The sequence below is a fragment of the Pecten maximus genome, chromosome 3, assembly GCF_902652985.1.
Source record: "Pecten maximus chromosome 3, xPecMax1.1, whole genome shotgun sequence".
Lineage (NCBI taxonomy): Eukaryota > Metazoa > Mollusca > Bivalvia > Pectinida > Pectinidae > Pecten > Pecten maximus.
In genome coordinates this window covers 30,996,234-31,284,591 of record NC_047017.1, presented here as the reverse complement: position 1 = coordinate 31,284,591, position 288,358 = coordinate 30,996,234, and the positions used below count along the sequence as shown (strand labels likewise).

The 288,358-nt window shown below is 37.2% G+C and overlaps 12 protein-coding genes and 1 long non-coding RNA gene across 24 annotated transcripts; 5 read left to right on the top strand and 8 right to left on the bottom strand.

The window, feature by feature from the left end:
• Positions 1 to 3,716: 3,716 nt before the first annotated feature.
• LOC117323902 (ATP-binding cassette sub-family G member 5-like) lies at positions 3,717 to 27,860 on the top strand. The gene is made up of 11 exons (XM_033879422.1): positions 3,717 to 3,893; positions 12,502 to 12,727; positions 17,428 to 17,660; positions 18,067 to 18,199; positions 18,647 to 18,916; positions 19,059 to 19,278; positions 24,335 to 24,534; positions 25,404 to 25,542; positions 25,899 to 26,084; positions 26,604 to 26,725; positions 27,249 to 27,860. The coding sequence occupies exons 3-11, from the start codon at positions 17,493 to 17,495 to the stop codon at positions 27,416 to 27,418; spliced, it is 1,608 nt and encodes a 535-aa protein (XP_033735313.1). The 5' UTR covers positions 3,717 to 3,893; positions 12,502 to 12,727; positions 17,428 to 17,492; the 3' UTR covers positions 27,419 to 27,860.
• A 12,915-nt stretch (positions 27,861 to 40,775) lies between these two features.
• LOC117323900 (solute carrier family 25 member 45-like) lies at positions 40,776 to 47,170 on the bottom strand. The gene is made up of 5 exons (XM_033879419.1): positions 46,264 to 47,170; positions 44,264 to 44,307; positions 42,870 to 42,938; positions 42,354 to 42,612; positions 40,776 to 42,166 (listed from the first exon to the last, which is right to left on the bottom strand). Exons 1-5 carry the CDS (start codon positions 46,358 to 46,360, stop codon positions 41,691 to 41,693), a joined length of 945 nt encoding a protein of 314 aa, XP_033735310.1. The 5' UTR covers positions 46,361 to 47,170; the 3' UTR covers positions 40,776 to 41,690.
• A 15-nt stretch (positions 47,171 to 47,185) lies between these two features.
• Positions 47,186 to 61,140, bottom strand: LOC117323901 (solute carrier family 25 member 45-like). 2 transcript variants are annotated; one of them, XM_033879421.1, is made up of 6 exons: positions 61,019 to 61,140; positions 50,595 to 50,818; positions 50,348 to 50,391; positions 49,682 to 49,759; positions 48,117 to 48,369; positions 47,186 to 47,913 (listed from the first exon to the last, which is right to left on the bottom strand). In XM_033879421.1, exons 2-6 carry the CDS (start codon positions 50,638 to 50,640, stop codon positions 47,444 to 47,446), a joined length of 891 nt encoding a protein of 296 aa, XP_033735312.1. In that variant the 5' UTR covers positions 50,641 to 50,818; positions 61,019 to 61,140; the 3' UTR covers positions 47,186 to 47,443. The 2 variants fall into 2 exon arrangements, with proteins under 2 accessions (XP_033735312.1, XP_033735311.1); XM_033879420.1 differs by lacking the exon at positions 61,019 to 61,140 and adding an exon at positions 53,617 to 53,791.
• Positions 61,141 to 62,066: 926 nt separating this feature from the next.
• On the top strand, positions 62,067 to 67,955 carry LOC117323899 (solute carrier family 25 member 45-like). Its single transcript, XM_033879418.1, has 5 exons — positions 62,067 to 62,440; positions 65,091 to 65,134; positions 65,941 to 66,015; positions 66,434 to 66,698; positions 67,195 to 67,955. The coding sequence occupies exons 1-5, from the start codon at positions 62,395 to 62,397 to the stop codon at positions 67,671 to 67,673; spliced, it is 909 nt and encodes a 302-aa protein (XP_033735309.1). The 5' UTR covers positions 62,067 to 62,394; the 3' UTR covers positions 67,674 to 67,955.
• A 646-nt stretch (positions 67,956 to 68,601) lies between these two features.
• Positions 68,602 to 81,216, bottom strand: LOC117323898 (solute carrier family 25 member 45-like). Its single transcript, XM_033879416.1, has 5 exons — positions 81,065 to 81,216; positions 79,377 to 79,420; positions 78,738 to 78,818; positions 71,957 to 72,209; positions 68,602 to 71,473 (listed from the first exon to the last, which is right to left on the bottom strand). The coding sequence occupies exons 1-5, from the start codon at positions 81,111 to 81,113 to the stop codon at positions 70,983 to 70,985; spliced, it is 918 nt and encodes a 305-aa protein (XP_033735307.1). The 5' UTR covers positions 81,114 to 81,216; the 3' UTR covers positions 68,602 to 70,982.
• Positions 81,217 to 98,966: 17,750 nt separating this feature from the next.
• On the bottom strand, positions 98,967 to 116,174 carry LOC117323897 (solute carrier family 25 member 45-like). Its single transcript, XM_033879415.1, has 5 exons — positions 115,750 to 116,174; positions 107,108 to 107,151; positions 106,426 to 106,515; positions 104,123 to 104,387; positions 98,967 to 101,823 (listed from the first exon to the last, which is right to left on the bottom strand). Exons 1-5 carry the CDS (start codon positions 115,793 to 115,795, stop codon positions 101,342 to 101,344), a joined length of 927 nt encoding a protein of 308 aa, XP_033735306.1. The 5' UTR covers positions 115,796 to 116,174; the 3' UTR covers positions 98,967 to 101,341.
• A 6,746-nt stretch (positions 116,175 to 122,920) lies between these two features.
• LOC117323896 lies at positions 122,921 to 139,563 on the top strand. 2 transcript variants are annotated; one of them, XM_033879414.1, is made up of 10 exons: positions 122,921 to 122,983; positions 128,878 to 129,045; positions 130,264 to 130,381; positions 130,505 to 130,605; positions 131,060 to 131,201; positions 132,358 to 132,452; positions 132,911 to 133,016; positions 133,327 to 133,408; positions 138,584 to 138,785; positions 139,074 to 139,563. In XM_033879414.1, the coding sequence occupies exons 2-10, from the start codon at positions 128,890 to 128,892 to the stop codon at positions 139,263 to 139,265; spliced, it is 1,194 nt and encodes a 397-aa protein (XP_033735305.1). In that variant the 5' UTR covers positions 122,921 to 122,983; positions 128,878 to 128,889; the 3' UTR covers positions 139,266 to 139,563. The 2 variants fall into 2 exon arrangements, with proteins under 2 accessions (XP_033735305.1, XP_033735304.1); XM_033879413.1 differs by lacking the exon at positions 122,921 to 122,983 and adding an exon at positions 127,263 to 127,364 and having other exon boundaries at positions 139,074 to 139,282.
• A 5,915-nt stretch (positions 139,564 to 145,478) lies between these two features.
• On the bottom strand, positions 145,479 to 151,161 carry LOC117323895 (apoptosis regulatory protein Siva-like). Its single transcript, XM_033879412.1, has 4 exons — positions 150,956 to 151,161; positions 148,343 to 148,705; positions 148,084 to 148,219; positions 145,479 to 147,344 (listed from the first exon to the last, which is right to left on the bottom strand). The coding sequence occupies exons 1-4, from the start codon at positions 151,071 to 151,073 to the stop codon at positions 147,296 to 147,298; spliced, it is 666 nt and encodes a 221-aa protein (XP_033735303.1). The 5' UTR covers positions 151,074 to 151,161; the 3' UTR covers positions 145,479 to 147,295.
• Positions 151,162 to 152,005: 844 nt separating this feature from the next.
• LOC117323893 (centrosomal protein of 170 kDa protein B-like) lies at positions 152,006 to 245,967 on the top strand. 10 transcript variants are annotated; one of them, XM_033879403.1, is made up of 16 exons: positions 152,006 to 152,148; positions 183,790 to 183,906; positions 197,928 to 198,017; positions 198,784 to 198,862; positions 201,223 to 201,362; positions 203,216 to 203,792; positions 215,719 to 215,790; positions 218,566 to 219,071; positions 219,885 to 220,326; positions 220,858 to 221,561; positions 235,890 to 236,034; positions 236,515 to 238,253; positions 238,792 to 238,995; positions 241,106 to 241,191; positions 241,759 to 241,919; positions 242,428 to 245,967. In XM_033879403.1, exons 1-16 carry the CDS (start codon positions 152,140 to 152,142, stop codon positions 242,649 to 242,651), a joined length of 5,295 nt encoding a protein of 1,764 aa, XP_033735294.1. In that variant the 5' UTR covers positions 152,006 to 152,139; the 3' UTR covers positions 242,652 to 245,967. The 10 variants fall into 10 exon arrangements, with proteins under 10 accessions (XP_033735294.1, XP_033735292.1, XP_033735295.1 ...); XM_033879401.1 differs by lacking the exon at positions 152,006 to 152,148 and adding an exon at positions 176,924 to 177,243; XM_033879402.1 differs by lacking the exon at positions 152,006 to 152,148 and adding an exon at positions 180,006 to 180,163.
• LOC117323894 lies at positions 202,165 to 206,483 on the bottom strand. Its single transcript, XR_004531849.1, has 3 exons — positions 206,276 to 206,483; positions 206,072 to 206,156; positions 202,165 to 202,723 (listed from the first exon to the last, which is right to left on the bottom strand). It is a non-coding gene; the product is annotated as an uncharacterized LOC117323894 (long non-coding RNA).
• A 2,672-nt stretch (positions 245,968 to 248,639) lies between the features above and the next one.
• LOC117323892 (sterile alpha motif domain-containing protein 15-like) lies at positions 248,640 to 250,716 on the bottom strand. The gene is made up of 3 exons (XM_033879400.1): positions 250,554 to 250,716; positions 249,227 to 249,325; positions 248,640 to 248,888 (listed from the first exon to the last, which is right to left on the bottom strand). Exons 1-3 carry the CDS (start codon positions 250,680 to 250,682, stop codon positions 248,694 to 248,696), a joined length of 423 nt encoding a protein of 140 aa, XP_033735291.1. The 5' UTR covers positions 250,683 to 250,716; the 3' UTR covers positions 248,640 to 248,693.
• A 1,212-nt stretch (positions 250,717 to 251,928) lies between these two features.
• Positions 251,929 to 262,992, top strand: LOC117323891 (solute carrier family 46 member 3-like). Its single transcript, XM_033879398.1, has 4 exons — positions 251,929 to 253,167; positions 253,787 to 253,870; positions 254,291 to 254,447; positions 254,777 to 262,992. Exons 1-4 carry the CDS (start codon positions 252,057 to 252,059, stop codon positions 254,958 to 254,960), a joined length of 1,536 nt encoding a protein of 511 aa, XP_033735289.1. The 5' UTR covers positions 251,929 to 252,056; the 3' UTR covers positions 254,961 to 262,992.
• Positions 262,993 to 265,110: 2,118 nt separating this feature from the next.
• On the bottom strand, positions 265,111 to 276,675 carry LOC117323890. Its single transcript, XM_033879397.1, has 5 exons — positions 276,099 to 276,675; positions 269,770 to 270,015; positions 267,052 to 267,141; positions 266,741 to 266,878; positions 265,111 to 265,562 (listed from the first exon to the last, which is right to left on the bottom strand). The coding sequence occupies exons 1-5, from the start codon at positions 276,261 to 276,263 to the stop codon at positions 265,476 to 265,478; spliced, it is 726 nt and encodes a 241-aa protein (XP_033735288.1). The 5' UTR covers positions 276,264 to 276,675; the 3' UTR covers positions 265,111 to 265,475.
• Positions 276,676 to 288,358: the final 11,683 nt, after the last annotated feature.

Sequence of the window (288,358 nt, the reverse complement as noted above, 5' to 3'; positions counted from 1 at the left end):
TTGTAGTCCAGTAAATGAAGCATTAATTTTCTGATACAAAATGTTCCAAAAAAATATCTCATTCGTTCAGTTTGCTTTACAACCAACCCGTAAGCAGTTTTAAACTTTCAGGTTCAAATATCCTAGTTTGCATAGTGGGTTCATCAATAATAAGCGAACGTTCTTGCATGCTCATGCCAGACCAGATGGTATACATCTGGGCATTCAGCGCCATGGAGCACAGATTTGGTGGCAGGACAAAAGTGGGATACAGTTTCTACAAAGGTTTGAACACGTTGCATCAATGTTGATAATTCATTGTGGTGCTAATGACCTTGGGAAAATACCCCTTGGCTGACCTCTGTGAGGGCACTTGTTAAGATATTCCTATGCATGAATCTGCCGCAAACATTGATAGTATGGTATGCCTAGGTAGGTACCGGTGTGGAGATATAGTGACAATGACAGATATATTGCATTATCATTGGTTCGTCTGAATAGTCTTACAGCAAATTTTGTTATAGGTATAGGGAGTTATTCAAGTATCTATACTTGGTGTTGGTTTCGTCAGAATTTTATGAAGATGACTGTTCATTTGACAAGATTAGGACATGATAGATTCTTAAACACTCTCTAAGGTGGAATAGAGACATTTATTCAGGTAGAAAACAAATGTATGTTTCCTGATATGCATTGACAAGATAAGTTATGATCTAGGCCACAGTTTTCCTTTTTCCTGTAGCGACTTCTGGGCTCCCCTGTTGTTGGTGGCGGTGGACAGTGGATATTTTTGATATCCGTGGACATTTTGATATCCATGTCCACATGGCGGATGTCGCTACATCTCAGGAAATCAGTACTATCACTGATGAAGTTTCCATGACTGATGACCCTCATTGTTCTTTTTTTATCAAAAGATAAAATACTGACCAACCTTCTCCAATATTGAAATCTTTCATAATTCCGACTTTTGACAAGGATATGGCTCTAACTCGATTATACTGGTTACTAAACCTCATAAAAATTTATCAACAACATTTCATTGCTGGCTCAAGCGGTTGTTCAACTAAGCCTCTATAACAACTATCCTTCTGAGAAATATCAACAGGATATGATACACTCGTAGGTGTAATCACCCTATGAAAACGCTGATACATATAAGATGTATTCAGAGGCATGTTGGTCTGTGACGCAAGCAAGAAGACGGAGTAACGTGATGAAATAAATAGGGGATATTGTTTTATATTATCATGTGAATGTCATGTTTTTGTTCCACCATAATCTGACATTTGTCATCATCTATCACTCCAAGGAAGGTTATATAATTTCATTGATGACAACACCACTTTGGTTTCTTTTTTAAATGTTCAAATTTTGGTGAAGTAAAAATGCCCCCGAAATATTAGGAAAAAATTCTAAAATGAAATTAGATTCTCACTATAACAACTAAACATTTTTGGGACTTGTGGCAGGCTTTTTTTTTATCCTTATTTTGAAATAATCGGGTTTTTTTTAAATTGCATAATTTTCTCAAAAAAGTTTTGATATCGAGTAAATTAGAATGGAAATGGTGGCGCAAAACAAACTCAAGTCAACTTTCGGTTCAATATTTACTGACTGTTGTATCCCCTTTAAATCAGGACTGCAGTCCTATGAAGATATTGCTTAATCAAGAAGTGGAATTAATGTAAAAACATTTTGATTAATCTTTGACATCAACTCCTAAAAACGTTTCTTGCAAAAAAAATCGTTTGATTTTTCTACTCTTAACACTACCATACTTCATTCAAAACATTAATAGCGGCCACGTCCTCTGGCAATGAGAGATTTTTTCCAAGAATGCAGAACAGCTAACGAAAGACGGAATAAAAACAAAACAAAAAAAACCCCACATATTCATTGGAACATACTGTGTCCTTCTATTGGTCGATTCGTTTTTGTTTTCATACGAGGCTGATTATATTGAGGAGCTTACCAGTACAGATGACATTGCGAAATATCTAACAAAAACTTTATTGATGTAAATCGGTAGTTCTCCTGTAGTTGTTGAAATTAATTGAAACTATATCTCGTTTTCATGAATCCATCGTTAAATCAAACTTAATACGGTCCATTAAATACAAAACTGGAATTACAAAACAAAAAACAAAAAACAAAAACCAAACTTTTTACTTTATATTTGTCCCGCTTGCACACACATTCCGTATTTTTAAGAACCAAGGCTGATATGTTCAAAATAGGTTATTGAAGCATTGAAATGAGTTGCAACGTGATTCGTGGCAAATTATGATAACTCTTGTGTGAATTATTGATTGAACTGTTTTAAATGGGATAAGTAATACATTGACTGTAAGTACAAACCGTTGTCATCAAGTTTAGAGTTATAAATACTGATATTATTGTATCATTCTTTCCACTCTGAAATCAGGGCGAACCTGTACAGTGTCAGTTAGGGTTCGGTTGCTAAAGGTCAATTAGCGACAGAATTGAAAAATAAAATGGCAACATACCCTCAGCTAACTGAGGATGTTTTTATTAACGCACATTATGTTGTTTGCTTGCAAAGCTCTGGCATTCAAATAGATCATAAATACCATACAAAAACAGTTCAATGCTTAAGTAAACGATAAACCGTAGAATGATACCATAATTGACATAACCATACATATACATTTACAATAGAGAATTTCAAAATGACCAAGAGGATTTCTCCGAGTTACGTCAACAGCCATAAACATTTACAACAGAGAACTTCAAAATAATCAAGAGGATATCTCCGATTTACGTCACTAATAATATAGTCAATATATGTAACGAAGAAATTAAATGTCAATGCAACGTCTTTTGTTTCCACTTCAGATTCGTTCCTGAACGAATTCAGCTTCGATACAAACAAAGGCAGGAAGGTCAGTGAGGTCACTCATCAAAAGATAAAGGACTGAGTATCCGTCCATATTATTGCAATCCTTGTAATAATCGCTCAATGTCAAAGTCAGACTTGCTCGTAGATATGTGTACTTGTGATAATACGTCAGTACACGTAGACTCGTCTAGACAGATACTAAACAAACCGGCGGACTGTGGACACTCAAGGTCGCCGGTAACCGTGAGGTATCTGTGTATCAGGTGTTATACCACAGGTTTTGGAGGATCTAGGCGTGAATTTCATTTCATTATCTTTTGCAGACGTCCGCTCTCTTCAGCGACTTAATTTTGCATTAGGACAACTATAAATAAACTAAATTTTGTTATCAGAGTCTTTATTGGGTACACTATAGACATGTCTTCATCATAAAGTCAATTTATTCTCAATGGATAAAAAATCATTCTGAACTGGGTGGGGGATGGGGTGGGGTGGGGATGGGGTGGGCTATGGGGTGGGGGATTTCCTGTCTACGTCACTACGTGTCCTACCCAAGGTCATTTGTCGAAGTCTCGAAGTTAGTTCTTCTGTATGGCCCTGTATTTATAACAGCATTTAGGCCCTGCGGGTTACACGATATACACGTATACGATAATTATAATGCATGTATACGTAGTGGATAATTGATCAATATCCAATTATCGGGTCACATCACTATTTATATAATATTATATTTCTACGATCTTAGCAGCCATGTCATTGTGTATTTATCTCAGTTATACCTACTGACTAATTGAATCCCTGGGGTATTTTATAACTGTGTTCTTACTTATCCATACCATCGTGTGTCATTTAAAATCTGGGCCGGGTATGTCTGGAGGAGTGAACTAACCTATCCATACCATCGTTCCTAAAGCATACCTACACGTCAATAACTGTACAACGGTCCCAGGGGATGTCTAAAGAGGCGAAGCGGTCCTCTAGAAGTTTACCTAAAACATCATGATCGAGCTTGACGACATATTCTTCACAGAGCCAGAGAAAACAACAGGTACGAAAACCTGGTTTTTATATGATGTAATGTAGAGATATGTGTTGTTATCAGGTGTTCGTGTCACAGGATGTATTGTTTTCGGATATCAATTTTAATCGCATTACTGTTTATCTATGATCTGCCGCAGCTTTGTTTTACTCTGACTACACGTTGTTTTAAATACCTATCTCACTTATACTTCGCTGGTGTTAATGTAATTATATATAGTACGTCAAATTAGGTTATGTGTTGTTATCAGGTGTACATTTGAAGATGTGTGTTGTTATCAGGTGTACAGTTGAGGATGTGTGTTGTTATCAGGTGTACAGTTGAGGATGTGTGTTGTTATCAGGTGTACATTTGAGGTTGTGTGCTGTTATCAGGTGTACAGTTGAGGATATGTGTTTTTTTTCAGATGTACAGTTGAGGTTGTGTGTTGTTATCAGGTGTACAGTTGAGGATGTGTGTTGTTATCAGGTGTAAATTTGAGGTTGTGTGCTGTTATCAGGTGTACAGTTGGGGATGTGTGTTGTTATCAGATGTACAGTTGAGGATGTGTGTTGTTATCAGGTGTACATTTGAGGTTGTGTGCTGTTATCAGGTGTACAGTTGAGGATATGTGTTTTTTTTCAGATGTACAGTTGAGGTTGTGTGTTGTTATCAGGTGTACAGTTGGGATGTGTGTTGTTATCAGGTGTACAGTTGAGGATGTGTGTTGTTATCAGGTGTACAGTTGAGGATGTGTGTTGTTATCAGGTGTACAGTTGAGGATGTGTGTTGTTATCAGGTGTACAGTTGAGGATGTGTGTTGTTATCAGGTGTACAGTTGAGGATGTGTGTTGTTATCAGGTGTACAGTTGAGGATGTGTGTTGTTATCAGGTGTACAGTTGAGGATGTGTGTTGTTATCAGGTGTACAGTTGAGGATGTGTGTTGTTATCAGGTGTACAGTTGAGGATGTGTGTTGTTATCAGGTGTACAGTTGAGGATGTGTGTTGTTATCAGGTGTACAGTTGAGGATGTGTGTTGTTATCAGGTGTACAGTTGAGGATGTGTGTTGTTATCAGGTGTACAGTTGAGGATGTGTGTTGTTATCAGGTGTACAGTTGAGGATGTGTGTTGTTATCAGGTGTACAGTTGAGGATGTGTGTTGTTATCAGGTGTACAGTTGAGGATGTGTGTTGTTATCAGGTATACAGTTGGGGATGTGTGTTTTTATCAGGGGTACAGTTGGGAATGTGTGTTTTATCAGCGGTACAGTTGGGGATGTGTGTTTCATCAGCGGTAGAGTTGGGGATGTGTGTTTTATCAGGTTTACAGTTGAGGTTGTGTGTTGTTATCAGATGTACAGTTGAGGATATGTGTTGTTATCAGGTGTACAGTTGAGGATGTGTGTTGTTATCAGGTGTACAGTTGAGGATGTGTACTGTTATCAGGTGTACAGTTGAGGATGTGTGTTGTTATCAGGTGTACAGTTGAGGATGTGTGTTTTTATCAGGTGTACAGTTGAGGATGTGTGTTGTTATCAGGTGTACAGTTGAGGATGTGCACTGTTATCAGATGTACAGTTGAGGAGGTGTGTTGTTATCAGGTGTACAGTTGAGGATGTGTGTTGTTATCAGATGTACAGTTGGGGATGTTTGTTGTTATCAGGTGTACAGTTGGGGATGTGTGTTGTTATCAGGTGTACAGTTGAGGATGTGTGTTGTTATCAGGTGTACAGTTGGGGATGTGTGTTGTTATCAGGTGTACAGTTGAGGATGTGTGTTGTTATCAGATGTACAGTTGAGGGATGTGTGTTGTTATCAGGTGTACAGTTGAGGATGTGTGTTGTTATCAGGTGTACAGTTGAGGATATGTGTTGTTATCAGGTGTACAGTTGAGGATGTGTGTTGTTATCAGGTGTACAGTTGAGGATGTGTGTTGTTATCAGGTGTACAGTTGAGGATGTGTGTTGTTATCAGGTGTACAGTTGAGGATGTGTGTTGTTATCAGATGTACAGTTGAGGATGTGTGTTGTTATCAGGTGTACAGTTGAGGATGTGTGTTGTTATCAGGTGTACAGTTGAGGATGTGTGTTGTTATCAGGTGTACAGTTGAGGATGTGTGTTGTTATCAGGTGTACAGTTGATGATGTGTGTTGTTATCAGGTGTACAGTTGAGGATGTGTGTTGTTATCAGGTGTACAGTTGAGGATATGTGTTGTTATCAGGTGTACAGTTGAGGATGTGTGTTGTTATTCAGGTGTACAGTTGAGGATGTGTGTTGTTATCAGGTGTACAGTTGAGGATGTGTGTTGTTATCAGGTGTACAGTTGAGGATGTGTGCTGTTATCAGGTGTACAGTGAGGATGTGTGTTGTTATCAGGTGTACAGTTGAGGATGTGTGTTGTTATCAGGTGTACAGTTGATGATGTGTGTGTTATCAGGTGTACAGTTGAGGTATGTGTTGTTATCAGGTGTACAGTTGAGGATGTGTGTTTTTATCAGGTGTACAGTTGAGGATGTGTGTTATTATCAGGTGTACAGTTGAGGATGTGTGTTGTTATCAGGTGTACAGTTGAGGATGTGTGTTGTTATCAGGTGTACAGTTGAGGATGTGTGTTGTTATCAGGTGTACAGTTTGAGGTATGTGTGTTATCAGGTGTACAGTTGAGGATGTGTGTTGTTATCAGGTGTACAGTTGAGGAGGTGTGTTGTTATCAGGTGTACAGTTGAGGATGTGTGTTGTTATCAGGTGTACAGTTGGGGATGTGAGTTGTTATCAGGTGTACAGTTGAGGATGTGTGTTGTTATCAGGTGTACAGTTGAGGATGTGTGTTGTTATCAGGTGTACAGTTGAGGATGTGTGTTGTTATCAGGTGTACAGTTGAGGATGTGTGTTGTTATCAGGTGTACAGTTGGGGATGTGTGTTGTTATCAGGTGTAAAGTTGAGGATGTGTGTTGTTATCAGGTGTACAGTTGAGGATGTGTGCTGTTATCAGGTGTACAGTTGGGGATATGGTGTTGTTATCAGGTGTACAGTTGAGGATGTGTGTTGTTATCAGGTGTACCAGTTGAGGATGTGTGTTTGTTATCAGGTGTACAGTTGAGGATTTGTGGTGTTATCAGGTGTATCGTTGAGGATTGTGTGATGTTATCAGGTGTACCAGTTGGGGATGTGTGTTGTTATCAGGTGTACAGTTGAGGATGTGTGTTGTTATCAGGTGTACAGTTGAGGATGTGTGTTGTTATCAGGTGTACAGTTGAGGATGTGTGTTGTTATCAGGTGTACAGTTGAGGATGTGTGTTGTTATCAGGTGTACAGTTGAGGATGTGTGTTGTTATCAGGTGTACAGTTGAGGATGTGTGTTGTTATCAGGTGTACAGTTGGGGATGTGTGTTGTTATCAGGTGTACAGTTGAGGATGTGTGTTGTTATCAGGTGTACAGTTGAGGATGTGTGTTGTTATCAGGTGTACAGTTGAGGATGTGTGTTGTTATCAGGTGTACAGTTGAGGATGTGTGTTGTTATCAGGTGTACAGTTGAGGATGTGTGTTGTTATCAGGTGTACAGTTGAGGATGTGTGTTGTTATCAGGTGTACAGTTGAGGATGTATGTTGTTATCAGGTGTACAGTTGAGGATGTGTGTTGTTATCAGGTGTACAGTTGAGGATGTGTGTTGTTATCAGGTGTACAGTTGAGGATGTGTTTTTATCAGGTATACAGTTGGGGATGTGTGTTTTTATCAGGTATACAGTTGGGGATGTGTGTTTTTATCAGGTATACAGTTGAGGATGTGTGTTTTATCAGGTGTACAGTTGGCGATGTGTGTTTTTATCAGGTATACAGTTGCGGATGTGTGTTTTTATCAGGTATACAGTTGGGGATGTGTGTTTTATCAGGGGTACAGTTGAGGATGTGTGTTGTTATTAGATGTACAGTTGAGGATATGTGTTGTTATCAGGTGTACAGTTGGGGATGTGTGTTGTTATCAGGTGTACAGTTGGGGATGTGTGTTATTATCAGGTGTACAGTTGAGGATATGTGTTGTTATCAGGCGTACCGTTGAGGATGTGTGTTGTTATCAGGTGTACAGTTGAGGATGCGTGTTGTTATCAGGTGTACAGTTGGGGATGTGTGTTGTTATCAGGTGTACAGTTGAGGAGGTGTGTTGTTATCAGGTGTACAGTTGAGGAGGTGTGTTGTTATCAGGTGTACAGTTGAGGATGTGTGTTGTTATCAGGTGTACAGTTGAGGATATGCGTTGTTATCAGATGTAAAGTTGAGGATGTGTGTTGTTATTAGATGTACAGTTGAGGATGTGTGTTGTTATCAGGTGTACAGTTGAGGATGTGTGTTGTTATCAGGTGTACAGTTGAGGATGTGTGTTGTTATCAGGGGTACAGTTGGGGATATGTGTTGTTATCAGGTGTACAGTTGAGGATGTGTGTTGTTATCAGATGTACAGTTTAGGATGTGTGCTGTTATCAGGTGTACAGTCGAGGAGGTGTGTTGTTATCAGGCGTACAGTTGGGAATGTGTGTTGTTATCAGGTGTACAGTTGAGGATGCGTGTTGTTATCAGGTGTACATTTGGGGATGTGTGTTGTTATCAGGTGTACAGTTGAGGAGGTGTGTTGTTATCAGGTGTACAGTTGGGGATGTGTGTTGTTATCAGGTGTACAGTTGAGGATATGTGTTGTTATCAGATGTACAGTTGAGGGATGTGTGTTGTTATCAGGTGTACAGTTGGGATGTGTGTTGTTATCAGGTGTACAGTTGAGGATGTGTGTTGTTATCAGGTGTACAGTTGAGGATGTGTGTTGTTATCAGGTGTACAGTTGAGGATGTGTGTTGTTATCAGGTGTACAGTTGAGGATGTGTGTTGTTATCAGGTGTACAGTTGAGGATATGTGTTGTTATTCAGGTGTACAGTTGAGGATGTGTGTTGTTATCAGATGTACAGTTGAGGATGTGTGTTGTTATCAGGTGTACAGTTGAGGATGTGTGTTGTTATCAGATGTACAGTTTAGGATATGTGCTGTTATCAGGTGTACAGTTGAGGAGATGTGTTGTTATCAGGTGTACAGTTGAGGATGTGTGTTGTTATCAGGTGTACAGTTGTGAGTTATGTGCTGTTATCAGGTGTACAGTTGAGGATGTGTGTTGTTATCAGGTGTACAGTTGAGGTTGTGTGTTGTTATCAGGTGTACAGTTGAGGAGGTGTGTTGTTATCAGGTGTACAGTTGAGGATGTGTGTTGTTATCAGGTGTACAGTTGATGATGTGTGTTATTATCAGGTGTACAGTTGTGAGGTTATGTGCTGTTATCAGGTGTACAGTTGAGGAGGTGTGTTGTTATCAGGTGTACAGTTGAGGATGTGTGCTGTTATCAGGTGTACAGTTGAGGATGTGTTATTATCAGGTGTACAGTTGAGTAGGTGTGTTGTTATCAGGTGTACAGTTGAGGATGTGTGTTGTTATCAGATGTACAGTTGAGGATGTGTCTTGTTATCAGATGTACAGTTGATGATGTGTGTTGTTATCAGGTGTACAGTCGAGGAGGTGTGTTGTTATCAGGTGTACAGTTGATGATGTGTGTTATTATCAGGTGTACAGTTGAGGAGGTGTGTTGTTATCAGGTGTACAGTTGAGGAGGTGTGTTGTTATCAGGGGTACAGTTGGGGATGTGTGTTTTATCAGGTATACAGTTGGGGATGTGTGTTTTCATCGGGTATACAGTTGGGGATGTGTGTTTTTATCAGGTGTACAGTTGGGGATGTGTGTTTTTATCAGGGGTAGAGTTGGGGATGTGTGTTTTTATCAGGTATACAGTTGGGGATGTGTGTTTTTATCAGGTGTACAGTTGGGGATGTGTGTTTATATCAGGTATACAGTTGGGGATGTGTATTTTTATCAGGGGTACAGTTGGGGATGTGTGTTTTTATCAGTTGTAGAGTTGGGGATGTGTGTTTTATCCGGTGTACAGTTAGAGATGTGTGTTTTATCAGGGGTACAGTTGGGGATGTGTGTTTTTATCAGGTATACAGTTGTGGATGTGTTTTTATCAGGTATACAGTTGGGGATGTGTGTTTTTATCAGGTATACAGTTGCGATGTGTGTTTTTATCAGGTATACAGTTGAGGATGTGTGTTTTATCAGGTGTACAGTTGGCGATGTGTGTTTTTATCAGGTATACAGTTGCGGATGTGTGTTTTTATCAGGTATACAGTTGGGGATGTGTGTTTTATCAGGGGTACAGTTGGCGATGTGTGTTTTATCAGGTATACAGTTGTGGATGTGTTTTTATCAGGTATACAGTTGGGGATGTGTGTTTTTATCAGGTATACAGTTGCGGATGTGTGTTTTTATCAGGTATACAGTTGAGGATGTGTGTTTTATCAGGGGTACAGTTGGCGATGTGTGTTTTTATCAGGTATACATTTGCGGATGTGTGTTTTTATCAGGTATACAGTTGGGGATGTGTGTTTTATCAGGGGTACAGTTGGCGATGTGTGTTTTATCAGGGGTACAGTTGAGGATGTGTGTTTTATCAGGGGTACAATTGGGGATGTGTGTTTTTATCAGCGGTACATTTGGGGATGTGTGTTTTTATCAGGGGTACAGTTGGGGATGTGTGTTTTATCAGGGGTACAGTTGGCGATGTGTGTTTTATCAGGGGTACAGTTGGCGATGTGTGGTTTATCAGGTATACAGTTGGGGATGTGTGTTTTATCAGGGGTACAGTTGGGGATGTGTGTTTTAACAGGGGTACAGTTGGGGATGTGTGTTTTATCAGGGGTACAGTTGGCGATGTGAGTTTTATCAGGGGTACAGTTGGGGATGTGTGTTTGATCAGGGGTACAGTTGGGGATGTGTGTTTCATCAGCGGTAGAGTTGGGGATGTGTGTTTTATCAGGTTTACAGTTGGGGATGTGTGTTTTTATCAGGTGTACAGTTGGGAATGTGTGTTTTTATCAGCGGTCAGTTGGGGATGTGTGTTTTTATCAGCCGTAGAGTTGGGGATGTGTGATGTTATCAGGTGTAAAGTTGAGGATGTGTGTTGTTTTCTTTGTTTAATTTCTTTTGATAGAAGAGACATAATTCCTGCTATTTCACTGTGTTCAAGCTTCTGGTTTTCTTTTGCAAAGGAATTTCTATGTCAAAATATATACTTTTTTAACACTGAAATCCTGTAACACGACATAATTTGTTTTATTTTAATCGAAATGTCTGACATTGTGTTTGACAATCAAGGATAGTCTAGTTTATATTTACTTTCTATATGGGCGATATCTATTTCACACCGAAACAGACGTACCGATAACAAAAGTCGGTCGGTGATATACGGGACAGTGATATTAAACTGCTATGATAAGTGACTAGTGTTGTGACAGTTTACACCAAATCATGGACGGAGAACAAGAACAGTTGATCTTTAAAAAGAAAGGTAGGTAGTTGACTTACTCATCAACTTTTGCTATCAAAATTTTCCGTCATCATTCCCGAGTTATTCAAATGAGGTTATTAACATCAGTAGTCAGTCATAGATGGACGAAAAGGCTGTGTAATAAGATATATTCAATTGAACATACGACTCGTATATTCTTTATAGCACTTAATTTATATCTACGTATTCGATTCACCAGGATATAGTTTGTACAATTATATCCACGATAAGTGTCGCATGTGGTGCTGGACGTTTTCACCTCCGGAACACCAGGTACTGCTGTTGGTCAAAGTTGGAATATGATGTCTTTCTATCGTTATCTATTTTTCTCTTTTTATCTGTTTTCACATTTTGTGTTGTTCATTGGGTTGTTTTTATATGATTTTAAGTTCAGATTGTATCCTTTTCTATTTAACGCATGAAATCAGATTGTATAATGAAATACCAGACCTCATTGGGTGTTGATGACGATGACATCTATGTGTCTAATGTTAGGTCCTGTGTTGACAGTGAAATGCATCGCTACCTCTGGTGTATCGATAATGAGATACATCATTACCTCTTGTGAGGAAAACTAAACACATCCCTATATCCTGTATTGCTAATGAGACACATCGCTACGTCCTTTATTGAAAATGAGACACATCGCTACCTCCTTTATTGAAAATGAGACACATCGCTACCTCCTTTATTGAAAATGAGACACATCGCTACCTCCTTTATTGAAAATGAGACACATCGCTACCTCCTTTATTGAAAATGAGACACATCGCTACCTCCTTTATTGAAAATGAGACACATCGCTACCTCCTTTATTGAAAATGAGACACATCGCTACCTCCTGTATTGAAAATGAGACACATCGCTACCTCCTTTATTGAAAATGAGACACATCGCTACCTCCTTTATTGAAAATGAGACACATCGCTACCTCCTTTATTGAAAATGAGACACATCGCTACCTCCTGTATTGAAAATGAGACACATCGCTACCTCCTTTATTGAAAATGAAATACATCGCTACCTCCTTTATTGAAAATGAAATAGACCACTACCTTCGTAAATGGCGATTGTGTTGTGATTTACTGTTACCTGTTCAATAATATCATCATACCATTGAACACAATTTAAAGTTGACGCAAGTGTTATTAGAACTAGAATTTATTATATTTCCTGTTTTTATTTCTTTTACTTCAGGTGTGTTTAACGGTTACAATTCTTTTGTGAGTGCGGACACTGAGTTAGATTGGCGGGAAAGCCCTTACAACCCTGAACCTCCAGGACATTAACTACACGGTCGGACAGCGCCAGGGACGATGGTGGCAGGGAGCATGTTTCAGGCCCGTTAGAAAGAAGCTTGTACTGGATAATCTCACTATCCAGTTCAACAGTGGTCAACTGACGGCAGTGCTGGGTAGTTCAGGTAAGCAATTTTTATCGGGTAAAACAGCGTTAATGTGTCGACATCCTGTCACTTTCGTTGCCTGGTTTACATTATTTCTGTAGGGAACGGTCATTATTTAAACAAGATCCCAGAGAGATAGGTCTTGGCGTGTACCATTAAATGATCTTGATAGACTTATTTTCAAATAGTGATAACAAGCTTTAAATGACAAATTGAAAGATGGCAAACTGTCTGCCTTTTTTTCCAACCAGACTTAAAATTCAATGAACACAACTAATGGGAACATCCTTATGGAGGTTTGAGAAATGTCCTTCGAGGACATTTACTTATGCTTTGTAGGCACAAGGAAGTCTTTATTATCTTCAATTATCACAAAATATTTCAATTACCTGCTAGCCACTGTTTTGGGGTTTAAATGCTTTTACTGGCCCCCTTTTTTAGATCGGTTTATCAAAAGACAATGTGTGTGTTTTTTTATCTATTTATTTTTTTTGCGGATCATTTTCGCAACTACAATATGTGGTACCTGAAAACCCCAATAAGTATTTAGTTTTGATGTAGAGGTGTATATCATATTATTCAGTAAACGTGTGAGGTGAAATGGAATACTTAATATACGTTAATATTAACTGAAACTGTGATTATATATGAAGTATACTTTTGAATAACAGTCGGTGCTTTTTTAAGGAATAGCAGTCCAGTACGTATTTGCGTGTGGATACTTGTTGCATGTTTTTTTCTGATGTAGAAATTTAGTTGTAACCAGAGCCAGTAAACGGGAAATAGACATTTCTTCCCCGATTCACACAAACTTATTATGGTTTTTAATTTAATTGCGGGCGTTATATACAAACCAAGGGTATATTGTTAAATATCGTTACATCGACTTTATGTGTGGCTATTCACGATGTCATATAAGATATTCGGTATGTCCAAAACACGACATAGGTGTACTTTCCCTCTCCCTTTGTCGCCATTGCTGACTACAGCCTGGGAGTTGGTTAACAACAGTCTATCGGTGGAATTATTGTCAATGCTTTTCCCTTTTACCAGCGTGAAGTAGCAATATCAAACTTCCGATCAAAATCCGATGGCTGCCTGTTAACTATTTTGCTTTCCTGATCAAGAAAGAATAAGCACAACTAAGAACTAAGGGAAACCTACATTTTATGTTTGCGCAATATTCCTTCAGAAAGGTCAACCAGCTCAAAAGGACGATAACATGTCACTTTAAAATTTGGTAAAATATATTTAAAAAAAATCAACACATTTACGGGTTGTTGATATGTATAATAAAATGCTGATTCCATCGAGCTGATTTATCAACACCCCGGTAAATGAAGTCCATTTGACAACGTTTCTTCGAACAAGTGATCACTCTTCTCAATTATAACAATATCAACTACCAAATATATATCAAGATAAAATTATTGTTACAATGTTATTGTGTCCGACAACTTTAGTGATTAGTCGGTATAGGTATATTTCCCAATATAAAATATAGCATCGGCTGATTCCATCGTTCTTTAGTAAGAACTATCCATTGCAAATAACCTTGATTTATCAATGTTGGTTGACCTTTAACGGTTTAATTATAACAGTACTTTGTATATTTTACCTTGTACGGTTTCAATTTAACAGTACTTTGTATATTTTACCTTGAACGGTTTCAATATAACAGTACTTTGTATATTTTACCTTGAACGGCTTCAGTGTAACAGTACTTTGTATATTTTACCTTGTACGGATTCAATATAACAGTACTTTGTATATTTTACCATGTACGGTTTCAATATAACAGTACTTTGTATATTTTACCATGTACATGTACGGTTTCAATATAACAGTACTTTATATATTTTACCTTGTACGGTTTCAATATAACAGTACTTTGTATATTTTACCATGTACGGTTTCAATATAACAGTACTTTATATATTTTACCTTGAACGGTTTCAATATAACAGTACTTTGTATATTTTACCTTGTACGGTTTCAATATAACAGTACTTTATATATTTTACCTTGAACGGTTTCAATATAACAGTACTTTGTATATTTTACCTTGAACGGCTTCAGTGTAACAGTACTTTGTATATTTTACCTTGAACGGTTTCAATATAACAGTACTTTGTATATTTTACCTTGAACGGCTTCAGTGTAACAGTACTTTGTATATTTTACCTTGAACGGTTTCAATATAACAGTACTTTGTATATTTTACCTTGTACGGTTTCAATATAACAGTACTTTGTATATTTACCATGTACGGTTTCAATATAACAGTACTTTGTATATTTTACCTTGTACGGTTTCAATATAACAGTACTTTGTATATTTTACCTTGTACGGTTTCAATATAACAGTACTTTGTATATTTTACCATGTACGGTTTCAATATAACAGTACTTTGTATATTTTACCATGTACGGTTTCAATATAACAGTACTTTGTATATTTTACCTTGTACGGTTTCAATATAACAGTACTTTGTATATTTTACCATGTACGGTTTCAATATAACAGTACTTTGTATATTTTACCATGTACGGATTCAATATAACAGTACTTTGTATATTTTACCATGTACGGTTTCAATATAACAGTACTTTGTATATTTTACCTTGAACGGTTTCAATATAACAGTACTTTGTATATTTTACCTTGAACGGCTTCAGTGTAACAGTACTTTGTATATTTTACCTTGTACGGATTCAATATAACAGTACTTTGTATATTTTACCATGTACGGTTTCAATATAACAGTACTTTGTATATTTTACCATGTACGGTTTCAATATAACAGTACTTTGTATGTTTTAGCTTGTACGGTTTCAATGTAACAGTACTTTGTATATTTTACCTTTTACGGTTTCAATATAACGGTACTTTATATATTTTACCTTTTACGGTTTCAATATAACGGTACTTTATATATTTTACCTTTTACGGTTTCAATATAACGGTACTTTATATATTTTACCTTGTACGGTTTCAATATAACAGTACTTTGTATATTTTACCTTGTACGGTTTCAATTTAACAGTACTTTGTATGTTTTAGCTTGTACGGTTTCAATGTAACAGTACTTTGTATATTTTACCTTTTACGGTTTCAATATAACGGTACTTTATATATTTTACCTTGTACGGTTTCAATTTAACAGTACTTTGTATATTTTACCTTGAACGGTTTCAATGTAACAGTACTTTGTATATTTTACCTTTTACGGTTTCAATATAACAGTACTTTGTATATTTACCATGTACGGTTTCAATATAACAGTACTTTGTATATTTACCATGTACGGTTTCAATATAACAGTACTTTGTATGTTTTAGCTTGTACGGTTTCAATATAACGGTACTTTGTATATTTTACCTTGTACGGTTTCAATATAACAGTACTTTGTATATTTTACCTTGTACGGTTTCAATGTAACAGTACTTTGTATATTTTACCTTGTACGGTTTCAATGTAACAGTACTTTGTATATTTTACCTTGTACGGTTTCAATGTAACAGTACTTTGTATATTTTACCATGTACGGTTTCAATATAACAGTACTTTGTATATTTTACCTTGTACGGTTTCAATATAACAGTACTTTGTATATTTTACCATTTACGGTTTCAATATAACAGTACTTTGTATATTTTACCATTTACGGTTTCAATATAACAGTACTTTGTATATTTTACCTTGTACGGTTTCAATATAACAGTACTTTGTATATTTTACCTTGTACGGTTTCAATATAACAGTACTTTGTATATTTTACCATTTACGGTTTCAATATAACAGTACTTTGTATATTTTACCTTGTACGGTTTCAATGTAACAGTACTTTGTATATTTTACCTTGTACGGTTTCAATATAACAGTACTTTGTATATTTTACCATTTACGGTTTCAATATAACGGTACTTTGTATATTTACCTTGAACGGTTTCAATGTAACAGTACTTTGTATATTTTACCTTTTACGGTTTCAATATAACAGTACTTTGTATATTTACCTTGTACGGTTTCAATATAACAGTACTTTGTATATTTACCATGTACGGTTTCAATATAACAGTACTTTGTATGTTTTAGCTTGTACGGTTTCAATATAACGGTACTTTGTATATTTTACCTTGTACGGTTTCAATGTAACAGTACTTTGTATATTTACCATGTACGGTTTCAATATAACAGTACTTTGTATGTTTTAGCTTGTACGGTTTCAATATAACGGTACTTTGTATATTTTACCTTGTACGGTTTCAATGTAACAGTACTTTGTATATTTTACCTTGTACGATTTCAATATAACAGTACTTTGTATATTTTACCATTTACGGTTTCAATATAACAGTACTTTGTATATTTACCTTGTACGGTTTCAATATAACAGTACTTTGTATATTTACCTTGTACGGTTTCAATATAACAGTACTTTGTATATTTTACCATTGTACGGTTTCAATATAACAGTACTTTGTATATTTTAGCTTGTACGGTTTCAATATAACAGTACTTTGTATATTTTACCTTGTACGGTTTCAATATAACAGTACTTTGTATATTTTACCATTTACGGTTTCAATATAACGGTACTTTGTATATTTTACCTTGTACGGTTTCAATATAACAGTACTTTGTATATTTTACCATGTACGGTTTCAATAGTCCATGTAAGAAATATATTCAACAATAGTGTTTGTATTTACCAGGTTCCGGGAAAACGTCCTTACTGGATGTTATTGCACACCGGACTGATGGCGAATTGACGGGAAAGATGACACTTAACAAATTTGAATGTACGAAGGATTTTGTTAGACAAAGCACTGCTTATGTCATACAAACAGACCGTCTGTTACACACTCTAACAGTGAAAGAAACACTTATGTATGCCGCCCTCCTACGTCTGCCCAGCATGACCACGAAGAAGGAGAGGATTGCTAAGGTAGGGGCATTATCCTTCATCGCAGACTAATGTTACCATTTTTATGACATTCGTGTTTAATCAAAAGAAATTAAATACTAAATAAACCTTTAACAATTATTTCATACCTACTTTGTTAAGTTCGTGATGCTACCCACAACAAACTGTTATATACCCCCCCCCCCCCCCCCCCCAAAAAAAAACAACAACAAAAAACAAAAACACTTTTACTGCATTGTTGTAATCATTTTAAAAATTAACCGTTAACGATACAGTAAGCTATATTTGAATGAGATGGTACGAAATCTCTTCATGTAGGAGTGCTCTCAGAATTCAGAGAATCCTTCTATATTCACTAATGTTCCTCTACAAGAAGAGACTGATACGGTCCGATGGTCTGATTGGAGATGATAATATATGTAAACAGGTCGACACAGTGATACAAAAGATGGGGCTGAACCCAGTGAGGAACTCCAAAGTCGGGGGACTGATTGAAAGAGGCATCTCGGGAGGGGAGAAGAGACGCGTGACCATTGCTATCCAACTCCTACAGGATCCAAGTAAGAATGAATGTTTACATACCAGATCGTCAAGTAGAATAACGTGCATGCTTGCAGTTCTCGAAAACGAATTTGTTCTGAAAATAGTTCCGATATGTAACGGTGTGGGGTACGAGCTGAATAGTTCTGAATGCACGCCAAATTACTTTTAAATGCTTCTTTGGTGTTTTCTAAAACTAACTGTTAACCGAAGAGTTTTACTTAAGGTAAATGGCGACCGAATACAACAAAAATATTAACATCATGTCCCACGGCAACACTTTGATTCTTTTTTCCCCCCAATATCTTTCATATTTTTTCTTTTCTTTCTTGCTTTTTTTATTCTCCTCAGTTTGTGTCTCTTTGATACACGTTCTCGTAGAATACTTGGTTGGGATTTACCCTTACTATTTAAGAAATCATTTGCGTTGTATTTTGGTATGATTACATCTGCTCCTGTGTACGTAGGTATTCTGCTTCTGGACGAGCCGACCACTGGTCTGGACAGCTACACAGCACGTCATCTGGTCAGTAGTCTAGCCGAACTGGCACACAGGGGCACCATTGTCATTCTCTCTATCCACCAGCCTCGATCTGACATATTTGGACTGTTGGACAAGGTGGCACTGATGAGCACCGGACGTATGGTTTATTATGGCGACACCAACAAAATGGTGGAACACTTCACGCTTGCAGGCTACCCCTGTCCACAGTATGCTAACCCACTCGATCACTATGGCAAGTTTGTTAACCAATGCCTATTATACCAGATCCACGTTTTTATTTATTTTTCACTTTTTGTATCGTCCATTATGGTAACCTGTATAAATACAAAGCTGCTCCTTCAGGTGTATTTGATATCTCTCCCCTTTGTTTTCAGTTGATGTAGCTAGTGTCGACCGTCGAACTGTACAACGGGAAGCATTAACATCACAGAAACTCAACAAGCTTGTTCAAATCTATCAAAACTCGCTCATCTTTGATGACATTCGACATGACGTAAGGAAACTAATGAAACAGTCACACAAAAACGAAAAATCAATGGAAGTCCATCGGCCAACTAAACCGAACGTATTCCGTGTGATATACACACTCCTGAGGTACGTGGTGATTACATCAACGTAACGAAATTCTATGTGAATATATATTACATAATTAAACTATTTTTGTGTAAAAATCGGGCCGCGATAGCTCATTCAGTTAGAGCGCTGGCCATGGGGCCTCGGGTGAAGGTCCGAGGTGCTTGGTTCGACGCTCCATACCCGTGGTGGTTTGGGTCGCTGAGAAACGGACCGGTCTGTGCTGTCGTTGTTAGGGGCGTAGCTAGACCAAAGGAAATGTGTAAGCCCAGTTGAGGGGTTTTGGGCCGCCTAGGCCCCCAGTGGGTCCTGGATGGAGCCTTGGTAGGGGGTTCATGGGACAAACCTCCCCGGTGGAAAATTGCTTTAAAGATATTATAAAGATTTTATAAGGTTCTACAGTTGTTTCCCAATGGTTTTATTCCAAATCTGACTGCTCTAAAATTTTGTACAATTGATTCTTTTTCGACGATGCCAAATGTCAATTTAGTTAATGTCCATTTGCATGTAACCGTGTTGTTGCGACTCAGAGCTCAGAGCGTTTAACAAGATGTCCGAGGTTTGTCCAATCGGCAACCGGCGACTTGAGAGTAAAAACTTTCAATTTTGGTTGCTGTGATCAAAGCATTACCAATGCACACAGTATATGTTTTCGGTCTGAACATGTATGTTTGGCTGTGTAACGTTACCCGAGCCAGGAGTTGGGCTTCTAGAGCTAACATTAGACTGGACTTCTAGAGCTAACATTAGACTGGACTTCTAGAGCTAACATTAGACTGGACTTCTAGAGCTAACATTAGACTGGACTTCTACAGCTAATATTAGACTGGACTTCTACAGCTAACGTTAGACTGGGCTTCTACAGCTAACATTAGACTGGACTTCTACAGCTAACATTAGACTGGACTTCTACAGCTAACATTAGACTGGACTTCTACAGCAAACATTAGACTGGACTTCTACAGCTAACATTAGACTGGACTTCTACAGCTAACATTAGACTGGACTTCTACAGCTAACGTTAGACTGGGCTTCTACAGCTAACGTTAGACTGGACTTCTACAGCTAACGTTAGACTGGGCTTCTACAGCTAACATTAGACTGGACTTCTACAGCTAACATTAGACTGGACTTCTACAGCTAACATTAGACTGGACTTCTACAGCTAACATTAGACTGGACTTCTACAGCTAACATTAGACTGGACTTCTACAGCTAACATTAGACTGGACTTCTAGAGCTAATATTAGACTGGACTTCTACAGCTAACATTAAACTGGACTTCTACAGCTAACATTAGACTGGACTTCTACAGCTAACATTAGACTGGACTTCTAGAGCTAATATTAGACTGGACTTCTACAGCTAACATTAAACTGGACTTCTACAGCTAACATTAGACTGGACTTCTACAGCTAACATTAGACTGGACTTCTACAGCTTACATTATACTTGACTTCTAGAGCTAACATTAGACTGGACTTCTACAGCTAACATTAGACTGGACTTCTACAGCTAACATTAGACTGGACTTCTACAGCTAACATTAGACTGGACTTCTACAGCTAACATTAGACTGGACTTCTACAGCTAACATTAGACTGGACTTCTAGAGCTAATATTAGACTGGACTTCTACAGCTAACATTAAACTGGACTTCTACAGCTAACATTAGACTGGACTTCTACAGCTAACATTAGACTGGACTTCTAGAGCTAATATTAGACTGGACTTCTACAGCTAACATTAAACTGGACTTCTACAGCTAACATTAGACTGGACTTCTACAGCTAACATTAGACTGGACTTCTACAGCTTACATTATACTTGACTTCTAGAGCTAACATTAGACTGGACTTCTACAGCTAACATTAGACTGGACTTCTACAGCTAACATTAGACTGGACTTCTACAGCTAACATTAGACTGGACTTCTACAGCTAACATTAGACTGGACTTCTACAGCTAACATTAGACTGGACTTCTACAGCTAACATTAGACTGGACTTCTACAGCTAACATTAGACTGGACTTCTAGAGCTAACATTAGACTGGACTTCTACAGCTAACATTAGACTGGACTTCTACAGCTAACATTAGACTGGACTTCTACAGCTAACATTAGACTGGACTTCTACAGCTAACATTAGACTGGACTTCTACAGCGAACATTAGACTGGACTTCTAGAGCTAACATTAGACTGGACTTCTAGAGCTAACATTAGACTGGACTTCTACAGCTAACATTAGACTGGGCTTCTAGAGCTAACATTAGACTGGACTTCTAGAGCTAACATTAGACTGGACTTCTACAGCTAACATTAGACTGGACTTCTAGAGCTAACATTAGACTGGACTTCTACAGCTAACATTAGACTGGACTTCTACAGCTAACATTAGACTGGACTTCTACAGCTAACATTAGACTGGGCTTCTAGAGCTAACATTAGACTGGACTTCTACATCTAACATTAGACTGGACTTCTACAGCTAACATTAGACTGGACTTCTACAGCTAACATTAGACTGGACTTCTACAGCTAACATTAGACTGGACTTCTACAGCTAACATTAGACTGGACTTCTACAGCTTACATTATACTTGACTTCTAGAGCTAACATTAGACTGGACTTCTACAGCTAACATTAGACTGGACTTCTACAGCTAACGTTAGACTGGGCTTCTACAGCTAACATTAGACTGGACTTCTACAGCTAACGTTAGACTGGACTTCTACAGCTAACATTAGACTGGACTTCTACAGCTAACATTAGACTGGACTTCTACAGCTAACATTAGACTGGACTTCTACAGCTAACATTAGACTGGACTTCTACAGCTAACATTAGACTGGACTTCTACAGCTTACATTATACTTGACTTCTAGAGCTAACATTAGACTGGACTTCTACAGCTAACATTAGACTGGACTTCTACAGCTTACATTATACTTGACTTCTACAGCTAACATTAGACTGGACTTCTACAGCTAACATTAGACTGGACTTCTACAGCTAACATTAGACTGGACTTCTACAGCTAACATTAGACTGGACTTCTACAGCTAACATTAGACTGGACTTCTACAGCTAACATTAGACTGGACTTCTAGAGCTAACATTAGACTGGACTTCTAGAGCTAACATTAGACTGGACTTCTACAGCTAACATTAGACTGGACTTCTACAGCTAACATTAGACTGGACTTCTACAGCTAACATTAGACTGGACTTATACAGCTAACATTAGACTGGACTTCTACAGCTAACATTAGACTGGACTTCTACAGCTAACATTAGACTGGACTTCTACAGCTAACATTAGACTGGGCTTCTAGAGCTAACATTAGACTGGACTTCTACAGCTTACATTAGACTGGACTTCTACAGCTAACATAAGACTGGACTTCTACAGCTAACATTAGACTGGACTTCTACAGCTAACATTAGACTGGACTTCTACAGCTAACATTAGACTGGGCTTCTAGAGCTAACATTAGACTGGACTTCTACAGCTAACATTAGACTGGACTTCTACAGCTAACATTAGACTGGACTTCTACAGCTAACATTAAACTGGACTTTAATCGCTGATTCCTTCTGCTTGGGCTTGAAGAAGGTGTCGATCTTCTGCACATTTTTGATAGCCTTCTTTATTTTGAATAAATACACTTGTTAACTTTATACAATTGGAAACAAGGGATTGATAGGCTAGTCATAGACAAAGTATGAAGCGTTTGATATTAAGACATATCTTTTATAGTACATTGTATAAGGTAGACTAGTTATTAATTTGGTTATCTAATACAATAATTTAATGTTATGATCATTACTTATATTTTATTCAATGGTTACTTGAAATATTGGCCCCTGACACATGGTCTGATTTTTTATGTGTAAGCCCGGGCTTTATATTTTCTTATGAACGGTACGTCCCTGGTTGTTGTGATTGTTCTGGATGGCACGGGCCTCCCGTATCTAATGCGGTAGTCACCAACTACTACAAGGAGACACCCTACTAATAGTGACCGTAACTGTTCACGGGGCGATAAACCCAGCGAAAAAAAAAATCAGCGCGTCATGTGCTGTGTACTGGTTAATATGTTTGCTGATTGTGATTGGACAGCTTAATCTGATAAAATGTTTACAGCAAACATGTGTAGTGGCGTCATCAAAACTGTCGAAGAAAACTTTAATGACTAATCAAAAACACTGATTTTTCAATGCACTAATTAATAAAACGACCAAAGAATCGGTATTTTGACCAACCGGGTGGACTGTTTCCTTAATAAATGGCCAAATTTACCATTCAGTAGTTCTAAAAACCTTGAGCAAGGAATTGACAGGCGAATTTGCAAGATTGTTAAAATTTTAACCATCAACAGGAAAACCAGTTCCTTATTTCAATTAAGTTCCTTGTACATACATTCCATACCATATGTTAAAACTAGACAACTTTTGGGTATTGACAGTTTGCGAGTCTTAAGTGTTGATATTTAATGAGGATCAGCAGCGGATGAGTGTTTTAGTTGTTGAGTATCAAAGAATGAGAGTTCCGACGATAGACGGGCGGTGAGAGTTCCAACGATAGACGAGCGGTGAGAGTTCCAACGATAGACGAGCGATGAGAGTTTCAACGATAGACGAGCGGTGAGAGTTCCGACGATAGATGGGCGGTGAGAGTTCCGACGATAGACGGGCGGTGAGAGTTCCGACGATAGACGAGCGGTGAGAGTTCCAACGATAGACGAGCGGCGAGAGTTCCGACGATAGATGAGCGGTGAGAGTTCCGGCAATTGAAGAGCGTTGATAGTTTCGAAAATTGACAAGCATTGAGATTTTCAAAAATTGACGAACGTGGAGAGTTTGGACAATTGACCAGCGTTGACAGTTTCAACAACTGACAAGCCCCGAGATTTTCAGCAATTGACGAGCGTGGAGAGTTTCGACAGATAATTCGACAGTTGATTCGTGTTAAGGTTTGATGATAACAGCAGCGATGTGATGGCAATTGATGAGCTGATAAATCTCGATATTTGAAGTTTTTGATAGAAACCCTTTACTTCTTCCTTTTCAGTCGCTGTTACCGCCACACTGGTAGAGACCGAAGTATCTACTTTAGTCGGACGTTCCTGCTGTTTTCTTTCGTGCCTTTCATCTGTCTGTTCCTGCTACAGATGGGTACCGACCAGCGAAGCATACAGGATCGCATTGGGTTGATATACCAGGGCACCAGTGTACCATCCTACATGGGATTGATGAACGGGTTCTACCTCTGTATGTTCTTCATGCGTTTAATCTATTACTGTGGTTATAGGCGGATCAGCATTTTACATGAACACTTAAGCAATGATTTCTTTACCTACATATCATCTTTGTTATTTACTGTACATGACACGACTACTTTCTACGTCAATGTCCGATAAATGGTGCTTGTACTCTTTTCAGAAGTAGTTTCGATTGTTATGCAAACTACTTTTGATTCTCTCCTCACATCTACTGGTATTTCCTCACTTCTTGTCACCTCGGCTCACATGATTGTTTTCTGACCTTGCTTTTGTCTCCTCACTTCAGATGATGTCTTATTCATCTCCTTTGCCTCCTCGCCTCAGATGATATCATTTCACCTCTGTTTTGTCTCCCCACCTCATATGATGTCCTCATACTTCTTTTTTGTCTTCCCACCTCATTTTTGTCTTCTCAATTCAGATTATTACTTTCATCTCCTTTTCGTCTCACCTCAGATGATGTCTTCTCACCTCAGATGATATCTTTTCATCTCCTCTTCGTCTCACCTCAGATGATATCTTTAATTTACTTTTAATCTCACCTCAGATGATTATCTTGAAGAATGTATTCTCACTTCTATTAGTCTCTTGACTTTCTTTCCTCCTCATTCAATTGCTGTCTTTTCATATGGACAAGGATTCGACACTTTTTATCATGATGTAAGCTATCTTAACTTTTATACAGTTTGCTATCTTAATGTAATAGTTTCCTTTCTTTTTTCCAATTAGTCTACCTTTAGCGATTTAAAAACAAAATAAAGATAATCTGCGGGACAAAGATTTGAATTAACTATGTTAGCTTATTGATCTTGTGTTTCCCGTCTGGAGATCTGTGATATTTAGTTCTTTTCTCCACAGTCCCACCATTAAGAGATCTGTATTACCGGGAATCCATGGACGGCCTGTACACGTCCGTAACATTCGTCATTGCCTACGCGCTGTATGCGATCCCCTTCCACGTAATCAGCACCGTCCTCTTCAGCATCGTCGTTTATTGGTAAGTACACAGAGTCAAACTAGTGTATTCAATACGAAGTGAAGCACATTGTGATGTAACATATTGGTAACTCGATGATTACTGAAGTACATATTTCAACGTTATATTATTTTCACGCTGGAAGCGCTAACAAATGACTGCTTTAAATAAGGGGCCCCATAGCATTAATCTGTTAAAATGTGATGAGCTAAAATTGAGCAATTCAAAACATAATTATTTATGGCATACATAGTTTCAACTTTCATGAGTCCTACTGTTGCAGTTAATTTAATTAATAAGTTTCTTAGACATTGAACCTTACTGGCTAAATGCATAATTCCCTAAATTAAAAAAAATATATATATATACATAATCAGGGCGACAGGTATGTACAGCGACTGGATAAAGTACGCCATATTCAACGCCGTCCTGACCTTACTCCAGTTCGTGTACGAGATGCTGACCATTGGTGCCATGGGCTTTTTCCTAGATCCACGTCTCGCCATCAACGTAACTACTCTTATCATGACATTTGGATACCTCATCTCTTCTGGTCTCATCAGGTACTGTTCTTATTACACATACTTATTACACATACTTATTACACATACTTATTCATTCTTCGTAACATCTATATATCAAATCGATGCGGACAAAATATCCAAAAGTTAAAAAAAAAAAAATGTTGTATTTTTTCATCTATTTTTGTTTGCTAGTTTGTTTTTGAAACCATTGCATTTTTTATAACGTGTTGTCAGAGTGCTACTACAGTCGTTCAATCGGGCATAGGGTTTTTCAAAAAGATTTTACATGTAGGCGACGTTAACAGAAGGTACCGTTAGTTTAGAGCATTATTTTATTGAAGAAAATCCTGCTGGGAACAAATCTTAACAATCAAATTTTATGATTCAGAAATTCCTCTTCCTTTTCAACATATATGAAAAGATGTTCTGCGCAGAGCCTTGATATACATACTGCACATGTATTTTTTCTGTTCTGAAATTATATGAAGATATCACCAAATTAAAGTGTTTTTAGCTAACGAATTTCGATATAACTTCTGGCTGTTAACGTGTTACTAGGCGCCTGGATAACATGTTGGACATCATACAGTGGTTAAGCTACGCCGGGGTACACAAGTACGCCTCACAGCTTCTGGTGGTCAACGAGTTTCAGGACCTGGTGTTCCAATGTACCAACTCCAGTGAGTAAACAGTTGTTATTAGTCACACACAAAATAAATTGTAAACAACTGTAGAAAGTATTAGGTATAAGCATGACAGTGGATTTGAAAGCGTTAAGTAAACATGCGGTACATGTATAAGAACTTAGATAGATATATAGCACGTGACTACTCGTCTATACAGTGATTACTACTTCAAAATCATTGTGTCGTCAAAAATCACCAATACACGTCATATTATCAACCTAGATTTCAATCCTATAACAAATAAAACTTTAAATAAACTTATTACAATGGTACATAGCAACGTGCTAGCTGAGTTTCGATAAGGCATTATGGCTTATGTTTACGAAATTATAATTCATTAGTATTTAACATGTCACCGAATGCAATCAAATCCCAAAAACTGCCAAAACATACACCAATAAGTTGGACACCCCGAAAAAAAAATGTCGGGATTTGGTAAGGTGATGAACAGTGCGTTTCGCTTTAATTAATGAAGAAAACTGTTGCGTCATGATGAAATAACCATTTTTGTTTGTAGCCACTGAACCGTGTCAGTACCGAAACGGAAGTGCCTTCCTGGACGCCTATTTCCCTGGAGCAGAGGACACGATAACTCGTGACGGTGGGATTCTCGCAGGATTTTTCGGTTTCTTTCTTCTCCTCCCTATATTGACGTACACATTCAGGGGTGGAAGGAATCTGCACTAGTAAGGACATGTCAGGATATCGGCCACTGGGTGGAGTTAAAGGGGTCAGGCAGGAACAATTTGTAACGGCAGGAATACCCGTGTTCTAGAGGACAACCATCAATATTGTTCCAACAGTCAGTCGATTATATGATTTAGTGAAAAGTGCACTCACCTTTCACCGGGGTTGGATTATATTGGAAGAAAAGGCACGAAGCATCGCCTGGTCAGGTGTTTTTCCTGCAACTCCTGTTTCCTCTAGACACTTTCAACACGTTATCACTCGGAGTGATAATCATAATTTCCTGATTTTGTTGAGTGATTGATTTATAATAAGATTATTTATAGAATGTAAAGTGAGGATGCGACAATCCTCCTGCCTTTTTACGTCCTGTTTACCGACGCTAAATCGACACTATTTTCGTTTTTCATAAACTCACTGTGAATATTCCATATTGTTATTTATTTTGATCAACACGCTTTGTACATATTTATTGAAAAAGTAAAGATGATTCCTTGATATGTCTGTGTTGCTTTGTTGGAATGCAAGAGCTGGGGTATTGAAAACGGGAACAATTGTAAGCTGTAACAGTTACATTGGTAGAACAGGTTGGTAACCTCAGTAATATAGAAGAGCATTCTTTTTTAAACGATAGAACACTGCAATGTAAACAAACCTGTAATGCTAAATCAAAATTTATAAAACGGTAATTAGAATCAATTGAACGAGTTAACGAAAAGCAGGACCATGTGATCCGGAAAGATAAACCTCTTATGATTGGTCGATGCAGGCCATGTCAACCTAGGTAAAATGTATACATTGTAAAATTCTAAAAATTAGAACCGGTGTGGTTAAGATAGAAACATCCTATATATCAACGAGTATTGACAAGTTAAGTCATTCGCACCGCACTAGGGAATAAAATACATGTACTTCCAAATGAGATTGCGATGTTTTTCCATAGCCATCACACACTAGCCTCTCCCGGAATCCGTGATGTAAATAACAAAGAAATCGTGATTTTGGACATCATCTACGATTTCATTGAAATGAGGTGATTAAAAGACAACAACAACAACAAAGAAATAGAACTGGTTCCAGGACAAGTCGGCTATAAAGCATGCCTCTGTATTGGGTCCAGATAGGTCACCAGCATAGTATACCGTACTAGATATCCCGGCTATATAGATAAGATTATTAGGGTGGGTATTTGATACACAGTGGTAAAGTGTATCTATACTGTGCTCTTACCTTAACTGGAGATAATTGCATATCGTGCATGCGCATGACTTATGAGAAATGTCTGTATCTGTCACACATTACTTACGAGAAATGTTTCTATCCATCAAACATGACTTACGATATATACACATACTTATTACACATACTTATTACACATACTTATTCATTCTTCGTAACATCTATATATCAAATCGATGCGGACAAAATATCTAAAAGTGAAAAAAAAAATAAAAAATCATCTGTTTTTGTTTGCTAGTTTGTTTTTGAAACCATTGCATTTTTATAACGTGTTGTCAGAATGCTACTACAGTCGTTCAATCGGGCATAGGGTTTTTCAAAAAGATTTTACATGTAGGCGACGTTAACAGAAGGTACCGTTAGTTTAGAGCATCATTTTATTGAAGGAAATCCTGCTGGGAAACAAATCTTAACAATCAAAGTTTATGATTCAGAAATTCCTCTTCCTTTTCAACATATATGAAAAGATGTTCTGCGCAGAGCCTTGATATATATACTGCACATGTATTTTTTCTGTTCTGAAATCATATGAAGATATCACCAAATTAAAGTGTTTTTAGCTAACGAATTGTGATATAACTGCTGGCTGTTAACGTGTTACTAGGCGCCTGGATAACATGTTGGACATCATACAGTGGTTAAGCTACGCCGGGATACACAAGTACGCCTCACAGCTTCTGGTGGTCAACGAGTTTCAGGACCTGGTGTTCCAATGTACCAACTCCAGTGAGTAAACAGTTGTTATTAGTCACACACACAAAATAAATTATAAACAACTGTAGAAAGTATTAGGTATAAGCATGACAGTGGATTTGAAAGAGTTAAGTAAACATGAGGTGCATGTGTAAGAACTTTAGATAGATATATAGCACGTGACTACTCGTCTATACAGTGATAACTACTTCAAAATCATTGTGTCGTCAAAAATCACCAATACACGTCATATTATCAACCTAGATTTAAATCCTATAACAAATAAAACTTTAAATAAACTTATTACAATGGTACATAGCAACGTGCTAGCTGAGTTTTGATAAGGCATTATGGCTTATGTTTTCGAAATTATAATTCATTAGTTTTTAACATGTCACCGAATGCAATCAAATCCCAACAACTGCCAAAACATACACCAATAAGTTGGACACCCCGAAAAAAAAATGTCGGGATTTGGTAAGGTGATGAACAGTGCGTTTCGCTTTAATGAATGAAGAAAACTGTTGCGTCATGATGAAATAACCATTTTTGTTTGTAGCCACTGAACCGTGTCAGTACCGAAACGGAAGTGCCTTCCTGGACGCCTATTTCCCTGGAGCAGAGGACACGATAACTCGTGACGGTGGGATTCTCGCAGGATTCTTTGGTTTCTTTCTTCTCCTCCCTATATTGACGTACACATTCAGGGGTGGAAGGAATCTGCACTAGTAAGGACATGTCAGGATATCGGCCACTGGGTGGAGTTAAAGGGGTCAGGCAGGAACAATTTGTAACGGCAGGAATACCCGTGTTCTAGAGGACAACCATCAATATTGTTCCAACAGTCAGTCGATTATATGATTTAGTGAAAAGTGCACTCACCTTTCACCGGGGTTGGATTATATTGGAAGAAAAGGCACGAAGCATCGCCTGGCCAGGTGTTTTTCCTGTAACTCCTGTTTCCTCTAGACACTTTCAACACGTTATCACTCGGAGTGATAATCATAATTTCCTGATTTTGTTGAGTGATTGATTTATAATAAGATTATTTATAGAATGTAAAGTGAGGATGCGACAATCCTCCTGCCTTTTTACGTCCTGTTTACCGACGCTAAATCGACACTATTTTCGTTTTTCATAAACTCACTGTGAATATTCCATATTGTTATTTATTTTTATCAACACGCTTTGTACATATTTATTGAAAAAGTAAAGATGATTCCTTGATATGTCTGTGTTGCTTTGTTGGAATGCAAGAGCTGGGGTATTGAAAACGGGAACAATTGTAAGCTGTAACAGTTACATTGGTAGAACAGGTTGGTAACCTCAGTAATATAGAAGAGCATTCTTTTTTAAACGATAGAACACTGCAATGTAAACAAACCTGTAATGCTAAATCAAAATTTATAAAACGGTAATTAGAATCAATTGAACGAGTTAACGAAAAGCAGGACCATGTGATCCGGAAAGATAAACCTCTTATGATTGGTCGATGCAGGCCATGTCAACCTAGGTAAAATGTATACATTGTAAAATTCTAAAAATTAGAACCGGTGTGGTTAAGATAGAAACATCCTATATATCAACGAGTATTAACAAGTTAAGTCATTCGCACCGCACTAGGGATTAAAATACATGTACTTCCAAATGAGATTGCGATGTTTTTCCATAGCCATCACACACTAGCCTCTCCCGGAATCCGTGATGTAAATAACAAAGAAATCGTGATTTTGGACATCATCTACGATTTCATTGAAATGAGGTGATTAAAATACAACAACAACAACAAAGAAATAGAACTGGTTCCAGGACAAGTCGGCTATAAAGCATGCCTCTGTATTGGGTCCAGATAGGTCACCAGCATAGTATACCGTACTAGATATCCCGGCTATATAGATAAGATTATTAGGGTGGGTATTTGATACACAGTGGTAAAATGTATCTATACTGTGCTCTTACCTTAACTGGAGATAATTGCATATCGTGCATGCGCATGACTTATAAGAAATGTCTGTATCCGTCACACATGACTTACGAGAAATGTTTATATTTCTCTATCCGTCACACATGACTTACGATATATTTCTCTATCCGTCACACATGACTTACGATATATTTCTCTATCCGTCACACATTACTTACGAGAAATGTTTCTATCCATCAAACATGACTTACGATATATACACATACTTATTACACATACTTATTACACATACTTATTCATTCTTCGTAACATCTATATATCAAATCGATGCGGACAAAATATCTAAAAGTGAAAAAATAAAAATAAAAAATCATCTGTTTTTGTTTGCTAGTTTGTTTTTGAAACCATTGCATTTTTATAACGTGTTGTCAGAATGCTACTACAGTCGTTCAATCGGGCATAGGGTTTTTCAAAAAGATTTTACATGTAGGCGACGTTAACAGAAGGTACCGTTAGTTTAGAGCATCATTTTATTGAAGGAAATCCTGCTGGGAAACAAATCTTAACAATCAAAGTTTATGATTCAGAAATTCCTCTTCCTTTTCAACATATATGAAAAGATGTTCTGCGCAGAGCCTTGATATATATACTGCACATGTATTTTTTCTGTTCTGAAATCATATGAAGATATCACCAAATTAAAGTGTTTTTAGCTAACGAATTGTGATATAACTGCTGGCTGTTAACGTGTTACTAGGCGCCTGGATAACATGTTGGACATCATACAGTGGTTAAGCTACGCCGGGATACACAAGTACGCCTCACAGCTTCTGGTGGTCAACGAGTTTCAGGACCTGGTGTTCCAATGTACCAACTCCAGTGAGTAAACAGTTGTTATTAGTCACACACACAAAATAAATTATAAACAACTGTAGAAAGTATTAGGTATAAGCATGACAGTGGATTTGAAAGAGTTAAGTAAACATGAGGTGCATGTGTAAGAACTTTAGATAGATATATAGCACGTGACTACTCGTCTATACAGTGATAACTACTTCAAAATCATTGTGTCCGTCAAAAATCACCAATACACGTCATATTATCAACCTAGATTTAAATCCTATAACAAATAAAACTTTAAATAAACTTATTACAATGGTACATAGCAACGTGCTAGCTGAGTTTTGATAAGGCATTATGGCTTATGTTTTCGAAATTATAATTCATTAGTTTTTAACATGTCACCGAATGCAATCAAATCCCAACAACTGCCAAAACATACACCAATAAGTTGGACACCCCGAAAAAAAATGTCGGGATTTGGTAAGGTGATGAACAGTGCGTTTCGCTTTAATGAATGAAGAAAACTGTTGCGTCATGATGAAATAACCATTTTTGTTTGTAGCCACTGAACCGTGTCAGTACCGAAACGGAAGTGCCTTCCTGGACGCCTATTTCCCTGGAGCAGAGGACACGATAACTCGTGACGGTGGGATTCTCGCAGGATTCTTTGGTTTCTTTCTTCTCCTCCCTATATTGACGTACACATTCAGGGGTGGAAGGAATCTGCACTAGTAAGGACATGTCAGGATATCGGCCACTGGGTGGAGTTAAAGGGGTCAGGCAGGAACAATTTGTAACGGCAGGAATACCCGTGTTCTAGAGGACAACCATCAATATTGTTCCAACAGTCAGTCGATTATATGATTTAGTGAAAAGTGCACTCACCTTTCACCGGGGTTGGATTATATTGGAAGAAAAGGCACGAAGCATCGCCTGGTCAGGTGTTTTTCCTGTAACTCCTGTTTCCTCTAGACACTTTCAACACGTTATCACTCGGAGTGATAATCATAATTTCCTGATTTTGTTGAGTGATTGATTTATAATAAGATTATTTATAGAATGTAAAGTGAGGATGCGACAATCCTCCTGCCTTTTTACGTCCTGTTTACCGACGCTAAATCGACACTATTTTCGTTTTTCATAAACTCACTGTGAATATTCCATATTGTTATTTATTTTTATCAACACGTTTTGTACATATTTATTGAAAAAGTAAAGATGATTCCTTGATATGTCTGTGTTGCTTTGTTGGAATGCAAGAGCTGGGGTATTGAAAACGGGAACAATTGTAAGCTGTAACAGTTACATTGGTAGAACAGGTTGGTAACCTCAGTAATATAGAAGAGCATTCTTTTTTAAACGATAGAACACTGCAATGTAAACAAACCTGTAATGCTAAATCAAAATTTATAAAACGGTAATTAGAATCAATTGAACGAGTTAACGAAAAGCAGGACCATGTGATCCGGAAAGATAAACCTCTTATGATTGGTCGATGCAGGCCATGTCAACCTAGGTAAAAGGTATACATTGTAAAATTCTAAAAATTAGAACCGGTGTGGTTAAGATAGAAACATCCTATATATCAACGAGTATTAACAAGTTAAGTCATTCGCACCGCACTAGGGAATAAAATACATGTACTTCCAAATGAGATTGCGATGTTTTTCCATAGCCATCACACACTAGCCTCTCCCGGAATCCGTGATGTAAATAACAAAGAAATCGTGATTTTGGACATCATCTACGATTTCATTGAAATGAGGTGATTAAAAGACAACAACAACAACAAAGAAATAGAACTGGTTCCAGGACAAGTCGGCTATAAAGCATGCCTCTGTATTGGGTCCAGATAGGTCACCAGCACAGTATACCGTACTAGATATCCCGGCTATATAGATAAGATTATTAGGGTGGGTATTTGATACACAGTGGTAAAGTGTATCTATACTGTGCTCTTACCTTAACTGGAGATAATTGCATATCGTGCATGAGCATGACTTATAAGAAATGTCTGTATCCGTCACACATGACTTACGAGAAATGTTTATATTTCTCTATCCGTCACACATGACTTACGATATATTTCTCTATCCGTCACACATGACTTACGAGAAATTTTTATATCGATCAAACATGACTTACGATATATTTCTCTATCCGTCACACATGACTTACGATATATTTCTCTATCCGTCACACATGACATAAACAAATGTCTCTATCCGTCACACATGACTTACGAGAAATTTCTCTATCCGTCACACATGACTTACGACAAATGTCTCTATCCGTCACACATGACTTACGAGAAATGTCTCTACCCGTCACACATGACTTACGAGATGTGTCCAAATCCGTCACACGTGACTTTCGTGATGTCTCTATCCGTCACACATGACTTACGAGATATGTCTCTTACCTTCGGACATTACGCTAAGGCTCCTGACTAAACTTGATATGTAATGTAGAAATCTTCTTCCTACAGACCTCTTTACTGGTGTAATATTTCTTACTACACTGACTGCACTTTTCAACCTCCTACAGCAGACAATGATACATGTGTCGTTCGCACGTGATTTGAAGTTCATCGCTTAAATAAGTTCAGATGGAGCACATTTCTGTGGTCTCAACACCCCACTGGAGGTGCATATTGATTTTGGCCGAAATCCCACCGTTCTACGTACTCTAGAAATGATGACAGAAACGCCCGTCGACCCGTCCACATTAAGCAAAAATACAAGAAAGCTGCCAAGCACACGTTGGTTGAAGTTTATCAGTTAAATTTGTACCGGATTGAGCATATTTCCGTGGTCCCCACATTCCCACTGGAGGTGCATATGAATTTTTGGCCAAGATCCGACTGTCCTAAGTAATCTAGAAAGATGAAAGAAACTCCCGTTGATCCGCCGCATTAAGTAAGAATATAATAATGCTGCCGCGCGCAAGTGGTTTGAAGTTGACCGCTTAAATGAGTACCGGATTGAGCATATTTTCGTGGTTCCCACATCCCACTTGAGGGGAATATAAATTATGGCCAATATCCGAATGTCCTAGTATTCCATACATGGTGACAGGAACGCAATTTGACCCGTCCTGCTTCGGTAAAAATGATACTGCACGTACGTGGTTTGAAGTTCATCACATGAATGAGTTTCAGATTGAGCATATTTCTGTTGACTCCCTATCCAATTCCGAGATTCGCCATTCCTAAGTACTCCAGAAATGATGACAAAAACGCATTTTGACCCGTCCACATTAAGTAAGAATGAAATTCATCACTTAAATGAGTATCGGATGTCCACCCCCTTGCAGGGTCGGGGTTGTTTCTACATTACGTTCTGTTCAGGGGACATTGGATTGAAGAGCCAAAAAATAAGGTCCACAAATGTAAGCTGATTGTAGAAGGCGACTTGAAATTGGCCCCCTGTGTTTTCTATATAGGGTCATTGAGGGACCACGATAGATCTTGCCATTTCTTTACTTATATACCATTTGTCTAGTTTATTCTACATCTGATATATCATGGCGCTGTAGCTTTACGAAATTTAACAAATATATTATAACAACAAAAGGTCAAAATGGCCCTCTATACTCTTTATATAAACTATATATCTTTAACAAGAGATATATAAATATGTATATGGAATTCATATACGTGTACACATAAATCCGAAAGTAAAGCTGTATATAGACTTATACTCACTATTTCTTGTATGAACAGACAAGGTAATGATTTACATGACTATTGAATTTCAACATCAAATATGTCGCATTGTTTTGATAAAATTACAAATAAATCGTGTTTGAGCATGGTATTATTGGTTTTTAAAATTGTTAGGCATTGATGTTAGATGTAATTTCGTATCTTAGTGTTATAAACTCTTAAAATAAAATGTGAGTGGTTCTCTTCACACACAGTAAATGGAACAGTTTTCTTTCGATTGTAATTATTTTTATCGATTAACCAATCTGTTATAGTAGTAAACAACCACATCAATATAAACGTTTTTACAGAAATAGTATTGATTTCAGTTTTCAATGAAATATAATTCATCGGTTCTGAATTAAGCTTCATTTCAGTCGTTGATGATTAAACCTAAATATCTGTAGATATACATTAATTAAAAAATACGTGATGGCTCAAACAACTACATCTGTACGGTAATAACACCACTAATACGAGGGTCAAACTAAACTAATACGTGGGGGTGGACGATTATGTTTTTTTCTGGACAAATATAATCAACGCAAACTGGAGCCAAACATAATTCATATAAAGTTCACTGGACAGTGCAAACGACCATACAAACATCACTGCCCAGAAACCATCCCCAGAACACCAATCTCACGCTCGAGTCTATTAACAATACACACGAGCGTACTAACACGACTGCCCAGAATCCAGCCCCGAAACAACAATCTTACGCTCAAGACTGTTAACCATTTTGTTTATCTGACATACTGTAGATTACAATCATTTAAAGTCTATTGATGTGGATAACCGTACGCCCATGGTAATTGTCATGGCATCCGAATCGTGCCTGGTCCAGTGTAGAAAAGGTCTGTGACGTCCAAGCCAACTCCAAGGAGAACGCTTGTCTAATTGCACTAGGCCTTAGAGTAATTACAATTCTGATTAAGGAATTTAATCACTCATTATCTCAATCATGACAAACTAACTGAAGGACATGTATTAGTATAAGAATCCTGATTTAAAGACAAAAAAATTGGTATTTAGTTTTAATGAAGCATCTCTAAACATATAACATGATAATCATTTATGTTATCTTAATTCATTGCAATACAGCAACCCAGAGTTTATAAGTGATGTCATTGTCCAAGTTCAATTCAATTCATTTTATTGACTTTAATCTTTACAGCCAATCAGTTCATATAACATATAACACAATACATTGGCGTCAGTTACATTTCATTTATTCGTTGTGAAATTAAATAATATTCTTTTAATCTGAGAGTTACCTCCCTCTAAATACAAAATACGAAGGATGATTGATATGTTGTGAGCCTCGTATTGAAGGAGGTACCCAATGATGTTCTTTTTTTAAGTCCTACTATTCTCTGACTATATAGGGCCGTGTACCCAAGGAAAGGTCTCATTTGGTAAGTTTCTATCGACGAGGTAGCACTCTAAATAAACAAGACAAGCGGCTTTTGCAAAATGAACAAAATCGGTGAAGAGCAGTGATCCAGTATTTGCATAAAAAAGGCACAACACCTAAGGCTATCCATAATGATATGGTAGGACCACTAAGGAAAGATGCTCCTTCCTTTGCTTCAATTTAAGCGCGGCCGACAGAGCCTTGACGATGACGACCATCCTGGAAGCCCTGTCAATGTTGCAACCCCAGAAATGGTCAATAAAGTTCATGATATTGTTATGACTGACAGACGAGTCACAAAAAGGTATATAGCCAGTAGAGTTGGCATTTCACAGGAAATTGTATATTCCATTCTGACCGAGGATCTTGCAATGAGAAAGCCGATAGGTACCAAGACTTCTGACAGTTGATCAGAAGCACACCAGGTGCACATAATCGCATGCTAATCTTGACGTTTTTGAGGAAGAACCTGCCAACTTTTTTCAGAGATTTTCACTATGGATGAAACATAGGTCCATCATTTTACCCCAGAGGCCAAAAAACAATCGAAACAATGGAATCAGTAATTGATAGATGCAGTGATATATCTTATCATGCATGTAAATGTAGATGTAATTTAGTCACGGTGATATTGTGATCGTCACCAAAATTCTGTTAGCGATATTCATTACAATAACAATTCGTAAGACAGATCAGGAGACTTAACGTATAGAAATTATAGCCGAGCATTTGAAAAAACAAACTAATTTCTAGATGGCAATTTTAATGACTAAAGTTTTGCCGTGGTAACTAAGGACAGACTTACGTGAAAATGTTCAACAATGTTATAATCATGTACACGATGTGATCAAATTTCCTTCAGTAAGCCATATGACCCCAGTTTTTTGGACGGATACTGACGTTAACATGGACCAGTGCTCGAACATCCCAATAGAATATCTAAAATTTCTATTTTTGTTATGTTTGCGAACTATATCATACTATCTAAACCTCTACTAATCAAAATAACACGCGATAAATATTTCCATGTCGGTATTGGGCTGTACATCCATGCACCCCATAACCGGCATGGAACGGCCGATGTTTTGTAGGAGAATAATGAGAAGAGCCAAAATGAATTAGACTGCGCCGTACAACTGTTTCAACCTTCTAGGATTCGTAAGGGATGATAAGGCCTTTAAGTATTGAGCATTTTGGGCGGCGAAAAATAAATCTCGGATATAGCAAAAGCAATGCCGAAATCTCTAATTCAATGCCTAGCTTTTAAATTAATTTCATTTCAACAATTAATATTGAACAAAAATATACAATAGGATCAGATAGCTGGTTAATCCTAAATAAATCTCCATGTATAAATAAATGATTTAAAATTTAAATAGATATAACAAATTGAAGCATATAAATATGAAGAGATATTATATTTGTACTGATACGTTTATTGGTTAAAGGGAGGTAATAAGTTTGCAGTATATATATATCTTTATTTATTTCAAATTCTACAGACCCGGGCGTCCACTTACAGCATGGACAACAAATACACCCTAAGTTTAAAATATCACAGTCAGTTTTACATGTACATATAACACAGACTTTTATATATAAAACATTGAACTAGAGGAAAATAGTATTCTTTAGTCGTACTTTGAACATAGCAAAGACAAATAAAACATATCACAGTATGGAAAAAAATCAAATGAGTTAAAATTATATTGAATCCTGTTTCAAACACTATACGTTTTAACATCTATGCGACTTCTCTGATATTAAACTGAACGGAACGAGATGGTCATAGATTACGACCAGTTACTAAAAGACACATTTGCTCACCTGAATTAGGACAGTCAAATACACTATTTACACATTTTAAAAGAAAAACACAGTCTAAATATGCTCGCCTGTGTTCCAGGCTTAGAAGATTAAAATACTTACAAACTGCAGTGTAAGGACATGGAATTTAAGTCGACATGTGTCTTAGAATATTAAAACAAATCAGAAACGTGCGCTGAACAGCTTAAAGATTGACTTAGACCTGCGATTTCTTATTTTATCCTGAAAACTTGAAATGCCAGGTTATGTCAGTTGAACAATATGTTGGTCGTCTCGTTATCACTGTATCTATGGTGTTACAATACAGTAATTACTACACTCTTTCCGTACTTGTCCTCTATCCACTTTCCTTTACTCATGTCTTCCCTTTCTCTTTTGTTTTTTCCCGTCGTTATAACCACCTCCACATTCATCCTCATTTGTCATTGACTGTTGCAACGACGTCAAATCCCGAATATAAACAAAATTAATCTCCCCTCTACAAAAACATCTCGTTTCACCACGGTCATAATTTTTTAAGCGTCATTATTTTAATTACAGAAAGTTCGTTTTGTTTTCTTTTTAATAACAAGCAGAGAATATCAACTTGGAAACGACATCCTTGATGTACATTACAATGGACAAAACGATGACACACATGAACAAATCATAGACTTACACGTCGTCTTGACCGATACCCGCTATGCGAATCTATTTCAAAGTAGGGTTAAGTCAAAACCTTAAACATCAATAAGCGTCGAAGACCAGTTTAACATTACAAAGGGAAATAAGATACAATCGAGTCTGACTTCATATCACACAAGGAAATAAAATATTAACGAGTCTGACTTCATATCACACAAGGAAATAAGATACTAACGAGTCTGACGTCATATCACACAAAGAAATAAAATACAAACGAGTCTGACTTCATATCACACAAGGAAATAAAACATTAACACGTCTGACTTCATATCACACAAGGAAATAAAACATTAACGAGTCTGACGTCATTTCACACAAGGAAATAAGATACTAACGAGTCTGACGTCATATCACACAAGGAAATAAAACATTAACACGTCTGACATCATATCACACAAAGAAATAAAATACAAACGAGTCTGACTTCATATCACACAAGGAAATAAAATATTAGCGAGTCTGACTTCATATCACACAAGGAAATAAGATATTAACGAGTCTGACTTCATATCACACAAGGAAATAAAATACAAACGAGTCTGACTTCATATCACACAAGGAAATAAGATACTAACGAGTCTGACTTCATATCACACAAGGAAATAAAACATTAACGAGTCTGACTTCATATCACACAAGGAAATAAAACATTAACGAGTCTGACTTCATATCACATAAGGAAATAAAATATTAACGAGTCTGACTTCATATCACACAAGGAAATAAAATGTTAACGAGTCTGACGTCATATCACACAAGGAAATAAAATATTAAAACGTCTGACTTCATATCACACAAGGAAATAAAACATTAACACGTCTGACTTCATATCACACAAGGAAATAAAATATTAACGAGTCTGACGTCATATCACACAAGGAAATAAAATGTTAACGAGTCTGACGTCATATCACACAAGGAAATAAAACATTAAAACGTCTGACTTCATATCACACAAGGAAATAAAACATTAACACGTCTGACTTCATATCACACAAGGAAATAAAATACAAACGAGTCTGACTTCATATCACACAAGGAAATAAAATATTAACGAGTCTGACGTCATATCACACAAGGAAATAAAATATTAACACATCTGACTTCATATCACACAAGGAAATAAACATTAACACGTATGACGTCATATCACACAAGGAAATGAAATACTAACGAATCTGACGTCATATCACACAAGGAAATAAAATATTAACACGTCTGACTTCTGACTTCTGACTAGATTGAATCAACAATTATACTCTACATCAGGTACAATGTATATAGTATGTATGGAAACAACAACGGTACTCTACATCAGGTATATTGTCTACATAGAAACAACAATGATCCCCTACATCAGGTATATAGTCTACATAGAAACAACAACGGTACTCTACATCAGGTTTATAGTCTACATAGCAACAACAATGATACCCTACATCAGGTATATAGTCTACATGGAAACAACAATGATACCCTACATCAGGTATATAGTCTACATGGAAACAACAATGATACCCTACATCAGGTATATAGTCTACACAGAAACAACAATGGTACAAATGTACCCTAAATCAGGCATATAGTCTGTATGGAAACAACAATGATACCCTAAATCAGGTATATATTCTACATGGAAACAACAATGATACCCTACATCAGGTATAAAGTCACATCTAATACTAAGGCGTTAAAGCGATATTACAGAGGACACATACGTAAATAACACCTTTAGATATGCCAAACAATGAATATAAAACTACACAATACAGTTGTTTCGTCCTTCAGGGATTCGTCAGTGATGATAGGTGCCAAAAAGTGTGGAATTGCTGAATCCAGTGAAGCTTAGAAAATACAAGCGGACCTAAAACTGATACAGCATTCCAATTTGGACATTGAAATGTTTTAAACAAACATGAACTAGTTATGTGTAGTGTATTTAGTTCTGTTTGTCCTCGGGTCTTTGTAATAGTTTCAAAGTCTGAAAAACAATACATGTGTTTGCAGCATTAACAGGAAATGCCCGTAAGAATGTTACCAGGGTTCCCCTGAAAAACACTCGTATTCCCTCGGTCTTGAAACTTCGGTATGCACAGTCTGTTATACTTTTGTATTGGCCAACCATATCACCTTGGTAGCGACTCTTGATGACGTCAATCGGCATACCTACGCCCCAGTTGATACACCCGGCAAATCCTCCTCCGAGACTGTCGGCCACCAGTCCATGAGAGTCAGTCAGACCCCGCTCCTGAAGAAAATGTTGTATCTGATGAAAGTTGACCATAAAAAGTCCACCTAGTGGGATCTCACGACAGAGCATCAGCGACGCACCTTTGTATAGCCCAACAAGACCATTATTTACAAGTATGTACCGCCCAACATCCAAAGGACCGCGAAAGTATTTTGTTTGGCCACCTGGATAACACACAATTTTTTAAAATTAACTTTTTTTAAAGAGATGCATCAAGTAATTGTGGGATGTATGTTATATCATTCGCAAGTGATGTATACCATAAGGCGATACACTGTGCATAATACCAATCATTATTCTTAAGGAACAAAGAAACAGGTGTTGTTGGGTTTTTTAAATTTGATTACTAACAGGGGATTTCCCGTTGCCATTGTGATGCTGCTGCTTGTGATTGGAGAACGACTTTGACGTAATCAATGGGGATGACAAACGTCATTTCCGCCAGGCTGCCTATACATCCGGCAATATAACGGCTCCGCCAGTCGACATCCGCTGGATTGTGCTCTTTGTTGAACAGGCTCAGTGCTGTGTTATTTACTCCAAAGAACACAGCATTTGTGAATGGGACGGAACACAACGGCCAGGAAAGTCCCCTTAGTAAACCATTGGACTGTACAATGAAAACGTGGACATTTGGTTCAGAAATATTATCATACTGACACACAAAACACACAAATACATCAATCCAGACATAATTAACCTGGATTTGTTATTACTTTTACTTGTGGTTGTTTTCGATAATGGTATATATATATATATATATATATATATATCGTAAAACCTTGCACAAATGGTGCAACTTTATGATAAAAGCTAATTTCGATTTCCGATAAACATTATCAACACAAAGTCAGAATAAAGACTCACAAGCGTATTTCTGTAGACTGCGGTGAGTATGTCGGGAAGTCGGGTATGTGACTGTGTCTGCAGAAGGACCTATGCGAGATATAGAGATTATCACCATGGAAGGAATCAAACATTTACACTGATAATCATTTAACATGAATAGAATGGCTTAAGGGAACATTAAACTGAGTCATTACAATCTTCAAAAGACTTTTTTATAGGAGAGTGGGTGGCATAGCGGTGTTCATATTTCAGCACTTCAGTCGAATAATATGCAATGTTTAGTTATTGTACAGTTTATGTAGAGTGCGTTCTACAACATTTGCTCTGTGTTCAGATTTATCAATTCATTTTTTTCCAACACTCAATAACGCGTTATATAATATGCACTAAGCTTATCACGTATACAGAAATAACAGTGACCAATTTTTTTTACTAACTTGTACAGGGTTTCACGTTCTCTCAACAAACAGGGTCATATCTGAACGGAACACAATACCCTCTGAGGAATTTAACATTTTAACGTCCGTAACTTTCTAATAAATCAATATAGTATGTTTAAATTTATTCAGTTTATCAAAGTAGAAAACATAAAACAATTATCACTAGCAAATGAACAAAGGAAAGATTTGTAATTCTTTAATTAAAATTAATTCATTTTTAACTAATCAAATTGATAATATATGAATTGCTGTTCTTTAAGACAGTAGTAAGAATAATATTTGTTGAATTTAAATTTAGGTGATGACAGTAAGAACTATTTTGTAGAATGAATAATTAATTATGTAAGAGTGGGTGCCTTTGTCCTTTAATGGATATACAATGTTTTCCATTAAGTTGTAAAACTTACGGAATAATGTTTAATTGAATTGAACATGAAAAAAAAAATTCAAATGAATTATTCCAGCACACATTCAGTACCATTTATGAAATAGATAATGTTACTACATTTTTATATCATGACATTGATAATAACTCATATTTCACGGAAACTATAAAAATAATAAATTGGAAGGGGAAAAAAGAAGAAAAAAATTAAAAGAAATAACGAGGATATTGCCGTTTACATAGAGTAAGCAAGTCTGATTGTCTTTCATGGACTCCAAATCAATGTCCTCACAGTTTTGATGTAGGGGACAAATGTTCTTATTGAGAAATATTTTGTATGAACTGATGTTCAATACGCATGAAAGTCTACGTTATATTTATTTTATTTATGGAATACACAGCAGCACTATAAAACCTACTTATGTAATTTTGGATTTGATACAAAGAGGCCCGAATGATTGTCATCGGCATACTGACATCTTGATTACTGTAGTAACAAGATACATTGGAAGGAGACAATACGCTGAAAAAAAGAGATAAAATTGAATCATGGTTTTCATTATATACATGCGTGCATATTTTATTACCTTAATGGTGTCAAACGGGAAGCCAATTAGTACAACGGCCACACCTGTAACACAACGTAAAATCTACTCTTCTATCATTCATTATACTGTATACGAAAGGAATAAACTGTCAGGTTAACTTATAACTGTGTCAATGAACAAGGACTTAAAACGTCAATAGACACGAAAACTACAAAAGCATCACAACATATGGACAGATAATGTCGCAGCTTCAATATATAGCTACAAAATACGCCAAAACATGAAATACAAAAACCAAAATAATGTTGATATGGAGTGACACCCACCATATCAACTGTCTACCTGTCTTTAATCAGGGAGACTGTTACAGACACATAGGCACGTGAGGCACACAGTTATAGACACGATAACATAAGACAAGCGGTTACACACAGGATATTAGACACATTGTTAAAGACACAGGACATGAGACACACAGTTACAGACACACAGGACATGAGACACACAGTTACAGACATACAGGACATGAGACACACAGTTACAGACATACAGGGCATGAGACACACTGTTACAGACACACATGACATGAGACACACAGGACATGGGAACACAGTTATAGACACACAGGATATGAGACACACAGTTACAGACACACAGGGCATGAGACACACAGGACATGGGAACACAGTTATAGACACACAGGATATGAGACACACTGTTACAGACACACAGGGCATGAGACACACAGGACATGGGAACACAGTTATAGACACACAGGATATGAGACACACTGTTACAGACACACAGGGCATGAGACACACAGGACATGGGAACACAGTTATAGACACACAGGATATGAGACAAACAGTTACAGACACACAGGTCATGAGACACACAGTTACAGACATACAGGACATGAGACAAACAGTTACAGACATACAGGGCATGAAACACACTGTAATACAGTAACATGAGACATACATTTACAGACACATAGGGACATGAGACACCATGATACAAACAGGAAAATGAGACATCATATTACAGACACACAAAAATGAGACGTCTATTGTATTGGTACAATGATCATGTTATATGGATATTTCCTGTCGATTCTTTTAAATTAGGTTTCGCCAATGCATACATACATGTGGTATTTCCATTTTCTCAGTGTGTCTAATGTGTAAAGATACTACCGAGTGGCGGAAGGATGGGAGAAGAACATAGGAAATGAAAACCGGAGTGATGAACAGACATATCAACGAGCTTCCAGCACGTTTAACATTCCCATGGTTTTCATCAACCTTAAACAGTAATGCTATTTACTAGAAAGAGAAAATCGACAATAAGGAAATTGAAATCGTCCTTATAACAAAGGTTACTAAACAGCCGACGAGACAAAAGGAAAGACAACGAGAACATCTAAGCTTAATGCACAAAAACAAAAAACTAATAAGATTCAAAAGTCCAAATAAAGGCAAAAAGAAATGAATATGATGCCAAAACAAAGAGGAAGACAACAGCTTAAGTATCAAAATTCTTTGAACGATGTTTCCATCCAGTTTGTATATCTGTGTCACTTTGTTATCTAGGCCTACAGGTGCCACAGAAATAGACAATAGATACTGTGTAGTGTATTGTAGTTAGACAATGTAACTATGATAATGTGTGCTCTAAATGTACCCCGGGTTGGAGGAACGACTAGCCCATATCATTGGCACGACACAAAACATTCATTTTCATAAGTCGTAGTTTGTTATCATTAATATTATATATAAGGAACGGAGAAGTTTCTAATGTCCAGTCCAACATCACATGACGACAATGCGTCACAGATATAGGACTCAAAGTCATTGGCCCGGGCAGTTAAGTGCTAGATGTATTAAGTTCATGTTCGTTGTTTTTTTCACTAATAAACTTTCAATTATCTGTTTGTGTTTTGTTACTTTATTTTTTCTCTGATGATTAAAAGCTAACCTAGTTACAATAATTCTAACCGAAGTAAAGTATGATTTACATAATTAAATTCCATCATTTACCTCCGACACCTCCCGCTACAAAGCTATGGAAGGAGTAGTCCGCCATCTCTCTGTCGCTGTGGTGTGCTGTCAATTGTTCTTTAGGGTACAAGGACATGGATCATGGTGACTTTTCCAGATAAATAACATTCCTCTACATATGGAGTTACGCTTAGTAATCAGCTTGTTTTGCTATTTGTTTTGTATTATGTCTCTTTTTTATATTTACAAATCACTCATGGTAAATACACATGACACTTTTTATTTAGAGGATTATTGAATTTATTGTTTAACCTACTCGAGAATGTAAAACCTTGGCGAAGTATTGCCTTGGGCATCATACAGCTACAATGTACTTACCTACGTACGTGTCGGGTAGGAATCGATTGACTCTTCCTTATAACAGGGTATATATAGAGAGCTATAAAAAGATATTTCGTCAGTGAATTGTTCAGTTACGTTTCCTGTTTTTGTTGATTAAAGATGAGTGCTAGCACGTGACCTGCACCAGGTGTACCAATAAACCTCCTAATATGTACTGGACAGATACCGACTCAGCGTGTTGCCATCATGACAGGTGTGCATACTTGACAAATCATCCCTATTTATTTCTCAGCGTACCCTAATTAAATAACATCTTACGTGAAATATTTACACTGGCGTTAATTGTATGACAACCGAAGTAATCTATGTATTCCAGTAGGGAATCCTTCGAGATCAGGGATGTTACCAATATCCTAACTGGTATGTACAGGGAAGATAAAAGCGTACATTTGATAAAAGTGTTATTGTTGTCAACGGGGGTCTTCTCGATAATCAGAGGAATTTAATATGACAGGCCATTGGTCCATATGTGATGTGAGTGTCTATATTGGTAAAAGTATTTTGTCTTGTAAATCTCCCTGCTCAAACAGAAAACAATATATCGAAAATGGGTATTGATTTTAATTTGATAAAGATTAATATAGTTTTCATTCATTCAATTAAAAAAAATAATCAGAATTTTTGAAAATATTCTTTTATACGAAATATTATACTGACATTGCATTAAAATTGCATTTTTTCTTATTTTAGCTATGTGGAAATGAAGAGATAATTATATAAATAAAAATAAGCATTTTCGTTTTATGTGTATTATAGACAATTATCGTACTAGTATATTTCATTGTATATACAAATAAATGTTATTCCTAGACCGCCATCACCTGCTGTCCAGATACTGTAGAATCTGTGAATATACAACAAACGTCACAGCGTTCACCGGAAACGCTCGGACACACGTCACAATACTGCCTCTATAGAACACCCGGAGTCCATCTGCCTTAAAGCTTTTGATTGCACAATCCAACGGTCCCTTGTACTGACCCACCATATCTGCCTGATAACGACTCTTTACAACGTCAATTGGCATTATAGAGAACCAAGTCATACTTCCTGCACAGCCACCAGCGATAAAATCAGCTATGAATCCCTTGGAGTCAGTCCAGCCTCTAGATTTGATGGCCTCGCTGAAGGACTCGTAGACGAGGAGAAAGAGGCCGTAAGATGGGACTTCGCGCCAGAACATGGCTCCACCACCCTTGTATAATCCCAACAATCCTTCAGTTCTGTACACGTGTCTGGCACACTGTATTGGTCCCTTGAAATAAGGGTCTTTGCTTGCTCTCTGGACTACAATCACAATGTCAGCATTAATTTAGTAACGTTATTTCGTTAAAGACATCTACAAAGTGTCTTTTTATGTAAGCATAATTTTGTCATGGCACTAACGAAATGCGATTCTTAAAATGCAATTACTGAAGTTTAATTAATATGTGTTATAGTGAAATCGTTTTTATTTTGGACGGATGTATTCCGAAAGGTCTTTTCCATACCTGCTGTCTTATGTGCATCATGGGAAACCTGGGACTGCAACACGACTTTGACATAATCAGTAGGTATGACCGGAATCAGTTGTGCAGCGCCCCCTACACATCCCGCCAGGTAAATGTTGAGGTAGGATGACTTCTTAGTGTCATTGTCCTTGTCCAGGAACTTAAGGGTGTTCCCGTAGACGCCGAATAGGACCGAGTTTACAACTCCGTAGGACATCATCGGCCATGACAGTCCCCGAAAGAAGCCAGTAGTCTAGACAGGCAAAGGAAACAAGAATGTATCTTAATCTGGTTTCTTTTTTAAAGGTGCATATTATATTACAAGTGGGTTTGTTTTTTTTGTTTTTTTTTAACTTATTATCATGTTGCCCTTGGTATTAAAGTATGATACTTGCGCATATATTCATCTAAATTTAGTAATAGATAAATATAAGGTTGTCGATTTACCACCATACTAACCGAAGTAATATTGACTGTTATACCACATGTATATCATATTCATGCTGAAACACTCTTAACATCCGTCTAGAAAACGTTGAAATAAATCAATAAAGAACTATCATTTTTTATTCTCTTTATAGTTTATAAAATCTTCAAAATCAAGAAAACGCCAACATGTGAACAAAAACGTATGTAGCTAAATATAGAATACACAGATACTCAACCGGGATTGGGGCATCGGAACCCTCCGGCATATTAAGGAGAACCGACCAAGTCTAACTCACACTAATACAGAATACACGGAGACTCAACCGGGATGGGGACATCGGACACAGATATTTAACATATTCCTTCTTTCTATAATAAATTACCAAACATTGCACTGTTTCAGTGTTTTTAGATTATGACATAAACATTGTACATATACAAAATGGTCAATATCTCTTACAGTTCCGAAAGAAAGAAGAAAGGGTGCAAGAAATCAATACAAAGAAATGTTATCAGGAAAAATATAAAGATAAATGTATGATCATATTTATTTTAACTTTGAAAGTGTGATATCTTTAATTTTGGTGATTGTCAGAACATATATTCTAGGATAACAACATTGCCTTCAATTGTCTGATGTGCAAGATAACAAAATAAGATGTGTGTAGAGTAGAATGGTGTCTATATGTAACATACGAAATGTAACTGTGGCATAGTTACTTACTTCAGTGTCTAACTTCGATCAAATACATATTTATGTTGTATACCAATTTCATTTATGTTTATACATAGGTATGTAGTTAAATGCAAGATTACTGGGGGACTAACTTTTGAACACTTGCTAACCTTAATATAATTCGCAGAGAGGATTGATAAAGTTCAACACAAGTACAAGAAATATGTTGTTAACCTTAATGAGTATTGGTAGGAAACAATATCCCAACGGGCTGTGTCAGTCGCAACTGGCAACCATTTCTGTGGTGAAATTTTAAATATAAAAAGCTATAAAATTATATATTATTATAAAATAATCAATTCAGAAATAATAGTGATGTCATATTTCCATCATTTTTTCATTAAGTGATGTTGGAACATTTTCTTTTCATTTGTTTTATAAATGTGTTCTCGGTTCTCACCCATCCCTGCTTGAAGATGTTTGAGACCATCGCCAGGGTTCCTTTTCGCTGATTTCCATGTTGTGTCTGTAATTTCACCTGAGGTAGAACAATTAACAACATCTGAGATCAAATAAATAAGTCTATGGCATATGTTAAGTGTTTATTTCTATACGCGAAAAAAGTATCGCTTGGTCACTCTTTATACACAAGTAATGTGATCATAACAGTACATAAACATAAATCAGGATACACGTTGATTATAATATCAACTTCTACCAGATCATCTGTCAACTTATCTTATAGATTCTACCAAATCAACTGTCAGCCTATTCTGTAGATTCTACCAAATCAACTGTCAGCCTATCTTAGGGATTCTACCAGATCAACTACCAACCTATTTTGTAGATTCTACCAGATCAACTACCAACCTATTTTGTAGATTCTACTAGATCAACTGTCAACCTATCTTTTAGATTCTACAAATTCTACCAGATCAACTGTCAACCTATCTTGTAGATTCTACAAATTCTACCAAATCAAGTGCCACCCCATCTTGTAGATTCTACCAGATCAACTGTAGAGATTCTCTATCGTGTCAGAAGAATGAGTATTTCTCGTAATTTTTGTCAATAACATGTAGCATGATTAACGTGTTAATTATATAATATGGACTTCCATGATTACCTTTGTAGTGTCAAACGGGTGTCCAACCAACAGACCAGCCGAACCTGTAGAGATACAGACATATTGATTACCATCATAATCAGTTTGGTTTGTTAGTGTTATTTGTTTGATAAGTTTTAAGTAATTTCTCAATAACTACCGTTCCACGCGCTGTTAGGATCTGTCAATCACCTGTAATATGATATACAATAACATGAAGAATGATTCAGAATGCATTGTTATAATTGTAGAGAAGGATGTACTACACCTCCGATAGCTCCCGCTATGTAGTCGTTTATAAGATGACTAGGCATGTCGGAGAAGGCGGACAGCTAGACGTCGCTCATCTGTTGATTCGCAATACACCTCCTCTGCAAGCAAACACCTGAAGCTGGACTGTTTTACCAGAAGCACAGGAATGGACCAGAGACAACCCGGAAGTACATCCTAATGGTTTTCTCCTTCTGATGATATTATCGCTGTATTGCTTTCCTGAATAAGTAATCATATTGTTTTAATGTCTAATTAATTCTAGTCACATCTACAATTGTTATCAATATGTCTTTTTTTTTCATTTAAAGCTGACTTGAATATGTCGCTAACCTGACCTGACGATTTATTTAAGTGGTGAGAATATTATAGGTTGTCACTGCACATAGCTGGATAACGAACGCGCCTACTTTGAAATATAGAGTCTTAAAAACAACTATTTTTATATCTTTTTCCAGAAAGTTATATTTTTGTTTATTCTCGTCATTTACTTTGTTTTCAAACTGAAGACATCAATAATGATAATTAAGCATTTTACGAACGCATAAGATTTGTTTCTTTTTTGTATTAGGTGTTTAATTGCGTTTTAGGTCTAAGCATTTAATGTGATTTTAATGTGATTAATTTAAAGTAAATTTAACATGAAAAAATATGACCTAAATATGACATGATTTTTTTTTATTTCATGTCAAATTCAGTTCAATTTCTTGACCTAGATTGACTATTTGCTCTTTTCAGGTCAATTTCGTCTGAACATTTTCATATGAAATTGACCTGAATTGACATGAAGACCTTTTGCCTAATATTAGATGGCGGGCTAAAGTTAGCAGCGGATTCGTTATTCGTTATTGGAGATTCAAATAATGAATTCGCCACCAACAGCAGATTGGGGATTCAGTTCTTTATGTTTAATTGATATTTCTTATTATTAACATTCTCATGTTGGATTCGAATGACGGATTGGGGATTCAGTTTCTTATGTCCAATTGCTATTTTTATACCCCGCCAAGAAATGGGAGGGGAAAATATAGAGGATATCTAACAGTGTTTTCAGTAATACCAAATTATGTAATACTAAATATATTTCAGGACTGTGGCTAATATTTTTATATTTTTCACTAGTGCGTAGCATAAGTGAAAAATATCGGAGTATTAGCCACACTAAGGAAATATATTTGGTATTACTGAAGATACTGTTAGATATTCTGTTTATTACATTTATAGCAAAATATACTGAGGCAACTCAATATTTCCCAGAATTCATTGCGGTCCCCTGTCAACGGCTAACAAATGTACGCCAAATTGTGACGTTATGTATTCTATCTTGCATTATGACGTCATATAACATGACGGAGAGCTATATTCAAATCTTAATTTTCCCCATTGTCGTTGGTAAGCAGTATTCTGATTGGTCAAATCAGAAAAAAAAAGATATTTTTCACTTTTATGGAATGGAAAATTTTCGATATTTCACAGGTATAAATGCAATAAATAGTGTTACTCGTGTCCGTCCCGTCCCGCCGGCTTCACTATTAAACTAACATATCTATATAACTAAATAATCATGTGATTGTCACATAACATACATGATGTCTGCTTGCGCACCTTACACGTTTTTGTCGGATCAAACATCCAAGATGGCCGCCACAGACCCGGATTTACTGAAAACATCTTATTTAATAACGTTTGTTACATCTGATGGATTCTAATGGAACTTGATGGGAGATATAATACCATGACAGCACTGATAATAAACAACTTAAAAAACCAGACAAACGATTTCAGATGGCCGCCAAATAGAGGATTCTGATAGGTCAATATTCAAATACCGTCCGATTCACATGAAATTGGCTTTGCAAAGACGATGGCAGTATCTAATGTCAAAATGTCAATAATAGATAACTGAATCCCAAATCCGATGTTGCTAGTGGATTCATTATTCGAATCACCGATCATAGTTCATAAAAAACGATTGAACATAAGAAACTGAATCCCCAATCTGCGTTATTCGAATCCCGTCATAAAAATGTCAATAACAAGAAATATCAATTAAAGCCTGGCGTTCCAGACTTGAGAACTCATACAACCAAACGGAAATATATGCAGTTGCCTCGCGAGCATCAACGAATTGCTACAAAATCGGTGATCGGGAGGATGCAAACCTTGTCATCGTATCCACGGGTGATACTGAGTAGGGTACATAATATGGTATCTATATTTCCGTTAGTTAACATTTCTCTTCACTGTTGGATATTTTATAAAGACTAATATGAGGTTTTTACTCTGGCACTGTAGTGGACATATACATTTATACGTTATAACTACGAGCTGTTTTAATGTAAGCACTATATATCTACGAATATCATTATTATCCCAGCGTAATAATGAAACTGGAAGTATCAGAATTACATCCCAACTTATACCGACCCCTTCTGTTTTAGATAGGCAAAAAAAATGTGTCTTTTTTAAATCCCTCAATGATTTGCTAACGATACTTTTAAAAACCAATTTCCCACATTTTGAACATTTTATGAATATACAGTATAAAAAGGAACCTGTTTCACAAATAACAAGCCAGACGTCAAAGTATGGGTCACAGTGACCTATATTTGGTTCGGGAAACTCCGCTTTCCCATCGGTGGCCATTCTATTATCTACTATCTTGAGATTGTATGTATAGCAAACGCTCGCGTTATCGTAGCCATAACATGAAACTACAAAAACAAGAAGGACAATAGAAAGTGAGGCCACATGCGTGTTTCACTACTACACAAAGTACACATATATCAGTAATTGGGCTCAGAGAGCATGTGTGTGTTGTGTACGTGTAAGTAATGCGACTCACACATTGCATAGCGATCAACAAACAACTGATAACTTATCCGTTTACACTTTAAGCAACAGTATACCCGTGGAGCCCGGTACCCAGCGGACTTAAACACCAGACACACATATACTATGATAATAGTTCACCATCACTAGTACTTACGTTTTCTATATATAACCTCACTCATACATACCGTGTAGTCATGTAAACAAAAATCATAGGTTCTAAGTCGCCAATGGTCCCGATTCTCCTAACCTGTCACTTGTCATTATCTTACATATCTTCGTCAACAGAGCCCTGACCGAGGTCACACGTATACTACCGGGTATGATACTCTATCTCGGTTGTACTGACCCTGTACCTACCTGAAAATCAGGGTCAGCTAATTTACCACTACGGCTACTTTTGTTCTATTTTTAGGTTACCATTGTGTAGGTAGACTCGCTAGTTCGATATGTGTATAGATACCAGACGGGACAACTGAGCTTTTGTCCTGCGTAACCAGTACAAGAGTGTGAGTGACGGTATATTGCCTAAATGTAAGGTTTCGTCACACCAACTATAGCGTATATTAGTTACTGGTTATGACTCCGCCAATCGTAAGGTTTCGTCACAACAACTATAGCGTACGTTAGTTACTGGTTATGACTCCGCCAATCGTAAGGTTTCGTCACAACAACTATAGCGTACGTTAGTTACTGGTTATGACTCCGCCAATCGTAAGGTTTCGTCACAACAACTATAGCGTACGTTAGTTACTGGTTATGACTCCGCCTAATGTAAGGTTTCGTCACAACAACTATAGCGTACGTTAGTTACTGGTTATGACTCCGCCTAATGTAAGGTTTCGTCACACCAACTATAGCGTACGTTAGTTACTGGTTATGACTCCGCAAATCGTAAGGTTTCGTCACAACAACTATAGCGTACGTTAGTTACTGGTTATGACTCCGCAAATCGTAAGGTTTCGTCACAACAACTATAGCGTACATGTACGTTAGTTACTGGTTTATCGCCTACATGACTCCACCTAATGCAAGTACATGCACTCTGACGTTTATAACTTATAATTAAACTCTTCATTCTTTTATGATACAGATCTATTCCATCAGACGAAGTAACTTTGATAACAATGGGTGTGGACGCATATCTATTATCAACAGCACAGGTAATCGTACGATATTACGTCTATCACCTGACAGGTAAGTATAAGTCGTATTCCAATCATTTTGAAATCATGTTTCTCATATACATTGTTCGTATAAAATGAGTAATACCAATATATCAAATTTTGGGCATTATTAGGAAACTTTCAGACAGCAGGATCTTAACACATTTATATTGGTTTTAAGGCGGCAGCTGTTGTCAGTTGTTTCCATTTCATTTGCAATAAATTGTATTACAACAAAGCCGGAGAATATGGTATCGGACAAAGTCTACATAATACATACACAATCTATACCTCACTGGTATAATACGGTCATATACACAATTACAACAAACATGGGCAATGTGTACCTTATTTATCCGTGCCCTCAACTACCACTATAACAACATCAAAAACAACGATACCAACAACACAAAAACATGGGCAATGTGTACCCTTATCCGTGCCCTCAACTACCACTATAACAACATCAAAAACAACGATACCAACAACACAAAAACAACAATAACAACCACCATCACTGCAGCAACAAGCACAACAACAGAAAACAGCAATACAACATCATCGCAAACAGCAAAAATATTTCCACCCCTACCACCACATTACCAACAAATTAACCAACACAGAAACCACCATAATAACACAATCAACAGAAACAACAACAAACAACAAAAACAACAGCATTACCAACAACAACACATCACGAACAACACCATCACCACCACATTAACAACAAATCAACCAACACAACCACCAACATTTTAACACCACCACCAACAACGACAACACATCAACAACAACACCATCACCACCACACCAACAACACTTCACCCAACACAACCACCAACATATTAACACCACCACCAACAACGACAACACATCATCAACAACACCATCACCACCACACCAACAACAAATCAACCAACACAACCACCAACGTATTAACACCACCACAACCACCAACAACGACAACACATCATCAACAACACCATCACCACCACACCAACAACACTTCAACCAACACAACCACCAACGTATTAACACCACCACAACCACCAACAACGACAACACATCATCAACAACACCATCACCACCACACCAACAACAATTCAACCAACACAACCACCAACGTATTAACACCACCACCAACAACGACAACACATCATCAACAACACCATCACCACCACACCAACAACAATTCAACCAACACAACCACCAACGTATTAACACCACCACAACCACCAACAACGACAACACATCATCAACAACACCATCACCACCACACCAACAACAATTCAACCAACACAACCACCAACGTATTAACACCACCACAACCACCAACAACGACAACACATCATCAACAACACCATCACCACCACACCAACAACAAATCAACCAACACAACCACCAACGTATTAACACCACCACAACCACCAACAACGACAACACATCATCAACAACACCATCACCACCACACCAACAACAATTCAACCAACACAACCACTAACGTATTAACACCACCACAACCACCAACAACGACAACACATCATCAACAACACCATCACCACCACATCAACAACAAATCAACCAACACAACCACCAAGGTATTAACACCACCACCAACAACGACAACACATCATCAACAACACCATCACCACCACCACATCAACAACAATTCAACCAACACAACCACCAACGTATTAACACCACCACCAACAACGACAACACATCATCAACAACACCATCACCGCCACCACATCAACAACAAATCAACCAACACAACCACCAACGTATTAACACCACCACAACCACCAACAACGACAACACATCATCAACAACACAATCACCGCCACCACACCAACAACAAATCAACCAACACAACCACCAACGTATTAACACCACCACAACCACCAACAACGACAACACATCATCAACAACACCATCACCACCACCACATCAACAACAATTCAACCAACACAACCACCAACATATTAACACCACCACAACCACCAACAACGACAACACATCATCAACAACACCATCACCACCACATCAACAACAAATCAACCAACACAACCACCAACGTATTAACACCACCACCAACAACAACGACAACAACACATCATCAACACCATCACCACCACACCAACAACAAATCAACCAACACAACCACCAACGTATTAACACCACCACAACCACCAACAACGACAACACATCATCAACAACACCATCACCACCACACCAACAACAATTCAACCAACACAACCACCAACGTATTTACACCACCACCAACAACGACAACACATCATCAACAACACAATCACCGCCACCACACCAACAACACTTCAACCAACACAACCACCAACGTATTAACACCACCACAACCACCAACAACGACAACACATCATCAACAACACCATCACCACCACATCAACAACAATTCAACCAACACAACCACCAACATATTAACACCACCACAACCACCAACAACGACAACACATCATCAACAACACCATCACCACCACATCAACAACAAATCAACCAACACAACCACTAACGTATTAACACCACCACCAACAACGTCAACACATCATCAACACCATCACCACCACACCAACAACAAATCAACCAACACAACCACCAACGTATTAACACCACCACAACCACCAACAACGACAACACATCATCATCAACAACACCACCACATCAACAACAAATCAACCAACACAACTGCCAACACCAACCAATGCCAAAAACAACGAATACACCTCCGCCACATCAACAAGTAACTTATTCCCTTAGCAGCCCACTGTCTCAATGATTTCAATATATGAAATCGTTAAAAAAATTATTCATACTCGAACGAAATAATGCTAAAATATATATATGTATATATATATATTTGGAGTGTATGACATACTTATTCAAAGTTAATCAAGCATTTTTAGTGGTGTTGAACTTAACATCCTATTTCTCACCCCGAAGTATCAGCACTAAGGAATTTCAGATTACTTCAAATAATAGTAGTTACATGTATATCACTCAATTGAAAATGAGAAAAAAATGACTTAACACTGATCCCTGATTCAATCTTCTTAAGGATTGATTGTCAATTTTGTTGCTTGCATGGACTGATGAAGGGAAGTGAACCTCGTGCAAATGAAGTGAACTGCGAAGCAGTTCATGTACCATTTGCGCGAGGTTCACTTCCCTTCATCAGTCCATGCAAGCAACAAAATTGACAATCAATCCTTATATTTACGTTAACCAAATTTAAAACTTCGCCACCAGATTGCAAAATTCGGTCGCAACAGTGTGACGTAAGTGTGTCACTTTGTAACATTGTTATACTTATCGTACATGTGTGCACAGTAGTGGAACAGCAGACAGTCAACTATTCTCGTCGCCAAAGCAACACAAAATATAGTGCCATACACGTTTTGATTATTACGATGTTGATACACATAGATACGATATTTTCAAGGTAAAATATTCATTTATAACAAATATTTATGATATTGTATAATAAAAACTTAGCAATACCCATATAAATACGAATTTAAAGTGCAGTGTTGACAGTATAGTATGTGTGTGATTTGGTCACTTGAGACACAGGGACTCGGTTAAAAAAATGATGTGATGCAGTCTAATATAGCCGGGATATTCAGAGCTCGAGAAAAAGTGTAACAATATGGATTTTAGTCGCAGGTTAACTGGTGATGTACATGGTGTTCTTGAAATATTGGATTTCATTGTCGCACTGGCGTTTTGGGATGTAAATTCTGATAATAGTAAGTAAAGAAACATTGATTTGAAAATTGGCGGTATTCGACGGCCGGAAACTTGTGTCCTCCATATGTTTAGATTGAGTCAAATTACGACAATAATGTGTCCCTGTTCTCGATATAGCATACTTCTGCTACCAGTCTGTTTTGTGTTGTTAAATAGTGTTTAAATTGAGGTTTATTTTCTGTTACCACTGAAATGGTATTAAGCATGGCATTCGAAATACAGCTAACGTTAGACCTACTGCGCTACGTAGGTCATGAGCTCGGTGCTATCGAGAGTGTCAGTGTTCTGTCAGATCCTGTTTTCTAAACTGTCTGCATTATACTGGCATTTTTATTAGCACATAAAGCGGCTATTCCACTTGTGTTCATATACGTTTATAACAATGTTACACAATTCACAAAGTGAAAGTGCATTCAAGTCTGAGGCGGTACAGAACTCGATCGCCATTGTAAACTCAGTGAATGTATTCACACGCCGGCAAGAAAGTGATTCGTCTCTCAGAACAGAAGCACGCGACCCAAAATCTTCAACGGGAAATGAAGTGATCTTAGTTTACTATGTTCATTGAGGCGGAGCGAAGTGAAAATGTAAATATTAAGAAATGTAAGTTGGAAATATACCTCGGCCAAAATTGTTACTAGTCTAAGTTTATATACTAAGTCTTTATGTCACTCTCTATCAAAGATTTGTTTCTGTCACGGAATATATAGTGACATTACTGTCCTTTTATTTCTAAGTTTCCAAGGAATGTATCATCAGCCACCATGATTTGCACAATATCCAAGGAAAATCTTTGTCAACAAATGTAAATTGATTATTTTGTCGTGTATCTTTTCTAGCAACTTTACAACATTGATACTCAGTTGATCACAATGTTTTTATTGTTGTCAAGACAAACGAATGTTCCAGACCAGATAATGTAATATCCCGTCACATTCATACGGTCAGTAAATCTAGTCTCTAGTAAGCAAAAAAATTGCAATCCATGACATTATCCATATGAGTGTCTTTACATCTAGTAGGGTTTTCATTTTTAATATTCTCACGTGCGCAACAAAGTTATGTCTGCATTTTTCGTGACCGTTCTGAGTCTTGTAGCATGTACCATATCGTTTTCATGTCCCGTGACGTATACACGAACACTGGATAAATGTCCAGGATTCGTAGATTGTCGTCTTACAAGTTCAATGTTTATAGCCTACTAGTAGAACCTGAATAACTAGGTAGACACCCTTGAGAAATGAACATTAGACAAGAGTGCAGCTTTCCATTGAATCTAGTTGATGAATTGCTGTGTGGTTTTACCTAAAGTTTATCTTAAATTGAAGTTTTAACAACATGCGATACTTGACACAATATGGAGTTATTGTCACTAGATCCGCAAACAATATATTTATCTACTTGAAAAAGAAAGACACTTTATTTAAGTTTTTGAAGTTCAAAGCCTTTGTTTTCCTAACATATAAATTATGACGAAATTACAAAAATATGTTGAATGATAGAATATACTTAGTATACCTAATGATGGTATAATGTGATAATCAATACCGTAGCTCTTCATAATTACAATTAAAACCGGGAAACTACCCACAGATTGCAGGGAATCTCTAATGCGGTGCTCCACTCTCTATATGTAAATGAGCCACGGAAAATATGTCATCACGCATGCGCAAACTGGTTGGTTTAAAAAAAAATACGGAATGGCAATCAAAGTCATGCATCAGAAGCCAAAAGTAGATCAGACGTACCAGTTGCTGCGTGAAGACAAAGATATTTTCAACATCATCTACGAGTCAACGTGAAGCTGTTAGACAAAAGTTAAATATAGGTTAAACGTAAAAAGCCACGTGAACGTTCCGCGAGGTCAATTTGCCCGCAACGAGGTGTGATACTCGACATGATATTTGTAGTAAATAAGGAAATCGTTTGAGTAAACTATGGTGGCAGTGAAACTTCTTGGTATTTGATAAGTAAACCCATGTTTTATCTGTTCATCATCCGGGGATGTAACTCGGCACGCGCAGGGTTTGTTCACGTTCCAATTTCAGATGTTAATTAAATAATTTACTCATGAATTGTTGACGTTACTGATCAGGTTTGACGGAAATTAGGTGGAGATAAATCTATAGGGGATTATTTAAAAAAAAAAAAACATTCAATGTTCGTCGTTACCCGTCGTCGTCATCGCTATTGGGTATTGTGGTCATGATCTGTAGTAACGCAAAGAGTACCACACCAAGAAACCAAGATCTAGATTACATGCAGACATTGTGAAAATGCAAGGAGAATAAGACCATGTGTTCCGCCAGGGAAAGCGTCTTCTACTCGAAGGACGTCATATTATTTTGAACGAATGCGAGGTAGTCATACGATAATGTATGTGACAAAGTTTCAGTGTTTTACCTGATTCAAGGAAACCAATAGATCATAGATTAGTCAGTTCCTCGCCTGATCAATGCCCAAAGCGATATATCTAGGATTAACAAGTTGTTTGTATATTGATGATCCAAACACAATATAAACTTACTTTACGTCAGTATTTATACATGTAAATTAAAGTTGATGATATGCTTTGTTGTTCAGAGTAATAATGGAATTACTCAACAGAAACAAACATATACAAGTAACAACTCACCATGTGACGCCCGATCTGACAATGGTGTCCTCCTCGTTTGTATCCAGGGATAACTACCGGATTTACCGGATTCTGCAGCAGGTACATGTACGTAATTATATATCGTTGGTATCCACCAGAGTGTGAAATATAACGTGCCAAGACATGTATCTGGCAGTCTCTGATAACCGATATGATAACGTTTATAGGGACCAACCAACCAATTGCTTTTCCATAGACTTTAGTGTTAACGTTTTGTAGTATGCCATTGAAATTCTAGAAATCAATTTGGCAATTATGGTTTATAATCAAAGTTTATGGTCTCATAACACTTAATAAAAAAAAAGAAAAAACGTTGGGTCCTTCAGCTCAAACATTTTCCAGGGTAGCCATTTTGAAAATGGGTAAATTTCACAGTAAAATTCTAAAAAAATACCTGAAATTTTTACCTGTTAATCATTATGACCAGAACGTTTGAAAAAAAATCAATCAGACTTACAAAAAATATATCAACATTACCTATGGATAGTTACCTTTCAGGCTACATATCTATTTTGGAACTTAATAATAAACTGGCCAATCAGTGGCTGCCAAACTTTTAATCACTGGCACAACTTTCAAAAGTCTATTTTTCAATTGGTTGGTTGTTCCCTATATAGGATCTTGGTACAAGTATGGTTAATAACTTTTATTTTTACTTTGTGAACGTTTTGAAATCAGATTTAGATGCTTAATTTTAGTAAATGTCAAATGACTAGGAATAGCAAAATATATGAAAACCTTTATGTTTTTGAATGGCATCTAATTTGAAACTGATTGAATACAGAAACACATATTATATTTATTAAACTATTTATATGGCATATGCATGCTGAAGTTCAAGTACATTGAGATCCGTCTGAAAAATTAAAAAACGCGATATCAGACCTACCAACCCATATATCAGTTCTTACTGTGATTAGATTAACATGTTGTGTGCCAAGGTCACAGAAACTGAAGATATCTGATAACAATCTACATTAACGAGGGGTACAGCCAGTCGTTTGTCACACAAAAACATTGATGTCACATTGACATTGCTTAAATGCAGAAGTTTTTGTTTAATACAAACATGTCTTTTTACTGACGAAATATAAAGATGATCCGACCGTGACACAGACATACACGCTAAAGTATACCCAATCTCTCTGCCTGTCATGCTACCCTGATAAACAGTCCATATCGATACATGGTTCAGTATACTATCCGCATCAACTTTCGGCGTTACATGTTAGACATTCGGAGCATTACGTTTTTATCTGTATTACAGAGTTAGGTAATCTGAAGGTTAAGTTGAGAAGGAGGATTGCTGTAGAGGCCAGGTAGTGTCCTGAAGTGACACCAGTGGTTACAAGGTGATGACCAAGAGAGCTATGGACCACTACGTGGCGGGGGCCATGGGAGGTTAGTAACAATATAGATCGGTAACAGGTTAGGTTGGCCAATTAGTCAATCAGTAAAATGTGTATGAATACAAATAAAGGAAAGGTCAATGCTTTCTGTGTATAGTGTTACCACAGGGGCACGTCTAGTCTTACATTTAAAAAATTGCCAGAAATACCTATATATAGGTGCCTATATATATATAAGTATTTCTGGCTTTTTTTTAAATATAAGACTAGACATGCCCCTGTGGTGTTACTGCACTAGATCAAATACTGGATGGGCCTTATTTCGCATTCAGATTCATATATAATAAGGACACACTTAAGTTGAACAACAAGACATCAGAGAACTAATTGCATTCTTTAGAAAATTGAAAAGAACGATAAACCACATGCTCTTCTTCAGCGTCACATTTTGATACCGAAGTATGATAACAGACAAAACACCTTTAACAATGTAGTATGACATTACCGTGTACTATATAACAGAACGACCACCAACATACCCGATTATATAACATCATTTTATTTCAGTTCTGTTAGCTTGCTTCTGACACAGGTTTCTATAGACTACAGATCTGATTTGTTAATACTGAACCTTATCAGAGTATTCGGATTGAACTGATACGGACAGTAACAGTGTGTGTATGGTTCAGATGTGGAGCAATGTGTCCGACATCGAGATACTAATCTGGGATGTATGCCTTGATCTGATTAAGGTCCAGTTTACTATCTATCGTATTATAGTTTACCCAAACTACTTCCTTATTGTACTTCAAATATCCTCTTGGCTACCTCACGTCGGTGCGGGAAAATTGACCTTGCGGAAAACCCAGTAAGGTGTTATAGATATCATTTCTTCATTTGCATTGGCTTTGATTCGGAGTTTTAACCTACTTTCCTTGAAGAAAATAGTTGTGAAATTATTTTAACACCTTGAAATCATTATGTCCTTATATGAAGTTTTTGATAGGACGTTAAATAATATAAAACCTAATTAAAACAAGCTTAGCTTTGATATCACTGGTTTGACCTACATATAACTTACCATAGCTTTGCTGTCACTAGTTTGACCTACATATAACATAGTTTAGCTTTGATATCACTGGTTTGACCTACATATAACTTACCATAGCTTTGATATCACTGGTTTGACCTACATATAACTTACCATAGCTTTGATATCACTGGTTTGACCTACATATAACTTACCATAGCTTTGATATCACTGGTTTGACCTACATATAACTTACCATAGCTTTGATATCACTGGTTTGACCTACATATAACTTACCATAGCTTTGATATCACTGGTTTGACCTACATATAACTTACCATAGCTTTGCTGTCACTAGTTTGACCTACATATAACATAGTTTAGCTTTGCTATCACTGGTTTGACCTACATATAACTAGTTTAGCTTTGCTATCTCTAGTTTGACCTACATATAACTAGTTTAGCTTTGCTATCACTGGTTTGACCTACATATAACTAGTTTAGCTTTGCTGTCACTAGTTTGACCTACACATAACATAGTTTAGCTTTGCTATCACTGGTTTGACCTACATATAACTAGTTTAGCTTTGCTGTCACTAGTTTGACCTACATATAACTAGTTTAGCTTTGCTGTCACTAGTTTGACCTACATATAACTAGTTTAGCTTTGCTGTCACTAGTTTGACCTACATATAACTAGTTTAGTTTTGCTATCACTAGTTTGACCTACATATAACTAGTTTAGCTTTGCTATTACTAGGTTGACCTACATATAACTAGTTTAGCTTCGCTATCACTGGTTTGACCTACATATAACTAGTTTATCTTTGCTATCACTGGTTTGACCTACATATAACTAGTTTAGCTTTGCTATCACTAGGTTGACCTATATATAACTAGTTTAGCTTTGCTATCACTAGGTTGACCTACATATAACTAGTTTAGCTTTGCTATCACTAGGTTGACCTACATATAACTAGTTTAGCTTTGCTGTCACTAGTTTGACCTACATATAACTAGTTTAGTTTTGCTATCACTAGTTTGACCTACATATAACTAGTTTAGTTTTGCTATCACTAGTTTGACCTACATATAACTAGTTTAGTTTTGCTATCACTAGTTTGACCTACATATAACTAGTTTAGTTTTGCTATCACTGGTTTGACCTACATATAACTAGTTTAGCTTTGCTATCACTAGGTTGACCTACATATAACTAGTTTAGCTTTGCTATCACTAGTTTGACCTACATATAACTAGTTTAGCTTTGCTATCACTAGTTTGACCTACATATAACTAGTTTAGCTTTGCTATCACTAGTTTGACCTACATATATCTAGGTTAGCTTTGCTGTCACTGATTTGACCTTCCTGTAATCAGTTAAAACTATGATGAAGCGATGCCTTCTCTAGCTTAAGTTTTATTTCAGGAATCAGAATTTTGTGTGTATCTTAATGGATTAAAAATAGTAATGTTTTGACGAGGCAGGTATTAAATTCATGTTTACAATGCATATGTGCCTCGTGTTTGATAGGTAATTTTGCATACAAGACATTAGATATTCTGTAATTACCAAACTTATTTATCGTAAAGCATCTATACGATGGTCTATTATTTTTTATTATAAGTTACTTGATTTTTGAAATTTAGATTGAATTTTTGTTCGTTACAGGAACCGCCGGTTACTTTGTGGGGTACCCACTGGATACCATAAAGGTATGACAATGCCATAAAGGTATGACAATGCCATAAAGGTATGACAATACCATAAAGGTATGACAATACCATAAAGGTATGACATACTATGATACCGCATTCATACTTATATTCCTAACAATATATATTGCAATTAACTTTTCTTAGCGTGTGTGAACATGTGAAACGGCCAGTATTACCAATATATGATTTGGTTTCATATAAAGGTGCATGTTTCTGACACTCTATTTGTATTGAAATGTGTTAATATCTCGCATGTCTCTTGTAAGTCCTTTGCGATTGCAGGGGTAGACATTGTTTTTCCACAAAATGTATGAGATAACTTGCATGACATGTTTCAATTAATTTGAATAGTAGCACGGTTCAGGGTATCCCCATGTTCCAAAATGCGTATATTGTACCATGGTTGTTCAAAATAATGAAAATTATGAAATTTATTGCATAATGGGATTATTGTACCTCCCTATCCAGACTTTTATTTCCACTAGTTTGGAGTTTCCTCCATCGCCATTTTATATGTAATGTAACACTGTGTACATTTGTGTCACTAACAAGTCATGGAAAGACGAAACAGCTGCATGATGAAGATTAATATTTATTTTTGTTTGTATCGTGATGTGCTAATGTCGTGTGTCTTAACTTTCATACCGCCCGGAAAACTATATGACTCCTCATTATACATTTGATATTCGCGAAAGTAAAATGATTCGCATGAACCATTAGAGAGTAAAGAAACATCTTCGTGTAGTTCACATAGTAGGAACATTAAAGAAACCCTTTCATTGACAGAATGTCTACCGTTACAGGTACAGCTTCAGACACAGAGTGTGGGAAAGCGTGGGTTAATGGCGGCTCTATCCAACACGTGGAGACAAGGGGTGGTAAGTAAGTAGGATTTCAAATACATGGACACCTCTGTAAATGAATGGGAAAGGCAGAATCAAACTATCTTCTATATATTTGTCAAATATACAACATCATACTGAATCTAACAGCATTTTTTGTCATTAAAACTTTGCCCCTACCTCCGTTTTCATTGTTGCTAGGCTGGCTGGATGATTGTATAGTTTCATGTTCTATGTTACTTGGCAGATGATTTTTCATTTGCTGTATGTTAATCGGCTATATGATTTTAGTCCCGTGGTATGCTGGATTAGTTTGTTGTTTGCAAATATGGGCAGGATGTTGCTGTTCTGTATAGCTATTCTGGATTTTGTTATTTGATAGGTTAGATGATTATTTTTTGGCTGACAGATTTTAGTGTTGCTGGATGGTCTTGTTTTGTGTTTGTGTTGTTAGACTGGAGGATTTTACCGGGGAATGTCATGGCCTCTCTTCTCGACCGGATTCACAACATCCGTATTCTATGGGGTTTACGGCAATACACTAACATTTCTGGAACCAGAGAAGACGAAGCAGAAGTCAGCATACAGTAAAATAGTTCTTGCCGGAAGTGTGGCCGGGATGGCCCAAGGACTTCCGGTCATTCCTATCGACTACGTCAAAGTTGTTCTTCAGTCTCAGCTTTCTACACTTGGAGATAAATCTGCAACTAAGGTCAACGGTATGTATTGCTAAGGAATAACCATCAACAATACTTCAAAACCCAGCTTTTTTAACTATGGTTAGGAAAGATATTATTCCAAAACACTTTTATATCAAAGGTAGACATCTTTTAGAAAATCTTGGATACACATTGATTAGATTGTTCTGTATTACTAAAATCTCAGGTAGACATTTTAATACGCTCAGTGAAATAAAGGTGCTAATATCTCTTTATGCCTTTTCCACAATCCCTTGATACACAATAACTAATTGATAGTTTTCCCATTAGTGTGCCTTGGTCACCATTACTACCCGGGTCTCACTGAGAAAATGACATCACTTCGATAAGACAACACCCTTGCCTTTTCAAACTCCTTGCACGTTTAAGTCCTAGTTGATATTAAGACAAAAATTACGGTTTTAGTTACACATAAGTATCATCTTGGTAAATAGACTAGATCGACATCCTTACGTCGTTAGTAACGTCAATGTAACATAATTAGTCGTTTTTACAGGTGTGCATGCGAATGCAGCCAACATCCACTACTTCCGTGGCCCATCGGACTGCGCACGCAGCATTGTCAAGACGAGTGGAGTGGCAGGACTGTTCAAAGGAGCCACAGCAACGATACCCCGGGAAGTCATTTTCTTTGCTAATTACGGTTTGATATATGAATGCCTAAGTGACTTCATCAAACAGAAGAATTGGACAGATTCACGCGGTTTTTTTGCAGATTTTATCGGTGGTGGTTTTGCAGGAAGTATTTCTTGGATTTTCGTGATACCATTCGATGTCATAAAAAGTCGTTACCAGGCTGACTTTAGGGGTAAATACGGGAGTCCCGTTGACTGTGCTATACAAAGCTACCGAACGGAAGGTATAGGCGTTTTCTACAAAGGTTGTTTGGTCACATGTGTGCGAGCATTTCCGGTATGCGCAGTGTCCTTTATGGTATATGCACAGGTGACTCAGTGGCTGAGAAATCGTCAATGAATGCCAAGTGGACACGAGATTAATTTTAACTATGTTTATGCGGGGAAATATATAATAAAATATCGGTCTTAGTAGCAGGTGGTTACTCTATATTGAAAATATTTTGCCGATATAAATATAATCTTTCTTTTGTCATTCTTCCGTCACAACGCAAGCGAACACCTCGATTATAACGATGAAATCAGATCGAAAAGCTGAGTTTATTCCTCTTCTTAGAGGGGCATTCCTACGTTCGGACATCAGAAACATGCACAATTTCTACTGATGAAATCTATGTCCGAACGATGATTGTATGAGTTCTGTGTCTACATGTAATGAAATTAAAGCCGAAATATACAAGAAAAATTCGTATGCTATACAAATACCGCATGTCTTTGTGGTAATTAGTGATACTTCGGGTCTAATTAAAAATTTTCAGGACTTAATACTCGAGGAACTTTGGTTAATCTTGAAAGTTAATGTGATGATTATAACTTTTACTACTTGGAAAAAATATATATTTTCCAGTTAGTTTAATTCTGTCAACCTAAACTTTATTCAAACGAAGGAATGCCCCTTTAAACCATAGTTTGGCTCGCCCATAAGCGTAGGCCTAACCAGGGACGTATAATATATATGTCCCTGGTCTAACCAAATCTTATTAGAGTCTGCAAGTGTTTTGACGAGAATAATACTCGTCATAATTGCTTAAAACGGCTAATCAGACAGCAATGTCCAATGAATTATAGATATAACTAAGGATATTTAGAATAGTCTGGATACACACATTAAATCGGAATATTAAACATTAAGATAAAGACTTTAGCCATTGCTGTTCATTCAAATTTGATAGTACCTTAACTTTTAAAACTAATATGGAGTTTAACTAGGGATATTTTGCTTTTGGTAAAAGCAAATCTGTCACAGAAATAAACTCTCGGAATTCGGGAATAACCAAACTTTATTTAAGCATCAACAAATTCAACCATTCTCAACAGATATCAATTAAATACTGATTAAAACAATTTGACAGTAACATGTGAAAGTAATACACGCCTCTTGCTGAGAGGTTTGGGAAGGCACTGTTCTGTAGCTCATCTTAACTTAGTTATAGTGAAGAAAATTAACTTGATGACCTGAGTATATTATCACCTCTATGTTGCGTTGTTTACATATATAGCATGGCACTATAAACGAACACTTAAAAATACTGACCATAGACACGCAGAACACATGTAATTCTTAATAATACACTGATACACACATTAAAATCAATATAGGTAAAACATTAACATTCACAATGTATAGAAATAAGTGCAGCCTAATAACATATATACTTCAGAACGGTTTAAATTTGCACTTATGGAAATACTAGAAGTATTTAAGACACACTGGCTCCAAATCATCGTGTTTACAATGCTACAGTTGTATACTGTTGTACAATAAAACCGTACACCTGCATTACAATATGACTTTATAAATGTAAGCAAAATGTACAACGAGAATACTTTGACTTTATAACCGCAATTAAAATATAACCGCAATTAAAATATACAATGAGATTACTTTGACTTTATAACCGCAATTAAAATATAAAGAGATAACTGTGACTTTATAACCGCAATTAAAACATAATAAGAGATAACTTTGACTTCATAACCGCAATTAAAACATAATAAGAGATTACTTTGACTTCATAACCGCAATTAAAATATACAATGAGATTATTTTGACTTTATGAATGCAATTAAATTGTACAATAAGATCACTGACTTTGTAAACGCTTGACATCTCAGTAGTAAAATGTGTCTTTTCAAAAATAGATTTGAAAATAACTTAACATGGATTCTCCTATAATAAACAGAATTTAACACTAATGTTAGTGTAATACTATATCAAATTGATATCCTGCGTATTACTTGAAAGTGTTAGATCCTCTTTAAGAAGTATGCATTGTACATATACCTATGATCAGGCACTAAGAGAAATACTCTGCATAATAAAAATGTTTAAAAAAAATCAAAAGCAATAAAAGTTATCAATTTCATAAAGTAAACTACTGAAAGATAAAAAAAGTATTTTGTGTATAACATTTATATGGCAAGACCCAAATAAAAGGTTTAAATAATATCACAGCACACCAATATCAACCTTACATGATTTACATGTCACTAATATCTAAGGTAAATCTCAAAGGTTACAAAATCATATGTACATCAAACAAGAGGACAGACAACCTGACAGACAACCTGAAATTAACTGATGAAGTTACAGGCAATTTGATTGGTGGAATTCCTCAGCGCTCTGGGAGTATCATGGGGACATACATTTGACACTATGGTTGGTTCATATTTGACTATGGAATATTTCTTATTTTTTTAATGAAATCTATTCATGGAAGTTAGAAGTCGAAAATGTCAATTCTTTATGCATGCACATGACACAACGACAGGCAAAAGGTGACCTGGGACAAGGTCATAAGCTCTCAAAATCCAATCAGACTAGATATTTCTGTTTTACCTGTGTAAATATAGTAGGCAACTCCACTTAAATGAACACATGGGAATCATAAAGCAATTTTAACATGCATTCAACATTTGGTAATTTCATTAACTTCTGAGTAAATATTTACATAATATACAATAATGAATAATTCATATTCTATCATTACACCTTTGAGGTCACAAAATGAGAGAGAAAATACTCTTCTACATTTGATAATGAAGGATTGGGATATTTCCACTAATGGGGTCACACTTAATAATTGTCCAAAGAGTGGACTATCCTAATTCTTCATCCCCATATTTGGATCTGTATTTCCCTTTAATATTCAACTTGATAAGTATTTAATTAACATCAGGACCCGGTTGTTCAAAGGGTAATTATAGTTTCACAACAATTTTAAAATCATTATAAAATCCTTTCTGGTAAAAACTAACTTCCTACATGTCTATTATAAGGAATACACATAATAAGGTTTTAAGGTAAAGGAGAAATGAGCTTTTCACTAATCAGGTGATTAAGCTACTGACATTTTGAACAACTGGGTCCTAATACTCCGTCTTTTTCTGACCAACAGTATAAGTATGAGTGGAAATGTAATAATATCACAGATTTACACAGTAAACAGATCACATTGGATACAACAGTATCAGACCAATAGGTATGAGAGGCATACAGGATAACTATAATAACCTTGAGTGTCATTCAGACATCCACATCAGCATTGCCACAGTGAGAATTAAATCACAATTTGGACAAAACTATGAAAGAAGCAGTAAGACATAAGTCACTGAAATGAGATCACATTTTGTTGATGAATGAAGAATGTTAGTCCTCAGAGTAGTGATCTGAGCCTTGAAGGTAGCGCATCACTTGTGCATAGACCATGAACTCAACAGCATTAGAGGAGAAGCTACGAAGACAGATCGCCATGCTGCCCCTGTAGAAAACTCGCAAACCCTCCTCTCTGTAGCTTTGTACGGCACAATTTATGTAACCACTGAACTTTCCGCGGCAGTCCGCCTGGTACCGACTCTTCACCACGTCTACCGGCATCACTGATAGCCATGCGGTGATCCCTGCCAGGCCACCCCCGAACAGGTCAGCTACCAGTCCCCGCGAGTCACACCAGCCCCTCTCCTTCATCTTACCACTTATGTACATATAGGTTAGACCATACACACCAAAACAGGGTATATCTCTACCCATTGTCAGTCCTGCACCCTTGTACAGTCTATGTAGGCCCTCAGTACGACAGATATAACGTGCACATTCCATAGGACCCCGGAACATGGCACTCTCAACTGTTGCTGTGACAACTGTAACAGATTAACAGCCATTCTAAGTAACAGCCAAGTGATCAATTTGCAGAGGAATCGGAGTTGGGATTTTTTTAATACTATAATAAAGAAGGATTGATTCAATATATCCATCCCCAAAATAGACAAGACAATAATTATAACGGATAATATTTCTATGATGGTTTTATGCATTCCTAATTAACTATCTCCCTGATAATTAATACAAATATTGATTTGTTCATGTAAACATTTCTTAAACACTTACATCATGTATAGTATAAGATTCCAGAAATTGTTAACGAAAATGTACTTAATATGATGAAAGAAAATCAAATTTCATATTTTATGAATCCCTTGTACTTAAATTTTATGTATTTCCCTGGAGCACCAATGCAAAACTTCAAGATTATTTTACCTTTGACCCGCTTGCAACCTTGACATTTAATCAAAGTGCCTTTTATGTGATACTTTTGTAACTGAGATATCGACTAAGCTACTTACCTTTGCTGGGATGTACCTCATGTCTGATCTGAGACTGTAGAACAACTTTGATGTAGTCTATGGGGATGACCACCAGACTCTGTGCTGCTCCTCCCAAACACCCCGCTAAAAATATCCTGCTATATGCTTTCTTCCGTTTCTCTCTGTCAGGCTCCAAACACTTGAGAACATTTCCATACACACCAAAAAATATGGAGTTTGTCACTCCTACTGTGATCAATGGCCAGGACATGCCCCTGTAAAACCCTTTGATCTGTAAAACAAAATAATTATGTATTTAATGAGTATAATCCTGACCTGCATCACCAAGTACAACTTCATTTCATTAATGACAACGGCAGTGTAATAAATTATCACACAACATCACAGTACGATCACAATAAAGTTAAAACATAAACACTGAGCATGGTAACATTAATAGCTGTATGGAACAAGTCTAATAGTGCAGTGATATCAACAAGAGGCCCATGGGGCCTGTATCGCTCACCTGGTTGGATTAGACCAAATGTCAAAATATTGTTCATATTCAATTTGTTTTATTTGTAAATCTCAAACAATGCTATATATGGTTATAGTGTGGGAATCCGAACTGCTTTAAAGATTAATGAAGTCCAGACTCTCTAAGGTTTGAAATACCTCAAGAATTGTTTTTAGAACATGCATTCATCACTTTATGACTAGTAGCGATTTAAAGGAATTACCTCTATTTCCCCTATTGGGCCCCACCCCTTTGGCCCCTCGGGGGTCAGAGTCACCATTTATGCAAAATCTGTTCCCCTTCCCCCAAGGATGTGTCTGACCAAATTGGGTTCAAATCCATTCATAACTTTATGACTAGTAGCGATTTAAAGGAATTACCTCTATTTCCCCTACTGGGCCCCGCCCCTTTGGCCCCTCGGGGGTCAGAGTCACCATTTATGCAAAATCTGTTCCCCTTCCCCCAAGGATGTGTCTGACCAAGTTGGGTTCAAATCCATTCATAACTTTATGACAAGTAGCGATTTAAAGGAATTACCTCTATTTCCCCTATTGGGCCCCGCCCCTTTGGCCCCTCGGGGGTCAGAGCCACCATTTATGCAAAATCTGTTCCCCTTCCCCCAAGGATGTTTCTGACTAAATTGGGTTCAAATCCATTCATAACTTTATGACTAGTAGCGATTTAAAGGAATTGCCTCTATTTCCCCTATTGGGCCCCGCCCATTTGGCCCCTCAGGGGTCAGAGTCACCATTTATGCAAAATCTGTTCCTCTTCCCCCAAGGATTTGTCTGACCAAATTGGGTTCAAATCCATTGATAACTTTATGACTAGTAGCGATTTAAAAGAATTACCTCTATTTCCCCTATTGGGCCCCGCCCCTTTGGCCCCTTGGGGGTCAGAGCCACCATTTATGCAAAATCTGTTCCCCTTCCCCCAAGGATGTGTCTGACCAATTGGGATCAAATCCATTCATAACTTTATGACTAGTAGCGATTTAAATGAATTACCTCTATTTCCCCTATTGGGCCCCGCCCCTTTGGCCCCTCGGGGGTCAGAGTCACCATTTATGCAAAATCTGTTCCCCTTCCCCCAAGGATGTTTCTGACTAAATTGGGTTCAAATCCATTCATAACTTTATGACAAGTAGCGATTTAAAGGAATTAGCTCTATTTCCCCTTTTGGGCCCCGCCCCTTTGGCCCCTCAGGGGTCAGAGTCACCATTTATGCAAAATCTGTTCCCCTTCCCCCAAGGATGTTTCTGACTAAATTGGGTTCAAATCCATTCATAACTTTATGACTAGTAGCGATTTAAAGGAATTACCTCTATTTCCCCTATTGGGCCCCGCCCCTTTGGCCCCTCGGGGGTCAGAGTCACCATCTATGCAAAATCTGTTCCCCTTCCCCCAAAAATGTTTCTGACTAAATTGGGTTCAAATCCATTCATAACTTTATGACTAGTAGCGATTTAAAGGAATTACCTCTATTTCCCCTATTGGGCCCCGCCCCTTTGGCCCCTCAGGGGTCAGAGTCACCATTTATGCAAAATCTGTTCCCCTTCCCCAAAGGATGTGTCTGACCAAATTGGGTTCAAATCCATTCATAACTTTATGACTAGTAGCGATTTAAAGGAATTACCTCTATTTCCCCTATTGAGCCCCGCCCCTTTGGCCCCTTGAGGGTCAGAGTCACCATTTATGCAAAATCTGTTCCCCTTCCCCCAAGGATGTTTCTGACTAAATTGGGTTCAAATCCATTCATAACTTTATGACTAGTAGCGATTTAAAGGAATTACCTCTATTTCCCCTATTGGGCCCCGCCCCTTTGGCCCCTCGGGGGTCAGAGTCACCATTTATGCAAAATCTGTTCCCCTTCCCCCAAGGATGTGTCTGACCAAATTGGGTTCAAATCCATTCATAACTTTATGACAAGTAGCGATTTAAAGGAATTACCTCTATTTCCCCTATTGGGCCCCGCCCCTTTGGCCCCTCGGGGGTCAGAGCCACCATTTATGCAAAATCTGTTCCCCTTCCCCCAAGGATGTTTCTGACTAAATTGGATTTAAATCCATTCATAACTTTATGACTAGTAGCGATTTAAAGGAATTGCCTCTATTTCCCCTATTGGGCCCCGCCCCTTTGGCCCCTCAGGGGTCAGAGTCACCATTTATGCAAAATCTGTTCCTCTTCCCCCAAGGATTTGTCTGACCAAATTGGGTTCAAATCCATTGATAACTTTATGACTAGTAGCGATTTAAAGGAATTACCTCTATTTCCCCTATTGGGCCCCACCCCTTTGGCCCCTTGGGGGTCAGAGCCACCATTTATGCAAAATCTGTTCCCCTTCCCCCAAGGATGTGTCTGACCAAATTGGGATCAAATCCATTCATAACTTTATGACTAGTAGCGATTTAAATGAATTACCTCTATTTCCCCTATTGGGCCCCGCCCCTTTGGCCCCTCGGGGGTCAGAGTCACCATTTATGCAAAATCTGTTCCCCTTCCCCCAAGGATGTTTCTGCCAAAATTGGGTTCAAATCCATTCATAACTTTATGACAAGTAGCGATTTAAAGGAATTAGCTCTATTTCCCCTTTTGGGCCCCGCCCCTTTGGCCCCTCAGGGGTCAGAGTCACCATTTATGCAAAATCTGTTCCCCTTCCCCCAAGGATGTTTCTGACTAAATTGGGTTCAAATCCATTCATAACTTTATGACTAGTAGCGATTTAAAGGAATTACCTCTATTTCCCCTATTGGGCCCCGCCCCTTTGGCCCCTCGGGGGTCAGAGTCACCATCTATGCAAAATCTGTTCCCCTTCCCCCAAAAATGTTTCTGACTAAATTGGGTTCAAATCCATTCATAACTTTATGACTAGTAGCGATTTAAAGGAATTACCTCTATTTCCCCTATTGGGCCCCGCCCCTTTGGCCCCTCAGGGGTCAGAGTCACCATTTATGCAAAATCTGTTCCCCTTCCCCAAAGGATGTGTCTGACCAAATTGGGTTCAAATCCATTCATAACTTTATGACTAGTAGCGATTTAAAGGAATTACCTCTATTTCCCCTATTGGGCCCCGCCCCTTTGGCCCCTTGAGGGTCAGAGTCACCATTTATGCAAAATCTGTTCCCCTTCCCCCAAGGATGTTTCTGACTAAATTGGGTTCAAATCCATTCATAACTTTATGACTAGTAGCGATTTAAAGGAATTACCTCTATTTCCCCTATTGGGCCCCGCCCCTTTGGCCCCTCGGGGGTCAGAGTCACCATCTATGCAAAATCTGTTCCCCTTCCCCCAAAAATGTTTCTGACTAAATTGGGTTCAAATCCATTCATAACTTTATGACTAGTAGCGATTTAAAGGAATTACCTCTATTTCCCCTATTGGGCCCCACCCCTTTGGCCCCTCGGGGGTCAGAGCTACCATTTATGCAAAATCTGTTCCCCTTCCCCCAAGGATGTTTCTGACTAAATTGGGTTCAAATCCATTCATAACTTTATGACTAGTAGCGATTTAAAGGAATTGCCTCTATTTCCCCTATTGGGCCCCGCCCCTTTGGCCCCTCGGGGGTCAGAGTCACCATTTATGCAAAATCTGTTCCCCTTCCCCCAAGGATGTGTCTGACCAAATTGGGTTCAAATCCATTCATAACTTTATGACTAGTAGCGATTTAAAGGAATTGCCTCTATTTCCTCTATTGGGCCCCGCCCCTTTGGCCCCTCAGGGGTCAGAGTCACCATTTATGCAAAATCTGTTCCCCTTCCCCAAAGGATGTGTCTGACCAAATTGGGTTCAAATCCATTCATAACTTTATGACTAGTAGCGATTTAAAGGAATTACCTCTATTTCCCCTATTGGGCCCCGCCCCTTTGGCCCCTTGGGGGTCAGAGTCACCATTTATGCAAAATCTGTTCCCCTTCTGCCAAGGATGTTTCTTGCCAAATTTGGTCAAAATCCAATTAGAACTTTTTGACTAGTAGCGATTTGAATCAAATGTTGACGGACGGACGGACCGACGATGGACGGACGACGGACGCTGCGCCATGACATAAGCTCACCGGACCTTCGGTCCAGGTGAGCTAATAAAAACAGTGGGTAGGGCACCAGGGTTATTAATGGGTTAGGGTATCAGGGTTATTAATGGGTTAGGGTATCAGGGTTATTAATGGGTTAGGGTATCAGGGTTATTAATGGGTTAGGGTATTGGGTTATAAATTGGGTGAGATAGCAGGGTTATTAATGTGATGTGGTATCAGGGTTATTAATGGGTTATGGTATCAGGGTTATTTATGTGGGGTATCATGGTTATAACTTGAGTATAAGGTATTAGGGCTGTTAATGGGTTATGGTATTAGGGTTATTTATGTGGGATACCAGGGCGATGGATGCCACAGCACAGCAAAAACTTACTAACGAGCTAAAGAGGGATAGGGTGATGAGGCTTAGGTAGGGTGATACTGCTTGGGTAGGGTGACAAGGCTTGGGTAGGGTGACAAGGCTTGGGTAGGGTGACAAGGCTTGGGTAGGGTGATACTGCTTTGGTAGGGTGGCAAGGCTTGGGTAGGGTGATACAGCTTGGGTAGGGTGACAAGGCTTGTGTAGGGTGACAAGGCTTGGGTAGGGTGACAAGGCTTGGGTAGGGTGATACTGCTTTGGTAGGGTGACAAGGCTTGTGTAGGGTGACAAAGCATGGGTATGGTGACGAGGCTTGGGTAGGGTGACAAGGCTTGGGTAGGGTGACAAGGCTTGGGTAGGGTGACAAGGCTTGGGTAGGGTGATACTGCTTTGGTAGGGTGGCAAGGCTTGGGTAGGGTGATACAGCTTTGGTAGGGTGACAAGGCTTGTGTAGGGTGACAAGGCTTGGGTAGGGTGACAAGGCTTGGGTAGGGTGATACTGCTTTGGTAGGGTGACAAGGCTTGTGTAGGGTGACAAAGCATGGGTATGGTGACGAGGCTTGGGTAGGGTGACAAGGCTTGGGTAGGGTGACAAGGCTTGGGTAGGGTGACGAGGCTTGGGTAGGGTGACGAGGCTTGGGTAGGGTGACCAGGCTTGGGTAGGGTGACACAGCTTGGGTAGGGTGACCAGGCTTGGGTAGGGTGACAAGGCTTGGGTAGGGTGATGAGGCTTGGGTAAGGTGACGAGGCTTGCGTAGGGTGACAAAGCTTGGGTAGGGTGACAAGGCTTGGGTAGGGTGACAAAGATTGGGTAGGGTGACAAGGCTTGGGTAGGGTGACAAGGCTTGGGTAAGGTGACAAGGCTTGGGTAGGGTGACACAGCTTGGGTAGGGTGACAAAGCTTGGGTAGGGTGAGAAGGCTTGGGTAGGGTGATACTGCTTTGGTAGGGTGCCAAGGCTTGGGTAGGGTGATATTGCTTTGGTAGGGTGACAAGGCTTTGGTAAGGTGACAAGGCTTGCGTAGGGTGACACAGCTTGGGTAGGGTGACAAAGCTTGGGTAGGATAACAATGATTGGGTAGGGTGATACTGCTTTGGTAGGGTGACAAGGCTTGGGTAGGGTGACAAAGCATGGGTAGGGTGACACAGCTTGGGTAGGGTGACAAGGCTTGGGTAAGGTGACAATGCTTTGGTAGGGTGACAAGGCTTGGGTAGGGTGATACTGCTTGGGTAGGGTGACAAGGCTTGGGTAGGGTGACAAAGATTGGGTAGGGTGACAAGGCTTGGGTAGGGGGACAAGGCTTGGGTAGGGTGACAAGGCTTGGGTAGGGTGATAAAGCTTGGGTAGGGTGACAAAGCTTGGGTAGGGTGACAAAGATTGGGTAGGGTGACAAAGATTGGGTAGGGTGACACAGCTTGGGTAGGGTTACAAGGCTTTGGTAGGGTGACAAGGCTTGGGTAGGGGGACAAGGCTTGGGTAGGGTGACAAAGCTTGGGTAGGGTGACAAGGCTTGGGTAGGGTGACAAGGCTTGGGTAGGGTGACAAGGCTTGGGTAGGGTGACAAAGATTGGGTAGGGTGACAAGGCTTGGGTAGGGTGATACTGCTTTGGTAGGGTGACAAGGCTTTGGTAGGGTGACAAGGCTTGGGTAGGGTGACAAGGCTTGGGTAGGGTGACAAGGCTTGGATAGGGTGACAAAGCTTGGGTAGGGTGACAAGGCTTGGGTAGGGTGACAAGGCTTGGGTAGGGTTACAAGGCTTGGGTAGGGTAACAGGATTGTCTGTGCATATACAACTTGTATATAATTTGTTCAGGGAATTCTTCTGAAAGACTGTCAAATTTTCTTTTCCTCTCATTAAGATACTGTAACATGTACTAAGGTATATAAAACAGTGAAATATTCATAGCAAACCTACCCATTGTTGTCTATAAATGTGTCTAAATGCATCAGTGAAGCCCTTGTACTGATTTCCATGCAGTTGTGTTTGAAGCTGGGTCTGTAACAAAAGGATGAACAAATAAATATAAACTACACATAACTTTTAAAACATATATATACACTGTAACTTTTAATAATCTCAGTGAACATTTTACTGAATATAAAGTTCATTGTTTTTCTATTCATCTGCAGGAAAATACACAATATAATAAGTTTTCAGCAAACACTGTATGGATCAAAGGTTTGTACACAAACTACATTTACAATGTATAACACCTATAAAATACAATGTTTAGTTACATGTATATGGGAAGGGAAATAACTCTAGCAGTAAGCTAACATTCTTTTCTATCACAATGATCAACCTGAAAATCAGACAAAATCACATCAAATAGTTCATTGTAGAAGTTGCGAGAGGAACATATATTGAGTCATATATTTTCATTTTTTTTTCTGCCATACTGCAAGGTCTTTGTTCACAACTTATATTAACTGACTATAAAATCAAATCATATCATCATACTACCATCAATAGTGGATTTAATTTTTACTCTAAATGATTTGATTAAATAGAACACATTTTTGTTTTGTTTCTTTTTAAATAAGCTCCACATACCTTTGTTGTATCGAATGGATAACCAACAGCATACCCAATAGTTCCTATAAAATCAAACAGAAATCACTTTACAAGTTTTATTTTATTACAAACACTTTTTGTGTCAATCTCATTAATACATTGATTGCTGGAAATCACTAAGTGTTTGAAGCCTAATTCTGGTTTCTATCTTTCTTCATTAATATGATAAGAAAAGCTGCACTAAAATCAAGTTAGTAGCTAGTCATATATTTGTGAAACATTTTTTTAAAGTCTGGAGCTACATTGAGTAATACAGTGTTTTTTGTTTTTTTGTTTTTGACTGTCCAGTAAAAATATGTATGAATTGAAAAGAAAAACAAGAGGCCAATGGGGCCTGTATCGCTCACCTGGTTGGATTAGACCAAATGTCAAAATAATGTTCATATTCAATTTGTTTTATTTGTAAATCTCAAACAATGCTATTTATGGTTATAATGTGGGAATCCGAACTGCTTTAAAGATTAATGAAGTCCAGACTCTGTAAGGTCTGAAAGACCTCAAGAATTGTTTTTAGAACATGCATTCATAACTTTATGACTACATGTAGTAGCGATTCGAAGGAATTACCTCTATTTCCCCTATTGGGCCCCGCCCCTTTGGCCCCTTTGGGGTCAGAGCCACCATTTATGCAAAATCTGTTCCCCTTCCCCCAAGGATGTTTCTGACCAAATTGGGTTCAAATCCATTCATAACTTTATGACTAGTAGTGATTTAAAGGAATTACCTCTATTTCCCCTATTGGGCCCCGCCCCTTTGGCCCCTCGGGGGTCAGAGTCACCATTTATGCAAAATTTGTTCCCCTTCTGCCAAGGATATTTCTGGCCAAATTTGGTCAATATCCAATAAGAACTTTTTGACTAGTAGCGATTTGAAGCAAATGTTGACGGACGACGGACGGACGACAGACGGACGGACGGACGGACGCTGCGCCATGACATAAGCTCACCGGACCTTTGGTCCAGGTGAGCTAACAATGATTGCTTTCCTTGAGAGTTAATTTCCCTTGATAATACATTGTACACTGTAGGAATATTAATTATGGGTAATGTAGTTTTTCAGCGTTTTATACATTAACAGATACATTTGTACCTGTATAAACACATGAAGTCAGGTTTCATAGTGTTATACATATTGATCAGTGATAATTAACATAATATGGAATGATTGACTCATGTACATATGTATGCATAACATTATAATTTTTCATGGATCAGTGAGTATAGGTGTAGGTATAACCATAGACATATATACATGTTGTCTCGGGTATAACGTTATACATATGGATGTATGGATGGATATATATTTTGTCAGCGTCTATTTATTATCACATACATACAATTTATACACAGTACGTAGTTACATAACATACTGTATAAGCTACATAATGACATTATACTGTCTATTGCTAACAAGATACATGTAGAACGAATCCTTCTTTTTTGTGTGACTCCTGCAAATTTAGCAGCCGAAAAATCGATAACAACACAGATTAAACGCCCATTTGCTATATTCTCGCACACGAATGTATGATTACGAAATCAAAACAAACAGACGGCATTTTGTTTCCTAAGCCTCATGTGCATACCAGTCGTGTATTATTGAGACTACCTACAATGTTATCAACCTACATCAGGGCATGCACACGTGATACAGTCATATATTGTTACCTCCGAGTGCTCCAGCTATATAATCGTGGTAGGGACTCTCAGCTGCCATGCATCTCTCGAACAAGCACCTCGTGGGTGCAAGTAAACTCTAATCAGAAAGTAACACGGTTCGTTTTGAGCTTGTACCAATCCAATTTTCTTCAAACGTTTTTGCGACCACGAATGTACGCACAGACCTACTCAAGTCCCTGCATTTTAATAATCACAATTTTTTTAAATTGTTAGACACAAACTCATAAAAGTTACTTTGCAGCATTTATTTGTTTACTCCGAACATTTCTCTAAACTCGCAAAATCCAGAATAAAAGTAAATTGAAAATCCCAGTCGATAGTAATTTTTAGCTTTGAAAGTAAAATTAATTATCGGTGAAATTAATGTCTGCATTTTGTGTGCGATACACGCATCTGGTCTGGTTGACACTTCCTGTCCGATTTGATATGTAACAAAAGGTCAATATGGCAAGCCCAGTAGTTTATATAACATTTTGTTCGCGGAGCAATGTTAATCCAGTATTTTACAAAAAATATATAAGATATCTTACATGTTTATGAGATATCTTATCATCCCTTTGGGCGGCACGAATTACAAAAAAAAACAAAAAAAACCCAAAAGACCCCATAAAACCCCAAAAGACTCCAAAAAACCACAAAAGGCTAATAATAGAACTTTAAACAATGAATTATAATAATATGAAATAATTAAGATATATAAATCATTATTTTACACGTATAACATCGAGAATGATTTGTTTCTCCGGAACAGTTGTGAAAGAATTTGATACGCGTTACCGTACTGTACCTCCCCTGATTCCCGTGTGTAGAATAAATAATACTGACTAGGCGTATTGTGAGAAATGTAATCAATTCATTTTCTTTAATATTCATATACATTCCTTAGATGTCTCAAAGGTGAATTTAGATAAAAGTTTATTTGCCGGGTAAAAACATAATAGGAGTACGCACGTATAGTAATGGTAATATACATGGACTTCAGCAAAGCTTTTTATAAGGTTTGTCACAGACTTCTACTCCACAAAAATGGAACACAATGGAGTCACTGGAAAACTGCTAAATGGATTGCTGAATACCTTACAGGTCTAACTCAACAAGTTGTCATAAATGTGTAAAATCAGAAAGCTAACCAGTCGTAAGCGGAGTCCCCCAAGGAAGTGTAATAGGGCCAATCCAGAACTGCTGCTATGTACTACCAAGCTATTTGCTGATGACTCCAAATTATATACCAAAAATTCGACACGGGAAGAACAACTTAATCTACAGCTCAGCATAGACAAAATATGTCAATGGACAGAAAATTGGTTGATGAGGTGGGCTCTAAACAAGAGACAAGCTACACCATCACCCAACTCAACAACACCTTCGACATACATGTGAAGAAAAAAGAGTGAGAAAGACCTAGGTGTCATAATAGACCAATTCGGCCAATATCCGTCAAAATGACGATTACATTAGCGGTCTGTTGGAGAAGGGGCGTGAGGAGGGTTATATACAGTGAAGATTTTAATATATCAGTGCAGATAAGATAGCAAAAAAGGTAATAGTTTTGTTGATTTAGTGTGTGAGGACTTCAAGGGCTGCGTAGGGGATATGTGCCTTGAAGCCCTCAAGAGTAGTGCATTGTACTGCTGCTACAGGAAGGAGGTTCCACTGTGTTATTGTATGTGGGAAAAGTGAGTATTTGTATGTGTCCTTCCTAGCAGGGATATGTTTGAATGTTCTGGTGTCTACTGGGATGGGAATGGGTGTGTAGTCGACGGCTACTATTTGATTTGTTATTTTGTAGAATAGTATTAGTCTGGATTGTAGCCGTCGTGTTTGTAGTGATGGCCATTGAAGTTTATATATCATGGAATTATAGGTTTATAAGATATCTTATTTAAAGGTAACTTGTATCATATATATCTAATCATATATTTTTTATCATATAAAGTTAATCAGATAACTTATGTAATTATTTAAGATATCTAATATGATTTGGGAAAATCCTAGATCAACGCAGTCTCTTTATATATAAACGTTGCTCTGTAAATAAGTGACAATTATATGGACGTACATACATATCCCTGCCATAGATCAATGTATTGTATGATCTTACGTACCGAACCTTTGTATCACTTACATAACCTTACCACATTGCTTATTATAAGTAGAAGACGCATTGTAATACCAGTCTGAGATTTAATAAAAAATTACAATGCGTCTTCTCGTTCTGATCTATCGGAGTTACCTCCCTTCGACTGAGGCCGAAATAAATCCTACTGTATATTTCATTTTTTTTTTTTTTAATTCCGTCTTACTTGATCAAGAACAATTGGTTAATTAATGACACATATGGAAATGTAACACAGATAATACAATTTTTATATATACTCAAATAAAAAGACATATTTGTTATGTTTCTTATATATTATAAGTCGTAACGAAATCGTAGTTATAACTTAAAAACGGGGGTCGCGGTGGCCGAGTGGTTAAGGTGTCCCGACACTTTATCACTAGCCCTCCACCACTGGGTTGCGAGTTCGAAACCTACGTGGGGCAGTTGCCAGGTATTGACCGTAGGCCGGTGGTTTTTCTCCGAATGAATATAGGTTGGCATGGAGACCATTGGGAAAGTTCAGGGGAAATAAGACCAGGTGCCCCAGTATAGTGAGCATCTTCTGCTCCATAGACGACACGTGTCATCTAAATATAGGTCAACTCCGGGTTAACATTCACAACCTCGAATAATAATTAAGGTGGTTACAAACACTCGGCATACCTACAAACATCAAACACGTCTGACGTCATATCACTGAAGGAAATAGAATATTTCCAAATGAGATTACGACGTCGACGTTAAAGTTTTTCATTGTTTTTATCCGAACATGCATCTCTTGAAATTTGAAGAGTTTGATATGACTCAAGTGTTTCCACCTGAAGTTCAAGCGAAGCGTTTAGAATGATATTTAAATGTATTTGTGTGAAGTTAAACCAACGTTCATGTGCCCACCTCCTAAATGTGCTTCGACTATTTTAAAAATGAACTTTGTGACAGCACAAACACAGCTCTCGAACTTACAATAAAATTAAACTAAATATTTGAAGAATAATTGATTAAATTCATTAATTTTTCAAATAAGAAAATTATGTAAATTCATGACCACATTTTCGTAAACGCTTTTGATAGAGCATTCCATTTTGAGTACTCTCATTAACCAAAATGCCAGGTGAACCCGACTCTCTTGAAAGGATTCTATTCTGAATTGAATTATTAAATAAACACAGGTATTTGATCAGATATCCAAGAAATTAACAAAATGAGCGCTAATGACATGTATTGTTTGCATAAAATGTCTGGATGAGAAACACACATTCGAACTACTTCCCCTACCACTAACTGTGCAATGTAATTGCTATTTGCATATTGGCAAGGGGCGGTAGCCGCGAACATTTTACACCCTTTTATGTAAGGTTCGACGTACCGAGATAACCTTTCCACTAAAATGATATTGGATTCGCTTTCAGAGAGAAAATAATCCAGAAAATAGCATGTCTGTCATATTTCTTTATCCCGTTGTCAAACCACATTCACTGATCATCGGGACAGGTTTGTCGTTATGCCGACAGATAAGTATATAATAACTTGGTCTTTTGCCTACAAAGTGAGCTAGGCTTGCTTAATAACAGAGGAAACCCTACCAGCCCTCAGTGTATCGCAAACAATGAACCATTAACCGTTCAACACATTTTATTGGATTGTATTGATCTACAAACTACAACCATTTTGACCAAGAGATACGTACTACAACAACATACAATGTACCATGTCTTAAACTTCTGTTTGAAACTGTTAACACATAGTTAATTTTGAACTTTAATTTCTCAAACCACACATAACGGACTACTTCCAAAGACGAAATACTGACAAAATGCTATAATATCACAAATATGAAAGGACCTGTTGCAGGATGGCCCACGAAGGAATTCTTTGTAAAACATTTTATTTTGATAAAAGATGTCAAAATACACATGGAATGGCCTATTATTTTTAATTTTTATTTTTGGTGCGATTACAGCGCCACCTTTTACTGATTTCGATTGAAAATTTTACCAAGAGATTTCAAATGCCGCTAGTATCTTAATGAAAAAATAATGTGGGAATCCGAACTGCTTTAAAGATTAATGAAGTCCAGACTCTGTAAGGTCTGAAAGACCTCAAGAATTGTTTTTAGAACATGCATTCATAACTTTATGACTACATGTAGTAGCGATTCGAAGGAATTACCTCTATTTCCCCTATTGGGCCCCGCCCCTTTGGCCCCTTTGGGGTCAGAGCCACCATTTATGCAAAATCTGTTCCCCTTCCCCCAAGGATGTTTCTGACCAAATTGGGTTCAAATCCATTCATAACTTTATGACTAGTAGTGATTTAAAGGAATTACCTCTATTTCCCCTATTGGGCCCCGCCCCTTTGGCCCCTCGGGGGTCAGAGTCACCATTTATGCAAAATTTGTTCCCCTTCTGCCAAGGATATTTCTGGCCAAATTTGGTCAATATCCAATAAGAACTTTTTGACTAGTAGCGATTTGAAGCAAATGTTGACGGACGACGGACGGACGACAGACGGACGGACGGACGGACGCTGCGCCATGACATAAGCTCACCGGACCTTTGGTCCAGGTGAGCTAACAATGATTGCTTTCCTTGAGAGTTAATTTCCCTTGATAATACATTGTACACTGTAGGAATATTAATTATGGGTAATGTAGTTTTTCAGCGTTTTATACATTAACAGATACATTTGTACCTGTATAAACACATGAAGTCAGGTTTCATAGTGTTATACATATTGATCAGTGATAATTAACATAATATGGAATGATTGACTCATGTACATATGTATGCATAACATTATAATTTTTCATGGATCAGTGAGTATAGGTGTAGGTATAACCATAGACATATATACATGTTGTCTCGGGTATAACGTTATACATATGGATGTATGGATGGATATATATTTTGTCAGCGTCCATTTATTATCACATACATACAATTTATACACAGTACGTAGTTACATAACATACTGTATAAGCTACATAATGACATTATACTGTCTATTGCTAACAAGATACATGTAGAACGAATCCTTCTTTTTTGTGTGACTCCTGCAAATTTAGCAGCCGAAAAATCGATAACAACACAGATTAAACGCCCATTTGCTATATTCTCGCACACGAATGTATGATTACGAAATCAAAACAAACAGACGGCATTTTGTTTCCTAAGCCTCATGTGCATACCAGTCGTGTATTATTGAGACTACCTACAATGTTATCAACCTACATCAGGGCATGCACACGTGATACAGTCATATATTGTTACCTCCGAGTGCTCCAGCTATATAATCGTGGTAGGGACTCTCAGCTGCCATGCATCTCTCGAACAAGCACCTCGTGGGTGCAAGTAAACTCTAATCAGAAAGTAACACGGTTCGTTTTGAGCTTGTACCAATCCAATTTTCTTCAAACGTTTTTGCGACCACGAATGTACGCACAGACCTACTCAAGTCCCTGCATTTTAATAATCACAATTTTTTTAAATTGTTAGACACAAACTCATAAAAGTTACTTTGCAGCATTTATTTGTTTACTCCGAACATTTCTCTAAACTCGCAAAATCCAGAATAAAAGTAAATTGAAAATCCCAGTCGATAGTAATTTTTAGCTTTGAAAGTAAAATTAATTATCGGTGAAATTAATGTCTGCATTTTGTGTGCGATACACGCATCTGGTCTGGTTGACACTTCCTGTCCGATTTGATATGTAACAAAAGGTCAATATGGCAAGCCCAGTAGTTTATATAACATTTTGTTCGCGGAGCAATGTTAATCCAGTATTTTACAAAAAATATATAAGATATCTTACATGTTTATGAGATATCTTATCATCCCTTTGGGCGGCACGAATTACAAAAAAAAAAAAAAAAAACCCAAAAGACCCCATAAAACCCCAAAAGACTCCAAAAAACCACAAAAGGCTAATAATAGAACTTTAAACAATGAATTATAATAATATGAAATAATTAAGATATATAAATCATTATTTTACACGTATAACATCGAGAATGATTTGTTTCTCCGGAACAGTTGTGAAAGAATTTGATACGCGTTACCGTACTGTACCTCCCCTGATTCCCGTGTGTAGAATAAATAATACTGACTAGGCGTATTGTGAGAAATGTAATCAATTCATTTTCTTTAATATTCATATACATTCCTTAGATGTCTCAAAGGTGAATTTAGATAAAAGTTTATTTGCCGGGTAAAAACATAATAGGAGTACGCACGTATAGTAATGGTAATATACATGGACTTCAGCAAAGCTTTTTATAAGGTTTGTCACAGACTTCTACTCCACAAAAATGGAACACAATGGAGTCACTGGAAAACTGCTAAATGGATTGCTGAATACCTTACAGGTCTAACTCAACAAGTTGTCATAAATGTGTAAAATCAGAAAGCTAACCAGTCGTAAGCGGAGTCCCCCAAGGAAGTGTAATAGGGCCAATCCAGAACTGCTGCTATGTACTACCAAGCTATTTGCTGATGACTCCAAATTATATACCAAAAATTCGACACGGGAAGAACAACTTAATCTACAGCTCAGCATAGACAAAATATGTCAATGGACAGAAAATTGGTTGATGAGGTGGGCTCTAAACAAGAGACAAGCTACACCATCACCCAACTCAACAACACCTTCGACATACATGTGAAGAAAAAAGAGTGAGAAAGACCTAGGTGTCATAATAGACCAATTCGGCCAATATCCGTCAAAATGACGATTACATTAGCGGTCTGTTGGAGAAGGGGCGTGAGGAGGGTTATATACAGTGAAGATTTTAATATATCAGTGCAGATAAGATAGCAAAAAAGGTAATAGTTTTGTTGATTTAGTGTGTGAGGACTTCAAGGGCTGCGTAGGGGATATGTGCCTTGAAGCCCTCAAGAGTAGTGCATTGTACTGCTGCTACAGGAAGGAGGTTCCACTGTGTTATTGTATGTGGGAAAAGTGAGTATTTGTATGTGTCCTTCCTAGCAGGGATATGTTTGAATGTTCTGGTGTCTACTGGGATGGGAATGGGTGTGTAGTCGACGGCTACTATTTGATTTGTTATTTTGTAGAATAGTATTAGTCTGGATTGTAGCCGTCGTGTTTGTAGTGATGGCCATTGAAGTTTATATATCATGGAATTATAGGTTTATAAGATATCTTATTTAAAGGTAACTTGTATCATATATATCTAATCATATATTTTTTATCATATAAAGTTAATCAGATAACTTATGTAATTATTTAAGATATCTAATATGATTTGGGAAAATCCTAGATCAACGCAGTCTCTTTATATATAAACGTTGCTCTGTAAATAAGTGACAATTATATGGACGTACATACATATCCCTGCCATAGATCAATGTATTGTATGATCTTACGTACCGAACCTTTGTATCACTTACATAACCTTACCACATTGCTTATTATAAGTAGAAGACGCATTGTAATACCAGTCTGAGATTTAATAAAAAATTACAATGCGTCTTCTCGTTCTGATCTATCGGAGTTACCTCCCTTCGACTGAGGCCGAAATAAATCCTACTGTATATTTCATTTTTTTTTTTTTAATTCCGTCTTACTTGATCAAGAACAATTGGTTAATTAATGACACATATGGAAATGTAACACAGATAATACAATTTTTATATATACTCAAATAAAAAGACATATTTGTTATGTTTCTTATATATTATAAGTCGTAACGAAATCGTAGTTATAACTTAAAAACGGGGGTCGCGGTGGCCGAGTGGTTAAGGTGTCCCGACACTTTATCACTAGCCCTCCACCACTGGGTTGCGAGTTCGAAACCTACGTGGGGCAGTTGCCAGGTATTGACCGTAGGCCGGTGGTTTTTCTCCGAATGAATATAGGTTGGCATGGAGACCATTGGGAAAGTTCAGGGGAAATAAGACCAGGTGCCCCAGTATAGTGAGCATCTTCTGCTCCATAGACGACACGTGTCATCTAAATATAGGTCAACCTGGGTTAACATTCACAACCTCGAATAATAATTAAGGTGGTTACAAACACTCGGCATACCTACAAACATCAAACACGTCTGACGTCATATCACTGAAGGAAATAGAATATTTCCAAATGAGATTACGACGTCGACGTTAAAGTTTTTCATTGTTTTTATCCGAACATGCATCTCTTGAAATTTGAAGAGTTTGATATGACTCAAGTGTTTCCACCTGAAGTTCAAGCGAAGCGTTTAGAATGATATTTAAATGTATTTGTGTGAAGTTAAACCAACGTTCATGTGCCCACCTCCTAAATGTGCTTCGACTATTTTAAAAATGAACTTTGTGACAGCACAAACACAGCTCTCGAACTTACAATAAAATTAAACTAAATATTTGAAGAATAATTGATTAAATTCATTAATTTTTCAAATAAGAAAATTATGTAAATTCATGACCACATTTTCGTAAACGCTTTTGATAGAGCATTCCATTTTGAGTACTCTCATTAACCAAAATGCCAGGTGAACCCGACTCTCTTGAAAGGATTCTATTCTGAATTGAATTATTAAATAAACACAGGTATTTGATCAGATATCCAAGAAATTAACAAAATGAGCGCTAATGACATGTATTGTTTGCATAAAATGTCTGGATGAGAAACACACATTCGAACTACTTCCCCTACCACTAACTGTGCAATGTAATTGCTATTTGCATATTGGCAAGGGGCGGTAGCCGCGAACATTTTACACCCTTTTATGTAAGGTTCGACGTACCGAGATAACCTTTCCACTAAAATGATATTGGATTCGCTTTCAGAGAGAAAATAATCCAGAAAATAGCATGTCTGTCATATTTCTTTATCCCGTTGTCAAACCACATTCACTGATCATCGGGACAGGTTTGTCGTTATGCCGACAGATAAGTATATAATAACTTGGTCTTTTGCCTACAAAGTGAGCTAGGCTTGCTTAATAACAGAGGAAACCCTACCAGCCCTCAGTGTATCGCAAACAATGAACCATTAACCGTTCAACACATTTTATTGGATTGTATTGATCTACAAACTACAACCATTTTGACCAAGAGATACGTACTACAACAACATACAATGTACCATGTCTTAAACTTCTGTTTGAAACTGTTAACACATAGTTAATTTTGAACTTTAATTTCTCAAACCACACATAACGGACTACTTCCAAAGACGAAATACTGACAAAATGCTATAATATCACAAATATGAAAGGACCTGTTGCAGGATGGCCCACGAAGGAATTCTTTGTAAAACATTTTATTTTGATAAAAGATGTCAAAATACACATGGAATGGCCTATTATTTTTAATTTTTATTTTTGGTGCGATTACAGCGCCACCTTTTACTGATTTCGATTGAAAATTTTACCAAGAGATTTCAAATGCCGCTAGTATCTTAATGAAAAAATATTTTCTGCCTTACCATAAACACACTCAACCAAAATGAACTATTTTTTAATATTGTATGCCCGACTTGTGAATTTATTTTGCATAATTTACATAATACATGAAAATGGGTGGCAGACAGGGATACTTTTTTCGTCATTTTGATTTCAGTAATTCAGAAAAATATCAACAGATGTATCTAAAACCCCGAGTGCAGACAGTGAAAGTGTTTTAAAAACATCTTTGATATCCTTGTGAAACATTACAAAAATATCAAGATAGTATGTCCCTGGCAAGTAAGAGAAATATCATGTTTATCTCCTCTACCCCCAAAAATCAACAAAACCCGGACAAAAAATTCAAAAGCTACTAGTGCCTTAATGAGAGATTATTTGTTTCCAAAGCATGACTTTCTTCAGCCAAAATGAACTAGTTTTGAAGAAAAACTATTATTGCATAATTTATGTTTTATTTGAAACTTTTCTTCGTTAAATCTGTGGAATGACTAAAAACGATTCAAGTACATGTATTAAACCCCGAGTACAAATTTTCTACGTGTTTCAAACTTTTCTGTCGTGTCATTGAGACAAAATATGATAGCATGAACAAAGTAAATGACTTTCCAGTGAGAGTTTTCACTAGTTATTTATTTATATGTTTACTTTATATAGTACAAGAGTTCTTAGTGTTGTATAAAATATGTAGGCATTCCATATGCATATTTGTCTTTTATTCAGATATATAACCCTAATCCTAACCATAACCCTAACCCTTGACGAATACAGAATTGGTTGTAATACTATAAAGGGTAATGGATTGTACTTTATGTAGTAGAACAGTATCACTACTGCCTTATCACAATACCTTATTCGCAATGGAAGCTAAATGCATTGGTTTAAACTGCAAAACCTCATTGAAATACAAATATGCAGTTGGCGATAAAAGATATTCTCGATATGTACAAGAATGGATGAAACCCCTGTTGGAAGCTGATGGTATTGCAACAACTGATGTTGGGGAGGCAAAGATGTGCCCAAAGTGTTATACTAGATATTTAAGGAAGCGTCCAAGGTCAGAGCCCATGGTAGATGACTCAAATACATATGAGTCCAAGAAGAGCAACTGCAATCCTGTTGAGGAAGAAAGTGTCTCAATCTGTCCTACGGTTGATGACCTCTTTTTCACTCCATCCTCTCGCAGGAAATGTTGCCTTTGCCTTTCATATACTGAACAAACTGCCACAATTCCTGAAAAGGCTAGGTTCCAATTGATCTTGTTTCACAGGATATGGGTCTCTAAGTCTGCGAGATCATGCGCAGACCACTTTATTGGGAAAGACTTGGATCCTAATTTTCCAATTACTGCTGCTGGAAGGGAAAAGTTGTCACGCTATCTTCCAGATAAACATGAAGAGGTGATCAATGATCTTCTGAGATTATCGTACCAACTTGGAAGTGGAAAGACATCCTTTTCTTTCAATCTGAAAAATATGGATGACCAAGACTGTCTGGCTTGGACTGGGTGGAACATGGAGCAGCTGCAATAGCTTCATAGCCGATGTGCACATCTAATATCTTCCCAGTGTTTGTCAACAGAAGATGTCTCCTCTTGTTTTGGGTCAAACTCAAAACGGACATATCATATACACAGTTGGCATCCCTATTCAACCTGCATAAATCCAGTGTCAGTAGAATATTCCACAATGTTACTCAATCTCTCGAGGCGACAGTTGTTACCTTGTATCTGGGATCTGAACATATTTCTAGAGAAAACGTCATCAACCATAACACTGCATTCCCCAAGACTTTCTTTAGTGATAATGTCACAGTTGTTTTAGATGGAACGTACATCTATATTGGAAAGAGTGGCGATCACGAGTTTCAAAGAAAAAGTTACTGCGGGCAGAAAAAAAGAAACTATATTAAATTTATGAGTGCAGTTTTCCCAGATGGATACGTCTTGGACACGGTTGGGCCATTTTTTGGGAGTGAAAATGACGCCACAATAACCAAGAAAATCCTTGACGGAATTGAAAGCCTGAATCCTCTCCTGCAGCCAGAGGACCATATCATCGTAGATCGTGGATTCAGGGATGTTCTGAAAGACATCTCTGAAGTGGGATATGGACATCACATGCCATCCTTTCTCCAGCCAGGAAAGAGTCAGCATGATTCTCTTGAAGCCAACACTGATAGATGCATCACAAAAACGAGATGGGTTGTTGAGAGCTATCACGCAATATTTAAGAAATTTAAATTCTTTCAGACAGAACTCTCATCTAATCACTTCATTGACATCATTGCAACACTCGTAAAGGTTGTAACCGCTTCCCTGAACTTCCTCCGTGTTCTATATATGAACCTTCTTCTGAACAGGTGCTGAAAGACAGGGCAATGGCTGAACAAATGAAAGGGTTATCAACTAAGGTTAATGAGCTTGCACAAAGGGGGAAGAATGAACCGGAGTTATCCAAACGTGCCCAATCTTACTGGCAAAAGCGACTGATGTTACCTTTCCAAAACTCTCTGAGGATTACTTGGAAACATTGGCGTGTGGAACATACCAGCTGAAGTTAGCAAACGGTTATATAACCGAGCATCTCAGTGATGACGGAGACTATGAGGTCATGGTATACCAGCACTCCGATGACCTATTGCGCTGTCAGCTAAGGTCACGTCATAGATCACAAACCAAATATAACATCTGGATTTCATATCATGATGCACCAAATCCGATACAGGCATACTACTGCACATGTCCATCTGGTCAGAGGATGGTAGGCATGTGTGCACACACCGCAAGTGTCCTCTACTACCTCGGAGTGTATAAGCATTCTTCGACCAATCTAAGGAAATCCAGTTTTAAAGAATACATGCTATAGACAGAATTTGATGGGAAACCTTCAATAAACAAAGAACACACAAAACACATAACAGATCAATGAAAAATTCAAAAACAACAAACATTTGTTTCTGCGGATCCAGTACATATATTTGACCATATTGTCGTTATTACTTACTAGACCCTATGAATATAAATATATATGCACTATGTGTTGTTGATCCAAAGGTCTAGATTTGAATTACCTGTCGTAAGTGTACTATGAGAACTGTTTATATATAATATATAATTATGTATATATACACAAAGGTGTCTCTATATTCCAAATCATCCGGCTACTTGGCTTTGGACGAGGAAAAGGGAATACATATCACTACTCAACTCGCCATCTTTGCTACAGTTCAAATCATATGTTTTTCCTTCAAAAATCATAATTCTGAGCACCACCAACATGAAATTTAACCTGTACTGACGTTATCTTTTTATCATACTGCTTTTTAGTAAAATGGGTATGGTGTTCATGGTGTTTGTAAAGAGAAGAGAGGTATAATGTGGTGTGCAATGTGTACATTGTTTGCATTTGTACTTAAAAGTGAACGGAGATATATCAGACACCTGATATCTGATGTTAAGAACGCGTACATAATAAAATAATTCATAAATCAACAAAACATCATTCAAGAGGCACTTTATATGCAATAAAAGTAGACATTTTCACTCGAAACTGTAGCATGAGAAAAATCCCGTATTGACTTTCAGTACTTCCAGTACTTTGATATACTCAAAAAAATAGGGGTAATGCATCTTTGAATTGAAAAATGGCTCAATGGCCAAGGGTTTAGCTATACAAAATTTTGGCATCTGTTTATATGATTGGTAAAGATGTTTTTAAAAGTAAAAAGTTGTCTGCACTCAAATACAAACATTGTTGAATAAATGGATTTTAGTATAGGTATAATTCGCAAAAAGAGCTGTCTTTATATTTTGAATTGTTCTCAAATAAAAATGAAATACACTTTTTATATAGTTGTTACGTGTTTGTAAGTGCACAAGATCAGGCTTCAAAAAGAGAGTATAGTTGTCAACATTTTGTCTGAATTTATACATTTTTTTAGCTGTTATTGACGGGTGATACTGCCATCTGGTATATGCTATTGACTGAAGTGCCACCTGTTGGCAAAATGAGAAAATGGTTTCCAAATGTCGAAAAGTTATGAGGAATTGATCATATTTGATGAATCAATCATTTTTAATGAAAAAGCTCTGTGGGCCAAAATCACTATATAGCTGCAACAGGTCCTTTTTATTGATAAGGAAGCTGCTCTATCTTGTTTATGAGGGATCGTAAACTACAATTGGTTTGTTTGGTTTGTTTTTGTTTAACGTCCTAATAACTGCCAGGGTCATTTAAGGACGTGCCAGGTTTTGGAGGTGGAGGAAAGCCGGAGTACCCGGAGAAAAACGACCGGCCTACAGTCAATACCTGGCAACTGCCCCACGTAGGTTTCGAACTCGCAACCCAGAGGTGGAGGGCTAGTGATAAAGTGTCGGGACACCTTAACCACTCTGTCACCGCCGAGTAAACTACAAAAGGTTCTTTATCAACTTAAAATGCTTGCTTGGCCATTACTCAATCAATTATGTATCCAAAAGTCGTGGTACCGGTTTAAATACAACGTACCGTTAAATCAGGGTTGCAGCCATGTCGCGGTACTGTATACTCCATAAGTGGAATTAATGGAACGTTTATTTTGAAGAATTCCAAAGAGTGTAACTTCCGCTTCGAAAACGCTCTTCTATTTTATATATCTGATCTTGTTCCTATACACTACTTTACTTCAAAGTAAAGTCTTCGTTCTTTTCTGATTATACCGGGGCGTGTTTCGTGAAAAACAATAATTAGGTCATGATTGAATACATTTTCATAATCAAGAGAATGATTCAATTTATGGTTAATTCTTTGTTGAGTTTAGTGGCAATCTATTTCGTAGAACATTGGATTATCCACGAAAACAAATTCTAAAACAGCCTTACTTTAAAAAGTGACCGATTTATCGAATTATTGGAACAGGTAGCAAAGCCAACAAACGTCCTTCACCTCTAGATATAAAGATATCTTAGTCTCTTTTCAAAGGCTATACAATGACGAGCTTGTAATCAAGGGCACTATATATATTCTTCCATATCCGCCGCGTACCATGATCTTTTCTTTAACAAATAACCTACTGTTAAGCTAAATGATAACTGGATTTTACATTTCTAGAAAGTCACATTACTGCTTTCACAAGCGTTTTATATTTGTTCAAGGTCTTGTTTACAATAGCACAATTTCCCTGTCAGATGTTAAAAGTTGACGAAATGATGTATGGGTATGCATGTAAAGACCACGAGAGGTCTCGTTTTGACGAAGTAACATTACCTGGATTTCACGTAAATTTACCTGGCGGCTGTGTCACGACGCAATTTGTAATAAAAAAATCAGTCTTTTTTTACCGGATAAATTGTCATCAGATGGAAAGATAATCTTCACTTGGTACATGTTTCGACCTAATTATATTAGAAAAATACTTATTTATGACACCTTGGTACTTTTTCAAAGACATATGAAAATCTTTCTTTTGGAATGTGTAAAGTATGCATATTTTGTCATTTTCTTTTTCAATTTTGAGTTAGGCTGAAGGCTTTGTTTAAAAAGACAATAAGAAAATACAAGGTCTCTTGTAATATCAATGTCACCGCACAAGGTAAACCATACTAAAAATAGTTATCATAGAATGTTTTTATACCGTACGTATTCACAAATGGTAGAAGGCCTTATCTCAGAACATACACGTAAACATGTTTACCTAGATGTCAAATAGTTTTAATTGTTAATCGTTTTGTACTATACAAAAGGTTATCATTAAATAATCAGTAATCCGATACATAGCACTAGAGTATCGCTGTTCTAATGTCAAAAATAGTCGGGAAATTTTCGGTTCACCTGTTTTTGCCCACGAGACGAAGTAATTAACTGATGTGGTTTTTAAAAGAAGGGAATGTGATACTACATGTAACATGTTGCTTAACAATATATTTCCTTAAAAATATTACACGATAGCCGTGTTAAAATATAATGCATACGTGAATAAAGATTCAGATTAATATGTTGGACACTCAAAAACGTCAACAGATCTGTATATTACAAGTACAAAACCTTAATACGTAGAAACAGGTCACACTACTCGTGATTTTTGGATATGGAATTTATTTCTCACGAGTAAGTTATTTTTTTAAAGTTACAAAACACACTCGCTCAAGTTCGTGTCTTTTGTAACTTTTAAGAAATTACCTACTCGTGTGAAATAAAATGCATATCCAACAAACAATCGTTGTGTAAACTCTATACATCCTTCCATTTTAAAACCAGATAAATATTATACATCCTTCCATAATAACACCAGAAACATATTATATATCCCTAGGGCCATAATAACACAAGATAAATGTCGTATAACCTTAGGGCCATAATAACACAAGATAAATGTTATATAACCTTAGGGCCATAATAACACAAGATAAATGTCATATAACCTTAGGGCCATAATAACACAAGATAAATGTCGTATAACCTTAGGGCCATAATAACACAAGATAAATGTCGTATAACCTTAGGGCCATAATAACACAAGATAAATGTCGTATAACCTTAGGGCCATAATAACACAAGATAAATGTCGTATAACCTTAGGGCCATAATAACACAAGATAAATGTCGTATAACCTTAGGGCCATAATAACACAAGATAAATGTCGTATAACCTTAGGGCCATAATAACACAAGATAAATGTCATATAACCTTAGGGCCATAATAACACAAGATAAATGTCGTATAACCTTAGGGCCATAATAACACTAAATAAATATTATATATCCCTCTATAATGACACCAGAAATATTATATATCCCCATAATAACACCAGGCAAATCCTATATATCCTTCCATTACAATATGACTTGAATAGTTTGGTTTTACCACAGAATGGAATAAATATACAATATACTGTGTTAGTGGATCAGTACAGTCTGTTTCGGTTTCCTGTTTATAGTCCGAGACAATAGATGTGACTCGCTTTTTAATAGATTGTGGAACATATAATATAAGTAATATAGCATAAAAAGCTAAACTAATTTCAAAAAGGTCAAGGTCGGGGTTTCAAAGATTTGTGGCAAACGGAACTTTCAGAAAACTTAACCGAAGTGTCTGGGTTAACACCGTGTACATAACCCCATCGCAATATTTTAACAGTGGAACTATCAAATTGTTAATATGAATGTAATAAATATCAAATGTCCAAAATGTATTGGGTCCATTCTAAATTTGCTGTCCAAACATCACTGACGAGTTATAAGACGATGAACCAGCTGTATGGTAATGGCTTCTATTCATTAATCAGTGGTGTATCTATTACAAAATTCATAATCTGATGGCCAGTCCATATGTAATACACACCGTTGTACGACTAAATTATTCACATTCCTAACACATATAGCCAAATCTACCGGTGTCCCTGATGAGGTTGACATCGATCAATATCAGAAAATCTGAAAGGACGGTGAAACATCTGAAAATAATAAAATACGAAGTATTACGTTTTATTGATTATTTCGGAGCCCATTTCTGTAAACCGCGTTACCTCGTTGTGTATAAACGCCTTTCCATATAAAATACTACAGTGGGGAATATCTAGCTTGAAACAGATAGGGTTCCATCGACTTCTTAAAAGCTGCTTATTTCTCTGCAGATTTGTTGAAACATGTTTCCATACAGCTCGAGAATTAGATGCAGCACAACCCACATTATTTAAACTGCCATCACAAAGATGTCAGTGACGGTTATATGGTCCAAAGTGTCGATACCTGACCTCTATATCGGGGTACGGTAAAGCATCATCCCGAGTACCTATAGTGGTGACGAATGGTTCCATGAGGTTTATTCTGGTATTGTTATGGAGTATCGACAGTTGAAACTACTCACGGCGGATTACAACCGGCAATGGATTACACAGCAGTTTGTACTGCACGTGACTTGTTGCCAGTGCCAAGGTTAATGACGGATTGGAGGTTGTCTCGGTAACGGAAAATCATATTCAGCATTAGATAGGACAGCTTAAACATTGTGCCAGCAATTTCTGCAGTACAGTAGTGGATATTCCTGGCTTCAAATTTAATGTGATGTATTGTTCCGTTACATAACAAAGTTGACCTCTCTGTAAGGCATTGCGCTACTGATGCCAATTCTCAAGTCGTGTTCGAGGGTAAACACAGAGGACTTTATTTGTTTAAGTTAAAACTGGTCGAAGTCTTGACGATGATTGTAAGTCACATATTCCTCCAATAGAGCTGTGAAATATCCCTTTGTTCTGAGGAGTGACTCCTGCTTGTCTTTTTTTAAATTCCCACGGAGGAGATTGCGCTTGTTTATTCCTTAGATAAGTGGATGTATTGACCCAATCCAGACATGGACGACTGATGATTACACGGACGTGTCTGCGACAAATATCTCCAACACAAGATAACAGTAAATCCATTTTATTGGTTTACAACAATTCGTCAATAAAAAACCAAGCATATCAAAGAAAAAACATTATCTTAAATTTTGGTACAATAAAATTTTCACAAAAGTTATTATGCCGATTAGAATGACTAAATATTAGCCATATTTTAGGACGGCACCATTAATGATCTCATAGATCATCAACACAATATAAATAAATAAAACCAACTTACTAATGCCGTGCTGGGCAGGCTGTGTTTGGCAGTGGTCCCACACATGATAACACCAGAGATGTATGTATCTGTACTATTAATCAGACGAATTACAACGACACAAAAACTATGACACTGCATCCCATCTCAATAAATTCAATGTCTACGTCATTGCGGACATTCTTGGCAAGATGAAAAGTAAAATTGAAAGCGAAAAGAAAGCGATAATCAGAACAATGAAAACATGCTGAACAACACTACTTTATTCAACTACTTTCCTCACATGAAACTGAAAGATTATCATGATGTCTACTTAGTATGTAATACGTCTGTCTGTCTGTCTGTCTGTCTGTCTCTGAATGCTATTCTCTCCCTAGCCTGTCCCCGATCTCTAGAATATCAAACTAATAAATAAAATTTAGCTTTATAATGTTGAAAAATGTGTATGTCCTCTTAAAGAATTTATTAACTAAGAGACTGCCAGCTTTTCTATTCTCTTGTCTTTTTACTGTTTCTTAATTCGCACTAAAAGCAATGCACTCGTGCAAGTCATCATAGACCCACCAAAGACAACATATTACATAAGTTAATTAATTCCCCCTCCAAGGTGTTCAGTGAGGTAGTGAGAAACAGTTATATTGTCACTATGAAGCCAGACAGTAATGGAACTATCCAGATCGTCTGTACGATATGTAAAAACATTAAAGAAACAAACAAAAATCTATATCTTAAAACACAACATACAATTGGAATGTATATTAGTGCTTTGAAAATAATTAAGCTATGGTGATGAATCGCTGATTTCTCGGTATAATTCTTTCTTGATTAAATTTTCTATCCTCATGTTTTGCACTAAGTGACTTGTATACCCCCGGCATTCACATCCTTGGAGGTATACTAGTAATTAATGATAGATCCTGGTTCTCAACACACAATCGACTGATCAAAATCCGACAGATGGTTCATGAGGAGAAGTCGTACATGATTATTTACCCAAGACGTCGGTCGAACGTCGACAGCAATAGGTGACAAGATCCACGTTATTGGGTAGTAGAACAATAGGCAAAATACAATAGTTATCGTGACAGCGTGACATATTAGCATTTAACGTTGGAAAAGGGACAAAAATCCAATCCACAGGATTGTATAAATTGACACCAGTGGTTAAATTACCAATGAAATGCAGGTGTTGGCAGTGTTAAATAATGATTCATTCCTCTCCCTGCTCCGACGGAGTCTCCTTGTAATTATGATCCTATTAAATCCTCTGTCCCGTTATGACTTCACGTGTCCACTTACAACTTTCTTAATTGCGCAACTGATGTTAAAATACCAAATAAATGTACACCGTGTCGGTGTTACTAACTTTTGCCAGTTCCGGGACACTTCCTTGCGCAATGTCGCATGTCTGCCTTTTTTCTGTGATTTCATCAATCGTGCGCCAGTGCATAGACCACAGGCGACTGCTTCTGGTAACTAGAAGTATTGATACCATTTTTAGCCCCATACTCCTACTGTATCAATAGTGTGTAACACTTGAAGATTGGGCGATACATCGGCTCTGGAACGGAAGTAGACTACTTATCTTAGAGCTGTTTTACAACGGACAGTCTATTGATCGACAATTATAGTTAGCATTGTTTACAGAGCTGTCGACCAATCATATTGCCCCTTGCAAAACCACTCTAAATTATATAGCCTACTTCCGTTCCACAATCGATGCATCGTCGGCTATCACGAACGCTTTTGGTCAGTTTTCTCATTGTCACAAGAAAATAAGAAATAATAACATGCATTGATATTTAAAGATTCTACACCAAGGTACGTTACTGAAGTTTGTGCGCATTTGATATCTTTGTCGGATTGCTCACCCCCACTTCCCAATTTTCAAGTGTTACACCTTGTTGATATAGTAGGGGCTACAATTTTTTCTATAAATACTTACCAGAAACAAACGCTTGTGCATAGTTAGATTTTGGAAATTCACAGTATGATAAAAAGCATTACTGAACACAGCTGACGCTTTGTCGTCATAATCCACTTGTTTGTATATATGTACATCGAGATGAGGCATTGCCAAACATGTAACGCTAACCACGTATTAATGCTGCTGGAAATAAGCTGTGTGTTCCTCTATGGAGGGACTGGGACTGAATGTTGGTCATCGTCTATAATATATGTATCAGTCACGAACACCTTCAAGGTATCTCATAGTCTGTGCGTATATCATGAACGCGGTAGCATCCACCGGTAAACTACGTAAACACGTCACTAGCACTCCCCTATAAAACACCCTGTAGCCTTCTCTTTGGTAACTCTTTATTGCGCAGTCCAGAGGGCTCCTGAACTCGCCCTTCAGGTCGGCTTGGTATCGACTCTTTACGACGTCAAATGGCATGATGAGGAACCAGGTAAAACTTCCAGCACAGCCACCCCCGATCATGTCGGCCATTATTCCGCGCGAGTCTGTCCAGCCCTTCTCCTTGAGTTTGTTACTGAGGTATTGGTAGGTTAGACTGTACATGCCATACGAGGGAATATCCCGACACATAACTACATGGGAACCTTTGTAGAATCCCAGCAAACCTTCCTTCTTGTACACGTGCCATGCGCAGTCAAGTGGGCCATTGAAACACGTTCTTTTCGCAGCAATCACAGCGCCACCTAGAAAAGGTAAATAATTCCTTGGAATACGTGTACATAGAATAATGATAATAAAGTAATACTTCGCACGTGCATAGAGCAATGTCACTAACTTACATAAAGTAAACAAACATGCACAAAAACGTCAGAGAAATGATCGAGCACACTGAACAATTCCAGCGAGATGTTCACCCCTAACCATGCCAATGAGACGTTCACACAGAACAATACCAATAAGACGTTCACATAGAACAACACCAGTGAGACGTTCACACAGAACAATGCCAGTGAGACGTTCATACAGAACAATGCCAGTGAGACGTTCACATAAAACAATGCCAGTGAGACGTTCACACAGAACAATACCAGTGAGACGTTCACACAGAACAATGCCAGTGAGACGTTCACACAGAACAATACCAGTGAGACGTTCACACAGAACAATGCCAATGAGACGTTCACACAGAACAATACCAGTGAGACGTTCACATAGAACAATGCCAGTGAGACGTTAGAACAGAACAATGCAAATGAGACGTTCACATAGAACAATGCCAGTGAGACGTTAGAACAGAACAATGCCAGTGAGACGTTAGAACAGAACAATGCCAGTGAGACGTTCCCACAGAAAAATGTAAATGAGACGTTCACACAGAACAATGCCAGTGAGACGTTAGAACAGAAAAATGCAAATGAGACGTTCACACAGAACAATGCCAGTGAGACGTTAGAACAGAACAATGCCAGTGAGACGTTAGAACAGAACAATGCCAGTGAGACGTTAGAACAGAACAATGCCAATGAGACGTTCACACAGAACAATACCAGTGAGGCGTTCAAATAGAACAATGCCAGTGAGATGTTCATACAGAACAATACCAGTGAGACGTTAGAACAGAACAATGCCAGTGAGACGTTAGAACAGAACAATGCCAGTGAGACGTTAGAACAGAACAATTCCAGTGAGACGTTCACACAGAACAAAACCAGTGAGACGTTCACATAGAACAATACCAGTGAGACGTTAGAACAGAACAATGCCAGTGAGAAGTTCACACAGAACAATGCAAATGAGACGTTCACACAGAACAATGCCAATGAGACGTTCATACAGAACAATACCAGTGGACGTTCACACAGAACAATACCAGTGAGACGTTCACACAGAACAATGCCAGTGGACGTTCATACAGAACAATGCCAACGAGACGTTCACACAGAACAATGCCAATGAGACGTTCACACAGAACAATGCCAGTGAGACGTTCATACAGAACAATGCCAGTGAGACGTTCATACGGAACAATGCCAGTGAGACATTCACACAGAACAATGCCAGTGAGACGTTCACACAGAACAATGCCAACGAGACGTTCACACAGAACAATGCCAATGAGACGTTCACACAGAACAATGCCAGTGAGAAGTTCACACAGAACAATGCCAGTGAGACGTTCACATAGAACAATGCCAATGAGACGTTCACACAGAACAATGTCAATGAGACGTTCACACAGAACAATGCCAGTGAGACGTTCATACAGAACAATACCAGTGAGACGTTCACATAGAACAATGCTAATGAGACGTTCATACAGAACAATGCCAGCGAGAAGTTCATACACAACAATGCCAGTGAGACGTTAGAACAGAACAATGCCAGTGAGACGTTCATACAGAACAATGCCAGTGAGATGTTAGAACAGAACAATGCCAATGAGACGTTAGAACAGAACAATGCCAATGAGACGTTCATACAGAACAATGCCAATGAGACGTTCACATAGAACAATACCAGTGAGACGTTCACACAGAACAATGCCAGTGAGACGTTCACATAGAACAATGCCAGTGAGAAGTTCATACAGAACAATGCCAATGAGACGTTCACATAGAACAATACCAGTGAGACGTTCACACAGAACAATGCCAGTGAGACGTTCACACAGAACAATACCAGTGAGACGTTCACACAGAACAATACCAGTGAGACGTTCACACAGAACAATACCAGTGAGACGTTCACACAGAACAATACCAGTGAGACGTTAGAACAGAACAATGCAAATGAAACGTTCACATAGAACAATGCCAGCGAGACGTTCACGAAGAACAATGTCAGTGAAACGTTCACATAAAACAATGCCAGTTAGACTTTCAAACAGAACAATGCCAATTTTTCGAGGAATGCCAGCGTTGGAACTCTTGGTTTACCTCGACATTGGACCTTTCACTGATTAATTTTCAGTTTTTCTATTTTCCATCATCCATTTCTTAATCCCATTAATGTAATATAAGTTTGATCTTGTCTACAACTTACCCGCTGTAGCTGTTCCTAGCTCTGCCGTTGCATTTGGAATCTGAGACTGAAGAACGACCTTGATGTAATCTGTCGGAATGACCGGAATAAGTTGTGCAGCACCACCAGCACATCCTGACAGGAATATCTTAAAATAGCAATCTGATCGCCTGTCCTTGTTTGTCTCCAGCCTCTTCAGGACGTTACCTTGGACACCAAAGAAGACGCTGTACGTGATGCCGTAAGAGAACATGGGCCATGACAGACCACGATAAAACCCTCGTACCTGTAAATATAGAGACATGATAGACCACGATAAAACCCTCGTACCTGTAAATATAGAGACATGATAGACCACGATAAAACCCTCGTACCTGTAAATATAGAGATATGATAGACCACGATAAAACCCTCGTACCTGTAAATATAGAGATATGATAGACCACGATAAAACCCTCGTACCTGTAAATATAGAGATATGATAGACCACGATAAAACCCTCGTACCTGTAAATATAGAGATATGATAGACCACGATAAAACCCTCGTACCTGTAAATATAGAGATATGATAGACCACGATAAAACCCTCGTACCTGTAAATATAGAGATATGATAGACCACGATAAAACCCTCGTACCTGTAAATATAGAGATATGATAGACCACGATAAAACCCTCGTACCTGTAAATATAGAGACATGATAGACCACGATAAAACCCTCGTACCTGTAAATATAGAGATATGATAGACCACGATAAAACCCTCGTACCTGTAAATATAGAGCTATGTTGTAATAGGTCTTACAGATATTACATCAGATAGAGATATTACAAATAATACAATCATAAATTATACATTAAGAGAGGTATTACAAATAATACGTTGGAGAGGTATTACAAATAATACATAGGAGAGGTATTACAAATAATACATCGGAGAGGGGTATTACAAATAATACATAGGAGAGAGGTATTACAAATAATACATCGGAGAGGGGTATTACAAATAATACACCGGAGAGGTATTACAAACAATACTTCGGAGAGGGGTATTACAATATATACATCGGAGAGGGGTATTACAAATAATACATCGGAGAGAGGTATTACAAATAATACATAGGAGGGGTATTACAAATAATACATTGGAGAGGGGTATTACAAATAATATATAGGAGAGGTATTACAAATAATACATCGGAGAGGGGTATTACAAATAAAACATCGGAGAGGTATTACAAATAATACATCGGAGAGGGGTATTACAAATAATACATCGGAGAGGGGTATTACAAATAATATATAGGGGAGGTATTACAAATAATACATCGGAGAGGGGTATTACAAATAATACATCGGAGAGGGGTATTACAAATAATGCATCGGAGAGAGGTATTACAAATAATACATCGGAGAGAGGTATTACAAATAATACATCGGAGAGAGGTATCACAAATAATACATCGGAGAGAGGTATCACAAATAATACATAGGAGAGGTATTACAAATAATACATCGGAGAGGTATCACAAATAATACATCGGAGAGAGGTATTACAAATAATACATCGGAGAGAGGTATCACAAATAATACATCGGAGAGAGGTATCACAAATAATACATCGGAGAGAGGTATTACAAATAATACATCGGAGAGAGGTATCACAAATAATACATCGGAGAGAGGTATGACAAATAATACATCGGAGAGGGGTATCACAAATAATACATCGGAGAGAGGTATCACAAATAATACATCGGAGAGAGGTATTACAAATAATACATCGGAGAGGGGTATCACAAATAATACATCGGAGAGAGGTATCACAAATAATACATCGGAGAGAGGTATTACAAATAATACATCGGAGAGAGGTATCACAAATAATACATCGGAGAGAGGTATCACAAATAATACATCGGAGAGAGGTATTACAAATAATACCTCGGAGAGGGGTATTACAAATAATACATCGGAGAGAGGTATCACAAATAATACATCGGAGAGAGGTATTACAAATAATACCTCGGAGAGGGGTATTACAAATAATACATCGGAGAGAGGTATTACAAATAATACATCGGAGAGAGGTATTACAAATAATACATAGGAGAGGTATTACAAATAATACATCGGAGAGGTATTACAAATAATACATCGGAGAGGGGTATTACAAATAATACATAGGAGAGAGGTATTACAAATAATACATTAGAGTTAGGTCTTACAAACAATACATCAGAGATACGAATTACAAAAACATTTATAGAATAAAGCCAACCGTTATAATTAACCTCTAAATCTCTGACCATCTGTATACCTACCCATCCTCCATGATTATGTATTTTACGAGCGGCTTCGATAAGGCCTCCGATCTGACTATTACTCAGTTTGGAACATGTCTGCAACTGCACCTGGAAATCAAAGATTTTATTCTTGATATCATCACTTAGCAATAAAATCACCTATTTACAATTCACACCAATAATATCGCAAAAATACCTTGACCACCATGCATCTGGTCAAACGTTGTTAAAATGCATCGCGCACTCTTTCAAATGTCAAAAAGGTAAATATCCGAATGGAAATCTATATTTGATCCTAGAGTAAAGCAAGGCTCTGGGTGGTCAGGTGGCATATTGAGTGGTATGACACTCGGATGGTACGGAGGTCACAATGACCTTTCACCAAGGCGGCCGGGGTTCGATTCCACGATTAAACGTGACAATGTTTGGGGTAACCTGTCCGATGTTAGTTTCCCCCGGGTACTCGAGTTCCTTCCAAAGTTAAACCCCTCGTGCGCTTTAATCCAAGCCAATAAATGTAATTAATGTTGATATATACTGACTCTCAATTATTGTAACATTAATAAAGGTTACTTTTAAAACAACACTACCGACACATTTTAACATATAAGCATGATACTTATCGAATGTTTTGGCAGATTTAAACAAAAAAGTAATAGATGTCTTGGAATTACAGAAAGGAAATCGGTAAATGGCTCACCTTGGTTGTATCAAGAGGGTAGCCAGCAAAGAGTCCGATGGTGCCTGAAACGGCAAAAAAGGCATTATAAACTTTTCATGGACACAACACGCGTATAATATCAACAGGAACTGCCGCCAGGATGGCTACACATTCTCCAATCCTTCCTTATCCCCACGCTGCCCACTTTTTTCCTGTCCCGCCCTTCCTCCTAGGTACCAATAGGTTGTGTATATAGAGAACTGTCCCGCCCTACCCCCTAGGTACCAATAGGTTGTGTATAGAGAGAGATATCCCGCCCTACCTCCTAGGTACCAATAGGTTGTGTATAGAGAGAACTGTCCCGCCCTACCTCCTAGGTACCAATAGGTTGTGTATAGAGAGAGATATCCCGCCCTACCCCCTAGGTACCAATAGGTTGTGTATAGAGAGAGATATCCCGCCCTACCTCCTAGGTACCAATAGGTTGTGTATAGAGAGAGATACCCCGCCCCACACCCAGTACCATAGTGTGATAGAAGATACCGACCACCCCTAGGTACCAAGTTGTGTATAGAGGAACTGCCGCCACTCTTGTACCAAATGTAAGAAGAAATATCCCGCCAATGGTACCATATGTTGTTAGAGAAGAATCGCCTACTTGGTACAAGGTTGGTATAGAGGTATGCCCGCCAGTACCAGGTACCAATAGGTTTCTACAGAGAGACTCCGCTTCACTCCCTAGTACCAATAGGTTTGTAAGAGAGAATTCCGCCTACCCTAGTCCAATACGGTGTTATAGCAGAGTTCCTCCCATACCCCTAGGACCAAAGGTTGTGTATAAGGAAGCCGCCTACTCATGTACAATATGTTGTATAAACGATATCCCCATACCTATGGTAACAATAGGTTGTGTTAAAAATATCACCCTACCCCTGGTAAATGGCTCACTTTGGTTGTATCAAGAGGGTAGCCAGCAAAGAGTCCGATGGTGCCTGAAACGGCAAAAAAGGTTCCCGCCCTACCTCCTAGGTACCAATAGGTTGTGTATAGAGAGAGATATCCCGCCCTACCTCCTAGGTACCAATAGGTTGTGTATAGAGAGAGATATCCCGCCCTACCCCTAGGTACCAATAGGTTGTGTATAGAGAGAACTGTCCCGCCCTACCTCCTAGGTACCAATAGGTTGTGTATAGAGAGAACTATCCCCGCCCTACCTCCTAGGTACCAATAGGTTGTGTATAGAGAGAGATATCCCGCCCTACCCCCTAGGTACCAATAGGTTGTGTATAGAGAGAGATATCCCGCCCTACCTCCTAGGTACCAATAGGTTGTGTATAGAGAGAACTATCCCGCCCTACCCCCTAGGTACCAATAGGTTGTGTATAGAGAGAGATATCCCGCCCTACCTCCTAGGTACCAATAGGTTGTGTATAGAGAGAGATATCCCGCCCTACCCCCTAGGTACCAATAGGTTGTGTATAGAGAGAGATATCCCGCCCTACCCCCTAGGTACCAATAGGTTGTGTATAGAGAGAACTGTCCCGCCCTACCCCCTAGGTACCAATAGGTTGTGTACAGAGAGAACTGTCCCGCCCTACCTCCTAGGTACCAATAGGTTGTGTATAGAGAGAGATATCCCGCCCTACCTCCTAGGTACCAATAGGTTGTGTATAGAGAGAGATATCCCGCCCTACCTCCTAGGTACCAATAGGTTGTGTATAGAGATAACTGTCCCGCCCTACCTCCTAGGTACCAATAGGTTGTGTATAGAGAGAACTGTCCCGCCCTACCTCCTAGGTACCAATATGTTGTGTATAGAGAGAGATATCCCGCCCTACCCCCTAGGTACCAATAGGTTGTGTATAGAGAGAGATATCCCGCCCTACCCCCTAGGTACCAATAGGTTGTGTATAGAGAGAGATATCCCGCCCTACCCCCTAGGTACCAATAGGTTGTGTATAGAGAGAGATATCCCGCCCTACCCCCTAGGTACCAATAGGTTGTGTATAGAGAGAGATATCCCGTCCTACCCCCTAGGTACCAATAGGTTGTGTATAGAGAGAACTATCCCGCCCTACCCCCTAGGTACCAATAGGTTGTGTATAGAGAGAGATATCCCGCCCTACCCCCTAGGTACCAATAGGTTGTGTATAGAGAGATATCCCGTCCCTACCCCCTAGGTACCAATAGGTTGTGTATAGAGACAACTGTCCCGTCCTACCCCCTAGGTACCAATAGGTTGTGTATAGAGCGAACTGTCCCGCCCTACCTCCTAGGTACCAATAGGTTGTGTAAAGAGAGAGAACTGTACCGCCCTACCTCCTAGGTACCAATAGGTTGTGTATAGAGAGAACTGTCCCGCCCTACCCCTAGGTACCAATAGGTTGTGTATAGAGAGAGATATCCCGCCCTACCTCCTAGGTACCAATAGGTTGTGTATAGAGAGAGAACTGTACCGCCCTACCCCCTAGGTACCAATAGGTTGTGTATAGAGAGATATCCCGTCCTACCCCCTAGGTACCAATAGGTTGTGTATAGAGAGAGATATCCCGCCCTACCTCCCTAGGTACCAATAGGTTGTGTATAGAGAGAGATATCCCGCCCTACCTCCTAGGTACCAATAGGTTGTGTATAGAGAGAGATATCCCGCACTACCTCCTAGGTACCAATAGGTTGTGTATAGAGAGAGAACTGTCCCGCCCTACCCCCTAGGTACCAATAGGTTGTGTATAGAGAGAGATATCCCGCCCTACCTCCTAGGTACCAATAGGTTGGGTATAGAGAGAGATATCCCGCACTACCTCCTAGGTACCAATAGGTTGTGTATAGAGAGAACTGTCCCGCCCTACCTCCTAGGTACCAATATGTTGTGTATAGAGAGAGATATCCCGCCCTACCCCCTAGGTACCAATAGGTTGTGTATAGAGAGAGATATCCCGTCCTACCCCCTAGGTACCAATAGGTTGTGTACAGAGAGAACTATCCCGCCCTACCCCCTAGGTACCAATAGGTTGTGTATAGAGAGAGATATCCCGCCCTACCCCCTAGGTACCAATATGTTGTGTATAGAGAGAGATATCCCGCCCTACCCCCTAGGTACCAATAGGTTGTGTATAGAGAGAACTGTCCCGCCCTACCCCCTAGGTACCAATAGGTTGTGTATAGAGAGATACCCCGCCCTACCCCCTAGGTACCAATAGGTTGTGTATAGAGAGAACTATCCCGCCCTACCCCCTAGGTACCAATAGGTTGAGTATAGAGTGATATCCCGTCCTACCCCCTAGGTACCAATAGGTTGTGTATAGAGAGAGATATCCCGCCCTACCTCCTAGGTACCAATAGGTTGTGTATAGAGAGAGATATCCCGCCCTACCTCCTTGGTACCAATAGGTTGTGTATAGAGAGAGATATCCCGTCCTACCCCCTAGGTACCAATAGGTTGTGTATAGAGAGAACTATACCGCCCTACCCCCTAGGTACCAATAGGTTGTGTATAGAGAGAGATATCCCGCCCTACCTCCTAGGTACCAATAGGTTGTGTATAGAGAGAGATATCCCGTCCTACCCCCTAGGTACCAATAGGTTGTGTATAGAGACAACTGTCCCGTCCTACCCCCTAGGTACCAATAGGTTGTGTATAGAGCGAACTGTCCCGCCCTACCTCCTAGGTACCAATAGGTTGTGTATAGAGAGAGAACTGTACCGCCCTACCTCCTAGGTACCAATAGGTTGTGTATAGAGAGAACTGTCCCGCCCTACCCCTAGGTACCAATAGGTTGTGTATAGAGAGAGATATCCCGCCCTACCTCCTAGGTACCAATAGGTTGTGTATAGAGAGAGAACTGTACCGCCCTACCCCCTAGGTACCAATAGGTTGTGTATAGAGAGATATCCCGTCCTACCCCCTAGGTACCAATAGGTTGTGTATAGAGAGAGATACCCCGCCCTATCTCCTAGGTACCAATAGGTTGTGTATAGAGAGAGATATCCCGCCCTACCTCCTAGGTACCAATAGGTTGTGTATAGAGAGAGATATCCCGCACTACCTCCTAGGTACCAATAGGTTGTGTATAGAGAGAGAACTGTCCCGCCCTACCCCCTAGGTACCAATAGGTTGTGTATAGAGAGAGATATCCCGCCCTACCTCCTAGGTACCAATAGGTTGGGTATAGAGAGAGATATCCCGCACTACCTCCTAGGTACCAATAGGTTGTGTATAGAGAGAGATATCCCGCCCTACCTCCTAGGTACCAATAGGTTGTGTATAGAGAGAGATATCCCGTCCTACCCCCTAGGTACCAATAGGTTGTGTATAGAGAGAGAACTGTCCCGCCCTACCCCCTAGGTACCAATAGGTTGTGTATAGAGAGATATCCCGCCCTACCTCCTAGGTACCAATAGGTTGTGTATAGAGAGAGATATCCCGCCCTACCCCCTAGGTACCAATAGGTTGTGTATAGAGAGAACTGTCCCGCCCTACCCCCTAGGTACCAATAGGTTGTGTATAGAGAGAACTGTCCCGCCCTACCCCCTAGGTACCAATAGGTTGTGTATAGAGAGAGATATCCCGCCCTACCTCCTAGGTACCAATAGGTTGTGTATAGAGAGAGATATCCCGCCCTACCCCCTAGGTACCAATAGGTTGTGTATAGAGAGAACTGTCCCGCCCTACCCCCTAGGTACCAATAGGTTGTGTATAGAGAGAACTGTCCCGCCCTACCCCCTAGGTACCAATAGGTTGTGTATAGAGAGAACTGTCCCGCCCTACCCCCTAGGTACCAATAGGTTGTGTATAGAGAGAACTGTCCCGCCCTACCCCCTAGGTACCAATAGGTTGTGTATAGAGAGAACTGTCCCGCCCTACCCCCTAGGTACCAATAGGTTGTGTATAGAGAGAACTGTCCCGCCCTACCCCCTAGGTACCAATAGGTTGTGTATAGAGAGAACTGTCCCGTCCTACCCCCTAGGTACCAATAGGTTGTGTATAGAGAGAGATATCCCGCCCTACCTCCTAGGTACCAATAGGTTGTGTATAGAGAGAGATATCCCGCCCTACCTCCTAGGTACCAATAGGTTGTGTATAGAGAGAGATATCCCGCCCTACCTCCTAGGTACCAATAGGTTGTGTATAGAGAGAGATATCCCGTCCTACCCCCTAGGTACCAATAGGTTGTGTATAGAGAGAATTGTCCCGCCCTACCTCCTAGGTACCAATAGGTTGTGTATAGAGAGATATCCCGCCCTACCTCCTAGGTACCAATAGGTTGTGTATAGAGAGAGATATCCCGTCCTACCCCCTAGGTACCAATAGGTTGTGTATAGAGAGAGATATCCCGCCCTACCTCCTAGGTACCAATAGGTTGTGTATAGAGAGAGATATCCCGCCCTACCCCCTAGGTACCAATAGGTACCCTACCCTTAGGTACCAATTTGTTGCTGATACGGATAACTACCCAGCCCTACCCCCTAGGCACGGATAGGTTGTGTATACGGAGACCTACCCAATCCTACCCTATGGGTACCAATAGGTTGTATACAGAAAACTGTCCAGTCCTGAATACAGAGAATTATTAGGCTGTCCAATTCGGTACTTACAGAACTATCAAACCCTACACATTAAATACCAATAGGTTTACGAGACGGATAACATAACACCAAGGTTAATTAAACCGTTAACCATGTATGGCCCGTATATCATTAGTTGTATAGGTTTTTATGACCTTTAAATCTTTCGGGTTCATAACCATGCTATTTCAAACAAACGAACGAAGTATTCACAGCAGATATCAATGATAGGCGATTTACTTAGGGGTTTACACTACTATAACAGTTGATGTTTTAAAACGGCTCAGGTAATACCGCCGAGTTAATAGGTAAACAGGTAAACTTATGCATAACACGTTGTGATCAGGTTATCCATTCAACGTTGAAAAAAATATGCAAGACTCTTTCACTTTCTGCGTGTGCAATGACTAACCCGTCCTCGTTAATACCAGTCAAAGGTCACTTGGCAGTGCCATTACATTATCCATCTACATCAGGTTTAATTACGTTTATTGAGTAATCAATTTCCCCGAGACATTTTCGCGATTAGTTTTTACCTCAGAAACTTGTGTGTTAGCCTTCCTCGCTTCCGGTTCAAAACAAAGAATTACTATAAAAACTGCTATAGCAGGAATAGAGGCTAATCTTTTCTATGAATACACCAGTGTATATTACAGAACGTCCCCAGTATGCATACCTTCGTAACAACAGCAGTCTCACAAGGCATTTGTCAATACGCAACGAATGTTTTATAAACCTGTACGTATTTGTAAGTGTATCCTGGGAATTAGAAACTTATAGACATGCCAGGTCTCAACTGCTATCTCACTCTCCACGGTGACATGTGAAAATACACCAGACATGTTGTCACGGCCAGAGGAAACTCGGGTTACAGTTCCAGATTGTTATTATTCACTCAGACACAGTGTTACAAGAGGTCACGCATAAAAAGCAAATTTTACAAATGGCGGAATACAACCAATCTTGCACTTACTAACATTAATTTTGAGAGCACACAAACATAACATAGACAAACTAAACCTATCATTTTTGTCAGATTATGGTAGGCACAGTAATAGTTTGGAATAGATAAATTTCTAATTTGGCATAGTATTTCATAACTACAAGCAAATAAAAATGATAATCGTCACCAACACCATTAGAACACAAAAAACAAATTCGATCATTACAAGTTATACCAGCCCATCGTCCCGTTTCTATAGGCAAAAGTAAATTTGATGTAAGGAATTTTGAAATGTTGTTTTTTCTCTTACATTCAATTTAATCAAATAATCTTCAATTTGAAATCTAGACTTATACATGGAGTACATCTGTCCTCTAGATGACACATCTACATCATTAAACCATTTCTGAACGAATTGGTCCTGAAGTCTTTGCTTTAGAATCTATTTTCTCTTTATTTAATGTACAAGTTTCCTGTAAATTCCATACAAAGTAAAAACCAGTTTAGAATATAGCTTTCACATAATTCATCCATTTACATGTGACACTAAGACACCTGCAGCCTACATATATACCCTAGGATCGTGTGATAAGTCTTACGTAGGTCGTCATTTAAAGGTATACTGAAGTGAGGGAGATAGTGTAACGCGCTACCGTCGGTTTCTTCTAATACTACAAACATCCAACTGAGTACCACTCGTTACCCGGTAGTATGCGTCACCTGAAACGTGTGTATGCACATAATGGTTGTAAGTAAACACAAAATCGTCAAATATATTTCGAAGTAGGATACATTCCACAAAAGGTATTCAGAAAATACACAGTAGGATGATTCAGTTTTCGCAAATGTATAAATCTGTTCAGATGAGTTTTAGTAAGTGGCGTTGGTGTTTATTTGTATAGAGAGTGCAATACTTCCGAGATTCTGTACAAAGACGCGGAAGATTAATTACATGTACTTTATAGCGAGTACCAAAACATAACAATACATTATATCTAAACTTCTTTAAAAGTACTTCCGTTTTCAGGCAAATTTTCCTTGACTACCAAACCATTGCCTACCAAACCATTGCCTACAAAACCATTGAAGATAAATCATATGGATTTTGAAAGGAATCTTTGTATTTGAAATTGACAATAAATTCAGTTAACCTAAAACGTCGTACATACATTACGTTACCTATCACGGGTAGTTAACCTAAATATCTTACACACATTACGTACAATACCTACACCTATCACGGGATCAAGGCCCCATCTCCTGTGCTGATAATCAGAATATATCGAATTTCACTTGCAGGTCAGATATTTTGGGATTGATATTGAGAGACATTCAACGCTAGGCGAGATGTAACATTGCATAATCCCCGAGGAACATTGTGTAGTGTTTCCGCTCCAGTAGGCCCAACTATTAACGAACAATAAACTTCCTATTCACAACGGAGGAAAAAAACGTTCTCAATGCGTTACAGCCATGGGCGTCGTGCGGGTCGATCCGATGTAACCCCTGATTAAACCATTCCTGTGGTATTTGTTTGGTCTGTCCTTGGTATACCATTCTAAATACACAGATCAGCACAATTTTTTTTACAGATTGTACAAACGGCTGCTACAAACATTCGGTAGATTTTTTTCACTTAAATTTATTGACATTTTCCATACATAGTAACGAGGGATGATGATTCAGACACAACTTGTAACTCCTATAGTATTCCAAATATATTTATATTGGAATTCAAACTTCATGGTAAAACACTACAGTATGTATAGCCACGAGTTCTACTTTGTCTTATTTAAACAAATTCAGACGCAAATGAACAACAAAGTATTCTACGTTACATAAGAAAATATAGCTTAATATAACGTAGCCAAAACTCCAATTAAAAAAAAAAAAAATTCAAAATAAATAAACACGATCAATATAAATGTGATGTCGTCAAATGCTAAGATGTGTATTATATACCAATATAAATTTTTAGACATCAATTTTTTATTGTTCGATATTTAACAAGAACACCATAAACATAATCCGTACTCGCACTACACTGAACGATAAACTCTGCACGTGGTATACACGCCTTCCGTCAAATATTGTCGATTGTCGTGGATATATAACGACGAATATAAAGGTGGAAACACCGGGGTATTTACACCGATACAAAAAATAATCTTACCTCCCAAAGCCCCGGCTATGTAGTTGTGTATTACACGTTCTGCCATCTATACAGACAACCATATGTGTGTGTGATCTACAAAAGTACCGGTGTTTAATCCATACTCATGTGTCACTCAGTGGAAATTCCCCACAATACTGCGCATGCGGAATGCGAACATCGCGGAATGAACTCTTGGAATTGGTCTCCATTGTTTTATTGTTCTCATGCCCAATAAAACAAATACAGTATTGTATCTGGAACAACAGCAGATCAGTGATTCAAACTCGTAATTGTAATTAGTGATTTCGAAGATTACAACTACTACTACCTTAAGAATGGCTTTATCAAAATATAAATACTAGTGATCAAGGGGTCGAGAAAACATGATTTTGAATATCGCCAAATTGTTCCATGCCGGTGTAAGTTCAACAGACCTGATTGTAAACTCACCCCGATCACTGGTCGGTCTGCGGTTAATTGCTATTTTGTAAATCGTAGGCGGTGTATAAAATACGTGAACTCTTGTGTGACCAAGCTGGACATCGTCGGCAAGTACGAGTTCTTTATTCACTGAAGTCAGATACCGTAATCGGTTTATATATATTTATATAAACAAAACCACTAATTGGAATAAGAGAAATGAACATTTACAAATAAAAAAAACTGCATCATTTTTATACTCGTTTATTAGTTGTCCTAAATATAATTTCCAAGAGTATAGAAATGTTTTATTGATATTCTGTACATTTAAGTAATAGAACAAAATACTGGGTTAAGTTTTGTAATAAAATTTCAAATTTCTCATTTCTTAAGTCAGTATAAGACGTATTGTACTCGACTGCGATGTTCTGTTATTTCTTTCAATACCACCACATCGCCTTCTTTTATTTTTATGTGAACATCGACAGAACCTCTTGACCAATTTTCTCAGTGTTATATTTTACACCAAATTGTTAAATTCTATGTTAAACATCCCGTTAGACATGCGTGTATTTTCGCCATATGTTCCTTCCGCTTTTAAGCACATTCGTGATATACCGGATATGAAAACTCTTTTCAGTTCAGTTGAAAGACATTTATCTATTCTATAGACTTTAATGTTCTTTTACCTACCTTAGCCATTTGACGTCATATCACATAGTCCACATCATCTATTGGTTATCTCTTTTGTTCTTTTAAACCCCGTTTTCGTTTTAATTGTCTAAATAGATAATGCGAATGCTTTTGAAAAACGAGCCCTTTCATCTGATTTTAACCACTGCTACCCACATGTTTGTTGATAGGGGGGGGGGGGGGGGGGGGGGGGGGGGATGTGAATGGTCTTTACAAATGGAAAATTGTATTTTACAAATATCATTTACGTATTTTTTGTGACAGATTATTTTCACAAAAAACAACAACAAAAAGTGTGGGTATATTTTGTAACATAATGTCTAATAGATACCGAGTAAAGGGAGTGTTTTAAACAACTGGCCGACAGTCACAATAGTGGCACGAACACTTGTCACATAAACCGTTTCCAAAGTGTTGGTACACCAGGCGCTTCAAAAGTACCACGTGTTTTATAACTCTCTCAACAACGTTTATTTTGTAATTATGTCAGATTTTACAATACCCTACGCCGCAATAACAAACAGTTCGTTAAATTGAGTTGATTCTGTCCTAGCTGTCGGTATTTATGCATCTCAGTTCCAATTTCAGACGGCAGAATGTCAACAGATATAGAGTCATCCGCCACCGTGCGAGGTATCGGAAATGAGAAGACTCTGTTTATAAGGCTTGGCGGATTGAAACATTACTGGAAATATAACGTCGGGGAACTTAAAAGCAAATGCCAAACATATCATAAACAAATCCTTTTTAAAATTTAATATCTACATATTTTTGTAATTATGTGTGAAGGGGTGAAAATGAAAACAAATATAGACATAGATGATACGTCACAACGATAATGTTATGCAGATATGCAATTAGCGATTCAATTCGAAGGCCAAAGTAACTCTTTTTCAAAATAAAATTATAGATGCTTAAAATATTCTATCTTATTCAAGAGTTCGATATAAATAGTTATTCCCTTTAATAGCATCGGATTATTACAAGGATGTAACCTTGAAGTAGATATAAGTTTTGGTCAACAACATCTTGGTTGATTTTGTTTACAAGATCTTCCAACAGACTTTTGGCGTGATCAAAAGTCATTTTTATTATTATATTGAAGAGTTTATATCAGAACAGGTAACATAGACCTTACAAAGCCCTTTAGCTTTACCTACAGGTATATCGATGATGATGTGTCATTAAATAATAAAACCTTTATTGGTCATGTCGCCCGGTTATTTATCCCTTGTAGAACTTCAAATCAAGGCCATTACATACTCTTCAACATCAGCCGCTTACCTCGATTTTAAATTGTTAAATAACTAGCAGGGACAGCTTACAAATAAGATGTATGACACATGTGATGATATCAGCGTTTCCCAATTGTTAATTTTCCATTTCTAGATAGTAACATGGGTTCTACTACTTCCTGTAACTGCGATATTTACTCGTTCGGGTGGCCCCTGCTGATTATTACGATTTCTTCGACAGATGTAGATTACTGATAACCTACGCGCAAAATTATCAGTTTATACGGTAAGTTTGCTGAGAGCTGGATTGAGTGTACAATAGAAGTGATTAGACTCCTTACATATGAAGTTTATACATTAAAATATTTTATTTTCCCTACATTTCTTAATAACAACACAAGGTTTCGAGAGATGCACGTTGAAGGCGACCCCCGGAAAAGTATCTGATTTGTTATGTACATAAATACCTTTTATGATCTACACTCATAACAAGAAAACTCGGACGACAGATTAGAATGAAAATGGCCACCAAAATGGTGACATTTAAAATCATTGAATAAAAACTGAGTCATACTCGTGACTCAGAAAACATAAAAAATACAGATAATGATAGAATTTAACACACTGAAATTGCGTTCTAGAAACAAAAGAAGCATTTATTACAATAATTAACTTCAATATCATCTAGCCTAAGTGGGGTTGCCAAAAATCGCCACAAAGACACTTCTGAGTAAAACATCCGAATGTCTTCCCCACCCAATCAATAGCCAGGACTTCCTACACTCAATCGAAGACCTGGATAACACATTTCATTCATTGTATAGACTTTTTTCCTGTTTTCCATATTCTACTGGAATATTGTTTGAGAACTGCTTCTGAATTTGATGTTTATTCAGGCAAAAAACATGTAAAAAAATTACATCTATCACACGAATAAGACTATAGTACATTAATGAAGCATAGCAGATTCTCTTAAAATTAATATAGTAATAAGATATCAAATACATTGTATTTTATCACAGATTAATAATTTGGACTGATATCTTGTACATCAAATATCACAGATTAATAATTTGGATCGATATCACATACATGCACTAGAATTAGGGAAATACATAACTAATTAATCTAATTACCAAATTGAAGATATTTTGGTAATAAAACCAGATGTTGTTATTGGCCTTGGATTACCCTTAAAGCCTACATAAAAGGCTTATTTCCAATTGGGTCCTTTATACCAATAAGAAATACGTTTGCTCACATTTTGACATATTTCAGCGATTAAAAACATTCCACATATCCTCATTAGTGGGTCAGTTTACTCTTATGATTTGATCATATAACATTTAATGCCTTCGAATGAACTTGAAATTTAGATATTTGACCTGAAATTTTTTTACAAAGGTCAAGTCCTTGAATGGGGTCCTTGTACATATTACCAAACAGCACACCCTCGAATTATATTGTTTGTCCAATCCATTCAGTAAACTGTTTCACTTGTGACGTGGGCGTTACACGAGGCTAAGACTTGTGGGTTCTAAAACAGTATAACAAATAACTATACACACCCCTAAAGCTGTACTTCAATACAACATAATCAGGGGTCACTGGTTAAGTATGGTTAGTTTCCTGATCAGAGTGAAAATAAGATTTTCTTACCGAATTCCATTAATAACAATAATGTCTGGGAAATAAACACAATGTTTGTAGTCAAATTGTACTGATTAACAACATATAGATAGTCAAGTCGGTTAGTGTCTTAATCAATTTGCCAATTCGTTCTTGAATTTTTCAGGAGTTGTAAGCTCCTCTTTGGTAATGTCTTTGTATAATGACTTTCAAAGACCGTTTGGAGGGTGTGTTTCAACTATAAACATTCTTGTATCAACACTTAGGCAAGGCAAAATTGCCCCTAGGTCTCCAAAGACAAAATATCTTCACGTTTGGTCTTGAATTCCTGAGCAGAGATGTGCCGCCAATACCGAATAACATAGACAATGGGTGATTTAAACAGAAAGTATAGTATAGTGTAAATGGACAAAACATTAGAATACCTATACCTCTCTGTATCTTCCTGGACGATATGTTTTTATTTAAAAGTCTTTTGTCAGATAATACAAGCCTACTACAGTAGGACCAATGTCATCAATGTTCCTCACTTTTAAGGAAACTTCTGAAGGAAATTAAATCCATATGAACAACATGGAAATAATATAATATAATATAATATAATAATATATATTACTGAAAGCATTACAGATTTTAAAGGTTCCTTAACTCAGATTTGTTCCTTAAGTTCTGTAATGCTTTCATATGAGAAACTTAAGTAAAGGATTTTCCTTAATTCAATGTACGTTGATGAAACTGGGCCTGGTCAACTGCGACAAAGATATCCATGCACTTTGTCTTCATACCTACCTAATTTTTGCCATTTGTTTCCAAAAATGCGTAATCTAATTTTGACAATTCTAAACAATTTGTCCACGTTATCTCGTCACATGCCGTGATGCACTTTGTTTGATGTATTTTGTACATTTAGTCAGTTCATTTCCCGCTATTTATTACTAACCCATTTATGTTTCAGGGACTCCACCATGTACAACCAGCTTCTATGACAAATACACAGCTGTTTATTTCTTCGGTATTGAAAAGCGGTGTATTTGTAAAGTTTTTGTGGGGGTTTTTTTTGTGTTTTTTTTTTTTTTTTATATTTAATTCTTCCACCATGAAATAAAGTTTTTTTACTGCTGTTTTGCTTGTCCTTGTCACACTTTGAAAACTGCCATATTAATGCTGTTGGTGTAACAAAGGCCATTAGAAAGTTTAATCTGATTATTGTGTCCTATAACATGAAACACGGAAACATAAACCTTTGCTTTTCAGGGACACAACTCGACAATTGAGCATCTTCCAGTATTTTTTTTGTAAATGGTTATGTGGTTAGATTTGTAAAAAGTAATTTAGAAGTAGATTATTTTCTGAGATGTTGATTATATAATAAATGGTTAGACATTGATGATCTTTTCTTCAATTACAATAATTTTGATATCTCTGTTTATAACATAATCGTCTCGTTATCCAATGAATTCGACCATTTACTATTTCTGTATGAAACTAGTGTAATATACCCTGTCGCCAGTCAGAAATCAATTGTGACTTCATTATATGGACAATGACTTGACGTCATGAATTGTGAATGGAGCACCAAAATGGATGTCTCCGTTTGATTAAGTCTTCCACATTTTTACCTTAAAATCTGTCAAGACGAAGGGTTTCTTATATATGTGATAGCAGGTGTCGTTCATTTATTTTCATTTCATTTGAGATTGATAAAAATTCATCTCGTATTTTTTTTCTTTTTTCTTTTTGCTAGCAATGACTCTCAAAATAACTTCAAAAACTCTTAATAAAATCTTGTATGAAATGAAAGCTCATTTAAGATCCTATACATTCTTACTGGATTTGGTTGGAGACAACGAAAACAATGTTTATTGACTACGATAGTTGACGAGAGGATTCAGTGCGTTGTTTTTGTGTAGTTTACTGACGTAAAAATGACACGTCCGGAAGAGTTATCGCCCTTACCTTTTACATGTATGGTGTATTTCTATATTGATTATATCTAAATAAATTTCATCTCCCCTTCTTTACATCATCATCATCATCATCATGCAAATGCATCCATTACTTTCTGCTCACAACATCACTCATGCACATTCACGCCCATTGACACGCAGACTTACTTCATCTCACTTATGGCTTCTGTCACAATACTGTTACCAATCTGATTTACTGATTCTGTTTTCGTTGTCTAACTGAACGTTTAATTTGTTCATTGTTTGCTTATGAAATTAATTTGGATACATTCATATTCACAATTTTCGATCAAATAAAAACATGGTTACATAGAGTATTAACATGTTATCATTTACATATTTATTTTGTTTCCATGGTTATATTTCTAGTTCGTGTAATTTACTGATGCTTGTTATCTAGCATGTGCGATGGCTGGGAACAGGCATGGTGAAATATAAAAACACTGCATGCGAACACAATACTATTTTGTAGAACACACTGCTATCAATCATGCAGCTTAATTGGAGCACAGTGGTTCATGTAATTACTGTATGGACAGAATGCACATTTGCAGATTTTTATAAAAATGATAAACGGGCATTAAAATTGTTAAACGGCTGTAGTAAATCTTGACAGAACATTCAAATACTATAATATATAGTAGTCGGTTACAGTAGGAATCGAACAACAATAAATAAAAATAAATATGACAAAATAAATGGCGTGTCTGAGTTCTATTTCTAAAGGACTGTTCTTGAATGATATTATAGTGAGATGACCTTCCAATAATATAACATTTCCGCAGGTTATTCAATTTGCCTGCAATCCTGTGAGAATTACGGGAAAATAATTGCCCAAAGAAGCCAGCTAAATGCTTTAATAAATGTACATGTATACAGTATTTTAAAACTTGTAGTAACCACAGGCGCTTGCATAGAAAATTAGAAAAAATGGGGGGAATGATACCAGTGGTATGTGTACTGTGTAGTACTTAACAGATTACACATGCTACTGTCAAATAAAAAAAAATGAAAATCACATATTCTATGCAAGCGCCTGTGGTAGTAACTTGTTCACAACCACTAAATAACACAACCCAGATTTCAGAACATCGTGATAAGCTCTCGTGTGTTTAATCAAATGTGTTTATAATATGTATCATAAAAAATACCTTTCATCTGTATTTATTAAGGTTTCATGTTTACATACGCATACTGTTTAAGTACAGCCGATCATGGTTTCTATGTCCTGTTATTAGTGTTTCCAATAAGAAACCAAAACATCCGGTGAGTCATTATGTCAAGGACCATGCGAAGTATAAATGCACTGTAAGTATTAGATCATGATCAAAATCTGGTCTGATCTTATATCAAGAATGATAAATACGTAAACCACAACTGAGTACATGTATAAATATTTTACCAATATGATCTTATATATCTCACTATACTGTGAATGTAGTCAGCCCCCTATCGTGTACATGTTTATGGCGATTGGTGCTCAAGTCGACGGAATTTTTATGACCGGCGTCGTCAGAGCTACGATTGGGCCCCATGCTCACCAGTCACCAATGTAGTAAATCGTCATATATTTCAGTACAATTTGGTAAAAAAAAAAAAAAAGTCCCTCAAGCCTAGGCTATCAAGGATACGATATATTACAAATGTTAAAAATATATGTAACTTAATTATAGAGAAATAACCAACACCTGATGATAGTTTCCAGACGTGACGGGTATCACGATAATCATTGATTTTGGTTTTGGTTTATTTTGTTTAACGTCCTATTAACAGCCAGGGTCATTTAAGGATTATCATTGATAATTAGTGAATATGCTTAATGTTAAACACGGTCAGCATTTTACTTCCTTAAATGACCCTGGTTGTTAAAAGGACGTTAAACAAAATGAAATAAATTTCTTAATTTAATCAGAGACATATATATGTCTCTGATTTAATATAATAACTGTACATATATACATTGGCTTTGGGTTGATCTGTAATTTGTATATTTTGAAATAGGCTATATTTTAATTTTGTCCAGTTAAACTGGGGTAATGCGATTTCTACAAAAACAATATGTTGGCTGATGGAAGTCAACCGGTATCACTTACCGTAAACCCTTTAAAGCAGAGACCTATATTAATTTAGTCAGCGACCTATAAAAAATTTAGTATATAGTCTAGGTCTCTGATTTAGTATATAGGTCTCTGTTTAAAGCAACATACTCACGAACAACCTAACACGTGTATTAATGGCAATCCAAGATGCTCATTCACGCTCTCCTAACATTAAAATGACCGCTGGCCTGGACGCTGGACCGGGGGAGTCCTTGAGACATCAGTGTATAAAAATAACTCGCCGCATTTATATTTATAGCGAGATTTGTCACGGAGTCGAGAACGAGGCTATAACAACGTGCACTGCACATAAACTACACACATGACCGTTGTTTACATATCGAGCATACGTGAACTTTGCCTAATAATGTTTTCATTTAAACATATTAACAGAATATTCGCGTAATACCCAGGTAACTGAACAAAATAAACAAACATAGTTTACATTTAAATACTTAATTTTAAAATGTAGCAATAATCTTAGATCGGTGAAGTTGACAATGTTCAAAAGCTAACCAGCAATCCAATAGACGTCCAGAAAAATCGGAATTCGAGTCTATTCCTTTTTCTTCTCTCGTTAAATTCCAACGAATCATTTCCTTTCCTAAGGAAATACTCGGGTTTTGCCGATTTTACGCACTTTTGTGCCTTTTTTGGCAGAATCTGTCTGCGTTTTCGCAGTTCCACGCTTGCGGCGTTCCGCCATTTTGTATGGACTGTAAAACCCGCCGTTGCATTGTGGGACTAATTTTCAGAGAAACTTGGTCCGGCAGCCAGTTATTATTTTTGGGAATTCCCCGTATACTTTCATTAATACACATTTTCTTTCAGATTCTGATTCACGATAATCTGTTAAATCCTAAAACTGTAAAAAGCTTAAAATGTAAACATTGATATATATGTTTCTTCGTGAGTATGTGGCTTTAAATTGATATGATATGACAACTTAGTGTAGTTTTGGACATGATGTACTGTCACACATGTACCACACTGAAGAATGCTTGAACTTAAGTACAGAAATGAAAACATCAAATGCATTTTGAAACAACGAGTGATGGTAAATAGTGCTGGGGTGATCCCCTAGATCCTGCGTTGCAACACAAGATGAATGGGAACCAAATCATACCCTGTCGAGGTGTCAGCAATCACAGGCGCTTGCATGGAAAATGAAAATTAAAAACAAAATGATATCAGTGGTATGGGTACTGTGTAAAAGTACACATACCAATGTCATATAAAAACAAGAAATATCTTTAAAAAAAGATAAACGGCATAGTTTTAATGTTGGTGGTTATAATGTAAAGCTGCTGGTGAAATAAATTAACGAACTGATTAATAAATGCGCAGTTTCATCACGGATAACAAAATTATGTCAGTTTGAATCATTTTTGGTGATAATAAGACTGCATTCGAATCAGGAATATGATTTTATCAATGTGTCATTTGAATAGATACATCCACGTATTCAGCTTGCATTCAATCTTAATTTTGTTTCGTCTTTAACTGCATATCTGCATTTTGCATTTACCGCTACATTGACTAATCACATACTTCATCTTGACCAGTAACGCCACCTTTCTTGACCTTTTTTGACGTCAGGAATCCTATCAAACGCAGATTTTGTACGTATTTTCAATGTCAGTTTCTGACTACGTTTCTCGGGCAATAATCATCAAATCGACCGTAGCTCTAGCATTATTACGTGCCGACCTCGTCTTAATTTTAGCTTGTATTCTATTTAATATTCCATTGAATGGCATTTCAAATTATTAAGGAAATGTGTACATACGTATATATCAAATGTATGATAGTGTTTTGTATTGTCAGAATAGAGCATTACAACAACAAAAACCATGACCATTAACAGGAAAAATTAACAATGCGGTCTACTCATTTATAATCTAGCATAGCTTAGCTTGTATTCTATTTAATATTCCATTGAATGGCATTTCAAATTATTAAGGAAATGTGTACATACGTATATATCAAATGTATGATAGTGTTTTGTATTGTCAGAATAGAGCATTACAACAACAAAAACCATGACCATTAACAGGAAAAATTAACAATGCGGTATACTCATTTATAATCTAGCATAGCCAAAAAAGTAACCGAAGTATATTTATATATAAAACCATTTAAATGTGTATGTACACTTCTTACTTTACACACAATATCGGATAATGAAACGTATCTGCCCTATCACCTTTTACAAACCTGACGACCAATAGGCCAGACCCAAGTTAACTCGAATATTCCGTTACATAACATGTATAACAGGCCTATTTCTTTGCTGTTCCTAGAAACCGATATTATTAGGCAAAAAGCAAAGTACAGTTTCGATAATGTGTACCTAGCTAAACAACAAAAATGTAATGATACATTTATGTATTAATTAGTTATCATCGCTTAGCTCCTCCACTACTTTTATATTATATACATATATTTGGCCGGAGTAAATTATTTTCTACTTTAATACACAACATATCATGATCTCCGGACCAAATTATAATTGCTAATCTGCATATTGTTCGTTTCGAAATTGAGATACCTTTCTTTCTTTCATTTTTTTCTTTCGTTACAGCCGTGCTTCACTAATGACAGAGACATGTAACATCGATACAGTACGGAATTATTTTAAATGTCTTAATTAAGGATGAATTAAAGATTTCAACTTTTTTTTTTAAATCAAAATATTCGAATAAAGTTGTAAATATTTTTAAATGTCAACACACGTGCACCGAAACTGTGACGCTTATACCTGTAAATAGATTATAGCAAAGTAGGTTCCACCGTCTCAGTCTGTGATATGGATAAGGAAGCCATATTTTGTATACTTTGTACTTTGTATGCTTACTTCATATTTTCTACGTTTGTGTAATAAGTGATTAAAATAAATTGACCCCTTCCCTCTATTCGTCTCTCTCTCTCTCTCTCTCTCTCTCTCTCTCTCTCTCTCTCTCTCTCTCTCTCTCTCTCTCTCTCTCTCTCTAACAAAATAAATGCATGTTGACAATGTGTTAAATAGTACCTGCCAACTAAACAGAAGCGAATTAAACCTGATTTTAATATTCTCGTCGTGTATCCGTGCTTGCGTGTGTCCATACTCGCCCCATATTCTTGTGGGATGTATTCACGGTTCATTCCACAAAACCTCGCTGCGCATGTTCTCGATTTATGTATCAAGAGTTTATTTAAATATAGTGTAACAACCCTACCAACCTGTACACATATATAAATTAATCAAATCTATGGCCAAAGTTTTCGTCCGGAAAAATATCTCGGTCAATACCGGTATTTCAAAAACGGGTATAAAGCTTGGGAGACGAGCACAAAATAAGGAGACGTGATTAAGCCTAAACGAGGTCACTACGACCTCTATAAATGTTATTTTTGGCCATAACGGCAGTAAAAAGGAAAAGGCGACCTGTCATGTACTAAAATAAGGTAACTGTGGCCTTTATTTCTGTTTTTTACTTTGATTTAAGGTTTTCGGAGCCTGTTCCCGTCACCGTTGTAGGCAACATCGCTAGCCAAGAGCGTTCAATATGATAACTTTAACGAAGTTGCGTTGTGGGTGACATAAAAAGGTAGTGTGTCATGTATACGGCAACTGTAACAGTAAACCGCCGGACTTTTCCCATTATGAAAAACGAAATCCTGAAATAGTTCTAACATTGGGCCCCAGTCCGATACCCATCAACTGTCACCTCCATATATTGTCACGTCCGAATGCGAGACCGTTAAATATGTATGTTCGTATTTGAACAACAGGTATCTGAGAATTTGTTAGTCTTCATGTAATGGGACATTCCCTAGTATGTATAGCAAAATATACCTTCGGTAAAAATGACACCCCAAGAGTACATTATAAGTAGCCCGAGTTTTCTCTGGCCCTGTTACCATGTTACACCAGACATGGTAACAGGGCCAGAGAAAACTCGGGCTAATTATAAGGAGTTCCTAACCTTATAATGGGGGTGTCATTTTACCAAATTTAAAAATAAACAAAAATAAAAAATTGTATTCAGCATTTATAAAAAACAAATTGCGAAAAAGCGGCAGTATCCACATGGTTTCCGGTTGTGTATGCATACTGAATTATAGTTTTGTGGTTATTCACTGATGTCAAAGGCCTACCTTACACTAAAATCGAGCCCCTGTGAAGTTGAACATCGTCTGCTAAGTTAGCGACACTGATGTGACGGGTTAGACAGGAATCGGTTTCGAAAGAAATATTCTTGGAATCGTTTTCACCTTCTGTCAAGACGACTTTCATTTAGAATTTAGGAGCCGATATTCCTCTGAAAACAACGTAAATCCAGTCGATAGAAACATAAGTGTTTCCGAGGAATCGAGTCTGTTCTGCGCAATACCTGTTCCTGGCCGCATCTCTTCTAAATGTTAACCGTATACGATTGCGCCGAAAAACGGCTTTATTTTTTAACAATAAGAAATTATGCAATTGTGAACAATTTGACGATATCTACAAATGTATATTAAATATAATACAAAGCCAAATTTGTGCAAAAACCATTTTATGTGATTGCTATTAATAACGACATGAGGGACTATATTATTCCTGCTGGAAATTTCGGCTGTTCTGGTATTTGAACTTGATGACGTCAGTGATAGGGGAAGCGGCAAATTTAAACGGGTCATAAACTACAGTAAATAAAAAAATTGTTATGAATGTAAATATAAGCATTGAGCTGTTACCAAATGGTAGTATACAGTCGATATACTAATTTATCCATTTATCTGTCACCCAAATTGTATTCATATCGACTGTATACTACCATTTGGTAACAGTGCAATGCTTAGATGTACTTAGTGGCATGTACATTCTACATTCAACATATGAACTGCTTTATTAACATAGACGCTAGTACAGGCTTGCAACAGCTGTCTGTTTTCCACATTATGCGAATAATTTGCAAACACTTGCGTAATGAACAATCAGGATGATGTAGGGATATCGTTTCATGTTTCCACACGTATACACATACACAGGAATAGATGCACTTCTATCACCACCCTATCCACACACAGTGACCTGCTTTATCAATACAATGTCACATGACATCCCTTATCGTGTCTCAGGTGAAACATATTATGATGGCGACCGAAACGGATGGCCGTTCAAAATGGGCAGGCTACACAGAGACAGCTCACCCGGAGATATTCGACATCCGTGCCATGCCACCCCAGCCCAAAACGAAAAAACCCGGCCAGCTTTCTCCGGAAGAGATAAAACAATATTTTGAGGAGGTAAGGTCCAGAAAGACTATTGTGATATATTATAAGCGAGTCACAAAGTTAGAAACACTACTCCTATGTCCTGATATGATGTCAGGACCTCGAGATTGTTTTTTGCTTTTATTTAAGTTTTAAATTACCTGTGGATCTAGCCTACTCATTCCTTATCTACGATGTCTGTAAAGGACTCGCACAGCTAAACATTTTATAATGTTATTTGTTAGTGACTCAATCCCCACCTGGGGAATTCCCGACTTTTTCACCTATAGTCCTTTTCAGTAGGCGTGTATATTTTTGTTTTTCAAGTCTTAAGACATTCCTCTTTATTCTCGTATACAGGAAGTACCTATTTCGCGTGTTAATTACCCAAGAAAATAGCTACAAACCTTAGAAACACATCTCCGTTAGGGACTTGGTTTAGCTGATTGACTGATTTAGTTGTGCGAGCCCTAATCAGGCCTCCTGATATGTACCCTTATCTACCGTCCTTATATGACTTCATTGTGTTGATAAGACGTTCAGCAATAAACAATCCTGAATATTACCCCACCTCTTAATAGCCAGCTGTGACTTCTTACTAGGAAAAAACACATTACTAAATTAAATGTCAGAAGATATAAGATGATAGAAGATGCGATTTTCTTCCTTTTATTTTATACAATCACTTGTATACACAAAATGCCATCATTTATATAAAAAAGCAAACCATATATTGGCGTCGAGTGACAATAATACACACTACTGTACCACCACATATGCTAAATACACATGTACTGTCCTGTCGCTACCTGTTTCCTTATTTTTGTAATCAAAAAGGTGCTGTAAATGTTTTATACATGTATATGCAAAACCTAGAGCACATTTCCTACAGCGGTCCATTATATAAACAAGGTCATAAATTCTTCTCAACTGTTCGCCATTAGATGGACAACTTAATTAAATATCTTAACGATATAATGTAATTCCAATAAACAAGGTGACACAATTAGATTAAAAAAAGAATAAGACAACTTCAGGTAAACGTCCTGAGGTAACACATTCAAACATTGAATAACAAAATGAATGCATTCTGTACATGCAAACATCCGAAAGTAAAGGTCAACCACTGTAAGTGGCATCTTTTGGATGATATCATTCATATATTCTGTTTTAACAGTTTTATAAGTCAACAACAAAGGGAGACTTGTGTTGAGTAACAGACAATAATTTAGTCTATACTCATCTTTCCAGGGATATGTCATAGTGAAGGACTTCTTCACGAAGGAGGAATTGGAGCCATGTCTCCGAGATTTCGAGATCTTGGTGGAAAACCTGGCTCAGAAGCTATACAAAGGTGGCAAAATCACAAGTGAGTAAATGGGATACCAAATGTTGGTATATTTTATTATTATAATTATTATAAGGCAAAAAATGCATTGTCATGATGAAACCCACATCTACATGTTGCTTCAGTTTCCATTTAACATTCCAGATCTCTATGAGGACAGCGATGTGTTTACAAGACTGATCAAACTTAACGAAGAGTTCCCGGGGGCTGCAGTACTCCTTCACAAGATAGGGAACCTTCCACAGGTAATTAAACACACACGTGGTTGTGGTACTTCTACACAAGATAGGGAACCTTCTACAGGTAACTAAACACACACGTGGTTGTGGTACTTCTACACAAGATAGGGAACCTTCCACAGGTAATTAAACACACGTGGTTGTGGTACTTCTACACAAGATAGGGAACCTTCTACAGGTAACTAAACACACGGGGCTGTGGTATTGCTACACAGGATAGGGAACTTCCACGCTAACTAATAATATGTGAACATCCAATGAACAGATATAACACAGACCTGTCATTACAGCGCAATAATGGATCACCAAATTTCATCAATAGAATTATCTAGCAATACTTGCATATTTTACCTGCTCAAGATTTATTGGATGTTTGTTTTAAAGATACCACTTTCACATGTTGTTTTCGGATGTAAAAAACATATTTTCATCATTACTTTATTGCTTTTCCCATCGACAGTCGCTACGGAATCTGTGGGGTAACGAGCGTCTGCTTAATGTGATGGAGCAGGTGCTTGGTCCGGATATTTCTGGAATGCCTAATTGGAATTTACGGACAAAGACACCATACAATGAAGAGCTCACCGTCCCCTGGCACCAAGGTCAGATTGTTATCACTCTTAATATGAATACTTCGCCGTCCCTTGGCACGAAGGTCAGAATATTATCACTCTTACAATGAATAGCTCAACGTCCCCTGTCACCAAGGTCAGGCTATTAGCACTCTTAATATGAATAGCTCGCCGTCCTCTGGCACCAAGGTCAGACTGTTAGCACTCTTACAATGAATAGCTCACCGTCCAATGACAACAAGGTCAGAATGCCATCTCCCTTAAAATGAATACTTCGCCGTCCCTTGACACCAAGGTCAAACAGTTATCACACTTACAATGAACAGCTCGCCGTCACCTAGCACCAAGATCAGACTGTTAGGACTCTTACAATGAAGAGCTCACCGTCCCCTGTCACCAAAGACAGGCCGTTATCACTTTTACAATAAATAGCTCGCCGTTCCCGGCAAAAAAGGTCAGAATGCTATCACTCTTACAATGAATAGCTCGCCGTACCTGGCACCAAGGTCAGATTGTTATCACTCGCCTTATTCATGGCTTTAATGTGATGGTCTCATCTCATGGTCCACTTATCTGAAAACATTGGTTGGAACATTGTTCAAAAGAAATTTGGCTGGTATTTGATATTATAAAATGAATGACCTTGACCTATATTCAAGGTCACATTAGTCAAAAAGGCTTCTTTTCAATAACAAAGAGGCTCAGGGACTTGATATTGGGCCGGTAGCATGTTCGGGTGAAGGGCTAAACAGTTTGTTCAAATGGAGGACCTTGACCTTCAATCAAGGTCACAGTGGTCAAATAGGCTAAAATCTATAAACAACTTCTCAATTACCAAGAGGCCCAGTGACTTGATATAAGGCCCGTCGCATGCTTGTTTGAAGGACGAGAAAATTTATTGACATGAATAAACCTAAGCTACTCTGATATTTGAAAAAAAGTGGTAATCAGCAGTGTATCTGCAGAAATGACCGAGATCAACTTCAAAGTTTCTGTAGAGACAGGAGAGCGATACTGGCCAATTGGGTCTCTTGTTGCCTCTTAAGATGTTTGGGTATCACTACATGTATTTTGGTTTTCCTTCCCCGACATATGGGATGAATAAAAGCTATTTAAGTCTCATAAAGTCTTTAGTTTCACGTAAATAAACATATTTAACAATTCAATAAACTTAACTCACCTACAGATGCCGGTTACCTTGACAACGACTCGTACAAAACATTGCTGGCGACAGTCTGGATACCTTTCCTGGATACAAATAAACACAACGGCTGTATGGAGGTTGGTAGTCTTGTATGATTTCGTGACCTACACACTAGTAACATCGACATGGTAATGGTATTATAGGGATGAGATTCTTCCTATTTTCAGAGAATTTCCTCTTTTTTGGCTCGGTTTCCAAAACAAACAAAAAACTTTAGATTCGCTTTAAAAAGTCCAAAATGATATTTTTGCAGGTAGGGTTAGTATTTCCCCTCATTTTCTTATGTACCTTTCTCCTATTTTTGGATATGCACGAATCTCACCCTGAGTAGACTTACTCCTTCCTCAGACGGATGCCAGACACATGTGCATTCTTGGTACTTGGGTTTCTAGTCATGTATTTTTTTTTATTATAGTGCCAAAGTCGGTTCGTAAAATTAGCTTTTGTATCTCTGAAGTTAAGTCGACACGTAATACTTCGGTTGTTAGAACATCTACGCGTATATAAGAACTTTGATAAATGTATCTAATACCAGGTCATCCCGAAAGGTCACCGCAGTGGGAGGGTGGGTATGCACCAGTGTTGTGCGGGCGGAACCTGGTATATTATGATCGAGGATGAGGAAATGAAGAAAACCTTGGGTGAGCATTCAAATATACATGTCTAATGAAATGTAAACGTTAATACAAATGAAACGTATATACTGTAACAGTACAGATACATAGATATTTGATATAGGTGTACAGATACTGTGTATATACAGGTGTACAAATAGAGTGTAATACATGTGTATAGATAAAGTGTATAAACAAATGCATAAATAGAGTATGGACGATTGTAACTGTGTAAACAAAAATGAATGTGCTAGTACAAATATTAATAAAAAACATACTGAAACTTAAATAAGAAATACATTTAAGATGTTTTCTTTTAATTTTACACTTTTGACAGGTTGTTCAACAGAGGAGAGAAAAATCTGTCCGATTCCTTACGGAGGCTTTTTGTTATTCAACAACGTAATCCCACACAGGAGGTAGGTCTTAAACATCACTACACAGGAGGTAGGTCTTAAACATCACCCTACACAGGAGGTAGGTCTTAAACATCATCCTACACAGGAGGTAGGTCTTAAACATCACTACACAGGAGGTACGTCTTATACATCGTCCCACACAGGAGGTAGGTCTTAACATCGTCCCACACAGGAGGTAGGTCTTAAACATCATCCTACACAGGAGGTAGGTCTTAACATCGTCCCACACAGGAGGTAGGTCTTAAACATCACTACACAGGAGGTAGGTCTTAAACATCACCCCACACAGGAGGTAGGTCTTAAACATCACCCCACACAGGAGGTAGGTCTTAAACATCACCCCACACAGGAGGTAGGTCTTAAACATCACCCCACACAGGAGGTAGGTCTTAAACATCATCCTACACAGGAGGTAGGTCATAAACATCATCCTACACAGGAGGTAGGTCATAAACATCATCCTACACAGGAGGTAGGTCTTAAACATCATCCCACACAGGAGGTAGGTCTTAAACATCACTACACAGGAGGTAGGTCTTAAACATCATCCCACACAGGAGGTAGGTCTTAAACATCACTACACAGGAGGTAGGTCTTAAACATCATCCTACACAGGAGGTAGGTCTTAAACATCACTACACAGGAGGTAGGTCTTAAACATCACTACACAGGAGGTACGTCTTATACATCGTCCTACACAGGAGGTAGGTCTTAAACATCACCCCACACAGGAGGTAGGTCTTCAACATCACCCCACACCACAGGAGGTAGGTCTTAAACATCGTCCCACACAGGAGGTAGGTCTTAAACATCACTACACAGGAGGTAGGTCTTAAACATCACTACACAGGAGGTAGGTCTTAAACATCACTACACAGGAGGTAGGTCTTAAACATCACTACACAGGAGGTACGTCTTATACATCGTCCTACACAGGAGGTAGGTCTTAAACATCACCCCACACAGGAGGTAGGTCTTCAACATCACCCCACACAGGAGGTAGGTCTTAAACATCACTACACAGGAGGTAGGTCTTAAACATCACTACACAGGAGGTACGTCTTATACATCGTCCTACACAGGAGGTAGGTCTTAAACATCACCCCACACAGGAGGTAGGTCTTCAACATCACCCCACACCACAGGAGGTAGGTCTTAAACATCGTCCCACACAGGAGGTAGGTCTTAACATCGTCCCACACAGGAGGTAGGTCTTAACATCGTCCCACACAGGAGATAGGTCTTAAACATCGTCCTACACAGGAGGTAGGTCTTAAACATCGTCCCACACAGGAGGTAGGTCTTAAACATCACTACACAGGAGGTAGGTCTTAAACATCACCCCACACAGGAGGTAGGTCTTAAACATCACTACACAGGAGGTAGGTCTTAAACATCATCCAACACAGGAGGTAGGTCTTAAACATCACTACACAGGAGGTAGGTCTTAAACATCACTACACAGGAGGTAGGTCTTAAACATCACTACACAGGAGGTAGGTCTTAAACATCACTACACAGGAGGTAGGTCTTAAACATCACTACACAGGAGGTAGGTCTTAAACATCATCCAACACAGGAGGTAGGTCTTAAACATCACTACACAGGAGGTAGGTCTTAAACATCACTACACAGGAGGTAGGTCTTAAACATCATCCTACACAGGAGGTAGGTCTTAAACATCATCCAACACAGGAGGTAGGTCTTAAACATCGTCCTACACAGGAGGTAGGTCTTAAACATCACTACACAGGAGGTAGGTCTTAAACATCACCCCACACAGGAGGTAGGTCTTAAACATCGTCCCACACAGGAGGTAGGTCTTAAACATCGTCCCACACAGGAGGTAGGTCTTAAACATCACTACACAGGAGGTAGGTCTTAAACATCACCCCACACAGGAGGTAGGTCTTAAACATCGTCCCACACAGGAGGTAGGTCTTAAACATCGTCCCACACAGGAGGTAGGTCTTAAACATCGTCCCACACAGGAGGTAGGTCTTAAACATCACTACACAGGAGGTAGGTCTTAAACATCCCCCCCCCCCCCCCCCCATTACACTCACACCCTCCCACACACCTACACAAACTCAACCTCACCCTCACCTTGCGTCACTCACATCCTCGCGTCACTCACATCCTAGCACACACCCACACAAACTCATCCTCACCCTGCATCACTCACACCCTCACACACACCTACACAAATTCATCATCACCCTGCATCACTAACACCCTCACACACTAACACAAACTCTCACTCACCCTAACCCAGCGTCATACACACCCTCACACACACCTACACAAACTCACATTCACCTTCACACAAACAGGAGATACAGCAGATCGGCATAATCAATGATTTACAGTTAATAGTACATTTGTGTTATTCACGAAAAGTATCAAAGCTTACCTTGCCGATATAAAACGTCACGTTACGTCACTGTGCGTTGCCATCGCCTTTTACTTGCCCGACACCTGTTTTGATAAATAAATATTTTACTGAAATGCACAGAATGGTCAAAACATAATTTCGATGAGCTCCATTTGCAGTTATTTGATGCTGGGTCAAATTTGCTGAACATCAGCATTCGACATTCATGATTTGAACGTTGCACAGATCGTCAAACGATATGCATAATTTCAATGTTGCAGAGCTCAACATACGACATTTAACATGCAGAATTGGAATTTGTGTAGGTTTACTGATGACATTCAAAATACAGAATTAGCATATTGTGCAGCTTGCTATACCATTAGATCTATATTTGAATAGTTAAAGAAGTATTATCGTAGATGCTTTAAACAAGAAAGCTTGATTTTGGACGGGGAACAAGTGAATAGTAAAATAATTTCAAATAGTTTCAGGACACGGTTTTGACAGGCCAAATGGTGAATTGCAAAAAAATAATAGTGTTTATGTGGAAGAACATACCTCGTAGGGGAAGAAACAATTGAAACAAAAAATATTGCCTGAAACTATGACATGTGTTGTTTGGCGAGGAAGTTAAAAGATATGTAGGGGTTACACAGCGAATTATTTATTTAATTATTTGTTATGTATGGTATTTCTTTCATTAAAGTTATTTTTCAAATGTTACAAAAACAGGAGCTTAGCATTATTATTATTATTTTTTTATTTTTTTTTTATTTTGGGAAAATAACTAACGTTAGTGAAAGAAAGTTAAAGAAGTATCATATTCAGCAACCATGAGTTTGTGTGACCTGTTTCTACCACAATAGAAAATCTATTATGAGGATGAATTGACTTGTTTTGAGCCAACGTTTGTTCTAACGTAAGGATATGAACTGAAGTGAAATGCCGATATGCAAATCTGATAATTTATTTCAAATCGTAATAAATAATAAGTCAATAAATTGGTAGAAATCGATATATATATATATTTAAAAATATGATAAAACAACTGCGAACTACTTTTTGTGCATTTCCAGGACCTCATGAAGCGGCCTTTAAGTGCTATCCAATCAAAACGTATTGAACCACGTGATTAAAAGTAGTCACGGATTAAGGTCACCGTGATTCAACCAATCGAATCGTATGGTATAAACTGAATGCTATTCAACAGTTGTTATGATTATTTCATGCCAAGTTGAATAACACCCACCTATTGTGGTAGAAACTAGCTTTCTTGATGCGTAATAAGACATCAGCTAACTTAAAACATTCAATCCATATATTTGGCGGAAAACCGGCCGATCGTCTTTGGTTGAAAACTTATTTTGTTAGTCCGTGAAATATTTCGTTGGTGTATGAAAACGTGCCATCTAGTAAATGGTCGGAGAACAGCAATTTACATTATCACGTTCAGTATAACTTACATGTAATATTACAATGTACACTCGGGTACTGTTTTCGTAAACTGTTGACCAGGATGGAAATGAGAATGTGTCTTAAAGAGATGGTGCGATGCATTCGTTTAACTATTACAAGTTGCGAAAATCTAACGATTATATATTTATAATTTTAAAACAGTAGAAGAATATATGGAACACATTCAGAATGTTAAATGGAGTATACGTGTTTAATTTATTAATATATTAATTCTTGTGCAACTGGATATAAGACATTCGACATTCAATGCTGCGCAACATTGAAATCCAGAATGTTGAATATCGTATATGTCGAGCTGCGCAACATTCAAATACTGATTGTTGAATGTCGTAAACCGAGCTACATAACAATTAAATTCTGAATGTTGGATATTGAATTTTAGATTCCGTATGTCGAATGTTGAGCAAAATCCACATAGCTCAACTTTCCTATATCTTGCAGTGCACACAAGACAAACGATACAGTTTATTTCCTATTGGAATGTTTATCCAATAAACTTTGGGAGAACAAATAACGAGAACGTATATAATTTGACTTTTCACAACCAGACGTACCTGATCTGTGCAGATTCTACCCATTGATTTCTCATCTCTTTGTCGGAAGATCACTTGACGTGCTTTTGTAAAATAATACTGAAAATTATAATTTATTGAACTATGGGTATATTGCAAATTCCCCATTCCAATTTGGAAATTTCTTTCGAACGTTTTGAATTTCCTTAGTCGCCTCCTTGGCACCAACACTACAGAGGCACTTAGCATCACTGACGAGTCCTAGAAGGACAAATCCTCTGTATGGTGTCCCTGGTATTAAATATCGAATCCTAGAAGGATGAAACAGTTGTATGGTGCCCCTGGCATCCCTTACGAGTCCTAGAAGGACGTATCATCTGTATGGTTTCCCTAGTATCTCTGACGAGTTATAGAAGGAGGAAACAGTTATATGGTTCCCTGGCATCAGTAACGAGTCCTAGCAGGACGAAACAGCTGTATGATGAAGTTAAATTCAGTTTTGGCTCTATTGTTTGTACCTCTCCGTTGTCGCTTCCATATTGTTTTCTCTTTTTGAGAAATGTGACGTAATCCCAGATTTGACCTAGATGTGTATGGTTGTTGTTGTCGATGAAGCAGGAGACGCTTACTGTACCGGAACATCTGGTCTAATTCTTATTGTACATTTTCAATGATTCCCATGCAACTCTTTGTTTGCCCTCGTTTTGTCAATTTTGAGTTAGAATTTCGTTTTTATATTGGTATTACTTGTTTTCGTATTGAAAGGTGTATTTAATACAATCCTTATATATATATATATTTCTGTTTCAGTCTAGAAAACTTTTCTGACAAAGTCCGTTGGAGTATCGACTTACGATTCAAGAAGACGGGGCTACCTAATGGGATGTTCGGTCTAAAACCAGACGTGGAAATGCGATCCTCTAAAGACCCTAATATGAAGATAGACTGGGATACATTTGACTCTATAGACAGAACAAAGGCGCAGATGAAGTCAGTCAAAGATATTGTCAAGGTAACGTCACAGATACATCAGTGGAGGTATTAAAATTACATATAGCTGTATGAAGTATTCATTATTTGTCATATCCTCTGTCTAGTATTAACATGGTTTGACACAATCCATATTGCTATGTTTAAGTTTAGATATATTTTAAGGATTTTAAAATATCATTGGTTATGTACAGTTGTTTCCGCTCATTTGATAGAAATAAAGTAACGAGTACATCTGCCAAACCTCAAAGTCGTAGGTACAGGCTACTCTCAATAAAACGATAACCAATTATGTTCATTCGACACCTAGGTAGAGGAGGAACAGGATTTCGACTGTTCCGTCCAGGGCCCCTGGATGAGGAAGTGGGAGCTAACTCACGACAATATCCACGTGAGAAAACACTTGTACGTGGAGCGGGTGAGGGCGCAGGAGGAAGAGGAGAAACGACAACAGGAACTCAAGGAATCTCCTGCCACAAAGAAACGGAAGCAGGAAGCCTGATGCTGTGATACAAATACGAACTCGTTATAAATTACCTAAAATATTGGACTTATTCCCATTTAATTAGGTGTTATATTGGATTGAATCAGATATACAACTCAATGGACTGTCTTTTAAATGAATTCATTGGAAAAGTGTTAAAAATCATTTTCATTTGCATCACAGAATGTTAATATGGAATTTATGGGAAAAGTGTTCAAAATCATTCTTATTTGCATCACAGAACATTGTATTGTTAATATGAAATTAATTAATCGTATAATTGTAATTTTATGATGAAATAAATCATTCTATTGGCGGTTGTGTTTAAATGATTGAATTTCTGATCGACAACATCCTCGAAACAGAGCCCTCATTTGGTCTTCGTCATTTTGATTTGTTGCTTGTATTTCCAAATGGTTAATTTTCCATTTCTATATAGTAACATCACTGCTTCCCCTACTTACGTGCTTACCTGCCCCAATTGTCTCAAATGTAACGGATATGTGATATTACACTCAAGGACATAAAGTTTCAAGAGATGCAGGTTGATGAAGACCATGTGAAAGTTTTATGGTCAACATCGGGATATTATTTGGAAATATCCGGGAAATATTCTATTTTCTTGTGCGATATGAAGTTAGACATGTTCGATGCGTGTTGACATGCCTACTGGTTCCGTTGTCACCAGCCTAACTGAGATTGTGACTTTACCCGGATTTGACCTAGATTTGTATTGTGAGTGACGTCAACGAAACAGAAGATGCTTACTCATTAAACAAATGGTATAATTCTACTTTTGCCTTTTTTCACGAGTCTCGATATCTATATTTTTGTTTACATTTTACACTTGTTTTATCGATTATGAGTTAGTTTCGTTATTATGTCGGTATTCTTCATTTATTTATTTTTTGTTCCAAGCATTCGTTTCATTAGAACACTTAAGAATTGATGTCTACAAAGTTGCAAAACGTATGCATGTAATATACAGAAATGTTTGCTTGAGCATGTATTTTCTTAATATCATAAATAATTTGCTGCGGTTGCTAACAGTTTCTTCTATAGAGTTACTTTGTGGTAAGATGTAGCAGCTGTGAATAATATTACACAAATGTGACATATAGAGAGGCATTTCAAACAGAAAAAAATGCTCTTATTTCATACATCTGATCATAATAAGAAGGATGCTTTCAAGAAAAGTTGGAGCCTTTTTCAGAAATATGCATCATTTACTCTATGGTTTAACAATGTTTCCTAAAAGCCTTCTTGTCATGTCCAGAGTTTTTAATAGGCGTGTCCAACTAAGTTCACTTGTTTTTTATGCCTCCCTATATGCCATATTTATGTGACATCATTCTCACAACCGCCATTTGCATTTCAGGGTCAAACTAGAATCAGTGTTTATAGAATAAGTCAAATCCGGTCAAACCAATGCTCACATTGTGTGCTATGGATACTTGTGAGCAAAACGGCATGGTTATTATGTGCAATATATGCGATATGTGTCCCCCAGAAACATTTTCGCATGTTTTGTTGAAATTTAGAAATAGCTTAACAAATTACATGTCGACACCAAGGCCATGGTTAACCATAATACATAACAATATATCGAGTTACTTCTGGTTTATAGCACCAGAGTGATTTATAGTCTTAATATCACTGAATGTGATATCTAGATGCCCCTTCAGGGTTTAGTGTGTCGGTCATTTTGGAAGAGTAATCCGAGATGACACAATATGTCAAAAATGAATTTATACAACATGTCATCAATTATCTTAAATTGCTGATTTTAGTTACATAAACATTAATATAATAACACCATTCATTGTTAAACAAAACGAAAATCGTTTGAAAAATAAATCTTTAATACATATCTTTAAGTCGAGTCCAGGAATGTTTGGGTACAGCTTCAGGTGCCAACATCCAAGAATTGAGTTTTGAAAGGTTAGAATTGTCTTCATATTTCACAAAATACTCCATTGAAGTGGGGCAGTGTATTGTCCTCAATATTTCCTAAAGTGGGCATATGATAACTACGCTGAAGGTGAAAGGCTGAACACCTTTCCTTAGGACAGTTAACACGTGCAAACGCATCCTTTTCCAGTGGTCCAGCTACCTGTACACTCGCAGGCTGACTTAAGTTACAAATAAACAGAAAAAGTCTGGTCAACTTTCAAGGTTTTTTACATGGCAATAATGAAATACACCCGTTTACGCAACAGGAGTGTTATGTGAAATGTGAAGACAATTCAAAACTCTGTTACTATTCTTGGATGTTAACATATGTTTATACAACTGTAAATGCTGTTCTCATTCTTCGGATTGATAATATTATGAGAATTTCCTATTACTCGGAGAATATGTTTTACCTATTGGAATATTTCGACTGCGACACAGTCTTCATCAGACGAATGTGTCACTGACAAGTGGTCAGCTCTGTGAAATGTCACGTGCAGGTGGACAATCACGTGACACTAGAAGAACATTGTACACATGGGGTAGGTCCAGCCCCTCGTCTCTTTTCAATGATGGTCGTCTCATCCAGGTATCAGAACCATCATTTTGGTTCCGATACGTGGATGATACCATGACCAACCTCAACGAATACCACATAGATGAGTTCTCAGACCACCTGGACAAGATAGACGAACACATTAATTTTTTATCCGAATGTGAGGAAAACGGCAAGATCCCTTTTTTGGATACTTAAAATCCATATCAATAATGATAGCTCCACCAAGGTTATTGGCTATAGGAAACCTGCCCACGCAGATCGGTACCTGAATTTCAAATCCTACACCACTTGGACCACTAGCGATCGGTAGTAAGAACAGTATTCCATCGAGTCGAGAAACTAGTAACCAACAAAGATGACCAAAATACAGAGATCGAACACATCAAGACAGCATTACGGACCAAAGAATACCCAGAGTGGATGTTCGCCATCCCAAAAAGAGAGAGAAGAAAACTCCAAACAAACAGACAAACAACAATACTAAGGAAGTGTGCATTGGTCATCCTTGTATACGTGTTTTGTCCGAGACATTGCACAGAATCTTCAGAAGGCATGGAGTGAAGATCTACCATCTACCACAAACCACAAATTCTACAATGCAACAACTCACACATGTGAAAGATAAAACTGACAAGTTGAAAAAGTGTGGTCTACTATATAAGATGTGAACATTGCAACAACGACTATGTGGGGGAAACAGGCAGGTCACTAGACATCAGGCTGAAAGAACGCCAATCAGGAACCAATTCAGGATCCATGAACATTGTAGCCACACGCGTTATACCACCAATCTCATTACCACTAACATCTTGACATCGGAAGAACAACACACAACAAAGGCGAGTCAAAGAAGCTATCGCTATTAAACAGAGACGGCCATTGAACAGAGACGAGGGGCTGGGTCTACCACCTGTGTGCAATTATCTCCTAGTGTCACGTGATTGTCCATCTGCACGTGACACTACACAGAGATGACCACTTCTCAGCAACCCATTCGGCTGACGAAGACTGTGACGGTCAAAATATTCCAATAGTTAAAACATATTCTCTGAGAAATGGAAAATTCCCATAATATCTATGTTTATGTTCCAGAAAGTATATTGACTTATGGAAAGCTGAACCCGAACATTCCTGGACTCGACCTACAATGTAAGGTTTTAAAAAATTGTTTTTAATGATTTTCGTTTTGTTGGACAATGAATGATACCTAATATGTTTATGTTATCAAAACAACAATTAAAGATAATTCATGAAATATTATTGTTAGATAAATTCATTTTTATATAGATTTTCTACATGTACCATGTATATAAATTATATTGTGTGATCTCATTTTACTCTTCCAAGATGGCCGACACATTAAACCCTTTAAATACCATATGAAGAATGGAGTGTAGTAGTTATTTTAAGTTTTACCACAGAATCAGACGATCTGTAAAAAGACTACTAAAACACACGAGGAGTGAAGTGGCAAAGGAACAGACCAGGTAGGATACTTCCATTTGTCTTTTTTCATTACATTTGCGTTTCATCTCGGTAAAAATACAACATACGTGTCCATGAAACATTATGTGATGACGTGTTCAGATGTACATCATCAAGTGACGTCACATATACCGACACTGCTAATTTTGTTTTCATAGATATTACTATGCGAAATGTTAGCTTATTAAACTCTCTTCTTTGCACGCGTGACGAAACAAAACAACAAGAGGTGGTAACTCTAATCATTTTAATGTGTAAAATAGTATATTATCTCAATCATGAGTCTTTCCTGTGCCACACTGGTCTGTGAACACCTATTGTTTCCTTCCGCTGCCTGAAGTAAGCAGACTTGATTTTTTTTTATAATGTCACTCCTCCTGCCATTAATTTATGTAACGAGTAACGTCAGTAAATGATTCGAGACAACACATTGTCAGTGTCGTCAGTGGATGGTTGATCGAGACACTACGTTGTCAGTGCCGTCAGTGGGTAGTTATATTACCTAGCGAAACCATTGTCATCGGTGGATGGTCGATAGACACCATATTGTCAGTGCCATCAGTGGATTGTTGGTAGAGACACCACGTTGTCAGTGGATGGTTGGTAGAGACACCGCGTTGTCAGTGGATGGTTGGTAGAGACACTGCGTTGTCAGTGGATAGTTGATAGACACCACATTGTCAGTGGATGGTTGGTAGAGACACCACGTTGTCAGTGGATGGTTGGTAGAGACACCACGTTGTCAGTTGATAGCTGATGGACACCACATTGTCAGTGGATGGTTGGTAGAGACACCACGTTGTCAGTGGATGGTTGGTAGAGACACCACGTTGTCAGCTGATAGACACCACATTGTCAGTGGATGGTTTGTAGAGACACTACGTTGTCAGTGGATGGTTGGTAGAGACACTGCGTTTTCAGTGGATGGTTGGTAGAGACACCACGTTGTCAGTGGATAGCTGATAGACACCACATTGTCAGTGGATGGTTGGTAGACACTACGTTGGCAGTGGATGGTTGGTAGAGACACCACGTTGTCAGTGGATGGTTGGTAGACACTACGTTGGCAGTATATGGTTGATAGAGACCATGCTGTCAGTGCAGTCAGTGGATGATTGGTAGACACAATATTGCCAGTGTCTTCAGTGGATGGTTAGTAGCGACACCACATTGTCAGTGTCATCAGATGATGTGAAGGAACAAGTGGCCCATAGGGCCTGCATCTATCACCTGGATATTTCGGTAATCAGGGTTACATTACAATTACTTTCTACCTTTTTTATGAATCTTCTAACTATGGTTTAAACCAAATCCTGTCATTCTTCAAGAAGGAATTAAAAGTTTGTTTTTTCAACATTTCCCCTACTAGGCCACCTTACTGCACCCCAAAAGGGAACCCACACACCCCATTTATACATTAGATTACCTTTGCCCAATAATGCCCAAGACTAAATTCCATCAAAATTCATTATCTAGTCATTCAGGACAAGTAGGAATTTTCTGGATGTACCTCAATTTCCCCTATTGGACCCCGCCCCTAAGGCCCCAGGGGTGTCAGAATCACAATTTATGCAAAATCTGTTCCCCTTCCACCAAGGATGTTTCTGACAAAATTTGGTTAAAATCCATTCAGTACTTTATGACAAGTTGCAAATTAAAGGATTTACCTCTATTTCCTTTCTTGAGTCCCACCCCTCTGGTCCCAGTGCGGCCAGTGTCACCATTTATTCAAAATCTGTTCCCCTTCACCCAAGAATGTTTTTGACTAAATTTGGTTAAAATCCATTCAGCACATTGTGACAATAGCAATTCCAAGGAATTGCTTTTATTTCCCCTATTGGCCCCAAAGGAGTCAGTCACCATTTATGCAAAATCTATTCCCTTACCCCAAAAGATGTTTCTGACCAAATTTGGTTCAAACCCATTAAGTACTGTACTTAAAGACTAGTAGCGATTACTTCTCATTTCCCTTAATTGGGCCATTCCTGTCAGGCCCCTGTTCCCCTTCCCCAAGGAAGTTTCTGACCAACTTTTGGCCAGGTGAGCTAAAAAGATGCGAGTCCTACATTGATAACAATTACTGCAATGGAGAGATTATATCTTTAGTAACTGACCATTGATCAAAGACCTGTCCTACATCTAATCATATCAAATGAACAATACCCAGCTCTGTGAGGCAGGTATGATAATTGAACAATTTTACATTAGTAATCATGAATCCACAACACAAGTTATACTAGAAAATAAGAGCTTTTTATTATTGGTTGAAATCCAACCTGTGTATAACAAATAATTCATACAACTTTACAAATCAGTAAAAAAACAGATTATATAACAAATTGACATCCTTAGTAAAGGTACAGTAGGTCATCAAAATATTGATTTCTACACTTCACAGAAACTCACATCTTTGATATTTACCACATCATTTCAACAGAATATTTCCACAACAATATTCAGTTCTGTATATATATTGAGAAAGTTTGTAAGAGTTATCTCTCTTGTCAGCAAATATTGACAACTTCATGTAAATCTTTACTGAAACCATAGTAGATATAGATTGTACTGAACATTTCACTAGCACTTGACTTTGAAATAAACGAAATCAATAATAATTTTCTGACAAAATACATGTATACATGTCCACTTGATGAGAAAATGACTTACAATACATACTTTCCAAACTCTACGAACAACAAAAATAACATCAATAAAATTTTAAATACAAATTTCATTTTTGTGAATTTTTAATAGATGTCCATGCATAAAAATGTATACTCACTGTATATATAGATAAGAAAACATGATACTTTGTATTTGTTAGCTGTAGTATAAACATTTCTAACAGAAAACATACAGGCAATACTGTCCGAATGACTAGGGACATAGAGGTATTTGTTGTGAAATGCTGATCAAAGTCTTTTCCAGAAGCTGTTACATAGGAAGCTAAAATGTGGAAATAAAAGTCATCAAGATTCTCCTATTTCTTGAGTCATTTTTTGATCTATTACATCCAAATGATTTGAGTAAATCACTTATATTTTACATGGGATTTATTTTCACATAAAGGTGCGAGAGTCAATCACAAATTTAAATCCTTTGCAATTATATGTATGACAATTACATTTCTGGATGGCAGCCAAGCTATCAGTTCACAATACAAGAGTCTTGCAGGTCCATGACTTTCCATAGCTTGTCATTAAATGTCATTTCTAGATCAGCATTCACAAAAACATGTACATTGTATTTGCAAATACAATTGTATATCTGGAGAGGTAATTATATAAGTTCACGAAAAAAATTTGAAGTATTTGCGAAATTTAAGTGATTAACAGTACCTCTAATGTCTCAGAAACAATTTATAAAGGTAAAACAGTTAGAAAACAAACCCTCATTAACTACTGCAACTTTGATTGTCATTCTGATAAGACTTGAAGAATTAAATACCTGCACATACATTTCCTTTGGCTCTCTAGATAGACAGCTACACTTTACTACAATTATTGCACAAGAAAGTATATACTATCTCTTATTCTATTGCTACATCAGGCCAGTCCCTACAACAATGAGTTTTGTTCAGAATCCTATGGAAAATCGATTTTAAAATTGACAATAATGACTATTGAATATGTAATCGGATGGTCAATGTCATACATTAGACAAAAATCTCAATATTTCATTGGGACATTGTGTGGTTTTCCATAGAAATTTTACTGTTAATGCACTCTCATCATCATAAACTTCATTAGCTTCTAAATGTTTGCCAATAAATTCTACCAGTCTTGAATTTCTGCAAATCGGTTTTCATGGCCTCATCATAACATGAGAATTTTTTACATTTGATTCCTTACTTGGTAGGTACTCTTTCATCAACTAGATCAAGGAACATCAGCAAAACAACCGGAAACCATCAGGTGTTTCTATGCTCTACATTAATAGTCCATGAGAGCATTTCTGAATGACCAGGAAACACTTCGTATCCCAAGCTAGGCTACCGATACTAACACAACAATGCCAATACTCGGTGACATCTCTTCATTTTGGAGGGACCTCAAGGATTACAATTCAGACAAAACATCCTCTCCATACATTCGTCATAACTGTTAAAATGAAAGAATAAATAAAGAGTTACATTTTAGTGAAAGCGCTTCTAAGAGTATCAAAATGTAATACAGGTATATTATATAATTATTTACTGTTTAGTTTAGTTTAGGTGTTTAGACAGAAATTTTTAAACACTCTCTACCATCGTCGGTTCAGAATAAAAACTCTTCCCATTTAGAGGGGAAAATATTAAAAAGTGTATGTAACAATATGGTTGCACCCACGAAGGCATGCAGATTCCGTACATGTGATAAACATATAGTGGGCAAGAAGTCCTATGGGTCTTAAGCGTTTGAACAAGTATAGCCTAGAACAGCAATGTTTTTTGGTATGTTAGGAACAGCCCAGGTGTGATTATCATGCTTGACAGGACATCTCTGTCAAATAAAAAGATATCAATAATATTCTGCTAAAATGGTTTAAATTTTTTGATACTATATTTCTGAAACACATATTCCAGATCACTGACAGCCACTGTTATTGATATGCAGCATCTATAAAGTGTACGTATGTTACATTCAATTTGATTGGCTGAAATTAATTCTGATAGGAAAATGTGACAGAGACAATCAAAAAGCCTCTATTGAATCGAAGATTTTTCAAAGAGTTGACCTTCAGGTGATAAGTATAGCAGTGTAATGCAGTTAACCGTGGGTATCGGACAATGATTGTCTATATAGGCTAGCTACAGGCCCACTATAAAACAGAACATGTAATATGGCTAAGGCTACTTACTTGATTGTTGAACAAAGTTGACAAAAATCTCCCTGACAACTACAGCACTGCTGGATGGAGTCTTTAGCAACCATGTTCTCACAAAAACAACATTTTGATGGGTTTACTTGACAGTTCTTCTTTGCTGGAAAATTTCCTGAAACAAGAAATGGTGATAAAGAAGCAATCTGGATCAATGGTACAATAAAAAATTATTCACATTTACGATTTATGTAAATTACTACATTTATGAGCAAATAAACTAATAGTTGATACTTACCTTTTCCTTTGAGTTTGAAGAAATCAAATGACTTTGGGGGACAAGGATCAGTATCTATAGACATTTGTTCCTGTGGTGTAGTGAGCTGGCCAGTCTGGTCAAGACACATCTGTCCTGGGAGTGTGGCACTGGGAACTCTCTGAGACATACATGTGTCAACAGTCATCTGCTCCTGTGTTGAAGGGGCTGACATTGTCAATTGTCCCCCATGGGTCAGACACATCTGACCTGGGAGAGTTGTGGAAGGGACTGTCTGCGGGGGACTTTGGCTTGGAAATATGATGTTGTTATCATTAGCATCAGTTATCATGTTGTTTGTCTTGCTCTTCATTGCTCCACTGAATAGTATTTGTCGTGTCTTCTCTGAAACAGCAGAATTCCAGATGTGAATTAATGTCAGAACAAGAACAGAGCAAGACAATATAACAAAAGGAACGTGACCCCAGGGGTGTAAAATTCTGAAAATGTTCCACTAGCCCAAGGGCTACTATGTAGCTTATTTTTCCCACTAGCCTTTAGCCTGATGAAAATTCTACTAGCTTGGGCACTAGGGATTAGAAAAGTGGAAATTTGCTCGCCCCAGTGGAAATTTCTGACACTTTCTGCTATACCCCAGGTTTTTTTATTATTACCACAGCTTTATCATCATTACTACAGGTTTATCATCATTACCACTAGATTTTGATTATTTCCACTAAATTTTAGTTATTACCACCAATTTGGTTAAATTGGTAAAACTCGACTGCTAATATCCTACTATTTTATTGCAATACCCACATAAACTACTTTCACCACTAATTGGGACAGAGAGGCAGCCTAGGATAAAGATCTTGGAGACTAAAACAAGCAATATAACTAACTAATCTGAGTCCAGTCAAAACACTAACCACACTGGAAAGGTATTCTAATTTTAACGATGTGAAATCCATAATTACCACAATAAATGTACTGAAAAGTTGCAAAAGTGCAGGGGCTAGTAGAACTCTGATCAGGGCTAGTGGAAAACATAGGATAGTGGAAATTTTTTAAGAATTGTACAGCCCTGCATACACATTGATGATGGCAGGTTGTCTTCAAAACCATAAATATTTTATTATAAATTATCATAGTACAATTTCATAGTTGATTAAATGAATGATTCATTTTGTAAGTCAAGATTCCTTGAATTAGTTACATAGATAATTTAAATTCTTCTCTAAAACCATATTTCTATGACTAGGATATTGATTCCAGTGCGACTTCCCAAAACTGATCACCTCTTGATACCGATCGAAATGGTTATGTACATATACGTAATCAATCCTTCTTCATTATATACTTATATATATAGTAATGAAAAACTTCTGCATACCGATTCCTCTGAATTTTTAAAACCGAAATGACTGTCAAGAATGGTTAAAATACACACTCAAAACTATTTTTGTAAATCAGCCGATATATAGCTAGCTACCTGAACGACCATGGCAGATTCGAATTCCCAGCCAACCGACTGTGAAATCATATTGAAATCTTCTTGAATCTCGTAATCTCAGTACATAACACCTATGACTAGAGGAGCATTATGATTTAATTGTGTACTAATATCAAAATGACTTGCAAATCACCATGATTTATCAAAACGGTGAAGTCTGTTAACCATAAGAAAACAAGTAGAGCTATATATAGTAGCCAGAGCTTTGCATCTCATTTGCATGAGCTCATGAAGGCCCCTAACAGGTATTTATATGCAGCAGACAAATTTGCATACCATAAGGAAACTAATATGTAGACCAGACTTCATTTTAAAATGCACTATTAATGATCTTAATAAGGCCGGTAGGGACTGGTTAATGTTTAAAATTATTGTTGTTATTTTTATTTGTGAAAACTATACTCTTAGTTTGAAATGCCTGTAAGCACAGAGGTGCAGCGATAGGCCGGATGCAAGTCTATGAGTGAAATTATGGCATATGTGTTTTCAGTCAGTAATAGAATTTATTTAATAGTTGATTTTTTGTAAATGCTTTATACGTATTCATTAACCTGCATAATATTAACACTGCTTCAAAGATACAAAACGTTCTCTGATCAATATTATCCCAGTATCCTGATTACCAGTCATACTTCTCCAAACGGAACCGTCTCTAATATGGACACAAAGTCACGTACCGTGCACGATCAGTTTAGGGAAGTTCCAGTATATTAAGAAATGGGCAAATGAAACAGAAATTGCAATTTCCTGTTACAAAAATGGGTGATTTTACAGAAAAAAATCCACAGATGATATTTCAACTCGTTTTATGAAATAATAACATATAAGATTACATATAAATGAGACATTTTCTGGTGGTATAAATGCGATTTGCTACTGTTTACGAAACTTAATAAAGCTTATCCTTTAACATTCCTGTTATCCTTTACCCAAGTGAAATCAAGACTTCTCCAGACCTGCTGACGCCGGACTTAGCCAAGATGTGTCTAAGGTTCCTCTGACCCTGACATCACTAAGCGTGATTTCAGGGTCAGAGGAAACTCAGGCAAGTAAAGTCTAGAAGCTGGAGATTTTGTTTTGTTTCGACAAGCAGCCGGTCGCGAATGGCATATCAAAGTCATTAATACGAAAGGTATAGTTACCATACACTGCCTTCAGATGATCTTTCCCGGACACACCATCACTTAGCTCTTTCTGACCAACATGTGTTTTAAGCTGGAGGGGAGAACAGTCGCCGAATGGATTTCTTCTCTTCGGCATGCTGATGCAGAATAACAAAATGGTTTCTTGTGTTTTTGTTTTGATCACGTGCACACTGTTTCGCGCGAAATGTAATGCTAACTTCCTGTGTGTAACTATGCGCATGACTGTGATACGAGATAGATACGAGATAGATAGGAGTTATTTCCCTTTGGTCGTTAAAAACGTTCTGATATCGTATTTATATTTAACCTTTACCTTGACCGATCAATTATCTATCGTCATGTCGAGCCATGTAGTCAGAGACCTATATCATATATGATTAATTCAGTTAAGCTCTTCAAACTAAGATAATGTGCATATATATAAGTACATTTGTAGCAGGAGTGGAAAAATGCACGGCCAGACCGGGTCTTAGGCAAAAATCGAATATTGCTTAACAGGCAGAAATCAAATTTTGCCAAAGCAGAAGCAAAATTATTTTTGCTTAGGCAGAAATATTTTTGCCTTATCTAGGCAAAAATCGAATTTTGCCTAGGCACAATTATTTTTGCCTAGGCAAAATTCGATTTCTGCCTAGGCAAAAATATTTAATTATGACATCCTTCCCGCGCCATATCAAACAACCTTTTTGTCATTAAAAAAATTATATGATATGATATTAGATTCTATGACAGTGAGTGTGACAGCATACGGGGACGAAGAATTAAATACACTGTACATTAAGGTGATTTCACATCTCAATAATAAAAAAAGCGTGTTAGGGTCAGGATATTGGAGAGTTTGTTTCTAGTTTGAAAAATATAATTACAAATATAATTACACTTGAAACTTGTTTTGAAAAAAAAAAGAGACCTAGACTGGTTTCATCAGCCATAACTCTTTTCATTTCTTTCAAGATACACCAAATATTATCCGTCATTTTATCCTAATGTTACACGCATCTCCTACAGCCACTTCCGGTTTTGCTGCCTGTTAAAAAAGCAATATTCAGTTTGATATTATGGAAAATGACATGCATTAGAAGAATGAATATAAGTAGTGGCAAATCTCTGACGATGTTAGGATTACTACATGAACGAGGCAGTTGGGCTGCTGATAAACAGTAGCATAAACACACCGCAAAATGGCATCGGTAAGATTTGTTACACTTTTCACAATGGTCGTCTGCTAAAAATGCCGGCCAATATTTCACATTTATAGCGATAGACAATGTTGTTTTATGAAAAAACTATCGCAACATCTATCCAACAGCATTAATTTGATTATATATTTTAATAGCAGCAATTTTCAATGTGATGGAGTCAACACGGCTGATGTACTGTACACGATGCTATTATTTAGGCTGAAACCACCCGATGATCTACAATTCCCACCTTGCTAATCCTATGTTAAGTGCAGTGTCCCACATCTGAGCTGCCAGGCATACAATATGAAGGCATAATCAACATAAACAATGAATGCACTCAGAAACGCAACACACCAGTGTTTTATTGATTTTTTTTTCTGTACAGAACTTGCTGACCTACTGTACAAAATAGTATTTGACAGACATTTAGACTTCATTTGTACTTTTTGTGCTTGGTTTATGGTTGGTTCACGATTAATCATTTTCCATTTATCATAAATTTACAGTGTACTTGATGTAAAGGAAAGTTCAAGAAAGGTTGTCGCATATGCATAATCCATCTTGCATCTTTCCATTATTTTAGAACACTACTTACTATCCCAGAATACTATAGTGATTGGGGTTCAGGTCTCTCTTCTATCATCTGTTAACAGGACGTTGGACAGCCTAATAGTAGGAGATAGTCATAGGAGACAGATAAAAATGAGTCACCTGCAGAATAGGAGATTGCCACACTTGGAATCTATATCCTATCCATATATACTTTTCTGTGAACTTTCTTTTCATTCCAATCCGCTTTTTTTATGGTTTATTAACTCACTTGCAAAGGGGTAGGGAGCTTATGCCATGGTGTGTCATCAGCCATCCATCGTCTGTCTCTCCGTCTGGCATCAACTTTTCCTTGAAACAACTTCTCAATAACCAAAAGCCCACAGACCTGAAGGGCAGGGCTACCAACTTTGTTGAAATTAATTACCTTGACCTATGAATGACCTTTGCCTACATTTAAGGTCACATAGGTCAAATAGGCTAAAAATTAAATGGCTTCTTTTCAATAACCAAGTCAGAGACCAGAGACCTGATATTGGACCTGTGGCATACTTGGGAAGAAATATAAAGATTGTTCAAATGAATGACATTGATCTTTACTGAAGATCACAGGGGTCAAATATGCTAAATTCTTGATTTCTTTATTTAATAACCAGGATCTGGCAAGTTTGTTTCAAGGTCAGTGAGGTCAAAAAGGATAAAATCATAAAACAAATCTCAATTACAAAGACACCCAAGACCTGATATTGGGCCTGTGGCATGCTCAGATGAAGAGCTACCAACTTTGTCTGTGAAAATGAATGACCTTGGGCTATATTCAAGGTCACTGGGGTCAAATAGGCTAAAATATTTAAAAGCCCTTTTCTCAATAATTAAGTTACTGAGACCAGGGACCTTATATTGGGCTTGTAGAATGCTAGGATGAAGGGCTACAAAGTTTGTTTAAATGAATGATCCTGACCTGCATTCAAGATTAAATGGGTTAAAGCTAACATGCTAAAATCATTAGATTATTTTCTTGTTTAACCCTTGTGGTGCTGAATTGTCTTCCATAAGGATGGCATCAAGTGCTGATTTGTTTCAAAAACAAATTTTTACAAACCATTTTTAGCTCACCTGGTCCGAAGGACCAAGGTGAGCTTATGCCTTACCGTGGCGTCCATCGTCCGTCCGTCTGTCAACAATTGACTTATTTGACTTCTTCATAACCCCTGATCGGAATTTGAACAAATTTGGTCAGAAGCATCCCTATGGGTAGGAGACTCAAAATTGTACAAATGATTGGGCTGACCCCCTGGGGGCCTCTGGGGCAGGGCCAAAAGGGTCAATTTGGTGCTATTGATATAAACGACTTCTTCTCTGAAACCATGCAATGGCTGTCGCTCATATTTGCCTGGTAGCATCACTAAGGGATGGGGATTCAAACTTTTACAAATGATGGGGCTGACCCCCCAGGGGCCTGAGGGGCGGGGCCAAATGTGGTCAATCGGGCTATATTCATATAATTGACTTCTTCTCCTGAACCAAGCAATGGATATCTCTCATATTTTACTGGTAGCATCACCTTGGGGTAGCTAGGAATTTGAAATTTTACAAATGACGGGGCCGATCCCCCTGGGGGCTGAGGGGCGGGGCCAAAAGGGGTCAGTTTGCAGAATTGATATAAACGACTTCTGCTCTGAAACTAAGAAATGGATATCGCTCATATTTGCCTGGTAGCATCCCTATGAGTTGGGGATTCAAAAGTGTACAAATGGTGGGGCTGACCCCCCCCAGGGGCCTGAGGAGCAGGGCCAAAAATGGCCAATTTGTTCTTCTCACATATTACTCACATTTGTATGGTAGCATGGTTATGGGGTTGGGATTCGAAATTGTAAAAATGTTGGGGTTGACCCGGGCCGCCAGGGGGCTGAGGGGTGGGGCCAAAAGGGGTCAATTTGGCTAAATTGATTTAAACAACTTATTCTCTGAAACTTAGCAATGGTTTGACTGGTAGCATCCTATTGGGGAGGGATTCAAAATTGCATAAAGGAAGGAGCTGACCCCCAAGGGGGCAGAGGGCAGGGTCAAAAGGGGTCAATTGGTCTAAACAAGTTCTTCTCTGAAACTAAGCAATATATATCACTCACATTTGTGTGGTAGCATCCCTATGGGGTCGCTCCAAAAGTCCATTTCATTTCATGGATTAATGCACTTTTTGGCATTTTATGTATTAAAATAAAACCAATGTACATGTACCCATATAAAATGCTTATGATATATATTGACATAGCAATACCATTGACAAATATACTTAAGCATCATTCTTGTTTCATATCTCATGAAACCAGGTGAGTGGTACAGGCCCTCTGGGCCTCTTGTTTTTCTTGATGCTAAAATATCAAGAATGATCCAAATAATATGTTCCAGACATTCAATGTCAATGTCAATTTTATGAAAAGTTTAGCACTTCATCTGCTAAGCCTGAAAAAGTGCAAATGTTTTTTAATTCTTTAAGATATCTTTTATCTACATGAGTACACAATACAAATCTTTTATTTTATCAATAACAAAAGACCCAGGGACCTGGTATTTGTCCTGTAGAATGCTTGGGTAGAGGGCTACCAAGTTTGGTCAAGTGAATGACCTTGACCTACTTTCTAGGTCACATGTACTAAATCTATAATCAGATTACTTCTCAATACTGTTACATTTGAATAAATAGGTCATCAGCTTAACATCTGCATTAATGACCCAGACCAGCTTCAGAGTTGCATTAGAAGTCAAGTAGTTGAGTGATACAGGCTCATTCAGCCTCTAGTTTTCTTTAGTTTACATGTATGTCTCATTATATAATTAACACCCAATCGTTAGATCTTGTATTGCAGTGTATCGTAGAGTATTGTAGAGGAGTGGAAATTCATTAGATTGATTGACACCTATCCTTGTATAACCCTGGCTGTTGCAAAGACTTTTAAAAAAGACTGATTTCATTGAACAAAAAGTACTCCATGTAGTTACCATAATTTCTCACATAATTCCTTACTGGTTGCATATGTATCTAGAACACTGTCTGCAAATGTGTTAAAATCATCAAACAGCTTCCAATGGAAGTTCTAATTCCAAGTTTGTGACATATTTATTTTTGAACCATCTACATGTATATCACTGACTTTCAATGAAATCAATCAACTTTAAAAGTGGCGTAGATATCAAGCCTTCTAACAATGTTTGCTATTCATAACAGATGAGCATGCCTAAGACAAGCCTATTGGAGCAAGTGTATTTATTGTCAGTAGTACACAATATTCAAAAAATTACTCAGGCTTGTGTGATCAAATATTGAAACAAAAATCATTTAGATATATATTTCAATAAAGTATTATTTCATTGCCACTAAGTCTGATAAGCTTATTATTTATTTTGTACTACACACTGGAGGATAATATTCAGGGTGGAATTTTTAGCCCACCATCTGATCGCCTTGCGTCCGTGATCCCTCCGTCCTTCCGTCCGTCCCTCCGTCCCTTCGTCCGTAAACAATTCTTGTTGTCGCTTTTTCTCAGAAAGTGCTGAAGGAATCTTTCTCAAATTCCATATGCAGGTCCCCCTTGATCCGTAGTTATGCATATTGCATTTTTGGACCAGTCAGAAAACAACATGGTCGACAGGCAACCATCTTTGATTTTGACAATTAAAGTTTGTTATCGCTATTTCTCAGAAAGTACTGAATGGATCTTTCTGAAATTCCATATGTAGGTTTCCCTTGGTCCCTTATTATGCATATTGCATTTTGGGACCAACCTGAAAACAACATGGCCGACGGGTAGCCATCTTTGATTTTGACCATTGAAGTTTGTTATTGCTATTTTACAGAAGGTACTAAGGGATCTTGCTAAAATTTTATATGTATGTTCCCCTTGGTCCCTTATTATGCATATTGCATTTTGAGACCAATCTGAAGTCTGAACACAACATGGCAAACAGGTCGCCATCTTTGATTTTGACCATTGAAGATTGTTATAGCTATTTTACAGAAGGTACTGAAGGGATCTTGTTAAAATTTCATATGTAGGTTCCCTTTGGTCCCTGGTTTTGCATTTTGGGACCAATTTAAAAATAACATGGCCAACACACAGCAATTATTGCTAAATCTCAAATTTCATATATAGGTTCCCCTTGTTTGAAAAGTACTAGAGGGATGTTTCTCAATTTACACAGGTTAGTAAGGGGAAGGGAAAAATAGAGAGAGAAGATCAATCTGACATGGAACCTATAAAGATCATTCAATGTTCAAAGTTGTGTCACCTCTTCAACAAAGTTTCAGTACTTACCAGTAGGAGTTATGATAGAGGAGTTAATTCCTAAAGAGATTGTAATAAAAAAAAACTGCTGAAATGTCATAAAATTTACAGAGGAGGTATGAGTCATTTATTCAAATTACAAAGAAATGAAGATAATTATATATATTTATCAGAAGATGGGAAAATTCACAGATATTCAAATGGATAAAGCACTTACAATCTTGCCAATAGATGTTTGATGTGAAATGTAATTATTGACAGGGATATTATGTGTGAATGATAAGATCCCCTTTATATCTGAGGTTGTGATTTATGTGTACACATATCATGTTAAGTGTCAGTATAAAATTAAATGATATATATTATTGTGTATATATACTTTTTTGTATGATGTCCATATATAGAAACATTTATTTAATATTACTAAATTCACTGACTACTGTCTTGATGCATATGTAATGCTTCATGTATATTCTGTAATTTAGCAGTTATGTGTTAAAACATAACAGCAATGTACTAACAAAAAATATAACAAGGATTGTTCTTCAATGTTGGAAAACATTTATTTCTTGTTAATGTGATACATCTTTAACCAATTTCAAATGTATCATTTTATGAATTGATAGGAAATGAATGCATACAAAAAAAAAAGTTTTTTCAATGTGGAGATCATTTTGAAAACCAGTTTTAGAATCTGAAATGTTTAGAGTGATTAACAAAACCTAAACCCTGTGATGTTCTGGTAGCAGTGGTTTACATTGAAAGTTTCTGAACCCTTTGATGTTCAGGTAGAAATGGTTTACATTGAGGTCATCTTTAAAAATATCTTGGTTTGCTGTAATTCGACCAGGGGGTTTAACATATATGGGTAGGTAGATTTTCAACCTTCAATACAAAAACAAACCAGATTATAAACTGATTGGAAATCATTATTTATTTTGTTGTCTTAAACAAAAGAAACATAATAGCATATTTGGGTTTGCAAGACGTATTTTCAAACTTGCAAAGCAACTTCTGGACATAAATCTCCGGAACAGTCATGATTCAAAAAAAAAAAGATAAAACATTTCATTTTTCACAATAAAATTTTCAGAGTACTGTAAGCGCATTTTTTTTTTGGGGGTGGGAGGGTTACGCAAAACCCAACTATGTTTCCTTTTTAGCCTGACATTGCCAGAACCCAGGCAAAAAAGTGTGATATACAGGTAGACATGGTGTACATTGACAGTATCTGGACACTGTGACGTGCAGGTAGACATGGTCATGTTGACAGTGCTGAACCTTGTGATGGACAGGTAGACATGGTTTACATTGACAGTGCCTGAATCCTATATTGTATGGGTAGGAATGGTTTACATTGACACTGTGATGTACAGGTAGACATATTGCATGGTTAATATTGACCGTGCCTGAACCTTGTGATGTACAGGTAGACATGATTTATATTGACAGTATCTGAACCTTGTGATGTACAGATAGACATTGTTTACATGGACAGTGCCTGAACACTGTGATGTACAGGTAGACATGGTTAACATTGACATAGGTTGAACCTTGTGATGTACAGGTAGATACTTTACATTGACAGTGCCTGAATCCTGTGATGGACAGGTAGGCATGGTTTATATTGACAGTGTCTGAATCCTGTATTGTATTGGTAGGAATGGTTTACATTGACACTGTGATGAACAGGTAGATATGATTTACATTGACAGTGCCTGAACCTTGTGATGTACAGGTAGACATGATTTACATTGACATAGGTTGAACCTTGTGATGTACAGGTAGACATCGTTAACATTGACATAGGTTGAACCTTGTGATGTGATGTACAAGTAGACATGGTTAACATTGACATAGGTTGAACCTTGTGATGTACAGGTAGACATCGTTAACATTGACATAGGTTGAACCTTGTGATGTACAGGTAGGCAGGTGCGGGGCCAAAAGGGGTCCATTTAATTTGGCAATATTGGTATTAACGACTTCTTCTCTGGACCTAAGCAATGTATGACAACAATGTTTCAGCGGTAGCATCCCTAGGTGGCTTTTTGAAACTATTAAGATCAAGAGATGAACACAATTTTGATGTAAAAATAAGCCCAGGGGTCTTTCCCCACCCCAAAGGGACTTTAGGTTTCTTTAAGCATAATCATGTTGAGTCTTGACTTTGTTTCTAGGTTATATCTTTGAAGCAGTTGAGATCTCCACCCCATAATCATAATATATATATATATACAATGTAGCATTGTTAGACACTAACAAATATAACATGAAGGCATTATTTTTATGTTTGCTCAAATAAACCAAGTGAGTGATACAGGCCCTCTGGGCCTCTTGTTTGTGTTATATCCTTGATGATGACTCAGGCTAGATGACTTACCAGTTGCAGTAACCAGATAGCTCAGTATTTTAGTGTTTATCTAGATGTTTAAGGTGTTGATGTTCTCTGGAATTAATTAAACAAGTGCAATAATACTTGGAAGTACGTGTCACAAGCCTTTAGACGATGGACATATTAAATTGTATAATAAATGTCTTTAATTCAATATTTCATTGAAAACAAGTATAAGATTCTATTTATCAAATAGCTCATATTTATAAGAAAAGAAGGAAGAGCTCTCATATTGATAAGACAATACTAATTTCAACTCAAATGATAAGTTTTCCTCCACAAAAGCAATCGTGTGTTGTCACCAGGACTGTCTTTATTGATGATATGTCACAAAAGTATTATTAAGTTTTACAATAATTTATGACATGGCCGGATGACAGAACATGTCAGTTATGTGAGATTCTATTAGTAAATGCTTTGTAGCATGTGATGATGTAACAATACACCATTCCATGTCTGACAGATCTGGTCAAAAAGACAAAGTCACAGGTTTGAGTATTGAATAGCACAAACACCCATTAGTAAAATATTTTCGTAAAATTCAACTAAATCAGGTTAAAGCCATTGATGTCCCTAACGTTTAGGACAGAAAACAGACTGAAGAAAGGTTATGCAAGTCCTATTAATGTCCTCAATTAACGAATGGATCTTTAAACCATAGCCTTACAAATGGTCACTCAACTGTAGTCTGAATGCTTTCAGATACATACATATGGGAGGAATCATGTTTTCAATATCAGACCTTACATTTATCTGTTTATCAGTCATTCCATACTTACCTGGTCCAGTTTGAATTATAACGCCTACCCTGACATATTGATGGTGTCTAGATCTAACTGCAATTTAGGAGATATCTGGCTTAGGTGAGCAATTTAATGACAATAGGGCCCAAAGCAGGATCTAATGAATAAGTCAAAGTAGGTATAAGCCACTAGTCCACATATCACAGATCGCCAATGGTCAATATCGATATTGAAGGTATATCTTAACTTCAAATACTTCTTGAGTTGATTTGAGGTTCCTGTTTACAAACGGTAGGCTGGTAGTTTGCTCAGTAAATAGTTTACATTTAACAGCATTTAGAATTATTGAATTTAGAGAAAATATTAACTTGTGTCTTAATCCATTCTGAAACAAAATGTGTGCCTAGGTGCTAAAGTGTAGCTTCTGGTAGTTCATGCATGAGGCAACGTATTTGTAAAACCGTTTATTTAATTACCATAACAAGTGGCATATACACATCAGGCTTTATGATGATATCAAAAGCAGGATTAAGAAAAGCTGAGTTGATGGTCCCTCTGCCCATGAACCATGTAGTAGTTGGCTGTGTGGGTAAGGTACAGGGGTACATCATAGTTTGGTGATGGACCTCATGCCTTATTTGGGCATAATGTGACTGTAACCTTGGAGATTGTGTGGCACACCTGAGACACACCTGATCTTCTGCACTAAAATAGATGCAACATATTATGTGCATATGATTATTTTAGGATCCAGTCAGTTGACAGATGACAGGAGTTGTTTGCCATAATTGCTCATTGGAGCATAAAATATGGCTGTTAATATATCCAAGGCCTATCTGTTAATTACGAAGTTACAGAAGAAATATGGATTTAAAACTGATGCCAAACTCTGGAAGAATAGGAAATGTTGGATAAATGAGATTGAACCTCCTGGCAAAAAGGTACGTACGGTAGGTTATAACGAAGGTTGGAAAAGATTGGCATGTCAGTGTAAATTTCTTACTGAAGGGATTCTTAATATCATTGATATCATTCAATAACATGTCAATGTATTTATAACGCTGAACACAAATAATTGTCCTTGGGATGTACATCTGTACTTTACACCAAATAAAAAAGCAGATTAATTATTTATACAATAACAACAGCATATATATACATACTGTTATCTACATTACAGGTATAGTATCTTGATCTATTCATAATTAAAAAAAAAAAAAAATGTTAAGGAAATACACAATAATATCTGCCTATAGGTGTTTTGCCAATTCTGTATTCAAACCAGTGACAATAATTAGAAATTGAGATAATATTTTATTATAAACAGCTAGCTTGTTGAATTAGATGGTGGTGAATCACTTCATGTCAGATATGCATCAGAATATAATTTGTACTGTATGATTTACACACACCAACCTATGATACACTGTGGAAAGAATTATTCTGTTATACATACGGTATATAATTATATTGAACTATCAATGGCTTCCTTTCATAATTTTAATGCATTTCCTGTACATGGATATATACATATTCATACAAGATCTCTACATAATAAAATGGACTTTAACACACCATGGCGTTGGTGAAACACCTTTATATACACAAATATAATTAATTCTGTGAAAGGTGGTGGTCAGATAGGTAAATAAAGAAAAGGACATACTAAAATGACCATGGATGGTTATAAACGGTCAAAATAGCAGTTATCATCTGAACTGTGTAAACACAAATTTGAAAAGACCCTAAGATGAAAGCAAAATTAAGGAAATTAGATTTAAAAAAAATAGTTTGCTGTGCTAGAAAAATGATAACTGGAAATGGTACTATTCACAGTGGTGCCATGTCATTTCTAGTTCAGTGGTTGGAGACAAACATGCCCTAATTATTGGTTAAACGATAGAATCACAATAATAGACTCAAATTGTAGGTAAGTCTGTAGAATCTGGGAATCAATGAACTGATCAAACATTTAAAGCAAAAACATTTCTTGAAAAACTATTTGTAGTTTTTAGAGGAGGTGTTCATGGGTGGTACAAATTGTACTGTTGGCTCTAATGGGAATGTACTGTCCATACCTGTCAGATTGGTCTTAATGTCTGATATAGGTAATGTCAGCAGGGTCATAAAACTCTGGCATTCCATTGTATATTCCATGTATATACTGTGTACACACCAAAATCATCTTTGTTTATAGTGCATTGGCTACCTGGTGCATTACCTTCGGCCATCAAAAACTACCTGTCTTTTGTCTGTTGCAAGAGATCATCTCCTTCATACCATATTCCAAGTTTTTGACCTTGGAAAACCATCATTGGTACGAAGTAGTTTAGCCATAAATGGCTTTTTTAGCTGATCTGTTGTATTATGGGACTAGTAAAGAGGCTGAAATAAATATTTTGTGAATGATTCAATATTTTTTAATTTTTTAAATTAAGTTGATTACAAGGCTTTATTATTTTATAATCATAATAATGGACTATATATGTAGATTAGCATTGGTCTTAATTGAAATTCAAGAGTTCAACATTTAATTGTTATCACTTCAAATTAATAATGGGTACTTAAATATCTGTCCTAAGACTTGGGTATTTCACAATAGGAGTGGCCTAAGCACTAAGCAGATTTTTTGAAATGTTGGACTCTCAATAGAGCCATAAAGGGCTGCTATTTCAAAAATATATCAGAAAAAATTAACTTCAAGTGTGTTATCTAAGGCCCTTTTAACCTATTGTTTTGAAACAATATGTAATTTAGTACTTTTTAGTACATTTGTATTCACAGATTTTGGCTTAACATTCAGTGAAAACTTGATGTTTATGATATAGTAAAAGTTACGAAACTATTTCCTCCATGATAAGTCGGCAGCTTGAAAACATATTCTTTTCAGAATCAGTGATATACATTTTTGTACCAAATAAAACCTGATCAGGAAAACTGTTACATTGTAACCTTGGAATGACTTCCATCAAGTTTATCTTTGCTCCCTGCTGAATGTCACCTTCAAGTGGCCTAGTATGTAATTGGACAGTATACTCAAAGCATGGCTAGCTTGAATAAGCTTTTTCACAAATTATTTTTTCATGTTTTATTCAATTGATATATTTAAGTATTTAACTTGAAGGGTTATAAGGTTTTGCTATATTAACCATACTTGTTATCTATTCTTCACATCTTATAGTTCTTAAAAATCAAAACTATGCAAGAATTTAATTGGTTTATATCAATGTACCAGTATGTATGCTTATGCTAGCAGATTAGCTGGTGATTAAAAGTTTACTTGATCACTTTTAATTTCAAAAGTGTACATGTACCATGGCCTACTTTGACCTTTTACAAGTTTCAATGTCTGCATGGTAAAAATTGACCTACAAAAGTGTACCTCCACCATCAAATGCTCTTTTGATAAATATGGTCAACAATGACAGACGAAATGGCATCAAAGAAAGAGTTATAATATTTTGCATTGCCACTGTCATTCATGCACCACCATCTAATTTTCAATTTTCTGGTGTAACATGTCAATTTGGTAAACCAGTACATACAATGAATTTTAACAAAAAGGAGTGTGATACATTATCATTCAGTATATATACTAAGTACAAAGTGTTGTATCCTTTGGTCTGAAGCTGTATCTGAATAGGTATGTGATTAACATGACAAAGAGTTTATAAATCAGAACCCTTTCCTTACAAAGGGCATAGCTAGATATATGTTACAATAGAATCAAAGTTTGACTTTGACAGGTATGTATAGATCTATTACTATTGAACATACCATTGTGAGGTTATATATTGTTATTATCAATATATATATAAGTTCATATTTTTTTTACTGAGAATGGTGCATACATTGCTTTTCTGTGTATTCCAATACAGCTTGACCTTTTTGTCACATCTACAGTTCAAAGTATAGAAATTATACTTTCTCATTAAGTTTTATAATGAACACTTGTAAAAGGCTGACTAATAAATAATTATCAAAATCAAATAAAAACTGATACCACATGAAATTAATATTTGTTTGATTGGAAATTACTTCAATTTTGCACTTATTCTATTATAAAAACTCAGTAGTTTTAGTCATCAATACTTTGCCAATACAAAGTCTGTCCCCTGTATAAGCTTACTAGACATATATACTGTGTGAGTAGTTGGTGGATCAAGCTAACTAGACATACTGTGTGTAGTTGGTGATCTCTTTATCAAGCTAACTAGACATACTGTGTGTGTAGTTGGTGATCTCTTCATCAAGCTAACTAGCCATACTGTGTGTAGTTGGTGATCTCTTCATCAAGCTAACTAGACATACTATGTGTAGTTGGTGATCTCTTTATCAAGCTAACTAGACATACTGTGTGTAGTTGGTGATCTCTTCATCAAGCTAACTAGACATACTGTGTGTGTAGTTGGTGATCTCTTTATCAAGCTAACTAGACATACTGTGTGTAGTTGGTGATCTCTTCATCAAGCTAACTAGACATACTGTGTGTAGTTGGTGATTTCTTCAACAAGCTAACTAGGTATACTGTGTGTAGTTGGTGATCTCTTCATCAAGCTAACCAGACATACTGTGTGTAGTTGGTGATCTCTTCATCAAGCTAACCAGACATACTTTGTGTAGTTGGTGATCTCTTCATCAAGCTAACTAGACATACTGTGTGTAGTTGGTGATCTCTTCATCAAGCTAACCAGACATACTGTGTGTAGTTGGTGATCTCTTCATCAAGCTAATTTAGACATACTGTGTATAGTTATTGATCTCTTCATCAAGCTAACTAGACATACTGTGTGTGTAGTTGGTGATCTCTTCATCAAGCTAACCAGACATACTGTGTGTAGTTGGTGATCTCTTCATCAAGCTAACCAGACATACTTTGTGTAGTTGGTGATCTCTTCATCAAGCTAACTAGACATACTGTGTGTAGTTGGTGATCTCTTCATCAAGCTAACCAGACATACTGTGTGTAGTTGGTGATCTCTTCATCAAGCTAACCAGACATACTGTGTGTAGTTGGTGACCTCTTCATCAAGCTAACTAGACATACTGTGTGTAGTTGGTGATCTCTTCATCAAGCTAACCAGACCTACTTTGTGTAGTTGGTGATCTCTTCATCAAGCTAACTAGACATACTGTGTGTAGTTGGTGATCTCTTCATCAAGCTAACCAGACATACTGTGTGTAGTTGGTGATCTCTTCATCAAGCTAACCAGACATACTGTGTGTAGTTGGTGATCTCTTCATCAAGCTAACTAGACATACTGTGTGTAGTTGGTGATCTCTTCATCAAGCTAACCAGACATACTTTGTGTAGTTGGTGATCTCTTCATCAAGCTAACTAGACATACTGTGTGTAGTTGGTGATCTCTTCATCAAGCTAACCAGACATACTGTGTGTAGTTGGTGATCTCTTCATCAAGCTAATTTAGACATACTGTGTATAGTTATTGATCTCTTCATCAAGCTAATTTAGACATACTGTGTATAGTTGATAACCTTTTATAAAGATAACTAGGTAATGGTATACTGTGTGTAGTTGATGACTCTTTGTAAGTTGATGGACTCTTTATCAAGCTAACCAGACACACAGTGTTTGTATAGTTGATGGTCTCTTCATCAAGATAACTAGGTATACTGTGTGTAGTTGGTGATCTCTTCATCAAGCTAACCAGACATACTGTGTGTAGTTGGTGATCTCTTCATCAAGCTAACTAGACATACTGTGTGTAGTTGGTGATCTCTTCATCAAGCTAATTTAGACATACTGTGTGTAGTTGGTGATCTCTTCATCAAGCTAACCAGACATACTTTGTGTAGTTGGTGATCTCTTCATCAAGCTAACTAGACATACTGTGTGTAGTTGGTGATCTCTTCATCAAGCTAACTAGACATACTGTGTGTGTAGTTGGTGATCTCTTCATCAAGCTAACTAGACATACTGTGTGTAGTTGGTGATCTCTTCATCAAGCTAACTAGACATACTGTGTGTAGTTGGTGATCTCTTCATCAAACTAATTTAGACATACTGTGTATAGTTGATAACCTTTTATAAAGATAACTAGGTAATGGTATACTGTGTGTAGTTGATGACTCTTTGTAAGTTGATGGACTCTTTATCAAGCTAACCAGACACACAGTGTTTGTATAGTTGATGGTCTCTTTATAAAGTTATACAATATGATGACTCTTTATCAAGCTAACTACAAATAGTCTGTGTAGTTGATGGACTCTTTATAAGATAGGGAGGCTGTGATAGCGGAGTTGGTTAAAGCATTGGCTTATGAACCTCAGGTGATGATCCAAGACCTGCGGTTGGATGCTCCCTACTCCCTACCTGTGTCGGTTTGTGTTTATCGGGAAGCTGAGAGACAAACCAGTCTGTGACCAACATGGTTAATGTTGTGTCTTTGGGTAAGACACTTTACCCTAATTGCTCTGGAAGGCATGCGACAGGCCTTGTGTATGTTGTTCATTGGGGTAGCCACCAGCTACTACAAGGTGACCCTGCCTCAAAATCCCCCTGGCTGTTCACAGGGTATTAAACCAAACAAACAAATACACTTCATAAGCTGCCCAGACATATTGTGTGTGGTTGATGGACTGTTTATAAAGCTAACCAGTAATACTGTGTGTGGTGGATGGACTGTTTATAAAGCTAACCAGACATACTGTGTGATGTATGTATTGTATACTATGTATAGGTTAGACTTTAGTGGTGTGGTTGTGCCCTCTACACTCAATTGTATAATGAATGTCAATTGTGGAATTTTGAATATTTGTGTCAGATCTTAACAGGATAATTCACTGCTTCTCACTTGAACCTTTTATGTATTTACATGATTATCAGAGGACTTCTGCTAAACTTGGCCACAGGCATGAGATAGCTATAGGTGACCTTCAATTTTATGCTGTGTTTAGTTCTCACTTAGAGCCCACATTTCCAGTATGCTTCGACTGTCCCAACTGTCAAATCAATTTTGTATGCTTTACAAAATCATATTTTCATGTAACTCTAGTTGACTTTAACATTGGCTGAGTTATCCTATTACACACACGTGGATGAAATGAGCCATGTAACATATTTACTGTCATTAAGTAGCTATACCCATAACTGGATGCCACACATTAATGCCAAGAAGTTGTTGTGTCTCTATGTACAGATAGTGAACTTCAAGATACAGCCATTATAAGAAGAAACTTTATCACACTACATGTGTATGATAATTGATACCTGGTAACTCCACTGACATTGATCTTGTACCTGATGTGATGCCTCATTACTTTCACTTAAAATGTGTATTCAGTCATTGAATCATAAGACTTTTTTTTATAGAAGATTGGTTTACTATCCAGATTTGATTACCAATATATTGTTGACTTTCTAATATGGAATTCTTGTATTAATCCCATCAAATGAGTATAACATTATTGATCTCATTACAACTGACTAAATTGTTCGTTTAAGTACAGCTGACTTATTTAAGTAGCTAGTATATGCTAAATTAACCTGTTAATTAGTTTGAATTTGCATAATGTGTCATATGTTTACAAATTTGGAAAAAAAAACTTGTTAGGGATCTTTATAAGTTACCATTACTGCCAACCTGTCAGCTGGGATTTGGTTTACATTGCTGGTACATTAGCTTTGTAAATTTCATGATTTTACATTACCACATCCTGCTGTGCCTATGTCAGACATCAGTGTAGGAGGCAATCCCTGGTATTACTAACACACCGATGCCTGGAGTAATAATTTTACATAATTTTCCCATCTCCCCAGTTTAACCTCATTAGTATAATTACTTCATAGAGTCAGATAGAGAGAAAAGTCTGAGGTAGGATTTATAAATCAAAGTTCATGTAGGTGTAAAATGGGTATAATTTGTCAAGTAAAATTTCATGAAATATAAATATATGATATCATAATTAGCTCTGTAGAGAACCAGGTGTAAATCTGTACAAGACTCAACATGTGATTTCATATATTTCTACAGGACAGATGACTTAAATTACTAGGTAGATAAAAAAACTATACAATATTGCCAATGATTTATTGACAAAATCCAGTGTTTTTACTGGGGCTTACCCCTTCAAGTGATTAGTTATGCTTATAGTTGATAGATCTTATTGTAACACACAGCAGCCTCTGATGATGTTGTCATCGATACTGTCACCAGATTATTTACATGTAGTAACAAGGTAGCAAAATGACTCACAAATACAAGCTGTGTAAGGGAGGGACATCTACAGGTATAAAGTCATCATTTTACAGGTGATATTGGTGAAAGTTTTATGTGACAACAGGATCTCATGTGTTTGTTACCAGGCAGAGGAAATATACTGTAGAGGAACAATGTAGGTGTGTTATCTCGGACAATCTGCCCTTATGCGACTGATCCTGTTCTGATTTGGTGGTCAATTTTGAAGAATTTAGTTGTCTGGCCTTTGGAGAATACGGAACTCAATCATTGTTTGCTCAGTACTTGATTGAATTGGTAAGGATTCCCAAAAGCATACACTCCAGTTTAGCACAGGTGGAACACAAAAGGGAAAGGACTTGTCCCTTCAATCTAGAAGTTCAACGTACCCTTATGATAACTGATGTAGAGCTGTAAGCAAACTGGTAAACTGTTATCTTTGCTGCACATAAAGATCCAAGTTATCAATGGTCTATAGTGAATGGTAAAAAACATACGATAATGATTGAGATTGAGAGATATACAGGTAGGTTTAAAACTACTGGCTATAAACAAATTGTGTCCCTATATAAGACTGTTATGAACAGGACGCCAAAAGACCTTCTGTCTATGAGTTAGGACACTGACCTGGGAACTTGGTGCCAAATTCTCTGTCATTTCAACATTTAAGAAGTAAAATGATAATTTTGTTTTCTTTGTTGAAATTGAAACTACAGTATACATAGTTTTGTCTTTATATGACTTGATACTGGTGTGACTGACCTTATGTTGGACTTAGTGTGGAAATATACAGTTACACCTCCATCATAGAAGTGGACAGGGTTCTCCTTTGTGACTGCATGTATAAAGTATGAATTAAATGGTTCCAATTGACACTTAACTGATTTTATTATCAGAATGATTAAAGGACCTTGTTCAGTTAAACTGTTAAAAGATTGAACAATTTAGAAAGATTTAGTTAGTTTAAAAGAATATTTGAAAGATTTTTCAACACCATCAAATAACTACATGTATAAGCAGATCCATCAGGAGTTGTGTCTTTAATTTATTACTTTTTAAATGACATTTTTATTACGTAATTCTTTCAAAGCAATATCAAATGTAGGCTATCAGTAATCTATTCCATATCTGAAGTCTTCAGACTAGTGTGCGATTTGTAGTGATTGCTGTCTTTTCCATATTGGATTTAGGCAGTTAGGGATTTTTTTCCCAGATCATTAAAAGAATGTCTTCATCTGCTTAGATAAAGAGCTTATACACAGGCAAAATCATGCATTTACCTTTCTTTTCAATTTTCATTGAGTCACATTATCAAAATCCTTTTGAAATAAACAAGCAAAAAAAAAGAGAAAATTACAAGCCTAACATTTTCACAGATCTGGTCTTGGCCTAATTAGCACATTATGAGAGCTTTGCTGAACATAAACAGATGCTACATATACATATAAATGTACCTAGGAAACGTGGGGTTGATTCTAGAAACTTTCTAGGAATTTCAATGACTGTTAAAAATAAACCATCAAATCAAAATCCTGTAAAAAATGAAATTTCTTATACTTCCCTAGGTTGTCTATAGCTGTGTGTTGTCGGTTGGTAGCTTGTTATTATCAAACAATATTTTATGTTTGATACTCATTACAATCTGGTCAAACATTTTGAAATATCAAAACCAGTTCTAGATGACATAATGTTTGAAATTGTAGCTGGATGGCAAATTAAACTATCTCAAAGTTGACAGCCATTTTAATTTTTGATGAGGAGTATTCATAATTAAAAATTAAAAAGCTTCATGTATAATTTAGGTCAGAATTATCATTTTACAGTCATTTGTTCTTTTACATGACATTATGTGTCCTATCATACCGGTAATGGAATAATATTAGCAAATTAATGGAGTAATTAGGGTTGAAGTCACAATATTCCTTATGGGGGGGGGGGGGGTATAATAAAGTCTTGTTTCTCAAAGTGTAACATCAATACTAAAATTATAATACTTTTTGTTTTCCCTTGTTTAGCTCACCATCATCCTATGGTGTGCTATTCAATTCGTCCTTCATCCATGGTCCGTCCATAAACAATCCTTCCCATATTGTACCTATTCAATTTTGTGTCTGATCGGGACAGGTGAAGTTTGTTATCTCTATTTCTTGAAATCTGATTATTTCATATTTGTGTCCTTCGGGTATTAGTTCAGTACCAATTCAATTTTGAAAGTACAGTAAGGATATTTCTCAATCTTCAAATGTTGGCTCCCCTTGGTCCCTAGTTTTGCCCATTCAATTTTGATTGGTGAAGTTATTTCTATTTCTCAGAAAGTTCTTCTTAGATCTTTCCTTGATTTTGCCCGAAGGTTTATCCAAATTATTAAGAAGAAGGAGGAAAAAATGACAAGTACAGAAAATATAAGTCTTACATAGAACCAATAAAGACACATTCAATGGTGGGTGCCAAGATCCTTCTTGGATGTCTTGCTTTTGACATATTGAAATTTATCATAATATGGAAAAAAACTGAACATATATAATACAGTGATAGTTCAAGTCAAAAATTTGTTTTATGATACTGAAACATGTTAAGTATCAATGACATGTACAGTCAATTTCATTACACCATTGATGAATTGGTCCTTTTACATTTTGTCGGTTTCAATTTTTCAGACAAAGAAAAACATTAGGCAAAAATTTGCACGTGAAAGCTTTAAAACTTTCATATTTTGTCAGCATTAATTAAAAGTTGTCAATTTAGGATTTGACTTTATTTGCTAAATAAGTATCTTATCAACACAGCTTGTTGTATCAATATTGAATGTATTTCAAGCATTTTCAAATGCTGTTCCATACACTAGATAATAAACCACCTAATACAAGTTTATAGGGGGTATCACTATGGAATTCTATAATCATTGATATTGTCTTCATCAGTCATATTAGCTCACTTCTTCTTTGTTTGAAATTAATTTCCATTAAGAGTTTCTTGGTAGTTACCTTGTGAGTAAATTAATACCATGGTTTATTAGCAACATTTGGTATGGTGTAGTGTGACTTTTGATTATTGTGCATCACTAAGCTTTATAATCCAATACAATTGATACTTGATAGCATTATTGATTTGGTTTGAAACAAGGTGTGCTATAAATCACTATTTAATCATGTGTGTTGAATTTGTTTTAACCTTTTTTCAGATTTTCTGTGGTAGGAGTAATTCAACAAGAATGTGTATGACACACAGTGGCTTGCCAACTGTTACCAGGGAATCTGACAAAAGCCTTGTTAGTTTGTCCCTGTTATACCCAAAAAATAGTGTGTCTCCTTTATAGATAATATGCCACAAAGGAGACTGTGTAGATCCTTCATTTCATTATACTGTGGGTCACAGATATTACATATTTAGATATATGTGTCTGTGTCAATAAAGATGCCAATATTAAAAGTAAAATTAAAGTCTACCCTAAAAAGGTCATTAAGCTTTTAACAGCACTAGATATAAGGCTTACACAGACCCAGCTGCTGCATTGCCTGCAGATCTCTGTATAAAGTCCCTTATCAGGCCTAACACTACATAAAGGATGTAGATTCTCTGGAGATGTCGACAGCATTCTCATGTGAAACATTTTTACACCCTTGAAGTGCCATCTTGGAAGAATAAGAAGCTTCCTGATCTCAAAAATGAACCGTGGAAATTATTGGTTCCAAAACAAGTTGGGTTTTGTTGAAGTTCGTAGTCAGCTGCAGTTCAAGCTTCAGACCAGGATTTACTTTGATTTTACTGGAATGCCTGAGGTTTGTATTAGGATCAGATTTGCTGCATTTGATAAACCCAGGTTTATATAGACTTACATGATTATTTCATTCTGATAGTGTTTTTCAAAGAGAAGACAACTCATTGTGTGTCATGGCAAACAAAAGCCTGTCAAATATGTGGTCCAAATAAAGTTACTGTGGTGTGAAATATCATACAATGATACAAATATGGCACTGATCTGGTGGCAGGTGATATACATGTAATATACAAATATTGACATGCACTGGTTAGTACAATGACTTGGGAGAATGACAGCTACCAGGTGATACACCAATTCAGGTTCACAGGACAAAGACCCACATAACAACTCCAATCTCTGTTGATACACATTGGAGACTCACAAACACATCTCCATTCTCACACTGAGGCCCTCTGGAGACCCATACATACAAACACACCTCCATTCTCACACTGAGGCCCTCTGGAGACCCATACATACAAACACACCTCCAGTCTCTGTTGATACACATTGGTTCAGATTTGCAGGGCCCTGAGTTAAGGACTCATTTAAACACACTTCCATTCTCACAGGGCCCTCTGGATCTGAGGACCCACACAAACACGCCTCTAGTCTCTGTTGATAGTTGATACACATTGGAGGCAGATTAACTGACATAAACACACATCCAATCTCTGTTGATAAACAGTTATTCACCCTTGCCCTGCAGGTAGGATGTAAAAAATGTACCTGCTGTTCCCATTCAATAATTTGTAAGGTGATTAAATTTGGGATCTTATCTTTTTCCTCTTTCTTAACCACTTTCTTCGTACAAAATTTTCCCTTGACACAGCTTCACTTTTGCCCTTTAGTTGAGCATTCGCCCCTGTGAGGAAGGCTTTGTGTTCTCCTACCAGAATCTCAAAAAATGGTAGTTGCTACTCCTCTTTTAAATGCTCAGCATTTTGGGAGTTGGCAGACTGGTTCACTTGTTAATTGTCATTATGATGTGACCAAGTGTTCTGATGGGTGTCTTTGGCAGTATGTTTCAGAGAGATAGCACTATAAATTTGGTATCAGTTCTGTATCAAGGAGGCAAACACAAGCATACACATATGTATACTGCATGCAGCCTCTCAAAAGACACACTCACCACATACAGTTAGCACAGAGGGGTTTACTCAAATGACCATAGCTGTTGATAGGATGTTGAACAATGCAAAACAAAATGAAACTAGTGCTGATTTAAAAGGCTGTCTGAATACCCACACAAGTAAACCTCAATTGAGATTCACTGGTCCATCTTTATTAAGTAATTCATAATTACTGTCTAAGACAAACACAAGTACCCTCAATTATTGCTGATTGGTTGGTGTCACAAAGCCTTTCCATGTTGATGAAAAACAAATTTCTTCCTCACTATCTATGGCATAATACTTACAAATCATGACTTGTCCTTAATTAAATGACCATAGATGTTGATAGGTCGTTAAACGATACAAAACCAAACCAAACACTCATCAAATAGCATTCATTGCGACAATGCTTTAGACTCAAAGTCCCCATTCACAAGTTAAAGGTTCAAAGTGACACAAATATGCTCCTATTGGCTGGAGTCACCATACTGCTGATGGTTTTCTGATGGAGAGTCTGTTACTGTATTGTACATTCTTAAACAAAGAATTCCAATTTGTCCTGTATTTGTTATGCCACCATGCATATTCCCCTATAACATAATGATGCTTGACATCATAAAGTGCTTGTTGTCTCCATTTGTTGGCCTCTCTGTCATTATATCTTGGTAAGTCATAGTTTTCAGCTCAATTTCTTTGACCCAAGCTACATCACATTGACAAACACTAATAATCAGGAAAATCCTTACCTGCAACAGAAATGAAAGCATACTTATAGTAATTAAAGTTTATTTAAATAAATTGTCAACGTCACAAAGCATTGAATACCAGTTGAGTATTGCAGGCCATTTTGGGCTCTTGTTTTATTGTTTAAAGAATGTGAGGCATTAATCACAGGTCAACAAATGGTTGTAGACTGATGAAGATTTGTTTGTATGAACGGTTTTATGCCAATATTATTTCTCAAGTGTGATGAAGACTGAAATACTTAGTCATATGCTTAATCTGCTTTATATAGTATTATGGGTCAAGCTAAAGACTTGTTACTATGAAAATACTAAAGTGGAATGGGTACCTTGGAAGTATATGTCTTTATAAAACCCCAAAATGAAAATAAGTTGCACTGTCAGCTTAATATTCACTTGTGAACCTTAATTGTACTACAGGTTTCTTGATACTCAAAATCAGAACACAGAAAACAAATAAAACAAGTTTTCAATCCTGTCAATTATGTCGGTGGGCTGGAATTTTGGAAAAGAACAATAAAGAAGGCGTGGAATGCTTTTGAAGTTGGCAGCAAGTATCACAATATCCTCCATGGTTTACATAACAGTCTGTATAGATATACACATGTGTAGGGAATGCTTCAGAATCCGATTTATGATTGTGAGTTGCCACTCTGAGAGTAAACATTCCTACTAATTAGACAGAGTAAATATAGACATCTATATAAACAATGTACAGGTACAGATTTGGTACAAAGGTACCAGTTCGGGGCTATGTACCAACATTGAGGAAATCATAGTTTGGATGTTAATTTATACCAGGAGCTAGGTTACATTTTTCTATCCATGTGCATCATAATTTATTATTGTATGCTCCATCATGTGGAGGATATTGGGAAGTGGGGCATTTTAAGCATCATTCATGTCCATCATGACTGACCCAGTTCATTGTTATCACTTCAAGATTTATGAATAGAATTTCAGCAATTTTAGTCTAGTATTATAACAATATCTCAGATTGCTTTACCCAGAGATGATTTCTGTTTTTTGAAATTTTTGGAGTTCAAAAATTAGGTCAAGGTCAAATATTAGAGTTCAGATGAGTTTCAGGAATTGAAGATCAAATTCATTTTTGATATTATTGGGAATAATTATCACATCACCTCACTGTGTTGATCATCAGGGAAAGCCATCATCATTGAGTTTTACTGCAGTTGTCACCCTTCTCCCTGTCAAGTTCATGTTTCCACAGAAAACACACCAGAGATTAAACATCATTAATGGTGTACATGTATCAATGGTATATATTGTCATATATTTTTACACTAATTTATTGTTTTAAGTTTTAATGTATTTTGTTTAATTTTGTTGTGTTCAATGATAAGTCTGTTAGATAATTCTTTCTACTGGTTGTTTACACTTCAGGTATCTGTTGTGATAATAGGTTACATTGTTTGGATGATAAAATGTTTTATATCAAACAAAGTGTTATCTGTCAGTGATTAACATGGGGTACTTAGAGGTTAAGTGAACCTATATACAGACCTGATGGCTCCAATATATTGATGTATGGTATGTGTTCAAAAATGATTTTACATTTTGAACTGTCGTCAGTACCTATGAGTCAGTACCTATGAGCCTATGATCATGCAATTATTTCTAAAAATGCTCTGTATATTTTGATAATCTTCTCAAACTCCTTTTACAGAAGCAAATTTTGATACTGAGCTCAACATTTCCTCTTGGCTATAACTGGAATTGTGTCAACTTTATTGGCACTCAAACAATACTTTTTATTATATATAATTAGATTCCAGTCCATAATGAATAGTAAAGATAGTGACTTACTAAAAAAATTGTGCTAATTTATCTGATTTATTATCTTCCACTGTTTGTCCTCCATAAACAAGTTTATAAATGCTTCTGTTTCTTCAACTTATACATTATTGCTTGTATTGTATGCATTGTTGATCCTCTATGTTTGTAGAGAACAAAATCAATTGTTAAACTGTAAAAGTTTGTGTCAATTAATAAGCAAACTTTCTTGTAGGGAAATAATGTTTTATATACATGTTTAGACAAAAGAACCTGAATCTAAGAATCCAGGAATGAATCTATCATTGGACACATAACAAGATTGAAATGGAATCTGACATACATTTATTAATGTGATGCTTTTGTTGTATCATTAAATCCTGGGAATTAATTGAGTCTTAATTGGTATGATCAGCCTGCTTTATAGAGTAGACGATCCTACCTTTTTATGATAATGTTATACAGACTATGAAAATAAACATATATTCAGTGTATTATATTAGGATAAATCTGGTAAACTAGATGTCTAAGTTGATACCCAAAATAAAAATTTAATATTGGGGAGATATTCAAATTATATTTAGTTGTGGTCTAAGGGGTTTTCACTGAAGATATAGTTACACAAGGCCTAGGACTTAAATTTCTGTCTCTTTAACACTGTAAACACTGTCACATGATGATAAAGGATCCAACAAGATAGCAGCCAGTATATTGTGATGGCCTTGTGATAAACAGTGACTTTATATTTCTCCTTTATCAGATAATCTGTGACAGCCTACAAATAATTCAATTAGCACACAAGCCTGTCAACCAATAGTTGGTTTGTCTCAATATTTTTGTTTATGTTTTTAATACAAAAAAAATGCTCAGTTAGCAGTCTATGAACATAGACAATGGTCTGTGTCGTGTATGACAGTGTGGCATGGCAGTTGACTCATTTCCGTGTCCTGAAGAACCTAGTTACCTTAGCAGGATTGATAGGCGACACGTAATTAAACATCCTGTGTTTACCCAGACAAACCTCTCCGGCACACCGTACAGCCAATCACTTCTTAATAATGGGATTATATGTTAGAGGATGTCAAAAATACTTTTAATATTTAAAAAATAATATTTAATGTGAACTACAGACACAATGTTATATACCTGAAGAGACAACTCGGGTAGGTGCTGTGTACACAGTATACAATGTGTACTACACCAGAGCAGTGTGAAGGAGTAGAGAAAAAAATCACAGTTTTGAATGACATCCAAACCAATATATAATATAGTACTTGTACAACATGTGGAGTATTGTACTTTAAACATGTTTGTGTGTAGAGGGGTGGCCACCCAGACCTACTAATATAGAGATGTGCAGAGCGGATACTTTGGTAGTGAGGTTAGGTCGGTGTAATCATTGTGCCGATCAAGTGTGGATTATGTGTGGATCAGGGATTTAAGTGTTATGAAAGTCTGATGATGAAATTCACCATGCGAAGGAACAAGACTTGGGGGAGCAGTCGTGTATTAAGTGAAATGGTAAACATATTATTTCTTCTGAAATATTAATTCATTCTGATTTTTTTTTTTTTTAATCTTTTAATGTATTTATTAATTGTCATAGTATAATGTAATTGGTATCAATTATTATTGATTGATATTTCTTAACATCTATAAACTTGTCTAGTGAACTTTTGCAGTTCAAAAAATATATTTAGATTTAAAATATACCTGATATTTCTATGTTATAACTATATCCTACATGACCATGACATCAGTGTAATGAAGATGTCTGTGATTTTGATCCTGTCAGTTTGCACTGGCTGTAAAAGTACACATCAAAACTTGTTCATTATTATGGTGTAAATTATTATATCCTGTTTAGGTACTATACCCGATGTACTTTATAGTGAATTGCTATGTGAGTGATACAGTGACGTTTGTGCCTAAAGGACAATCTGACCCACACAATTATATTCATGAATTTGACTTATCCAAGAAAGTGTCAGTTTCTACAATGAGAGAATAGATATGTATTGTAATGTGTTAGTGAGGGGTAAAATGAGGCTCGTCTTGTCCTCAGGTAACATACACCTGTGTTTGTATACAAGATTGTTATCTCACCGACCCACACCATGCGGGACCTGTCTGGCTCCAGACAGGGGAGCTGTACACCTACTATGGCTCAGTGGTACAGTTGATGCTGAATAACAGGGGGGGGAGGGGGGGGGGGGGGGGGAGGGATGGCCAGGAGGGTTGTGCCCTCACTTATAATCTCCTATGTGGCATCACAGATCACATTTACAGTAACATAAGTCTATTCTGAATGGCCTCAAATTGCTTGAAATGGAAATATAGAATCTGACTGCAGAATTAAAATTGAAGTTAATAAAAATCAACCAAATAGAAACAATGCCTAATTGGTAACTGTTCCTTTTTCTCTTTTTGTCTCACTTTTATACTCCATTCTTGCCCTTAATCTCATCCTTTCAGTAACATTTAGAATTGAATGTAAATGTGCTGTAATTCCACATGTTCTAGTTATTCTGGTTGTTGTAATAATTTGTTATACTGTATTTCTTGCTGTATTGTTTGCAGATGCTGTACTGTACTTGTCTCTGTCCCCTCCTTATTGTACCTTATCTGTCCTAATTCTATATTCAGCTCTGTCCCTGTTCTATATTTGTCTTTGTCTGTGTTCTACACTCGTCTCTGTCCCTCTCCTAGACTTGTTGTCTCTGTCCCTGTTCTATATTCCTCTAGCTCTGTCCCTGTTCTGCACTTGTCTTTGTCCCTGTTCTATACTCCTCTCTGTCCCTGTTCTACACTTGTCTCTGTCCCTGTTCCATACTTGTCTCAGTCCCTGTTCTATACTTGTCTCTGTCCCTGTTGTATACTCGTCTCTGTCCCTGTTCTATACTCGTCTCTGTCCCTGTTCTATACTTGTCTCTGTCCCTGTTCTATACTCCTCTCTGTCCCTGTTCTGCACAAGTCTCTGTCCCTGTTCTATACTCGTCTCTGTCCCTGTTCTATACTCGTCTCTGTCCCTGTTCTATACTCATCTCTGTCCCTGTTCTATACTTGTCTCTGTCCCTGTTCTACACTTGTCTCTGTCCCTTTTCTGCACTTGTCTCTGTCCCTGTTCTATACTTGTCTCTGTCCCTGTTCTACACTCGTCTCTGTCCCTGTTCTATACTCGTCTCTGTCCCTGTTCTATACTCGTCTCTGTCCCTGTTGTATGCTCGTCTCTGTCCCTGTTGTATACTCATCTCTGTCCCTGTTCTATACTCGTCTCTGTCCCTGTTCTACACTTGTCTCTGTCCCTGTTTTACATTTGTCTCTGTCCCTGTTCAATACTCATCTCTGTCCCTGTTCTACACTCGTCTCTGTCCCTGTTCTATACTCGTCTCTGTCCCTGTTCTACACTCGTCTCTGTCCCTGTTCTACACTCGTCTCTGTCCCTGTTTTACACTCCTCTCTGTCCCTGTTCTATACTCATCTCTGTCCCTGTTCTACACTCTTCTCTGTCCCTGTTCTATACTCTTCTCTGACCCTGTTCTACACTGGTCATTGTACCTGTTCTATACTCGTCTCTGACCCTGTTCTATACTCGTCCCTGACCCTGTTCTATACTCGTCTCTGTCCCTGTTCTACACTCCTCTCTGTCCCTGTTCTATACTCGTCTCTGTCCCTGTTCTACACTCATCTCTGTCCCTGTTCTACACTTGTCTCTGTCCCTGGTCTATACTCGTCTCTGTCTCTGTTCTATACTCGTCTCTGTCCCTGTTCTACACTCGTCTCTGTCCCTGTTCTACACTCGTCTCTGTCCCTGTTCTATACTCGTCTCTGTCCCTGTTCTATACTCGTCTGTGTCCCTGTTCTATACTCATCTCTGTCCCTGTTCTATACTTGTCTCTGTCCCTGTTCTATACTCGTCTCTGTCCCTGGTCTATACTCGTCTCTGACCCTGTTCTATACTCATCTCTATTCCTGTTCTATACTCGTCTCTGTCCCTGGTCTATACTCGTCTCTGTCCCTGTTCTATACTCGTCTCTGACCCTGTTGTATACTCGTCTCTGTCCCTGTTCTATACTCATCGCTGTCCCTCTTATATATCTGTCTTTGTCCCTGTGTTATTATACTCCACCCTGTGTTATTATATCGTACTCGTCTCTTGCCCTGTTATCTGCCTGGCTAGATAACTGCCTCAGTGCCTACCCCACACAGTGACTACTGTGTAGTGTTATCAGTAGGCTTGGTTTTGAATATCACCCTGAAACACTTTCTACACATAATTCAGCAGTGCATACAGTGGGATAAACATGGAACCTCTTCACCAACAGAAGGTGCATGTCTGTGTTTGGGTTATGTAGGGGTACATAGCCCTCAGTCAGTGTGTTTCGGAGATATGGAGTACCAAAACTCTTGACAAATGCTAATGTCACATCGCAAACAAACGGTAAGCATAGTTTTGTCTCTGATGATTCACTGGTTGTCCCAGACCACCATTTAGAATCCTGGAACTCCAATAGTCCAGCAGGAAGGAGAATGTTATTGAACCTTAAGATTTATTCTACAGTTCAGTCTGTGATTTACAGACATCATGGTCGGGATATATAATTTTACATGTTCCTTAATATAGCTATGTGATATATATGTCATAATGATTTATGTTCTTCATCGAGATGGCTTTAATATATGTTCCTGATGGCAAAGATTTTAAGTTTCAGTAGCATTTACTGGGAAGATAATGATACAAATATCATATTTGTCAAAAACCACTTTATTTCCTGAAAATCTGTGATTCTGGTAGGTTGAGGTGTGACACTGTGTTATGGTGTTATGGAGGTATGTGTACAACCACCTGTTTGGAATGTCCCACATTGTTACATAATTAACAGGTCACACTAGTCTGGTGTTAAGATTTAGTAGTCATGTGGAGACATTACAGTATGTCTTATACATTCTGTTCGATTCACTGAAATTGTAAAATATATACACTCTGCTTAGGATTTCTTCGTATACTGTATCGCGCCATTGCATTTTATTATACAGCCAAACAAAAAAAACTTGTTTTACAAAAATGGCTTTTATGACGAAATCTTACTGAATATCAATGTGATGGGTGTATTTTTTTTCTCATCAGGATATGCTCAGAATTTATTGATATACGGACCGGATGTACCAGATAATATTATGATGAATTGAGAATTAATTATCATCACCATTAGTCAGTCAAGTCACAGGAGGTTTAATTGACAAGAGTTTTAGGTCTGTCAAGTCTAGTGGAGTTAGACTGTTGCAATATATTAAAATTGATATTAATCTGTAAATGTTTGTTTTATAAACTGATATATTTACCTACGTGTATAATGATCATAACTTGATGTCAGTCTATCAGCCCCAATTCTCACCTGTGTAATGTACAATACACATATATCATGATTATGATAAACTGATTTCTGGCTGTATGTCCATTGTTTGTCTATGTAAAGTAGGGATCTGATAAAAGTGATCAGTTTTTAAGTAGAGAATCAATAGCTTTGTAAGCTGGCAGTGTAGAGACAGGCAGTGCACAGCAATATCGTGGTGATCGATCAGTGATTAAGATTAACAGACACCAATGCACACACCATACCTGTACTTGGTCAGTGATAGCACAGACTTAGACCAACTTATATCAGTCTGTGGTACGGTGATAGCAAACACCAGCTTATCTAGAAAACACCTCATATTAACTTACCATTCATTCACCAAAATACCTGTGTATTCCATTCAGAAATTCAGACGGAAAATCCTTTAGATTTATTGCTAATTCAGCTGCATAAGTTTCGTGCACAATTTACTAGTCACTTATATTTTATCAGGACCTGAACATGTTCAGGGGAGCTTTATTTGCTGGTCGCATATCAGACCTCAGTCTTCTGAGTCAATAAGGGTTTTTTTTGTTTAAATGAATTTCAGCTCCCAGTATTCTTACAAATAGCTGTCTCCATCTCTGAGGAATGGTTGTCCTCAGTACTACTGTTTTCAGTAGCAATCCTGTTATTAAAGATTAATTTCCATATATATATAAATCTCAGTATATAATCAACCAGATATGTTGTAATTCATTAGCAATGAACAGAAAGAACTGTCATATGTGATTGTAGTCCAAAGGACACTGTTTGAACTATTCTGCTTTGTTGTTGAGTAATTTTGGACGATAATCTTTGCTAAATGCATCAAATTCAAATTATGACCAAAATTCCACAATGGTTTCAAATGGATGTTTATGCATGGTCTGTAACCTAAGAAAATATTTCCTAGTAATTGCAAAAAACAGCTGAATGGACTACCATACATCTTGGAGTAACCCTTTAAGTTTATGTTGATGTTCAATAATTTTTAACAATATTGCATTTATTGCCAAACCTTTCCCTGTAAACTACAGAAAGCCCAGCTTTTCATCCTAACCTAAAAATAAATAGCTTTTCATCTTAATCTAAAAGGAAAGATTTCTACCTTTAAAAACCCTTCAGGTTCCCTGATCTTAAGGTCGGCTTTGGTCTAGTGAATGTTTAGTAAACAAATATATGCCGAGAAGTATATAGTCATAAACTTAACAATTATATATAACATATATCTGGGCGTACCCACTGAGTATTGTGTAATATCAATAGAAGCCATGACATGGCCAAATGCTTGTAACATTTTAATACAGAGTTCTAATGATCACTACATGATCTCACACTTTACTGAAAATTATAGACTTGCACTACTCAAAAATTTATATCTAACTTCTAATTTAGAGGCATACCAGATAGTTTATAAAATTATCAGACTTCAAGATTTCCCTATTCCTGCTCATATTTGATTAAGATGGCAATAAGTGTATGCTATTAATGTAATGTATTTATCATTTGATAGGATTACCCTACTTATTTCTTGCTCAAATATTTCCGGATCCATATTCCCAGCTGGTACAGTGAGTGCAGCCGCCTCATTTTGATATTGGCAAATCTCGTCTCTGATGTTGGTTCCTTTAATATTGTATGCAAGTTTGAAGTTTTCTTGATATTTTGAAGATTCCTTTCCCTGGCTTTTTTTTTGGGGGGAGGGGGGGGAGGGTTCAAGATTTCCAATACATCAGACATGAGCATAACAATACACAGATAATATCTCACATGATTAGATATATGATTCCTTCATGTTTATGTCTGGTGAAGATTTCTACCTATTTATATCTAGGGTTTGCATGAACATTTCCTACTTAATTAACTTTTCCTGTCCAAGCAATAACAGTTTAATCTATAGCAATATCATGGTGTTACTGGAAACAAATCTACTGTAGCTGAAGATAAATAATCACATACCATAACGATCAGGCAATCTCTTAAAATATGTGAGCTGTTAGCAAGAATTATCTATGGTATCTGGTGTCTTCAAAGATAGCATATTATTGAAATTTATCGAATAGTGATGCTTAACACATCATCATTGTCTGTTGTTCAGGAAACTCTATGGACTTGGAATATTGCCAAGTGAAAATAGTCCCTAAGTTAAAATTCTTAGCAATAATAAGTATTTGATTAATTTAATAGGCCATAGAATTACATAAACTAACTATATGCTGGATCTTAACCCTTAGACTGCTACAAGCAGCTGAAGTCATGTATCACATCTGTATTAGCATGAAAACAAGTGTGAACATTCATTTGTACTATGCTCATACAATTGATGGGAATGAAATTGGGAGGATTGAGAACTCGGCTAGCCGATAGCGAGTTATCCCCTAAAGCCATATACTAAGGGAGAAAGAATAAGTGTTATAGTTGATAGTTTTTTCTCCCTCAAAGCGATATTGTATGTATTTTGTTCTGTTGTATCATACACATTTTATGGAGCAAGTAGGAATTATATGTGAATGGGTACAGTTCTACTTGCCCATGACAATTATATTCTTTGTAAAACAATGTTACACCCAAATTATAGAATATTCTGATATTCATGTATTGCCCCACATCGATTAAACCTTTTACTTTGTAGACATGCAGATTAGGATTGTGTTTTTTTTTTACTGATTATCGGATTGTGTTATTACAGGACCCCGCCCCAGCGCAGGTGCAGGACTGGTGTCTTGTGGATGGGGAAGGGGAACGCTACAAACTGCCAAAAACCATGCTGTTTATGGGCCGAGAGGAATGTGATATTGTCGTCAGGGTAAGGATTTACACAATTTTTTCATTGATAAAGTTGACAGTATTCACTATTCAATTTTCGGAAATTATTTACAGGAATTCAAGTTAATCAGAGAAACAACTAGGATACAAGAGACCAGACTTTCTTTTTCTCAGAAATAAGTTCGTTGTTTTTTAGCCCACCATCATCAGATGGTGGGCTATTCAAATTGTCCTGCGTCCGTGGTCCGTCGTCCCTCCCTCCGTCCGTAAACAATTCTTGTTATCGCTATTTCTGAGAAAGTACTGAAGGGATCTTTCTCAAATTTCATATGTAGGTTCCCCTTGGTGCCTAGTTATGCATATTGCGTTTTGAGACTAATCGGAAAACAACATTTCTCAAATTTCATATGTAGGTTTCCCTTGGTGCCTAGTTATGCATATTGCGTTTTGAGACCAATCGGAAAACAACATGGCCGACAGGCAGCCATCTTGGATTTTGACAATTGAAGTTTGTTATCGCTATTTCTGAGAAAGTACTGAAGGGATCTTTCTCAAATTTCATATGTAGGCCCCCTTGGTGCCTAGTTATGCATATTGCGTTTTGAGATCAATCGGAAAACAACATGGCCGACAGGCAGCCATCTTGGATTTTGACAATTGAAGTTTGTTATCGCTATTTCTGAGAAAGTGCTGAAGGGATCTTTCTTAAATTTCATATGAAGGTTTCCCTTGGTGCCTAGTTATGCATATTGCGATTTGAAACCAATTCGAAAACAACATGGCCGACAGACCGCCATCTTGGATTTTGACAATTGAAGTTTGTTATCTCTATTTCTCAAAGTACTGAATGGATCTTTCTCAAATTTCATAAGTAGGTTCCCCTTGGTTCCTTGTATTGCATTTTTGGACCAGTCTGTCCTGAATACAACCTGGCAAACAAACAGCCATTATTGTTAAATCTCAACTTTCTTATATAGCTAGGATTCCCTTGTTTGAAAAGTACTGGAGGGATGTCTCGATTTGCACAGATTAGTAAAATGAAGGGAAAAGTAGAGAAAAGATCAATCTGACATGGAACCTATGAAGATCATTCAATGGTGGGCGCCAAGATCCCTCTGGGATCTCTTGTTTAGAAATATGTTTCACTGGCAAGTCCATTGTCTAGATTCTCAAGTTAGATAAGATGTAAATTATGCATTTAAGCTTATAAAATGTAACCCTTGTAAATATTGGCTACAATATACTGCTCGGCTATAGAGAACTTTTCTTTAGCTTGATCAGTTGAGCTTTAGACTAGTAAGCCAAAGGTACCAGGTTCAATCCCTTGCAGAGGCATTGAAATAAATATAATTGATCATGACCTCTGTTACAAAATTTGTTTTTAATTCATCAGAATATTCATCAGAATATTTACTGGGTATAAAAAGCTATGCTCTAAAGCAAGATGAATCAATTTACATGTGAACACATTTATGAGTCTATAACCAAAGGCTATATTTGTCAGCAAGTGTCAGAATACATGTTTAAGGTACACTGTTTATAAACTGGGCTGAGCATACATGATAGGCTTCTGAAGTGCTAATGAGGTTCCCAAAATCAACAAGATTTGTCTCCCCTTGCCCCCTATTCCAAGCACACACCTTGCACACTGGCTACCGTGTGTACACAGATATATAACTTGATCATGAATGAGTCAATGTTTGTGATGGAAACCTGTTTAGCCAGTGACTGAGGACGTCCACACGGTCAGTTAGGGATCTGTCTTCCCCACCAGTGACCGGACATTGTTCTCGTATAGTGGACACAGTTCTGTCTGGAAACATCAAATCTGTATACCTGGAATCCTCTGGTAAGTCGACCTGAAAGGTCAGGTTTTCTTTCCATGTGGAAATTCATTACCCCTGAAGCTGTAGATCAACTGCCTGTCAAACACTGTTAGACTAAAGGTTATGTCAGCCAGGTAATGTGTGGTACTTTTGTTAACATGCTCATAATTCTCTTTCTTTAAATTGGTTTGAATTATCACCGGCAGGTTAATGTATAAATGAGTAGATGATAATGTATGTACTGTGATATAAGGCAGTGCGGACTGTGTATTGACAGTCACAGATATGTGTGTATTGATCCGGTGAACTCTGGGTATTACTGGGGTAGGGGCTTCAGGATAATTCCTAAAGACTAGTAAGGCTGTGTTGGGTTATATCCTCTACACCTGGTGTCCTGTTCCCTGACATGGTTCCAAGACATGTATGATTTCTGTTGGATTGTTTGTGTCAAAATGGTTTGTGTTGGGATGGTTTATAGACATCAACACATGTGGACAGTCACTGTTGTGTGATGGTCCTCTAGTTCTGTCAGGTGAGTTGACATTTATGCCTTATCAGGTGATATCTTCCACTGCTAATTGACTGATCCCTTTAAATAAGTGTAAATGTGTTCTCTGTATATCTGATCTACAACATATTTACAAATGAGAATTCTACACTGTATTAATTAGTTAGAAAGTAAAATTAAAATTTTGATTAAACTTTTTTCCCTGATTTGAATTCAACATATAAATAATTGAAGATAAAACATCATTTCAGAACACAAATTTCATACTATCTTATCAGTGACAGCATTTGTGAGTTTTCCTATGTAGACTTACAATCATTTTGTGATACATCAATGCTGCTTCAAGCCTTCCTTAATAAATCAATGCTTCCGTTACTGTAAATTGTTTATGTGTTTGTTTACGTCAGTTATGTTAATTAAATCAGCTCAAGAAAGCATCCATTGTAAGAGAAGTAGGATGGTATCAGGATATACTTTTAACTCAATCACCTCTTGTATTTATTCCGAATCTTATATTTCAATCTAAAGAGGTTTTCACAAAGGCTGTGTTGAAAGTGTTCTTAGTCATCCTCTCCCAGGGGGCGGGAGACAGGCTCCGTTTCTAGGTATACTTACAGAGCTGTTGACTGATCTATGTAGGGGGTGGGAGGGCACCCTAAATACATACAAAAGTGTTGATTAATTGTATCACCTGGGTAGGTTTTCCTCACCTCGGTAGGATTTAGGGGTAACACAGTAAATGAGTATGTTGTGATTTAATACACTCAGTCCCAGTTTAGACCTTGCTGACTATAATCTACACTGGGGCTTTGTAGTAGGTGTAACCCTCAGTAAGAGGATCTGTATAAGGTGTCTCAACAATGTCTACATGCGACAACCTGTTGACAATATAACCCTCTTGTAAGGTGGTTAAAATAAATCTCTGAAATTTTTATACCTGGATGTAAAAGAGCTCTAAATTATAGCGGGTCACCTTGTCAGAGCAATGTATGGCATCCATGGTGTAGCCAAGGGAGAAAGCTGTAAAAATCCCATTATAACTGATACAAAATATTCAGTATTCAGATAAAAATGTATGTACATATTAAAACTCCACAAAACCTCTGAACACAATTTTATGCTGTGATTCTAACAGGACAGGAAAATGTAACATCAATATTTACAAACTGGGTCAGGTTTCTCTTGAGCAATCTTACAGTATGATAGTTGTGAGGGTTGACTTCACACACTTTTGCAAATTGGAAAAATTAAAATGGCATCACCCGAATTTGAACTCAGTCTGCAACACTGGACAGATTCTTAAACCAACTGAACTGCCTGATCACTGGTGAATACATTTACTTGTATTGTGAATTTGTCCACTTAAGGTTGAATATTGAAAACTGATATTCTTGTCCAGAAATATAAGCCATTGAAACTTGCTTCTCAGAAATATATGAATTGTACAGCAGAATGGTTTGTTTTGTATTAGGGATATAGGTATATGTTTGATGTAGGTCTTAACCCATTACCATAACATAACTAGCTGCCAAAATATTAATGTAACTCTACAGTAGACAATGTCCTTACTGGAGGGAGAGATTGTGTTTGACTACCACAATATTAATACAAACATAATCAGAAACACTAACCACAACTCCTTATAGATGTTAACCTTTTGTATTCGTAGTTGGTTTGTATTTTTTTTACCACAGGTTGTTTTTAGTATAGATTGTGATACCTAAACTTAAACAAACATGTAAATGTTTTGGTTTGAATCTCCATTGTAATATAAGTGGTAACAAGTGTTGTATGAAGCACTTACTCCTTGATAAACACACACTGTATTGAAGAAGAGAACATTTCAATAGCAAAATGAGGTCATGGAGCAGTAAGTTTCCGAAATGTTGTGGAAGAACATAAAAGTTTCATCGACTAAACAAGTTGGTAGAACAAAAACATTCATTGGCCAAGCAAGTTGTTAGAACAAGAAGTTTCATTGACCAATTAAGTTGGTAGAACAGACAGTCTCATTAGCCAAACAAGTTGGTAGAACAAAAACATTCATTAGCCAAACAAGTTGGTAGAATTGAATCCTTCAACCAAACAAGTTGGTAGAACAAAAAGATTCATTGGCCAAACAAGTTGGTAGAACAAAAAGTCTCGACCAATTAAGTTGGTAAAGCAAAAAGTTTCATTGGCCAAACAAGTTGGTACAACAGAAATGTTCATCGACCAAACAAGTTGGTAGAACATAAAGATTCATTAGCCAAATAAGTTGGTAGAACAGAATCCATTGACCAAACAAGTTGGTAGGACGGACAGAAAGTTTCAACAACCAAAAAAGTTGGTTAGACGGATAGATTCATTGGCCAAACAAGTTGGTAGGACAGAAAGTTTCATTTGCTGAACAAGTGGTAAGACAGTTTAATTAAGTTTCATTGGCAAAACAAGTTGATAGGACAGAAAGTTTCATTGGCCAAACAAGTTGGTAGGACAGAAAGTTTCATTGGCCAAACAAGTTGGTAGGACAGAAAGTTTCATTGGCCAAACAAGTTGGTAGGACAGAAAGTTTCACTGGCAAAACAAGTTGGTAGGACAGAAAGTTTCATTGGCAAAACAAGTTGTAGAATATAAAGTTTCATTGGCCAAACATGTTGATAGGACAGAAAGTTTCATTGGCCAAACAAGTTGGTAGGACAGAAAGTTTCATTGGTAAAACAAGTTGGTAGGACAGAAAGTTTCATTGGCCAAACAAGTTGGTAGGACAGAAAGTTTCATTGGCCAAACAAGTTGGTAGGACAGAAAGTTTCATTGGCAAAACAAGTTGGTAGGACAGAAAGTTTCATTGGCCAAACAAGTTGGTAGGACAGAAAATTTCATTGGCCAAGCAAGTTGATATAACAGACATCTAGTGAAATCAAAACAACAAAATTGAATACTTCTTACAGAACTACTGACAGAAAGTGGTATCAGTTTGAAGAAGAGGGTGGAGCAAATCCATTTTCACATTATCACAAATAGATATTAGTGGGTAGGATTGTATAACACAGGTATAAGACAAGATTGAATTTGTGGTAGTTAACATATCTACAGCCTAGGGCTTTCATTCTTCTGGAGTTGTTTGTGTGTGTGACCAGATTTTACACCCAAGAAGATCTTAGGTTTCAAAGTAAGATTGATCTAACAAAGTAACCCTTGAATGTGAAAGTCTGAGGATGACATTTAATGAGATTTCCAAGGTTGACCTGACATGATACTCTGTTCCTTGTTAGAGAATGGTGTCACGCTGTATTGCATTACAACAAAACTTCTACAACCTGAAAACTATGTGAAGTATACTGCTGGTGTGTCTATAAGCACTGTTGTGTGCAACATTTGATACTCTAATTTATTTAAGAAATGATTATGGAAAGTGAAGCTATTTACTGAAAGATTTATAAGGAAGTATATGGAAAATGTATGATGATTCCATATTTGTATAAATGAAGAAAAACATTGGATAACAAGTAAGTGGTAAATTGATTGCCTTTAAACTGTAGCAGTCATGTTGTTGCTGTCTTAGATCCAAGTGGTGTACACTTCAGAGCACTGAAGGTGAAACTCTTTTTCAGTTCAACAGTTTCCACCAAAACAAAGTGATGACTGAATGTCTTTGTATCTAATCATAGTTCATTAGCATGAAAACATGATGAGGTCTGTTGAACTGAATTAAAATATTGTTGAGGACTGGCTATACATCAGATTTAGAGTAAGGTGTGGCCTCCTGTGTGAAGACAACTACATGTGTGTTGTATAAAGATGAAAGGGTTAGGATGTGTGACCTTCTATAGATGGTCACAATACTTAGCAAACAGTCCCCCACTCCTTGTCCGTGAAGTAAAGGCACAGGTTGGAGGTCCATTGAAACTATATACCTTTACATAGGTAACCTGTTATGAGCCGCCGCTTACAAATAGCTATAGAGATTTTTTTAGCACCCAGTTGATGGTAAGGCATGACTTACGACCGTTGGACAGGTATATATTACTATACATAGATCACCGGTCTGATGACCACTTTGTAGTCTATACCGCTGTCTGATCACATGGAAAACACACCATACAGAATGTTTAGGCATCAGCAAAATTTTGAAGTGCAATAGATTTATCTTGTTTTAAAGATCTGTATGGTATGTTTATTGGTCAGGGTCAATGTTATAAGGTACGCATCCTGTAAGATGCACAATAAAATATTCATAGGAGATTGGAAAGGCTGTAGTTTGGAGTCGTATTGATCAGAATTGTTCTAGAATTGATTCCTGCTTGGTCAAGATTCTGAAGTTGATAAACAAAGAGTGACCATATACCTGGACATAGGAATTCATCAAGATGAAATCTTTAGATTTAGTATTGAAACTGAGTTTAAATACCTGCCATTAGCTTTTAACAAAGGGTTCATTTACTAAACTCCTGATAGATAACGGACACTTTGTGTTTACTTTGGTACTAATATTCTATGGGTGAAGTATAGTGTATTGATTGTACAGGTTGTTTGTTAGTAGAGGATTAGAGGAAGATTATACTAAAGTATTGTGTTATCTTAGCACCCGGTCAAGGATTGATTCACAACACTGTTGGTATAGTAATCTAGGCATTCTAGATCCATACTAATAAAGGCATATGATACTTCAACTTGGTACTACCATATATGATACTTAGCTGTATAAATACTCTGACTACCATATGTGACTACGGTATGTGATACTCTGGACTATGGTATGGGATCCTCGGGACTACTGTATGTAATTATCAGGACTAATGTATATAATAGTCTGTAGGTGATACTCTGGACTACCGTATGTGATACTATAGGGACTACTCTATGTAATACATGTACTTGGGACTATACCGTATGTGATACTCGGAACTCAACTATGCTGTATGTGATACTTGGGACTACTGTATGTGAAACTCGAGATTACTGTGTGATACTACAGGGCAATTGTATTTAAAACTCAAGACAACTGTGTGATACTCAGAACTGCTGTATGTAAAATTCGAGACAACTGTGTGATACTCAGGACTACCGTATGTGATACTCGAGACTACCATATAGGATACACTACTGTGTGATACTCAGGACTACCTTATGTGATACTCGAGACTACCATATAGGATACACTACTGTGTGATACTCAGGACTACTGTATGTGATACTCGAGACTACTGACAGTACTGTGTGATACTCAGGACTACCGTATATAAAACTTGAGACTTCTGTGTGATACTCAGGACTACCATATGTTAAACTTGGGACTACAGTGTGATACTCCGAACTACCGTATGTGATACTTGAGTCTACCATATGGGATACACTCCTATGTGATACTCAGAACTACCGTATGTGATACTCGAGACTACCATATGGGATACACTCCTATGTGATACTCAGAACTACCGTATGTGATACTCGAGACTACCATATAGGATACACTCCTGTGTGATACTCAGGACTTCCATATGTGATACTTAAGTCTACCATATGGGATACAAGGGACTAACTATATGTGATACTTGAGTCTACCATATGGGATACACTCCTATGTGATACTCAGAACTACCGTATGTGATACTGGAGACTACCATATAGGATACACTCCTATGTGATACTCAGGACTACCGTATGGGATACAAGGGACTAACTATATATGTGATACTAGGGAATACAGTACAATATGTGACATTTGATATTAAGCTGTATGATACTTGGAACACTGACAGAATCCATACACTGAATAAGGGACAAAGTAATTACAGATCCTATCAAGGTAAAAAGTCCATTACATATTAGACTACATATTAGACTACATATATCAATTTGAAGATTTGATGGAGATGAAAAGTGAAATTAGAATGTTTTAAGTTTGTAAATACCTAAACCTGATTTCTCAGGATTATGGTTTTTAAGGCTTTTGGTATCAGCAAAATCAGCACAGTTCATTGCTGTTCGTTTCAACTTTATTGATCCATTAGTATCACTATATGAGGGTTAGCTGTAAAATTCTTATAATACCTGATTTAACGACATACTTAGGTCAAATGTGGGATCATAATAATCATAAAGTGAATTCCATATCCTGTTATTATTATAATAATGTGCAAGAAATTGTATCTTAACTTCCTTTGCATCCCATAATTGTTGAAATAATTTTGTTATAAAACCAATACCAGACTAGCTTCCCTACAAATAATGAGTATACAGAGTGTTTCATGGGATCAGAAGGTATTCTAATCCTAGAGGAACAATTAAAGATGGAGACAAGATCAGATTCCAATTAAGTCTAAAGACAGTCACCACTTTCCTATATACCCTTACAAAGCATCAGTGGTGCTGATACAGGGATGCCATTACTTCATTTAGGCTGTATTCCATCATGATCTAACAATAAAAAGCAGATACATGTAGCTGTGTATTATAATGATTGAAAGGTTGATACTCTGAAATACAACCAACACTAATACAATCTGAAGTCCTTATTGAATGACATATAACATAACATGCATCACCAGTACTGTACTATATAATGTACATCAGCAGAAAATCTGCCTGTAGGTAAGGTGTTGAGGTTTGTGTGTATTGGTTACTGGTCAATATGAAAGTGTACAACAACAGGTGGACTTGCTGATATGTATTGGTAATAATATTAGGAGGAGTACTACAGCTGGACTCTGTCCTGTGTCATGATGTTAGGAGGAGAAACTACAGCTGGACTCTGTCAGTCTATCATATTGTTAGGTTATAGGGTCACACATAACAGAGGGAACCTGTCAGTATATCATAATGTTAGGTTAGGAGGGGAGACATAACAGGGGGAACCTGTCGGTATATCATCATGTTAGGTTAGGAGGGAGACATAACAGGGGGAACCTGTCAGTATATCATAATGTTAGGTTAGGTGGGGAGACATAACAGTGGGAACCTGTCAGTATATCATAATGTTAGGTTAGGAGGGGAGACATAACAGGGGGAACCTGTCAGTATATCATAATGTTAGGTTAGGAGGGAAACATAACAGGGGGAACCTGTCAGTATATCATAATGTTAGGTTAGGAGGGGAGACATAACAGGGGGAACCTGTCAGTATATCATAATGTTAGGTTAGGAGGGAGACATAACAGTGGGAACCTGTCAGCATATCATAATGTTAGGTTAGGTGGGAGACATAACAGGGGGAACCTGTCAGTATATCATAATGTTAGGTTAGGAGGGAGACATAACGGGGGGAACCTGTCAGTATATCATAATGTTAGGTTAGGAGGGGAGACATAACAGGGAGAACCTGTCAGTATATCATAATGTTAGGTTAGGAGGGGAGACATAACAGGGGGAACCTGTCAGTATATCATAATGTTAGGTTAGGTGGGAGACATAACAGGGAGAACCTGTCAGTATATCATAATGTTAGGTTAGGAGGGGAGACATAACAGGGGGAACCTGTCAGTATATCATAATGTTAGGTTAGGAGGGGAGACATAACAGGGGGAACCTGTCAGTATATCATAATGTTAGGTTAGGAGGGGAGACATAACAGGGGAACCTGTCAGTATATCATAATGTTAGGTTAGGAGGGGAGACATAACAGGGGGAACCTGTCAGTATATCATAATGTTAGGTTAGGAGGGGAGACATAACAGGGGGAACCTGTCAGTATATCATAATGTTAGGTTAGGAGGGGAGACATAACAGGGGGAACCTGTCAGTATATCATAATGTTAGGTTAGGAGGGAAACATAACAGGGGGAACCTGTCAGTATATCATAATGTTAGGTTAGGAGGGGAGACATAACAGGGGGAACCTGTCAGTATATCATAATGTTAGGTTAGGAGGGGAGACATAACAGGGGGAACCTGTCAGTATATCATATGTTAGGTTAGGAGGGGAGACATAACAGGGGGAACCTGTCAGTATATCATAATGTTAGGTTAGGAGGGAGACATAACAGGGGGAACCTGTCAGTATATCATAATGTTAGGTTAGGAGGGGAGACATAACAGGGGGAACCTGTCAGTATATCATAATGTTAGGTTAGGAGGGGAGACATAACAGGGAGAACCTGTCAGTATATCATAATGTTAGGTTAGGAGGGGAGACATAACAGGGGGAACCTGTCAGTATATCATAATGTTAGGTTAGGTGGGAGACATAACAGGGAGAACCTGTCAGTATATCATAATGTTAGGTTAGGAGGGGAGACATAACAGGGGGAACCTGTCAGTATATCATAATGTTAGGTTAGGTGGGAGACATAACAGGGTGAATCTGTCAGTATATCATAATGTTAGGTTAGGAGGGGAGACATAACAGGGGGAACCTGTCAGTATATCATAATGTTAGGTTAGGAGGGGAGACATAACAGGGGAACCTGTCAGTATATCATAATGTTAGGTTAGGAGGGAGACATAACAGGGGGAACCTGTCAGTATATCATAATGTTAGGTTAGGAGGGGAGACATAACAGGGGGAACCTGTCAGTATATCATAATGTTAGGTTAGGAGGGGAGACATAACAGGGGGAACCTGTCAGTATATCATAATGTTAGGTTAGGTGGGAGACATAACAGGGTGAATCTGTCAGTATATCATAATGTTAGGTTAGGAGGGGAGACATAACAGTGGGAACCTGTCAGTATATCATAATGTTAGGTTAGGAGGGAGACATAACAGTGGGAACCTGTCAGTATATCATAATGTTAGGTTAGGTGGGAGACATAACAGGGAGAACCTGTCAGTATATTATAATGTTAGGTTAGGAGGGGAGACATAACAGGGAGAACCTGTCAGTATATCATAATGTTAGGTTAGGAGGGGAGACATAACAGGGGGAACCTGTCAGTATATCATAATGTTACGTTAGGAGGGGAGACATAACAGTGGGAACCTGTCAGTATATCATAATGTTAGGTTAGGAGGGGAGACATAACAGGGGGCACCTGACAAACAATTGTTAGTGGGGAGATAACCAGTCTGATTACCTGGCTAGACAATGTGTACCATGTGTATAAGGTAGATCTATACTGTACTATGTAGATGTACATACAGATCAGGTCCCTCACACATGGCCTATGATGGCCTAACAGTTATGATGGGTCATTAGTTCCAGTGTGACTGGCCAGGATACCTCATCAGTACAGGTGTAACACACACACTCTTGAGGTGCTTTAAGGAACATTATTGCAAGGACTGGACCTTAGACTTGTATTGGAACATGTTAACAAGGGTGAGGTTTGCTGTGTGCAACTGGAGGTAATTCCTGGCAGGGTAATGAGCTTGTTACAGTGTGACAGGATGTCTGTAGAATGTACCAATAGTATGTGTACTGTTGCTACTTGGTAAAGACCATTAACTTGAATGGGAACTTGTGTTGGTTTTGTATCCAATTTTGTCCTTCAGCAGCTGGTAGCTAATCTGAGACTGTTTTTGTACCATAATTTGTACATGTATATATGTTTCAACATTCTCATACCTTACAATAGACAACAGTGAGAATGGGGAACATTCTTTTCTTTGCACCATGTGCTATACAAAATAAGAGAAAACATTGCATTGGTTGAAATAACATGTAACCAGAACTTGCTTTGCAATGACATGGTTTGAATGAGGATTCATTGTGATGCCAAGCTTTTCTAGAGATTCCTTTCCTGTTGGGACTATGGAAAAATGCTATTTAATTCCTGATACATGTACCGGGGTATATGATAATAAAAATGTTAATATTCTGATTAAGATGGAATTGATTATGATTAAGATAAAATTTACTCCAACAATTAATATATTCACAGAAGTTTATTGGTTATACTTGCTGATGGTTTAACCTGACATCATACAGGTATAGGATTTACAATCCTTTGACAGTCGGCTCATGATACAATATAATACATAAATCAGGTTACTTGTTAGTATATATCCTCTTTGGTGTTCCTATAATCAGGATTCTGGCTGGTCAGGTCAAGACTACAACATATGTGGGTTAATTGCTGTGGTCAAGAAGACAAACGGTAGTTAATGTTGTTTGTTGTTGTTAGATAAAGAATAACAACATTCTTTAATTACCAAAGATATTGGAAGGTAGTGTTGGCCACCATACCCATGTCAAACTCTGGTCAAGATAATGAACTTTCTTATATCACCAAATATTGTTATACGATACAGGCAGTGTGTATGTCAGTGTTTGGGGGTCAAGAAACAACAAAGCATTAATTGGTAAGATCTAAGAGAAAATTGTCCAGATCTGTTAAGGTTGGATATAAGAAAATTTACATAATGGCCAGCAACTGTCTCGATCAATCCAAACTGGTTTTGTAGAAGCATACTTCTGACTGCAATTGGCGACAATAATACATTTGTAGCTTGAGTTGTGTAGGCTACAGGATTACACAATACGGGAATTTTCTTACCACAATCTGTAGACAATTAGATTTCATACTGTTTGATCATGCATATTTGATCACCTGCTTAGGTGTTGCATGAACAGCCAGCCAGCTTTCTACTGCGACATGCTATGGTAGTTGGTGTTAGAGGTTCTGACTTCAAGCCAAATAGAACCTGAGAATCTACATACAACTCTGAATAATTCAATCCTGAACATACACATCTTCATCTAAGTACATCAAAATACAGTCAGTTTCCTTACCACAAAGTAGATTTTGGAGTCATGTAAATTTCGTTTTTCGGATTCTTTGGGTTCTATTTTATCTTTTAAGTGGATGCTTTTTGTAATAACCTATGCTACATTTTTTGTCCAGATGTAATCCATTGAATGATATATTGTCTACAGGAACATAGATGTTTTAAAGTGTAGAAGTGCAAGGTATGCATTATTGCACACAAGGGGTTTAAATGTTTTCAACACTTTTAGAAGATGGATTCTAGTGTCTTTATTATTTATGGACTGACAATTTGTGTAAACTTGATGCTGACAGTTTACCAGTAAAATGCCTTCCTAAAATACCATGCACTGCTGTATGTTATCCTATATCTGACCCACAGCGTGCTTCACATTTTCTATGGCCTACTCAATCTCAGCTACATGCCGACTCATATTTGAAAGACATGACCAGGCCTTTAGGTCACTTAGCTGATGATGTATATCATTTCAAAAGTTTGTTCCTAAGCAGCAATTATGTTGTTATGGTAAAGGAATGTGATATGTATATAGCTGAAATATTCTGGGGTCCCCTGCCATTCTTTGATTTTTGTTTACTATATAGACAGCCTCAATGCTAGCACTGATTATTCTATATATTAAGCCATCACCTGGTATGTTATCTAGTTTACTGTACATGAATTGTGACTGATAAACAGTTAACATCACTGTTTTCTGAGATGCTGATGCTTATATCAATTAAGTGGAACTATAGTTTAATTCTGAAATGTTTTGATGAATATTCATTGATTATGATTTATCTCATACTTCCCACTCCTCCCTGTTTTTGAAGGAGTTTCCTGATTCTTTACCCTAATTTTAGACAAAAGTTATTAGTGAAATGTCTATATTATTCATAATTTCAGAATTCCAATTAGTCACTCAGAAAGGGTACCTTAAAATATGGTGTGTTAGACTTTAGTTGGTGGAAATGTCAGGTCTAAAATGTATTTTTCTTGCTTGTAAATTAGAAAAAAGCTGCCAAGTGTATGGTCAATGTTCAACATAAATGCCTGTATAGTTTGCTAACGTTTTAATATGTTAATATATTTTATAATTTCAGTCAGAGACTGTTGATAAGCGCCACGCTGTGATAACATTTGATCATTACCTGAACAAGTTCAAAATCAAAGATCTCACAACAGCCAATGGGGTAAGTATGGACTTGTGTGGGGAAAGTGTTTGATATTAAGTCTTCCCTGTTTGTCAGGCATTGATAAGTGTGTAGATTTTGACTGATAAAGATTTGGTCCCATAGATAGAGCTACTTGACATGATGTAGCTTCAGTGATGGCATGACTCTGTACTAAAGCCTCATCAGATGTAATATGTAAGGTATCTGTTAATGCTTTGTGATATGGGGTTTTGTAGTACTCTGACACAAAACAAATACACATATCTGTTGGCCTCCTGTGTGGTTATTTATCAAACTGTAATCTGAAGAGTCCTACAGAATCTGAAGGATGTGTAAAACATCTTTACAGTACAGAATAAAGAAAACATCGTAATTACTAGTAGTTCAATATCAAATTACAATTGGAAGTGTTGTTTGTAATACCAGAGTACTTTTAATAAAGTGTTTGCTTAGTGGTCACAAAAATTTTCTTTAAATGACATTAAAAATCTAATAATGCATTGTATTTAAAAAAACAATGATAACACATTCCTGTATTTTGGTTGTGCATCAGAGATGTGCACTTGATGCAGCAGTGCGATATGTACAATATGGTAGTTTACTAACCATCTTTTTGGCTGATGTTCAAATATGTATGTAGCAATAAAACTCATGTTTAATGATGAATCTGTCTATGTTTGTTTGTAATGTTTCCTGTTGATGTCTTTTGCTTGGGTTTTAGAGGTTTTGGACGATGATTGCCATACATTTTTTTTATACATATATATTTTATGTTTTGATGCAGACGTACGTGAATGACCAACAAATCCATGACCAGGAGTATGTTACTTTGGAACACATGGATTCTGTACGCCTAGGACAGGATATCCTTTTCTCTCACTCCCATTACTACTTCCCTTCCTCCTTATTTCCTATTCCTGTCTGCCAGTCTATGTTCTTACTGACCCATTGCATGGGAGAGTTAAGAAGGGAGATCACTAGCTGACATTGTACTAGTTTTGGAATGTGGTACATGTATTTCTGATTTAAATATTTAATAATATTAAAAAGTCAGCACAAAAAGAATTGTCTACCTAGTTTGATTGTACAAATGATATTTTAAAGTGACAGACAAGCAAACTGGGGTCTTTCATCTGCATTAAAGACAAATAACTCACTTTCTGTTTCAATAACAAGGTACTTACGTTATGTTATTTACAACTTATATAGTGTTATGTTGTCCTGTTTGATTTATGTAGGGTTATGTTGTCCTGTATGGTTTATGTAGGGTTATGTTGCCCTGTATGGTTTATGTAGGGTTATGTTGTCCAGTATGATTTATGTAGGGTTATGTTGTACTGTATGATTTATGTAGGGTTGTGTTGTCCTGTATGATTTATGTAGGGTTATGTTGTTCTGTATAATTTATGTAGGGTTATGTTGTCCTGTATGGTTTATGTAGGGTTATGTTGTCCTGTATGGTTTATGTAGGGTTATGTTGCCCTGTATGGTTTATGTAGGGTTATGTTGTCCTGTATGATTTATGTAGGGTTATGTTGTCCTGTATGAAATTTAGTATGTTTTGTTGTACTGTAATGTTTTGTAGGGTTATTTGTACTGTATGAATTTATGTAGGGTTTGTGTTGTCATGTATGATTGTTAGGGTTATTCTGTTCTGGTATATTTATATGTAGGTGTATGTTGTCCTGTTATGGTTTATGTAGGGTTATGTTTGTCCTGTATGATTTATGTAGGGTTATGTTGCCCTGTATGGTTTATGTAGGGTTATGTTGTCCAGTATGATTTATGTAGGGTTATGTTGTCCTGTATGGTTTATGTAGGGTTATGTTGTCCTGTATGATTTATGTAGGGTTATGTTGTCCTGTATGGTTTATGTAGGGTTATGTTGTCCTGTATGATTTATGTAGGGTTATGTTGTCCAGTATGGTTTATGTAGGGTTATGTTGTACTGTATGGTTTATGTAGGGTTATGTTGTCCTGTATGATTTATGTAGGGTTGTGTTGTCCTGTATGATTTATGTAGGGTTATGTTGTCCTGTATTATTTATGTAGGGTTATGTTGTCCTGTATGATTTATGTAGGGTTGTGTTGTCCTGTATGATTTATGTAGGGTTATGTTGTCCTGTATGATTTATGCAGGGTTATGTTGTCCTGTATGATTAATGTAGGGTTATGTTGTCCTGTATGATTTATGTAGGGTTATGTTGTCCTGTATGATTTATGCAGGGTTATGTTGTCCTGTATGATTTATGTAGGGTTATGTTGTCCTGTTTGGTTTATGTAGGGTATGGTCGTCCTGTATGGTTTATACATAGTTATGTTATCCTATGTAGAATTGTGTATGATTTATGCAGGGTTATGTTGTCCTGTATGATTTATGTAGGGTTATGTTGTCCTATATGGTTTATGTAGGGTTATGTTGTCCTGTATGATTTATGTAGGGTTATGTTGTCCTGTTTGATTTATACATAGTTATGTTATCCTATGTAGAATTGTGTATGATTTATGTGCTGTTTTGTCCTTTAGTTATAGTTTTGGGTTCCTGTTACATTTATAAGAGAAGTGAATATATACCAATGATTTCCAATCAGTGTGGTGGATCAATTATCATATCAGCCATTAACTATTGGACACTTGTTTGGTGTTTGACACTCATTATGAACAGCTGCTTATTCTTTACCTATTCAAAGGACTTTATTGAAATTGGTTTCAAATTCAGGAAGGTAACACCAGGAATGTTGAATCTGACATGCTAATGTATATTCTATGTTTAAGTAGCTCAGAGGTTTAAACATTGTGACAAAGCAAAAAAATATCATAATTGAATATAGTGGTAGATATTTATCAGTAACAGATAATATGACATTCTGTGGGTCAGGTACTTGGGTATTGATAGTGTGTGATCTGAAAGGGTGTTCATATACCATTAGGAAGGCATTGTCAGGTGTATTCTACAACAACTATTGTACAAATCTTACAATAGTTTAGTGGTCTAAATGCTGAAAATGTGGTGAAAAAAATAATCAGTAGTTTTATTTTGTGCTAGAAGATTCTAACATACAGTACCCAAAATATGGCTTTTCAGTATTATAACTGCCCCAATGATCTTCATCCTCCAAAATAGATAATGTCACAAAAAATTACCTGTTTTACAGGAATTTAAGTGGTTGAATCACCTGAATAAGTAACAATCTATTTAAACTGTTGACCTTGACTGGGCCACATTCCATGTTGTACCACATGGAGGAGGTAAGAGAGGGGGAGGAGCAGCAGGCCCCAGAACAGGACACTGCCCAAACCGCGACCAACATGCCATCCTGGGCCACCAAGGAACTCCCACCCATGGCCATGGCTGAGTGTCAGGTGGGTTTATACAGTTTGTGCAAAAATGTATACTTTGGTGTTAACTTGATTATACTGTACTTGAACAATGAAAGTTACTTAAGTTTTGTGAATTTACATGTGCTAGGGTTTTAAGTCTGACAACTATGTGAAAAGATATAACAACACAGTGAAAATTACCTGTTACATTAAAAATATAGGTTTGATGTAGGTCAGAAGACATGAAATCCATACATTAAATATGAGGTGATGTTATTATTTATTCCAGATAGTCTGTATTGTATCTGCAGTAATGGTTATTAGCTTCAAATTGCTTAGAGTAACTTTAATACTTTAATTGCGAAATAAAAGTAGATCTAAGTTTTATCATAGACATCTTTACCTGTTATATATTACAAATGATATAGGCAGGATTTGGGTTTAGAATATCATTTTATCTGGCTTTTTGTGGGAGATCTGAAATTGTCTACCATACACAATGTGCACTTACAATTTGAACCTAGAATTTAACAAAAATTGTCTGAGAATTGATGTGCCATCCTAAAATTGTGTGAAAATTGATCAATGTCTTCCTTAAATCCTTTTGAAAGTTAAGGTTTGAATCCAGTAGAATGTAAGTTGGTGTTTTTGTTTTGCAAGCCTACGATCTATCACTATAAAGGCTACATGATCCATCTACCTGTACCACTGGTGGGTTCTCACACTCAGGTAACCTGGTGTCGTCTCTACCACCTTTTCATTTCTATTCTATGTTATAACCAACAAATTCAAAATCATCATCTGTGCAGTAATTTTACTTTTGGAAATGTATTTCCATTGTTTAACACCAGTTTGATTTTGTTTGTGTGGAAGTTCTCCTTTTTCATGCTACAGTCATGTGTTTCATTTGCATTCTGTTCTTACATTTTGATTTCTTGTCTTACAAAGATTCTTCTTAAAATGATTTATGTACCAGTTTTATGTATCTATTATGTGCTTAAAAGAAGATGAGTTGGGTATTAGCAGGATATAATTGTACCAGATATATGTATGCAAGCTGACTGACTAATGGCTGGTGGCCTACCCATTGTCTTTCCCCCTTCGTAAATCTTACAACGAAACAGCTCAGATGCTGTTCCTTTAATCAGCCATTAATACACTTGTTGTATAAAGTCTCTCCTGGAGGCCCACTCTGTAGGTTGCAGGAAGAAACATAGCCAGATATTATACCAGATTAGTGTTGCTTCATTGTCCAGCACTGCTTTATTTCCTGCTAGGTGGTCCTTCCTTCTAGTCTAAACAGACCTGGGTGTCCTCATGATCAACTTTCACTTTCTGTACAGTAATCATTGCATGGAGAAATGTATTTGAAAGTTTGCCAGTCGCTGTTACGTGATTGATGCCTGTAACAGAGAGTGAATCAAATTGTAGATCGGGCAGATTAGTGGGCCCTTATCCAATGGACTACAGTGTGGTGAGATAAGACAAGTAGCAAGTCTTTGTTGAACTTGGAATAAAAAAAATCACTGCTATAAGTGGAGCTTGTCATCGTAAAAATCAAATTCAGATAGGAAGACAGAGGAAACCCAGCAAAAACTCTTTTATCATCGTCAGATTCAGAGTGTTTAGTCTGTTTAATGGATTTTCAATATGTAGGTAATCGGAAACATGTGATGCTTACAGTGTTAAAAGAATTTTGAAAGAAATTCTGTAGTCTTATATTTATCTAAAGTGACAAATATAAAAAGTGCTACTAAAATAATATAGACCAACACCCCTCATAAAATTTAACATTATTAAGTGGGTGCAAAAAAAAAAGATCTTGATTTAAAGTACAAAAGAGAATAGGATGATTTGTATCTTGTGTGTTCCTGATTGTAAATTTGCTTTTGCAGGGGTGCATTGCTGAGCAACGTATTGCCCACACTTGTACTGTTCAGGGTGACCAATCGGATATGATAAACTACAGCCCCAATCACTCTGTGATTCACCCAGACCAATCAGACTCTATGCATTATACTCATCATCAGCTTGTGGTACACAACAACCAATCAGAAGCCATGCATTACAGCCCTCATCATCATATGATACAGACAGACCAATCAGAAGCCATGACTTTTATCCCTCATCCTCATATGATTGATACTGATCAAACACATTATAACCCTCAACATGTGATGGACCAATCAAATTATGGTGGCCATCACCACCACCACCAACACCACCAGCAAATGTACCAGGACAGTCACAATTCTCACTATGATAACGTGGAGACATACCAAGAACCACAAAACTCATCTAAACAGTCTGACAAGGATCTGGGATGTAATACGTGGCCGCGCAAAAGGATGCGAAATGTGAAAAACATAGCTACTTTCTTTACGGAGGAGTTGACCAATGGAACGAGTCAAGATGACCATTCACACAGAATACTACGAGGGGAGAGTACTCAAAGAGAAAATCTGCCACCTGGTAAGTAAATAATTGATCCCTTCACAAAAGATATTTTGACAGCAAATGTGCAGGAATTGATTTCACAAACTCTTGGTCATATGGTACAGATAAATTATTTTGGACTAGGTGAGCTTAAGCCATACTGTGGCATCCAGCATCCGTCCGTCAACAACTACCTTGTGAAGACGATAACTTGAGTAAATATTAACCAAGTTTGATGAAACTTTGTAGGCAGCCCTATATCGTCAAGATCTTGGACAAGTTCAAAAATGTGAATTATTTGACACTAACTTACAGAGTTATTGCCCTTGGTAATAATATTATTATTAGACCTTGTGAACACAATAACTCTAGGTAATGTCAACTAAGATTGATGATACTTTGTATTCTGTTATATATGGACAAGATATCAGACAAGTTTGGAAAATGAGAATTATTAGACAGTGATTAACAGAGTTATTGCCCTATGTAATAATATTATTATTAACAATTTTTTTGGTTCACCTGGGCCGAAAGGTAAATCTTTTTAAAACACTACTAGTTCTGAACAACTAAATGGATTTTGATGAAATTTGGTCTGGAGAACTATTTGGCAGTGTTGTATGTTGTATAAATAACGGATGTGACAACCTTGGGGCAGGAGAAAGGGGCCCAATAGGGGAAATATAGCAGCGAAAAAAACACTTTAAGATACTTTTCTCTTTCAAGAATGAAAGGATTTAGTCCACCTGTTAGTTTGAACCATTGTAGGGAGGGGCAGTTCACAAGTAGGAAAATATTTGAAATACGACTTAAATGAGAGAATATTTCAGTAATTATAGGCAAAATACTCTCATTTAAGTCGTATTTCAAATATTTTGCCTATAATTACTGAAATATTAAGGTGAGCAATGCAGGCCCTCTCGGCCTCTTGTTTAGATGGGAGAAAATCTCTTTTTTTCAGATAGGAACAAGAAAACTTCATTGCAGAGAGTGTCTAATGGAACTTATGGTATAGAATGAAATTAAACCTCGGAGTGGCCAGGAACATGTTGATGTGATTCCAATGTAGATCATTAATCAGATATTGATACCATGAAAATTGCACAATCCCAGCATTTAAATTGATAGTCATGAAGGATAAGCAAATTCCAAGTATTGATTGTTTAAAGGGGCTATACATCCCACTATTTCTATATGTGTATTATAAAAATTGATCACACCAATTGCTGTATAGGATGTAGTGTAGGATTATTATGCAATTATATTCCAGGTTCTGTTCTGTGTAGTAAGAAACACGCAAACCACTTGTGGTCCTGAACAAAGAAAGGTTAGGAAACACAGGCAGTTAGGAATCTTAGTATTGTGTTAGTGCTAATGAATCTAATAAACTACCTAATAGTAGCAATAGACTTGATCAGCCGTCAGCCGGGCAGCCTCCACTTCTGGTTAGCATGCCAACATATGTAACACCTTATTCCCTGGCTACTGTCCAGAGTTATGCAACATATGTTTTCCTCTCCCTTAACCCTGACTTCAAAATAAAATAAAATTCCTGAGGTAATTTTTAAAGCTGTGATTAAGTGTCGTTTAATACGAGGTTTATAGCTAGGGTAAAAGGTTAAATAAAATCAGTTCTGCTAGAGATGTGGCATGTTGTCATTGTTTCAGTTTGTGATTGAGAAGGCTGAAGAGTAAATAAATGGGAATCTTTCCAAGTCTGGCGTAGTTTTCACATAGATACAGCTTCCTCTTGGGATCTCCAGCAAACTGTGGCAAATTGTAGGGACTCCCTTTAGTGTCGCAATACACTGGAACTTTGAGTCGGTCAACACCAATTTGTCTGAGGTGGGGTAGTTGATTACACTGCTAGATTGTTAGGCTTGGTAAGAACAGTTTTAGCTGCATTGAGCAATTGATTACTTAGTCATGAAACGATAAGGTATTCCAGAGAAGAAATGGCACCAGAACTGAGGAAGACCTTTTTCAGACTAAAAGTGCATTTCACTTAAATCTATGATATTGTATGGGGATGGATGGGAATGCTTTAGTAACAGTTACAAGAAGTACTTTATAGTTGTTGGTATATATTTTCATGGTTTATTGCCCTATGAACTCTGGTTGTGTGTATATGTGAGGACTGTGTATTGTGCATAATTACTGTTGTCAGATCCCAGGCTAATAAGCCTGATGGTAGATCTGTCTGCTGCTGAGTGGAACCTTGGATTGTCTAGAGAATTAGTGGTGTGGTAATAGTGACACAAGTGTGATTTGGCAAGCAGCCATACTGGTACAGATGGGGTGTCCCTTGTACATACCCTGCTGGAAACCCTGATAGTCAGTCAACTGACTCGATTGACAATCATTGTGCTGGACAAGTAGCACAAATACCTTTATCTTCGTCTGCAAATACACAAACATGAACTGGGATTTACTTCAGTGAATAATACAAAAGTTTGTGATAAAATTGCCAGAAAACTGTAAATGAATGCTGGGTTAGACTTGGTATAACTATTACTTACCTAGTATCTACAGGTCAAGTAGGCGTGGGACCTTATGTCGTGGAATTGAAATGTTCTGGATATTTTTGTAATTTTACAAGGTAAGATCAAGAGACTTTAAGACATGTCTCGGTCCGATATCAATGTATTACTGTGCATTTGACATACGAAAGAATGAGTGTATTGTATGTTGTACTTGTCCCAGTAATTGTAGTGGATTTTTATGTAATTTGATCAAGCCTATGCCATTCAGGTCACTTCAGACTTCCTATTGTACTTGTAGATGTGGGGTTTATGTATATAAAACTCTTACATTTGTACAAAAAACATAACATGTTTTTCCTTGAATTGTAGTCTGTTCAGACTCAATTAAATATCTGGTGCATGCTACTCATACTGATTTGTAGGTTTGGGGATATATGTTTATCTTCTTATTTATCTCAAATTATCAAGTGAAAATCTATCAGTACAGTGAACCAAAGAGTTAATATAGTCTCCTCCTGTTCCTAATCTGGCTGTATGGACCTTTGTCATGCTAACCTCACATCTCATTTTACTAGTATGATCTTTTTTATATATAAAATGGATACAAAATTTAATATAAGTTTCCTTTCCAAACAATTGTATTGATTGCCTTCATTTTCAGGCTATTATTCTTGCATGGAAATATCAACATGAAAAGTGCAAGAATTTGTTTGTACTAAAAAGATATATGCATTAAATGATTGCATTTGTCATTTGATAAATCATTCTTTGCATTCCTAATTAAAGCTAGAAAAAGCGTTTTAAGACGTTTCGGATGATAGATCTTTTAATTTGCACACATAAACAAAATTGTTATAGCCATGACTGATGAGGAAGACATTTGGGTAGTGAAATTTCTGTTTTCTTTGAGAAGTAATTGTAATAGTTATATATCGAGAGTATTACTGGGCGAGTTAGAACAGGGCAAGGGATTATTGTGCCAGTGTATATAAATGTTGCCCATTGACTGGTACTTGAAACAACCAAACACATGCTTTAAGGGATTTACTGAGGTCAAGACACAGGGTAGGTTGTCAGAATGGAACGATTATTATGTGAAGGCCATTCTTCCTGGTGAGATGTTTGCTTTACAGCTATAGTGACAGGGCTATAATGGTACATAATGTACCTGTTATGAAAATTCAGGATTCTGTATTAATAAAGTTGTAAACTATTAAGGGATATTTAGTAAGTGATAGGTAACCTTCATGATAGTGAAGTGGGTGACCAAGGCAGTGACCTGGAGCTAATCAGTTGTTCTGTCTGAAGTTTGAGGTCTCTAAGCTCATATCCCTGTCTCCAGCTTAGGGTTGTTTTGTCACTGTTGCTACTTTGTCACTTGTTCATTGTGTTGGAGTGTCAATCTGGCTTAAAATTTTTCAGTTTCAATATTAATGTAGCTGTTGCATTTTATATCCTCGGTTGAATGTAATAATTTCTTGTTATTTTATAAACATTGAATGACATATATTAAAGCAATGATTTAAACATAATTTAACCAGAGGTTGTACTTAGACAGTCAACTATATATAATTGTTGACATTTTATCACTGCATGACAAGCGTATAAATTATGAAAATATGAATTGTGTACATGTATGATTGCGTATAAGGCATGTTTGTCTGAGTGAAGATGACTTCTAAAAGTCTCTCCCCTATAAATGTTTTTTAAGGTAAAGAGTAACATTTTTTTGACATGCCAAAATTGTAATCAAGTGTTTAGAACTAGCTTGTCAGAAAAAAAGAACACATCTGACAAGAAAAAGAAAATATATGTGCAAGCCAGTAATTGTCAATAACAATCTGGTATGCACTGACAAACAGTCTGGTGGCACCAGTGGCAGTTGTTCCAATGTCAGACTTAAGATGACTTCCAAGCATTTGTTACACAGATTCTCTTACCAATTTTGGTATAATTGGTTTGCAGCACTAGGGAGCTGTCATTGTTGCATTAGCATTAAGCTGCATGTAATTAGGGAGCAGTCATTATTTGTGTTTGGATAGATGACTTCCTGTCCATCAGTACATGACATCATTTATTGATTATTCAGAGTGGCTGTTTACTATGAAATCTTCCCTCTGGGGCTTCCTGGTTTCTCACTCAGCATCTGACAAAGATGTTCAGTAATATGTACGTCAGGACACTTATTTCTGTTCATACTCCTGTAGAGATGGCAATGTCAGATCCTTTGGTGGAATCTGTATAACAGGATAGATATGTTCATCAAGGTTTTTATGATTGATGTGGAGAGGCTATGAGCACATACAATGTACATGCTTTGCAGTTGTGTGCTAGTTTATACTAAATGCTGTAAGGAAAACTGACCACAGAAGTCCTTTAGAGTAAGTATAATGGTGTGTGTGAGATTTCTGGAGTTGATACACAGAATGCATGCTGATCTGGTTGTGCTGACACAGTGATAAGTAGCAGGGGACCGGATAATGATCAGAGATTAGGGTCAATGACACACATCAATGTAAATGGTGACAGACAGAAGACTTGATCCTAATGGTGTGCAAACTGGAAAACTGACCACTGGTACAAGTTTGTGGAAGCCTCCTGGTGAGTGTTGTGTTGCTGACCAAGTGGTGGTTTTCTCTGTGTGTTACAGCTATAGCTAGTGTTACAAACTGAATGATAGTGTGATATAGTCGTTTCAATATAGCAGTCTTTTTGATCTGGCTAGTTGTTGGTCTGACAAACTGTGTACCTAATGTATTACATTAGATACACTGGGTATGGTTCATTACATGTGATTGGGTCAGGTTAGGTAGGTGTTCTGGTGGACACAGAGATAAGATAGAGAGAGTAATTGATTCTGTTGATGATTGGTAGAATGTGTGTAGGGACAACTAAGAGAGATAGGCATTATTGACCAGCAGGTATGACTACAAGTTGTAGGCTGTCATTGGTTCTCTTAAATATTAAATAGGGTATAACTTTACAGCCATGTGACAGGGTCAGTTATGGGACTAATTTGTAAATCAAGTCTGTGTAAATATGATTGGGTACTGGGTGGTGCTGTAAACAGCCATTCAAGATCGGCTATGCTAGATGGAATCTAGACTGTAACTTTGTGATGATGATGTTTGGCAGTGTATTCATGTTGGGTGAGACAATGCACAAGATTTGAAGCAAAAAACTTCAGATCGCCGCAAAAAAATGGAAAATTAAAACATCTTTAATTGTTCCCTCACTATACTGCTGTAAGGGACTATAAGTTAACACTCTGCTCCTAGACTCAGTCTATGTTTCAGTGTGTGTATATATATATTCTCCATATATCTTTTTTTCTACAGCATATCTCATTCATAACACTCTTCTACCTGCAAATGCCAAATTTGCTAATACTTTTTTCAGATGGTGATATGTTACATACAAAAAACATGTGTCATATCCAAATGTTTACAAGAGATATGGTCATTTGCTCTTTGTATTCACTGTGAGACAACAGATTGATTGCAATGCTGTTTTGTTATAATAATACAACATTCAGCCACTTGAGACTCATTATTTAGCAATTGATTAATTCGATTAGAGCAATTAACAATCTAAATTATGTTGTAAGGTTCTTCATACCTAATAATATGTAATAATTTTGATACTTCATGAAAGGAATGACATGTACCTATTCAAGGTTTCTTTATTTTAGTATTAATAGTTGTCACTTTCAAAGGTTATCAGAGGAAATATGATACCACCTTTATATTCAATTTTTACTGTAATCTCCATAGATGTATCATATAGAACAAGACTATAGTGAGAATCAATTAGTTTGAATTTAGGACTTGTGCAAGTCTATATGAAGTCTAGGACCTACTATAACTATAAGAGTGCCTGGGTACCTAACTAGACAGTTGATAATCGAGTGACATTAACAGTAACTGTTCATGCTCTTATTACAGGACACATATAGAGAGATTTTGTCCAATTTGTGTCCAAATCATGATATTTCTGTGTCCTATTTTTACATAGTAAACAAAGTGATGATTAAATAACATGAGATTGTGATCCATCTTGATGTAAGGTTTCCACGATACCTGGAACAGCTGATGGATGACACACATTATGGAGTCATTCAGGGTTGAATACATATCTCTGATGATTTATGACACAAAAACTATACTGCTTGTAGGTAAGCAGTATCGTGTATATATATATCATATCCTTCCATAGCCTTTGTTTGGGTAATATACATGTATGTAATGTAAAGGGAGTCAGTTTGTCTTGTCAATATTTATTGCACACAATGTGTAAAATTATCTAAAATGCTTGGTGGTGTGTAAGTAATTTAGGACTTGTTTTACTTTTGTTGCTATAAAGGTTCGGGGATTTAAAAGATTATTTTGCTGAGAATACAAAAGGGTCACCTTCAGGATTTATAGAAACAGTAGATGTTATATACAGACAATGTCAACATACATTATCAAGTACAATTCATCTTTACTCTGGAGTTTCCTGAGATACCAATCACCCATGGACTTTGAGATTTCCTCTTGGCATTGTATATAGGCCACAGAAGTACTTTTAATGGAGAGTTGTATTGTACACGAGTGCATTATTAGTCTCAACAGTTTTCTGTACCAATGTATTGCCACATCATGATACCATTTATTGTATATTAAATCGATAATAATTTGTAAACGGAAGCACTGTCATTGTACAGTTCTTTGTTGCTGTCATCAGCAAAAACAACTCAATAACATTTCGACACCATACATATTTGAATGTGGTACAGCTGACACCATGTGGACTTTATATGAGTGTCACAAAGCTCAGTGACATTCTGACACCATGTAGACTTTATATGAGTGTCACACAGCTCAGTGACATTCTGACACCATGTAGATTTTATATGAGTGTCACACATACGTACAGCTCAGTGACATTCTGACACCATGTAGACTTTATATGAGTGTCACATAGCTCAGTGACATTCTGACACCATGTAGACTTCACATGAGAGTCACAAAGCTCAGTGATATTCTGACACCATGTAGACTTTACATGAGAGTCACAAAGCTCAGTGACATTCTGACACCATGTAGACTTTATATGAGTGTCACAAAGCTCAGTGACATTCTGACACCATGTAGACTTTATATGAGTCACACAGCTCAGTGACATTCTGACACCATGTAGACTATGAGTGTGACACAGCTCAGTGACATTCTGACACCATGTAGACTATGAGTGTGACACAGCTCAGTGACATTCTGAGACAGCTCATATATATTGCTGCACAGCTCAGTGACTTCCTCTACTTATCACCCTTCAATTGGACATTATTTTATGTGCAATTGTCATCATGCACATAAACATAGCGTGACTTGACCTTATGACCTCTAATTAAAACTCATTCGTTGCCTTGTAGAATTCTTTATCCTGTATATATATGAATTATCCTTGTTCCCCTCACTTGAAATCAATAAACAGTAAACGGTATAGGTCAGGTTTCTCTCACCAGAAAATCTGATGACTTATCACTGTTGGTATTGATAAACTATATAAGTCTGGCAGTTATTGATTTGTACCTAAGGTCTAGCTAACATTTTATCAACCCTGGTGGTGCAGTTTACCAACAATCTATTGTATCTAGGTTGGAGTTTCCAGTGAACTATATATTGCCAGCATGCCCTTTTATTTTGAGTGATGGTGGAAGATGATAAAAGTATATGTATTGAACGTTTTAAGAGAATCTATCTTCAGCCAAAAAAAGCCAGTCTTGATGACAATTTAATGGGGATTGACAATGATTTGATGGACCATTTGATAATGACTCAGACAGGATTTGATATTCTGAAATGCTATGAAACTTATCGTTAATAGTCAATATAATTTGTACTTAAAGTCACAAAGACCTTTCCCAGGATGTGAATCCTTCTGTACAAACTGACTTCAGCAACAAAGAAATAATTTGTTTTGCCTCATCCACTAGTTTAAATGCTGCTAATTGTGATGCTGTAGACTGGCAGCGGTTTGTGATTCAGGTACATCGAGATAAAATGATAGTAAAAAGTTTGTTTATGAAAGCATTCAATATTTGTTTCATTAAAGCATTTCAATTATGAAATAAACAAAATATCAGTATTATGATGATATGCTACATACAATGTAAATGTGGTCAATTAGATATACAAATTACTGAATGTAAAGAGTCTCTAACTAGCTGTATTTGATTGTAGATTTATGTTTTCTTAACATTCTGAAAGAAAAAGAATGCAAAATGTTTTAAACAATAGGGCAGATTATGATATATGTTGTAATTGAATATTTCCAAAGGTTCCCCAGATATCGTGTGACATACACTCTCTGTATGTATACCTGTATAGATAGTATTGTTGTTAGTGCTAATGGGTATAGATTAGCCCTGAATGGTGCTGCTATTATGAAGGTGAAGATTTAGTGGATGATAAAGAAGCTACCAGTAAGGACACTTTTGGTGTGTAATATTATACTGTAATTAACCAATTATATGCCCTAGGCTTAGGTCTGCTGGAAGGGCAAGGTGCTCTACACAACCAGACTGGATTTCAATGTAGAACATATAGACACCATGATTAGGATACACACTGATCAGTGCAAGTATTAGTAGTTAATATTGGTGAGACACCTCTATATACACATACCATTCTGTATATAGATAGTTGTATAAAGGGCTGGCAGGTATGTTCATTACTGATCAGGGTAAGTAGGTAGACAATGTTGCTGAGAAACCTTCATTTTTATAAAGTACTTTCATGTATGTTCATCTGCAGTGTTAGGTATTGCTGACTGATGTATGTTTTCAGTATAGAATATGTTGTCAGGTTCAGAATTGGTTTGGCAAGGACTAAAACCATTGGTGTATATGATGTTCAATATTCAAACAAATTAAATGAATTGTTTTTTGTGATATGATGTATCATGTATATGAAATAGGTCAACTTGTTTTTAAGTAGGTCAAATAGTGTCAACCGTATTGATTACATTTCGTTAATGAATATAGGCAACCTTTATTATAATTAAGTAACATCTAAGACATAAATAGGTCAAATGATATTATGTCCAGTTCATGAATTATGATGTGACATTAACTTGTACATAAATAGGTCAAACATGTCACCTCTGTGCATAAATAGGTCAAATAACATCTGTAGTACATTTCTGTTGTGTATTGCTCACAACTTTATAACACCAGCATTCCTATCTCCAAGTGTGGTATGAAGTATATAATGTATAGTAGCTTGAATTGCTCATAACTTCATAACTACATACAGCACATGTGCCCTGTTGTAGGACTAGATTGAACCATGACTAGATGAAGGTTTATGGCCCAGTAGACATTGTGAACAATGACAAGAGGTTTGGTAAATGACAGGCTACCAGCCTCTCTATTCTGTGTGAGGTTCACATCCAGAGGGCAGGCTATACATACCTTTGCCACCAGGATCATAAGCACCTAATTTACATCTAATTTGCATCAATACAACATGATATATAAAAAGAAATCCAATCCTGCATTTACAAGAAGACCCCAGTCTCACCATCTCATCTTTATTGAGGAACTATGGTGTCTCCTGGTATTTCTGTGGCTACACATGGTGATAATGAGGGGCGGTGTTCACTGATGTGTTAGGTGTGTGTAACATACAACATGTGGGGATCCACTGTACCAGATGTTTGTCAGGAATTCTCAAACTCACTAGCAGCCACTAAGGTAATTGTTCAATTATGTTCAGCCCCTTCATCTATAGGACAGATTTCAGTTATGACCAGTAATGGTAGAATTATCTGTCATTATGTTTAATTATTTTGGAATTGAGGATATTATTTATTGGAGATGACTATGGATGTCATTACAGCTCCTGTTTTGGGAGCTGATGTCTTAATCAGGGTACACCCTGTAGGTCTAATGGCTGATCTCTGGTATATGACATGGGGTAGGCTGGTATAATGGGGTCAAACATTCTGACTTATAACAGGGTCAGGCTGGTGTAAGGGAATCCAAAATTCTGACTTGTAAAAGGTTAATGTTAGGAATAAGAATGTGTATGCTTGTGATAAATCACTGTAAGGTTCAAGGAGTCAGACATTCAAACATGACCTGTGACAGATATACAGGCCAGCTGAGGTCAGACTGATCTGCAACAAATAGTATAGGGGTCATCTGAGGTCAGACAGTCTGACCTATGAAAGATTTACAGGTTAGCTAAGGTCAGACTGTTTTACCTATGGTAGCCTATATACAGAAAGTGGGTCATTGGTGATGATAACCTGACACACAGTAGTATACATGAGTGTACACACTGCAGACTATTCAAGTCAAAGAAAGCCAACTAAAACTCCAGCATTATAAAAAAAAAATTATCAAGAACTGCCAAGCTAAATTCCAATACTAGCTTATCTCCCCCTAGTTTGAAACTTAGAATCAGAACATATCCAAGGGACCAAAATCAAAGCTCAATTTTATTTATAATTCTAATAATTATGCTTTTTTCCTTAATGAGTAATCAGGTTAATGAAATCACCTATTTGTTTGTGTCAGTAATCAATAAAGTAAGGATATAGGGTTTAATGAGGACTTGCCATTAAGTCCAATGGTACCTCTAGATGGACTGCTAAATATCTGTAGTGTTACATCTGTTAACCTAAGTCACAACTCTGCTATCATCCTGCAAAACTAAGCAGTGGCTGTAGAATGCCTGCTATTTGAAATATTCTGTTACCAATATAGGATATGTACTTAGTATAAAAACAATGGCTGGGGGTGATAAAATTATCTATCTTCCTCACGCAAACACTGGTATACCCTATATACTGCTGGTAGTGCACAGATCCTATAGTCGGTATACTAGCAGTACTGGTGTAAGTTCCTGGTTCAGTCAAGTGGTTGACATTCCTTGGTTAATTTTGTCTGTATGTTATATGCTGCAGCTGCTAGCAATCCCAGTATTTCATAACAAACTTGTGCAAGTTCACTCCATTTTAATGTCTGTTTCTAGGCAAGAGTTTCTCCCATGCCTTTAAACACTTTGGGTATACAAAAAAATTCTAGATGGAGGTGTGGGTATACAAAAAAATCTAGGTGGAGGTGTGGGTATATAAAAAAAATCTAGGTGGAGGTGTGGGTATATAAAATAAATCTAGGTGGAGGTGTGGGTATATAAAAAAATTCTTGGTGGAGGTGTGGGTATATAAAAAAATTCTAGGTGGAGGTGTGGGTATATAAAAAAAATCTAGGTGGAGGTCAAGGTTTTATAGGATTAATTGCAACAGAATAATGGACAATTTAGTCCAGTACTAGATCTCTGTGCTTCTGACTTACTTAATCCTGTCAAAATTCAGTATAAAAATATAAACTCATTTGTGTACACAGGATTATTTATCAATTCTACAAAAACTCCTATATGGTGGTCTTATTACCATACTGTTCACATTCTGTATATTGTCTGTTTCAGAGTTGGAAACTGTAAAGAAGGCTACACCATTGTATGGCCAGCCAGACTGGTGGGGTGAAGATGCTGACCCTAGTAAGTTCTGCAGTCAACAAAAATATCTTTATTTTATCCATCCAAAGTATCCTTCTCAATGCATCCCCATGATGACATTAGTGATTTGAAGAATGCTGGGATTTTAAATTGTTTGGCTCTGATCCATGTCCCTCAATATGCTGCTAGATTTGCTACCATGAAAGTCCCATGGCAATGGTAAAGTTTAAGATATATCAGTCTGTCAGTCCATGTATCAATATCTGGGCATATAAAATGTTATCTTTTACCCACAACTGACAATCTCTACATTAGAATTCCCTTTGCTGTTCACTGAAATCAAGCCTTTTGATCCAAAAAAGATAAAGTTATGTTCAATATCTGTCACAATGTCTCGGGGTATAAAAAATAGGCATCTCTATACAATGTACTCACATACTTAAGTGACAATGTTTTACATATAAGCACATCTTGGGATATTGAAGCGTGGATTACTTAAATAAAACCTTTTGACCTTTTCCCATCCGTGATAACAGAGTTACTGCCCTTTGTTCACCAGCTGGTGTCACAGTGCCTGGAACATATTTTGTTTACTTATGTAATTGTCATGTACAATTTCTGATGTTGTTTATTTACCTCTGAGGGTGATGTTGTGAATTGTCAAAATTAGGTCACATGTTACACTATATACCAAATAGTGACCCTATGTAAGTTTTGATAAGGAAGTTAGCCAGAGGTAGGGGACTTGGATACAATATCTTGTTGATTCTGGCCTTAAGTTACCAACGAACATCTGGTGTATGTCTGTGTGATCATTAGTGTTTACAAGTATATACCATCTATATACATGTGCAGAAATACTTAACTTAATGTATAGCCTTCAGGTCTAGACTTTTGTAAAGTTTCAATTAAGAAGATGGAGTTCAATCCTAGGTTACTGGTACTCCTGGTGTATTAAATGATGACTGACCTGTATTTATCCTCTCTCTGGCTCTCTCATCACATTTACTAGTCCATTCACTTCCTCTAATATTTAAAATGTGAATTCACCTGCTTATCTTTCATCAGTGTTCTCTACCATATGAAAGTCTGTATCAAGAATATGTACTGTGATCTTATCCTCAATCTGACCTCCTCAACTTTCTTCGTCCGTATGATCCTGTCCAGTGTTTGAATCTTTGGAGATGTTTCATAAAGAAGTTATTGAAATTTCTTTTATAGTTGGCTTTATTTAAATTATGTCTGAGGTTTTCTTGTGTATCCTCTGGACTGTTATACAGGTTTAGATAATTTTATCAGCTGGCAATCAGCAGACAGGTGAAGGTTAGGACAAATTTTATTGTCATCATTTGGTTCAATGACTGCTTTGTGTCAGAGAGTTGTTTGGCAATAGAGAAGTAAATAAATAGAGTTCAATGGATATTCTGAGCAGGTAGATAATTTCTCTGATTTAAGCCTCAAATCCAACATCTTCAGTATATATGGAATGGTATGGAAATGTACATGTTTATCTAATGAATATTATGGTACTCTAACAGCCAGAATTTGTGGGACATGGGGTGTTCAAATAAGCTTTGCCTATCACAAATAGTTCACTCACTTGTGCATCCCTTGGTTAAATACAGTATAAGGTGATTGGCTTTCCGTTGTGTTTCAACTGTTATTTTCGACTAAGAACAGATGTTTACTAATCAAACAGTAACTGTAAAATTTGTGTAGGGATCCTAATGAAATATGATATTGCTTTATAAGATACTGATTGTCATTCTCAGACAGTAATCAGTCACAACAAATTTCTGTATCATACAGAATTTTTAGCAGATATTTTATATTCTGGTAACTTGTTATTATTTTCTGTGCTTGACTCTCATTCTCTCATCTGTCATTGTTCATTTACTGATGAAAACTTGAAGACCAATTAAACATCCAGGATAATAACAAGCAATATTTTTTCTTCAGTGTAATCTGAGGAAAAGTTGTGGTTTTATGAAGTGAACAACTTTCTTAGTGTAATTGTTAAGTGTCATTGTCCTCAAGTATTTAAGATGGCTTGAGTTATGTCCCTTATACCAATATGTAGTGTATAGCCTTTCACTTAAAAGTCAATATTTACTCTTCCAGCACATATACCTTGAGCAAATATTTGATCATTAGATTGGAAAAATTCTAGAATGGAAGTTTATCTTTTACAATAGATGTGAATCAGGTTATTTTAGTAGAATAAAATTGGGTCAGTCAATGATTGATCAATTGAAGCGAAAGTTAGCAGTATAAATAGTCTTAAATGTTTATTTTCTAGGAGCCACAGGAATTGTTTCTCTACATTTATAGAAAATTTCAGTTCCAACAATATATTTACTATCCAACAGTCACAGGGGGCCGCGGTGGCCGAGTGGTTAAGGTGTACCGACACTTTATCACTAGCCCTCCACCTCTGGGTTGCGAGTTCGAAACCTACGTGGGGCAGTTGCCAGATACTGACCGTAGGCCGGTGGTTTTTCTCCGGGTACTCCGGCTTTCCTCCACCTCCAAAACCTGGCACGTCCTTAAATGACCCTTGCTGTTAATAGGACGTTAAACAAAAACAAACACTATCCAACAAGATATTAGTGAGGCTGAAAATCATATTACCCAGTTCTCTAATCAACAATTTCGAGGAAATGTCTCGCTTTCAAAGAGACTTCTCCACATATAGATAAGGATTATGGACCGGTAATAATATTTCTGAAATGAATGAAGTTTAGTATGTCATTATGTCAGAAAAAAGACAATATATAACATCACTTTAAAGTGCATGTATCATATTTCATTTTCCAGATGACAACACTGAAGATGCTCAAATGAGTGTAGACAATAAGATTCACCAACAGTATGTCACCAACACACTAAACAACTCAAGCCAAATGGAGCCTGCTCAGGAAAGAGGAAGTCTTGACACAAGTCCCCTGGATCCCAGAGATGTCCCTACTTCGAAATCCCATGATCCTGGAGGAGGGGGTCCAGTATCTGAGGAGAACCATGATAAGGGAGACAACCCTTTACTCAGGCGACCCTCGGACAGCTCAGGGGGCCCTAGCATGTCTTTTACTGTTGACTTTGATGAAGACGTCAGAAAAATGAATTCCTCAGGAAAACTCAGTGATTTCGTGCCATCTAAAATGAGAAGGAGCTTTAGAGAGAGGAAAGAGAATTTAGCTAAAGCCAAAGATGCTAATTCACCTGAAAAGTCAGCATCTTGTTCTGTTGCTAAAGACACCCCATCTGACAAGGGAAGTAAATCTGTCTCTAAGGAAGGAACACCAGAGAAAGAAGATCCACCAGAGGTAGGCTAGCTATACTCATACCAATCTATATGGGACAACAGATTTTTCTATGAAATAAACAAACTAGGCATAATTTTTCAATATTTCCATATTTTAGGCCTCAGTTTCGAATAAAGTGAGGCCTATAAGAAATATTTCCTATGTAAGTCCTCTGAATCTATACGTTTTTTCAGAGCATAGTCCCGGCAAATACTTAGGAATAAGAGATTGGACAACAGATTAAGTATCTTAGGAATAAGAGATTGGACAACAGATTAAGTATGCAAGTACATCTTATTCTCACATACTTCACAGGGTTATCCTGTGGTTGCTAGGGAAATGATATATCAATCACAATTATGTAAGGTCATCATTTTATGTTGAGTAACCATGTTATAAATGATGACGTCATCCATTTTGACAAACACTCCCAGGTGCATTGTAGATGGTATGATGAAAAACTTACATTTACTTGCAATTATGTGAGCAAAATTATCAATTATAGGTCTGTTCTGCGAACAAGGATATCTCAACCCTCGTGTAAGAGTTTAGCTCAATAAGTTGTGTATTACGATTGGGTCATCACAACATCTATTTGATATTTCCATAATAATCAAATACAGTGTAGTGCATGTCCCAGAACATTTTCCTGAAAATACGTCATGTAAAGACTTATCAGATGATAATTTTTCTTAGCTCAACAAAACACACAAGAGTATTCTCTGTATGAAATTTGACTTTGACCTCAAATACTGAAATACCGGTTTCCTTGATACATATATGATGTATATCTTAATTATTTTATTTAGAATGGTTTGTTGATGTGTCTTTCAGAAAATAGAAGTTGAGGAAATCGCATCTAAAAGGCAAAAGAAAGTAGAAGCAGAAATGACACCACCGAGACGACGGAGGAAAGTAGAAAGTGAAGAGATAACTCCGCGTAGACAAAAGAAAATTGATGAAATATGGGAGTCTGACTCCTCATCGTCTACTAAAGGGAGAAGGTCAACAGAGATGAAGAAGTCAAGTAGATCATCACAGGAAAGTGACAAGGTCACAGTTAGCACAAGGTCAACAAGATCAGTCTCTACAGATAAGGTCAGCACAAGGTCATCAAGGTCAATGGACACAGACAAGGTAACAACTAGGTCGTCAAGGTCAATGCACCCAGAAAAAGTCACCACAAGCTCACCAAGGTCAGTCGACATGGATAAGGTCACCACAAGATCCACAAAGTCACAGGATAAAGAAAAAGTGACTGCAGTCTCAGCCAGAGGTACAAACATAAGTCCTTCAATACCTTTTATATCAAAGCAATTTTGAACTTAAATAGAAATAGTAAAAATGCCCATTTGGTAATATCATATGTGCAATTGCTGCTCATGAAGAGATGAATGCAGATAGGCAACCAAATTGGTAATCTGAAATTAGTTGAGATCCTGAGTCTACAAAGATGTTTGTATTAATGGACATGAACAGAAAAGCAATCAACTTATCAGATTAACTTCATAATCTGGTCCCAGCCCACAGTACTTAGTCTCTACGTCATAACATGGAAATGGTCTGCATCCCCATCATGTCAAAAATGAAGAGATATACTGATTCTGATTGGGAGTGATTGCTCTTCGGCTCTGCCAGTCAGAAAAATCCTTGCAATATTAACTTTTGATCGAAATATATATGTTATCATAATTTATATCAGATGTCAACAGACCTAAATATTAACAGTCTAATTTGTACAGAAACAACCTGTATTTGTCAGTTATAAAATTGTGTTAAAATACAGCAACATACTTGTCTATTGAAGGTACCAAGACATACATCAAAAGAAAGGTAACAGCAGATCCCAAAAAGTCAGTGAAATCTTCACAGTGTAAAGAGGAGGACCAGATAGCTGCTGCAGCCGTGCTCAAAATGACAGAAAGTGCCTCATATCTCATAGACAAAATGTTTGAAAGTAGTTCTTCTAAACAGGGGTCAAAACCAAAATCCAAAACTGTGTCAGACAGATTCACAGAACATGCCATGTATCGTGAGGCTAAAGAATATGACAATGGAAAATCCAAACTCACCCTGAACATGGAAAACTCTGCTCCACTCCTTGACTTGCTGACTCCGACTAAGGAAGGGAGTGAGAAGGAGGTGAAGGAGGTGGACGAGGCGGTGGACAATATCAGTGAGGCTGGGACGTACACCATTGAGTGTGAAGATAATGATGAGGAGGAACAGCAGGCACGACATAGCATAGATGCAGTGTTTGGAGTGTCCAATGATGCTGACATCATGTCACAGAGTCTCGTCATCAACGATGAGGGCAGTAAACGTCTCGACGACCTCAGAATTGATGAACCACTGGAGGACAAGTTTGCTAAAGGGGAGATAACTTTAGCAGACCTGGAGAAGGAGATTGAGAGGCTAGAGAGGAGAAAAACAGAGGTGTCTGTATCCAGTTCCCTAGAGGGAGAAGGAGGCAGCTCTGCTTTACAGGAACTCAGAATCATTGAAGATAATGTAAGTCATATTTTTTTTACATTTATTGTAGAAAGAATATATAGCCTCATTCTTAACCTCAAATCCAGCTTAATACTGTAGAAGTGCGCTTGATATGGGGTTTAATTTATAACTTCACCCTCATTTAGATGATAAATCAGGATATTGGTCAGGCTTGTAGTGTTGAAGTCTTTTTAATTGATATCTGTTCTGATATCCTTTGAAAAAAGAATCAAATCACATCTTAATCATATAAGAATTTCTTAATGAAACCAATTATAGATACAGATAAAAGATAATCTTTACTATTCACAATAAATTATAGTTGGAGTTACTTAAATTAATAATCATAACATAATGTTTGGGAAAGGGGAATCCCTTATAGCATATTAGCTAGCTAACTTGTGTTTGGGAAATGTGGTGTTACCCTAGTTCTGTTTAGTGTTGACCTTTCTATGTTGTCTGATGGGCCAATACTGAGTGTTATGGTGAGGTTATACATTAAGTCAGGCTGCTGGAGTGTAACCAGAGGTAATCCTACATCACAGAACTCTATCTCTACCACCTGCTGCCAGTGTGGAATTACATTCCATTAGGAATCATATATCTGACAGTACTAGTGTTAAAGAAAGGTAGAGTTATCTCCCTTCAGTTTCATTGTGAAATGTTTCATTGCAAAGAAATTGACTGGAAATGTTCACTAATATATACAAATGTATAATAGATCACACTGATATTGGATATTTACATGATTTCTTAAAAACACTGCTTCACGCTGGGAAATCATTAGTACAGAGAATTGAGTTCTTTCAAACAAATAATTTTGTAGTCACTTGTAATGACGAGGCAGGTAAAATAGATTGCGGTATGGACCTTAGGTGTATTTTGTTTAAATAGTTGGTATGTAAATTGAGAGTGAAACATTCCATGGTTCCTCTGGGGGTATCATTATGTACCTGTTAGATCTATACAGCTGTGACCATATATTTACTCTCCAACCTGTCTTGTGTGTTTAAGCTTGTTATTGATTCTGTCTATTAAACACTGGTAGCCATTGAAAGCAGGTGTACATGTGACACAGCAATATTTTTTTTCAACAAACTGATATTAAGTTACTTGCTACATAAAGTAGATAATTACTCTTATTTGTATTTCAAGGTCTTTCAACATAAAAAGGGATCTAAATTGGGATTTTTTAAACATTATTTTCATGGTATCAGAATGTAAGGTTCATTGTCAAATCATTTCATATCTTAACTTCATTGATATTTTTTTCAAATATACATAGTACCAGGTATATATGTCACCAGGTTTTTACCTTGTATTTGAAGTCCACTTGTACATCACACAGAGTGAGATCATTCAGTATGTTTGGTATTTGGTCTGAGTGTACTTTTGAAATTGAATACAATCTCCCATACTTGTCATACTTTCGGAATAATGTTGTGCATATGAACAACATGAATTCATTGTTTAACCATAGCAAAAGAAAAAAATTATCTACAAATCAGAAGTTCCGGAGTGTTGAGTTTCGCATCTACATTATGTCCTAGCAAAATAACTTTGCCACATGTGCTACAGTTATACCAGGTATGTTGTATAGCCTGTGTGATGGAAACAGCTTTATTAACGACTTGCCAAGGGAAATAACCTTCACCAGGTATCATGCATCGAAAAATAGCGGTCAAGTAACGACCTTAAGTAATGAGGTTAAGGATTGGGTAATAGTGGTCAATCGATCATCACCTTTGGTCATTCAAGTTGACCACTCGTCTGTATGCTTCAATCACGACTGTGGTCATTCATGCATGAACAGTTGATGACCATTGCCCTCGGGATGGTTTGAGAACAAAGTTATATCCACACACACAAGTCACCTGAAAAATGACCTGTACAGGGTCAGTCATGCTTACATCTCACCTAACACAAGTGAATGTACTGACCATTGTCCACTCATAACTTCTGGACATATTGTCGTGCTATTTTCACTCGTGTGGACCTGTGTATACTTTTGTTCGTTGACAATTATACTGATACACATTTAGATAAGTCAAGTATTATGTATAACAGTCACAATAGGTTTTAATTTTCTCCCCAAATATTGACCGCTATACCTAAATACTTTAAGAACACTTCTGATAATGATCTTGGTACATTAAGGGTGGAGAAGCCATCAAGGAATGTACGGCCCATAACTACCTGGTAAGGAATTGATAGATCAAAGCTGGCCTGTTTTATGTACTGGGGACACTCCTACTATTGTATACCTATAAAATTGATCAAAAGTTGTGCTAGATAATGATCTGTTCACATGCAATGGAACTTAACACTCAACATGATAGACATATATTGCTGTTGGCTGACAAGCACTGCCTACAATGTAGGCTTCAGGAACTGTAGACATTAGTAAAATTGGATTAATTAGCAAATGAAGAAGTTAACTAGAATTTTGACACAATGCCCTACATTCCAGGTAAATTGAATTGAGTGGGGACTGGAGAGTTTGATGTGACTGTTTGAATATTGTCTTATTGCTGACATATATTCATCTGATAGTATAAATATTTCCATGTATAATAAATCTGATGATATATCCAGATTGAAAATTCTTTGTAATGCTAGATCTGCGTTATGTATGACTGGAAGTTTACTGGGCTGTATGGATGACCACATAGACCTTGGACATATACTTCAGTACTGTAATACTGATATCCTGACCAGTTGATTATAACTTCTGGTAAGTGGAGACATTTAACTGATCAATGGTTGTGTGTGCCACACTTGGCCTATATCCACTGCTGTCTGTGACATCCAGGCAATGCTGATTGTTCTGGAATTCTTATAGAAATGGCTTGCTCCATTCAAGGCCGAACACATTCAATGTTAGGAACACTCACTCATAACAGATTCATGGAAACTGTACCCTTTACTGTCCTGGATATGAGTCATTTAATCTTCTCTGTATACTTGGCTGTTGTTCACTGGATTTTTCTATAAAATCATATCCTTTATACATCGATACAAAGGGAAACTATTATCAAAAGTATAACAAGCACTGAGAGAAAGATTGTAGTGATGGTAACTTTACTAAGAGTATGAAATATTGACTGAGGAGTGATGAACTACCAATATAACAATGACAGTTATATAGTTCCATTGCCAATGTGACAGATTTAGAACTGGAATTCAATTGGAGAGATACTTTTATTAGATAAAAATGATACTGCAGGTTGTGGGAACATCAGGAAGAGAGGCCAGAAGGACTAGATGATACTAATAATAGACAACAAAAACTGTTAAAGGTCAGGTATACAGTAATAGTTATGTATAGTTGATCAGTATCCACAGCTGCTGCAACAGGGATATTACCTGCTGTACCTGGGATATTACCTGCTGTAACAGGGACATTACCTGCTGTACCTAGGATATTACCTGCTGTACCTAGGATATTACCTGCTGTACCTAGGATATTACCTGCTGTACCTGGGAGATTACCTGCTGTAACAGGGATATTACCTGCTGTACCTAGGATATTACCTGCTGTACCTGGGATATTACCTGCTGTAACAGGGATATTACCTGCTGTACCTGGGATATTACCTGCTGTACCTGGGATATAACCTGCTGTAATTAGGATATTACCTGCTGTAACAAGGATATTACCTGCTGTACCTGGGATATTACCTGCTGTACCTGGGATATTACCTGCTGTACCTGGGATATAACCTGCTGTAATTAGGATATTACCTGCTGTAACAAGGATATTACCTGCTGTAACAGGGATATTTCCTGCTGTACCTGGGATATTACCTGCAATAACAGGGATATTACCTTCAGTATCGGGGATATTACCTGCTGTAACAGGGCTATTACCTGCTGTAACAAGGATATTACCTGCTGTAACAAGGATTGACCTGCTGTAACAGGGATATTACCTGCTGTAACAAGGATTGACCTGCTGTAACAGGGATATTACCTGCTGTAACTGGAATATTACCTGCTGTAACAGGAATATTACTTGCTGTAATTGAGGTTGTAGTTAGTTGTTAGTATAATCATACCTGTGAATGAGTAGGGGCTATATACTGAAGTATAACCATCACTGTACATCACATTGCGGTAGTCATTGAGGCGTGGACTGACAGATGAATGTTGTCAGATGATGGTGTCACGGTTCAACGGATGACTCGACACCTGTAGAGGTAAATGTGCACAGCAATGTAAGAACTCATCACACCGTGTGTTCATGACTTTGCAGCGGAAGTGTTGCACTGTGAACAGGTACACAGTCACCTCGACTGTCAGGGATTCTCATGGGGCATTCCAGGATCTGTGTTGGCCAAAACCGTAACAAAAATAGTTACAATACAACTGATACAGTAGGAATGTTATCTGATGTTATCATCCACCACTGGATGGACATTTAGGACCCGGACTGTCGGTCGCTCTAGTTGGTGTATATGCAGTACTAGAAGTGTTGTGATATATATAGTCAACATTGACACTGACTTTACTTGCAATTTCTTCTGACACATTTGACATTTCACATATAAAAGAATTGTTTTGCGTAGAACCAAAGACATATTTGTATGTGGTATATGGTGGAGATTTTCGGGTTATTCTATACCCGTGTCAGGTAGATGTGAGATGTCATGCGTGTCTGACTGATGAACAATCAGAAGTTCGACAGTCCACATTCTACAGTTGTTAACCTTATCTCTGATGACCAGTACTTTGATGAACATTGAGAATTTGTGTATTCAGTGGACTGTGTCTATGTATGTCCAGTCTGAGTATCATCACATCTCCTTGTTTCCTGTCCACAATTCCTGGTGCTATTCTATACAAACTTTCAAGGATATTTGAAGATGGACTTGGTAGTTGTGTTACTGCTGGCCTCAGTAGGGTGAACAGAGTTCAGTCTCTGTACACATATTGGATTAAATACTCATTGGAAGCAGTTCTGTGGTTGACAGGAACCAAATAGAAATCAATGTTGGACATGGCCCAGTACAATATGATGCAGGTTCCTCAGGACAACAACATATTCCTACAGGTAAGACGTGTCACAGCTACTCCAAATATCTGATGGAGACATTAAAATGAGGTTTGTTCAGATGTCAATGTCAGTTACTTATGAACTGCTTCCAACAGATAAAAACAAAAAAATCATACCTGTTTTGTAAAGACAGATTATAACCATACATGTCCTATTGGGATTGAGCAAGACTCCGACAGATGTCAACCTCCTGTCCTGCATGTATTTAAGGTGTAAAGATAAACTCCAGGTATTTAGAAAATCAGTTGTCATTCATTCCCTTTTATTTGAAGGTTATAAGCATCTTAAATTGGTTGGACAGCCAGTGGTTTAAATATTGTCAGTTAAAGGATGAAATATGCTGTTGGGTGGTCCGTTAATGAGCTGAATGTGTTATTGTGGTCAGTTAATTTATAGGCTTGTAAATTTGTTGTTGGGATAGTCAGACATGGGATGAAATATGTTGTTGAACGGTCTGTTAATGGGCTAAATGAATTTGTTGTTGTGATATTCAGTTATGGGATGAAATATATTGTTGGACAGTCAGTGAAATTGCCAATTTAATGTTTTGTGGGGTTAGTCTTTTATGGAGTGAAATATGTTCAGGATAATCAGTTGGGCTAATTAAATGTGTCTTTGAAATTAAAAGATTTTTTTTTTTATTATTCAAAAGTACCATATTTGTTTAAGAAGTTTGAAAATGACTGATATGTAAAAGTTTCATGTCAGGGGGAGACAACCAAATAATGTGACTGAATTCCATTGAGATAACCTGACCAAACCATTTTGATTTATTACTTGGGAAACACTTTCAGACTGATCATTTGTGAAGCCTATGATTTAGGTACATTATGTACTCGAGTAAAACTGATCTATATATTTGTACAGTCTGTATTGGCCACAGAAAGGCCTAGGTAAATGTGAGTGCACTATTTAAATAGCTTATCAAAGGTGTATTGAAGTTTGAAGTCAAAGATTATCGACTTAAGGCCGGTTCTGTGTGAGATATATGCCAGAGACTGGTCAGTCTTGGGTGTCCCTGTATAAGGATGTGTTGGGAACAGCTACAGGGCCTTTAGAGCTGACCTATATATTCATTGTACCAGTCTATTTGGAAGTGGTGGCTGGACTGTGGTGGAGAACTGCCAGGTAATAGTCAGTAGTCTGCTTACTACATTATCCTTCTATAAAACACCAGACAAAACCACACATAGGGCCCAATTAGACTCTTTATATACATTGTATACACAAAATAGTTCAGAGAGGATAAATATGCAAAAAAAGCCTATAATTCCAGTCATCTTCAGATACTGTGCCAAAAAGGGAAGATTGCTTCCTTCCTGCAAGTGAAACAAATGTACTTCCAATTTTTGTCATGGTTAGTGAAAAGCTTTAACCCTGACTACATTCCTGTTTATACAAAGGGTAACCAACAGTCACTAGATCGGTTGAACATGGACTGGGTGGAGTAACATCTTATAGTGTCATTTCTTCTTCTTATAATAGGTAACAGCTGACACCAGAAAACTTACAACAGTGGTTTCAAACCACCAGGATTACCTATGACCTGTTTTACACAGGATCAGCTCCCTTGTACTATACAGCTAAATGTGGGGTATCTATAGTAAGTGATAGTGGGCTGCAAGCAGTGTACCAATTACAGGGACTGTGATACCACTGTGCCTCTGAAGCACATCAGTGCAGGTCTTAACAACAAATAATGATATCTACACTTTTGTCTCTGCATGAATGCTGTTGGATAAAACAGTATGTTGAGATTCTTGAGCCTTGTTAGCTGAAATTTACAAGATTTAATCATATACAGGTATTCAATATTTTGAAGAAAGCAAAAACATTATTCAAAAAAGTTTTTTTCGAACATATGATCATCTTTAAGTCTTAGTTCTTGTACAAAAAAATCTTTCCTGCAACTTGGAAACTTTCAGATTGGTGATTGAAATATTTGTGGCCTAACCCAAGTTTTTTGCTTGGCCTGAGCTTTACATGCTCTGATTGGGACTGAAGAGGACTATACACAGCTTTTCATTATTGTTGGGAAACTGGATACTTACATTCATTGATTGCCCATGAGGTTTGGCTCATAACATCATGTGATGTTGCTCACTAACTAGACAAACTAAGAGATCTTTTACATGCTAATCATATATGAGGACTATATCTATTTGTGCTTTTGTGAACCTCTGACCTGTGGTGAATTCACTTGAAGGAGTATGCTGCTATTCGCCTCATATAATGATTGAACTTTTTCATGAAATAAAAAATGGAAATTTTAAGAAGTTTCCTCAGGATTATTGGTTTGTACAACAGTTTTGGATGTACATCTGCTATGATGGAGCTGATGGAGTTAACTTGGGCCATGTGTTCGGAGTAACAGCTGCTGAGGAATTTATTGTCAGGTTCAGTCATTGTTAGTAGCCTCTTAATACACTCGGGAAGGTTTATTGTCAAAATATAGCTTCATTGTAAGTTTGATCAACGCAGATAAGGGTTTGATACAAAAATACCATTCATTTGTGGGGAAAATTATTGTCAGATTGCTTAACTGATAACACGTTTGCTCCAGTTTTGTGTGGGAATAAAAATGTAGGAGTCACTGTAGTGTCTATTATCCATATAGGTATACAATGTAAGGTTAAAACCAGCTGCCTCTTTGATATTAGTTTCTAAAGAGTCGAGAGAGACATGTTTTGACGAGATATGTAGATACATGTATTAAAAGTTTTCAAATATCTGTTACAATAAAATAGAAATATTCATTTGTCTAACTTTGGATACCGCTTCATTTACATTGTATATGCATGTACATGGGCACATATGTAAATTAAGATTTTGTAACTTGAAAATCACACTGTCATTCAAATTGATATTGTAAAAGTGACAGTGATTAATTAGTTGGAAGTGCACATGTCTTGGTGCTCAATCAACACTTATTGCACTGTGATGTTATTCACTTCAGCTAATATTAAATAGTGAATATTTTAGCCCTGCTCTCTCATGCCTGTAAATGTTAATGTTCTAGTTAATTGTGATATTAATTTTGTGGCAAGGATTAGGTTTATTATTAAAATGTTGTATTGTGTAATTAAACTCTTCCATTCTCACTCATCATAAATCTCCATAATTCCAACTGAATGGGTCTGTATAGGTGAACAAATGAACACAGTGGTAACCTGTCATTGTGGTGAGGGATGAAGGGTGCTTTTTTACTGGTTCAAGATCACATCATAAATCAGGTTTTATCATCTAGATATGAAATAAATATTAATTCATCATTAGAATGTAGGTCTGTAATGTGTATCAAATTTTTTGAAATAATACACATGTAGTGGAACCGGACTGGGCTTCCATGTATGTAGAACTCAAATGGTTAGAGCATCCATCTTGAGTTCCTAAGGTCCGGGTTTGAGTCCCTGATGCACATGTATGGATGCCATCATGTTATGAGTCAGGATTTAAATTGAAGTGCTGCACTTTTTAAGGGTATCATTTAGCATATGTGTTGACATTTAGCATGGTAAATTTGAAATGAATGACAGGCACGACAGCATTAATCAAACATTTGAATAAAATATTTGTGTTTAATTTTATGTGACATGAAAATGTTCCCTAATATAATCTGTAGAGTAGTACATTCTGTCTGTAGATATTTTGTGTATTATATGATAGTTTATAACTGACATACAAAAGTGTTTTTTTACTTGATATTTAAAGTGAATGTCACAACCATGCCCACTGCTATACTGTTATGGTAACGATTTTCTGTAAGAATTAAGCTTTGCCTGTGGTCTATTCAGATATAGGCATTTTATTGTGAAGGTGTAGCAAACATACAACCATTAGCTACTGTATTTATAATGTTTAATCACAGCTTATTGAAGGCTTTCCCTGCAACAATACTCAGGTGTAAGCTTTGATGGGATAGAGTTGGAACAGGTTTAGTTGACTGTATAGGTAAAACCTCTAGACAGCCTAATACCATTGTAAGGCACCTGTACGTATGACGTGGTAGTCCTGGGGTAAGGTCGGGTAAAAGGGCATTTTCACAGGAAGCAAATCTTTACAAAGTTGTCCAAGCCTTACATTGATCAACACAGATACACTATAATCAATAGTTTTGCTGAAGTTTGTGAATTACAGGGTAGATCTGTATCTACCCCATCTGTGTTTAAGCTGTGACCGGGTGTAGATTTACCGGTACTATGGTAAACAGCTAGAGAATTATCTACCCTATCTATGGATATACCTGTGGCTGGCGACACAGGTAGATAGCTGAAAACTGCTGGTGTGTGAGTTGTGTTGGGGTCAGTCATGAGTGTAGTGTAGTAAGAAAACATCCGGCAGTGTTGGGTGACAACCGTGTACACAGCAGTACACAGAATACTACACCGGTACTAGCGAGTACTAGTGGGCGAGTACTAGTGGGCCGGTAACTCACACAAATACTCAGAGGCATATGGCTATTTCTGATTCTAGAGGATCTGCTTGATCGAGTTATAAAAAAAAAACTGGATTATTAGTGCAACAAACAAAATGGCGAACCAACTACTCATGGATAGTGTATTGATCAATTCCTTCTTTGAGTCGTCACACAGGAATGGTCATATAGACAACAGAAAGGTGGGTAGTTCTCTCATGTTGGTAACCAAAAGCCTGAAAGTGCTTGTTATTGATTGCAATTGTTTGTTATGTTGAATCTTTTTGTTTATATATATAGTTCTCTCATAAAGACAACCGAAAGGTGGGTAGTTCTCTCATATAGACAACCGAAAGGTGGGTAGTTCTCTCATAGAGACAACCGAAAGGTGGGTAGTTCTCTCGTTCTATCATACAGACAACCGAAAGGTGGGTAGTTCTCTCATTCTCTCATACAGACAACCGAAAGGTGGGTAGTTCTCTCATATAGACAACTGAAAGGTGGGTAGTTCTCTCATATAGACAACTGAAAGGTGGGTAGTTCTCTCATATAGACAACTGAAAGGTGGGTAGTTCTCTCATATAGACAACTGAAAGTTGGGTAGTTATCTCATTCTCTCATAGAGACAACCGAAAGGTGGGTAGTTCTCTCATAGAGACAACCGAAAGGTGGGTAGTTCTCTCATATAGACAACTGAAAGGTGGGTAGTTCTCTCATACAGACAACCGAAAGGTGGGTAGTTCTCTCATAGAGACAACTGAAAGGTGGGTAGTTCTCTCATAGAGACAACTGAAAGGTGGGTAGTTCTCTCATAGAGACAACCGAAAGGTGGGTAGTTCTCTCATATAGACAACTGAAAGGTGGGTAGTTCTATCATATAGACAACTGAAAGGTGGGTAGTTCTATCATATATGCACCACCTTTTAAAACAATATATTAATAAAATTGTTGCCTCATTTGCTGTAGAGAATTCTCAAGACATTACAGGATTATTAATGGAGATTTACATATTCTAGTCATGTACAGCATTAATTTACTGAAAAATCATTCATGACTGGCATTTCATATAAACCATAAAAAATATTCGTTTCATTGAAGTGTGATAATTGGAATTGGTTGATTATAAACTGCAGCTAGCTGGCAGTAGAAGAAATTTTGATTTTCTACAGTCAAATTGTGGCCTTTTTCCTTTCATGTTAAGTTTTAACTAAACAGACCTGTACCAGAACCTAATGTGGTTTAGAAGTGTATGTCTTGGTCAAAGACTTAGTCTATTGTCGTTGTCCTGGTAGCTGTGAAGCTCATTCGGCTAGTTACAGTGTAAGTTTGGGGGTCCTAGGTTCAAATCCCAGCCCATATTAATAATTTTGCACATCAAATTTGGACTGGAATTTCATGGCTATCTTTAAATATATATTTACATTCATCACCTGAGAATTAATTAAAATTTAGACAGTGACTCGTGTGTCTTATTGATATTGCCTGTAGGCAAGCTGACTTTACATTTATTAAATTTGACCAAGACTGTTCATGAGTAATATATTTGGTATGTTGACATCAGTCTGCCTCTGCATGTACACATATTACAGGTTTGTGTATGGCATATACACAGTATCCTGGTATTACTGTATATTGCAGTAGATACACCTTGATTTATCAGTAACATGTTCATTTTGGTACTGTAGGTCATGTTAACATTCATTTCTGTAAGATATACAAGTTTTATTCAAATGAAATATGTGACAAGGACAAGTCTAAGAGGATCGAGGTTCAAAGGATAATTTGTGTAACTGTGACACATATCCAAGGGTCCTACACTCAATGTTTTATTTACTTTAGCATAAACTTCTAGATGATATTGAGGGGTTTTTAGATTTTGAAAAATGCACATGGATAATATTACATAGATATGATTACACAAAGTCCATTTTATGACAGGTTGAATAACAAATGAATCACACTTGATGACCATACCAGGATGGTCTTTTAAAATCAGATCTTTATTGACCTAATATGTGTCTTCGGCTTGTTTTGACTTTGAGGTAACAGATAGATATATACCTGTTTTATTTGTCATTACTAATGTAATAAAGCTAGCTATGGATGATAAGATCTTAATTAGACTGTGGGCCTGTTCTACCTGAGTGGACAGTAAAGGTTAGGAGACAGCATGAGGCCCCCAGCTCTTCTGTAGATTGTGCTGCCCCGATACACACATAGTGTTAGTATTGGTGGCTAGGGTTGAGGAATGTAGGATGTAAGTGGGAGGAATATATCTCTGCAGGACATCTACTCATTACTTTAAAGAAATTCTACACAACCAGTGTAACAAAGTTGGAATATATTCTGTGAAACGATTATAAATCCACCTTGAAAAAAAGGTGTCACACATTGAATAAACTTAATTATTTTACCAGATTTGAGACTAATCTCCAAATTTTCATTTCTGAAACATCACTATGATTTGTGGCAATGATGATATACTCTTAGTCTTGCTCTTACTACAGTAAAATTACCAACTGGCCCTTCACTCCCACACCCATTGAGATTCCCTTGGACTTACCCTGACATTATTACCATAACTAACTGACTAATTGTAACTTACCCTGACCTCACCATAACTGACTGACCATCTGTAACTTACCCTGACATTACCATAACTGACTGATCCTATGGACTTACTCTGATCACATTACCATAACTGACTGACCCTCTGTAACTTACCCTGACATTACCATAACTGACTGATCCTATGGACTTACCCTGACATTACCATAACTGACTGACCCTCTGTAACTTACCCTGACATTACCATAACTGACTGATCCTATGGACTTACCCTGACATTACCATAACTGACTGACCCTCTGTAACTTACCCTGACATTACCATAACTGACTGATCCTATGGACTTACCCTGACATTACCATAACTGACTGACCCTCTGTAACTTACCCTGACATTACCATAACTGACTGATCCTATGGACTTACCCTGACATTACCATAACTGACTGACCCTCTGTAACTTACCCTGACATTACCATAACTGACTGATCCTATGGACTTACCCTGACATTACCATAACTGACTGACCCTCTGTAACTTACCCTGACATTACCATAACTGACTGATCCTATGGACTTACCCTGACATTACCATAACTGACTGACCCTCTGTAACTTACCCTGACATTACCATAACTGACTGACCATCTGTGACTTACCCTGACATTACCATAACTGACTGACCATCTATGACTTACCCTGACATTACCATAACTGACTGACCAATTGTAACTTACCTTGACATTACCATAACTGACTGACCATCTATGACTTACCCTGACATTACCATAACTGACTGACCAATTGTAACTTACCCTGACATTACCATAACTGACTGACCCTCTGTAACTTACCCTGACATTACCATAACTGACTGACACTCTGTGACTTACTCTGATCACATTACCATAACTGACTAACCGTCTGTGACTTACTCTGAAATTACTGACCCGCTGTGGATATTTCTGACTGTTTGCGACTTATCCTGACGTTACTATATCTGGCTGACCGTGACATTACTAATCATGACTAAATCCATGTCTTGACATGTTTTATACAGGTAAGTGGTATGTCAGCCAATTGTCACCTATAAATGTTAATTACACTGACTATTGTTGATGTCCCATTCCCACAATACAGCTTTATTACAATTATGTATTTACTTTTTCATGTTTGACTCCTGTAAATAACTTACCTATGTGTTTTACCTGTCACTGTGACCTAGATTACAAATACTTCCAATTCCCATGTCTATTCTTATGGGAACGTTTCCAAATCTACACGGTGTTTTTTTCTGTTGCCTGTATAATCCCTGGTCACATTAATCTTTCTCAAAGGACATGACTATACTCTTGAGACATATTTATTACAGTAGACCTGACATAACACGATTTCTGTATAGAATGATAAATATATCAGGATGTGTATTGTATACACTCAGTAATTACCAAGGAAATTACTAATACTGTTGTGACATTGGTGAAAAATGAAAAAAAAAGAATACCAATATCAAAATGAATCCAAAATCAAACTCAAGATCAATTAAACAAGGGCAAAATATAGTAGAAACAAAAATATAGATGGCTCCAGACACTGTGATATACTTTGCTAGAAGTATCTGAACTGATAGGTTGTGAAGGCAATTCAAAACACTGACTGGGAAGGGGAAGGGGGGGAGGGGGGGGGGGGGGGGGGGGGGGGGGGAGAGAGAATAGAGGTTCCTCTCTGTCTGTCTTTTGTCAAAATGCCAAAGTTTGTCAACTTTCGTTTTGTATGTATGTAGTATACATTACACTGTTTGTCAGCACTCTAACAGCTTCATTCCTTGAGGGATTTTAATCAAACTTCATACAATGATAAAGGACCATAATATCCTGGACAAGTTTGAGTTTCAGGGATTTGGGGTCAAGGTCAAGTTACTGTTACTAATTTTAGTGTGGGCTTGTAGGGACATGTATTGTTTTAGCATTACCCAGTATGCTTGTTTTTGGTAAGTGTTTACAGAAATCAATTTTGTGTGTACTTCTTAAATCGGTCTTGCTATGTTATTGTAGTGACCCATTATTAATGAGTTTATGAAAAAAAACACAAAAAAACTTTCATTCCTGACTTGACCCGACCCAATTAACTGGTACAAGAGTATATGACAGTTTATAGATGCTTTTCTAGCAAATTAATGAATTCATCAAATAAGTTTACAAAAAGCTGAAAACAAGTTTTGCAGTATAAAAACAATCTCAACAACATTGGCTATAGAAACTGGTTCATTGTTTATATTGGTGATGAATTATTTCCCTTTGTAACTTGCAGGAGAACCCTAGCACCACCCTACCAAGCGACGCCCCAGCCTGGGTGACACAATGGGCTGCACTGACCAATCAGAAGTCCCGATCTAAATCATCCAATATGGAAGCTTCCAGTCCAAGCTCAGTTCACAGCCACTCCTCAGATAAAGGTACCTGTCTAACGAATTTATAGAACATCTATTAAGATTATCATTTTGCTTTAGTCAGCGAAAACATAAAGTATGTAATACATGTACATGTATTGAAAAATGGCAATACAAATATACGTGTATGTTACTGAAACATGTTCCATTGAAGCGCTTTAAGCTTTGAGGAATGATTTTACAATTGACAATATGGACATATTGAATAAGTTTCAGATTATTCTAAATTAGATTCCTTATGATATTTGCAAAAAATACAAAAGAGTAACTGAAACACTAGGAACTGTTCATTGTAAAATTCTCGTGAAAGTAAATTATTTGCTGTCAACTTTTAGTCTTTTAGTCTGTATAGAAGCAATTGTGCTGATGTTTTGACTCGCACACATTCACCACCGATAAGATCTTTTTAGTCCTCTAAAACTTGGCCATTATCTTTGGTAAATCTGATCCTTTTACTGATTACTGTCTCTTGATTAATTTTACCAGATGAGAAATCTTTCAAGAAGTCAGCCCATGGTCTTAGACGTAGGGGGACAGGACGGAAACTTCCCAGTATCCCAGGGGAATCAAGTAAGGCAAGTCCTTCCAGCAGTGAACACAGTTCTAGGGTTAGTGAGACTACAGGAAGCCCCAGTATACTTACCCCTCGCTATAGTGATGGTGTCTTCTTGGAAAACGGCAAACCAAAGGCCGTTACGATCTCTAGTCAGGTAGTGTCAAAATACAATGACACAGACACTGAATCAGTGTCACGGACAAAGTTCAGCAGTGACACAGAGAGTGTGGCTACGAGTGCTCTCACTAGTGTGACAAAATCAGATATAGACAATGAACGACCTAGCAGGAGTTCAAGGTCAGTGTCTATAGAGAGTGATAGGACAACACATAGTTCAAGGTCAGCACGGAGTACTGGCAGTATGGATACAGAGCTTCTCTTGCGCGACACAGAAACTGTAATGGCTGCCATGGAGGCACGAATGGGCTCAAAGTCAAACAACAAACCTAAAGAACCCCCACATTTAAACGGGGCTAATAATTCCTTCTCAGATAATGAAAGTATGGTTGCTATGGTGAATGGAGATGACCAATATGTAAAACCAACAAACTTTAGTAGTCCCAGACAAAGTTTAGCCAAGGTGCGCTCAACAACAGGCCAAGTAAAAACCAAGCCGACTCTGATTCGGACCAACTCTGCTACAGCCCGACTGAACGCCTTCAGAGAAAACACTAAACGCCACAGTTCTGGGGATGTGTCGACTGTTGTGTCTGATGTCCTCAGTGAAACCCCAACAGAAACAGAGCCCAGTGAGGGCAGCTTTAGTAGGTCTAACTCCAAAGGCAAGGGCAAAATGACAATGACACGCCCCAATAGGGCATTCGAGTTACGACGTGCCCGGGCTGAAGCTGAAGAACCCACCACACCTGGATCATCTGTAAGCTCAGTATCCGATACTTCATCAAGGGGAACTACCTCTATGACCAGCACTTCTCGACCTTCCTCTTCAAAGTCACGTGTACATGCTGATAAGACAAATGATTCTGCTCGCAGTGATCTGAGTCTTGGAGGACAAATTGTGGCACGAAGTCGTAACAATAACACACGCTCTACCAGTGACTTGTTACGACGTGATGGAGGTAGACACAGCTTACGACTCAACAGGACTAACTCTAGCAGTGACCCAGTGTCTTCTTTGGGAACTGATATACGCAAGACTGATATAAAATCAATCAAAGCCAGGTTAAAAAACTCCACTTATGGAACAGCAGGCTTATCTGTGACTGGGGTGAACAGTTCCAGCAGAAGTAGCACTAACTCTCAAACTAGTAATAGTCACTCCAACTCGCCCAAGTCAGCAGAGAAAGCGGCTTGGAGACGTAGGAAGGAATATGATCCAAGAAAGGCTGTGGCAAATGCTGCTAAGACAAAATCACAGGACAGAAAAACAAAAGGTGATGAAATACGAATTCTTGCATCTAAAAATTCCAAAATGACACGTTCTGCTTCATTTACGAACACAGCTGAACTAAGGAGGTACAGGAGGGATAACTCATCATTGTCAAGTACTGATGAAATTAGCACTTGTGCAAACAGTGAAGTTGACTCTTCTTTTGTGGATTCGAGTTCCCAGCGAGGGTTTATCCCCTACTCGGGGAGGTCACAGTCAAGTCGTCTTTACCAAAGCTCCGAAGATGAGGAAATGAGTCTGATGGTGAAATCTTCACAGGTAGGTACTCATAGTTTATATATATATACACTAGGCAGTCCTGGTGTCAAAAGGATGTCATTTCTGTTGAAAAATAATCCAAGTAGGTTTGTCCTTGCATGAAATTATTGTAAATAGACTTCACATGAATTATGTGAATACAGTGTTAACCATTTTCTTTGAAATTTAACTGGTTTCAATTAACTGTGAGGATGAATGGCCTGTAACAGTGCTTACATAAACTTGGTGTAAGTGGGGATCCAGTCTACCAAGGGGCATGTCCTACATGTTCCAATGGTCCACATGTTCCAAGGTAGAACACCTGGACAGTTGTGGTAACATTGGCAGAAAAGAAATTAGTGTTAGTTCTGCCTTACACATTGAATGTCTACAGAGCTCCAATGCTTAATTAAAAAAACCTGTGGTAAACATTTATGTTGCCTTTGCCTTACAGCCTTTGTCTGTTGAACCTTTGCATGTTGACCTTTGTTTGCTCCAGTCATTAACTCGCTGTATGATAATAAGTGTTGTATGTAATGTTGTGTGCCATTTGTTGTAGGACCTGAGTCGGTGTTTGCTGGGCAGTTTACCATACATGTCAGCCTTCACCCCACCACCCCCCAAATTGATGTCTCCCTCTTCCCCACCCTCACTCCTACCTCTCTCCCTATTTAAACCCCGCCCCTGTGTGGACAACCCCCGCCCGAACAATCACACTTCCCTTTCCAGGAAATACTCAGAACCCACAATACCTGTCATCCAGGTTGGTTGCCATCTTTATTATGTTACTCAGTGGCAATGCCTACTAACCCATGTTGTTACCTAACGCTGGACCCCATAGTCCCTCTCTGGTTAAGGTACCCATTCTTCTGCAGCTTACATCTGATAACAAAACAATAAAATATTATCCTGCATGCTATCTAATATTTTGTATCATCTATCCAAAGCTTGTGTCCCTTTGTATAATATTATACCATAGACAATTACGACCTACATTACCACATTCATTTCTTATGATTTTCTTATTGTGGAAAGAATTTTAAATGTCGAGTATAACACATAGTGTAACCTTCTGATTGTTTACACATGATGTGATGATCTCACTGGACATATCAACTGATTTTTAATTGGCCATACCAAATTAAGTCATAGATTGGAATACATTATATTAAGAAAAGCGATGATGTTGTAAGTTCAGATAAATGAGACTATATTGTAGTGCATGTTTTGATCTTATATTTCTAACATACTAACATGTTGGTGTTCATTTAATGAAGATGAACATTATTTCTCTTGACCTCTGGTTGCAATTGTTTAGGTGAATGTTGGTTGCGAACGGGTTTTTGGAGATGAAGTTTGGGTCTAGAGTTTTCACTTTGATCATATTTTTGTGTATTGCATCCGGAGAGGAACCACAACATCTACGTTAAATGGCATGTTATTATGCATGGACACTTTTGACACAGAGATTTTTATTATCTTTATGGGTTGTATCAAGGATAGTGTTCAATTAAATTTTATATCAGTTTACTTGTAATAGTGTGGTTCTATAAATAAACAGTTGGTATATTGTAAATCTTGACATCATTAGCTTTGTGTCATGATTATAAGTTCATGTAGTTTGTTTTTACACCATAGATCAGATGGATCTAATTAGCACACTCAGCCATAGATCTTTTTCTTTTTCATATGTTCATCTGCTTTTCTTTCCTTTAATGAGTCGCCAAATGTATCTTAATCCACAAAGTTAATCTGAATACCAAACCTTCTGCCCACTAGAAACCTTAATTCTTCCCATCACCAATAGGCAAATATCCTTAAAATGTGTATTCAATAAATAGAGAAATTACTGACTCCACAAGCTCTGCTTTTGTAGACAGTAGTACAGTTTGTCAGTTGTAGCCTGGCATTTAGATATGTATATATGATAAACAGATGGAAATAATATGTATTATACTTATATATGGATTATATGTAGTTAATAGAAGTATATCTTAGATAAAAATAGTTTGACAAATAACTTTGTTCCTTTAGGGATATAATTATGATGTTATTTTGTTGATAATATCCCATTGGCCTACGTACATCACTGAGATCTATGTTGTTATTGTGTTGGTAATATCCCATTGGCCTACATCACTGAGATCTATGTTGTTATTGTGTTGGTAATATCCCATTGGCCTACATCACTGAGATCTATGATGTTATTGTGTTGATAATATCCCATTGGCCTACATCACTGAGATCTATGTTGTTATTGTGTTGGTAATATCCCATTGGCCTACATCACTGAGATCTCTGATGTTATTGTGTTGGTAATATCCCATTGGCCTACATCACTGAGATCTCGGATGTTATTGTGTTGGTAATATTCCATTGGCCTACATCACTGAGATCTCGGATGTTATTGTGTTGGTAATATCCCATTGGCCTACATCACTGAGATCTCTGATATTATTGTGTTGGTAATATCCCATTGGCCTATGTACATCATTGAGATCTATGTTGTTATTGTGTTGGTAATATCCCATTGGCCTACATCACTGAGATCTCTGATATTATTGTGTTGGTAATATTCCATTGGCCTACTGTACATCACTGAGATCTATGTTGTTATTGTGTTGGTAATATCCCATTGGCCTACATCACTGAGATCTCGGATGTTATTGTGTTGGTAATATCCCATTGGCCTACATCACTGAGATCTGTCATTATTGTGTGGGTAATAATGTATTACATATGTCATATCATGTTTAATTTCCCTCTATACATTTGTATATAATTATACAATCTCTATTTACATCACTGAATTAGGTATGTGATGGCCTCTAGCTGATATCATTAGGTTATAATGTCACATTTGTCTTTCATAGTCCTATGACAACATCCTCGTGTCCTCCATCTACCAGCTGTCACTTAAGCTCAAATCGTCAACGGACAAGTCACTGAAGAAACTCAAGTAAGTTAAAGCATACGAGTATGTATAGGTAGTTTTCTTGTTATTTGTCTTTGAGGTCTGCTATCTAGGACACTTATCCTCCCTGACCCATTTCATTATGTATGTTACATTTCCAACAAAATCACAGTATCCCATGATGAGTGTATTGTATCCTACATAACATCAGAAATTGAATGAATAATATATGGGAGAATTTAGGATATTTATAACTAATAACATGGTGTATTGTACTGATATATCTTTGAGGGAAAATCAAACAATTATGAAAAAAAAATTATCATTGTGTAGGAAGGGAACTACATTGTGAAGAGACTTGTATAGTTTGCATTCCTTCATTTGCCTTCTTGCCAAGATAATAAACTGAAACTGTAATACATGTCACACTTATCCATGTTATGTGGAGGTGATTTGCCAAAAGGCACCTGTTTCTAGACATACACATACATTTGCTGTCATTGAACTTTCTCCCTTTTTGCTTTTAACAATTTGTTTCATGACAGAAAGCGCATAATATATAATAATGCCATGTACAAGGAGTGTATCAAATTTGATTGTCTATACCTACAGGGACCACGAGAGGATAGAGAATGGCACTGCAGTCTCCCCAATGGAGGAGGTGTTTGACCAGGCCAGCAATGTGTCAGGGGACATGCCTGGCTGGAACTCAGCCAATCAGGAACTGGCAGGAATCCTCAACAACCTCAGGAAGATAGAACACCATGTCCATAGTGAGTGCAGTAACACTAAACACTTTCATGCACAGGACTTTATAATTGAGGCTAAGTCGGAAATAAATCTATTGAACCTGTTAGGAGTTGCCAGCAGTCTTGAAAGGCCACTTGTAGTTGTTTCTCCAACAGAGGTTATACATCATCAGCTGTTCTAGTCTAATACACAGATGTACTGGTCTATTCATGAATCACATTCAGTAAATGCTTTACACTGGAATAACATCTTGATATATTAGACTAAGATGTACCAGAAAAAAGGGTATTTAAACTGAGAATTCAAAATTCTCCTAAAGAGATATACGATATAAAATTTCTGGTAACAAGAGATAAGATAAGAAGAGCATGTTTAAATTACCCATAAGGAAAGATACTATTTGGGTGTATTTTTCCATTAAAGGATTTGTTTAGTTGCATGGAGTTTAAGACTTCTTGTAGCTATAGGTATGTTTTGAACTTGTGTGTTGAGATACAGATTCATTGTATCAATTTTTTTTTATTTTTTCAGTAATGAATAAGGTGCTGTTTCCGGATGAGGAGTCTGACTCGGACACACCAAGGATGACCGGACGGGAGAAACAGGAGTATCTCCAGGAGATAGAGAGGATCAGAGGGGAGCTGGCAGGGTTCCAACCCATATCCACTCCTGAGGAGGCCTGGAAACTAAGGGATGGGGATGAATCCATTGAGTCTGATTGTGAGGAACTTGGTGTCCCAGAAGAATTCTTCTAGCTAATTCTCTTCTCACTAGAAATACTCTAACTACCATGGCACAGGACTTCTTCAACTAATTAGAGAAAAACCAATATTGTGATCTTTTGTCCAGTCAAAGGATATGAGTATTATTTCGAGTATAATCTGTTAATCCTCATTGAAATTCTTCTAACCAATCTGTAGAGACAGTTAATTAATCACAACTGAGAGTTTCGAAATTACATCAAAGAAGAATTGTTTTGATTGGACAATAAAGATGTTACAATGCCATGCATATAAATGCATTTTTGTGGAAAATGTGATTACAGGACTGTGTGGTACGAATATTTTTTATCACAAACTGCCATATATGTGATATGTTTTAATTTTGTATCAGTCCAAGTGTAGGCCTTAGTTTAACATTGACAACACTTGACCAGTTTAATGGTTTTACCAATTACATTTGAGTCTGTAGGCCTCACTAAACTGATTTATACAATTGTAGCCTTTTGATAAGTTAATACATGGTTTTATTAACCCGAGAAAGAATGTCAGGACAAAGTTGTCTTTTTGTCGGCTTCACCAGACAATACTTGACCAGGTTGGTGGTACAGATGTTTATCAGGGGTGCCCATATATGGTTATGTGTAGGCCTCACCAGACAATACTTGACCAGGTTGGTGGTACAGATGTTTATCAGGGGTGCCCATATATGGTAGGCCAGACAACACTAGACCAGGTCAGTGGTATAGATGTTTACCAGTGGTACATCTCACTTTGTTAATGATCTCTGTTACAGACCAAAAGCTCCCAGGCTTCCATGTATGTTAATGTTGCCGCCTAATAAGGGCATGTGTTCATTAGAGTGAGAATTAGTGCTTAAAAAGCTCAAACTGTCCAACTGATTAGGATCATGCTAGGCATGATTTGGCATTAGTTTTAATTTCTGTTTGTTTATATCAATCAATATTCATGTCATTGAATATTCTATGTAATAGTGAACATTCATGAGTTATGAATATTCAGTTTTTATGAATATTTATGCATTGTTATTTGTACACATGTATATTCATGAGTTCTATGTACAAGTTCCCAGACTTGTACTTTATAGGTACTGCGTGTTGTACCGTTTTCTGTGATATGACTTCCATTGCGGAGAGTGCTTTTACATGCTTAGAGTTGTGAATGTGTGTCTGAGGTGAATGAGTTGCTCCATCTATTGTTCCACATCAGACGCTAGTCAGTAATCAAAGTATATATATACCAAGTATTCCTAAAGCCTTATAACATAACATGTAAGTCGGATACATAAGGAAATGATACAGAATCTGTTCATTTTTATATAGCAACTATTGAGAAATCTCAAAAGTTTTACAGGTTTTTTTTTTATTTTTTAAACTTCAGTTTCCAGGCCTTTTTGCTTTGTGACAACTACTAACATAATTTCCACATTTATTTAACAATTCCATCAGCGATAGAGGATAGTAATTCCATATCCCTTGCTTGGGTTAGAGTTTAAAATAAATATTGCCAACCATAAGTATCATGTTTGAAATGTGTTAATTCCATCTTGTTGTTTGGGAGACTGATGTATATGATGTTTTGGGATTACAAACTTTGCCTTGTGTACAACCACAGGTCTTCCTTCAACAGTTACAAGACTGTAGTGCCTAGGATTCACTATCCCCTCTAAGTGCCAAGTAATAATCTTATTGTATCTAATTTTTGTATTTCATCCTGTATAATCGTTCCATTAGATTGGGAGTAATATATTGCATTGACATTTTCCATGTCAGACTTATTCACCGAGTGTAGAAACAAGAAATAGTACCTTACAAGTAGTGTAGAATGTAGAGCAATTCCATCAGAATCGGTTTGATATTTTAACATAGTACAAATCAAAACTAGCTGTATTTTTATCAAACATGTTTAGGCTATCAACACTCGATCCACTTGTGATCCTTTTACTAAAGCAGACTGCCAGTAACTTATTTTAAAAGCCATATTTTTTGCATATGTTGTCATGGGAACAGCTTAACATTTTGGACATCTCCCTGGATATTGAGGCTGCGATGCAGAAAAATTCCAGTGTGGTATAATACTTGATTTGGAAGGGAGGTAACTCCAGTAACTGCAGTTTGGTATTTGAATATGAAATTAACATGTATCCTCTAATATTTTTGGCATACAGTAAAGTGTAATTTGCAAATTCTAACTAGTTCAACTAGAAATAAAATGCTTCATTTGCGTATATTTTATCTTATCAGTATTTATGAAAATAGATGGTTATAAAGAGAAGCTTGGATGAACATGAACGTCCCAAAAAATGTAGTAAAAAGTTGAGACCCACAGGGTCATGGCTGTTTGTGGTCGCAGGGTAACTTGTGACCTGGATGTTTGTGTGTTAGTGAACAATGACTGTGATATGTTTTGCTTCAGTGTAAGTCTCGTTCCAGAGTTAATGTTGGATATTATATATATTATGCCTGTTATTACACGGGATGTTTAGTGTTAGTGAGGCAGTATTTACAGGCTATCCACTGTCATGGCTGGATGTAACATCTAACCACATGTTTCGTCATTTCCCAGGTGGGGAATCACAGCTTATGTCCTATCGTAACAGAGGAATTCTGATATGGTCCCTATTAAATGAATTCCAATCTGTTATACTTAAGTTCTGAGCTTAGTTTAACCAGTTTTGCTAGTACATATGTGTTGATGTTTCTTGTATATCAAGAAAACCACATCACAGATCAATAAAACACCATTTACCAAATACCTGTATGTTTTGTGAGGATCTCATGATCAACGTCCAATTTTCTGGTAAAAATATCAAAATAACATAAGATCCAGAGCAAAAAGTTTTCTTTAAATATTTGGAATTGATAATTGGTGAAAAAAATATTAAGATTTCTTATTATCGGTATACTGATTTAAAGATAAGATTGTTTTAGAAGTATGCTGCAGCAATTTATAGATAAGTATGAAGTGCATAACCACTCTTAACACTAACTTCACTCAGTACTTGGTTACCTACAGATCTGAGTCATGTGTACAGTGGTAAAAACAGTGCACATTTGATGAATAGTTAAAATACTGTACACAACTGGTATAAAGTACAATGTATGTACGTCATAGGTGTTACAAACTTTCTCTTGTTGTTTCGTCATGTGAATAGTGTAAATGGCCAACTTTAACAAACTTTACAAAAGCAATATATTCTATATCCATTGTGCTTAGAGTTTTACTAATTCAGCTTGTTAACGATAATGTATGACTTAGTTGCATATGAACAAATTCCTTCTCAATTGATATATTATTTATTATAAAATAAAACAAAAACGCTACTATTTAACCTTGTCTTCTGTTTTTATTTACCGGACATGGTCAGAAATGGTCATCAAATTTTGTTTTTTCTACTGACCATCAGTCACTATATAACAAAGAGCATTATATCAATGGAATAAATGAGGGACATTTGAAAGAGTCTACTTTTTAAAAAGGAGCGACATTATATCCAGGTTTTACTGTATATAAAGGATGGACATTATATCCAGGTTTTACTGTATATAAAGGACGGACATTATATCCAAGTTTTACTGTATATAAAGGACGGACGTTATATCCAGGTTTTACTGTATATAAAGGACGGACATTATATCTAGGTTTTACTGTATATAAAGGACGGACATTATATCTAGGTATTACTGTATATAAAACAACGGACATTATATCTAGATTTTACTGTATATAAAGGACGGACATTATATCTAGGTTTTACTGTATATAAAGGACGGACGTTATATCTAGGTTTTACTGTATATAAAGGACGGACATTATATCCAGGTATTACTGTATATAAAACAACGGACATTATATCTAGGTTATACTGTATATAAAGGACGGACGTTATATCCAGGTTTTACTGCATATAAACGAGGGACATTATATCCAGGTTTAACTATATATAAAGGACGGACATTGTATCCAGGTTTTACTGTATATAAAGGACGGACATTATATCCAGGTTTTACTGTATATAAAGGACGGACATGATATCAAGGTTTTACTGTATATAAAGGATGGACATTGTATCCAGGTTTTACTGTATATAAAGGACGGACATTATATCCAGGTTTTACTGTATAAAGGACGGACATTATATCAAGGTTTTACTGTATATAAAGGACGGACATTGTATCCAGGTTTTACTGCATATAAACGAGGGACATTATATCCAGGTTTTACTGTATATAAAGGACGGACATTATATCCAGGTTTTACTGTATATAAAGGACGGACATTATATCCAGGTTTTACTGAATATAAAGGACGGACATTATGTCTAGGTTTTACTGTATATAAAACGACGGACATTATATCTAGGTTTTACAGTATATAAACGACGGACATTATATCCAGGTTTTATTGTATGTAAAGGACGGACGTTATATCCAGGTTTTACTGTATATAAAGGACGGACATTGTATCCAGGTTTTACTGTATATAAAACGACGGACATTATATCCAGGTTTTACTGTATATAAAGGACGGACATTATATCCAGGTTTTACTGTATATAAAGGACGGACATTATATCCAGGTTTTACTGAATATAAAGGACGGACATTATGTCTAGGTTTTACTGTATATAAAACGACGGACATTATATCTAGGTTTTACAGTATATAAACGACGGACATTATATCCAGGTTTTATTGTATGTAAAGGACGGACGTTATATCCAGGTTTTACTGTATATAAAGGACGGACATTGTATCCAGGTTTTACTGTATATAAAGGACGGACATTATATCTATTGTTTTACTGTATATAAAACAACGGACATTATATCTAGGTTTTACTGTATATAAAGGACGGACATTATATCCAGGTTTTACTGTATATAAAGGACGGACATTATATCCAGGTTTTACTGTATTTAAAGGACGGACATTGTATCCAGGTTTTACTGTATATAAAGGACGGACATTATATCTATTGTTTTACTGTATATAAAACAACGGACATTATATCTAGGTTTTACTGTATATAAAGGACGGACATTATATCCAGGTTTTACTGTATATAAAGAACGGACATTGTATCCAGGTTTTACTGTATATTAAGGATGGACATTGTATTTAGGTTTTACTATATATAATAGAACGGATATAAAATCTAGGTTTTACTATATAAAGGAGGGGCGTTATACCAGGTTTTACTGTATTTGAAGGACATCAGCAGAATTACTCTCCGGTTAGCTATAGCGAGACAGCCTGTCAAAGCTCCAAACTCTAACATACAGGCATTTGCACAGAGACTTTAATCAGCGTGTTCAAGTTTGAGGCAAGTTTGATGGAGGGGTTGTTCGATCTCCGTCATACAAGGAAAAAACTCGTAGACGCGTTAAAATACTCAAATAACACTGTCATCTAGATATACGAGAAAGTTCAACGACAAACTGATGTCTGCAATAGTATCCCACAATGTATTATTTTATCTTGAAACGTATAAAAGATAAACGAATTCTGGAAAGATTGTGACTTGACGTACGACTGCTTAGCGTCTTTTAAAAAGGTTCCATACTGTATTTCAAATCATATTGATGTAAATAGAGGCTGCAATGTCCGCATCATCTAAGATCCCATTGAAAAGCAATCTAAAAATTAATGGGTTTTATTCGGGACAATTTGTTTTCAAATGATCTTATTATCAAGTGGTGTCAAGCTTACATAGTCAAAGGGGGATAATCGATTGATACGTGCATGGTTTAGATCATCCACATTTTTTCCGAAGAAAGGGGAGGGGGAGGGGTAAAGAAAAAAACCAGACAGAAATAGAGAGATAAAAGGTAGGCCACTGTCTACACATGTGTACTGGACACCAGATGTGATTGATTGTTCCGCTGTAGGCCTTATCTATGATAGAAATGGGAGAGCAGTTTGACATGGCCGTCACGGAAACATACATTTATATAACCCATACCATCGGCTATATCGCTGATATTTTGAATCAAGGAGGAACCAGTCTAATGCATTTGTTTTGAGTGAGCAAAACTGACATTATCAACATTTTATTTCATTTTCCTTTGTCCCGCAGAGAAAAGAAGTTGAGATGTTGATGTATGAACGATTTGTACGTGGTATTGTTCATCTTTCGACCAGTTCTGCGCTTCATCTCCAAATAAGCCACCCTAGGATTCCTCATGGCCACCTCAGGTTTCGGGTGTATTTTGGGTACTCTTATCAGGTCCCGAATCAGTTTCGTCAGACGCTGAAACATATTTTCGCGTAAAATCTTTTAAACGAAAGCGCAACTATAACACACTAAAAAACTAAATACAATGGAAGGTGTTGTAGAGAGGTCTATGTGGCAACCAATACCATGATTTTATTTGAGAGGGGAAAATAAATTCTATTTTCTTGTGTGATGTAATGACATACCTGGTGGTTCAGTGGTCGCCACCTGATTTTGCAAACAAAACATTGCTGGATTGATCTCTGTGAAACAGACAGTTATGTAGCTAATCTTGAGCGTCATTTCAGAAAATAAACGTCAATTTTCGAGATTGATATCGTCATCTAACCCAATACAAGTACCGTGGTACCGACCTTCATTTCGTCGAAGTCTGTTACACCCATACTCGGCAGTGCTGACGTGTCGATGACGATCAACTTCCGACCAGTGACGAAATTGGTCAGGAAGCTTTGCTGTAAAGAAGAGTGAAAAAATCAGCATTACGTATTCTATTCAATAGTTTCACAATGTCTTTAATTACATTTTTTTCATGACGTTAGTTATATTTTCCAATTATTAGAAAAAAATATAAATTACAGTATTAATAAAAAAAAAATCACTGTATCCTTTAGCCAACAGATTGCCAATGTAATCGTCATTTTTGAACTGCGGTGAGTCCTCCTCCTCATCTAATAGTGCGGGAAGCCTATTCTTCATCTAATAGTGCGGGAAGCCCTGGTTCTCACTTTACAGTGGTGGAAACCTTTACTCGCCTTTTATTGAAGCTTTTTTCTCACCATATAATGTGGGGAGCCTTGTTTCCCACCTTATAGTGTGGGAAGCTCTGTTTCTCACCATATAATGTGGGAAGCATTGTTTCCCACCTTATAGTGCGGGAAGCTCTGTTTCTCACCATATACTGCGGGAAGCTCTGGTTCACACCTTATCCTGCGGGAGCCCTGTTTCTCACCTTGGAGTGCGGGAAACCCTGTTTCTCATCATATAATGCGGGGAGCTCAGTTTCTCACCATATAATGCGGGGAGCTCTGTATCTCACCTTAGAGTGCGGGGAGCTCTGTTTCTCACCTTAGACTGCAGGAAGTCCTGTTTCTCACCTTATAGTGCGGGAAACCCTGTTACTCAACTTGAAGTGCGGGAAATCCTGTTTCTCATCGGCGGGAAGCGGTGCTATCTTTGTTATTGTAACCTTTGCCTTGACGCCGTTTTTAGCTGTTCGCTAAATTGAGGCACTTCTATTTCGTATACTGTTGTTTACTGGAATTATCCCAAGTTCTTTAAGATGTAGCGGGCATTAATATAAATTCTCCGTGTAATAGGAGTGGGAAAATGCACGTCTAGACCGGGTTCGAACCCTGTACCTCCGAATACTAGCCGGATGCTCTACCAATTTTGATTTACCTGGTCACCGATTATCAACCCAGTCAAGTTCCGCTACATTCCTCCCTCCTTCAACAAAGTCTTCGACCCCGAAGACATACACGAGACCCTATACCCCCTCCGTGGTTATTTAGTTGGGCGCCATATGTAATAGGAGAGGAGAAAATGAAGCGGCCAGACCGGGGCTCGAACCCAGGACCTCCGAACACTAGCCGGATGCTCTGCCAATTGAGCTACCTTGTCACCGATAATCGACCTAGTCCAGTCCCGCTACATCTGTATCAAGAAAGGTAATACACTCACTTTATACTGTGGGAATCCCTGCTCTTCGATCCAGTTCGCCACCTGTTGCTCATTCCAGTAAATACAATCCGGTATTCCACTGTTACGGTCGCTGTCCACCACCCTACGACTCACCCGATGGTTCTGCATGATGAGACCTTGTTTCCAACACAGAGAACAATGACGTCATAGTGCATTGTCAAGTTTTCCTGTGCTTACAATGAAATGACGTCAACATGCATTATCGCTAATTGTAGTTTTAACTGACAAGGCGGAAAATGAATTGTACGTCATCATGAACGGCAGCAGCAACATCAGCATCAATTACTGTACTATTCTTCTTCATCGGTAACGGAGGCACCATCTTCTTCATCGTTAAAGTTTATTGAAGCAAGGACGACAATCTTTCCAAAGTTCCAGCGCTCGTTTGGTTTTGTGGGATTCGTTAATGTATTAAAATAATAAACTGAAATAAAAACGTACTGTGTTGGCAAGCTCTTGTAGCGATTTGGAGGAAAATTGGTGTGGTGCCACCAGACCAATCTTCCTCCAAGTCGCCAAAAGTGCTTGCCAAACACAGTACGTTTCAGTGGTAGGACACAGGGCCGTGTGACCGAATTAATGGTCGCTAGGTCGAATCCCAGTCAGTTATATCCATAAACAATATACTTTGTCCCGTTGTACTCCAAGCGACTCAGCTGTATACATGAGAATGCGATAGGACGTGCAAGAAATATCATGTGTAAGCTGTTAGCGCAGAAATGGCAGCTCCGGCTGCATGTTTCCCAGGGAGTTGAGAAAGACATTGGCTGGTTCTTACCTAGGCCCAATAAGTACGGACAATACTTTATTTTTGCTTTGACTTAACACTTAAACTTATTCCCTATTACATTTATTATTCATTCTCGGAATAGTGGCGATGTTATAACAATGGTAGAAATTATATTGTGTAGGGTAATTTGTTTTTAAATAAAAGGTTCCAAGTAAGTATGTACAGTATATTTTGTGACAAAATGAGAAATAATCGGCATGTTGTGATAACGGAAAAAAAAATATATAGGCCTATACATTTGAAATATTTCTATTGGTGCTTTATTCCCTATTACATTTACTATTAATTCTCGGAATAGTTGCGATGTCATAACAATGATAGAAATTACATATTGTGCAAGGTAAATTTTTAAAATGTAAGGCTTCAAGTAAGTATGTACAGTATATACAGTTTATTTTGTGACAAAATGGGAAATAATCGGCATGTTGTGATAATGAAAAAATAATATATATGTTTGAAATATTTTTCTTGGTGCTTGTTTTCATCTGACAAGACTTTTTTTATCAGAATATTTTAGAGTAACCTCCCTTTGATCACGCGATGGGGGCGCAGTGTTGCCGGAAGTTATCGCTGAAACATGAACATAGGATTGGGATTGGAATCATCATTGATTTTCCTGACATTTTTCAGAAATGACATCAATTGAATAATGTAAATTTTGCATACAAGTAAGAGGTGTCAATATCGTCACAATGAGTCGTATACAGAGACTGAACGATTGGTGTATGGATGTCATAGACACGATACAACCGTACCTCGTCGAAGTTGCATATTTCACGTTTTTTCTCTCTCGGCACATGACTTTGCCATTGTTCCAAGAATATGTCCAGTCCGAGATATATAAACAGCATGGCTTAAACAACACAGTTGTTGACCACGAAGAAATCTACTTCCCATCCGAGGACGAGAAAAAGCCTGGTCCGTACTATGAGGCCCACAAGGAGAGTATCATGGCGGTGCTGGGCTTGCAAATGGCTGAAGGCCTCCCGTCCGTGGTAACCGTGATCATCCTTGGGGCACTCAGTGACAGATCTGGCAAAAGGAAGATGTTGCTATGGGTACCGGCGTTCGGAAGTCTTCTCTACTCCCTCATCTACATCCTTATCCTTTACACGAGTTGGACCATCGATGGTCTGTTTATGGCTTCAGCTTTGCGGGGACTCAGCGGAAGCATGACTGCTTTTTATGCTGGTGGTACATTTTTTGCTATTAATTCTGTTGAGCCAGAAAAAAGAGCTTGGCGTTTAGCACTACAGGAATTTCTTAATGGTGCAGCTTATGCGATTGCAAATATTATGGCTGGATTCTGGGTGAAAGATTGGGGATTTCTTCAACCTTTTTGGTTCACAGTAATTTGCAGTGCTATAGCATTTCTGATTTCATTCTTCCTAGTCAAGGAAGTCAAGATCCCGGAAAGTGTTCAAACCACCAGGAACTACACAAGTGAAAATTGCTGCATTGATACCTTCAAACCTATGGGGAAATTTTTCCGATGTACCAATCGCAAGATGGTAAAAGTTTGGCTTGCAATACTTGCTTTCCAGACCTACGCAATTGTCCACATTGGACAAATAAATACGTTGGTCCTGTACTTACGTGGACCCCCGTATGGTTGGCCAACTGCCAGAATTGGCATGTTTCTGTCAGTCATCATGGCTGTTGCTGCCATTGGAACTGTGTCTACTCCACCTGTCCTGAAGCTGATACTGTCAGATACCAGTATCACTTTTGCTGGCCTCTTCTCCAAAGCCATCGGAACTCTATGGATAGCTGTTGTTAAAAATGAAACAGTCCTCTACTTTTGTAAGTGAAAATTATACAGATGTCTGTCAGTGACAGACCTAGATACCAGGATTACAAATGGAAAAATAAGATAACATAACAAAAATCTTTGGCTGGAGGGCTTTCCTTGATTCCAAAGACCTCTTTAGATTTGACTCTATTCATACAGTTTTTTATGTCAATAGTTAACAGTTGATGTATTGGTACACAGGTTATCAAATTGAACAAATGAATAATGTCTCAAAAGGACAAGTAAATCTGATTGGAAACCGTAAAAGCATACTATTCTAGAGAAAACCAAATTTTGTAAACATTGTAGGCAATTGGTAAAGGAAAATACCATTACATCATTTGGGAAATCAATATACTTTAACAATGACTTTTAGAAAAAGTACTCATAATTTACAAGTAAATTTGTTGTATTTGAACAGGAGTCAGCAGCCATAGACCCTTTGGCTAGATTATGATCATATATATGTATTATGATAGAATATGTTAACTGGCTTTCTTGTAAACTACATAAGCTCACTCCTGTCATTTTATGTATTTTGGGATATGCAGAACCAACCAAACCTAAATTTAGTATATGAAATGATGTTGATTCTACTTCTGGATCAAAGTTATATATTTCCTTTTACAGCAATTCTACTGTTGGTATTGGAGTTACTTCCCTTCCCTATGTTGAGGTCCATAGTGGCTAATGGAATCGAGACTCCAGATCAAGGTACAAGCTTTAGAAGGGAAAGTTAAGCAAATGAAAAAGACATGTTATTATTCTGCCATAATGGTATTATAATTGTTAACTCATTCAGATAAGGCTCTTTGGTATATATATGTTGATATATCTGTGATTATATGTTTGTAATATATTATCAGCATTAAGATACGTTGGTAATTAGTTTTCAGTTTACCAGTACAGTGTTTCATGAGCAAGTGTCCTAAAGACTATGAACGTAAAATATGAATATGATGATATTAACATAGATACTGATAACACATGTACAATAGTATGTTCTCATTGTAATATTTTGTTTTATACCTATATATGATACTTGAAGACGGTTGATATGGAGGAATATCACAAGATTCCAAACTATTATTTGCTTTACTTATTTCCTTGATGATTTGTATCTCTGTTTTCCAGGTTCCTTGTTTGCATTGATGCACTGTGGGGAAAGCATATCCTACTTCCTGGCGCCCCTCATGTTCCAGGCCATGTATGCTGGAACTCTCCACTACTTCGCAGGATTTGTGTTTGTCATCTCTGTCTTGTTCCTCATTCTTCCTGTGGCATTTACCATGTAAGTTATACTCTACTACACAGTTTAATGATTCGGGGAAATACTTCAGTGATGAAACTGCATAAAACTATCATGATTCACAGACTCAACCTGTCAATGAAAACAACTGACCATAAATTGAGTACATATACATGTACAAGCAAAATCTTATTGTCTGTTTTCTATAGGATGGTTCACTTTAATATAGTCAATACATTAAAGGTATGATTATGTCATTAGAGATTGAACAGATTTGTATGGTGGTACAGACTATAGCCATACATGAAGTAATATTTTATAGTAAAGATAAGTTGACCACACAATTAATGGATTGATATTTCATTTTACAGAGGAATACGATTCTTGGACTTGAACCAGCCATCAGAGTATGAACCCATGGATGGCGACACAGAATTGACAGGAGGAGGAGACCAGACCTTGGAATCAGAACAACAACCAGCACTTCAAGAATCCATACAACAAAACGAGCAACAGCCGATCAGCATTATCAGTGCAACAGAGCAGAGAGTATAAATGGGGCACAATCAGCTTAAGTGATATTACATTCTCAAATACTGTTGTAGTTTTTTTTTATTTCGAAATTGGTGTCATTATATGAAATTTCTTAAAAGTGTTGTAAAAGCTATAAACCTGCCAAAAGCTTCCGTCTTTCATCACAAAATAGCTATTATTAGTACTGAAGTTTTGACTTAACAGGTTGTTCCATTGAAAAATAACTTAAATAAACTTTGATATATACATAACTGTATAATAACTAAAGTGTTGATTATCAAAAATGCCAATGATCAAATGAGGCATTCAAGGTAATTTCTTTTTGTTGTGTGTTTAAGTTGGTTGAAGAATTTATGAGGAGTAGTTTCTGTAACGCCTATTATTAGTTTCTCGCCGTTTCCTTGCACTGACTAGTGCAAAAACATGAATACTTTAATCAAAATCCGTTGTTTTTTAAGCATTGGGTGTATCAATGAAGATACATTATCAGTCATGATTTATAGCTCTTACTTCAATGTTGGCCATAAGTACAGCCTCTTTACTAACATATAAAGTACATGATGTATAGTATAATGTACAAATGATTTTATAATGTGGCCTGGTGTCTGTTTTAACCATTAAAGACTCTTTAAGTATATTTAGACCAATTTTAGTCTAGGACATATTTCTAAACAGTGTCTGCTGTGGCAGAGGTATGGGTCTAAAAAAGGTGAATCACCTCATCTCTTAACCAATTTGATCTGAAGAATCTTTGGCAGAATAGGATTGGATGTAATATAATCAAAATGTCTGTTTCTGTCCATTTATATAGACCGGGCTATATTAACGGAAGTATTTAGCTAATCAAGCTGGACACTGGACTGTCCAATAAAGTCAGTGAGAGTAGAAATGAACATATGGAAGCAAAAATTATCAATGTGTAGATTGATAAGCTTTCCAATGACCACATTTTAAAGTTTGGTTTTGCTATGAAATGTTTCATAACATAAAGGTGTTGTCTCCCTTGGTAATGAGATGCGGAATCTAAAATAGGGAAAAATTGTAATAATGGTATAAATAAGAATGTTGAAATAATTGGATCAGTGATGCAGGCCTTGTTAACCTCTTGGTTTGTTAAGTGGATACTGCACTTGGACAAGAAGTGAACAGTGATATACTGGTGATCAGGTGGATAATTTTATTGTGCAATCTTGTTAAGTTTTATCAGATTGTGTATTTATTCCATATTCAGACAGGTTCCTCTGTATAAACTAGTACCATTGTTTTTGTTGACCTCATGCCTAGCATGTCTTTGTTACATCCTTATCAATTTTTATTGTTATCACAATTTAAGACTTTATGCTCTCCAGTTATGAATATCTAGGTCATGATCCTATTAATGATTTACCCTAAACATATTACATAATCAAAATTTAATCATATTGGTGAGGTTGATAGCCGTGTAGTCTGTATACATGAAATGCTAGTGTTTGTTGTGGTACTATTATATGTATACCTGGTACTCCTGTAATGTATACTGATAAATGTTGTCGACTTGATTATAACTATATATCATGAATTTACAAAAAAAAAAAAAGATCTGTACTATAGCCTGTTTACCTGTTGCAGCACTGTCATTGATGACGTCGGCATATTTGCTAGAATTCTATAAATTATATTCACTTTAACAAGGAAGTCTGGTACAAGTAAAATTTTAAGAAACTGCTTAGTAGATCAGAATTGGCTGATTAACTGATTGGATTTGTAGCAGAATTAACTTTGCCTAATGAAACTCAAGTCACTGTGTTGATGTCAAAAGGAAAAAAATATATACTAATGTCATAGTTTGAATGAGCAACCCACAGGCAGTATTACTGACCCACAGAAGACGAAGGGTTTTAGAATTGGGCATATATGGTATTATTGTACGAAGGCACGCGAAAAAAAAAACGAAAGATTTTTTCTCTGATCTGAACTTCTAAACAAGGTATGTTCACACTGTAGTATTGGAATCAGTGAAGTAAGGGGTATACATGTACTTTATTTTGATGAATCAAAACCAAAAATCATGATAAAAATCAGGTATTACTCAAGATTAAGTTTAATATCTGACAAGTTGAGGGTTGTGTTTGTGATTTGCCTGTGATATTTATTGAGATAAGGGCTGGTCCCTTGGTGGTAACAGTCACTTAGACTTGGAGTATACATATATCCCTCTGGGCCTTATAGCCCCGAGTCTACAAGTCTAGCCAAAACCACCAGAAGAGAGTGAATCTTTATGTAGATGAGGTATATAAGAATAGAGATCTGGTTTAATGATGTTTTCTGTGAAGATGAGAGTTTCGTTGTTGAACACACTAAAGCTTGGAGTGTCGCAACACTTTTTGTAGATGTAATTTTAAGAGGTAGAAGTCATTTTGTGTTGAATTGATCTGATATGATTTGTTTTGTAAACATAGCAGTATATTGTCAACTTGTACCATTGTTGGTACGCGTGTACTCCTGGTTCGTATAACTTGTATATTAAGTGTGTTGTACAAACAGGTGCTATAGAGCATGTGTTCTATTATTGGTACGCATGTATTCCTGTTTTGTATAACTTGTATATTGAGTGTGTTGTTTTATTATTGGTACGCGTGTACTCCTGTTTTGTATAACTTGTATATTAAGTGTGTTGTACTAACAGGTGCTATAGAGCATGTGTTCTATTGTTTATATTTTACATTGAATATTGTATGTAACTTTTCATTCTTTATAGAAAAGGATATTTCCTGATTTTAAGAAAATGTTACAAAGTCGCAAAAGAAATGACTGTTCAAAGTGATTTTATTATACATGTTATTTTATTGCAACTAAAAGCAAACAACAAGGTTGATTTTGCTCAGTATCTATTGAGACACACACAGACTCGGTGTTTAAAGGGATCTATATGATAGTTACCGGTATATTACTGAGTTACTGTGTTAGTAGAAGCCTTGCCCAAAAAATATGTGGTCCTGGGAATCTTTAGTTTGTATAGGCAATATAACCTTTTATTACTCTTATACATTTACCTAATGTCTTCACCATACTGTGTTTCAAACTATACAGTATAACTATATTATAGTATACACATTATATTGAACTGGGTAAGGGTACATTAACTATAGATATTATCTTTATTATAATTATGTTTACATATCATTAGGTTTTAATTTTGTTTGTGTTTGTCGCCCAAAATTGTTTTGCTTTAATTTTTTTGTAATTGTTAAAGATGTTTTATTTCACTTCATTTTGTGATATTTAAAAGTGTCTGTGGTTGCTCATTTAGTCATGTTTTTATTTGTTCTTAATGTTTTAATTGATGGTGAAAGTTTACTTGATGTCATAGTAAATAAACACTTGTCCATTTTGTGTTTTACAATATCTCCTTCCTGTTGTACACTTCTTCTCATACTGTTGCATGCTGGGATTTTGTGCCCATCCTTTACACTTTCTGTGTATGACGGTTCACAGTTGTTTCATGCCTCATCAGCCAACAGTCAAAACTGTTTTCTCAAGGTGTTCGTACCGACCAGGTGAACTGTTTCCCTTGATCTTCTGTTTTGTTATCTGACAAATGATGTGAATGAATGTCATCAGTATGCTTGTTATTACGTACTAGGTTTATCAGTAGTATTCATGGTAAATCATGTTTTGTAATTAATCTACGGGAAAACAGTCATTTGGTTAATGTCTATTATATTTTAAGTCGGATAAGAATTTCTGTTGTTTGTGACTACTGTAATGTAATTGAAGAATCAAATGTTTTCGATATTGTCGGTGAACTGTGTATAGTATATACATGCTACATAACATTTCAATCATATGCATCTAAGATGAGATTTTTTTTTGTGGCTGGATCTCATACGGTTTCACTTTTTTTTATGGTTTTCAACTTCAACTTTGTTTTACTTTGACCTTTAAGAACCTTACATTAGTTATTTAGAGTGTGTTTAAGGTATCTTTGATACAGAATCTGTTTGTTATCTTTCTGTTCTATTGGGGAGATATTTTATTATAAAAGATTGGAGTCAGACATTTGTTGATCACAAACAACATCTTTAATGTTACAACATGTGCTATACCTATTCATTGATGGTTTGTATACACATAGCTTTAAAACAGTGCTCTGTAAGAAAGTTGATTTTTTTCTACCATGATAGTTTATATTGTACCAAAACAAGCATCCTGGTCCTTTGTTCCCAACATGTTTTTTTAATGGCATACACTGCCTCATCATACCAAAATGTCTGATATTTAATGATTAACATTTATGGTTATTTACGTAATGTGATTGTTTATTGATGCATAATAGTTTTATTACTTTTGTTCGTCATATAAAGTATATATTCTACCAAGACTCCTGTGTTATTTTAGCAATATATTCATAGTTTAAGCCAAATTTTATTAATTACTTCAGATCTTATACTAAGTTGATCCCAGTTCTTCGTTTGTAAACTTCAATGTTAACACTGTTTATTTAGTTTTCAAATTTAGACATTCCACAATTTTATTCATTTTTCTATCAAATTGGGTTTATTTTTATCTACATTGATGTATGTTTCTACACAATTAAAATTCTTTTATTCAGGCCCAAAGAAATTGACTTTCTTTAAAAACCAGAATATACAAAACTAAGATTCCTGGTTATATATGTGTGTATTAAAAGAGTGGTTAACAGTTGCTCAACTAATTTTATAACAATAATAGAGTTTTACCTACCTAACATGGATATGTGTGTAAAAGGCTCAATATTGATGAAGCCTTGTTAAGAATATACAGTATTATGTTACTGTATTTGACCTAATCAGCACACCTGCCCCTAAAAAAAACACCCCACCTCTTTTCATGTAAGGAGGATTGGTATGCTAATTGAGACATATTAAAATTTCCTTACCTGACTGATTTGTCAATATATATAACCTTCAGTCTTTAAACCAAATATTATTTTCACTATATGAAGAAATTAACATTTCTCTAGATTTCACATGAAAATTTTCCCTATTCATGGTTTTATTAAGTGCATGAGCAGAAATCAAAATCCTGCTCGAATACTATTTCATACAAGGTCCCATTAATATTTCACTGAAACTGAAGTTGTTTTCTACTTCTTCAGATTTTTATCATGCATTTATAGAAATGGAACGATTTTGCAAGCTGTAGTTTTTAAAAAATTTATACGACAGCATTTTCTTTATAATTTAAGTCTTGATATTTCACACAAAATCAAATAACCTATCCAAATGTTGCTGAACAAGGATAAGATTTGTTCCTTCGTACGGAAACTGTATCATATGTTTAATTTGGTAGAAGCAGTTTGTCTTTCTGGCATTATGTGGATCTTGTTCATATTTAAGAATATTTTTACTTTTTTTTATATACATTGTATATCTACTGTAAGTCTGACATAATTTAATAAACATTGTCCACTCATTTTTATATCTTAGATAATTACTGTAACTCACACATATATGTTACTATGTACATTATTATGTATATTGTGTAGTGTTGTGAGGTGCAAGTGTACCCATTGTGTGTCCTGGTATTGTAAACTTTGTAGAACATATTTATTGATCTGTTGATCCTTACTGGTCACATGAGCACATTGCTGATATTAATATTGTATGTGAAGTATTTCATGTTATTGCAAGTTTGATTTAATCATGTCCAAAATTAAAACCTATTGCAATAGCAAAAAATTATGGCTAGGGATATAGTAGTGTTTTTGATGATAAGAGATTCTTGTCGCTAAATCGCATCCCTGTAATGCTATTCTCTCCTAAAAAAAACACTTGTGTCCCCACCACATCTCTTCTCAATAATGTTTTTCTCTCCTAAAAACTCATCCCCTCTACATCTCATCCCAATAATGCTATTCTCCACTATAAAACTCAACATCTCGTCCCTATAATGCTATTCTCTACTATAAAACTCAACATCTCGTCCCTATAATGCTATTCTCCACTATAAAACACTTGTCCCCATCACATTTCGTTCCAGTGATTTTCTCTCCTATAAACTCGTCCCCTCTACATCTCATTCCTGTATTGCTATTCTCTCTTATAAAACTCGTTCCCTCTACATCTCGTCTCTGTTATGCTATTCTCTCTTATAAAACTCTTGTTCCCTCTACATCTCGTCCCTATAATGCTATACTCTCTTATAAAACTCTTGTCCCCTCTACATCTCGTCCCTATAATGCTATTCTCTCTTATAAAACTCTTGTCCCTTCTACATCTCGTCCCCGTCATGCTTTTCTCTCTTATAAAACTCTTGTCCCTTCTACATCTCGTCCCTATAATGCTTTTCTCTCTTATAAAACTCTTGTCCCTTCTACATCTCGTCCCTATAATGCTTTTCTCTCTTATAAAACTCTTGTCCCTTCTACATCTCGTCCCTATAATGCTTTTCTCTCCTATAAAACTCTTGTCCCTTCTACATCTCGTCCCTATAATGCTTTTCTCTCTTATAAAACTCTTGTCCCTTCTACATCTCGTCCCTATAATGCTTTTCTCTCCTATAAAACTCTTGTCCCTTCTACATCTCGTCCCTATAATGCTATTCTCTCTTATAAAACTCTTGTCCCCTCTACATCTCGTCCCTATAATGCTTTTCTCTCCTATAAAACTCTTGTCCCCTTTACATCTCGTCCCTATAATGTTATTCTCTTATAAAACTCTTGTCCCTTCTACATCTCGTCCCTATAATGCTATTCTCTCTTGTAAAACTCTTGTCCCTTCTACATCTCGTCCCTATAATGCTATTCTCTCTTATAAAACTCTTGTCCCCTCTACATCTCGTCCCTATAATGCTATTCTCTCTTATAAAACTCTTGTCCCTTCTACATCTCGTCCCCGTCATGCTTTTCTCTCTTATAAAACTCTTGTCCCTTCTACATCTCGTCCCTATAATGTTATTCTCTCTTGTAAAACTCTTGTCCCCTTTACATCTCGTCCCTTTAATGCTATTCTCTTCTATAAAAAGCTTGTCCACGCTACATCGTATCCCTATAATGTTATTTGTCCCTTACATGCTATTATTTCTTGAAACCATATTACCAGAGACATATATATGTCTCTTATATTACGAACTTTTTGCCGCTGAATTTTGCTATGGTGGTCTCGCCTATAACAGGCTGTTTTTTAAGTCACCTGAAACGGAAATCGTCGGTGACCTATCTCAATCGCCTTTTGTCCAACCCAGTCGTCCGCTAATATTTATGACTTCTCCAAAAAACCTTAGATAATTTCAGTGAAATTTTGCAGAAACCTTCCATGATCAATCAAAATTGTGAATTATATGGTCCCCACCCCCAGGGGCCTGAGAGGCGGGGCAAAAAGTGGTCAAATTGGCTGAAAATTCAAATACATGTATAGGATACATGTGTGGTAGAATCAAGAACTCTCCATAATTGGAATGTTCTTAAAGTGCTCTAATTACCTTTGTTTGGGACTCGGACATTTTACTTAGTTTTATATTAGGAAATCACGTTTTCGAACTTCATTTGTTTAAAATAATGGCAGTTTGATGGTATGCTCATTTTGATCCTCACTTGCCTTCCGACACGGGTGGGGGTAATATAGCAGAACTCAGGTGACCGTTATGGCTCGTGGGCCTCACTAAGGAATCCTATCATGTACTTAAACATGAACATGTTGATACATGTTTCAAAGAACTATGAATTTAAAAATTTAATTACTATTCGTTTAGTTAATAATAAGTCCCATTTCAAATTTGGAGAGAAAGACAAAACCATGCCAAAGAATTCGATATAGACTACGATACTAAAGAGTCTGCTGTAGATGATCCATAAATGTTTGGCAAAACTGTATTGCAAAAAAGAGTTGCTACTGCTTTAGTCAATAACAGTCCCATTTCAGATTTTGAGAAAAATCCATGACCATACTGGATAATTTGAGATATAAAATAAAAGAGCCTGCTGTAGGTGATGAGATATCCTGAGTAGCTATACTTGTCCACGGTTCAGCATTTGTGTATGCGACATCGAACTATGTGATAGCTTGCAATTGTTATAATTAAATATATCCTGCTATAACGTGTTTCCTTGTCTGTTTCTCTTCTGTGAGCATTGATACGTACATTCTTATGTAGTCGGGAGCCATGTTGGTCTGTGACACTGGGCCGTTTTCGTCGCTCCAAACGGTTTGTTTATGAAATTAAGTCGGACCTGGTGATTTATAATATTTGACTTGACAAAGCTCGTTTTAACATCGGCAGGTCGTCAAGTTATGCGAGAAATATAACATTTAATCAACGAACTGGCCTGGAAAACAAAAAGACCGCGATCAGAGACCTATATTTTAAAAGCATTTAGTAGGCCTATAGGCCTAAGTCTCTGCCGCGATGAAACAAAGGGGAGATTACTCCTCTTTACTTGATAAATAAATAATGTATTATTCTTATTTTGATGGTAAGTCAATGGTTCATCAATCTATCACAAGAAAGGTTATTCGATTTCATTCACACAAACTACATGTACTTTATTTGGTTCGCCAGGGTGACCTATAATCATCTTGCTTCGTCCGTCGTCGTCGAGTAGGGGAGCTTGGTTCCATAAAAAATTGGCGGCAAATTCGGCGACCATTTTGTAACATGATTGCGTAATCATGGTTTTCCTGAACAATGCCTATTTCAACCTTCTCAGTTTCACCGGTGGGATTCAGCCTGAAATGACCAGAGATGGTCCAGAACAAGTGTTATTTTGGATGACCCATTTGGTTAAAAAAAAATAGAATTTCCATATTTTGGTGAAATAAAAATGCGCCCATAACAAAATTCTTACTTGAAAGTAAAGTTTCTCAACTTAAATGAGATCTCCCTGTAAACACTAAACATTTACATGAGATCTCCATGTAAACACTAAACATTTACAGAGAATTTTGGCTTTTTTGTCCTTATTTAGAAATAATCACTTTTTTTTTAAAATTGAATGTTTTCTCCAATAAAAGAGTCTAGACATTGAAAATAATCCGCATGGCAAGGCTTAGTAAAAAAAAAATTCAACAAAGCAAATGGTGGCGCAGAGATCACTCGTGCCAATGTTCATGACAATCGGTTCATTATTTCCTAACCGTGTCGTAACTTTGATATCGAGGCTAGAATTCTGGATGCCATTCAGAACAATTCGACATCAAAATAAATGATATACTGCGTCGGGACATGGAATCTACACATCATTCTTAGGTTTAGCTGTATATTCTCCCGGATGTAGTAGTAGATACTGTTTTTATTGTGTTTAGACGGGCACTGATTTTTTTCGCTATTGATAACTTTAAATGAACGGAATGCGCTGGCTATCTTCCAATCTGATGTGATTCCGGACAAATAATGTTCTGGATCGAGAAGTTGCTCAGCCAAGTCTTTATTCAAACTTATTACTACCAATCTTGGTACTGTTAAAGTCAGAGCTGCAGTCTTATTGTGATACTATTTACTCCAGAAATGGAGTTAATTGGATGCGCATTTTAAAGACTCCAAATGGCTTTTGACCAACCTTGAACCTCCTCTTCTTAAAAGGTGTCTTCCATCAAAACGTTTGTTTTTCTCACTTTTTACACTTACCTTCTCCATCCCAAACCTAAGGAATGCCTTTGTTTACTTGTCGCGAGGGTTTTCTTTAACGCGTTACGACTAGGACTCGGGAGGATAAAATAGCGAGTGTTTGGATTGACATGCCCATGGGAATATCGTTTTTGATTTCCTTCAAGGCTTACTATATCGTAGAGCTTATCAAAACAGGTAACATAGACCTTGTCAAGTCCTTTAGTTTCACCTTAAGACGCTATACAGCTTAAAAGAACATTAAATCAATATGGACTTCCCTGTGTAATATCAAGCCTGTTGATATGCCTAGTGGTCATCATCCTAGTTCTCAATTTGAGAATGTGACCTAGATTAGCATGGCGAGTGGCGTCGATGAAGCAGAAGACGTTTCCCCTACCGGGACACCTAGGCCTCTATGCAAATCTTTATTTGATTCGTATCTTTTATTAGAATTACGGTTTTCATGCTTCTCAAACTCCAAATCGATAATATAGATTTAGATGTAGATGGAGACCCTGAAAAAAATATTACTTATTAATCAAAGTATTATGCTGCTTAACAAGTAAGAAACTTGATGGTCTGTACTTAATGATAATGTTAACACTAGTTGTCATTTCATTTTGATAATTTTATTTCTTCACAATGACTCGATTTACATTTTGACAAGTATATACAAATAATACACTATTTAGCACACATTTCTTACAAAACGCTGAAGATGTGTAGATAATGAAAGTTTATATAATATATATCAGCATTATGAGTTCTAATTTTGATAGATCGAAGGAATAAATAATTAAAGATGGAAATAAAATTCAGACTAAAACAGTTTTACATCAACCTCACAACTTGTTCATTTTAGAATTCAACAATAAAATGATAACTCGAGTCATGGACGGAGACCTGATGAGCGTATCACAACACCTCGTATGCCTCTGAACTATTCTACGTATTTGTCTACAATTGTAATCTTCATTGAATTGCACAAACTTTTTCTTTGTTGTCGTTGATAGCAGCAGGTAGCTTCGTGTTCCTCCGTCGTCCCATCTTCTCTAGAACCTGTGGAAGCAAGTGATGCATTGTAAGATGCAAGGATGGATCGCTCTCTCCATACATTTAAGATATATAAAATATCCCCCATGGGAACTACCCCATCACAACAGATTAATTCGAAGCTTTTAAACAATAGGAGAAGGTAAGGTCATTTCTCATTTACATTGTATGTTCACTTTGTGTATTTTGTACCTTCCCTCGTCTGCTGGGGACCCTATAACCGCAATTTAATGTTCAGCCCATTTAAAGCTCGCCATGCAAATTTTAAATACACATGCAATTCGCTTCCTAACTTGTCTTAACATAGTTAGCTATTACAGATGTTTCACGCTCCAGGTATTCGATTTTAGTGTACTTTATATACAATGTATTATTATACATACTATGCTCCTTTTGGTGCAACGTTTGTTTACGATACATAAATGGTCTTGGGTGTCCATGAATGCAATTTATAAACTAAGTCAGTGCCAGATTAAAGAAGTCTGTTATAATCTGATTAGGTGTAAAGTTAATTGTAGTTGTACTGGCTGGGGAACGTACAAAGTTTTAAATCTACTTAATATAACAGTACTTCCAGTGTTCGGGACATAAATACACCCCGGGTGCTTATTTACTCCGTACGTTAAACTATTTACAACACCAATTTAGTTGTTTAATGTAATCAATATTGGTGTTTTAATATACACACGAATGCTTACTAAAAATGCTGTGCTGACACTGTCCATATTTCTACTGACTGAATGATTGATATAAGTAGCTAAATATGTCCGTTTGTCTACGGACTGATTGATATAAGTAGCTTCATGTGTCCGTTTGTCTACTGATATTGTCAGTGCAAATGATGGTACAGAGTTAACGTAAAATTTTACTGTTTTTAACAGAATTGTCCAGTTAAATTTAAATACAAGATTATTTCCCATTGTTTAAAATATAGTGTCTCTAGGGCAAGTCATACTGTTAACCCTACAAAGACATCGCAAAGATTGATATAGACCGTGTGATTGACGTGACCATATAGCAGAAACAAACGTTGCCCCCTTTTTAACTTACAGAGACGAGTGTTTCTGTCTCTTTAAATGTCTACCTGGAGAACTTACAATTTAATCAAAGTGGAGGTCCATGTGTGGCCTACCATGAACTCATCACCATTGTGGTGTACTTGTGATGTTTGTGGTGTGACTTACCGCCAGGACTTCACAGAAGTCGAGAGTGCCCGTTGCGTCTTTGTCGATTTCCTGTATGATCTCCTCCACTTGTTTAGGTGTGAACATGGTCGCATCTGTTTTAGTCAGGACACTGTCAATTTCATCTCGGTCCACTACCTGTTAATACACAAGGTTTTATCAAGCTTCATTAGATCATTGTCTATAATCAAAATACAATGTAAACTATATATATATAATTGAAGTAGGGAGTGTAGCATTAGTAATAATCGTAATTATGTACTTCTGCAAGTAAAACAAAATAAAACATATATTTTCAATATTTAACTTACTCCGTCCCCGTTTATGTCGGCTTCGTTAAACTTCTTCTCTGCATTCAGAAATATGCCCAATGGTAATAGAGGATAGTCCTCGGCTATGGCCTGAAACGTAGAGAAAGTCAAATGATAATGGGGTTTTTTGTAAACCAACAACGCTACTACAAAATGGAGCATTATCAATACCATAATTAATTAGAAGGTGACATATTCTTTATTTACCAATTATGGAAACAATATTTAAGGGTATTGATGTATGTCCCTTAATTCATACTTGTATGTCGTTTTCTAATTACCTATCATGTCATTCTTAGTGGATTTGGATATATGTACACATGTATATGTATTATATGTTGTAACAATTGCATATATGAACAATGAAACTATATATGAGAAGAACGCTACTATCTACTATAGTATATAAGATTATAGAAGCACCAAACCCACATCAGTAGGTGATCATTGGATCGACGGTATAATGAATTCAACATTAGCGATGAGAAAGTAATTTTGCCATCAAGCCAACGAACGAAAATAACATACAACAATGGGACAATATCTACAAACCACTACAAATAATAATCTTCAAAAAATCTCTCGAGGAAAGTGTATAAAACAAAGTTACACCAGTCTTCAAAAAGGCGCCAAAATCAACCATGGATTACTCTTGACCGGTCAGCTTGACATATGTCAAGTGAAAAATCATACAAAGAATTATTCGGGATGAAATTGTGTCCAACAGCATTTTCTTTAAAAACCAAAAAAGGATTTGAGCACGGTAAATCATGCACAAACCAAATATTAGAAGCCTTTTAAGTATGGATCAAAACCCTTGACGAAGGCCACAACATCACTTTAATATTCATTAAAGCATTCGAAAAAGCTTGCCACAGGTTCTTAATGTACAAACTCCACAAATATGGAATCTCGAAGATTTGTTTTGGATTGGATGGGTGCATTTCTGTCAGACCTATCTAAAAAAAGTAGCGGCCAACGGTTTGGTCTCGGAAGCCTACCAATAATGTGCGATGACCCGCTAGGGAGTGTTCTAGATTGAATCCTGGTTTTGATATGTATGCCCACTTTTTTCATCAAACGAGGACAAAAGGAACCAATGGACCGAAAACTAGATAATGAGGCTGAATGTTGACAAATATACATTTAGATATAGGACATAGAGACAAGTCATCAGGGTATACTCTAACCCAAGACAGTGCAACATTCAATATTGCTAAATCAAGTGAAGAGAAAGACCTGCACGTATATAATGTAGATGACAACCTGAAGTTCTCAAACCGTGTAAATATCGGGTCTCGCCTTTAGAAGCTTCAAGGACACAACTACCCTCACAACATTGTATACATCACTCGACCACATTTAAAGTATGCTACTACCATGTGATCACCATTCCTTATTTAAAGACTGGATTTCCATTAAACGAATGCAACGTACTATGGCTACAAAGGCTATAAAACCTGCCAGGAAAACTCAAAATTTTGGGATTATCAACACTCAAACAGAGAGATCTCCTATACAACCACGATATTCTAGACAACGAAATACCTTCATATCACCTTGCTGTGAAGCAACACGGAGCCACTCCTAATGACCATAGGACCATATGTATTACTGTGCTACAGTAGTTTATGTTATATGGCAAATACAGAATACCTTCCAGTATAGTCAGGATACATTAGAACACGTTACAGATAACACCTTATTTGTGAACAGCAGACTTTTACTTTGTAAATCCAATTAAAGAGATATTTTATAATAGCTCTGAATTAATCCTGTATTAGCCAAATCTGTTTTGTTAATCTGATATAGATCTAACTTTGGTTGAATTGTGACTAACCGTGCATTGTTACCTTTGATATAAGTAAACAGGCCTATAACAAGACTTCGGTATTATTTTTGTTGGTTTTAATAGCATTGCTCCTTATTTGAAGTTCTTCTGATTAAGCGTTCTTCGGTTTCCTAGGTTGTCAACTTTTCACCCGAATCGCTCATAATGTATGTATCATATTCTCATGAATAACTTATGTTTACAGGATAATGGCACTGCACTTGATTTTAAAATGACATTACTAAACATCAGCGTTCCTCGACAATCGCTGCACTAAGGTCAGATTAAAGCACCGGATTATTCCCAGGTGGTACAGGTAGTTCGAACACCTGTCAGATAAAGTACTGCCATACGACACCTGTCGGATATAGTACTGTCATACGACACCTGTCGGATATAGTACTGCCATACGACACCTGTCAGATATAGTACTGCCATGCGACACCTGTCTGGGGTGTAACACTACCAGGTGTAACACTAACACCACCAAGTGTAACACTATCAGGTGTAACACTATCACTACCAGGTGTAACACTAACACCACCAGGTGTAACACTATCACTACCAGGTGTAACACTAACACCACCAGGTGTAACACTAACACCACCAGGTGTAACACTACCAGGTGTAACACCACCAGGTGTAACACTATCAGGTGTAACACTATCAGGTGTAACACCACCAGGTGTAACACTATCAGGTGTAACACTACCAGGTGTAACACCACCAGGTGTAACACTACCAGGTGTAACACCACCAGGTGTAACACCACCAGGTGTAACACTATCAGGTGTAACACCACCAGGTGTAACACTATCAGGTGTAACACTACCAGGTGTAACACCACAAGTACACTATATATCTAACATATAGACACAATAACTCACGTTGTAATATGCATATGTATTCTGAGAGAGCTTCTCTTTGCCGGGGATCGGTGGGTGACGAACTGCTGGAAACTCTGATACTGGAGGAGGAGTTGGGGCAGATGTATCATTGGTGCTTGAGGATGGCGGTGACTTAGTCTTCGCTTTGTCAGCCCCTCCCTTGGCCGCTGCTCCCTTTCCCTTGGCAGGGGCTGGAGCACCCTTAGCCGCCGGAGCTCCTTTCTGACTGGAACTGCCTGCAGATTTCTGTAAGGCCAAAATTAATAGTTTGTGTTCAAGCTGCACGTAAGAGAGGATGCGTACAATGTTTTAAAAGACTGACATTGCAGTACAAATGGGGATTAAAACTGTAACATCATGTTACATGTTGAAGGAAGCTATTTTATTAACAGTAATATTTAAGCCAATCTCTAAAGTAATGTAAGATTAGATAATGCAAAGTTTATCTATTTTACAGCAATTGCGAAAAAGTTATATTAACTTATATTAATCACACTTGTAAGCCTGGATAGAAGTGCGCGAGGGGTCTTACTGTGGGAGAAAACCCACGTGGTCGGGCAGGTGACCCCATACCTTTTCACGTCCGATCAGGGAACGGACCCCGGCCGCCTAGGTAAAAGTGTGTTACCAATGTGTCACTCGACCACCCATTGATGCACTATGCAGAATATCAACACGTAATTGAAGATGTTTTTGTGCCATTGTCTAAACACTATCCGTTTTTCATCCGGGTTATCACACTTTTGCCTCTACCATCACTGACTATTCCTAATAGGGCGAAACGGCTGTATAATGTCTTTGGCATCATGAAGTGGTTGTTACATTGTACATACATTTATAATGTAGTTTCCCCAATGTATAATTAGTTTATGGGTTTAATGTCATTAATCACGACCTTAAATTGAACCTAAAATTCTAAATGCATCAATTTCTATTGCCATATCGGAATATAGTTTTTGCCAAAACTAGACAAATATGACTGATATCCTAAGTATCCCAGTTGCCCAATAATATCAGTAATCTTGTTGTAGGTGTTGTTTATCTAATGTCTCGGATATATCAGTGATCTTGCTGTAGGTGTTGTTTAACTAATGTCTCTGATACATACGTGATCTTGTTGTAGGTGTTGTTTATCTAATGTCTTAGATGCATCAGTGATCTTGTTGTAGGTGTTGTTTATCTAATGTCTTAGATGCATCAGTGATCTTGTTGTAGGTGTTGTTTATCTTATATCTCGGATTCATCAGTGATCTTGTTGTAGGTGTTGTTTATCTAATGTCTTAGATGCATCAGTGATCTTGTTGTAGGTGTTGTTTATCTTATATCTCGGATACATCAGTAATCTTGTTGTAGGTGTTGTTTATCTAATGTCTTAGATGCATCAGTGATCTTGTTGTAGGTGTTGTTTATCTTATATCTCGGATACATCAGTGATCTTGTTGTAGGTGTTGTTTATCTAATGTCTCAGATACATCAGTGATCTTGTTGTAGGTGTTGTTTATCTAATGTCTCAGATACATCAGTGATCTTGTTGTAGGTGTTGTTTAACTAATGTCTCAGATACATCAGTGATCTTGTTGTAGGTGTTGTTTATATAATGTCTCGGATTCATCAGTGATCTTGTTGTAGGTGTTGTTTAACTAATGTCTCAGATCCATCAGTGATCTTGTTGTAGGTGTTGTTTAACTAATGTCTCGGATACATCAGTGATCTTGTTGTAGGTGTTGTTTATCTAATGTCTCAGATCCATCAGTGATCTTGTTGTAGGTGTTGTTTAACTAATGTCTCGGATTCATCAGTGATCTTGTTGTGGGTGTTGTTTATCTAATGTCTCAGATCCATCAGTGATCTTGTTGTAGGTGTTGTTTATCTAATGTCTCGGATACATCAGTGATCTTGTTGTTGGTGTTGTTTATCTAATGTCTCGGATTCATCAGTGATCTTGTTGTAGGTGTTGTTTAACTAATGTCTCTGATACATACGTGATCTTGTTGTGGGTATTGTTTATCTAATGTCTCAGATACATCAGTGATCTTGTTGTAGGTGTTGTTTATCTTATATCTCGGATACATCAGTGATCTTGTTGTAGGACGCAGTCGTATGTTGAGTTTGGTGACCAGGTTTCCCCAGCGGACTATTAGTATACCCATGGGACCAAACTCTGCCCCTTTCTTGGATGATATGTTTGTTGTTTTTTGTTGTTTTTTTGTTTTTTATTAAAATAAATATGGACAATACAGAAGCTCAGACGCATAGTTCGATATTTACTTTCAATGCAACAAAAATGGACACCTTACAACTAAACTGTATAAGCGAGATGTTTTCACTTGCGCAATTGCTAGATTGCTAAATTTCCCGGTTTAGTTCGGTATTCTTAATTGTCTTTGACGACCTCTTAGCAAATTAATTGTTTGAATGAAATTTTTAGTTGTTAAAACAATTAAATAATACTATTTGATTAATAACATAATCAATTAAGCAGAAATCTGAAAATAGTAAACTAACTAAAGAACGCCATTTGCAGTTAATGTGATTACATTCACCAAATCTTCATAAACGGACTTAAGAACACGATTATTACACTTAGTTAGTTTCAACTAGTATTTGTGTATTCTACATTCCCTGACTTGTAAGTAAAGATCGGCTCCGTAACTCTCACTATATACCGTCAAAGATGGCGTCCTGTTTTGTTTTACATTCCGAATTCTTGATCAATCAACATGCATGCTTTTTACTTTGTTACAACCAGGAAACCCCACATTTCGCAGCCATAATTAAGAACGGACAAAACACAGACATCAGAAATATTTAGTTTAGATTCTTAATTGAGAGACTGTGGTATAAGTATGTGTTTGATGGTCCGTATCTGACCTTGGCTCTGTGGTATAAGTATGGGTTTGATGGTCTATATCTGACCTTGGCCTTGTGGTATAAGTATGGGTTTGATGGTCTGTATCTGACCTTGGTCCTGTAGAATAAGTATGGGTTTGATGGTCCGTATCTGGCCTTGGCCCTGTAGAATAAGTATGGGTTTGATGGTATGTATCTGACATTGGCCCTGTGGTATAAGTATGGGTTTGATGGTCTGTATCTGACCTTGGCCCTGTAGAATAAGTATGGGTTTGATGGTATGTATCTGACCTTGGCCCTGTGGTATAAGTATGGGTTTGATGGTCCGTATCTGACCTTGGCTCTGTGGTATAAGTATGGGTTTGATGGTCCGTATCTGACCTTGGCTCTGTGGTATAAGTATGGGTTTGATGGCCCGTATCTGGCATTGGCCCTGTAAATACGGACGTGTACAAGTCTATACCATAATGGGAAGGGCTGGTGTATAATTCCGACCAAGCACAATGACAAACAAACAACCTTTGTCTCACGGTACCTAAACGGTGATCTTCATTAATGTATTGACAATAACTCGTCGCTACTTCAAACGTTCGCACGTCGTACAATGCCAGGTGATACGGTCCTAATGTATCTGTACACACGTGCACACGGACAGTGGTCGAGAGACCATTGTCGTGGTATTGACGAAACTACTGTGATATTTGTCCTCCTGGTGGAGACACAGCGGTGGGTATTGAGTATATCAATGTTACCGGGGTTCACTAGGAGGTATCTCGTGGTCATTATCGTAGTGTACATACCGCTGAGTTATAGAATTGGATCCACTGAAATCACAATCGAGTAACTAGGCGAGAGAATCATTATTGAGATGAAGGACCGATTAGATATTGTGTGATCACTGCTGATTTCGCCTATCTGGGTATTGTGGTCCCATATAATTTCCCATCAAAGTTTTTCAGTGTTAAGCGATTCTATATTAATCCTAATTTGTTTGGTTCCGTTTATATTTTCCTAAGTTTTCTTTCTCTATTTTCACTTTTTTTGCCCTTTTCACCGCCTGATCTCTGCCATCTTCGCTAGCCAAGGCTTCTGATTACGTTACACTCCGCCAAGGGTTCGTGGAGTGTAACGTAATCAGAAGCCTTGGCTAGCGAAGATGGATCTCTGCAGGTTTGTGACTAACTCTAAATTCAAAGAGGCCAATCAGACATTAAGATATTGAAACGATGTGGATATTTTCACGTTTAATGCGATGGGTGTATTATTATTTTCTTACTCAGCACAATAATATGGAGTGGTGGCGACAAAACCGCTGGTGTGGCGGTTGTGACGGGTGATTGCTGGCAGTGTAGTGATTAATAGTGGTAGAATAGTGTTGGTGTACTGATGTACTGATGTACTGATGTTGGCAGTAGTGGTGTTGGTGTGAGGAATGGCGGTGTACTGGTGTATTGGTGGCGGTGGTGGGATGAGTGGCGATGTACCGATGTATTGGTGGCGGTGGTGGGATGAGTGGCGGTGTGAGAAGTGGCGGTGTACCGATGTATTGGTGGCGGTGGTGGGATGATTGGCGATGTACCGATGTATTGGTGGCGGTGGTGGGATGAGTGGCGGTGTGAGAAGTGGAGGTGTACCGATGTATTGGTGGCGGTGGTGGGATGAGTGGCGATGTACCGATGTATTGGTGGCGGTGGTGGGATGAGTGGCGGTGTGAGAAGTGGCGGTGTGTACCGATGTATTGGTGGCGGTGGTGGAGGAGTGGCGGTGTACTGATGTATTAGTGGCGGTGTGAGAAGTGGTGGTGTACCGATGTATTGGTGGCGGTTTTGGGAGTAGTGGTGGTGTATCGATGTATTAGTGGCGGTGGTGGGATGAGTGGCGATGTACCGATGTATTGGTGGCGGTTGTGAGAAGAGTGGCGGTGTACCGATGTATTGGTGGCGGTGGTTGGAGGAATGGCGGTGTACCGATGTATTGGTGGCGGTAGTTAGAGTAATGGCTGTGTACTGATGTATTGGTGGCGGTGGTTGGAGTAGTGGCGATGCACCGATGTATTGGTGGCGGTGGTGGGATGAGTAGCAATGTACCGATGTATTGGTGTGGCGGTGTGAAGAATGGTAAAATGTTGTATAGGTTTGGTGTGAGAAGTGGCGTGTGAGTAGAGTGGATATAATGTAATTGTTTATTGCTGGGTATGTACCCGTTATTGTTATCATCAAGTTATTGAGAGGCATTGTTCCCAAACTAAACCTTGCATAAACAATACATGAATATACATAAATTAATTAAACAATGATGTTTAATTATAGATATGTTATACGATTCCTGTCCTATATCACACGTACACACAATGTAAGGCACATCACGTAATGTCTTGTCATATCTTGTTATAGTCTATATAAGTACATTTGTACACAACACTTGACAGCTATCCAGAATGCCGTATCTACGCTCCTGCCAATCAACTCACCTGCTCCACATTTACCTGGCAGGTGTGTTGTTTTAATTTAAATGTTGTATAGATTATTAAACGGGATTAAAGACAATAAAATGACCTCATAGCTCAGATAGGAGAGATATGAACACATTGGTCTGACATTGTGTGAACCAATCAGATCCAGTTCAAAGACATATAGCCGTCAAATTATAGGGACCAATGTTATCTAAGCACGACTTTGGTGACACATCTTTGTACTTCACACATCTTGTGTAACCTTGGCATTGTTTTACATTCACCTTAAGTGATGAATTTCGTATTCAACAGTTGGCAACAATATGCTCGTCGAACAAAACTTAATATTTTGATATCTGCCTGTTATGAATTGTTATGTTGACTTGTCTACATTACCTGTTATATAACTAATGTCACACAATGTGTGAGGTACGGGTGGGGTTCAATCAGGTTTAAACACTTACAATCGTGTTTGTAACCTCCGAAATACAGAGGAAGTGTTTATAATTTATAACCCTAACAATGCAGGAACATGGTAATTGATTTCCACCAACTAAGGCTGGTGTTCAGACACTTCAATGAATGCACGCGAGATCGCCGACCCAAAATGTGATCCCGTCACGTGACACAGAGTTTCATTGTAGTTACTTATTCTCTTGAATCTCTTCCTGGAAAAATTCATAAAATTCCTAGCGCTACAAATACTATTTGGAACTGTCATGACGAAACATCACAACGGAACATTGCAATCGGTACACAGGCAATAAGGTAGCCGTGGGTTTCTTTGTGACAACAAATGTTATCCAGTTTAATCATTTCAATTAATACATGTTTTCTTTGTCTTTTAATATAATCTACTTGTTCAGAAGAACAGAGATAGGAAACAGAATGATGTTAACTACATAAGAATTAACAAAGCGATTTAGCATGGTTGGATCTAGATCGTTAGATAGATAAGTAGGACCACGGAATGATGGACGGAAGTTACACAGCTAGGCTCTCGTTACAGATAGGATGGAGTAGATACCTGAGCGTTCGCCAGTGACTTTTTGAGACTGTCGATCTTGCTATTGGCGTCATACAATCTGGATTGGTAATCCTGCAGCTCCGCCTCGACCTTCTTCAGATTGTTCCTGGCCTCGTCCCTCTCACGAATGTAGGCGAAAATCTCTCTACCCTGATCCTCCGACATGTTTACACTGTAGCACTAACGTCTTTAGGAGTAGCACATTATATACAAATCTCCAACACAGAATGCATAATTTCACTAGGAAAAGTATCTAAATATCCGAATTCCGAAAAAAAATATGAAATATGTTATAAATCAGCAGTTTTGTGTAGAACGTATTATCGTTGTATGGTAGAAATTTAAACCCAATTAGAACTCTCTCGTCTTTGGTACCAGCCTTGAAATGGTAACGATGTTTCGTCGCTGTGTACTTTTTAACTCATTGAAGTGTTCCAGATTATGATGTATTTCAGAACCTATTCTCCATATCAAAATATTTTCTTGTCTTCTTTTACGAGGTGGTATTTTGATTTCGTCTGGGTACACACGCGATCAGGTATGTTTTGGCATAGCGATCGGCCACAAGTCATGTGTTGTGTGAAGACTTACAAAAATATTGACCCTACGGTCTACTCGTGTACCCGGACAGGATCGGACCAATGAGAACACCCTGCTAATCGCTCAATCTCGTAATACATACGGCCTGGGATTTTATGTATGTACCACCCGATTTAAATTGTGTTGTAAAAATAATGAATACAGGAAATGTGTGTTTTAAATCAAAGACATGGGAACAGTTGGGTGTTCGTGAGCATGATTTATAGGCACAAGTCAATTAAATAAAAATAAATGTATACAAAATCGTTTAAATGATTTGAACAGTATACCGTTGAAGCTTTGTCTAGAATGCATTATGGCAAGAACAATATATGAACCTGATAAACTGTTGTCGCTATCTCATTAATGACTGACATTGGGGTTAAATAGAGGGGTGTGCACCCTTTTTGTTGTGTGTATACTTTTGGTGTATATTATTGTCAGGTGTGGCGTCTAAGCTGCTATACCAGTAACGTTTCCACGCGTCGCCTCACCTGGACAGTGACGTGCATTGTTTTGTAGATTCCTGATACAGTTTTATCTAAACGATCGATTGATTATGCTGTTAACCGTTTGGTTTTAAATACACATTTAACGTCAATCACGTGTTATTTTCTATTATAAACTATTCGACCAGGTCCAATACACTGACGACCAAACAACACTACACAGACAACACTACACAGACAACACTACACAGACAACACTACTCAGACAACAATACACAGACAACACTACACCGACAACACTACACAGACAACACTACTCAGACAACACTACACAGACAACACTACTCAGACAACACTACACAGACAACACTACACAGACAACACTACTCAGACAACAATACACAGACAACACTACACAGACAACACTACACAGACAACACTACACAGACAACACTACACAGACAACACTACACAGACAACACTACATAGACAACACTACACAGACAACACTACACAGACAACCCTACACAGACAACACTACACAGACAACACTACACAGACAACACTACACAGACAACACTACACAGACAACACTACACAGACAACACTACTCAGACAACACTACTCTGACAACACAGACAACACTACTCAGACAACACTACACAGACAACACTACGCTGACAACTCTACGCTGACAACACTACTCAGACAACACTACACAGACAACACTACACAGACAACACTAATCTGACAACACTACAAAGACAACACTACATAGACAACACTACATAGACAACACTACATAGACAACACTACTCAGACAACACTCCCAGACAACACCACTCAGACAACACTACACAGACAACACTACGCTGACAACACTACGCTGACAACACTACTCAGACAACACTACACAGACAACACTACACAGACAACACTACACAGACAACACTACAAAGACAACACTATATAGACAACACTACATAGACAACACTACTCAGACAACACTACTCAGACAACACTCCCAGACAACACCACTCAGACAACACCACTCAGACAACACCACTCAGACAACACTACCCAGACAACACTACTCAGACAACACCACTCAGACAACACTACTCAGACAACACTACTCAGACAACACTACTCAGCAACACTACCCAGACAACACTACTCTGACAACACTGCTCAGACAACACTACACAGACAACACTACCCAGACAACACCACTCAGACAACACTACCCAGACAACACTACCCAGACAACACTACTCAGACAACACTACTCAGACAACACTACTCGGACAACACCACTCGGACAACACTACTCGGACAACACTACTCTGACAACACTACCCAGACAACACTACAAAGACAACACTACCCAGACAACACAACTCAGACAACACTACTCGGACAACACTACTCTGACAACACTACACAGACAACACTACTCGGACAACACTACTCAGACAACACTACCCAGACAACACTACCCAGACAACACCACTCAGACAACACAACTCAGACAACACTACTCAGACAACACTACTCAGACAACACAACTCAGACAACACTACCCAGACAACACCACTCAGACAACACTGCCCAGACAACACCACTCAGACAACACTACTCAGACAACACTACTCAGACAACACTACAGAGACAACACTACACAGACAACACTACTCAGACAACACTCCCAGACAACACCACTCAGACAACATCACTCAGACAACACCACTCAGACAACACTACCCAGACAACACTACCCAGACAACACAACTCAGACAACACTACACAGACAACACCACTCAGACAACACAACTCAGACAACACTACCCAGACAACACCACTCAGACAACACTACCCAGACAGCACCACTCAGACAACACAACTCAGACAACACTACCCAGACAACACCACTCAGACAACACTACTCAGACAACACCACTCAGACAACACTACCCAGACAACACTACCCAGACAATACCACTCAGACAACACCACTCAGACAACACTACCCAGACAACACCACTCAGACAACACTACTCAGACAACACTACTCAGACAACACTACTCAGACAACACTTCTCAGACAACACTACACAGACAACACTACATAGACAACACTACACAGACAACACTACTAAGGCAACGCTACTCAGACAACACTACTCTGACAACACTACATAGACAACACTATCCAGACAACACTACCAAGACAACACTACCCAGACAACACTACTCTGACATAGTGACCAACCGTAGGGAACTTTCGGAACGAACGTAGACATATTTTGATAGTTATTTGAGATGGTCTGGGTTAGAAGAAATGTGCAGTGTATCCATTCAGACAACAATACGTAAAAACACTGACAACCAACAACACAGACAACAACTCAGACAACAACACTCAGACAACAACACTCAAGACAACAAACCACTCAGACAATAACACTGACAACAAACAACACAGACAACAACACTGACAAAAAACCACTCAGACAATAACACTGACAACAAACAACTCAGACAACAACACTCAAGACAACAACACCGACAACAAACAACTCAGACAACAACACTGACAACAAACAACTCAGACAACAACACTCAAGACAACAACACCGACAACAAACAACTCAGACAACAACACTGACAACAAACAACACAGACAACAACACTGACAACAAACAACACAGACAACAACACTGACAACAAACAACTCGGACAACAACACTCAAGACAACAACACTGACAACAAACAACACAAACAACAACACTCAAGACAACAACACTGACAAAAAACAACTCAGACAATAACACTGACAACAAACAACTCAGACAACAACACTCAAGACAACAACACTGACAACCAACCACTCAGACAACAACACTGACAACAAACCACTCAGACAACAACACTGACAACAAACAACACTGACAACAACACTGACAACAAACAACAATGACAACAAACAACAATGACAACAACACTGACAACAAACAACAATGACAACAAACAACAATGACAACAACACTCAAGACAACAACACTGACAACAAACCACTCAGACAACAACACTGGCAACAAACAACCCAGACAACAACACTCAAGACAACAACACTGACAACAAACCACTCAGACAACAACACTGACAACAAACCACTCAGACAACAACACTGACAACAAACAACACTGACAACAAACAACAATGACAACAAACAACAATGACAACAACAATGACAACAAACAACAATGACAACAACAATGACAACAAACAACCCAGACAACAACACTCAAGACAACAACACTGACAACAAACCACTCAGACAACAACACTGGCAACAAACAACCCAGACAACAACACTCAAGACAACAACACTCAAGACAACAACACTGACAACAAACCACTCAGACAACAACACTGACAACAAACCACTCAGACAACAACACTGACAACAACACTCAAGACAACAACACTCAAGACAACAACACTGACAACAAACAACTCAGACAACAACACTGACAACAAACAACTCAGACAACAACACTGACAACAAACAACTCAGACAATAACACTCAAGACAACAAACCACTCAGACAACAACACTCAAGACAACAACACTGAAATTTATAGAGGCAGTGAAATTCGTCACGAAATATGTAAAGTATTTTCCTTTCTCCATTTAGTTTTGAAAATTGAATAGGTTTAACCACGAAGTATCTATACGATTATCCCATTTTAAAATAAATTGATCAATCAGTCTTTGTTTGGTAATGTATTTTACAAAGTCCTTACTGGCTGTACAAGTATATCGGTAATTATGTGTCCATTCCGTTATTGAAATCGGTATTATTAAAAATTGTTTTTAAAAGATACTAGCCATTTAGAATCTATTTGTCCTTGCGAGTGAAATTTGTTTATCCATGTATATAATATGCTTGATAGCTCCCCCTTCCGTGATAAGCTTGTGCCAGAACGTCACCATTCAATCTCTAATGGTCGTCGACCAAGTTCCCCATTTATCAGGAGATTCACAGTATTCTTCCATACATTTAAAATCTTTTTGCAAAATCGCAAATGATTTTTTCTTTAATATATAAGTGTCTTCAAAGCCCCATATTTCGCAACCATATTATGAAATATATCAAAACGCCGAAACGAGAGGATGAAATGTGTATCGGTGAAAATGGAACTGGAATTGGGGAAGGGAGGAGACAATGAAATACGCCAAAATAAATAAAATAATAGGATGTGTGATGATGAATATATGTCGCTAACACCTACTAATTGACTGTTTATTAACTCGCATCACGACCTAACAAATTAGTCCTCACGTATAATGGTACAATATGTACCGTGTTCTTCACCATGTTCCAGGTATACTGTATATCTGGGAACCATTGACGCCGAGCCGACAGCGAGGCATGAGAACAAACCGTCGCGTCGTTGTTTCGTGTAGGGCACTCGTGTAAATTATTGTCTGGGTATTTTACACTCCGTTTGGTTCGTCATTTAAATTGATACCAAATATCAACATTGATCCTCTGGTCGAGTTATATAAACTGGGGACAACTCCAAGTGACACAATAAAAGTATGTAGGGGTCAAAGTCCAAGGTTTCAATAATAAAACATTTATCGAAAATTTGCATTGCGTTTCATATTATAGTACAAAATTATTATGTGTATATTAAGGTCATTCATTTTTACAATAGCATTAAATTCACGAGCCATTTCAATTGATTGTTGATATTGTGATAATGGCATGTTAGCGAGATACGTCCTATGGGTGTTTCTCTGCTCAGTTACATCTGCTGTATGCATAGCTTACAGTCTATTTGATTTCTTTATAGAAGACAATATGACAGTTATAGTTTGTCTGTTTGGTGAAGTCAGCTAGTGTATTGGCAACGGGATGATGGCTTACGTCTTATTCAACACCAAATAATGGCGCGTGGTTGCGCCTGGAGATAAGACTTACTTGATTTCTCGGGTTTTTCTGAAGAAAAAATACTCACCAGTTATAATATTCAATTATTGCAAATTGTGTTGCTGGCTCGTGTAATGCATGCTCAGCTAAGCCTTTACTCAAAGGTCTTACTACTATAATTGTATGACTAAGCCTTTACCCATAGGTCTGACTACTATCATACGTATGACTAAGGCTTTACTCAAAGGTCTGACTACTATCATTAGTATGACTAATGCTTTACTCAAAGGTCTGACTTTTATTATTAGTACTACTAAGGCTTTACCCAGAGGTTAAAAAAAAGGATACTGTTTACTCCAGAAATGAAATTGATGGAATGCGGATTTTGAAGAACTCAAAAAATGATTTGGTTAATCTTGGACATACGCTCCAAAATGCGTTTCTTCTAACAAAACTTTTGATTTTTGTCACTCTTTACACTGCCATTCCCCATTCCAAACTCCATGAACTTCTTCATTATATTTCGGTGTCAGTAAAGTTCCATGAAAGGTCCTACTGTCAGTAAAGTTCCATTAAACGTCCCACTGTCAGTAAAGTTCCATGAAAGGTCCCACTGTCAGTAAAGTTCCATGAAAGGTCCCACTGTCAGTAAAGTTCCATGAAAGGTCCCACTGACAGTAAAGTTCCATGAAAGGTCCCACTGTCAGTAAAGTTCCATGAAAGGTCCCACTGTCAGTAAAGTTCCATGAAAGGTCCCACTGTCAGTAAAGTTCCATGAAAGGTCCCACTGTCAGTAAAGTTCCATGAAAGGTCCCACTGACAGTAAAGTTCCATGAAAGGTCCCACTATCAGTAAAGTTCCACGAAAGGTCCCACTGTCAGTAATGTTCCATGAAATGTCCCACTATCAGTAAAGTTCCATGAAATGTCCCACTGTCAATAATGTTCCATAAAGGCCCCACTGTCAGTAAAGTTCCATGAAATGTCCCACTGTCAGTAAAGTTCCATGAAATGTCCCACTATCAGTAAAGTTCCGTTAAATGTCTTTCTATCACACATCCTAACGGTAAAATTCTGTGAAAGGTCCCTTTGTCGGTAATGTTCCATTAATGGCCTTTCTGTCGCACTTACTGACCGTAAAGTTCCGTGAATGGTCCGTCGCACATTCTTAGTTTAGTTCGAACATATTTTATTTGAAAATATTCAAAAGGAATTGGACACAATTTGTATAACTTCAAAACGTCCTTCGCATAAAATGTAGACAATGGTATTTATAAGACAAATATTGGCATATTACTAAAGTTAGTGGTATATAATAATCACATATCGTGCTAATGTTTCATTTCTGTCGTAAAGTTCCCTAAATGGACCCTCTGCCACACGTTCTGCCGTAAAATTCCACAAATGGACCCTCTGTCACACGTTCTGTCGTAAAGTTCCGTAAATGGACCCTCTGTCACGCGTTCTGTCGTAAAGTTCCGTAAATGGACCCTCTGTCACACGTTCTGTCGTAAAGTTCCGTAAATGGACCCTCTGTCACACGTTCTGTCATAAGGTTCCCTAAATGGACCCTCTGTCACACGTTCTGTTATAAGGTTCCCTAAATGGACCCTCTGTCACACGTTCTGTTGTAAAGTTCCGTAAATGGACCCTCTGTCACACGTTCTGTCGTAAAGTTCCGTAAATGGACCCTCTGTCACACGTTCTGTCGTAAAGTTCCCTAAATGGACCCTCTGTCACACGCTCTGTCGTAAAGTTCCGCAAATGGACCCTCTGTCGCACGTTCTGCCGTAAAATTCCACAAATGGACCCTCTGTCAGACGTTCTGTCGTAAAGTTCCGTAAATGGACCCTCTGTCACGCGTTCTTTCGTAAAGTTCCGTAAATGGACCCTCTGTCACACGTTCTGTCGTAAAGTTCCGTAAATGGACCCTCTGTCACACGTTCTGTCATAAGGTTCCCTAAATGGACCCTCTGTCACACGTTCTGTTATAAGGTTCCGTAAATGGACCCTCTGTCACACGTTCTGTCGTAAAGTTCCGTAAATGGACACTCTGTCACACGTTCTGTCGTAAAGTTCCGTAAATGGACCCTCTGTCACACGTTCTGTCGTAAAGTTCCGTAAATGGACCCTCTGTCACACGTTCTGTCATAAGGTTCCCTAAATGGACCCTCTGTCACACGTTCTGTTATAAGGTTCCCTAAATGGACCCTCTGTCACACGTTCTGTTGTAAAGTTCCGTAAATGGACCCTCTGTCACACGTTCTGTCGTAAAGTTCCGTAAATGGACCCTCTGTCACACGTTCTGTCATAAGGTTCCCTAAATGGACCCTCTGTCACACGTTCTGTTATAAGGTTCCGTAAATGGACCCTCTGTCACACGTTCTGTTATAAGGTTCCCTAAATGGACCCTCTGTCACACGTTCTGTTGTAAAGTTCCGTAAATGGACCCTCTGTCACACGTTCTGTCGTAAAGTTCCGTAAATGGACCCTCTGTCACACGTTCTGTCGTAAAGTTCCCTAAATGGACCCTCTGTCACACGTTCTGTCGTAAAGTTCCGCAAATGGACCCTCTGTCGCACGTTCTGCCGTAAAATTCCACAAATGGACCCTCTGTCAGACGTTCTGTCGTAAAGTTCCGTAAATGGACCCTCTGTCACGCGTTCTGTCGTAAAGTTCCGTAAATGGACCCTCTGTCACACGTTCTGTCGTAAAGTTCCGTAAATTGACCCTCTGTCACACGTTCTGTCATAAGGTTCCCTAAATGGACCCTCTGTCACACGTTCTGTTATAAGGTTCCGTAAATGGACCCTCTGTCACACGTTCTGTCGTAAAGTTCCGTAAATGGACACTCTGTCACACGTTCTGTCGTAAAGTTCCGTAAATGGACCCTCTGTCACACGTTCTGCCGTAAAGTTCCGTAAATGGACCCTCTGTCACACGTTCTGTCATAAGGTTCCCTAAATGGACCCTCTGCCACACGTTCTGTTATAAGGTTCCCTAAATGGACCCTCTGTCACACGTTCTGTTGTAAAGTTCCGTAAATGGACCCTCTGTCACACGTTCTGTCGTAAAGTTCCCTAAATGGACCCTCTGTCACACGTTCTGTCGTAAAGTTCCGTAAATGGACCCTCTGTCACGCGTTCTGTCGTAAAGTTCCGTAAATGGACCCTCTGTCACACGTTCTGTCGTAAAGTTCCGTAAATGGACCCTCTGTCACACGTTCTGTCATAAGGTTCCCTAAATGGACCCTCTGTCACACGTTCTGTTATAAGGTTCCCTAAATGGACCCTCTGTCACGCGTTCTGTCGTAAAGTTCCGTAAATGGACCCTCTGTCACACGTTCTGTCGTAAAGTTCCGTAAATGGACCCTCTGTCACACGTTCTGTCGTAAAGTTCCGTAAATGGACCCTCTGTCGCACGTTCTGTCACACGTTCTGTCGTAAGGCTCTCTGTCACTGCACGTTCTGTCATAAGGTTCCTTAAATGGACCCTCTGTCACACGTTCTGTCATAAGGTTCCATAAATGGACCCTCAGACACACGTTCTGTCATAAGGTTCCCTAAATGGACCCTCAGACACACGTTCTGTCATAAGGTTCACTAAATGGACCCTCTGTCTCACGTTCTGTCCAAGTGTAATACAGCTTCCTTGAAGATCGTATTCACATGACTAGCCAACAGCAAGAAATACATTTTGATATATTTGATAAACACCATATTTTTCGGCATAGCCGTATAATATTCTTTTGGCCCCGGATATGACGCGACAGGTGGCATTACCGGTCAAGATGAAGTATGTGATTGGTCAATGTAGCGGAAAACGCAAAATGCAGATATGCAGTTTAAAACGAAACAAAGTTAAGATTGAATGCAAACTGAATAAGTGGATGTATCTTTTTAAATGACACATTAATAAAATTATATTCCTGATTCAAATGCAGTCTTATTATCACCAAAAATGATTCAAACTGATACAATTTTGTTATCCATGCTGAAACGCATTAATTCGTTAATTTTTTTAATCAGCAGTTTTACATTATAACCACCAGAATTAAAACTATGCCGTTTATCTTTTTTAAAGATATTTCTTGTTTAAAGATATTTCTTGTTTTCTACTCCTTGACATCAGGCTGACATGATTATACGATTTCGTCTCCATTAATACTAAACTATCCATATTGACTTGCACAAGGCTTTTGAATGTGTGAACATTTTAATAAACGTAGACGCTCAAATTGAAACGTACATGTAAATAAAACCCGTATATGTTAAATAAAGGATGCCGAAAACTGTCTTTTATGTCAATTATTGGGTAGTCTGAGATCCGTGCGAAAAAGAAAGAATGTTACCACAAATGCAAATAAAGCCTCAATGAAAGATGGTCATTGGAAAATGTTTCGGGAATTTATTTATCTAACTGTATAGCATGTAAAAAGTGTCCAGATAATCATATATTATGTAGAAAACTGCACAATGTGTTGTGGGTATGTTGCTTATATAACTCCGCCTTACATGAAGACTTTACAAATAGATAATATCATAACCAGTGTGGAATTTGATAAAACCGGTTTCATGAGCTCCGCCTCACGTTGTAAGGGAGATAATCTGGATAAAACTTGATACAAGAAACTTTATTAGCTCGAAAGAGCTCGTATTTTGACAAATATAAATCAAAACAGATATAAAAACAACATGAATATATCATAGCATTAGTTAAGGTAGTAATCAATCACAGATAGAGATTTAACTAACATCACAGATTCATGAATAAACATAAGTTAAAATTAAAAACACTATGGAAAAGAATAATATACATATGCTAATGTGGCAAAAAGAAAAAAAAATCCAAAATACACACTTATATAGTGTATATTAAAAAATAATCTTGAGAGTACGGTACTTAAATCAATGAAATTAAACTGAAAATGCAGAAGAATAAAATTAAGACTTGAGACAAACACACTACGAGACACAAGCATAAAATATTTAGAGTAAAACATAATCACAACGGAGACGTAAATATCACCACAATGCTCTTTTTTTGTTCTTACTGTTTCACAATTTCTTGTATATTATCGTGAAGAATAATTGATGCAAAATTAATTCCATCAGTTAGAATAATGTACACACATACACGTATCATTATTTGTCATCGTTTCTTCCAAAATTCCGGAGTATACATGTAGTCCGAGTAGTAAAACATTGTCTCAGTCCTTTGGCCAAGATATTCTGGTCAGAGTCTATGAAAATGGTAGTTGCAACGCCTGTTTAACGCCACGGACTTAGATGAATATAATGGTGTGATATCCTTCTAGATGTCTTCGGTAGTATGCCTCAGAAAGGTATCGCCATGAAGTCCGCATCAGATCCGTACAAGGACACGAACATTTTGGGGTCTATTAGCCTAATTGGTAGGCCTATGATAAACCAATCTGATTAAAACATAAACTACACTCTGCTGACGTAGCGAAGTGAAGTTTACGGAACGAGAGCCAAGATCAAGATCTGATTTTTCAGGTGCTTCAGTACACTTGAACCGAGTAAGATTTGAGAACTAAACAAACGGTTTGTAATCCATGCTGAACCCACCACTAATGTTTTGATGTTGTATATTTTGTTAAGGGATAGTTACAGAAACATAAAAATGGATATTTCAATATCACATGATTGAATTAGATAAAATGACCTAGTTTACATGTAATCAGAATCTACGGAATTCAGAAAGGTTATCTGATTTTTTTTATTGTATCTTTTTATTTTATTTTGTGAAACAGTTACAATAATATCAGTGTAATAGAGTTACAGGACCAGGCTTGTGATTGTTCAAGTGATCAAAATAGTGTATTGATAATCTTCATGATAAAAAATGGCTGTTTATATTCATGTAAAACCATATAAACTGTCTAATTTGAGGTGGGTTTTTTCGCATTGTTTATACAAAAGACCCTGCCATGACATAGATAAACACTCATACGGTGATATCATTATAACTGTTTAAAAAAAAAAAAAAAAAAAAAAGCTTTCTGAATTCTTTAGCTTTTCATTTCACACCAAGAGAAGGTGTGTGAGTGAAGTTAACCAAACATATGTACATGTACGTGTGTGGCTATACAGTAGTCCAGGTGTCTTGACACAGACTACCCAGTTACCGTACCTGTGCACGAGCTTTTCCATTCAGACCAAACGTTCGTAGGCTAGTCAAATATGTGATAAATTTCTAAAATTCCCATACAAAAGTTTTTTGCCAATTACTGATCAACACCAGTCATTTATTGATATCAACTAAT

What these genes read in the sequence shown, in the direction of transcription:
- LOC117323891 (XM_033879398.1), top strand. Translation starts at nt 252,057, where the DNA reads ATGAGTCGTATACAGAGACTGAACGATTGGTGTATGGATGTCATAGAC. An exon ending in AATCGAGACTCCAGATCAAG is followed by an intron (nt 253,871 to 254,290) that starts GTACAAGCTTTA and finishes TCTGTTTTCCAG; the next exon opens with GTTCCTTGTTTGCATTGATG. An exon ending in CTTCCTGTGGCATTTACCAT is followed by an intron (nt 254,448 to 254,776) that starts GTAAGTTATACT and finishes TTCATTTTACAG; the next exon opens with AGGAATACGATTCTTGGACT.
- LOC117323898 (XM_033879416.1), bottom strand. Translation starts at nt 81,113, where the DNA reads ATGGCAGCTGAGAGTCCCTACCACGATTATATAGCTGGAGCACTCGGA. An exon ending in TATAGCTGGAGCACTCGGAG is followed by an intron (nt 79,421 to 81,064) that starts GTAACAATATAT and finishes TTGATTTTATAG; the next exon opens with GAACTATTGGGTATGCTGTT. An exon ending in ACATTTATAGACAACAATGG is followed by an intron (nt 72,210 to 78,737) that starts GTAGGTTTGCTA and finishes TTTGTTTTACAG; the next exon opens with ATCAAAGGGTTTTACAGGGG.
- LOC117323900 (XM_033879419.1), bottom strand. Translation starts at nt 46,360, where the DNA reads ATGTCCTTGTACCCTAAAGAACAATTGACAGCACACCACAGCGACAGA. An exon ending in TCCCGTTTGACACCATTAAG is followed by an intron (nt 42,939 to 44,263) that starts GTAATAAAATAT and finishes TATCTCGCATAG; the next exon opens with GTCCTTCTGCAGACACAGTC. An exon ending in ATGGCAACGGGAAATCCCCT is followed by an intron (nt 42,167 to 42,353) that starts GTTAGTAATCAA and finishes TGTGTTATCCAG; the next exon opens with GTGGCCAAACAAAATACTTT.
- LOC117323901 (XM_033879421.1), bottom strand. Translation starts at nt 50,640, where the DNA reads ATGCCTAGTCATCTTATAAACGACTACATAGCGGGAGCTATCGGAG. An exon ending in CATAGCGGGAGCTATCGGAG is followed by an intron (nt 50,392 to 50,594) that starts GTGTAGTACATC and finishes GTATCTCTACAG; the next exon opens with GTTCGGCTGGTCTGTTGGTT. An exon ending in ACCCGTTTGACACTACAAAG is followed by an intron (nt 49,760 to 50,347) that starts GTAATCATGGAA and finishes GTTCTACCTCAG; the next exon opens with GTGAAATTACAGACACAACA.
- LOC117323895 (XM_033879412.1), bottom strand. Translation starts at nt 151,073, where the DNA reads ATGCCGAAGAGAAGAAATCCATTCGGCGACTGTTCTCCCCTCCAGCTT. An exon ending in CTTCAAACTCAAAGGAAAAG is followed by an intron (nt 148,220 to 148,342) that starts GTAAGTATCAAC and finishes TTCTTGTTTCAG; the next exon opens with GAAATTTTCCAGCAAAGAAG. An exon ending in CAACTTTGTTCAACAATCAA is followed by an intron (nt 147,345 to 148,083) that starts GTAAGTAGCCTT and finishes TCATTTTAACAG; the next exon opens with TTATGACGAATGTATGGAGA.
- LOC117323893 (XM_033879401.1), top strand. Translation starts at nt 177,181, where the DNA reads ATGATGAAATTCACCATGCGAAGGAACAAGACTTGGGGGAGCAGTCGT. An exon ending in GTCGTGTATTAAGTGAAATG is followed by an intron (nt 177,244 to 183,789) that starts GTAAACATATTA and finishes GTGTTATTACAG; the next exon opens with GACCCCGCCCCAGCGCAGGT. An exon ending in AGAAAGAAGATCCACCAGAG is followed by an intron (nt 219,072 to 219,884) that starts GTAGGCTAGCTA and finishes TGTGTCTTTCAG; the next exon opens with AAAATAGAAGTTGAGGAAAT.
- LOC117323890 (XM_033879397.1), bottom strand. Translation starts at nt 276,263, where the DNA reads ATGTCGGAGGATCAGGGTAGAGAGATTTTCGCCTACATTCGTGAGAGG. An exon ending in ATACATATGCATATTACAAC is followed by an intron (nt 267,142 to 269,769) that starts GTGAGTTATTGT and finishes TCTACGTTTCAG; the next exon opens with GCCATAGCCGAGGACTATCC. An exon ending in ACTTCTGTGAAGTCCTGGCG is followed by an intron (nt 265,563 to 266,740) that starts GTAAGTCACACC and finishes TTGCTTCCACAG; the next exon opens with GTTCTAGAGAAGATGGGACG.
- LOC117323899 (XM_033879418.1), top strand. Translation starts at nt 62,395, where the DNA reads ATGACCAAGAGAGCTATGGACCACTACGTGGCGGGGGCCATGGGAG. An exon ending in ACCCACTGGATACCATAAAG is followed by an intron (nt 65,135 to 65,940) that starts GTATGACAATGC and finishes CTACCGTTACAG; the next exon opens with GTACAGCTTCAGACACAGAG. An exon ending in ATCTGCAACTAAGGTCAACG is followed by an intron (nt 66,699 to 67,194) that starts GTATGTATTGCT and finishes TCGTTTTTACAG; the next exon opens with GTGTGCATGCGAATGCAGCC.
- LOC117323897 (XM_033879415.1), bottom strand. Translation starts at nt 115,795, where the DNA reads ATGGCAGAACGTGTAATACACAACTACATAGCCGGGGCTTTGGGAG. An exon ending in CATAGCCGGGGCTTTGGGAG is followed by an intron (nt 107,152 to 115,749) that starts GTAAGATTATTT and finishes TTGCCGTTTCAG; the next exon opens with GCACCATCGGACTCTTTGCT. An exon ending in GCTAGGAACAGCTACAGCGG is followed by an intron (nt 101,824 to 104,122) that starts GTAAGTTGTAGA and finishes TACCTTTTCTAG; the next exon opens with GTGGCGCTGTGATTGCTGCG.
- LOC117323902 (XM_033879422.1), top strand. Translation starts at nt 17,493, where the DNA reads ATGACACTTAACAAATTTGAATGTACGAAGGATTTTGTTAGACAAAGC. An exon ending in TAACCCACTCGATCACTATG is followed by an intron (nt 18,917 to 19,058) that starts GCAAGTTTGTTA and finishes CTTTGTTTTCAG; the next exon opens with TTGATGTAGCTAGTGTCGAC. An exon ending in GTTCCAATGTACCAACTCCA is followed by an intron (nt 26,726 to 27,248) that starts GTGAGTAAACAG and finishes TTTTGTTTGTAG; the next exon opens with CCACTGAACCGTGTCAGTAC.
- LOC117323892 (XM_033879400.1), bottom strand. Translation starts at nt 250,682, where the DNA reads ATGCAGAACCATCGGGTGAGTCGTAGGGTGGTGGACAGCGACCGTAAC. An exon ending in AGGGATTCCCACAGTATAAA is followed by an intron (nt 249,326 to 250,553) that starts GTGAGTGTATTA and finishes TCTTCTTTACAG; the next exon opens with CAAAGCTTCCTGACCAATTT. An exon ending in CAGACTTCGACGAAATGAAG is followed by an intron (nt 248,889 to 249,226) that starts GTCGGTACCACG and finishes AATATGTTTCAG; the next exon opens with CGTCTGACGAAACTGATTCG.
- LOC117323896 (XM_033879414.1), top strand. Translation starts at nt 128,890, where the DNA reads ATGATGGCGACCGAAACGGATGGCCGTTCAAAATGGGCAGGCTACACA. An exon ending in GGAAATGAAGAAAACCTTGG is followed by an intron (nt 133,017 to 133,326) that starts GTGAGCATTCAA and finishes CACTTTTGACAG; the next exon opens with GTTGTTCAACAGAGGAGAGA. An exon ending in CAGTCAAAGATATTGTCAAG is followed by an intron (nt 138,786 to 139,073) that starts GTAACGTCACAG and finishes TTCGACACCTAG; the next exon opens with GTAGAGGAGGAACAGGATTT.